General features: G+C 40.6%; 2 protein-coding genes across 4 annotated transcripts; both read right to left on the bottom strand.

Annotated features, from left to right (window-relative positions):
• Window positions 1–16,166: 16,166 nt before the first annotated feature.
• Window positions 16,167–40,880, bottom strand: CKMT2 (creatine kinase, mitochondrial 2). Of its 2 annotated transcripts, XM_040542030.1 has the most exons (11): window positions 40,459–40,880; window positions 34,741–34,813; window positions 30,566–30,738; window positions 29,138–29,336; window positions 27,856–27,951; window positions 27,148–27,369; window positions 24,563–24,648; window positions 22,445–22,568; window positions 19,635–19,769; window positions 19,135–19,260; window positions 16,167–16,398 (listed from the first exon to the last, which is right to left on the bottom strand). In XM_040542030.1, exons 3-11 carry the CDS (start codon window positions 30,715–30,717, stop codon window positions 16,279–16,281), a joined length of 1,260 nt encoding a protein of 419 aa, XP_040397964.1. In that variant the 5' UTR covers window positions 30,718–30,738; window positions 34,741–34,813; window positions 40,459–40,880; the 3' UTR covers window positions 16,167–16,278. The 2 variants fall into 2 exon arrangements, with proteins under 2 accessions (XP_040397964.1, XP_040397965.1); XM_040542031.1 differs by lacking the exons at window positions 30,566–30,738; window positions 34,741–34,813; window positions 40,459–40,880 and adding an exon at window positions 28,270–28,452 and having other exon boundaries at window positions 29,138–29,263.
• A 5,433-nt stretch (window positions 40,881–46,313) lies between these two features.
• On the bottom strand, window positions 46,314–192,900 carry RASGRF2 (Ras protein specific guanine nucleotide releasing factor 2). Of its 2 annotated transcripts, none has more exons than XM_040542029.1 (27): window positions 192,415–192,900; window positions 146,299–146,405; window positions 134,627–134,774; window positions 133,894–133,983; window positions 131,909–132,162; window positions 130,677–130,756; window positions 130,032–130,225; window positions 128,373–128,482; window positions 126,304–126,422; window positions 115,605–115,765; window positions 114,499–114,565; window positions 113,517–113,653; window positions 111,428–111,510; window positions 108,354–108,602; window positions 107,681–108,069; window positions 104,493–104,618; window positions 103,189–103,278; window positions 81,107–81,213; window positions 68,514–68,626; window positions 59,588–59,648; window positions 58,243–58,346; window positions 57,541–57,625; window positions 56,742–56,939; window positions 54,507–54,586; window positions 52,592–52,709; window positions 51,761–51,829; window positions 46,314–51,043 (listed from the first exon to the last, which is right to left on the bottom strand). In XM_040542029.1, the coding sequence occupies exons 1-27, from the start codon at window positions 192,697–192,699 to the stop codon at window positions 50,951–50,953; spliced, it is 3,717 nt and encodes a 1,238-aa protein (XP_040397963.1). In that variant the 5' UTR covers window positions 192,700–192,900; the 3' UTR covers window positions 46,314–50,950. The 2 variants fall into 2 exon arrangements, with proteins under 2 accessions (XP_040397963.1, XP_040397962.1); XM_040542028.1 differs by having other exon boundaries at window positions 46,325–51,043; window positions 104,493–104,621.
• Window positions 192,901–219,506: the final 26,606 nt, after the last annotated feature.

The following is a 219,506-nucleotide window of genomic DNA, read 5'->3' as shown; positions in this document are numbered from 1 at the left end:
CACTGGTGCAAGGAAATGCAGCACCCAGGGGATTCCTTCCTGAGTTTGCCCAGAGAGCCACATATGTGTCCCTAGTGCCAGCAAGTGGAGCAAGGGCCATCAGGAGCTGTGCTGGCAATATGGGAGAGCAGGCACAAGGAATGAGAGCAGCCAAATGCCAGACAGAGCCTGTGATGTAGGTTCAAGGGAGTGAAAAATGTAAAAGGGCAAAAAGGATGTGGTAGTAAGAATTTGTGAAGGAACACTGAAGGAAAAGGGTCTGGCCACAGCTCCTTCGCAAGACAGAGACGATGCAGGTGCCTATCTGGGGCCTGAGGAAGGACTGGTAACTTGGATAAGGAATATAAAGACATTCCCTGTAGTCAGGCATTTGATACGTGCACGACTGTGATACTGAATGTGTCACCTTGTCAAGTACTTCACAAAGCTTGACAAGTAACTTTGGTTTAGTTCTGGCTCATAATATTTATAATCCTCAAGCCTCAAAAAGTGAAGTTTTGTCTGCTGAAGAAGTGCCAGAGGCTTCAGTTGTTCTCACATATGATGGATGGTATCTTTCTTCACGCTTTTTTTTGCCTGTGATCTTTGGATAGTTAATACTACTTGCCAGAGTGTCAAGATGACATTTTTCTGGTTGTTACAATTTTGATTTAAGCCTCAGGAGAGAAAGGAACAAGTAAGGCCCATTTTTAACAAACAAGTAAAGCCTGGTTTTGCTTAAAACACTGCTCTATGCTATTTCTTTATCAGAATGAAAATCTGGAAAACATGGTTCAAGTGAAGTGGGATAGTAAGTCTAATAAGAAACACACTGTTATGATAGCACAAGAGTTTTCTCTGTTATTAGTTTTGATGGCTGCCTGTTAAGGAAACATTGTTTTCTCATAAGATAATATGATTTTTGCTTTTCCAAAAACACATGGGGAAGAACTATATGACTTTATAAATAGCAGAGCACTACACTTTTGCTAGTGTCTTACGTATTGGGTTTATGTGACAAGGTTTTAGTAGCAGGAGGGCTGCAGGGGTCCCTCTGTGAGCAGAGTCCAGCAGCTGCCCCATGTCAAAAGGGCCCCACTGGTGCCCAGAGCTGGGCCATGAGCGATGCTGGTTGGGCCACTAGGAGAGCAGATTGAAGAAAGGGAAAAAAATCTGCTGTGCTACAGCGGCTGAGAGAGACGGGTGAGAAATGAGCGAGCACCAGCCCTACATCCCCCAAGGTGAGTGCAGCAGGAGGGCAGGAGGTGCTCCAGGCAGGCAGTAGCAGTTCTCCTGCGGCCTGTGGAGAGGCCCCTGGTGGGGCAGGCTGTCCCCCTGCAGCCCATGGGTCCCCACATGGAGCAGATCTCCACGCTGCAGCCCGTGGAGGAGCCCCCGGTGGAGCAGGTGGATGTGGCCTGGAGGAGGCTGCGGCCCATGGAGAGCCCCCGCAGGAGCAGGCCCCGGGCCGGAGCTGCAGCCCGTGGAGAGGAGCCCACGCAGGAGCAGGGGGTCTGGGGGGAGCTGCCGCACACCCGTGGGGGACCTGTGCTGGAGCAGTTTGCTCCCGGGGGATGGATGGACCCCGTGGTACGGAGCCGTGTGGGAGCAGTTCCTGAAGAGCTGCTGCCTGTGGGCAGCCCCCGCAGGCTCAGTTCGGGAAGGACGGCATTCCCTGGGAGGGACCCCATGTGGAGCAGGGGGACCGTGAAGGAATGGTGGAGACAAAACTTTAGGGACTAAACAGCCTCCATGGTGCAGTTCCCCTGTACCACTTGGGGGGAGGAGGTGGAAGAGGGTGGATGGGGCAAGGTGGTTTTATTTTTTGTTTGTTTCTCATTTTTCTTGCTTGTTAGTACTAGGTAATAAATTTCTCTAATCTCCCTATGCTGAGTCTGTTTTGTCTGTGACAAGAATTGTTGAGTGATCTCCCTGACATTCCCTCAACCCTTGAGCCCTTTTCATCCTATTTTCTCTCCCTTTCCCTTTGAGGAGGGGGAGTGAGAGAGTGGTTGTGGTGGAGCTCGGCTGCCCAGCTGGGTAAAACCACCACAGCCATAAAGGTGCCTGTCCCATCTGGTGGTGGGTTCTGCTAGTGACTGGGGAAAAATTCAGCTTGTTCTGATATTCCAGTGGTGCCTGGGGCACCTCCAGTATTACAGGAGGAGGGCAAAGGAAATCTAAAATAGCCTCTTTAGTCTCTTCCTCCTCTGCAAGCGATTCCTTGGGGAAGCAAATGATAAAAGGGAGTGCTAAGGCAGGGATTTGGTGGTTTTCCAACTGTCCAGTTGCTTTATTTGAAGTTTCAGTTTCTCCTGAGAGTGTCTTAGACTTCTGGTTTAAGATTTTGTTTTTCTTTTTGGACTGCAATTGGAGTACCTTAGTTCCTGTGCACTCCAAGGAATTTGTTAAATGCACTATTTTGCCTAGGTCAGAAGGACATTCTACAGGAAATTGCTCAGACAGATTATCCTTGGTCCAGAAATTCTATTTATCTAAACACCTGCAGGTTTTAGGAGAATAATGGGTATACATATAATATGATGTAGTTCCTTTTGGGGATACCGGGACTTCCTTAAATTGTCCAGTTCCCACTTTCACCCAAGCAGAGCAGTTATGGAGTTCATACACCTCTGTTTGATACAACACACTTTTCACAGAACTACAGCTATATGTCAGATAAGCAGGATGCAGTAAGTTGCAGCAAAGAGTGGTTTTGTGTGGTTTGTATTGAGAAGTATGAAATATTTATATATAATGTGTATATATATATATTTACATATGTATTGATATATCCATTATCTTGACTGAGAACTAGGATTATCTTGGCAGAAATTTGTTTAATTCACAGGGGTGGACTGACTGCATGTCTGTGACATAGCCCTGTTACTACAGCTGTATTCTCCTCTCAGAGTGTTTGCATACCTATAGTCTAGGGGTCTCCAAAGTGGGGTACACACGAGACAACCTACTGGGGTGCTGGAAGAAACAAATTCGAACTTCAGTAGCCGGAGGTCGACATGGTGAAACGTGAAGGTCTTGCTAGAGTAAATAGCTACTTCGCAGTTTCAGATACTGGTCAATGCATGTCTCAAGGACCAGTGTGGGAATTCGTACCAGTTTATCAACTCAGAAAGTGCATGAATGTCTGCTCATGTTTTGAAGAGGGAGAAAAGCCCCTGCATCTGGGGACAGTGAGCCAAGTGTTCTTTGATGGCATACAATTACAGCTTGCTAGCAGAGGCTGTGGGCTTGGTGGAGTTCAACAGGTGAGGGACCATGGCCTGTTTCGCACAGATCCATCTCCCTCTTTAGCATCTGCCTGGCTTCCTGCCCTAATCAGTTAATACTTCTGTGTGTCTCATGTAACATAGAGGTCATCCACACAACAGTCTGTTTTGCATCATTTCCTGTTCAGTAGCACCTCCCATCTATAAAATAATGCAAGTAGATAGTAACAATGCTTTCTAGCTTCGTCTGTTGGAAGCAAGCAAATGGTTAAAAATATCACAGTCAGGAAGAGAGAGTGGTTTCTTAAGGACATGCCAGTCTGGCAGAGTGAAAGAGAAGCAGGCTAGATAAACAAACCAGGCCAACAGTCTGTGAACCTAAGCCATAGCATGGATGTTTAACTAAAGGATCGTATCGGTTTGCTTTCTCTACCTAGCAAGTATTTGTGACACACTTCTATCCTAATGCATCTCTACACGCAGTGTGCAGATTTACCCACCAGGTGTCAGTAAAGGATCTTTCCCTGTGGTCTCTGCGAGAGGCAGTCTGTTCTGAAGAGATGCCGTCTGCCTACCATACCTCTGCTTTTCAGATCTTGCTGATAGATTTTTCAGGTTTTGCCACCTGTCTGGCAAACAAAGAACTAGTCTCTCATGGAACAGAGTTAAAGGCACCGAATCTAGAGTATCTTGAATAATTGCAACATTGAGCACAGTTTTGGAGCAAAGAAAACTCTCCCGTGACTGAGAGCAAAAGTAATTAGGGGGGGAAAATGGTTGCTGAGAGCTGAAGAATGCAAAAACAAATTCTATTGCAAAAACACGATTTTGTTTCTTACAAGGGGAGATCTTATTGCTCTCTACAACTACCTGAAAGGAAGCTGTGGGGAGCTGGGGGTTGGCCTCTTCTCACAGGTAAATAGTGATAGGTCTAGAGGGAATGGCCTCAAGTTGCGCCAGGGGAGGTTTATGTTAGAAATTAGGAGACCTTTCTTCTCAGAAAGAGTAGTCAGGCATTGGAAAGGGTTGCCCAGAGAGGTGGGGGCATCACCATCCCTTGGCGTGTTCAAGGAAAGGTTGTACGTGGTGCTTAGGGACATGGTTTAGTGGGTGACATTGGTGGTGGGGTGATAGTTGGACCAGACAATCTTGAAGGTCTTTTCCAACCTTGGTGATTCTATGATTCTATGAGTGGCCCGATGCAAAAGTGGTCCACCACTGAGACCTAAGTCTGGGTCGGTCTCACCCCCACACACCCTTCCAACCACACAGGTCTCAAAGATGGCAGCCAGGGGTGTTCTTGCTCCTCACCTCGCAAACAAGTAGAATTAAAGGAAAAAAATAAAAATATATAGTTAAGGTGAGGGAGGGAAGAGGTTGGTGGCAGGGCAGGATCATTATACTAGGGTGGGGAGAGAGAAACTCCAATACCTGAGAGAAACCAGACCCTTTGCACAACTTCCTCTGAGACGCTCCTCACAACCACCCAGAAGGGAGGCAACAGCTAGACAGAAGCTGCTACCAGGCAGGCCTCCGTCATTACCCTTGGCACCCCCTCCCGGTTTCTTCCGTCCTCAGGCCTTAACCACTAACACAGTCCTTCAGGAACTATTCATATGGTCTCAGCAACCAGGGAGGCGCATGGAGAAGCACTGTGGCTACCACTGCCGGCTTCCTAGGTAGATTTTCCATCCCATTTTCTCATGTCCTCTCCATGGTCATGTAGGTAAAACCACAGGGTGGCACAGGGTGTATACCCACTATATCTTCTTACTTGAAGAGAAGGACGCTTGCCCCTGATAGCTGAGACACTGGTTCGTACAGGTGAGGAGGAAGGTGAATTCTCTCTAAGTTGGTTGGAAACTTCAGAAAGTTTCTCCAAAGTATTCTCTTTTAGTTGGTGGAACTCTTGAGAAAGTTTTTCCACAGCCGAGACGCAGGCCTGTAGGGAAGAGGAGAGACTTTCTTCGTACCGCTGGAGCTGTTTAGCCAACTCATCCACTGTGGGTTCCTCATAGTCTTTCCAGGTCATTACTGCCAATGAGTTGGCATATGATGATGGTGCACTCCGTACAAACTTCCGCCACATGGGTGGTGTACATTTGACTTCATCTGGATCTTTGGATAGCTGGTCATTGTCTAGGTCATCATAAATCACATCCCGTACAGCTAATTCCCTCGGGTACTGGATTCCCTTCTCCATGGTGGTCCATTTTCCTGGATGACACATAAGATCTTCCCTGAAGGGATACCTTTCCTTCACACCTGACAGGAGATGCCTCCAGAGGGTGAAGCTTTGTGCTCCATTTCCAATTGCTTTGTCAATGCCTGCATCTCTAACAAGGGATCCCAGCTGCCTGGCTTCCCTGCCCTCTAATTCCAGTTACTGGCTCCAGTGTCCCAGCACTGGAGCAGCCAGGTGTTCACCTGGACAATGACCAAAATCCTTTCGTATATCTCGTAGCTCACGCTGGGATTGGCCTCGTAGTTACTGATGCTTTTATGATACCTTCCTCTTCATCTTCCTGTTTGTTTGATGGCCCAGCCACTGCGGAGTAGCCCATCTCATTGTCATCTTCCTCCCCAGTCTGAGCAGGAGTTCCTCTCCATTCTAAACGACCTGACTTTCTCATCCATTGTTTCGTCTTGGTTACAGGGGCAACTTGCACTGCTACAGTCCATTTCCCTGACCCAAACACAGGGCTCGTCACAGGGGTTGGAACGACCGCAGGGCCTGTGACAGGGGTTGGAATGACCGTAACAAAGTGCCCAAGGCCCATATCAGACATTACCCCAAAACCACAGACACAAATCCAACAAAACACGTTCATTGCTCATTCCGTGGAGGCTTTGCTTTTTCAGCAACACCTGCCATGGAGGCACGTCCGTGGGCCCAGCACCGCCTCCAGAACGCGCTAACTCTCCGACTGCAGTTGCGACCTGTGGAGAGGGGGAGCACATGTAAGTGGGGCGCAGTCTGCCTTCTGCGCACAAAGTCTGGCTCTTGGAGGTGCATTCAGGCTCCAAGGGGCAGGATCTCACCAGAGAAAGGTTTCTTCTCTGCTGCTGGCACTTCCCGCAACCTGCAAAAGACTATAGCCATCAGCAATGTCCCCCACTCTTGCATGGCCTCACACAATGCTTCACGCTCCTTCAACCCCTCTCCTGGCTGAATGGCCCGACCCACTCACCTATCACCCTTCCTGTGGCAGACCAACTTCGTCTGCTCCATGGCGCTGGTCACCAGGGCATCCTGGTTGCTGCTTAGGTGCTCTGCACAAGTTTGCTCTGGAATGACGTGGCAGAGGAAACCAAAGTGGGACACAAGTTTAGGGCCTGCTAGGACCAGTCCTTGCCAGCCGGGGGGGGGGTGGGGGGGGGCAGCATCAGGCCTCAGCTCTGGGGTGCTGGAAGCAGACGAGGCCTCGTCCATTTCTGCTGTTGGTGATGCCTCATTCTTGGGCTTGCCAGGAGGCTTGTTCCCCACTTGTGCTGCAGTCCCAGAGCAGGACTCATGTGTAGGCATGGCACCCTCTGCGGGTGTGTCGTGGAGGCCAGGCACCCCAGGCATACGGAGCATGTGGGCCATCAGGGCCAAGAACAGGAAGAGGCCCTGAGCACCGGGGCTGGGACACCCTGTGGCCCATGTGGAAGCAGAGATGCAGGCGCTGCTGCAAGAAGTCCTGCACCACCAGCTGTACGCACTGCAGTGGAAGCAGCCTAAGGGGAAATCTATTCAGCGGGTCTCCATGTGGCAGGCAACCCTGAGTCAGGGGCCATAGCACATTGGGAAACACACTGCCTCTTGGGCTGCCCCACCCACATCAGGGGAGGGGAAGGTTAAGTATGGCGACACGTGGTACCTGGTGAGCTCCCATCTCTCAGCTGCAGGAGCTGCAGGGGCAGCCATTAGCATGGTGTGAGGCATCCCTGCACTGGGACCAGTGCAGGCAACGCCAGTGGTCACCACTTCCACATGCTTGGTGGTCACTTCGAGCATGTCCCCCTGGCAGGCCACCTGCATGGGATCCCCTTCGCATGGGACCCTGCTTATGAGGCAGGACACCTACCTTCTGCTGCCCCACCCCACCCCAGCCACCTGGAAGAAGGCCCTCTCAAAGACAGGAGCATTGCGCAGCAGGCCAAACTCCCCCACCCGCAGCAGGCGCTGCAGGGGGGCTGGGGATTTGGCTCTCTCAGCACACTGCGCCTCCATTCAGCACATCTGGGTTCCTTCTGGCCTTGCCAGGTGGATCACTGCTCTGTCCCCACACTCCTGTGCTTCAGCCTTTCCCTCTGCCCCCAGAACAGCAGCCACCATGCTGGGAACTTCCCCTGCTCTGCACAACTACAACATCTTGCCCCAGTGGAAATGATAGTGATTGGGACAACCACAGTCTCAGGGACAGCCACAGTCTCTATGGCACTGGTACCCTAAAACACCCAATACAGCTGACACACTCTGACACCACTAAACATCCCTATTGGGGCATCCACACTGCACTAGTACTACATGCACAATGGCTGGCAGCAACACCATGTCAGCACCACACCAAGATGGTGGCCACAATGAGCACATGCCCCTCTCAGTGACGCCTCACAACCTTCTGCATCCCCACGCCCCCAGCCACACCAGCATTACTTATAGTCAGAGTAAACTTTTTTATTCCTAGTTCTTTGACAGGTTTTCTCTAAAATTTGGGGATGGAGGACAATCCAAGCCACCACAGAGGCATCATTTGGGGGCGGACTCTTCCCCACACACTGTCCTGGTTTCCTCAGGCCTCAAAGATGGCAAGCAACGTTGCCTTCTTGCTAACCTCACGAGAGAACAGAATTGAAGGAAAAATGTGTTGGAAAAAGCAGCAAAAATAATGAATGAAATTTGTTGGAGTGGGTGGGGGGGGGTGGAGGGACGATGACAGCTGTGGAAGTGGCTGGCAGGGCAAAGTAGAGTCCGTGTACTGGGCTTGGGAAGGGAGACACTCCAATACCTGAGAGAAACCAGACCCTTTGCATGGCTTCCTCTAGTGTTGGTAATAGAAGATGAACTATACAATATTGCTTAATACGTGATACATTTGCGATGTACTGTTCCCGGGCTGCGCTTGGAAGATACAAAATATATGTGCAAAGATAGCATGAGAGAATTCATGATGAGGAGTAAGGAGGACTAAAAGAATGCCAAACTTGCAAGACATCTAAATAACAGGGGCCTCTTGGACCCCGGGAACTGGATCAAACCAACCTTGCGGTTTGGACTGAGACCAAGGGCTCAGAGAACAGGCGTAAGAAGAAAAGGTTAAAAAGTTCAACTCTGATGAAGACCAATTACTTCATCCGGACGACCACCCGGACGACCACCAGAGAGTAATACGCAAGCACAGAAGGACTGATAAGGTAATTAGCATATGAAGTGGTGCTAGGCGGAGCTAGGAAATGAATATGCATAGATGTGTTGTGAAACTTAATGCATATGTAATATTTTAGGAGATAAAAGAGAACTGAGTGAACAAATCGGACGAAGTTAGATTTGGGCAGGCATGCCCCTAACTTCTGGCGCCTAATAAAGCACCTTCATATAATCACTTTGTGGATTATGTGTCTTCATAAATGCTAACACTAGGATGCTCCTCACAACTACTTGGAAGGGAGGCAACTGCTAGGCAGAACGAAGCTGCAATGAGGCATGCTCACCATCATCACCCTTGGCACCCTCTCCCGCTTTCTTCCCGTCCTCAGGCACTAACCACTAACACAGACCCTACAGGAACGATTAATATGGTCTCAACTACCAGGAAGGCTCAGGGACAAGCGCTGGGGCTGCCACTGCCTACTTCCTTCACACATACACCACGCCTGCACACAACCACATGTGCATCCCTGTGCGTGTGCCTGAGCAGCAAACTTACAAAAATTTATGGCCCACAGCCACAAATGCAACAAAGCATTTTTATTGCCCACTCCATGCAGACTTCGCTTTGTCAGTGCCACCAGCCATTGGGGCAGGTCTGTGGGCCTAGAAATGCTCCCAGAACGCCCTGATTCTCCCAGTGCAGTTGCGGCCTGTGGAGAGGGGGAGCACATGTAAGGGGGGCACAGTCTGCCTTCTGTGCACAAAGTCTGGCTCTGGGAGGTGGACTTAGGATCCAAGGGACAGGTTCTCACAAGAGGACAGCTTCTTCTGTGCAGGTGGTGCCTCCAGTGGCCTGCAAAAGCCCTCAGCAGTGCCCCTCCACTGTTGCATGGCCTCACCCACTGCTTCAGGTACCCTCAGTCACCCAACTCCCTCACCTGTCAGCCTTCCCGCGGTGCCTCAGCTTCCTCTGGTCCCTGGCACTGCTCTCGAGGTGTGAGAAACTATGTTGTGTTTTTGCAGTAGAGAACTAATTTTCTGTATTCCAAAGTAGTTGTGTAGTCATAATAAGGAGAAATGCTGAGTAGATAAGTGGACAGTAGAAGGCCTCACTGTTCCAAAATAAGGTGGAAGCTTGAGAAAAACAGGATGAGCAGTGTGAGAAGAGTAAAACAAAGATCACAAGTTCTCAAAACATAAGAAAGGAGAAATTAAAGGGTTGAAAGAAAAGAAAAATTGTACATATATGGTATAGAGGAGCGTCGAGTAGCTTGTGAACCTGTAGTACTCAGCCAATGAGGAAACAGGGGAGGTGATCAGGTGTCAGGTAACAGGGAAAAAAAGGTTATGATTTGTTTACTAAATTGCACTCCTGATTGACAGGACGCCCGCCATTGTAATCGCAAATAAAATAGCATCACAAAAGATCCTGTCTGAAGAAAATTATTTGAAATTTTTCTCACACCAGGGCATCCCGATTGCTTCCGAGGCCCTCATTGCTTCCACCATCATCTGTGGAAGCCTGCTTGGGAATGTCCTGGCAGAGGAGGGCAGGGTGGGACGAAGTTTATGGCCTGCTAGGATCAGTCCTTACTGGCCTGGTGGCCGCCCAGTGTCAGGCCTCACCTCTGGAGTGCTGGAAGCAGGTGACGCCTTATCCATCTCTGCTGGTGGTGATGCCTCATTCTTGGGCAGGGCTGTGCCAGGAGGCTTCTCCTCCACTTGTGCCACATCCACAGAGACGGCCTCGTGCTTAGCCATGGCCGTCCTCTGCGGCTGTGTTGTGGAGGCCAGGCACCACAGGCATGCAGAGCATGAGCACCAGCATGGCCCAGCACAGGAAGAGGCCCTGAGCACCAGGGCCAGGGCACAGTTGCAGGTACACCCTGTGGCCCACGTGGATGTGGAGCTGGAGGTGCTGCTGCAACAAGTCCTGTGCTGCTGCAAGAAGTCCTGTGCTGTCAGCTGTACACACTGCAGAGGCAGGAGACTAGGGGGAAATCTGGTCAGGACATGGCTCCATGTGCTGGGCTCCCAGACTCAGGGGAAACATCACATCTGGAGACATGCTGCCTCTTGGGCTGCCCCACATCAGGGCAGGGGAAGGTTGGGTACAGGGCCGGGTGGTACCTGGTAAGCTCACATCCCTCAGCCGGAGGGACCGCAGGGGCAGACAGGAGCAAGGTGTCAGGCATGCCTGCAGTGGCACCCGGGCAGGCAATGCCCATGGTCAACACCTCCACACGCTTGGTAACTTCAAGAATCTCCTCCTGGCAGCCCACCGGCATGGCTGGAGGGATACCCATTAGCATGAGACCCTGCTTCTGAGGCAGGACATCTACCCTCTGCCCCTCCCCACCCCACCCACCTGGAAGAAGTTGCCCTAAAAGAAAGGAGCATTGTGCAGGAGGCCAAAATCCCCGCTTCCGTCAGACTCTGAAGGGAGCCCAAGCATATGGTTCCCTCAGCAAATTGTGCCTCCGCCCACACATCACAGTTCCTTCTGGCCTGGCCAGCTGGCTCACTGCTGTCCCTGCACTGGGCCCGTACTGGCCCTTACCTGAAAACCACAGCCACAAGTCCAACAAAGCATGTTTATTGCCCACTCCGTGGAGGCTTCACTTTGTCAGCATCAACACCAACAGCAAGTCCAGGGGCCCACCAATGCTTCCAGAACCCCAGGGGGGCACAGTCTGCCTCCTGTGCACAAAGTCTGGCTCTGGGAGGTTGACTCAGGCTCCAAGGGGCAGGATCTCACCAGAGAAAGGCTTCTACTGTGCTGCTGGCACTGCCCGCATCCTGCAAAAGCCCTCAGCAATGTCCCCCACTCTTGAATGGCCTCACACAATGCTTCAGGCTCCTTTAATCCCTCTCCTGGCCTATCTTAACCCCTCTTCTGGCCCACTCACCTATCACCCTTCCAGTGGCAGCCCAACTTCGTTTATTACCTGGCACTGGCCACCAGGGCATCCTACTTGCTGCTTACGTGCTCATTGCTTCCACCTCCCATGCTGTCTGCTCAAGTTTGCTTGGGAATGACCTGACAAAGGAAACCAAAGTAGGACACAAGTTTAGGGCCTGCTAGGACCAGTCCTTGCTGTCCAGGCGTCTCCTGGTGTCAGGCCTCACCTCTGGGGTGCAGGCAGCAGGCGAGGTCTCGTCCATTTCTGAAGATGATGATGCTTCATCCATGGACAGGAGCATGCCAGTCAGCATGTCCTCCTCTTGAGCTGAAGCCACAGAGCAGGTCTCCTGTGTAGGCATGGCCCCCTCTGTGGGTTTGTTGAGGAGAGGAGGTGCCCTGTGCATGGGGAGCATGTGTGCCAGCAGGGCCCAGCAGAGGAAGAGGCCCTGAGAACCAGAGATGGGACAATGTGGCATAATGTCCACATGGGCACCAAGGTTCTTTTAGGGATCAGTAACTGCTACTACTTTATTGATGACATAACTTCAACCCTATCTTATTGAGGACAAGCTCCCTTCTTAATTTACTCTACAGCAGTACTTTTCCACTAATTATTCATTGGTCAAACAACTTTGCCCAGCAACCACAAACACCCAGCAACTTCCATGTCTTAACAACTGGAGAACAAGCAGTCTGAGACAGGAAGGTGTCTCCTGAATCACCTTTATTTGCTCCTTCTAAACTCTTTACATTCCTCATGGCCTCATCCTTAAGAGTCCGATGTTACCACCAACCATGGGGCTTGTCGATCCCCATGGCCACACTCCCACAGAGGGTAGAGAGGCTCTACAGAAAGATCTTGGAAGATTGGAGCACATGGCAATCAGCAACCCTGCAAAATTTAAGAAGAGCAAATGCCAGATTCTGCACCTGAGACAGTAATCCTGTGTATATGTACAGACCAGGGGACAAGAGGCTGGAGAACAGCCCTGCAATGAAGGATCTGGGGATTTTGATCAGTGGCAAGTTGAACATTAGTCAACAGTGCGCCCTTGCAGCCAAAAGAGCCAGCTGTATCCCGTGGTGCATTAAGTACAGCATTGCTAGCTGATCAAGGGAAGTGATAGCTCATATTCAGCCCTTTAGTGATGAATAAATGCTTATAACTCACCAGAAAACTGAAGAGCTCCAGGCATTGCATACTCAGTCACATGAGACCTGCCTGTTAATATATAGAAACTGGTCATTTGTTGTACTGGAGCCCAGTACCACACAGAGGAAAGCTTTAGCCCTCTTTGTGAAGGTACGTCTGTGTGTATTTCTCTGTCTTTGGATCCTCAAACTTGAAGGTTGCATATTTCCTTTCCCCCTCCCCTTGGCACAGTCTTCCACACAACTCCCAGCTTCGCTCCACGCATGAGCCACCTCTTGACTTTCCACAGAATCATAGAATGGCCTGGGTTGAAAAGGACCTTAAAGATCACCTAGTTTCAACCCCCCTGCTCTGGGCAGGGTTGCCAACCACCAGATGCCCAAGGCCACATCCAGCCTGGCCTTGAATGCCTCCAGGGATGGGGCGTCCACCTCTCTGGGCAGCCTGTTCCAGTGCCTCACCACCCTCTGAGTGAAAACCTTTCTCCTAATTTCTAACCTAAATCTTCCCTGTCTTAGTTTAAAACCATAAAGTTGAAAACCATTCCAGTTCAGGTCTTGGCTTGCATCCACACTTGCATCTCCCAGTGTATGAAGCTCTGCTGCTGGCTGGATGAGAATCGCCTTGCTTCTGTTTTCCTTGGCTCTTCTCTTCAATTCTCACCCTGCAAGAACTGCCTGATGGACCACTGGTGGGCTTTGATGGAGCACAATGTCCTGAGAGTTTACTTTTGCTAATCTCTACCTGCTGATGTGTTCTTCAAGAAGACTGTAAAACTACTTGAGGAATGGCATAAAGCTCTTCCTGGACAACTTAATCAAGTACATTTTGAAGATTTATAGAGAATCAGTTTTTAAATCTATCAGGGAAATTTTATTGGCAGAAAAGGATCTCAGCAATGCAAAATTGGTGGTATGGGAAAACTAAATATGAGAAGGCAAGAATATGTCTAATGTTAGAGCAAAAATCCAGCTTTATAAACCTCTAATATCTTGCTATTGCATCATAGTCTGTATTATTCTCTTTTTTCGCTTGATAACATCTCAGGCTTTTATTTTTATTTTTTATTTTTTTATATCCATTGGAAAAAGTGCAGCTGCAGCATTGCTCCCTTTAAGCTGTCACTGAAGGCTGTACAGGGGCAACAGGCACTCCCCCAAGCCCTAAGGTGTGCCCGACTTGGAGATAAGCACAGTCCAGGCAGTCAGGAAACTGGTAATGATGCAGTAGGACTGAGTAAAGATGTCCAGAATAGCATTAATAGATATGTGGCTGTCCAGGTTTCATTTAAAATACTCAATACTGTTTCCAAGGAGCTTGTCTTTTCTTCATCTTCTGATGTAGAAAGCAGTTGTGGACATCAGTAACTCCCCATAGTCTTGTTTTGTCCAGCAAACCCAGTCTGCTCAGCCTCGCACTGTACACCATGTGCTCCAGCACCCTGACTTTATTGGTGGCCCTGACCTGGACTTGCTGCAGTTTGTTTATATCTTTCCTGTACAAGGGAGCCCAGAACTAGATGTGGTCACATAAGTACCAAATAGGGGAAATAATCAGGTCCCTCAACCTGACTACGCTCATGTAACACAGCCCAGTATGGGCATACTGCTGGCATACTCAACTTGCTGTCCACAGGACCCTAACTCCTTGCAAAGCTGCTTTCCACCCAGCTGTGCTCCAGCTTGTGCTGTTGCATGGAGTTATGCTGTCTGAGGTGCAAGACTTCGCAATTGCCTGCGTTGAACTTCATGAGATTTCTGTCAGCCCATTTCTAGAATCAAATTCCCTCTGAAGAGCAGCCCTGTTCTCCAGTATACAAGCTGCTCCTTCTCATTTAGCACCAGCAGCGGGCTCACTGACTGTTTAATGCACCCCATCATCCGGGTCGTTATTGAAGGTATTAAAACAGTACCATAATCTCCAGTATCGACACCTCAGGAATGCTGCTAGTAAATAGCTACCAGCTGGACTTCCTGCCACTGCCTATCAGCAGTTTGCAAGTCAGCAGGAGGAAGGAATGTAGAGGCTATATAATCTGAGCACATTTGGCCCATAGTCGAATTTTGTGTAGATCCAAGTGTTTTGGACAGCTAACACTGAAGTTGTTCCGGTTTTACCTGTTTGCCTTCCATATGAAGTCCATAGGAGTCTCTTTCCCCTCCCCAGAATTACTTGCTGTTGTTAACCAATGTTTACAAAGATGATAGCAAAACATTAGGGAATACACGTAGTGTAGATGAGGAAGAAACAGCAATCATGTGGAAGCCCCAACCTCTGTTTTTCGCTGAGCAAGAAGCAAGAGTGCACCATGATGTTCATTTCCAAGAACTGCTAAGTCAACCTTTAGTTCTCCATTAATTTCCAGTTGTGCTTTTAAAGTTTAATGGTTATGGTCTTGTACTGGGTCAGGCTGGGATGTTAACTTTCCCTGCAGCAGCCCATACAGTGCTGTGCTCTGCACTCGTAGCTAAAACAGCAATGGTATCACACCAGTGTTGTGTCTGCTGCTGAGCAGTGCTGGCACAGCATCAGGAGTCTCTCTAACCCCCCTAGGGGTGGGCAAAGATTTGAGAAAATAAACTTTTCCAGTCTCAGTTCTTCACACATGACTCACTGAAAAAATTTCACAAGGGGCTTTACAGCAGGTTGACATTGTATGCTATTTGTATACATACGAAAGCATAGAAATGGTTTACTATTTGTCCTTTTCACCAAGATGCTCCCAAAATGAAATAGTGGTGAGCACAGAGAAGATCTTACTCAGGGTGGCAGTACATCCTAAGGCACTTTAATAAGTGATGTTTAGCTGGAGCCTGGTCCCCATTACCTGGGACCTGAAAGCTACAGGAGAAGACTAGAACAGGCCATGCTTGGCAGGCTTGTGTTGGATGCTTATCATCAGCAAATTGTTTTGTCTGGTGTTTTGTTTTTATTTGAGCCAGCTTACTGCAACCCATGGCCACAGGCCAGAAGTAATGGCTGAGGTTAAACTGAGAAGTGACCTGATGAATTCTCCAGGACTGAGAAAGGCTGAGGGTTTGGGATGACATGGTTAAGAAGTTTGTCTGCAGACTAGTCCCAGACAGAGAAAAGACAGCTCCCACGCAGAGACAGCACTGAGCTCCTAATGACAGGTCAAGTCGTGGACTTCAGAGACTGAAGCAACGTGGTGTGGCTGCCTATTGCACTGAGCTCCATGGTGTCAAAAACTGAAAAAATGATTGCTTCACAGCACCTGCCCTTCAGGCTGGCAGATTTTGGCTGCATGGACAGACACTGGAGAGAAGTGTGTCTGCAAATGAAAATAAAGTGCTTATGCAAGATTTCAAAAGTAAGGTCATAAGTGCAAATGCAGGCTCAAATTAAGGATTTGTGGTTTTTGCATTGTTCGGGTAGAACTTTCCTTATCACCAGCCAGGAAAAGAAGGGGAAGCAGTCCACACAGAAGAGTGTACCACCAAGTTGGCTATATTGGGTGTGTCCTACTAAAGCTGCATGAAAACTAAATTCTGCTGGTGCAACCAGGCATCTAAAGAGACATTAGGTATCAGGTAGTGTTTATTACACAGAACATGTATACAGAGGTATACTGAAGTGTGTGACTGTCAGAAGGACAGCCATATCTACTGTCAATTACCAGTCATCATCAGCCAGATCACTTCCTGCCAAACTGTGGCAATGGTGGTGGCACTTTGATGTCCTGGCCTCTTTCCAGTTTCTTCTCACAGTCAACAAGATAATTGACCCCATCAATGACAATCTGGACTAGTTCCACCTATGATGAGGAAAAAAAATAAAAAGGAGAAAAAAAAGGAAATAAAAGCTTTAGATAAAGCTGTTAATAGAGAAAGGCCCAGAACCCACACTTCAGAAGAAGAGGCCATCATCCTAAACCTGCGCTGGCTCTACTTTATCTACCATTCCTTTGTTTTCAGCTGATGTGCTCTTGATTTACACTGCCGGGGGCGGGGGGGGGGGGGGGGGGGGGGGGGGGGGGGGGACGGGCTGGCGGGCGGGGATTAGCTTCAGGCCCAGAGCAGCACCAAAATTTGCAATTCTGTATGTCAGAGTGTAGTGGTGTCTTTGTTACCTTTTTCAAAATTGCTGAAGAGTACAAGATGCCTTGCTCCCATCAAACTTTCTCCACAGGCAGTGACAATTGTGGACTGCAAGCCCTGCAGCACTGTCAGTGTCACAGCAGCCAGTAAGCTACAGCACTGATTTTTGTTAATTTTCATGAGATGGTTCATTAGCAACCTTTAATGACTGGTTTGTTAAAACTGAGTACAAAGACTAAATCCCATTGTCTCTTTATTGTGACAATCGCTGATTTTCAAGGGATTTGTTTTTACTATGAAACATTTCAGTGGCTTAGCAGTTTATTTTATTGTCTGCTATAGACCAGCTGTGTTGGGAAATCAGAGGCCTGAATTTGCAGCCTCCAGGAGAACAGGAATTTCATATTATGTTTTCATTGACCAGTAACTGAAACAAAACAAAAATACAAACAATTTTATCTTACACCTTTGGGAACATAGTTCAATTCTGCAATCACATTTACCACATAATAGAATTTATTTTATTATAAACTGAAAAAATATGTCTTCTAATAAAACACTTCTATGCTCTTGAGTTTGGCTTGTCTTATTTAGATTTCAGAATCTTCAAAGTATGGATAGTATCAATTCTGTTGGCTTAGTTCTCTAAATATTTGCTATACTGACTTCAGCTAGGCATCACTGACAGTGGATGTCTTCATATAAGGAACAATTTATAGAGGGTTTATACAGTAAAACTCATTAATTAATTATGCTGTGTAATCCTTTTGTATTATTATTGTTATTTTAGTATAAAGCGTACGTCAGGGTGTTTCAGTTATTAATAAATGTATTTGCTGCATACTGTTTTTCAAAATAATGCAGATTAATAGCTTTTCACTTCTGTATGTTTTGGTCAAGACATCTAAGGACATATGTAAGTAAGAAAGCATGGAAAACCTGGCCTGGCTCTGTCCCTCTGCATCTGAAAATGCAAGGCAAGCAAGAAGGGGAAGCCAGCTGGCTGACTGTGAGCCAGTTTGAATCCAGGTGCAATCCAAGTGCACTATGCCAGGATTGTATTTGTGTTATGAAAGTCTACCAAGTATCAGGCTGAATGCAGGTGTTGCGCTGCAACAACAGTGCTAAATGGCATCCATATGTAGACTGCCAAAGCCTCTCAGTGCTGTGCTCGTCTGGGAAAATACACCTGGACCACACACCCTTCTTTGCAATGGAGCTGTAACTTGCAGCAAAGCCCCCAAGGTAATTTAGAAGGGTGAGCAGACCACGCTTCAAATCCTGACATGTACGAGCAGGTTGGCAACTAAGCCCAGGTTGTGCTTGGTGTTGTTCATGGAGAAAGGGTCCTCAGGAGGTACCTGTCCCACTAGGGCCTGCCCAGTTGAGCACAACTGAGGCATTGCAGCGCTAACCTGGGAGATGAAACAAACATTTGGCAGAAGATTTGAACCTCTGTCTTCTATCTACTAGAAAAGAGCTCAAATCAATGGACTTACAGGGCCTTGGAAGGCTAATTTTTATATCATTGTTCTTGATGCAGCCAAGGGTGAATGCATCTGTGAAGCTGTAGATGTGTGACATGGCTTACAGCCTATTATCTGGAATAAGGATTTGGCTCAGGAAGAGCTAGTGGAAGGAGGCTGTAACTCAGCCACTGTTGTTTCTTCCCCATCCTTCAGCAAAATTGCTCTAAGGACCAGTTCTGCTTTGTAAAATACTCAACTGTGAAACTGGAATGAGGTCTGGGACCTGAGTCTCCCTGGAGAGCAGCCTCACCACTGGGCTGTAGGGTCATTTCCAATCTCTGGCTCAACAAATACACATTCAAACTGAAATAACTTCAAAAGAAGTGCCAGAGATGAGTCCATCTCATCATGGCCTACAGCCAAACAGGGAGAACTCAGAGTTGACAATTAAATCCTTGCCCTTATCAAAACCCAGCTCTCTTGTGTCCTCTGCTCAGTGCAATGCAGGACATGGGAAGGTACCAACACTTTCTCCATTATTCTGGAGTGAAAGGACTGAACTCATCCTGCTCTTGTACTGTGGAGAACACACAGGACTGAATGCTAAAAGTAAAACAACACACTGACCCAGTCTTGCTGTCAGTGCCAGCTTCTCTGGGTGGGTTAGGACACAATCCCTACTTCTTTCCCTGACATTTTGCAGTAGTTCACATTAGTGGAGCTTGGTCAGGGCTTTCCCCTCCCTGCCCCTTTCACTGCCATAACAAGAATGTTTGGCAAGCACATAATGCATGTTTGTAATTTTTTGCTGTGTAAGCATTTCCATTGGGCCAGGAAATGGAAATTGCCATAGCTCCACTGAGGCTGGTGGTGACTCTAAGCCCAGAGCAAACCCAGATGGAGGGAGACTGGCTCATAACAGTACAGACCTTTGTTAAAAATAAAAACAAGGAAAAAATAAATTAAAAAAAAAAAAAAAGGTACCTCTGAGCGACCCATGCGGTCCAGGTTGGAGATATCATATACATCTGCTACAGCTGCCGTGTCCACTCCACCAGTGCCACGCTTTTGCAGCCTCAGGTTCTCAAGGATTTTTGGAAACCTAGGATCCTAAAAGAAGAAACAGGTTTGTGTTTACAGCCTTTTAACCTGTGTAATGTGCTGAATCCTTGTAATATTATCTGTGACTTAATAGCATCTCCAGAAATACAGGCAGAGCTGGGTGGTTTTCAGTCGTTGGATTACAGTCTGTCATGGTGGCTGTCTGATGAGTAGGTTAATTTCCATAACAAATACAATAATTTGCAGAATAAAAGTTCACTTAATTAGTCCTGCATCATCCCTGGGACCTTGTTACACATGATGATGATGTGCAGTCTCTGTGAGCTGTCGTTTTTCATTTGTTGCTCTACAAATCATTTGTTCCTCTATAAATCAGAGGAGTTGACTTATGTCACTGGCCTTATGTCACACAACTTACTCACCTTGCTAAGCTTGGGCAGCTTAACATGGACTCCAGCACGTAAACCAGTTCCCAGGTTGGAAGGACAAGTCAGAACGTACCCGAGGCGTTCGTTCCACATGAACTCCCAGCCCCTCTCTTTAATTAATCTTTCAACCTGTGAAGGCAAAAAAAAAAAGAGAAAGTGAAAAGAAAGGGTTGTATACATGTCTCATTTTAAGACGCTTGCTTGTAGCTCAGATTCCTCTCACCCTGTGGCTTTGTTGATGATGAACTCCACTAATGCCAAGGGAGCAGCATAAATACACACCTGAGTACAGTTTGGCTTGTCTCTGGTGCGAACTTTTGCATTCACCAGGCACCAAGGTCTCCACTGGATATTGCAAGGATTTATTCATCATTTTCTCACTATCAGTAGCTCGTGGACTCTTTGTCACTCTATCACAAAACTCCCTGTTATGATGGTTTGGTACAGCCCCTGCTGTCATACATTCAAGCCGGCACTATGGCTTCTGCGATGCATTTCTAACCTCCGCGTTTTTGGAGCAAGGTTGCAAAGCACAAGCCACAAAGCCTCAACCACTACAGAACAGAAAAAAAATAAAAATAAAAATAAAAATAAAAATAAAAATAAAAATAAAAATAAAAATAAAAAAAAGCAGCTAAAGGTGAGTTTTACATCATTTTCATGGTGATGCCATTATTCTTAGGGGGAGGACACTTGATTTCAAAATGCCTAAATTTTACAGCCATACTTCCATTATAAGACAACTACACAGCTTGCATATAATGCTTTTCGTTAGTAGATCTCCAACCAGATCAGAAAGTAGACTGAAATAATTATCCTCAGAAAAATCACATGGGTTCAACAACCTTTAAGTAGGTCAACTCTGTCCACTCATCTAAACCTCCTGGGCTGAAATCTGCAATCCCCAAACAATCTCAGTTCAGTTCTCCTCTTCCAGGAGAGAATCATATATGTACAGCAGCTCATGTTTATGAGATCTCCACAGTGTAGGAGGATAATTCTGTTCTGCAGAAGGATGCTGGTCAATTCCTTCATCCTCAGAGGTTTTCAGAGGTTTTAGCTTGATTTTCTGGTTATAGATCCACCTTTCTGTATGTCAGGGTCTTAAAAACAAATGAGACTGTATTTAGACTTTTTTTTAAGTAATCTTTTAATGGGAATGGTCTTGATTCAGTGAGAAGCCTTCTGTCATGAATGCAATTATGCATGTAGCTGTGGATCAGTGGTGGACAAGAGCACAGATGGAAAATGCTGTGTTCTGCATGACATGTAGGATGTTGGACTTGATGATCTTGGAGGTCTTTTCCAAGTTAAACCTTCTATGTTATCATTTGTGTATTGTGTGCAGACACCAGAGTTGGGGGTAAGGAACAGACCACATCTGCTGCCTCAGACACCTGCTCTGGTCACTGTCTGACCACTTCTCTTGGCCAGGTCCATGGGCAACTTCTGTTCAGTGTGAGCTAAGCACAGTGGCAGAGGCAAAGCTGGCAACAGCATCCACAAGCCATGTCACTTGGGCCACCCCCCTGTAGACTGTTCAATCTCATGAATATGCCTTGGAAACCTAACAGAGCCTGGTGAACCACCCCAATGCCAAAGAAGCATCTGTTAAGTGGCTTCATTTTGCCAGATTCCCAAGTTCACTACACACTCAAGCTTTCCTAAGGATGCCTGTGCTGGGGTCTGTGAATGGTATGGAAAGGATGCGCAGCTGTATCAGCTCTACAGGTGCGGGAGATTTTCTGAAACAGGGGTGCCTCTGGAAGGTCAGAAAAGCTGCTTTGCAAAGGTGAGAGAAGTGAAGCAAGCTGTCCAAGGCTGGCCCAAAATGCATTTCCATGCCCAGGAACAACAGCAGTGCAGTGGAGACAAATGCTGTTTCTCCACAGTTCAGATGAAGTGAGTGTACTAGAGACCCCATTGGGGAGAAATAATTGTTTCATAAAACATTATTCTTACAGTCTTGGAGACAATTTTCAGCCAATTTCAACCTTACATAGCTTAACCAATAGGGTTTTGTATGCTCTGGCCATCCATCCAGGAATTATGTGGACAGGGGTGGTGGAGAAGAGCTTTCTGCCATGTCACCTGTCCCACTGCACCTTTTTTGCTATACTGCATGTGGGACAAAGTAAAATAATCTTTCTCTGTGAAAATATTTTTCTTTCCTGTGCCAGGGCAATACACAGGGCTAAGTAACATGGCCATCTTGCAGCCACACCTGGATTGTCTGGACAAAACTGCTCTAGCCCACGTGCCACTCCACAAAGGCTGTTTTGGTCTTCAGGAGTAGCTAGACCAGAATGAAATATAGGAACTATGGCTACTGGGTTTTGTATCTTAAAATGCTTATTTATGGTTTCCCACAGCTTTCAGGCACAAAGTGGTGAAGAAGGGATATTTATTTAGCCAGCCCATGCTGGAGACTGTAATACAAAAGCTACAAATACATTGTATTATTCTATTATTTCACTATTCAATTTTATTTTTCTGTTCTGTTCTATTCTATTCTATTCTATTCTATTCTATTCTATTCTATTCTATTCTATTCTATTCTATTCTATTCTATTCCATTCCATTCCATTCCATTCCATTCCATTCATTTATTTATTCCATACAGCTCAGCTAGCAATTTGCCTGTGCTTCTTTCTTTAGCTGCACTAGTGTGGGTTGCTGTTTGGACTGGTGTTACTTCATTTTATTGCTCCTGGAGATGCCAGATTAGTGTGAACCACGGTAAGGAGTGCTGACAACAGCCCCACAACACACAGGCAGGAAAAGCAAACTCATTGAGTTACTACCTCTTTTAAGCCACGGCAAAATCTTTCAAACACCCGTTTCATGTTGCCACCCTTCTCCATGGAGATCACCCTGGTGTGGTCCTCTTCGTTAATCCAAATGAGAAATGTCTTGTCATTGTTATGCCTGGTTGAAAGGAGAGAAGTGTCTTTAAAGTATGAGACTGAAAAACAATTCTCACTATCCTCAGCTTTATCACAGACTTTTGAGACTGTGGGGAGGCTAATTGCAGCAACATGAGCAACTTCTGCAGCGTTAGGGATGAGCCAGGAGGAATGTGTGCGCTCCAGCTCGAGTGCAGCAAGGGGAGAAGACCAGCCCTGCATCTGCCATCAGTGGGGACATTTTCTTATCAATCTTAGAAAACTGCACAGCTAGGAAAAACCCCTGACATTCACATGCTGCTGGGGGCCTAGCACTATGTCCTCACTTTGTTGTGTTCTCTGAGTCAAATCCCAGAGTGCGCTGCGTCTCTTGTTTGCACTGGATGGCTGCATCAGTCAAGTTACATGTTGGACATGTGGATACTGCATTGGAGATGCTGGCTTGTCAGTCAAGCTACAGATGCCTGAAGTTGCCCACTAGTGCTTCAAACAGATCCCTTGTGTCTAGGTTTGTGAAGTGCAGGGTCAAACCTGAGGTCACTTTTCCTGGCTTTCCTCTACTTTCTCTGTCTTTCACTACAGCATCTCTTGCAGCATGTACGAGCTGATTGGTATGATCAAACTCATTTGTACAAATAATGGAATATCAGCAAGGTTGAAACACATGAAATTTGGAAGATGAGGTTCACTAGGCCTGACTATAAGCTTGTCTTCTGCCAACATAAAGCTGATCAGGTGTGAACATCCTGTGCTCTGACATTAGAGTCACCCGAGGCCCAGCAACTTCATTTTCAGTCACATACAAATATATAGGGTAGGCTTTCTTAAAGAGGCTGATGTCGGCCTTACTCAGCTCCCGTGTAATTAGTGACCTCTTCCCATTGTTGTGGGGTGGGTGGCTTTCAACCATGCCTTCACTGCTGCAGAGCTTGGGGGGAATATTCCTGCAGCCCAAAACAAGGACGGGATCTCAGGCTTTCTAAGAAAAACAAATTCCAGACTACGAATGCCTCTAGTCAACAGTTTCTTGCGGAAGAAGGGTATGTTTCCCAATTTGGCTCACTGAAATACTTTCCAATCATACTATTTTATTTTTTTCTTCCGTTCTACCTGTTATTTCACATGTAAAACAAGCCCAAACCAGGTCTCTTGTATTCAGATCACTGGATAGTATCTACATGGCTGGTATTTTTTCTTTTTGTTTGTAGAAACAGCAAATGACAAGCCTCAAATTTATCATTTTCCTAGAGCAAACCTCTTCCTCAGATCTAAATGGAGACCAGGGAACCAAGCTGAAGTTCCTTGAAATAAAAAATCCTTGTGATTTCCAGCTGGTCATCAGGTTTCATGGGTGGTCAGGTTTCACAGTGCCTGCTCCCCAACAGAAAGCAGCTTTAGCTTGTTACAGTAACACTGGATGTGCTTCTGAACACCAGCCAGTTTTTCTTGGAGAACAGATTTTTTTTCCCCACATAAAGATCAAACCTCTTTGAAAGACCCTGAACCTGCCTAGAACAAGGAGATGACTTCACAGAGTCCTTTCTGCCTAATTTTTCAAAATTAAAACATCCAGTATTCTCTCTATATATACCAGGATGGATGTAGATGCAATGCACTGCCCAGGCTCCCCCCATTATCTTCTAGACAGTGTGCACAGATTTGGGGTCTATTCTTCCCATTCTCTCCCTAGAAAATATTCTGTTTGGGCACAAAATACATCAAGTGTGTTGTGAAAGAAGGAACAGGCCTAGAATAAAATGGGAAATTCAGCTTCTGCTGTATCTCATCTTTGTCCAGTTTACTTGGAGGGAAAGTGTTACTTTTTTAGGTTGGGGAGAGAGGAGGGGGGACGGGAGTCTGCGATGCAGGGTCCTGCAGCTGTATTGCCATCTTTTAAAAGCAAACTGAGCATGCTGTGAGTATCAGGACAGAGTGGCTGCAACATCAGGACAAGCAAGGAGACTAGTAATACAATCTTTAAAACGCAACACACACTTTGCATGCCACACAACGTACCAGATTCCTCTGGCATCTGGCCAGTCACGAGCCATCCCAGCACATGTTAGCAAAGGAGACACTGGCTTGTCAAAGAGAAAATGATCCTGCACACCAAAATGGGGCCAAAGAGAGAGAGAAAGAGAAAAAGAGAAAAAAATAAAAATAAAAGAATTCAGGTTTATTCAGTATTACGCTGTCTCAATGCATTTTGCATGAAGGCAATCAATGTACAAGTAAATCACATAGCACATTCTGTGAACCTGGTTCTTTCTGGAAACTAAAAGCACATTACCCAGCAATTTGCCTGAATCTTGCAGGTTCTCACTGGCATTGGTAATCTGACAGTGTTTTGCCAGAAAACACTTTTCAAGCACAGGGAGGAGTGGGAGGTGGGACCTAACACACACAAATGGCAGAGGAAACTCTGCGAGGATGGATGGCTGGAACCAGAGATGCTCTCTGCATACAGATGAATTTAATTGCAGGAGAAGGCAACAGTCCTTAAAGGCTGCAGAATACCCAGTGCTAGGTCTGCAATGAGATCTCTGCAGCACGGGGGTTTAGCACTGTGCTCAGAGCAGGAAGTCAGGGTAGGAATTATGCCCATGCTGGGCTTGCCCTTTGGCATCATGGACTTGTTCCGCTCCTCAGCAGTGATGCCATTTCTGAGTTAATAAATGTAGTACTTGGTGTGCCACCGACTTGCCACATTTCATATCATTTAGCTTTGCTTTTTTAACTGAGCAAAGTTTCTTTTTTTTTTTTTTCAAAGCAAATAAGATTTTCATGTGTGTGCTGAAAAATTTTTAGTTCTTAATTCCTCAAACACTGCCATATCAAATACTGTTAATATTTTTTTCTTCTTCTTCCCCTAGAGTTTAATTAAGAACAGCGAGGCAAGCTATCCTGAATAAATATGACATGGTGGAGAAGCTGATAAGCTTTACTTTTCCTTACTTTCTTTTCTCCATCAGTGGAGTATTTAAGGCTTTCATCTTTGAATACCATGTGATGGGCATGATGCAGCCAGAACCCCAACCATTCAGGAAAAAAAGACATAGGGTTCTCTTTGCTCACCACAGGGACACAACATTTCTTTCATTGGTTTGCTCCACTGTGCCCGTTTGTTTGGGAGAAAAATTCCTCTTTTTGCAAGAAAAAGCTGAGCACCATTACTTTCCCTTATGTGCATAAGGGCCCAATCTGCAATGTACTGATGGCCTTCAGTGCTGAGTACCATTCAGCTGGCACTGATTTGATCCTACAGAGATTGAACAGTGCCTGTTAAAGGCTGGCAGCAAGCCCTAAGGAACCTTGGAGTTCTGAGGTCCTAAAACACTGAAGGGAGCAAGCAATGGTATGAGTAAAAGATGGAATCTGGGGTCACAACATTCAGTGCCCTGAATTTTATAAATATACATTTATAAATATACATTAAAATTTATAAATATACATTTATAAATATAAATATAAATATAAATATAAATATAAATATAAATATAAATATAAATATAAATATAAATATACATTGGTAACCTACAATGGTAACCAACATTTTGTCCATAAACGTAATAACAATGACACTCAATTTAAAAAGTTATTGACCTTACATCAATTCTTAACTCCTGGTTAATCCAAGTCATAACACCTAGTTTCTTGGTTTTAAATAGTTATGATACTTCATCAACTGCCTTTTGGTTGATGTTATGTTATGAATTACTGTGTCGTGAATATAGTTACCAGGATACGGCCCTTCTTTTGAATATTTTTAAATGCACATTCAATGTTTTTTTTTTTTTTTTTTTTTTTTTTTTTTTAACAATCTTTTAGATTTTTGTAATTTCTACAGTCCAAACATGAATCGTAGTTATGGATTTTCAGGATAGCTTCCTGTTGCCCATTTTTGCCAGGTAAGCACTTTGGACACTTTGTTTATCTCAAACACCTCTCTGCAGTAATTGAACAATGACATGCTGAGACAAAATCCATGGTGAAAATCCTTGTATTTCCATCTGTGTGACAAAACTATTGTTGTGGACCTGATCCTTTAAGTCCTTGAACACAGTTCCAAGACTGGGAAAAGGTCAGTGGGGTGCAGCTGACTATCACCATTCTGGGGAAATTAGAATTTGTGTAGTTTTGACATAGAGAAATTATAACCAAAACTCCCCACTCCAACAGTCTAGACTACAGATAATATGCAATGTTCATCTCAAAGTAGTAGGTAACAGTTTTAGTTAGTATGGTTATTAATACAGAAAATATCAATCTTTGCTTAAGGAAATGACCAAGAAAAACTCCTGAATTTACTCAATTTTTGTCCAAAAAAAAAAAAGGTGGAAGTAGCCACGTATATTTGATTTGACACAGAGCTTGCTATCTGGAATATCTGGAATTCCACATGTTGGACCTGGATAGTATGTATTTTTGCCAAAACACAAAAGCTGGACGATTTACCATTATGTTAAAAATATTCCTGGGCCATTAACTACTGGGTTAACGCTGTGATTATTGTCCTTAGCTACACAGGAAAGCATGTACCCCAAAGGGTAAAAATAAATGAGGGTAAGAGAAGACGGTGTCAGCACCGGAGCTATACTTACATCAATAAGCTGCTGCTGATCCCTCTCGGACATGTTGGTCAAGCTGTAGTACTTTCCAGAAAGGTCTCCTTTCAGCCCAGAGAGGGCGGTGACCACAACGTTTTCCACCTCTCTCCTCTCTGCCCTGGTGCAGGCAGGAGGAAGGCTGAGGCCACGGATGCTACGTCCAGTGCGCACACGTGATGAGAGGACGTAGTGCTCATCAAACTGACCATGGGTGATCTGAGGAAAGAATTTTATTTTACTTTTTAATTCACACACAGTGCCTCGTTTTGTACTCCACCACTGAAGGAAAAATGCCATCCTACAGAAAGACGGACATCTTTCTGCCCGGGGATCTCAACTTTCCCATGATATCACTCATAGTCAGGGTACCACGAGCCCCTCAAAGCTTCAGACAGTAGGACAGTTTTTTAGGAACAATCAGTTTCTTTGGCTGAAAGGATGTGGTGGAGTAACCAGCTGTTCCTTTATGGCCCCACCATGGAGGGACCTGAGTGGTTTTTGGAAACATGGATATGGGCAGAGACAGGAGGCCAGGTATGGAAGATCTTTTGAAAGGGGAAAACCCAAGAAGATGCTAAATCACAGAGCAGTGGAACAATGAAGGAAACATTAGGCAGCAAAGAAGAACTACTACATACAATATCATAATTGTAAGAAGCAGCCCTAAACCTTTATTTCCTCATCATTTTATTTCAGTCCTACCTTGGATGCATCCAGGTCAGTGTGATGCTTCATTGTGCGTGGATCATAGCCATTATGTCTCACTTTAATGACAGGGTCAAAAATCTCAGCAAACACCTATGGAACCAAGAGAATCTAGAAAGAGTCTGCGGCATCACAGAAACAGTTAAACGCGCCAGCCTCAGACACAGGAGAACCCCCCTGGCATGGGACCCTGGGTGACAGACAAAAAGGGGGCTTTGCAAATGCTGACAAAGGTAAATATGAAAGGAAAGGGTCATTTCAACCTAGACAGTGCTCTACAGTGGTTGCTCATCCTCACAGCAAAATGAAGGTGCAACTGCACATTGGTTAAGTTACAAGCCTACTCTAGATGCCATGGGCAGGCACTGGACATGGTGGCAACCAGACTGGGTTTCAGGATGCATTACCAACCAGAACACACAGAGTCTCTTGACAGCTTGCCTCCTGCTTTTAGGTCGTGCAGTGATACCATGGTCCTCATTAGAGCCCCTTGGCTCGTGTGTATCAGCAGTGGCCACAACCACGCCTCCATTCAGTCTTGGAGCAGTAACCCTGGAAGTTTTTCAGGGCAGTCACCACATCTAAAGGAGAAAACTGAACCACAGGAGCTGATGACCCAGAATGCCAGAAGTCCGAGCCCAGACTCAGCAGCCCAGCATTTAGGCTGCTGTTAAGAAACTGTATAATAACAGGTAACATAGTGCGGTAGACTGAAGGAAGGAGACCATTGACTTCAATAAAAACAAAGAATTTTCAAACAAGGATTTTCTTTTTCCCTAGTCTTCTTAATATTTGGGAATTAAATAACCCTGTTCATCCTAATGCTGTCTATGTTATGCTTTTGTCAGATGTTTTAATTTCAGTTCTGCCTCAGCTGTTCCACAATGCAGTTTCCACATTACCTTCATTTTGTGTGTCTCAGGGTTGCATAGTTTTCCCATAAACTAAGTTTAGTAGTAGGAAGGAGGGCAGTTGCTAGAGGCAGGTAGAGTATTGCTCCCAAGCAGCTGCATTTTATTAGCTTGGACTGCAATAGAGAGGGTACCTGTAGCAATGCCTCATGTCTGCACATTTCCTAATGTGGAGGAGTAGGGAAAACACTGTCTTTATGCACATGGCATGATACATATATACTCTCTGGGATGCTATTTATCTTAGGAGCACATACCCTGCCAGGAATCACTGTTCATCTAATGAGCTCTTGGGAACTACAGCATTTGAAAAAAAAAAAAAAAAAAAAAAAAGAAACAAATGTGATAGTGTTATGAAAATATTTTACCTCATAGGATTCTTCATCACCTGCCACCATGCCCACAGTTTTAATGAAAGGATGGCCAGGATTGTCCACCCCGGTTTGGATGCACTGGTCCAGGGTGTAGCCATTGGGAGTCATCTTGTCCCTTAGCTTAGCATAAATGGCTGGAGTGAGGCACTCAGCCATGCAGTTGTTGTGTTTGCGAAGATCCGGATAGTCAGCGCTGAAGAGAAAAAAAACAAAACAAAACAAAACAAAACAAACAAAAAAAAAACCAAGCAATTAACACCAAAAATTTAAACAGTGATCCTTGGTAACTTATGGGTCTATTAAAGGGATCATGAGATACGGAGCACACAGCATGGTTTAAAAGCATAATTAGTTCTTGGTTTATACATTGCATCGAATTTTAGGAGGGGAGGAACATTCAGAACACTCCAAATACCCCGGATGTGCTTGGATGGGCAACCACACTGGCAATTGCATCTTTCTTCTACCTGGGGCATCCAGGAAAGTGATTCCCAGTGAGCTTTGAAAGTGTATTGAATCCCATCAAGTCTCTGTTGAGACATTCCTAGTCAGAAATAAACAAGCTATAACATTGTTTTGTTGAGTAGGAAGGGAACTAAATGTAGCTGAAGAATGGTTTGCAATTCTGAGCCAAGGTGCTCTTGCAGCTTGTCAGTGACGGGCATGAGTGGGGCTGTCTGGTCTATGTCAGGGGGGAAGTTAACTCATCCATAATACCTGGCGTTGTAATTGCATTATTATTACTTACATACAGCTGCATCGTATTCCAGCCAGGGAAAATGACAATATGCTTTAGGAAGACATTTTTGCAATCGAGTCAGACCCCATCTACCTTGTAACAATTTGCCTTATGCACAACACTATTATTTCTATAAGAATTTTAACTAAGGTGTTATTCACTACAGTCTGCCAAAGCCTGATCCACGTTGTTTCTCACAAATATGGCCAGCAAAGTCAACCTACACAGAAGGTCTGTAGTTAGTTTCTAATAATAAGGAACCAGTTTGTAACAGAATTAGAAATATTTCAAGTACAGTAGTTACACAGGAGGTTTCTTTGTTACTTGCATAGTGAAAATACGTTCACAGTTCCCAATGGTAGAGTCTGTACAATCAGCCAGTCCCGTCAGTGCTGCAAAGCATTCGACAACTGATGAGATAAAATGACTAATTTAGCGCTTTGCCAAAAGCTTGAAGCCTTATTTAGGCTTGCCATTGTTTGTTTTTTTCTGAGTGTTGATACTATCACACACCCCTGCTTTCCGGTCTTGAGAGCCACTGTTGGTGCTACCTAAAACTGGGGTGACCAGCAAAGGGTGCCGTTTGTCAGGTCATCATCATTCCTTGGATGCACAGACCGGGTGGCTGCATGAGGACTCCTCCTGCGTGGCGCCCAACGTGACACCTAGCTCAAAGTGCCCACCTGGGAGGGAAAAGCTTCCGCTTCTCTTGAACAGCAGCCTTCACATTTTGCTGGTTGAGGAGGTACCCGGTGGTGAGCACCCCCGTGCCAGCTGCTGCGAAGAGCGCAGCGGTTGTACGGCCAGCCAGGAGACGACAGAAAGTGCCAGCCATCCCACTCAGAGGTGATGATCTCTGGAAGAGAAGGCAGCCTGGGATCAGCCCAAAAGCCCTCACATGGTGCAAATGACAGAAAAACATTTTTAACAGCAGCCCAATAGAGGAAGCAACTTATATTTATTATAGGTTTGCACTGAAATAATGTGTTCAGACAAATGGTCAGCGTTCATGGTTTCTCTATTTATGTACCTTTGGTAGAGGTAGAAATCGGTTTTTAGTACTGTATTGAGCACACAACTCTAAAACAGAATATTTTAATTCTTTTAATGACTTAGGGCTATGCTTGAATCCTTTAGCTTGCTTCACAGCAACAACATATAAGCTGAAGACATTTTTTCAGTGGCCAGAAAGGAACAGGAAGGTACTGAGTGCTACAGTCACATGTGAAGGGATGTAGCACTAGCAAGATTCCCTTCAGTGCCGTCACCTACGGAAACCACAAACTCCTGTGCCTTTTCCAGGCTAATGTGACCTGCTAAGCACTTTGTGCTTTTTCTCCCATTGATATAAAGTTGGAGTAGGCTACAGATCATCCAGCTCACCAAAGGAAGGGGTGCTTAATATGCTTGAGACCTGAAAATCCTGACAGGCATGGGAAGTGGGAGCCAACTCTTCACTGCATTTTCCAATATAAGGATATGCTCTATCAAATTGGAGGGAAAAGAAAAAAAAAAAAAAAAGAGGTAGGAGGTAGGTAGCTCTCTACACCAGTGGTCAAAGACTGATAAAACTCCTTCTCAGAAGAAAGATTGTGTGGGTACAGGCAGTGTGCATGGTTTCAATGTGAGAGTGGTCAAGCATGTGGAATAGAGATTAACTGGGCACTAAGCAGACGAAATGAAACAGGCTAACAAAATTCCCTGATGTGAAAACAGCTGGAAGCTGTAGGATCTTTTTATCAAGGAGCATCACATACATTGTGGTGCTCTGGCAACCAAGTGCCAGGTCCTGCACTTTGGTCACAACAACCCCATGCAATGCTACAGGCTTGGGGCAGACTGGCTGGAAAGCTGTGCAGAGGAAAAGGATCTGGAGGTGTTGGTCGATGCTCGCCTGAACATGAGCCAGCAGTGTGCTCAGGTGGCCAAGAAGGCCAACAGCATCCTGGCTTGTATCAGGAATAGTGCGGCCAGCAGGACCAGGGAGGTGATCGTCCCCCTGTACTCAGCTCTGGTGAGGCCGCACCTCGAGTGCTGTGCTTGGGCCCCTCAGTACAAGAAGGACATCGAGGTGCTGGAGCGTGTCCAGAGAAGGGCTACGAAGCTGGTGAAGGGCCTGGAGCACAAGTCCTGTGAGGAACGGCTGAGGGAACTGGGGTTGTTTAGTCTGGGGAAGAGGAAGCTCAGGGGAGACCTCATTGCTCTCTACAACTACCTGAAAGGAAGTTGTGGGGAGCTGGGGGTTGGCCTCTTCTCATAAGTAACTAGTGATAGGACTAGAGAGAATGGCCTCAAGTTGTGCCATGGGAGGTTTAGATTGGAAACAAGGAGACATTTTCTCTCAGAAAAAGTAGTCAGGCATTGGAACGGGTTGCCCAAGGAGGTGCTGGAGTCACCGTCCTTGGGGGCATTTAAGTAAAGCTTGGATGTGATGCTTAGGGACATGGTTTAGTAGGTAATATTCATGGTAGGGGGACAGTAGAACTAGATGATCCTGGAGATCTTTTCCAACCTTGATGATTCTGTGATTCTTTTCTATGATTCGTTGGCTCTGCTCTCCTCTGAGCGTCCACCTATGGCCACTGGGCTGTGCTGTCCACTGCTTTGGATCACTATAGTCATTTTTAATACTTGGAATACTATGAAAATTTATAGAAATACTCTGTACCTATCAGGTAACTATACCGATTGGTTTCAGAACAGCAAATTTGTCTGGAGAAACCCAAATAAATTGACTTTTTTAAGACAAAAGGTGTTACTAGCAGAAGTTCATTATAAGTAGCTGTTTCTGACTTACAGCCTGTCAAGAAACGGAGACCTTTCCTCCTTCAAGATAAAGAGAGACTCTCATTTGCTGTTGTACCACACATCCTGCACAAAGACCTAAAATAGGAATGAACGTAATGGATGCTAAAATCAGGGGCCTTGCTGCAGTGGCGCAGGGACACGCAGCAATGCCAGCAAGATTACCCAGGTTTAAAATACCTCATAGGAATCTGTGTGCCTCATTAATTCATTATTTCCAGTAACATGTTCAGACTTCATCTATTGCCTTGGCCTTGGGATTAAGACCAGGTTTGAGCAACCTGCCCATGGCAGGGGTGTTCAAATTAGGTACTTTTTAAGATCCCTTCCCACACAAACCATTCTGTGATTCTGTGATTCTATGATTATGTCTGAAGTACAGGGAATCTCTCATTCTAGCAGAGCAAATGTCATGTTCTGTGATAGTCTGAGAAAAAGAATGAATGTTTTTTCTTCACAGTATCAGAATGCAACTGGTTTTGCAAGTAACTGTGGGTTTCTGAGGAAGATGTATGTCCTATTTAAATAAATTTTAAATAAAAAATTACAATTTGTGTCACTGAAGAAAACTTTTTCTTAAAACTGCACTCTGACAAGTCTGTTTTGGGAAATTGACAAGGAAGAGTTACAAGGAGACAGGAACTTTCCCCCAGGATAAGCTGCTTCTGTTGTTTTGTCAAGGTTTTAAAAAATGCAGTTCTTTGTACAATTTCTTTAACATTCTTTCAGAGGTTAAATAAAACACCTTAAAGTACTTGGCTTTCTTTTCAATGAACACAAGTGTTCTAATTTCCAGTAATTTCCATGAAGATCTGGGTTAGCTAGCTGCAAACCCAGTAATTATTTACCTTTTCCACTCCTGTCTAAGGACAATTGCAATGCTGCACCTCCGTCTTTTCTGACAGACCTTCTGACCTGTTTTGCATGGTTTTCTGTTGCAAAGCAGTGTCTACTTGGCACTTAATTCACCTACGTGAGATGAGAAACTTGGATATGTTTTGGGTTTAAGAGATGTTTTTTTTCAGGGCCTGTATCTCTTAAAAATAATTTTATATTTTATACCTGAATTTTGTTATCCTGTGTCCTCTATTCCTCTGATACACAACATTGATCTAACCTTCCTTCCAGAGAAAGGTGCCATCTGGATGACAGAAGTTGCAGTATTTTTTTCATTGTGAGAATTTCCCTCAAACAGAACTAGGGCAAGAGACCACCCAGGGAAGGCATTTTACTTTCCCCACGAGGAGCACACGGTGAGCTCCTCAGCTACCCAAGTCCTTGGGGTGCACAGCACCAGCATGCACGAGAGAGATGTGCTGTGTGGGGCTGGGGCAGGAGTGGGCCCTTCTCTGGGAGGGGCTCCACTCCATCAGTGCATTCATTTTGCAGGAGATGCTCCCACAGCTGCAAGAAAAAATGCAGTGGGAGATGGTTTGACTGCAAATCACAACCAAGTATCAGGTTCACGGTGGAAATTTTTGTTCTGCTTTCGTGTCTCTGTATTTAGCAGATGGTGCTTGTGCCTTTTTGCAGTGTACCGTCTCCATCCCACACTCTGGAAATATTTGCTTATGACTAATTTGTGGAGAACTATTAGTGCTATACCTCAGTGTCTCAGAAACAAAGGATGTATTTTCATAACAGCACCATGAATTTACAGTTCTGTTTCACAGAAACTATCCCTACTGCAAGGAGTTGGCTGACAGTCAAAATCCTGCCCTGAAAACCAGCAGCCCTGACAGTATCCCCTCGCCGATGGTGACACCATCACTTCAGCAACCCCAGGCACACCACAGAGTCTCCACCAGATGGGATTTTTTGTGACCTTCCTAATCCTGCTTCACTTTAAGGGACAAATCTGGCCCATACATCTGATTAAACTAGTCCTGTGCAGTGTGTATTTAGACAGCCAGGTGAGGCACAGGAGTGTGTGTCTGCGGGCTGTTTTCTTGGCCTTGTTGTTGTCCATTGTGTGTCCCTATTCTCCAGGACATTATTGCCCTGTTGGGTCATGGAAAAGGCTTCTCCCTCCCTGAGGCAGGCTGTACATTACCTGACAAATGCTCCTCTAAGAGCTCCTAAAGCCTCCAACACTGGAGCTGCCACAGACTCCGTAGGTTAACTACCTGAAAAAAAGAAAAAGAAAACAAACAGATTGAGACAGGCTATTTAAATTTAGAACAACATTATCCACACATCTCTTGGTACAACGTAAGCCCAGCACACTGCATCCTAATGCTTCCTTCCCCAGAGCTGTCAGCACAGTGGGCAGGAATTCGGTGTCTGCAGCAGGCAGCCCCAGCCTTCAGACCCCGTCACATCCTTGGGCACGGTGACTGCTCCTCAGCAGGGCATTGCTGTCACAGGGACCACAGGTTGTGGCTGCTGAATGCAAAGGGAAGGCTGGAGTTTCATGCGGGAGACAAGGAAAAGATCAGTGCTACAGGGATCTACAGTCTGTGTGTCAAAAACTCCTAATTGAATAAGCAGCTCCTGTCGCAAGGGAGGGCTATTGTTCTGAATGTAAAAGCGTGTAATGCTGCGGGACCAACCTATAACATTGTTATGATATATAATAATAACATAAAGTGTTATTTTTACGTGAATACTCCACAGGCAGTCAGAACAGCACAAACAGACTGATGTAAACACTTGGTGGGCAAAAGCAGCAATCAAGGCAAAGAGCTTTTTAATAATGAGGTGGCACAATGAGCAAGACACTTTATTTGACAGGAAATTAAGACATTATGTTTTGTTTCAGATTTTTTTTCTCCTTTAAAATTGCGCGATTTCTAAATAATGCATTGCTTCAAAACAAAATTTCAAGAAAGGTCCATTCTGAAAGCATCTGAACAGAATGGTCTCCGACTAATGAAATTTTCTTCAAAATTATTTGCTCAGCGTGACTTCACATCATGAACAGATTCATTTGTTGCTGTTTTTTTTTTTCCCCCACAGAAAACGTCAGCCTGCACTAACAATGAATTTACACCATCACCACCTCTGTGGATTCAGAGAATGGCAATTATCCGAGACAGAGGCATTGCAGAAGGTGTTGTTTACTGACAGCCTTCCCTTGTGCTGCTGCTGATATGAGATCCATTCTTTCATAGATGCTCCAATCCAATCATAGCACAACTGGGAAGTGGAAAGGGTCATTTTTCAAGGTCAGATGGATTCCTTGTTCTAACCCCTGAAAAAGAATCGAGAGCTCTCCTGAGCTGCTGAGGTGTGCAGGAAGGAAGGCACCTGCATCAGGAGAGCATCCAACGGGCTGGAGAAGATGAAGGCATTCCAAAAGTTAATCAGTCCGAGTTAAAAATAAATACAACTCATATCTTATTTCATGCCTGCACTTGTTCCTCTTCACTGCCCTTTGCAATAAGTTTTATCAGCTTCTTGTAGAGATTTCTCCTAATTATTTTTTCTATGTGTAGTACGGAACTCTACAGAAGTCACTATCTATCTCTCTTTAGACGTCTCTCCATCATTGCTTTACCATGTTTTCACATTTATGAGTCACCCCTTGGCTCTTGTGCTCTGCAGGTGTGGTCTGGGGTCAGAGAAGCAAGGGAACAACTTCTGAGACAGGTGTCGGCACAGAACGACACCCAGCATGACTGTGTGAAGCAGTCATCTGCAACAGCAGGAATTGCATCTGATGAAGTCTTTACCCCTCCATTTTTTTTACTGTTTTGCTTTCCCCATAAGCAGGAGCACTTCTCAGTAACCAGAAAAAAAAAATCACCTCTGTTGTGGGATTTTGTCTGTACTAATAAAATACGTTTAAACAGGTCCCAATCATCATTTACAGATGTCTACTCAAAGATAATTTCTCTGCTAATTCATTTATAACTGCACCAAGGTTGCAGTAATTTTGTGTTCTTTCAATGCACCACAAGCTACAAGTGAATTCGGACTTTATTTTGGTAACACAAGACAGAATTAAATGGATCTAAGCTAGCACTGTGTTTTTTACTTTCTGAACATTCCTTCAGTTGTCCAAATGAGGTCTAATTTCTATGGTATTGAACACAACACTTTTTTGGCTTGTTTGAGGATACTTTATATATTTTAAAGACATTTTTAGGATTCATAGCATGAGATCTCAGGTCTCTGCCACTCATCTGGCTCTCGGATAGTAATAACACTGTTCTTCCACAACAGAATGGGTAGGTGCGTTAAGAGTCAGACAGCTTCTTCCTCACTGACTTGATGAAGTCAGGGATTTCAGCACATTGTGTTAGAAATATTCAGGGAATTAATCTGTACTGAGCTGCCTCTGTGTAAGCCTGTGATGAATCTGGAGCCTTATATACGTCCTGGGCCCCACGAGCACCACCGAGCCAGCCTGCACTGTAACTGCAGGTGCACCTGCATTCACTGCCATGCATGGCATTGCTGTCGGGCTTGTCTCACCAACTGCTGTGAGAGTAGCTTGCCAGGGTCGCTGGCCTTGGTGCACTGGTCCTTTTCAAGTCAGTTACACCCTGCTTTTCCTTGCCACGGTCAAAAGGACCAGCCTGTACAACCCACAGGGTTATGGTCACTGTCACCCAGCACTCACAGCACGTCTGTCCTCCTTTCCTTTGCAGTTAGCATGGCTTTCAGCTGTGCCCACGGTTGGGCATCCTTTGACTGCTGAAGGGGGAGCATAAGATGTACATGCCTCAGCTGGTATCCAGCAGCATGTGGGTTTCCTATGGGTAAGAGGCAGGGAAGGGTCTTTTTTTGTCTTATCGGCAAAGTGTGCTGCGAGACACAATGATGGCTCCTGGCATTTGAATCTAGCTTGCAGCTTTACAAAATGCTTGAACGAGATGTTGTACACATTTTACCCTTATTGCGTCAATCTGTGCATACACTGGATACTGGCTTTGCCTCATGACAACTTTTTGAGATGTCTTTCGTATCCCTCCAGGGTTACATATGCCTTTGGCCCAAGGACAGAGCCTGGCACACAGCTCAGTAGCTCTGAGAGTGGACTTTGTCACTGGTAAAAAGTCCTTTGAAGTTTTGCTTCCAAGGTCATTTGTACTTGCACTGCTTGGAAAATGCAAAGGTGCTGTTCTACAGAAAAAAAATGAAATAAAAAGCAGTTGGCTCAGAAGCACTTGCTCTGTATCTTCCATGCAACAGGCTCACACCTACAGTGAACAGCTTTCACTAATTCTTACAAGCCTGCTTGTGGATCAGAAGTGACTAATTGAGAGAGGAATAAATGCAGCATTGACTTAGAGTAACAGCCACTGAGCCATACAGCAGGTATGTAGCACAAAGTGTCTCCAAAACCAAGTTTTCTTCACAGCTGAGCAGCATTGCTCCTGATCTCTACACATCTGCACCATCGAGGGCAAATGAATTCAAACTGGAGTTGCCTTTTCCAAAGCAATATTCCATGAGCTGTCAATACCGATGGCCAGTGAATCAGCAAAAAGTTGGAAGGTCTTGAAAGGCCAAGATCCTCTAGGTCACACACAGCCTTTACCTCTCCCAAAGGATTTGCTCTGCTACCTGTAGCCAGCCTTCAGAACATTAATGTCCTGACAGGACTATCTTCAGCTTTTAAAACTGCATTTTAATATATGTATCACCTCCCATGCACACCACATGGAAGAAAAAGCTGGCTGCAAGACTTAGCAAAAGTCACTACTGTGATTCTGGTGCTGGATGAGAGACAACCCAAAGCATTGCAAGTGTCATTTCAGGTGTTGGGGCTGTTGGTAGCCGAAGGGTGAATCTCAGGATGAGAAAAATTTGGAGAGTGCCTATTTCATGGTCTTAAAACCAGTATCCCTTCTTTTTCACGACACACCTAGACTAAGGCCTCTGTTAAAGGTGAAGGTCCTTCTTCAGAAGAAATGTGTTTTTTATAGGCCAGGTTGCTAGCCAACACTACATGATATTTAATATCTTTGACACTTATGACAATTCTGTGGAACCATGACATATCAAAACTCTCCTTGCTGCTGTGACCAGAGGCTGTGGAGCGTTCTTCACATTTGGTTGATCGACAGCTACCATGGTGCTCAGACAAGCCCAGCAGTGTCACATTGCACATGGTCATCTTGTGACCTGCACACAGGTGAAGCCGTTGCATCCATATCTGGTAAACATCGGAGGAGAGTGAATTATGGTGAATGCACAAATCACCTCTTTACCCTTTAAGGAAATTGTCAGCGTTACTGCTACTTCTAATACAGACAAACAAACACTTGCTCTTAACCCTTTGCTTTCTTGAACTTCCTGTAAAGAGGACATCACCAGCTACATTTCCCCAGGTGGGAATTAGCGTGGCTGAACACAAGCATTGGTTATCCCTAATTTCACACCAGGCAGCATGTGTGCTTTCAGCCAAGAAGGCAAAGAAGGTGCAAGGGTTACAGACTGAACAGTGACATTTCCAGAAATAGAACGAGATTAAATATTTGAACCATGTCATGGGTGGCATTAGTTGCCACACCATGTGACCCTGAGTGACATTCCAGAGAAATGGCAGAGTCATAGCTAAAGTTCACACCGGCTCATAAACACAGGTAACGTATATGCTCATCTTAAACTGCTAAGCTGTTTAGGTCTTGCTAACACTGTAGTGAGCAGAACATTCACAAGGTGGAGAGAGAGGTAATGAATGAGGCTGGGCTGTTATTTCTGAGAAGTAATTCCTTTGAGTCATTCCAAGCTTGACCTAAAGCCTGTAGATGCCAGTGGAAAGTTTTTCTCTGCCCTTCTATGGACTTTGCGGGCACCTTAGAAACATCTGCAATAAATGTCACAAGTGACCAAATGCATGAGGCACCATTTTTAGATTCCCAGAAAACAGCTTACATTGCTCTTTGTCGGTTGTATCACTCTAGAAGTTCAGAGGGTAAGATATAAATTACAACATTAAATCTCATAAAGCAGTATTGGTGGTTTTCTCCAGCTTCTCATAGCTTGGGTTGAGCAACACACAAACTGTTCTGACTGAGCAGGGCTTAAGATAGTCTCCAAAGTGCAGAAGCAATGTTAGCGCAGGCATCATCATTATAACTGTGCCTAATCACAGCAGAGAGCTTCTCTACGAAAAAAAAAAAAAAAAAAAAGAGAAAAAAAAAGAAAAAAAAACACAAACAAACAAACAAAAAAAAAACACTAAAAATCAGTTTCTTTCTGCTCATAAGTCCATGAGTCTGCGAGCAAGTACAGAAATCTACTTATCTCAAGAAAATAAATTTGAAAAAGAAATACACATAAATTCATTGCTATGAATAGAGGAGGTATGGAAAAGACTGGGACTCTTATTGGCCAGACAACTGCCCCTCAGTAACCACACACTTTGTGATTTGTTCCAGCTGAAGGTCTGGCCCCTTAGACGCAACCTAGTCTCCAAGTCCTCCAATTTCTCCTACCAAAGCCCAACAGTGGTGTTGGGAGTGCTTGCCTTTCTGCACCAATCAGACACTGCTTTACAATATAAGAACCTCATCCCCGCAGACAGCCACAAACTAACTCACAAATAACTTCTCAAATTTATGCTTTCTCTGAACTGTTGACATGTCTGCAAAGGAACTTATTTTTCCCTTAGTTAAACTGTTAGTTAAGGGTCAACACCTGAAGCAGCTGCACAGTGGGCCGACACACTTTCTGCTGCAACAAGTAGTTGCACAAATCAATAAATTATAACCAAATTACACTGTATCCTGTGGTGCTTTGAATTCATATGTAACAACCCTCGCATTTGAAATGCTACCATTTGAGGCAGAAAAGCAATACAGTTAGTTAAACTGACCTTGAAGCTGAAGGTAGGCACGTCCTGCTGCCTGCAGCGAGCCCAGAGTGTAATGGGAATAACGATCTGGTGTGCTGACAGGAGACCAGGTAATATGAGAGGGGGAAAAGGAGGTGAGGGAGGCGAAAATAATTGCTGCAGCGGCCAATCCTATTTCACTCGATTACATGAGTGACATTTGCTGCCACAAGGCTGCCCTTGAGGACTCTGGGAGGATGTGGCCTAGCAGTTGGGTGACAGCAGCAGCATCCGTCAAATACTGCTCGGGGGGAAAGAGCTCATCTCAGCCCACAACTGGCCAGGCAGGGAGTTGCCAGGGCTTAGCCCCAAGGGCCCTCGCAGAAACAGCTGAAAGAGAAGGGCCGGGAGCCGATTCCCCGCTGGGCTGCCTTGCCTGGCCTGCCCCAGCAGCCACAGAGCAGGGCCTGGAACTGGACTGCCCTCACAGAAGGGGGGTGATGTCACAGTGAGGCCAAGGTGACATCACAGTGGGCTCTTTTTTTTCTTTCTTTTTTTCCCCAATCCTTTTAATTCACCACATTAATATGTGACTCTTTGTAAGGCAGAAATCCAGAAACACGAAATTAAAAGGTGTTGGTGGAAATGAACCGCTAAGGATATCTGAAGCCACCCATTTAGCATTAGTACAGCTGCACAGTGGTGCAGAACTGGAAGAAACAACATTGATGGGTTAGAGTGAAAAGAAGAATAGACAATTTCATTGACCTAGCACTGCTCCCACCGAAGCTAAACATTTTTCAAGGCTGACTGAGAAACACAGGGGCCAATACCAAGCAGCTTTAAAAAAAGTCCAAGACTTCAAAACATGTTTTCCTTTGCATGCTTAATATTTCTTGAATTGTACATGGCAATTTCCTAAACCCAAATCACAGATTTGTGAAACTTTACAATATATTGACATTGTCCCCCCAAAATGTCATGACTCATTTAGATTAATGAGAACCATGCATACCCACCATAATTAAAACCAAAACAGCCACCCCAGATCAATGCGTTCGGACTTCCTAGTATTTGAAGCACCCCCTCTTTAACACACCTGCTTTCTATCAAACCAGCACTGCGTTTCTGGTATCGATAGAAAAAAAAAATCCAGTGGTGGACTTCTTGAGGTAACATGAGCATAGAAACACGAGCACAACAAATCCAGCCCTGTGCGGGACTTGGTAAAGAAAACAGATATCATCTTTTTCTTCTGTACTTAGCAAGAGCACCTTTACGCCTGCGCTGTGTCTTTTTTCTGGTGGCAAGCCCCCCGGCCTGCACCCAACACAGCATGCTAACACTTCTAACACTTCTTTGCAGGCTGCTGTGGCTCTGCCCGTGATGCAGCCCCTGCACCGACAGATTGCAGCACAGCAGCTCACGACTGAGGCTCTCAGTCGTAAATTGTTTGTAAATTTTCGACTGGAGACAGCCTTTCCTCATAAAGCCCTTGGAGACACAAAGAGCTTCGCCTCAAAGCTGTTGATACCGTGAGCTTGAGTGCCTTGCTGACATACTCGGATGTTTAAGCCATTTGCTAGATCAGAGCCTGGAAGAACAGAAGGTGCAAACAAAACTCACTCAGCCTGCTAACTAATATCACTAGCACCTGGCAAACAGCGTTAGTGAGTTCCCTTATGATTTCTGGGGAATACACCATTTAGTACTTGAGAAATAGCTTGGTCTTACTACTGTTCTTTGAGCTGTTTTCCGAGGAACTCAGTTACAGAAACACTTGGAATGCGAAGAACCATCCATAAATAATGCTCTATTTTCATCTCTATCTAACCTAAATATTTATGTGAAATCTCCCAATTAAAATGCTGTCTTGGTTTCAGGGCTTGTGCTGGCGAGGTAGCAGTAGCTGAGTGTTAATTCAATTGCTATTCATATTAATGCCATCTGTCCCTGTGCAGGGAGTTCAGCTGAAATTCAGCTGCAATGTGTGTCCCATTAGAGTTTTTTAAGGAAGCTGTTGAGTGGAGAATCTACCTACACATACCGCAAATAGGGTCATTTTATTTTATGGGAAGGCCTTCCTGGTTAATGTATTTCTTTCAAAGAGAATTTCTATAAAATCAAATTTCCATATGAGGGAAATAAGTTATTAGTTATCAAAGGAATGATGACAGAAAGTGTAAGGCTAGTTAGTGTTACTTATTACATATACCAAATTACCAAATTAGGAAATAGAGGATGGCAAGTTTGTTATGAAGAGCTTGCAAGGACGCTTATTATTAGCTCTCCTGTGGCCGGAGTTGGAGCTCTGGTATCATACAGCTGCTAAGAGCCACCCACTGTCTCCAATAGCTAACGGTCAGCTTGCCCCAGATGCAATGAAAATCACTGGTTTTCAAGTTCAGTAGGTTTTTAATTCTTCAGAAACCTAAAGACAGTCATATAACAATGCAGTGAAGCATATCCCCTTGGGAAGCAGTATCCTTGTTTACCAAATGGTTGCCAGACCTCTTACTGAGATTTCCTTCTAACTGTGGATGTTCAATATCCACTTAAAGAGATTATAAGCAGTTAGCAAGATCTCAGACCACAAAAACATTCTGTTTTGAGGTTGCAATCAACCACTTACACCCCACTGCAGTTGCTGGAATTTAAGCAAGTACTTGGTGCTAAGCATGGGCAAAAATTTTCCATCGACCAGGTGCACAAGTAGGCACAGAACAGTCCTCCTACAGTAGTGGTTACTCCACTTACTTTTAAGTGCTAATACACATCTACTAAATAAAAATCTGAACTGGATCCAACCATCCAACCAACCTGTTAAAAATAACCCTAGTTATTTTAAGTTATTAATGCTGCTCTTGACAGGACATCCACCACATACTATAGAAAAGGTTCTCTATAATTAGCTGTGTGTTTTCTGGACAAAGTGAGGAGAAAGGACTTTTCTAAAAATGGGGTTGACCTGATGGGAAAGCAGAAATACCCATAATCCTTACAAGAGAATCATGTGGCCTTCATGATTGTCCAAAAAGTGATCATGCTATTTTTGCCACAGACTGCTTTGCACAGTATTGCAATGCATATGTTTTAACCAGAGCAGCAAGAGTAAAGGTAGGAATTGTCTAGTGTAGATTCACGTGTGTGAAAAGGGCAGAAATTTCATGTCAGACAATCTCAACATTTTGTATCTCACTGAACTGCTTTTTTATTTTTTCTCTCTCTCAACAGGAAATGTTGAGTACAAGCAAATAGTACTGTTTTGCAAGAGGAAACTTTGGCATCCTCTCCTCTCCAAGGCAGAGAACGACATTCACTCTGTGAATGTCTCTCTCCTGCGGGGTCAACAGCTGCTGGTGATGGAGGCTCAGAATCTAGCAGGCCATTGCTTTCACCTCAAAACATACCCTAACTATGGATTTGAATCTGTAATATTAGCATTTCCACAGGTGGGATTCTTACTGCCCTCATAAAATAGAATGGCAAAATGCTGCACTTAATTTAAAATTACCAAGTATGGCAATTACCAATACCAAAATGAAAAAATAATCAGCTGTGATACTGTGATTGTGAGGGAATTCTAGAGTAATAACTAGAGAAGCACAGCCAACAAGCACAGTCAAGCATGGTAAATTCTGGTACCTTTCCTCTTTCCACCATGTTGATTCAGCTTTTTTCGTCATGGAAACTTCAGCAGACATGGTTATGGAAGAATAGTGGTCTTTTTCAGATGACTTTCCCATTAGAGATAAAATTCCAACAGTAAACTAACTGGAATAAATAAATTTTATAGATTTAGAACAGAATAAAAAGTGCTGTGCAAAATAAAAATTTTGTGACTTCTTTGTGGCTGGAACAGTTATTAGTTTTGATTTATATGAAACATACCCAGCACCTAGAAAGGTATAGCAAAGTCTGTTCCCAGTCCATATAAGTAAGGAGCTTCCAGAAAGAGTAGTGGGAGAGAACACAAGTCTTCAGTAAGAAACAGAATTACTACCTTGTTTCCAACCCACCCAGGTAGGCACGTGCACAAAATGCATGTAAGTATGGTAGGCTGGTGCCTGATTCAAAGAGGCTCACATAGTGGAGTTGTTACTTCTAGGAAAACAAATTTAAAATGGCTTCTGCTAGCACACCATCAGTCAGAAACTGGAAGGAACACCAGGGGTTGTTTCAGTGGTCTTTGAAACCTGAAATTTCAAGCAAAAACCTGCCTTTCTCAAATTTTACTCTTCTAGGATATGCACAGATATGACCAGAATATTCAAACAGAACTTTCACGTGTAGCACAGTCTTTGTGATTCTTATTCATTACCTTTGCACAATCAAGATCAAATTCAGTTTTTCTTCACAGAGCTCAGGATTTCAAACAGCCTCTAACAACTTCCCTCTCTTCCTTCATAACCATGATTTTAAAAGTTGTATGCTGTTGGATTTTCTAGGAAATGTGATTGTTTCAGTGAGTTTCTGCCACATTAGAGAATAATTAGTGGTTGCTTTCTTGCAACATAATAAGAAGTAGAAAACAGCAATCCCTTTGCTTAATACTTCTTCAATAGTCTGTGGTGATGGCCGTAAGAGAAAAATATAAGACCAGCCAACTCCTCAGTATAAGGTTAATGAGACGGTTAAGATTGAGGGGAAAACAAACCAAAATGAAAATCATCTTGCATGAGCCAGTGCTTTTTAAAAGAGCTGCTTGGCAGGTACTTTTTTGGTATTTTTGTTGTTGTTGTTTGTTTTTTTTTTCTTGAATAAAAACTTCTGAAAATTTCAAGAGTACGTTGCTCTCTCAGTCAATTTCAGTTCTCATATGAAACACTGAAAATGTAAGATTGCAGAAAATGTAATTGTAAGGTCACAGAATACTGAATAGGTTCTGATTTTAATACACCACTTGCTTTAACTTCATCTCATGCAGACTTGATGTACAGTGTTTATTTACTTCAAATATGTTATTTCTTGAAACAAATTTAATAGACGTTTTTCTATCCCCTTAAAGAAAGAAGTCAATTGAACAGAGGAAAGCAGTAAACAGTGGTTAAAGCACAGAACAAGCTGGAGATCTAGTTTTGCAATCTTAAGCACTATTAGCTATTTTTCTTCAATGTACAAGTTGCTTTGTGTTATTTGTTTTCCTGTGGCAAGAGGAGGGACATACGCTACTTACAAACCTAAAATGTTTTCTGTTTACTTGTGTTGAATACATGGCTATTCTATTTCTTTAAATCCAGATCAGCACACCAGCCAAGAGAAGGCCTAGGGTTATTTAGACAAAAGCTCAACAACAAAGCAACAAAAGAAAGAAGGTAGGGACAAAGTTATTTTCTCTCTACATAATTCATTGCCTCTTGTTTAAAGAAACATTCTACTGAAATAGGAAGTCACTAAACACCTTCTGAAGCAGTATTTGAACTCCACATACTTGCAATTACCTATCAGAGCATAAAGGGAACAAAGGTGTGGAAACGTAGAGGCTTCCCTCAGCTAAGAAGAATGAGTTGTGCAGCTGGTTCTGTTTAATCTGCTACATGTTCTTATTTAGTTATTTATAATGTACACGCCACAATGGATCAGCGCATGTAGGTCTGTATGAAATTGGTTTCATTCTCTGTTCCAAGCTACAATCAGCTTTAATCCCAATGATGCCCACAGCAGTTCCAATGCAGCATAAACAAGCAAAGAATAAAAACCAGTAAGTCAGACCCTTCTCTCACAATAAAAACACTCAGAATTTTCTCTGATTTGTCCTTCTTACTAACGGCTTGTCCCTTCCCTCCCATGTTTGTCTAAAAGACCCAGAATTCAGATGGAGTGAGTTTAAGATCCCACTTTTTCACCACTGGAGGGTAACAAAACAAACAGAAACCAGTAAGAACACTTGAAATTCAGGAAAAAAAGATTTTTTAATTAGCATATAGGCACAACACCCTGCCTGATATGCCTTACTAACAATACAAAGCAATAACTTCAGATAAAAGATAAGTTACAATACATGCAAAAACATCTGGATGTGCACCAAGCAAGGTGTTAGATATAGGTACATCTGTCAAATAAACATACATCTATTCACCTAAAGAACAAAACTTCAGAGACATTTCCAAAAGTAAAGGTACAACGAAACCACCATAGGTGAGTAGCATATTGGACATAAAGCATCCTACAAAGAGACATTTGACCTTTGGAGGCAAAAACTGTAACAGGCAAATAGCTGAGAGCCGGATCCCCAAATACTTACTTATGAAAAGCTCTCAGTGAAGCCTAAGGTATTATCAGAATGAGGTCTGAAGGATTTTGCCCTTAATGAATAACAATTATGACTGGGTAAAAATGTCTCTATCAGTGAGAATTTAAAATCATATATCTAAGTTTAATGTTGTTAATAAAAGTGAAAGGAGGAAAGACTGAATATCCATACAGATAAAACATTGTTTTTAAAAACTTTAAAATAAATAATGGTAATTAAGGAAAACTTGGGAAAACGAACATGTCCTGAAGTCAAAATCAACATGATTAAAGTTAATAAATACTTTAAATAGAGAGTTAAATTCCTTTTTACCCTACAGAACAACAACCAGTATTACGAACTAGGAAAGCAGAAACAGGACAGAGATCTCTTTTTTACTCTTAGACAAGAGTAATCAGTCCTGGTTGAATCTCTTGCTATTAAGCTAACGTGTTTGTGTGTCACAGGACTAGCTGAAACGGACAGAATACACACTTACTGCAACTGTAAATTCAACAGATTTATTTTTCTTCCACACGATGACTATACATGGTCTCCATCCACTAACTGATGTGGAGTGCCATGAACAATACTGGTGAATTTACCGGGGCAGGAGAGGGAGGGAGTGAAGGCTAGGGTGAAGGCAACTCTAACCCCTATCAATGTGTGACACGTGCTTGGAGTCACATGAAAGGGTAAGTGCCTGTGCTGCTGCCCAGGTTCCCAGCTAACTGCAGGCTGAATTCGGGCTGCTACTTATGCAGTAAAAATACTGCAGAACTCCCCTGGACTTTGCTGACAAATGTGCCCACTGCTGAACCAGTGGGTGAAATATGCTATCCCCTTTGCAGCCAGTCCATACACCCTGAGGCATATTTTATCCAGAGTGCTGAAGGGAGCAGCCCCTCCAACATAAGAACTGCTGTTGCATCTCACCAGTGCAGCAGGGCTGAAGAGCTAAGAAAGGCAAGTAGAGAGGTGCTTCAGCCCTCCTCTTTCTTCCAAATCCTGAATCAGACAGGCTTGTTCAGCTCCAGTTCCAGAAAAGTAGGTCCACTCTGATTTCATGGCATAAAAGCTATGATGGACAAGATCCTAAAAGACAGCAAGATCCAAACATCAAAGTCCTCACTTGGAAACATCCTCTCTGAAACACCAGTGGCAAACAGTGGATGTTTGATGACTGTGGTTTGTATCTTGATATACTACATTATACAGCTGTGGTGGATTGGCACAGAGAAGCTGGTAGCGAGGAGCTCCACAATCCCCGTGCACAGTAAGGGAAGACCACTGCACTAGCTGGTTATGTAGATATACTAGGAGAAACCTTACGCAAAGCAGGTTGGTGCTGTCTACTAACTATTGCCATAACTCAAACACTGCAGGAGTACTGTAGCAGAGGCACTCAGGCCACTCACACTTGAATTACACAACCTGAGTGTGGGGGGGGAAACACACTTTTCTACACTTACTGTGTAGGATTTCTGCAAAACAGTTCTTTCCAGCTTTGATTTAGGGTTGCGAACACTGGCTAGGATTATGGATGACAAAATGTATGCTCAGTTCTTTGAGCAGCCACCTCCTGTATTTTAAGGAACACAATGTATCCATATACAAAAAATATTTATACCTTGCTTCTCAGCAAATCAAACATTGCTGTGACAATAACCTTTTTTGTTGTTGTCGTTCTGAACACAAATCCAGTACTTAGTCACTCCAGTGATTCTAATCTAAAGTCCACCACTGACCCAAGAGGTAATGTTTGGCATATAAATAGTATATGCTTTTCCAGAGGAGCTGAACTACCACATTGTCTACTGATTTAAATATATGGATGCTCAGCACCTTTGAAAAAAAAATCTCTAATCCTTCATCTTCTTAGCATATGTCCATTTGCATTACTGTAGCACTAGCACAGCACCACCCCTTTGTATTGCAAGCATTAAAACACATTCAATGCTCTTAAACTCTGAAGAACTGATATATGTACAAAAAGTACAAACTAACAAACTATGAACAGAGTAAAATGATACCCTGTAACCCTAAACACATCAAGGAAGTTTGGTAGAGCGGGATACAGGAAGATAAAGCAGCAGTTAATAGCATACAACAGAGATCCCAATTGACATTGACAGTTGTTACACATTTTCTGTGTTAACAGAGAAACAATAAAATCAAGTTAAGAAATCACTTTTTGGACCACTTTTCCCCCATATCTTCGTGACTTTGAAGTCTTTTATGAAACTGACATATAATACATGTTTTTTTGTTTGTTTGTTTGTTTAAACAGAAAATACACAATACGTTGGTTTTGTGGTCCAAATAAACCATGCTTTTCTTTTATATCATGCACTGGGATGCAATCAGCTTGTTATCACTCATTAGTGAAAGAACAAGCACATTTTTGATAATAAAAAGCTTCCATAAGTTTTCTGTGTTCATTTCTACAGCAATTGTTCGTCAGAAGTATTTAAAATGTTTATGGAATTTCCTCTTTTGTTGCTGTCTGCTTTTCTAATTAAGTAATTTTCCAGTATTTATGGTGTTTATTCATGCAGTTATTTACAGAGAGATAGTCCTTGTGGTGAAGAACCTTAATGAAATGTACAGTTGCTAAAGTACATTTATAAATGCTAGCAGTTACACTCAGAATGAATGGAATTTATTGTGCAGCTCTCGACTGGGCTAACAATATAATTAAAGTGCAAATAAAGACAAAACCCACAAGCCAGGCAGATCTGTTTTTCATTGCCAGCTTTCAGAAGCATCATGACTGTGGTAAAAAATGTCAGATCAAATAGGCCTAGGTCACAATCTATTTTAAACTTCTATCTCCCTGAGAGGATTTAAGGGAGGTATACAGTGATATAGCCCTATTTCTTCAACCGGCTGAATATCGTTGGAAAAGTAAGGACACTATTGCAGCCAAGTTATTCAACAGTGCTAATATCTGTATTTTATATTATGGTGTACTTTACAGCATGCATTTGAGCTCACTTGCCATGCAGCTACAACAGGACACTTATGATCAGAAAAATTTAAGTACCAACTAGCTGTAGAAATTAAATCTATCTACTGGTATGTCACAAAGCATAGGTCTTAGAAACAGTAACAATTAACACATTTTCTTTAAACATATGCCCATATGCAAATGATAATCACTAGTTCAAATGAAAATGTATAGTGTGTATTTGCTGGCATTCCAAGTTTGCCACTGATGTGAATGATTTTAGAGCTGAGTCAGCACTGAATGACTGAACAAAAACCAGGCATTTTCCAAATCACTGATTTCATGTAAAACAAAATATTCATTCCAACTCCTAGTGGTCATTGCTAATCACTACCCATTGCCAGACCAGACACGTAGTTCTCCGCACAGTGTGTCCAGAAAGTGCTCTGTTGCCTGTCTTGTCAGGGAAACTGCAGGAAGTGCAGAAAAATAAAGTGCCTTTTCAGGACTGTGTTGCAACTCAACTAACCATCCTATTCACTGGATGTCCAGATTTCTCAAGTCTCAGGTATAGCTCCTAACCATGTACTTCCCACCTGAAGCTTGCAAGGCTGACAACTGTGTACAACTATTCATCTAGTTATTTTACTTTTCATGCTGTAAATACTCTCATTGAGTATTAATGAAAAAATATTTACAGTTTATTTATATGTAAAATCAGTCACCTTAGAAAAGGCTGATAAGACATTTAAAGAAGGTAACATTCTATAAAGGGTAGCATTAAATAAACTTTTAGAACTGTAGATCTGGAGAGAAATACTAGATGCTACCTTGATGTCACTGCAGGCTCATTGATGACCGTTAGGATCTTGTTTTTCAATAAATTTAACGTCATATGAGGACACCATATGGCAGTACCATTGCTGCCTCAGCAAACACATAGTTAGCCATCCACCTAGACCACATCAGAACCATCTCCTTTTGCTCATATATCTCTACTGGGTTCTATTACCGCCATTTAGATCTGTCTCCTTAATCTGTCACATTAAGATGGCTACAATGAGTACCTGTTCACAAGAAAGCCTCATTAATTAAATGCACAGTCCCTATTGCAAAACATTATCTTTGCAAAGTAGCAATCACTTAATGCAGATATGAAGCATCTTTGTCTTCCATGTCCAAGAGTAAATTTTTGTTGCCTGAGAGGGAAATGCTGTGAGGTTCAGTATCTCTTACTGGAAAAGAGAGCTTGCATTCTTCTCAATATTTCCCTTGCTGTCTTTAGGACTTGGCATGCATAATTTTTTCATTGTACTAAAGCTTTCTGTAGACTCTGAGGCAAAGCTGGATCTTCAGGCAGGGAGTCTGGGTTCAAGCTTTAGGGAAAGCTCATACAAAGTATCTTCATCTATGATGAGTGTCTTGTCAAGTAAATAGTGAGTGACCTGGAATGCAGAAGACACAGCTGAACAGACTGATTTTATTGTCACGAAAATGTCTCTGCTTTCCTTTCCTTTTCCCGTTCAGCCCATTTCAGAGCCTGAGATCCTCTCATGTTTTCTCAGAGAAACACAACAGATCATTTGAATGGTGTAAAGCTGTACCAACAGTGCTCTAGGAATCAAATTCAGTTTCTTAGGAGACTAAATCCTTACGTTTCCTAGGCCCACGTTGTTTTTCTGGAGTCTGAGGTGTAAAGAGTCTTTCTTTGAAGACACAGGCTGGCTTTGGACAAATTTTCTTAGGTCCCACAAGGGACAAGGGAAAAAGAATTGCAGGATGCACACAGGATGCTTGGGCCATCTCCTATCCCCTAATCCGAGTATTCTGGGATTCCATTGGGAATTATGCTCCGGCTGGACAGGGAGATCACATTTCCCTTTCAACCCATTCCTCCACACCCCAAATTGCAGCCCAGCAGGCTGCAATCCCAAGAGAGTTTCCAGAGATTGAGAAAAAAATCGCTTCTATATACAGCATTAAGGAAACAGGGTTTTAAAATCCCAGATTACCTGTCCGTATTTCTGTCTGTGCTCTCTGTGTGTCACAGCAGAATACATTCGTTTCAGCTTTCAACTTTCAACAACAGCTCGATCTTAGAACCAACTGCCAGAAAAGCGTTCATTTCAATGGTAGGTAAAAGTATCTAAGAAGAGCCTTACCTTCTGCTGATGTTCTATGCGGTAGGAGGTCTGCTGGAATTGGCGTATTTCCCTGATAATATGCGAGATCTTTCAAAAAAATACAAATATATTATAATTACGACTGCATTTTGATTTCAGTTGGGCACAAGATTTTTTTGCCAAATTATGCAACTCATTTTGGGATCATGTAAGTGAAGGGCAGAGATCATCAGCTAATGGATTCCATCTGAAAAAATCTTGAATCAGCCATTTATTGTTAAGTCAGTTTCAAGTGAACCACCTTGTCTGCTTTCTCTCTCTTCTCCATATACTGATAATCTCTTTTATCTTTGCCTGGAGTGACTGCTGCAGTGTGTAATCATAATGAAAACATAAAGCTGAGGTTAAAAAGAGAAGTTTCCACACTTCTCTCTGAGGGGTTTTATAAAGCACCATTTTATGGTAGTTGGAGAGAATCAACTTTAAAATACTTTTTAAAATATAGATCCTAGCACACCTGAAAACAGATTGTGAGCACTGACTGCTTTCTGATGAATAACTACATTCCTTTCATTCGATTATTTCAAGATATCTTTTCTTGCTTCTCCACAAGCTTAAGGCAGCTGCTTTTTCTATCTGTGACTTCTCAAAGAACAAACTGGAGGCAAATTCACACTGTAAAAATCCTCAGTTTACCAGAAGGTGGTGATAGAAGACTGTGTCAAGTAATTGCTTTCAAATAGCTGTCTATCATGCACGATGCAAACACGCTTTTAAGTCTTGGTAAAATTCTAAGCAGTTGTAATTAAATCAATAATCAACTTGTAATTAAACATCTGTTGGGAAAGCATGTAAGGAAATTAAAATTACCATTCTCATTTTGGAAAAATTGACAAGGCCTTCCTCAGTGAAGTTTGGTGTTCCTTCTTCAATAAATGCTAGATCTGTCAAGTACATTCCAAGGTAGGGAACAGCAGGTGGGTTACAACTGTAAAACAAGAAATCAGCATATCTATGTACAACTAAATTTACAAACTCATATTTTTATAGCTCACACAAACTCTTTATTATTTAAAGAACTTTTAAACAATGGACCACAAAACTGACATCACTTGATTTATATTTGCTCTGAGTGTGGCAAATTGAATAGATTGTGTCAAATATTAAATTTAAATTAAAGGCAGGTAGCCTTTAGTAAAAGCTAGAACAAAACAGGATGGAGCGAGAGGAAGGGTGGGTATACTCTGGACAATGAGCACACCTTCAAGCGTATTTCAATCCTGGTTGATAGGCAGTATCAGAAATAGATCCTATACACAAGCCACAAGTGCATGTGGATATGTTTCTGAGTGGTTAGTGTTCTTCTGCATCAGCATATATAAGCATTTTAGTACCAGCAAGGGTCCATGTGCGTGTGCTCATGCATCTGTTTGGAGACATACATACATACATACATGTGTATATGGATATAGATAACATTCTGTCTTTTCAGGCTTTGCTAACAGTGAACCCAAAGAGGAAAGAGGAACACAGAGAGATAGAAAGGATGATCTGGAAAGCTGGGAATAGAGACCCTAGAGAACTGGCAGCTGCTTTTCTTAGTGGGGCAGGAGTAATGTGATAGGGATTGTTACTTCTTTACTGAAATAATCACTACTCCATACCTGCTGATTCTTACCTCAGCAGAAATAGCTACAAATCTGTTTTTCTGAAGTGTAAGAAAAAAAGCAGGGCCACAGCTGTACTGTTAAAGGCAGACTGCTGGCTTTGCTTAGCAAAGCACTTCAATCTGGTTATTTTTTACACTGTGAGAGTGACTGTTGTACACAGGGCAAGCAATATACTGACTGAAAGGTGTATAGGAGTACCTGTTCATATATTGTGAGTGAAAATGTTTTTATTAGTGATTAGTCCTCAACAATGTTTTTTTCACTAAAAACTAACTTGAACTATGTATATTTTTAAACATCCAGTATCTATTCTAATAGTTCATTTCTTTGTTTCTCTCAAGATCATTTAAAGTAGTTCTACTACATGTACATAGAACTATATACTATGTATATATATATATATATATATATTTTAATGTGTGCAGTTGGAGTCAATACATGCATAAATTGTAGAATCCTTGCCAAAGGATGTTTTGGATACCAAAGCTGCATATGGTGAAACACATGGAATCAATGACTACTGTACAAAAATACAGGTTGTTTTCCAGAGTGGCAGACTACAAGGGGCTGGGAGGGTATAGGAAAGGAAATATCACTGTGCATTATGTTACTTTCTGAGCACCAGTTACTGGCCACTGTCAGAGATGAGATAAAAGGGTGAATGGATCTTTGATTTGACTAAAGCTTATTTGTCAGTCTTAAACTTCTTATCAGGAACAAGAACTCCTTTCAATTCTGTTTTTGAACAGAAACCTCTATAACAACCTGGTTTACACTTACTGAAAAAGTTTATCAGTGTAAGTAAAACTCCAACAGGGAACATTCCACACAGAATAACAGGGTGGGTTTTTTTTAAGTAATTCTCTAAAGACATTGTATTTATCTATTAGTGTGCTAAATTGGAGTATATTGAGCAAAACAAAAACAACAAACAAACAAACAAAACCAGAAAAAAACTCCAAATAGAATAAAAACAGAATTTAAAAGGTTACTAGGTAAAAGCATTACTCAACATTATATTAATTATTAAAGCTTAATCAAAGCCAGTTCATATTTAAGATGTATTATCCACTATTTACAAAAAAAAATAAAATGCTTTTTGTAGGTAAACATACTTTTTGAGTGTTTCTCTAAGATTTTTAAATCTTCCTTCAGATGATACAGTCTTCTGAAGCTTGTCCATGAGGGCTTTTGCCTAAAAAGAGAACACATCACGGATGTTATTGCTGTTGCACATAAATGATTGGGATTAGATTTTTTTTAAAAGATTTAATTCACTTAGCTTCTTCACCACATTTTTAAAAGTAACTATATAGGTATTAAGAATTTAGCTTCACTGTAGTTCCTAATGTTTTTCTGCAAATGGAGATTAGGCAGCCTTAAAGATGTTCCTTCAAGTGATACCAGAATATGTATTTATGCTAATATTATTGGCCTGCAAATTCAGCAAGAAACACAAGTTCATTAAATTAATAGCCAGCAATTCAGTTTACTCTGTATACAAGTATATTAGAGGCTTGATCTGGCATGCTACTGAGGCTCCTCAGCTGGATTTACCGAAATTAAGGACAGTAAAGGATGTACTGTCTCGCAGTCTGCACTAAAATGATTTTGCTTCCAAGTTTCTGATTAAAAATGAACACGTATTTGAAAAAATATTACTGTCTTACAGAAATGATTTTCAGTGGATGTCATCAGATCTTGGTTTCTCCATATGTAAAATACATTTTCTTTTCATTAATTATTTATGGTGTAGACTTGAGATAGCATGGAGAATCCTAAGAAACTTGTCATCTGTGGAACTGAATTTCCGGTTAATAGAAAGCTGTAGGCAGAAACTTTCTTTTTTTCTACAATAACAGTCTGATGAAACATTCAGATAATGTTTTTCAGCAAGCAATGGAGAAGAGTGCAATAAGGTTGCATACTGGGAAAAGGTTTTTCACCAAGAGGGTGGTCACACAGTGGAACGGGCTCCCCAGGGCAGTGGTCATGGCGCCAAGCCTGTCGGAGTTCAAAAAGTATTTGGACAGAGCTGTCAGATGTAGTACCTAATTGTTGGGTCATCCTGTGTAGAGCCAGGAGTTGGATATGACAGTCCTTGCGGGTCCCTTCCAAATCAGGATATTCTATGATTCTAACATTAATCTGTTTTTGTTGTTTGTTTTACAATTTTAAAAATCAAGCAAATCCCAAACATACTTTTTTTGAGGTAAACTCTTATATAAGACCTTGCATTTAAAGTTGTTGTTATTATTATTATTATTATTATTATTATTATATTTTTATGTAAAAGAAAGTAGCACCAGCCATAAAACATATGAGAATAAACTGATTGGAGAACACAGTACAATCAGAATGTATTCTAAGTGGATGTCATTACTTGGGCTGCTTGATTGCTTTGCAAAAACTTCAGAAACATATCGAGAAGGAAATGCAGTGACAAAAGCCTACCTTCTTGTATGTCAATTAGGAAGATCTAAAAAGGGCAATCTAAATATTCCAACAGGCTTGAAAAACCTGTATCCAAAACTGCCAAAATTACAAGTGATTGGTTCATTGCTCCGCTATTGCACCACACTAAAATATGTATGTTTTCAAACAGCAGAAAGTTGAGATTTAAATAATTCAATAAATTTCTTCCAAACTATTTAAAACAGAGAACATAAAAGGCCGGGTACTTGTCATTCTGGCTCATTTTGTCTTTTCTTTGTTACTGGCAGTCATTCTCACAGTTTCAGCCATACTGTTGACAGTCTCAGCAGCAAGGCAAGGTTAAAGGGAGAGATTCGCTGCATCTAAACTTAAGCACCTAAATGAGAAGGAGGTCTGGTTATCTACGGTTTCTTGTTGGGTAGCAAAAAAAATCAGCACCTTGAGAAGAAGTGCTGACCTTTCTACTAAATTCCTGCACAGGCTGGAAAATAGGGCTCCAGTTTTAGCCACCTGAGCTGATTATGTTTATAGCCAGTCACCACCTATGCATATATATATATATAATTCAATAAGTAGAAAATTTATTTTTTGCAAATATTTCAGTATTTGCATATATTTGCATATATTATTTCAGTAATTCAGGCTCAAGCCTTAGATTTAAGCACCTGCTAATTCTACTGAGATCAGTTTGTTCTCACAAATATTTAATTAATGATACCCAAAAAAAGGATATATCAAATACAAAACACCATGACACGACATACCAGCACAACTTGATGCTTCCAGCAAGTAGTCAAGACTATTGTTGAGGAATAAAAAGTTTTGGAAGGAATCCTATTTCTGTTCATTGTTTCCTGAACAACGTACTGACCAGTGAAATCTAGAAACCATCATCGTAATCAGATCTTTCTTACCTGTTTGGATACTTTAGCCCAAGTTTTCTTCAGTCTGTAGATTGCACTTCTGTTCAAGGCTGATGTGATTTCTAATACGCCATTATAATTGTGCATACATCGACAAATGTCAGCTACTGCTACCCACTTTTCAATTGAGTTAGCCCGGGAGCTGACATCAGCATAATTCATGATTTGGGAAGCAACAAGGTTGCTCATCTGACCAAACAGAGAGGAAGTATTTAGGACATTTAAACATAATCATATTAGAAACATAACTATTTAATGAAGAGGGCAGAAAATAAAACTGGTGCACAACAGAACTTATGGCTCTTAATAAAATCAGAAAAAAACATACTGAGATCAGTGTTGTAGTGCAGTGGATGTGAATGGGAATATGGAAGAAGGGTAAGAAATGCAATGGGGTGTGTTTCCAAGCCAACAGTAACAATGTTGATGGGAAAGTCAGACAAACTCAAGGTATATGGTAAAGAACAAATGTATGGATAGAGACTCAAAGGGCATTCATTAAACAGAACTGGTTTTATATTTTTGTTCTCTGAAAAAAATAATCATGTATGTAGGATAGTTTAAAATGTTTTCATCTATTAAATAGTCATTGAAATTCTGACTACCAATTAATGAAAATTAAAATCTTTGTATGCGTTGATATAAAGAGTTAATCACAAAAAGACCATAGCATTCAGTTACTACCAGATATTAAATTACAGAACATTGTAAGAAAGATATATTTGTTCCAGAGGTCATAGACAGTGTCAACAGAGTTCCTAGAAGGCAATCCATATTTTTAAGTACTTACATCATTAAAATGTTGACTAGTTTTCATAATATAGGGTGTTCTCTCATTTTTATCCAGTTTCATCCAGCCTTGCCCAAGAAACTCTCTAGACAATAAGAGAAAAAACAAAAACAGTTAACAGTAGAGTCTCTGTCTGCAACTGTAGCCTAAATGGATTTCAAGTATACCTCATTTTTTTAGAAGCTAGCTACATTGCTTTACATTAATTCCAGCATTTCATTATTATTTCATTATTAATGCTAATAAACAAAACTGTAAACATTATTAAGAAGATTTATGTTGCTTTTAATGCCCTCTCCCCATTTTTCCATCTTAATTTTCAGCTTTGTGACCCTATTTGAAATAGGTCTTATCAGTTTACATGATCACATGAATGGTAAACTACTGTATGAATGAAGTTTATTTGACATTCCCTCTCCAGAGACTCAGTACTTCCATACTATGTTCACCCTTCACTAGCCCAGAGCCTTCGAACACATATTTTTTCTTTAGCAACAGACTGAAATAACTCATTCTTTCAAAAAATTATCAAACTATATGAGAATCATAAGCAATAATAGAAACAGCCAAAGGACAATGTTCTGCTATATATGTAAGCCTCTTTGCCTGGATGTCAGTACCGTGACCTAGTGTAGTACCCGAAACTGTCAGTAACAACTCATCCAATGTACTCACTTCAGTTAATTGTAGGAAGATACTTACTCATAGGGTATACTTCTGAAAACTATGTGGTCTAGAAGAGTTATCTGCTCCGCAAGCTCCATGGCTGACAAAGTCTCAAAGCACTCTGGTTTGGGGCATTCTGACTGCAAGAATAAGGAAAACACTTAATGATCTATCTTTGTACTGAAGAGCATTTCAGAGCACAGTGTATTAAAAACTTCATATGCATTTTTTAACACAGAATTGTAATTAACATTTTTGATACACAGAAATAAGAATTAAGCAAAAAATGTTAAAATCGGGCTGGAAACCCATAGGAAAACAGGCAAGATATAAGTTTGCATACGTTAACTAAAGTCTATATATTTTGTGTCACTTTCCACATAACCACTCTGCACCTAGTTCATTGCTCACACTCTTTGTTGTATTAATACAGTGCACTTATGAGATGATGGTGACTACAGTTTGGAGGATGTTTCTTGTCAGTGAAAGCCAAGTATGGTTCTGATGGCTGCTGAGATGGTACACACTTATCACTTCATATAAATCCATGCTTTCTACATTGTTTTCATCCTCATGTGATTAAAATCAAATCCTAAAGTTTTGACCTGTTCATCTCTGATACATGCTCCAGATTCTAACTCTCTCTAAACTGAAATACGCATTCCTAATTGTCCTGGTTTCAGTTAGGATAGAGTTAATTTTCCTCCTAGTAGGGTGCTATGTTTTGGATTAGGATGAGAAGAGTGCTGATAATATGCTGATGTTTTAATTGTTGCTGAGCAGTGCTTACACCAAGCCAAGGACTTTTCAGCTTCTTGGTCTGTCCTGCCAGTGGGCAGGCTGGGGGTGCAGCAGGAGCTGGGAGGGGACAGACCCAGGACAGCTGACCCAAACTGGCCAAAGGGGTATTCCATACCATCTGACGTCATGCTAAACAATATATATATATATATACATATAGGGGTGGCTAGCCAGGGTGGAGGGCCAGCTGCTCGGGGATAGGCTGGGCATCAGTCAGCGGGTGGTGAGCAATTGTGCATCACTTGTTTCATACACATTATTATTATTATTATTATTATTATTATTATTATCATCATCATCATCATCATCATCATCATTTTCCTGTCTTCATAAACTGTCTTTATCTCAACTCACAGGCTTCACTTTCCCGTTTCTCTCCCCCATCCCAGAGAGGGAGGGGGGAGGGTGAGCGAACGGCTGTGTGGTGTTTAGCTGCCGACCTGGTTAAACCACAACACTAATATAAAAGAACAGTATTTCTGTCCAGAGCTGTAAAGGTACAGAAGTGATACATTTTAGTGACTTAAACATGGAACATTTCTACAGGCATATTTACGTGTAAATTTCAAGATGAACTTACCATTTGAATTATATCCTCTATTTTTAAATGGTTATCATCTTGGTCATCCTGAGAAAGAGCCCTGAAAAATTAAGCAGCAGAACATAATATAAACAAAATTATCTACGGTTATGAGAACTGTTATCACTGACAGGCAATCATGCTTACCTAAAATAAATCTTTAGACTGCAATCAAAGATGTAAATAAATAAGAAAGTCTTGCAACTAAAAAATTAATTTATTGTTTTAAATAAAAGGTATAAAATGGCACAACATCACAGTCATGTAAATGCCTGTTATGGAGGCTTAAAAACTCTGAGGTACGAACCATGTATATCTGTAGGATGGTCAATGACAATACACTGTTACTAACTACTGTACTCATTTGCTGATTATAGTGATATGGTCCTACATCGATCCCACTTTGACTTTAGCACCACGAAGTCTGGTGGACAATGAAAAAATCCCCTTTTAAAAACCAGACCTCAAAAATACAAGACAATAATGAAAATATTTAATCAGTAGTTCTCCATGTTGAATAATCCTAGAAAACCTGAAGGCATGTGTTTGTGTGTGTGCAGAAATTACATTCTTTGATTTTTTAATATTATACTAAATGATATTTTTGCGACGTCTGAAAAATCAACATTTGAGAAGACAGTACAATAGGCATGCATGAAAGAATGATTCACAGGGAAGTGTTGTTTATTGGCACTACACTGTCCTATTCATTGACCTACACAATGAGCTCTGAGCGTAGAAATATACAACAAACAATGAGCAGGTTTTACTTGTAGCAAATGTGTGATTTGCTTTCAGTAACAGAAGTGTTAATCTATGTTTTCAATTCTCCTATAGAAAATCTATGATTATTATCCTGTGGTTGTTTCAGAGTAATGGGTCAAAAATGAAGCCATCAGAAGGTGTAAGTATTTACCTAAGGCCATCTTCTTTGAAGTATTAACATTGTACATCATTCTAAGATCTTATTCCTTCTTTTTCTGTGTGCTATTTAACCTGCAAACAAAAGGTCTCAATGCTGAGCATTTGGCTCAATGAGTCCTCACTCTTGGGGAAATCCTGTCTGAAAGGATTTCAGAGATTTCATATTATAACATAATATTCTTGAAAAAAAAAAAGGCAGGTGACATCTCATATTTCAAGAATATTGTATACAAACCACAGGCAATCTGAAAATTTCAGTTGGATTACTATGGCTAGTCTTGAACACCATAGTACGACAAAGACAAGACGATATGAGTACAGGTCAAAAAGACTGATACAGCATTTGGAAAATAAAGACTCAAAGAAAACTTGAATAGACTGGATTTATATAATATAGGAAAGAGAAGATTTATGGAGAAAGAACATTATGCCAGCATATAAGAGACTGCCTATAACAACAACAACAATAGTGCAAGAAGTTGCCGGACTGATTTGGTTTAAGAAACATTATATTCAACTTTCCACCTGGAATACGAAAGCTCTGAAACAAATTCTCTGCAGAAGTCATATAATAGCTATCAATTCCATTTTCAAGGAGAGTTTAGATAACCATTTTCAAAGAGGATCCAGTTCCATCAATCATTCTAGTAAGTAGAGCAACTCAACAAGATATTTTCTTGTTGTCCTTCCAATCCCTTGTTTTTGCGCTCTGTAGAAAATGACTTTCCATGTAGCATTTGGGAAAGTGTTAAAGGATTATATTGCCTGGAGTCTTTAGCAATGAGTGTAAAATACAGAATTTGTACTATGTGGGTGGGGAGGAAGCATCAATGCTTAGTACACTAGGTTCTTCTATTGTGGGCTGCTGTTGGTTCATTTTGGTTTTCTGAATTGAAGGACTACGTTAAAATCAAATGGAGATACTTGCAGAAAGAACCTAAGAATCCTCCTTGTCTTCATTTCATCCTTATCACATCCAGACAAAATGCCCATTTCATCATGAGACCTGGAAATGTCTTAGGTCTAATGGGCAAGCCATGCAGTGTCTTGAATGTCCACTTCTTCAGGAGAACCCTAAGTTTCTTCTCCACAAAACAACTCTTTGCAGCCTCAGTAACTGTAAATAGACTGGCAATCTGTTCTTCCTTAGCAGCTTGTTTTGTGCTGTGTCTCATGACTGACTGCCTGCAGAAAAATACTGTTCAGAATGCAACAAGGCTATGTCTCTTCCTGGCAATAAAAAAAATAGAGGGCTTGCCCTTCTGCCCCAAATATTCTCCATGATTTTGTAAACTCATAATTTGGGTTCCTTATAACTTTATGTAGATTGGACTTCTCATCTTTGATACAGAAAAGATTGTATTTGCTTAACTTAATAAAGTTAATAACTTTAATAAAATTAAGTTATTAATAACTTAATAACTTACTTAATAAAGTAAGAACAATGAGATTCTGAAAAAAAAATACTTAAATTTCCCCCTTCTTTGCTTACTGATACTCTTTTCTATGACATGTAGTATTTTATATAGACTTCTAATCCCTTGCTGTATAGAGATGACATGCTTTTTCGCTGACACAGTATTCTTATGAAAAAAATTATTTTTTCCATAAATATTCTACATTTAAACCTTCAGAGGACAGCATATCTCTCTGGACTGGACAGAAGTACTTCTTAATATCATCAATAGTAGCTTCCACTTCAGTCTGCACTGTTGCTGGCCTAGTGGTATCTAGTTTTGATAGAGGTCTAGGAGGATATGCTGAGCTCCTCAGTTCTTCTTGGGCAGTTCCCATCAATATTCTCCTGGAAGTCATGTGAGAAGCTCAGGTTCATGTGAAAAGAGGTATGAGAGAGAGCTAAGGTAAGGAAACAGTTTGCATGACTATTAAACAGCATTCCTCTCAGTGGGACTGAATGGAGTGACAACATTCTTACAAATAAAGGAGATAAATATATACGAAATAACTTTCTAACTCTTCCACTTCACATCTGGGATTAAAATTTTCTCTCTTATTTGATCTATTCTTCATGCCTGACCAGTCCAAAAGTTAAAATGTTTTTCACATAAAACACTAAAATATGTTCCAAACTATTATACAGGATAGAGTATCAGTCATCTACCAAATTTTGAACCCCACATATTCCTTGATTCTCTTTACAGAGGAAGATGAAGGAGGAACTGTTTCTTGCACCACTCTTTTTCCCCACCTGGAATTATTTATCTACCAAAGTTATTTACAGCAATTCAGTCTCAACCTTACACCTTTCTGGTCCACCATCACTGAAATTCTGTGTAGATTTCAGGAGTTACTAAACAAGGCTGAACAAATCTCAAGCAGAACATACTTCAGTAGGTTTGCCTAACTTTCAAAAATAATATTGAAGAAAGAGAAAAGAAGCTTTTACCCTGCAGTGAAACCTTGTCAGTCCATTCACCAAAATTCTCTTCATGCAAGAAATACCAGCTGTTCTCTCTAATGACTCAAGAAGGCATGAACCAGTTCGGTATCTCTCATAAACACTTTCTTTGCCATGCTGTTTCTGTACTGCCTCTTTCCCAGAGCTTACCATAATGTTTTTGGAGTATAAATCAACCTTTCCTCCTCTAATCTCTGTTAACAAATATGATTAAAAGGCACTGATTTTCCAGAGAAAAAAATATATATACATGCATATACGCACATACACTCACAGGCTGGGCCAGTTTCTAAAAGAAGACATTTGTGTCCAAAATCTTGCAAGGAGATAGTCCATGGCATATACTCATATGCAGGCTCTCAAAGTGTTTGAACAATAAGTTTACAGTAAGAAATGCTTTTCCTAATGTCACTCTGAATTCCTCTACATTTCTAAGTAAAAAGAAATGAAACATAGGGAAGAAAAGACCTATAGTGGGGGCTGACTGACAAACACAAATTCTGCTACACATATTTTGATATGCCAGCACCTTTTAGATGTAAAAGCAGACAGTAAGCACCTCTTCAGAGCAACTAAAAAGCCTATTTTATGACACACTTGGCAATTGGATGAATTACTGTTTTCATGAGGGGTATGTTCACTGGCTCACCCCCAATTTTATGGTTCCATCCTGACCCAGGGAAGACTTTTGAATGAAAGTTTCATCAAAACCTTCAGTCCTCACAAATCTATGCTTTCACGTACAAAATACGATGCAAAAAATCTTCATGATTTGAAATAACAGTAAAAGCTCTTCTAATTTACATTCTTCCTTTAAGTAATATCAGTCGAGATCCCTCCATCTAGAAGAAAACCGAACAGGTAACAACTTTCCACGGAGGGTAATGTGGTGGTGATGGATTAAGCAGCATTTCTCCAAAACAGACATTAGTACTTGAGCCAGAAGAGGAACACAATACCTGTGAACACCTCTACAAATCTCTAAAACAAGACAGACTGTAGATAACCTATCTTTAAGACATCTAGGCTGGAATTCAGATCCTACTCAAGTCAGTGCCTATATCCTCTAATTGTCAGAGAAAGCAAGGTGTCACGATCTCCAGAGAAGTCAGCATGCTTTGTTTCATACCATTTTTGGACAGAATCACCATCTCTCTTGACAGGCAATTACTTTGGAAGGAGTGCTTCATTAGCTGCCTACAGCTTGTTTATAGCTAGGTATTTCAGTTAGAGTGGGTCCCATCACAGCATTTTTTTAAAGTCAATGCTGAGAGGAAATCCCGTTTCCCCTCATCTTGTCAGTATAACCTATGCCTATGAACAGTTCAAGGAACTCATAAAATATTTTTTTTTTCCGTCACAGGCCTCCTCTTAATGTTCAGAACATTGACTATAATATGCCATGTTGGCAGATGATAGAAAATCTGTAATCTGATGCAGATAAAACCCATAATGGCAATACGAGAAATACTCTGGTGTTCAACACAGTACTTCTTTACAATGTGTTGGTGCAGTATGGGAGTGTTTGCTTAAAATTCAGCAATTTTTGTTCGAGCTGAACAGTCTTGGTTATACCTACTACAAGAAATAGTAATCTTCAGAGACATGTAATAGAGAAAAATATCCAAGTTACGTGCTTCCCTTGACCTACTGCCACAACCAGACATAGTACCAAAGAAGGCATCAGACAGTAATGCTAGGAGAAGGAACCATTTCTGTGTTACTGTGTCTGCTTTTTGCACCAACAGTACCTGTGTTTTTAGTGCTTATATATTTGTGCACAGTGTAAAAACAAAGAAAACTATGTTCATCTGGCACTATAGACAGCCTGGGTACCCACTTGCTTCATACAATTACATTATCAGATAGGATGCAGGCATGTGGATACTGTGTGTCTGTTGGTTTGCCATTCTTCATGAAATCAGTCCCAGAATTGAGCAAGGGCCTTTTCAACCTGCCAGAAAAGCCAAACCCTCCTGACTGAAACTATTACTCAATTTTATATTTGGGGATATTAAAAAGTTAAGTGTTAAAAGAACAGTCTGGAGTTGGCTTGACCTGTGAATCCACTAATGAGCTGAGAAGCCAGTGTATCAGAGGGAGTCTTGTCTTGCTGCTCCTGAGGTCATGCCTGCAGCGGCAGCCAGAAGTGTGTGTTCAGTCTCCACGCTTAGGACTACCAACACGATCATCTTTTTAATGTTATAAACACTCCTCCTTTAATAACATTCAATAAAAATGAAGACTTGTGGAAGAGTAAAGGAATGTGCACCCCTGCATCATTACCACAGATCTACAGTTACACGTGAAAAACTCCACTTAATTGCAGATTATTTCTGAAGTCCTATAATTTCCTCTTTTCAGTTAACTATATAGCCTTGCTGAGAACATATCTTTGGGAGTAACTACAGTGCTTTTCAAAAGCTTGGAAACTATTCTTAATTACCATACAGCCCATTTTGCTGAGGTGATTTAAGAATCAGAGTTCCTCCTTACAGTGAAAGGGTGAGATATATGACACATCTGTGCATTTCATCTTGGCTGAATGGTTTTCATCCAAAGTCAGAATTGCTCCATTATGCTCTTTCTCATAAGGTCACTAAAGCAGTTCCACTCCTGGAGAACTACTTTCTCCTTATCAGATGACTGTTAACAAATTTGATGTGTCTGACAAACAACTGACTCCTGTGTGGCTGGAGAGAGAGAGAGCCCCAGAACTTTAGATTGCATTTTGTTCAGTGTTAAGTCTTTGGGGCAGTATTTCTTATGTGCTAACATTTTTAACTTGAAGATTACAGCCTGAGGTACTATTCACTACAGCTTAACAACAGCTTACGTTATGAAGGTTATATTTATGCAACAGCTTCCACCTGAAATTTTATTCATGCTACAACTTGTGTTTGAAAGTTTATGAGCAGTTTGTACAAATAATAAACACACAGATTATGACACAGGAGAAACTTCAGCTGCTACAGAAACATGGTTACCACAGAGAATGGAACACAGCAGGTTTTTGAGCCCTGGAGGCAACAACGCTGTGTCACTGATGTATATTGGACTTTGACTAAAAAATTATTTATTTTTTTTTTTAGAAACATTCAACATACAAGTGTTTCATATACATTAGCAACATCCTTGAAAAGTAATGCAGGACTACTAAAAACCACTGTTAGCCAGGGCTTGAATTTCATACCTCATTTTGAAGGAAATCAACACTCATGCCACATTGAGTCAAAAGGACCAGTTCTGCATTCTGAGCCACCAATGGCTCTTTTTCTAGGGAAAGTTTCTGGTATGTAAACAAATACTTGTGACTCTATGACCAAATCTATAATCAAACTACTTCATTTGAAAAATCTGACAGGATTAGGGTGTCCAGCTGCAAACCCTGATCAAAGATGGCTTTGTTGAGGGCCTTATCTCAAGAAATTTTCATTCTCTACCTATCTTTCCAACAGAAACTCCCAATGAGACCTCGAACATGTCATTGGCTTTACTTTCCTGCTTGTAAAGTGCCAAAGTATTTCCAGAAATATTGTGAGGATAATGGCTATGAAAGAAGGATTTTAAAACCACAATCTGTTCTACAAAATATTTCAAATTAGTGAATTTTTAGTTAACTTTTAGTTCAATATCTGTGACTACATTTTTCATTTTTACTAAAATTTTAATTTCAATTCCTTTTTTCTTTTACTTCTAAACATTTCTCAGTTTAAAGAAATAACTTTCAAAATGTTTACTTCTTAAAGAATTTAACTTTTTTTTTCTTTTTCATGAAGGAAACACTTGAAAATTCTCAGAATTGCCAAAAATTCAGTCTTCATTAAAATAGAAATATCAGCGGAAATATCGGATTAACCGAGTTCACTGGCATATACAGTGAGATAAGATACTAAAGTAGTAAGTGTTAAAAGCAAAGTGATGAAAAACAATACCTCACATTTCATAGAACAGCAGTAACAGGATGCAACTGGGGGCAGCTTGCAATTTAAAAATAATTACTAAGGTTGCATTTGTTGATGCAACACCTAATGGAAATTGGCTAATTCAAAACTGGACACAAAATTGTAAAAAAAAATTGTATGCTTAAAGGCCTATAAATCTGTTCCATTACTTTGCCAGAAACAATCAATCTACATTTGTTTCAGACTTATTTTCTTAAGAAGCTAAAGGTCTTAAGGCTAATTTTTCCCACTGTGAGCAATCTGACAGAAACTTTGCTATCAGACGTATTACTAAAACCCACTACACTATAACGTAACTAATCCTTTTTTGCTCTTCTTGTTATTTCTTCCAAAGAAATACATGACATTAACTTTTTTTTTAAAAAAAAACAACTTTGAATAACAGCACATACAGTATAATTAACAAAAAGGCTTATTTCTATTTATGTAGAAACTAAGTAGGATCCTATTAACATGAACTGCTTATATTAAGAGCTTATTTTTATTTCTTATCCTTTCTTTGACATTTTCCCCTCAGGTGAACAACTTCTCCCTCTTATTCTGACATCCCTTTTCATATATGTATCCGATGAGGAAACCTGTCAAATGTTCTTAGAAAATTCAGACACATTACATTTATTGCACCCTAGTTGCCTTCCAGCAGAATACTTACAAAAATACTAAGCATGTCACAGCTTCCTCTATGCTTTTCATCATGTCTTGTTTTAAGTACTGCTGGTCTTTAAATGCTTATTGTTCTTCAGTAATGTAGAATAACTTACATGGAAATCAGCTACCATAAAACATTCACACTTACTAGAATGAATTATTTTCACTGATAAATGCATGCAAGGCTTTGCTTTTGGAACAGCTAGACACTCAATTCTGTAACGCCAAGTGATAAAGAATTTGAACCCCAAGATAAATAATTCTGGTTATATGGAAGCTTAAAGATCTTTTATTTCATGGCACTAATTACATAACAATTCCTCTCTGTAAGCTACCTGAGGAAGTTAAGACACGGCTGTCAACACAAAGGGAAGTGCAAGCACGGTCTAGTGACTATGTCATGACACATTAGACTATCAACAGCCTCTCAAGAGCTTAGCAGCATGAAGTGCTCATTACTAAGATAGGAGTTCTTCACGATAATATAGTGAATGGTCTTCTTGCTTTATTGGGCAGCATTTTTCCGTAACACATAAACACTGAACCAATGGCTGGCAGATTTTTTTAAGAGAGTTTTCTGAATGAAACTTAAAACATGCTCTGACACTTGATGGTTGTCCAGACTCAAAAAGTTACAAGGGAATTTTAAAACATTCCAAATAACAGACATAGCTAAGTTTTCCTTAATCCATTTTGAAGACATCCAAATTATTTGTTAATTATTCTTTAGTTGCTATTGTGCAATGTTACTGTATACTTAGCTGTAATCACTACAAATTAACCTGAAAGCATGCTGTATTTTGCTGCTGGATGAAACGCTTCGAATTTGGTCTGTCTTATAGCTAATAAAACACTTAACAATCCTTCAAAATCAAATAATCTGGAGAAAAACAAACCCTGTGAATTCTATGATACATGTTCTCCTATCTATTTCACATACTACACATAAACTATTCAGAAACATATTTACCTCAGTATATTTGCAGTAGCCTTCCTTTCTTGTGGTAGAAGGTCAGGGTCTCTTAAAACTTCTTCCAGCAGATTTAACACATTCATTTTCAGCTCATTATTTAGCTCAAAATCCTGCAAAGGAAAACAAATTTACTTCCTTTTGTTTTAACAATACTGATCAAACAATTGAAAAGATACAGTTTTTTGAGTTTTGTCTATTCCTTTTCTCATGCTATCTGGTAAGAAAATATTTAATGAAACTTGGAAAACTGTAGTAGTGAGCAGGCTACATGTGTGGTAATCTGAAAGGCTACAATTTATCTAATTTTCTGACCCTTACTTTGTGGAACTGGGCAAATCACTTAACCTTTTTGCTCTGAATTTAGGAAAACATCTCACCAGTATCCACAACGTGTCTTATCCTCTATTGTCCTGTGATGACCATAAAAGTGGAAAAACAGAAAAGCAGAGACAACTGCCTAGCAAGGGTGGACACTGTTTTTTTCCACTATTTTACTGAGATTTCTTATTTACCTACTTCCCCCTCTGCTACTTCTTCTTCCATAATCCTCTTTTTGGAAAGGTCTGCTTTTTATTTGATGTAGTGGAGTATTCAACCTATATAAGCATGATAAATCACACCAGTGTTCTCTGGTACCGCACTTAAGAGTTCTGGCATTTTAGTTATTTCTAAGGCTGACTAATACCTTACACAGGACCACCACTCTAAAACAGAAACAGACAACAATTTATGTTGATAACTGCTATTGGATAAAATCAAATAATAGAACAATGTACAAATTTTAAGGTAGGAACTTAGAGTTAAATCTTGGAGTAGACTCCACGAAGACTTGGATTTAGCTCAAAGCTAGTATTTGGATAAGAAAACTAAACACCAAGTCTTTGCTAATCCAGTGCATCTGTAGGTTCTCCTTGATAACCCACAGTTACTTGCAAGTAAGACCATGTTTGTGGCAAGCCCCTGCTTGTTTCCATGGGAACAGAAGCAGAGCCAGCAATAAAGTTACCAAAACTGGAGAATATTTGGCACCTCTGTACAAGGGCTGTATATTTTGTTTTCCCAAAGAACCAGCTACCTCCCCTTATGTTGCAATAGGCTCCTAAATTGGCAGGATTTCTGGAGCTCTGTCCCTCTCCCTGGAAGGGAAACAGTCAAATGCTTCTAGGGAGAATCACGTCTGGTAGACACACATCCTCACACCATCCATCTCACTTGAGTGGATGCACCATAGTGCACCCGAAGTCACACAGGAAGGTGATGCTTAGTTTGGAAAAGCGCTGAAATACACTAGGAGGATGTATGTTCATTAAAGAAGGTGGTGCCCCAATCACTCCCACATGGCTTTTTGAGAAAGCTTAGTGTTCAAATCGTCAGCATGAAGTGAGGGATTAGGCTGCCTTCTTGCCCACAAATGCCCTGCTGCTCTTCCTCAGTAAAGACCTGGGCATTCCTCCTCTTAAAAGTATCCTGTTTTGAGTCTTCAAAAGTCTCCTCACTTTTACAAGAGCTAATTGAAACCAGCTAGTATTTGTGTATTAGTCCTTTGTGATGTTTGTTCATATCGGAAGATTTTAGAGAACAGCAAGGCAAGCAAAATCAGGCTTTGGATAGGATATCGGACACCCCCAAACAAGCAAAAATAGTTCTAGATACTGCACTGCGTTTGTTTTATAAAGTTATTTTCTATACCTATTGTCCAAAATGCCTGTTTGAGGAACTATTTTAACCTGTTTGCCAAGGAAGACAGAGTTTATTTATTTATCTATTTAGGATATAGAAATGGGACTAATTAGTGAAAGTATAAGGAATGTAACTGAACTATAGGAGAGTATTGTTTGCTCCAGTGACTTTTAATAGAAAACCATTTGGAATATAAAACTATCAAAATTCAGCTAAAGGAGAAACCTTGAAGAAGACTGCATAGGCTTAAGCAACCATTTTAATTAATATTGGTATTGTCTTTTCAATAGCTTAATGGTTATAAAAGAAGATGGGTAGTATCCAAGTTATCCAAGAACTGACAAATCTAACATGCTTATTTAACATGTTGGATAGAATTCTCAGAATTGGGTAGAATTCTTAGAATTGGATAGAATAAAAACATTATCAGGATTTTACCTCCAAGTATGTTTTTCAAACCACAGTCTGTTGGTTATTTTCATTATATGATATTTTTTTCTCAAAAGGTTTGCTTTATTTTAAAAATACAAACTTTTGTTCTAGTTACAAGTTATTGCATATGTCAATCAGGATGGGAAAGCCTCACCTATGAATATAAGACTCAGTAAAAAAAAAAAAAAGGCATGTTTTTTCATGTTTACAGGCTAATTCTCATACATAATGAAATTAATATAATGTATGTTAACAACAAAACATGTTTGTTAACTATCTCCACAAGATAAGATTCCTGAAACTGATGGAAAAAACAGTATTATTTGCAAACTATGAGACACTTAGTTGCTAGGGTTAGGGCTAGCTCTCACTTCAGTTAGGCTGGCTTTGGAAGAAACTTCACAGTGTAAAAACCCACCCCTCTAACTTCAGAAAAACTAGAAAAAAAGACCCTTGATCAGCTTAGCCAGCCCAAACTCTACCGTGGATAGTACAGACTGATAAGAGATCATACACAGGGGATTCACGGGTTTGTGTGGCTCTCTCAGTCCCATCTATGAGTTACACTTGCACACCAGCCTGACTGCAATTAGAAGATGCCACATCATAGCACAACCTTCCCATAGGACAGAGTAGGGTCTATATTGATGCAGTTTCTGCAGCTGTTGTCTTACTGCCCCAAATTTGTGGTTGTTTTTTGTCTGCTTGGTGGCATTCTTTTTAAAACAATGTGCAAGTTGCTTCTCATAATGTAAGGAGAAAACACAATGAAAAAAGGTGGAATTCAAAAGACGACTGGGGAGCTAATCTATTTTACAGCTGAAGTTAGGGATATACAGGTTCCCAAGATGCTAACATGATGAGCAATGTCTAAAAAAATCTATGGAAATCAATTTCACGTTATTTAAATCTTTGTAGAAAGTTTAACCTCAGAATTACAAAACCATACCAAAATACTTAGCTATCAATTCCAAACACTTTATAGATAAATATCTGTTATATTTGTACAGACAGATAACTATCAGAAAACTAACAGATAACTATCTGTTATATCGGTACATTATAGCTACCTCTATTAGGGACATTGTTTTTGAATATATACTTACTTATTATGTAAATATGTCTATTTATACTATTAGTACATATAGACCGAAATATAGATACCAATAGGTGTAGATATACTGTATACGTGTATGTCATATATCTATATATAATTTTAGATTACTCATGACATTTTTCATCTGTTGTTATCACCTGTTAACACATTTCCCTAATTCTTCAGCACTTCTGATCTGAAAGTCTCCCATCTTGCAAACAGCAACAGAACACTGCCACCATCCCCCAGCACAAGGCAGACTGCAGCACCCAGCAGGCCTGGCAGAAGCAAACAGGCTCCCAACTTTTTGCTGAGTAGAAGTGAAGGCTGAGTAAAGCTGCTATACTCACAATTAAATGGCTGCATGTGTCAGAATTTGGACTATCCCAACATTCAAGGAAAATTTTCACTGAAATTTACATATCACAGAAAGAATACAGTCAGTGAGACAAGAAGTTCTAAATTTTCCAACATGCATTTTTTGATTTGACAGTGACTTAATCCTTCATGAAAGGGTACATACCTCTAATATATTTTAGAGTCCATATTAACCTAAAGATTTGTGGGTTTTATTTAGATTTCTATTTGGCTCAAGCAGAAAAATTAATTAAAATTTTGATGCAAAAATTCAAGTTCTATTTGTAAATCCATTATTGTCAGTAATGAGAAAAGGTATTTATTTAATATATACAGTACAAAATCACTTATGAAATGTGCAAATATAGAAAAAATGACAGCAGATTAGTTAAGTGAGAGTGCTGCCCTGGAGTCACCTAGAATAAGAATATCATGTATGAAGTTCTTCAATGATCAAAAGCATTGCACACAAGGTTCAGCATCTTTTATCAAAGTTTCCAGCAGTAGAGCAGTGTGGCAACAGGGGGAAATGTATTCGTTTTGCTGACACCCACGGGCATTATGAAAGCAAAAGCCTCCTGTCCTGGTTTGGTTAGGATAGATGATTTTCTTCATAGTAGCTGGTATAATGTTATCTTTGGGATTTTTGATGAAAGCGGTGCTGATAACACACCCATGTTTTAATTGTTGCAGAGCAGTGCTTACACTCAGCCAAGAACTTTCCATCTCCTCACATTGTCCTGCCAGCGAGGCGGCTGGGGGTGCAGCAGGAGCTGGGAGGGGACAGAAGCAGAACAGCTGACCCAACTGGCCAAAGGGATGTCCCATACCATGTGGAGTCATGCTCAGCAATAAATTGTCAGGGAGTTGTTCAGGGAGCAGTTGTTGCTTGGGGACTGGCTGGGCACTGGTCTGCAGGGGGTGAGCAACTGTCTTTACCTCAACCTGTGAGTATTTTGACTTTTGCCCTTCCGATTCTCTTCCCTCATCGAGGCAGAGGGGCGGAGGGCGTGGGCGAGCAGCTGTGCTGCTTACCTGCTTAGTGGGGTTAAAACACAACACCTCCTTTATAGCTACAGAGCACCGAAGTCAGTAAGATTACATTTCCAGCAGATTCACAGCCAGCCTGTTGATGGGCACCATCCACTGGACTGGACAGTACTATTCTCTTTAGAAAGTGCTTGCACATTCTCTTGCCAGGAGGAGCTCGAAAAGCTGTTCTGCAGTATGAGCAGTGTTTCAGAAGCAACCTATCCAGCTGAGTCAAAAATTAAAAAAAAAGAAGTGATGATGGATTTGGAATCACTGCACAACAAGACAGATTTCAACGATGGCAGCAGAAAGCGAGAAAAACAGGACTTAGCTGAGCCAGCGAGGTTCAACAACAAATTTACTGTAGATTTACTACAGGTGATTATACAGAGAATGTAATTTTCAAGTTTCGTCATGGGTTCAGTGAAACCCCAAAACTTTTTCTTCTCCTCTTTCTTTAAATTTTCCTCAGTGAGAGGAAACATTCTTCATTTAAACAATGTGAGGAAACATTGAATAACCCCAGGCAAACAAAAGGGAGCTAAAACCTGAAAACATAATTTATTTGGAAAATATTTTGAGTATTTCAGTGATAAGGACTACAAAGGACACAGGGAGGGAGGGAAGGAAGGAGCAGGAAAGGGGAGGGGACAGAACTGTATATGGAGGCATCATGAAGAAAGTCTAAAGGGAATCATTTCACAGAATAGTATTATCCAACTGCAGTGTAACTCTACATCCTACCCATAAAAATAACCTAAGTTCAGCTTGCAAAACAGAACCAAGACTTCAACTTCTTGGGCATCTGCTTACAAGGCATAAAAAAAAAAAAAAAAAAAAAAAAAAAAAAAGGCAGATTGGCTTCAGAAGCCTGTGATTGCCATGTGAAGAGGAGGAGGAGGAGTACAAGTTGTCAGGATAAATGTAATGCTACGCCCTCATGACAGTCTTTGCTGAATACATTTGGACTAATTTTATTAGTTTCTCACTACTTTTTTATTCTGATTTTCTGTTACATAACATTACGCTCTGAGGAGATGCATGAGAAGTTCTCCCAGGAGATCTGCAGGTACACCTGGCTCACCGGGACGTGCCACCTGCCCGAGCATCACACTCAAAGTGTACAGGGCTCTGTGATAATCAGAGACGGACAGAAAGCTCTAATCCACTCACCAAGAGTGCCTCCCAAGCTGGAAGCCTTTTTACAAGCAGGGAAGAAAAAAAACCTGACTGCTTTCCAATTCAGATTTCCAACATTGGCACATACAACCCATGGTGTTTCCACAGACTCTCCCAGACGTAGTTGATATTCACACTACAAGCAAGAAAATCAATGCACTGAAATCTTTTCCCTGCCACTTCTCTTCATCTTGCGAATAGCTATGTAGTGAGGATCTTTCAGTCCATAAATGACAAACAAGAGAAACTGAGGAGAGATGTGTTTGAAGGAAATGTGGAAGCAGAAAAGACAAACATGTAGAAAGAAAAGAAGTGGTCACATTTCTAAAATGCAAGGTGCAAGGTGCAATTAACCAGAGAGGTATCAAATAAGAAGAAATGTCAGTGAGGACAGGAATTATATATTATAGTGAGACTATGGCATAATGGCTGTACAATGGGAAAGTGTTGAGAGGCATCTGGAAGAGAAAAAGCTCCAGTGGAGAGGAAGGAAGAATTAATTACTGAAGGGAGAAGTAAAACATAATGAAGGATTAAAAATACCAGATGTGAAAGAGAGAGGAAACTACATGTACAGCTGACGTCTAGTTTTGGATGCCTCTAAGAGTACTCATACAATGTGGAGGTACTGTGTGCAGACTCATTGTCCTTTGCCCCCATTTCCAGCAGCAAGCTGAAAATAGCAGATGGGCACAGACACTGAGAAAGACCAGCACTGCTGCTGGCTATAACTGATTACCTTAAAGTGACAGGCTAATGATAAAACCCTGCTGGGAGCCCAGCACTGGAGATGACCAGGGGGGAGAGATCTACCGAAAGACTGTTTACAATGAAATTGGTATATTTTTAAATAGATGGATTTTGCCTTACGATTTTAATATATCTGCTCTTATGCCAAAGTGTAAACAGATCATCATTTCAATGACATCAGTGGAATAACTCTTAATCTTCTATACAGAAGATCACATTCTATCACAGTTTACTGGAATTACTCCAGTGATGCAGTCCTCTACAACAGTATTTCATTTTCCAGCATAAAAGCACAAATACTACATACAGTCGTGCTACAGGAGATTTTCATATCTTCACTTCCAACAAAACATTTACACATTAGGAAAATAAAAAGATAAAAGATATTAAAATTGGCTGTCAAGGAAAATTCATCCCTGAACTACTCCTAGTTTATTTCAGAAAGCAATCAAAGGACAGCACCTTTGTCTTCCAGTTAGTTTCAAGTGCAAACAACCATCATTTGGGGAAGAGTGCCAGTCCTGATTCCATGGTATCAGTGTTAGCCTGTCACTCCAGACTGAACACAATTAGTACCAAAGTACAAGCTATGTTAATAGCAAAACTGAGTAATTCTCAGTGCATACAATAAAAACCTTTCATTATCCAAGCACTGTGTAACTTAGTAGTATGAAGAAACCTTGCAAGAATAATCTAGCTACTAGGTATTGTCAGATTAAAGTGTTCAGGACTGACAGGAAATGTGACATCTCTGCCTCTAAGTTCTCGGACTTAGTACATGTAAGAGCTTTGCAGGAAGACCTCAGTGAGGAAGGATCTGTCAGGCTCCAGCACAAGCACGGGCAGTGTACCTCTAATTAGTTTGACTGACTGCAAGCCTGGCTACCGTTCTGGGGGTGACTTATACTCCCTAAAGGGTCATGGAATATCAAACCCTTACACTTCTGCTACATTTGGACAGACCACAGCAACAATTAAGTACATTACTACTGAATATGCACGTATATTCTGCACATGGAGTAAGCTGATGCAAACTTTATTTCTTTACTGAGTGACCAACAGTAAATTAGAAGGTTCACTTACGGTTCCCTTGCTCTACCTCACCCTGTGGCAACTCTTTGTTTCTTCAATCCACGATCTGTATTTTTACATCTTTATTTCAGAAAGAATCTCAGAAATTGCTGTATAAAAACAGAGGCCTCAGGCCCTAGGGGTTTGTTTGATATGTAACTAGAATACAGAATATCGTACGGAAAGCATGGTGTAAGTGTGATTTGTTCACATTTCTACAGTAAGCTCACTATAGCTTTGCCAGGCATCGTACTCATTATTTTATGCATTTAAACACAAGCCAAGTGGGGTTCATATGAATGAATTTTCATGTTATTTTTTTGGTTCCAATATACAAAAGGGCATTGGCCAAATCACATGCAAAGTTATACTAAAACCATTGGTGCCTAACTAGAATCATCTTTCTTGGACAATTTTCTGTACACAGACACCTTCCTTCCATCATCCCCAAGCAATATCAGCAACTATATTTGCAAAACCTTCTTTTGAAAACACTTCACAGCTTAGTCTGCATGAACAAGAAAATTGCAGAAGGTTATTTCACAGTTGGAGCAAGACAGGAGTCAGGCATCAAAATCATGACCTATACTCTCAAAACTCAAGTCTTGGTCCGGTCCCCAGATCTTGTGGTAACTTCATAACTCAGTGACACCATCTGGCAGCCATATAGCTTGTAAGAGAGTTAAGATTTTCCAATTCATTCCAGCTTAGATCTTCAAAGAGGCCAATGAGAACAAGCACCCAACTGTCATTCAAAACCGGGAAGCACGGAGAAGCCAGCCTCCCTTTCCTCATCAGCAGATGCAAAATCTTTCTCTTTGGATAAGCTCCATTTCAATCTGCTTGTCACAGAAGCAGAAACACTTCATTTTGTATCTTCAAGTGTTTAGATAAAGGACAAGAAAGTATTGTTAAGGAAAACAAGGCTGCAAGACCTCACTAGGATAATGAAAATCATACAAGGAATTTCTCTTCTTTTTCCCTTCCTATTTTTCCATCTCTGACAGGAGTTAGTGGGAGTTTTATCCTCACAAGCCCTTTCCATTCTCATCAAAGCTGTCTTCAGAATGACTGTCTGCCTCAGCATTTGTGTTTTCATTGTTTACAACAGGAGAATCCTACACTGTTCCTCTCAATTACATTTTAAAAACAAAATGTAAACATGAACATTCTGCTGTTATTTTGGGCAAAAAGAAAGCTTTGTTGGCCTGTAGGTGTTTGAATTAAAAAGAGAAGAACAGGGAAAAAGGGGAGGTGATGAGAATGAAAAGAACAAAATGTAAATAAAAAATCCAGAAAACCTAAATAATCCATCATTCATACACATAATAAAAAGAAAAATAGCAATATGGGTTTGATTCCTCTTGCTCAGTGTGGTAAAAACAAAAAGTATGTGTCACATTACGCGAGAATGTTTTTTCCAAATTTTTATCTGTGCCTTGGGAGCTCCTGGACACATTAATTAGTTCCTTCTGCCCTTCTGAAAGGGCTGCAAAATTGGCATCACTATATATTTACTCAGATTTTAAGTGAGGCACTTACAGTGAATGACCCAGGTTTTTAAAATAATGAATCCTTTTTCTAAACATTATTTAGTATGATTTCAGGATAACACAACCGCTTTATGAAAGTGTATCCTCTCTAAATAAGCTGAATTGTTAATATTAATGATTTTGTTTTCTGCCCACAGACAAGTTTTCATATTAAACACTGTCCATGCTCAGATAAATTTTTAAAAACACATGCTTAAAAAAAAAAATCAACATAAATTATCCATAACTGTGGTTTTGACACAGCTGCAAGATACTGTAGAAAGCTAATTCATTCCATAGCCCAGCAAATGAAACGTTTCCAAGACCCAGCCGAGGACTGGATAGAGGAAAGTGAGGAAACACAAAGCTTTGAACCATTTGTTTGGACAGTATCTCTGTCCCTTGGCTCATGCACTAACCCTGACCTATGTTATTATATGCTAGAGAGTAGCACACTGCAGTAAGCCAAAGGGATCCAGAGGGAGGGATGGAGGGTAGGGAATGAGTAAGTGGGATGATATATGTAAGCACTCTTTGGACAGACGGTTGTACATTATTATCTTTACATTCTACACATTTCTGAACACAGGTTGTATACTCTTATGGGACTGTACAGCATCTTATGTGCACATTGAACTGAAACACAATCAATCAGTACAATAATTTAGGCAGGCAAATAACTTGCAAATAAATTACTGTTATTGGTGGACCAGAGAGCACCAGAACTGAGATACTGTTATGCTGCAGAGCTAGTCACATGCTGCAACAATAAACATGTCTGCAGCAGCATCTAGCACCTTAAAAAGAAAACTAAACAAACCCCCACAGTTTACCCATCTAATGTTTTTCCATCTTTTTATCAAACTAATGAGGAAATGGCACTTTGGCAGAGAAAGTCTGGCAAAGTAGATCATCTTTTCCAGCAGCACAGACTAGCAATGATGACAAGGATATAGGCACATCACAGGGAGAAGTCTATAGGGAAGTAGGAGAAACTTCTCCTCCAGAGGACAGAAACTGTATATTTGATGTTTGCAACAAGAGCAAGTTCAAAGCCAAGTAGAAAGAAAATGGTATCAGCAAAACATACTGAATTACAGCTTTACCTTTGAGAATATCAACTTCTTTTGCCAACCTCTTATTCTTTTAAGAGAATAAAACCTGCCCTTGGTTGCTGATGAAGGTGAAGGATGTCTTAAATGCACAGAGTGGTCAGAGAATGATGCAAATACCTTAAAATGTAATAACATTTTTGGATGATCTGTTGATCCCATAGAATTTTAGTGCCGACATTGTCTCGTTATTTTGGAAATCTAATAAGCATTTCTTCAGCACATACTAGCAGCTAAGAGTCCTCTGGCTTGCAGTTTGTGTTGTTATTGTAGAAAGAGGCTCTGAGCTACTGCTCTCCCAGGACTACACATCTTTACAGCCAACATTTCATACTATTTGTCCAGAAAGTAATTCTTCACTTGTCTTCCTTAAAGCCGTCCTGACCCTGTATTTTTGTGGCAGAAACTAGTCAGTCATTTCTGTTTTCTTTAGGTCTTGTGTTCTTCATCTGCCCCTAGTCTCTCAAGTAAACAACAAAAAGAGGTGATTACATGCTCCTTTGCTGTAGCATTCATTACTTTATATGCAAAAGCCCCTACATTTTAAAATATTTGCTCTATTGTAATATTGGATTAAGAGAGCTAAGAAATTAATATCTGCCAGCTTTGCCATGGAAAAAATTAAAAGACAGTGAGTGACTGCAGAGTCCAAACAATAGCTTCCACTTTGAAAATGCAGTGTTGAACTTTTACCCATTACCATAGTTCTCTTAACAGTAGTTTTCAAAGAATACTAATTGTATAACATTCTGTAAAACGTGCAAAAGTACTCTGCCTGATTGCCAGGACTTTTCAAATGATGGAGAGAGGCTTGAGGATTGGCAACTACATCAGCCAGTTCCCTCAGGACCCTGGGATGCATGGCATCAGGCCCCATAGACTTGAACTTCTTCATCTTCATCAGGTGCTCACGAACCTGCTCTTCACTTACAGTGGGAGGGACTTTGCTCCCCCAGCCCCTGCCTAGAGGTTCAGGGAAATGAGAGCTGTGGGATGCCTGACTGACAGTGAAGACTGAGGCAAAGAACTTCGTGAGTGCCTCAGTCTTTGCCGTGTCTGTCATTACCAGTTCTCCCTTCTCCTTTATCAGAGAGGGAACAATCTACTTGGCCTTTCTTTTCTGGCCAATGTACCTTCAAAATCCCTTGTTACTTTTTGCTTCCCTTGCCAAGCTCAGTTCCATCTGTGCCTTGGCTTTCCTGATCCCATTCCTACACTTCTGAATGGCATCCTCATACTCTTCCCAGATCACATGCCCTTGCGTCCACTGCCTGTGCATTTCCTTTTTAAACTTCAGTTTAACTTGCTGTTGACAGTTACTTAATGTAGACAAAAATTTGATGACAACCATCATTTTCACAGGCACATTAATTAACCATCATTTAATTAGCATGGAGGGTCAGCTCAACTCATAGAACTAAATATTATTTATTGTGGCAGGGACACAATGAGGATGTACAGTACACTACTGTAACACAGAGCAGGAGTAATAGACTTTTGTCATTCCCACTACAGCTCAAGATTTTGCCATGAAGTGATTTTCATTTAACAGGTAACCAAACAGATTTTCGTACATAAACATTATTTCCAATAACTCAAAATGTTTACTCACTTCATGATACCAGGAGAGGTTTTATCAACCTCTTCTTTGCTGTTCAGATTCTCTAACACAGTTATCTCACTTAGGCATTTCCTACTGGCTTCATCCTCTATTGAACTTAACCTCTACGAAAATTACATGGAAAAAAGGGAATTGAGTTTGACATAAGGCAGTGTTGCAGTCATCTGCTCAATAGACCTTGTTTTGATCAATGTTCTTGATTGCTAACATGGAGCGATAAAGCAGTCCACAACTGCCACAATGTACCATCTATCCAAGGCTTGCAAATTTTCCCTGTACTTCCATAATGTTCTCTCAGTATCTTCCTCTTTCTTTCTTTCTGTCCCTTCTTCTGTCCTTCCCTCCTGGTAGTCTTCTACATGCATGCCAAAATCTTCCAACATTTGCCTCACCTAGCAGGTGAGGTGTATATTGCTATATACAAAATTCTACTAGCTACTCAATTTTATGAGTGTGTATAAGATTCACAGCTGATTCACTCTGTATAAGGGACTGTAGAGGGACCACCACGAAGGACGGGTGCATCTTTCTGGATATGCCTCAGAACAAACATATAAATATCTGCACACAAGCACAAGCATGTTGACACATTTAATCAAGGTAGCTCAAGTGAACAGACTCACAATATTTTGTAGAGAGAATCAAAACACATAATTCCTTGAGTGGACTGAGGTCAGCTTGTATCTTTCCACAAACGTATTACAAATGGAGAGGATGAGTGAGAATACCTGAGAGTGCTTGGAGACCCAGTGACGCAAGACATTCAGGACACGATTCGTGGCTGCTCTGCGTATTATGAACTCTTTGTCACACATGCGTTCAGAATTGTTAAGTCCTACGAGGCAAAAACACACACAAGAATTAAAGTGAACAGAGGTACCAAACCAGGTTCTTCAAATACCTTATCAATATCCTGGGTAAAATGAAGGCTCACGGAGCATTTATGAGTAATAAAAGGAAAGAAGCTTTTTTTTTTTTTTTTTTAATATGATCATTTAGACCACTGAAATTCTGCAAAATCAGTAAAATACAGCGTTGCTCTTCACAGCTAATAGAGACGGTGACTTGGATCACTATTCATTTTTAGAAAAATGAAGAATAATTGCTTGCATCATTAGACAGATCTCCATTCGCTATGAAAGAAAGTAACAATAAAAAACATGTCCAGACAAAAAATGTACAGGGCCTGTAATCAAGCAGAGTACAGAAGGAAAGTGAGTATGATTTAGAACAGGGAAAGCGGTAAAATTTAGAAGTGATAAAGAAACAGAGGAGGACAGTAATTTAAATATGGAGGAGAAGAACGTCAACACGAGAAATGTTCCTTCATAAAAGCAGCATTGTACAGGCTCTACTGTCAACAGAGCATGTTCAAATAAGTGGTTTATTTTTTTACCACTGGAGTGACAAGAAAGTGGGAAGGTATGCAGAAAACACATTCACTGACTGAGCTGCTTGAAAGCAAAGATTTGTCAACTGCAGCATTTCACCACACATTTTGTAATGATAACTTTTGGTTTTAGTCAGCAATATTTACTTATCAATAAATGTTTTTAAAAACAAGAAAGTTTCCTATTACATTCATAGCACTGTTACTTTCTTTTCTAGTTCTGCCATAGCTCTGTGAGAAATCCAATCTGTATACTAATAATGATTACATTGAATACTGTATTTTTTTCAAAAAAAAGGTAACTCTGAAAATACACTTGAGAAGTTTATGTTTTCTATGTTTTTGTTAGATTTGATCTCATGCTATGTGGCTTTCCGTTTCACTGTAGAGTCCAGGGAACTACTGGAAACACCCTTCTGTGTGACCAGCACTTTGCAATTTTTTGGCATAAAAGCTCTTCTAAAGCCTGTATATGATTAGAAATAGCAAAGGGAGATTAAACATCTATTTATTCTATGAAAAAGAAAACAAACAAACAAAAAAAAACCATTGAAGGTATTCTTAGAGGATAGTATTAGTTTTGTTCTATTTTTATTAGAGACAGTTATTACAGACAGTCTAAAAAATCCTAAGTGCTGTTCTTCATTTTCAGAAGGATAAGAAAGGAAAAAAAAATTAACTGCAGTCTTACATATTTTAGTATATGCTGGACCCCAAATGGATCCTCTATGCTTATGTTTCATGGAAGTTTTTAAAACTATGTCATATTACATTATAGTTGATATCTACGATTTAATATCAAAGACAGTTTCATATTAAAACATCTTTCGGAATTTAGCTGCCCATAAGCAGCACAGTAAACAGAATCTCTGAGGCTTTACTCAGTAAAAGGTAACCTAGGCAACATTTTGTGTGTTAATTTTCTATGCTTTTCACAGTTAACCTCTTGCAGAAGCAATTAGGCATGCACATTATAAACTGTTCAATTAGCCACTTAATTGCAGCAATGAAAGTCACAACGAAAATTATATATTAAAGCCGTAGAGTCTTTATCGAAGTAACATTAAGGAAAAGAAGTTCTGGTAAACTGGAAGGAAAACAGAGATAAACCTTCAGAAACAATTTTCAGTTAGCTGCAAAAAGAATAAAAAGAGCAAGATAGGCAAAAAGAAAACCCCCAGGGAACACTTCAGCAAACTTGTATGGTTCTCAGAATTTCATCAATTTTTAATCAGTAATTAGCTTGTTTCAGAGTCTAAGCAACATATTCACTAAGACCCACATAGTACCTAATGTTGATGTCTTGAACATATACCTGGAGATCTCCAATTGTGTAAGAAAATAACTTAGATGAACATAGATGTATAAGGGTAGATGTAAATTTAACTCCACATGTTAACTCACTGTACATCTTCAGATATAAGACTTCAAATAAATATCTGTGAAATATTTTTTTTTCAAAATAAAGCTGGAAATCTTATTAATTTCATTCTTTGTTTTTACATAACAAACAAATCAGAATGCCAGAATGTGTTTCTTTCTCTCTTCACAAAACATTTTTAATTTATTGTTCTTTACAAGAAAGAACCCCCAAATGCTTAAGCTACACTCACTGTCCAAGAACTAAATCTGTCAATCGATTTTGAAGAAAATTGTGCTTTTGACAATTTCTTGTGGATTCTTAGAAATTATTTGGAAATTCTATACATCACACAATTCCCAATGTGAAACTGTGGCAGATCAACATCTTCAATCTAAGACCATAACATCACGCAATAAAAATTGTTACTCCACTTCCCTGGTCCTTGCTTGGAGTGGTTATCTAGCAGTCTTTGGCTTTTCATGAGTCACGGAAGTTTTGGCTTAAAATGTGAACTCAGCAAATGTGGCTTTGGGAATGGATGGGTTTCTGCTCTCTGTACTAACCAGTTCTGGGTATTCACTGCACCGTTCCTTTCCTTACTTATTTGCTTGCTTTCTCTCTCCAAACAGTAAATTAATAAGTAGTGAATTGTATGGTGGAAATTCTCTTCACACTCTGGAACTCAAAAGTCACCCCCAGCATTGCCACTATTCTTTGTATACAAGGAGACATGACTCCTTCCATGTGGATGCTTGGCTTTACCTTAAGGTTCTCCCTCGGAACTTGTTTTGAGTAATGGTAGACCTGAGCTAGTCTCCATATTCAGTATCTTTGACTACACCACAGCAGACCTAACACCTAACAGGCCTTAAGCCAAAATCAGGTATGCTGGAGAAAAATACATGGAGTCCTTGGACCTCCCTGATGCAAGTGAGCTTGTGGCAGACAAAGCTGGTGGGATTTGCAGTGTTCAGAAAAAAAGAATCCTCTGCCAGCAGTTCCTATTCTGTGATCTACCATACTATTTCCAAGCAAAAGGTTCTGCACAGTTATGACATGAACATGAAGCAGTTCAGGACAAAGGAACTGATTATGCTCCCACATCAAAAAGGGTGACCAAATGTCCTGGGCAATGCTTGGGACTTGCACTACAACAGAGACAAAGATAAAGAACTGTTCCTCACAAAGACGGAGACATCCCAGTCATCACTGACCAGTGTGGAGAGATATACAGAAGCAAAGCAGATAATCTTCACTAGGTCCACCACCAGAAGATGCTGCAAAGTGAGAATCTTTTGAATGGTGTTTATGTCACCGCTGGCTCCTATGGTAACTGAAATGGGAGCCAGGGACTACAAAGCATGTAGTAAAGATGGTTACCATACACATCATAAAAGTGCCCATCAGGCACAGATTTATTAGATTAGACTCAAAATCAGAAGTTATTTAATAACTGCTACTAATCACTAGATAAACTTCAGTGAATATATACACAAATTTTTCATTAGAATTGTGACAAGAGCCACCTTTTTTTGATATATTCACCTACATAGCATGAGATGTAAGTGTAAAATTATATGTAGACAGATACCAGCAGATATATTCAAAACTAATGTGAGAGCTCCTTCCCAGAGAGTACAGCAACAGTTTAAAATATCCACCATTCAAAGTCTTGGACTGTACTATTCCTGATACTAAGAGAGTTCTGTCATATTAGTCTAAATAAAATTTAGTCAATATTGATCATGCAAACAAAAGAGATTTCAGAAGTTCTCACAGTCACTGAACAAGTCTTTTCATTAACCAAAATGTGAGAACATGTAAGAAAAACAATACTCAAGAAAAGTAAACAGAAAAAACAAAAAAAAACAACAGAAAAAGTAACAGAAAAGTTCTTGCACAGAAAAATGGTATTAACTTCAGGAATCTTATAAAATTCAGAAAAAATAGCAAAAATATCAGCAGAAAGGAAGTAAGATAAGTAAGTATTGTTACTTTCTGGTCTTCTAACTTTGAAAGAAAAGGTCTAAACAAAACAGAAAAAAAAAAAAACAGAAACTTATTGCCACAGCAGAATTAACATAAAAACAGAGACATGCAAAAACAAGTCCTTTGCTAGCATTGCTTTTGCTCCTCCGGACTTTCAAAGCCCTGTGGACTTTGGGAAAGGAACTGATAGTCACAGACTAAGCTGATTAAGCCACTACAGAAGCAATCTGAGCAGTGAACAGTCAGTTTTGACAGTGCCATCACAGTGTTTACTGCAATTTTCAAAGTGTAAATTTCTTCTAATGCATCAGCTTTAGTGCTACTTCTTAGTTTCTCCTCTCTCAGCTCACCTAATCCACTCCCAATATAACTCCAAACAAAAATTGAGACACCATGGTAACTAGCAACTATTCCGTACATGTTTATGCATATTCTGAGAAGCCCAATATACAACCGTTATCTGGTTCTTCATGTTCATGTTGCCACTTACATATGTCTGCTGCTTTCCACACTACAAAAGGTAACCTAAATTCTATCTATCCTCCAATCCTGATTACCTTTGCAACAGGTGACAGTGACGCCAGTCTAGCAGGAACTGCAAGCTATCTCACCTACTGCAAAAAGCAGGTGAGAGCCAGAACCTTGCTGGGCCACATCACATTTGCTCTGCCAGATGTTGAACTGCAAGGCATAAAAAGGTTTAATTACACCTCTAAGATATATCTCTGAGAGCATTCTACCAAACACTTTCCTGTTAGGCTTTTAGCAGTTTTGGGCCTCTCAATACAAGTAAAACATTGAGGTGCTGAGCGTGTCCAAAGAAGGGCAACAGCTGGTGAAGGGTCTAGAGATCAAGTCTTATGAAAAGCACCTGAAGGAGCTGGAGTCGTTTAGCCTAGATAAGAGAAGGCTCAAGGGAGACCTTACCATGCTTTACAACCTCTTTAAAGGAGGTTCTAGAGAGGTGAGGCTCAGGCACCAAGGGTAAGACAATGGGAAATGGCCTCAAGTTGCACTAGGGGAGGTTTAGGTTGGATATTAGGAAAAATCTCTTCGCTGAAAGGGTTGTACGTCATTGGAATAGGCTGCCCAGGGAAGTGGTTGAGTCACCATCCCTGGAGGTCTTCAGAGACATATAGATAATAGAATTATTAAGGTTGGAAAAGACCTCCAAGATCTTCTGGTCCAACTGTCCCCCTACCACCAATATTAACCACTAAACCAAATCCCCCTACCACATCCAGCCTTTCCTTAAACACCCTTAGGGACAGTGACTGCACCACCTCCCTGGGCAACCCGTTTCAATGCCTGACCACTCTTTCTGAGAAGAAATGTCTCCTAATTTCCAACCTGAACCTCCCCTGGCGCAACTTCAGGCCTTTTGTGGTTTAGTGGTGGACTTTAGTACTAGGTTAAAGATTGGACTAGATGATCTTAGGGGTCTTCTCTGACCTAAATGATTCTATGATTCTATAATGGTAACGTGCCAGCTTTGTTAGTTTCAGTGAATTACTTCTTTCAATACAATTTAATCACTCTGTTCATGCACTTGTCTTTAGATTGTTATGCAATATGCAGTTTAACCTTCAGATGTTTTTATTACATGCAAAAACGAATCAAAATCGATATTTTTGAAGCTTCCATTATCACCAAAGATCAGAAAAAAGGTGCTGAATAGACTTGAAACCAAATACCTGAAGACACAAACAGATTAAACTATGACAATAGCTTGTACATAGGTAGCTCTTCTTACAGGAAAGTCTAAAACATTTTCCAGTAGTAGATGTCATTATAAAGCAAAAACACACAAGGAGTCAAGACCTCCAGGCACCATGTGTCAGTGTTTCCACCTTCAGAAATCCTACAGTGTGGACCAGACTTAAAGATCTCACTGCACGTCAGCATGAGACAGAGAACAGACCCTCCCATCAAAAGCTACAGGGAAGTCTACACAACACAATTCTGTTCTGCTTTTTCTTGTTCTCCAAACAAAACCTGACTCTATCAGAAATTTACATCATTTCCTGTTTAAAATCCACTCCTACCCCACACAAGAGAAACATTTATGCTATGTTAAATTTTGCAATGTGTATGCCAAAGAAATTGATTAATGCATAGTTGCTTTTCTATTCTGATTAAGATGTCCAAAAGCTCTGAGTCTAGTTGCAGTAACTGTAGTATCTGCATTTTGTCTTTCTTCATTAATACAGCAGCACATGGTTCCTGACCACAGTGATGAATTTGTCAAAAGTTTTGATGATAGATGATTGATAATAGATATTTTCAATGATTTATTGATACAAAAAATAAGTTCACAAAATTTAGGGGTAATTTGTTTGAATTATGAAGACACTAGTTTCTACTGTCTTTCTTAACAAAAAACTCTATTTCAGAAATGGATTTTATGTATCAGTTTCACTAAAATATTCTGGAATCAGATACTGAAGATGCATCAGCATCTAACATAGGAGAAAACTGCACTCCAGCCTTTCGTGAAGGGGAAGGAGAATGTTCATGGTTCACAAAAAAGATGACAAATAATCAAAAAAATATAAAAAGTGTCAAATATTCTTCTCTGCCTTGTGTTTTTTTCTTTCTTCTGATAAATACACTCATGGGTTGTAAGCCAGCTTCATGATTCAGCCTGGCTCAAATCCTGAAAGCCTAGGCTTGGCAAACATCGGTGTTACTTTCTGACCTGGATAAAGAATAAATACAAACCCCAGGCTTGGAGCAAAGCGATTTTCATCCACAGATTAAAACTGAAAAAAGCCTCTCCAATATACGCAGCACACACACGCATGCACACACACGCATGCACACACAAAAAGCCTTTCCAATATACGCATCACACAAAAAAAACTAATTATAAAAGATTTTCCTTGACATACCCCAAAAGTTTGGATGACAGTTTTAAAGATATACATCTTTACTGGTCATAGATTCTGAAGCAAGTAATTAGGTTTCATACATTCAAATAGAAAAGTGTCAGAGAGCAAGCAGTCTAATAATGATAAGAAATCTAAACTGCCAAGGATTCTGGTCTCCTTTTCATTTCTTTAATTACAATATCAGGTTGCCATACGCTAGCTAGCTGAAGAATGGCAGAGCTGGAAAAGAAGACCATTTATATTAACCAAGACGAAAAGAAGCAAAAAAGATTATGAACTCCCACTCACTGAATACAGAACAGCATATTTGATCAATAATAGAGTTCTTCCTCCTTCTTCAGTAATTACGAAACATGCACATTCAGATTTATAATGGAATAGGTCATATAAGCAGTCCAAGGCATGAAAGTAGGAACATCAAGTCTAGCCATGATTTCCAGGCTACCCTAGTTTGAGAGAAGCATATTTAATCATTCACCATGCCATGGCTTGTGTTGGTTTCATAAAGGGTTTTCAGCTCCTACAGCATCAGAAGAAGTGGCTACTAAGAGCAGAAGAAATCAAGTGCCCCATGCATTTCAGGCTTTTAATTTCACTTTCACTGGTCCTTGGGACATATGAAATCATTTTGTTCTAAGAAATATGCTGCTGAAAATCCCTGTTGTAACCACCCACGTCAGAAATAATTCCAAGTATCTATTTGATTTTTCTGCCTAAATCCGCCACTGCAAATACAATCTAACTATCAAATCAAGTCAAGAGATTATAGTCTTAGTAAGGTAAATCCCATGGGATTCACATGCACTAGCTGATGTACAATAGTGTAACACAGATAGAGCTATAGTTACTATGTTTAATTTCTGCAAAATGTTTAAGGGAAAGGTTGGTAAACTATTTTTAAATGAGTCTTGCTTTAGAAAGGATTTTTCTAATCATAGAAATTTAAAGAACATAACATTGAGATGACAAAGTTTTGTCATTATTATGCTGTAAACTTGAACTAAACCCAGAAGCCTAAGAATATATCTGCCCAATGAAATAATTTTAGTGTAATGGATGGGCAAGGAAAAAGATGCCTAAAGAATATGCTTAAGATCAGTATACTATTCTAAGTCCTAATCATAATGCTAACGTTGCTCTGAGAATTACAATAATTTAGAAGATTATATGGTTGAAACATGGGTACCATGAAGAATGAAAATCCTCTTTTAAACTCAACAGCTCAAATTTGAAAATTTGTCCTTTAAAAATTCTTTTTAAAAGGGTTACTGCTATAGGGATGCCCGGCATACACTATTGGGATACTATTATTTTTTTATTTCTTTTTAAATTAAGAAATTCTCTCTGGAGAGCATGTCAGAAGGTCATACTTCTGAAAATATTTAAAACTTGCTAAACACTGAAAATATAATTGTAGTTATAGCTTATACAACTGCATGTTATTGTTTTTGTAAATAAAATTCAGCAGCAACACATGGATAAATGTTTGCATGTATCCATAAAATCCTAGTCCAATTTTGTAGTGAAATCTTAGGGCAGACCATCCAAATTTTGTGTACTTATTTATAAACATATCTCTATGAAAGAAGAGATCTTCAGTTTCAAAAGCTGTTGTTGCCATTTATGTTTGCACATTGTAGAATATCAGAAGTTTGCAATGTGACAGCAGATCTTTTTTCCTATGACTTATTTATATAATAGAACTATAGGGAACAATCGACAAAGAAGAAAAGGTTTTTTGAACAGCCTACCATAACAATTATATTTGTGATTGTTTTAGTACATCTTAGCCACTTTTCCACTTCGGTAATGTCTGAGTTATCTTCTATAAATAATGACAAGAATGTTAACCTAGCAGTTGATATTTGTACACTGAATTTGTACATCAGCCAAGTGCATTTGTCCTGATTCATGCTATGTCTCTTAGTCTTCAAGGAACAGATAAGCATTTTTTACCTGCTGATGTATTTCTGCATTTCAAGGAATCTTCAGTTTTTGATTTCTATTTAATTACAGATTGTCTATATTCTCAGCCTGCTCTATCAGTGATCTTAAAAGCGTAGCAAAGCAAATCTTTTTTACATAATGCTCACAGTCTTTTCAAGAACTATTCAAAGCAAGCTTTCAGACCTTTAAAATGCTCAGTGTTCCAGGCCACAAAAGTAATGTTAAAATAAATTATATGAGAACACATATAGCTAGAAACAGAAAATTGCATAAAAGGGCTTTTGGAATTTTTTCCATTAGCTGGCCTGTGCTTTTTACATAAGCTAAAGGAAGTATTTTGCAAAATCATTCAGATTTGTTCATGACAATAAGAGTAAAGGTTAAATTGTAAGGAGGTGATACTTGCAAAGAGCCAAATGTATCATTTTTCAGACCATCTGTGAATGGAGAGTCAACTGTCATGCAAAACAAAAGTTGACAGGATGCAAATCAGTCAACAAAAACTTCTGAACAAAATGTCCATCTTCCATCGTCCAGACCATTTATGACTGGGTCACAAATCAAGCAACTTAAAAGTAAAGTAAAGAAACGCTAATCATACAAGCAACATTTAGGCTCAGAAAACAAATAAATGAAAAACAACAACAACAAACAGCACAACAAAACATAACAAAAAATCCTCCCAAAACTTTCCTCCCCAATATCACAAAGGTTGTATACACCACGTGGTGCACCAAATTAAGGAAGACAACAGGGAATCTAAACAAACCTGCACTAATTATGAACCCAGACCTCTTAGTCCAGCTTGCAATGTCAACATCTTAGGATTTATTTCCTTTCTTGCAGTGGTCAAAGTTCCATTCCAGCTTCTTTCCTCAGCGTAGGAGAGCAGAGGGAGATACAACCTAAGAGCTTACCACAAAAGCCCAGCTAAACTACTGGAAAATAAAGGTTCAACACACCCCATCCAATTAATCATAGTAGGATGATGGTGACCCAGTTCTGGGGGGCAGGAATAGGCACTGTGCTAGTCTCCTTTCTCAAATAAAGAAAAAATGTTTCTCTGAGTGCCACTGTGCCTTTATGGATCTGTGAAACAGAGTTTTCCATGCAGCTGCTCAGAGCCTAGTGCAATAAGTCAGGAAACACATGGTTCACATTGTCTGTCATAACTTAGGAAATGTTCAGTGCAAATACTTTTTTTCCTGAGTGACCAACTTCTCTAGTGAGCTTAAATAATAAATTAATTTAGGAGAGGGGAACCTATAAAGAACTGTTTCCTAATTTTCTGGTAAAGTGAGAAGAATCATCATTTTCCTCTGACACTTAATTCACAAAAGCAGGGATCACCTGATTAAAAAAAAAAAAAAAAAAAAAAAAAAAAAAACACTTCATCTTGAAGTCATTGTTTCAATTCAAAGTTATTGCTCTATTGAAACTGTAAGGGGAGATTCAACTCAATTTGAAAGTGAATATTTAGCCAGTTACCCAAAATTGCTAAGCAACAATTTTGTTAAATTCAAAAGACTCCTAATTCAGGAACAAAGATAGAAGTCTATTGAAATTCACTGCAGAGTAGGTGAATATTCGGGGGAAAGGAATAGTATTCAGGGTTATCAAATTAGAAGGAAGATTCCAAACAAATTAGTCTTAATCTCTATTTTCATTTCCCTACTGAATTTCCAGTAAAATACTGTCTGGCAGGAGAAAACACACAAATGTCTCACAAAAGCAGCTTGGTGAACACGTGTTGAAAATACAGCCTACAACAGAAGGATGTTTGCTTCTGCTGTGGCATTGTATTCAGTGTACTGGGTTTATGTGGCAAGGTTTTGGTAGCAGGGAGCTGCAGGGTTGGCCTCTGTGAGAAGAATCCAGAAGCTGCCCCACGTTAGATAAGGGCCAGTTTCAGCCACGTCCAAAAGGGACCTGCCACTGGCCAGAGATGAGCCAATAAGTGATGTTGGTTGCACCTCTGTGAGAGCAGATTTAAGAAAGGGAAAAAAAAACTGCTGCACAACAGCAGCTGAGAGAGAGAGGAGAGAGAAGCAGCCCTGCAGCCCCCAAAGGCAGTGCAGCAGGAGGGCAGGAGGCGCTCCAGGCAGGCAGCAGCAGTTCTCCTGCGGCCTGTGGAGAGGCCCCTGGTGGAGCAGGCTGTCCCCCTGCAGCCCAGGGGTCCCACATGGAGCAGATCTCCACGCTGCAGCCCGTGGAGGAGCCCCCGGTGGAGCAGGTGGATGTGGCCTGGAGGAGGCTGCGGCCCATGGAGAGCCCCCGCAGGAGCAGGCCCCGGGCCGGAGCTGCAGCCCGTGGAGAGGAGCCCACGCAGGAGCAGGGGGTCTGGGGGGAGCTGCTGCCCACGCGTGGGGGACCTGTGCTGGAGCAGTTTGCTCCTGGTGGATGGATGGACCCCGTGGTACGGAGCCGTGTGGGAGCAGTTCCTGAAGAGCTGCTGCCTGTGGGCAGCCCCCGCAGGCTCAGTTCAGGAAGGATGGCATCCCCTGGGAGGGACCCGGTGTGGAGCAGGGGCAGAGAGGGACTGTGAAGGAATGGTGGAGACAAAACTTTAGGGACTAAACAGCCTCCATGGTGCAGTTACCCTGCACCACTTGGGAGGAGGACGTGGAAGAGGATGGATGGGGCAAGGTGGTTTTATTTTTTGTTTCTCACTTGTCTAGCTTGTTAGTACTAGGTAATAAATTTCTCTAATCTCCCTATGCTGAGTCTGTTTTGCCCTTCACTATAATTGTTGAGTGATCTCCCTCCCTGTCCTTATCTCAACCCTTGAGCCCTTTTCATCCTATTTTCTTCCCCTTTCCCTTTGAGGAAGGGGAGTGAGACAGCGGCTGTGGTAGAGCTCGGTTGCCCAGGTGAGTAAATACACCACAGTCAGACCCCTGCAGCCCCACAGAAGACACTCGCTGCATTGCAGCCAGCCCGGCAGGTCTTGCTGCAACGTGAACACTAGCTGTGTCTAACTCCAGAAAGGACATCTGGGTAACTCCTAAAAACTCTCCTGCTGCAAGGAAGGAAAGCTGGTTGGTCTATGCTTCTGGGTAACTGTTACATAACCATTTTTTATGAAGAACAGTGTAAGGTTTAGAGTAAGTCAATGATTATTTCCCACCCAGCTTCACTTCCAGCTCTTCAATCAAAATGTGGAACTGAAGGAAGCTATGCAATATTCAGGTCTCAGTGCTTATCAAACCCTCCTAAGTCTACATGAGTTGGTCTGGAAATCTCATTATAACATGTTCCCAAGAGGGAACTAGTAGTCACTTTTCCAGTTTCTGGCTAAAGCCATTAGGTAAAACAACAACAACAAGGGAAAAAAAAACAAAACAAAACACTTGGTTGTCATGCATAAAAGATCAGGGGAGGATACCAATTCCCACATGAATCCTTTTCTTTCTTGGAACTAAACATTGCAGTTCCTGACCACAAAGCGGGGAGTGGGAATGGAGGTACACAACCTAAACAGGATTGCTAACCATGCCTGGAGCCTTGATGTCACTGATCGGATGATATCCCATAACTATGACAGGAGTTCCACGTGGAAACCTGCTACCTAAAGCATTACGGTTAAAATTAAGGCCATCTTCCAACTGCTTAGAAATAGTCTTTGCAATACTCGTGACCCATTTGTGCCAATCTACTCCTGTGAAATGCAGGACTGAGTTAAGCTACAGAACAACAGATGATAAAATTCTTTGCATCTCAATTACCAATTGGGATATCACCATCATGATTTTTTTTTCAGGTCTGGATTCTTAAGGAAGAAGTTTGACAAAGCTTTTCCAGTACAGAGGATGAGATGTTATAACCAAGAAAATTACTGAGTGCAAAATTACTATAACTAGTACTAATAGCAATGTTTATGCCAACATACTGAAAATCAAATTAAAAAAAGACACAAATTCTCTGGTTTGACTGTAGACATGGACTACATGTTTGACTCAGCCATAAAGAAATATATACCTTTTCAAAGGTTGGCTTGTGACCATTGATATAATATAAAATGTTGAGTACAGTAATAATACAGAAGTGCACTACCCTACTATCCACATAATGTAGAGTCCATCTCGACATCTCTGTCAGGTATCACTCTTCTTTCACGTAACATTCACCATGGCAAGGAAATCTCTCTCTGCCTCTCTTCTCACAATGGAAAAAGAAACAGTTCATACATCTCCTTTACTAACCTCACTTAATTCTAATGTCCCCTTAATAATTTCCATATTAACTTTACTTCCTACTCCAGAATCTGTTTTACAAAGCATAACTGTGTAATGCTAAATTATTATTCCTCTGTTCAGAATTGGGAAAATACCCCCTGAACAGTATAGCTGGTATCCTTGAATGTGGAACTAAATATTCACATCAATCTGTGTGCAACACGGTAACTAATAAGGAAATACTATGTATGATTAAAACATAATTTATGTTTCTACATGCTTTTCCATTTCAGACATCAGTGGAATCCCACTGGGATTGTATACCTTCATAATTTTGCATGGGTGCGACTCCCAAGTCACACTATCCAATTGAAGTGCTGAGTGCACCACACTGGCAACAGTATGTGAAGCTACAGTGCCTCCTCTTGTCACAATCATATATATCACCACAGGCACACGGACATACAAACATACACATAGGATCTCTCTTGTATCATTTGGTACAAAGTGTTATTCCCTTATTCCAATTCCTTATGCCAAAACAAACAAAGTAAACCAAAAATACTGTGACACTGGGAGCTGGCTAATAGTTTGAAGGCCTGAAGAACAGCACCACTGGTCACAACCTAAAATAAGCTGAGCAGCTCTCACTAAAAACCTTTGCTGAACTTTCTCATGCTAATTTTAGCCTTTTTAAATAAGCAATCAGTCATAATCAATCTGTGCTTGATTTCTCAAAATGGAAAGGCCTTCACATGACACAGTGTGTCATTTGGGTCTCTATGAAACATGAATTACTACTTTTAGCTGATTGTTCTCTGTCTAATAGTGTGACAGTAATCAAAGCAAGGCTAACGTGTCCAATTCAGAGTTCACAGGACTCATCTGGCATACCTTCAGTACTTATGCAGCTTTCAAGAGAAAATTTGTCATTCTGGTAACCATAGCTATAATTTACAAAAGTCCATTTCTATTTGTTATTGCTGTTACTATTAGGATAGTTTACTGCAGACAAATACCTGCAGCACCTCTGATGAGAACTTTCTGTATTCATTTTCACATCAAAATTTCAACACTGATTATCCTCATCTGCGTTCAATTGCTCTACAATCAAGGTTTGGCAGCTTTATATCAGACGTGGTCAAATACAGTACAATACATAACTACAAAGTACAAGTGGCCCACAATAATTTATTCATGGCATTGATCATGAATGCAAAAATAGACGAGTCAAAATAACTGAGACATTTATACTGTACATTTTTCTGTACATCCTTTCCATCACTAATGCATAGCTAATGCATCTAATTAGTGCACTAATGCATAACCGATTATCAGTGGAAAGTATCATAAATCTTTTTATACATAGTTTAAAGGCCATGATTAACAATGGAATATGACACCTCCATAGACAGCAACCAACTGCAGGACCACAGATCCAGAACTCACAAACCATATTAGATGCATAGTCAACAATGGAGACTATTTTTCAGTGGTAGCATGTGGAGGTGACAACAGTAGGTACTTTTGAATGCCCAGGCAGATGGAATTGCTTTAAAGAAAGACACTGCTTGCATTTAGCAGCTTCAACTAGCAATCAATGGTGCAGTTTTTGTGCTTGCTTTGCTGAGAATCTGCTGCAGCTGCAAAGGACTGTCTGATCACTTCTGCAGACATACAAAGAGCTGTGGAAAAAGCAGATGACACCAGAAAATTGCTGGATAAACAGGCCAATCAGTTTTGCTACACAAAAACCAAGGGCAATTTAGATCATTTTTCTGAACCATTACTGTAATCTATAGGAATATCCAGTGAATATTATAAGGATCTTGGTTATACTTCCTCTACATAATGAACATGAAGACTGACTGAGTGATCTTTTGAAATGTTCTTTCATAGGGTAGAAGTTTCAAAATTCAAAGGCCTTAGGAAAAATTCTCTCTCCTAAACAACACTTGGGTAAATAGCTCAAGTCAGTTAACTTACCACCAGAGATATGTTTAGGCAATTAATTGAAAGGGACAGTACATAAGCAATTCATTTTTGTATAGATGCTTTGAAGCTTCAAGCTGTTATTTTAATTACTCTTTTAAATCATTAGAATTATAAAGAATAAAATCATCTTACCTCCTTTGCTAACATGGGGCCAATTTTCCTACATACAAATCATGTTTGTCAGAGATACTCCCCCAAAGACTCTTTTTTCCTACTTCTTTCTCACTTCCTCTCCTCTCCCTTTCATATGTGTTTTAAAAAACAAATGCTTATACTGAAGAAGCCAGGCCCTCCTGCCAACCACAAGCTTCCATCCCACTCCTATCCTCTCTCATAATATGTCACCTTGTTCTTGTGAAAAATGGTACATTCTTTACAGTGCAGATCAGCATGCTGTAGGAGGAAGAAGGCAGCTTTGCAGCATGCTGGAAATACCAAAGTACCCAAGTTGAAATGGGATGGCAGAGTTACTGGTTAAAAGCTGCCATGCTCATGAGGGAATAATATATACATCTGTTTGCTTGGGATTAAGTATTTGCTTCTTGTCTAACATTTGTTTTCCATGTCAGGAGATTCTGGGTTTCTAATTTTATTTGAGGAAAAAATATGCTTCTTTAAGTTCTTTTAGCATTTCTGCTAAGACTATACTGAGTATTGAAGATTAATTTAGACCTTGAATTTAGGTTTTGTCAAAATAATCTCCCTGAAGCCCATGTTCAGTAGAAAAGTTTCAAAATAAAATGATCAATTCAAGATTAACTATTTATCTTAAAAATGTGTTAGGCTTTCTTAGTAAAGCAGAAATTTATGTTTGCTATGTTCTTAGATACTTTTTGTTTTATTCATCATTCACCAAGGGCAAATCATGCCTGACCAATCTGGTGACCTTCCATGCTGGAGTGATTGCATCAGCTGATAAGGGAAAACTGAACAATGTCATCTGCCTGGTCTTCTGTAAGGCCTTTGACTCAGTCCCACTCAACATACTTGTCTCCAGTTTGGAGAGACATGGATTGGATTGATTGACTATTTGATGGATAAGGAGTTGGCTGGATAGCCACATCCAGAGAGTTGCTGTCAACAGCTCAACATCCAGATGATCAGCAACAAGTAGTGTCTTTCAGACGTCTGTATTAGGACCAGTATTGTTTAATATCTGTGTTAATGTCATAGACAGTGGGATTGAGTGCAACCTCAACAGGTTTGTGAATGACATCAAGCGGCACAGTGTAGCAGATACTTCACAAGGACGGGATGCCATCTGGAGGGACATGGACAGGATTGAGAAATAGGCCCATGTGAACCTCATGAAGTTCAACAAGGCCAAGTGCAAGGTCCAGCACCTGAGTCAGGGTAATCCCAAACAAGAATACAGGCTGGGTGACAAGCAGATTGAGAGCAGCCTTATGGAGAAGGATTTGGGTGTGTTGGTGGGTGAAAAACAGAACCCAAGCTGGCAATATGCACTTGCAGCCCAGAAAGCCCTTGTATCCCTGGCTGCATCAAAAGACGTATAACTAGCAGGCTGAAGGAGATGATTCTCCCCCTCTACTCTGCTCTCATGAGACCCCACCTGGAGTACAGCATCCAGGTCTGGGTCCCCCCGCACAAGAAAGACGTGGACCTGTTGGAGTGGGTCCAGAGGAGGGACACAAAGATGATCAGAAGGCTGCAGCACCTCTCTTACAAAGAAAAGCTGAGAGTACTGGGGTTGTTTATTCTGAAGAAGAAAAGACTCTGGGGAGGCCTTATTGCAGTCTTTCAATACTTAAAGAGGGCTTACAATAAAGTTGGGGAGAGACTTTTTCGAAGGGCAGGTGGTGATAGGACAGGTGGAATGGTTTTAAACTAAAAGAGGGTAGATTTAGATTAGATATAAGGAAGAAATTCTTCCCTCAGAGGGTGGTGATGCACTGGAACAGGTTACCCAGAGAAGTTGTGGGTACCCCATCCCTGGAAGTGCTCAAGGAGAGTGACCTGGTAGGTGTCCCTGCCTATAGCAGGGGGGCTGGATTTACATGGTTTTTCAGGGCCTTTCCAACCCAAACCATTCAATGATAATATGATTCTACAAAAACAGTACAGCATTATTTCCCTAATTTGTCTTCATGCATATAACTGCTCAAGATTTGAAGTGAAATTATAATCTCTTCTAGTCACACAGAACACTTTCACAGTTTATGAATATTAACATGTATGATGACCTGCATGCAAAGCAAGCAGGTTCAATAAATGAATGATAAAATATTATTTTTCTTTAAAAATCAGTGCATGATACTCTCACAGATCTTGAGATTGTGTTCTGATTCTGTGCAAAATTGAGAAAAATAAAAGGAGAAAAAGAAGCAATAACATGTTTGAAGGGATTGTGAAAAGATAAACCGGGCAAATTCACAAGTTCTACAAGCAACAAATGAAAGAAATAACCTTATTATATTCCATATAATACATTGTTTTATATACAGTGCTATGCTGTGGGTGCTGTATAGATTATACTGTTATCAATTAATTCTTGTAATATTCTGCAACAATTTTTTTACTGTTAAACTACAAATGATTGAAGAGATTGACAGGACATTCATTAGGCTGAGATTGTTGAAATTAATTTTTTGATGAAACTTTTCTCTACAGAAAAGAAGGCGGACATCAGAACAGAGCTGCTAGGTACCTTTGTGTTGCTTATTGGAGCTGTCTCTGATTCAGCCAGAAATCAAGAACCACTTTTCTAGAGGCATGAGGAAACAGCTCAGATAGCTAATGTCCCTGAGCAGGTATATGTTCTTGATTGCTCAGGGTTTATCCACCACTTTGAGAAGCATGTGGCTGAACAGAAGGAGCGAGGAAAGAGAGTTTGAGGAAATGGAGATGGTAGTTCAGAATAAATAAAGAATACATGTCCCTACAACAACTTGAATTTATACTAGTTTACATCTAGTCAGAAAAACTGGTTATCTTACACTGTTCTAGAGAAGGATGTTTGCATAACTTTCAGAAGAGTCCTGTTCCCTAAAGAATGAGCTTTATTGCAATGAAATAAAGCTGTTAAGATCGGAGAATAAAGTGACTTTGGCTTGCCTGTTTCTATGGTAGAAGATGTTACTATACTACCCTATTTTTATGAATTGGGAAGAAGAATGAAGATACGGAGCAGCCTATTAATCGTGACAGAGCACTACAGCTGCAGCAACCTGTGAACCATCCAGCCATTGGTCACATTGTTCAAAAGAAAAAGGACATATAAAGGACACAACAAGTTGTGTTTGTCCCTACTGTGCATATTATCATTCATGCAGGCACCAAGCTGTCTACCTGTGGTGCTTAATTTAACAATTTCTACTTTCACTTTGTATTTCTATTTACCTTTATCATGTTGCTAAAATAAACAAGTTATATGCTAATTTTCTGGAAGGGTGTAGCCAAAAACATGAGTAAGATATGTAGAGATTACTATTAAACTAGACAGATGGACTAGAATAGGACAAGAAGTACAACTTACCATCATAAATGCAGCTACCTGTACAATAACTATAATTAATGGCATCAAAATCAGTATGTTATAAAGAAATGCTGAAGGGCATAAGAACTTGAGTCATTCTGGTTCAGCGATCAATTCCTTATCTGCAGGAAGCTCTGCATGCTGTACAGCAATGCAGTGGTGCCCACCACTTCCTTTTCAGCAGCTCATAAACTAGTGCAGCCTATCTTGTGGTGGGGCATGTCTGGGCCCTGATAGCCCTATTTGTGCATCTCCTGCACCCAGACAACAAATGAACCCAAGAGATGAGGGTGCCCTGACAACACTATCAAAGCCCCTGAAGCACAGCATTGATCCCCACAGTGTGGGTGGAGCACATTGAGAACTCTGCCAACATGCACTACATTCAGACTCCATCCAAAGGGGGAAGTACAAGGAGATCTGCAGTAGCCAAAGTACTCAAATGACCTTCACCTTTGGCTTCCCACCCAGCCCACTTGCTGGCTGCAGCCTGCAGACAGGAGCAACATAGGCAGCTTTCCCCCCAGTTTCTTGTCTAAAGAAAAGCCAAGCTATCATATGACGTGGGAGAGCTGTTCAGAGTTTTGCATACTTATCAACATACAAACTTACCACTGCATGGTGACACTAGTTATAAAATATTATGGCCAACACTCTTCTCAGGGGATGATTAAATATTCCTCATGCCTGGCTCTGGTAGAGTGCATGACTGTAGGGCTTTCTGATGTGTCTGTTAATGTACTTGCTTTGACACATCTCTGAACAGTTAAAACTGGAAGACGGAAAGAAGAGAAGAGCTAAGAGGTCTTGCCCTGGGAAACCAAACCAAACTAGCCAGAGACAGACTTCAGCGAACAGTGAGAATATAAGATGCACAGATGATTCTTACTTCCTAATATTTTTCCACAAGCTCCAACTGTTTTCCGCTTCTGAAGCTGTTAAATTTGCCTATCTAGTAACTCCCAGTGACTCTCACTTGCACGCGGCTGTCCAGTTTTTGAACCTGGGTAAATCTCTCGCATTCACAACGTACTTCAACAGAATCTCACAGGCCTTCTATTCATTGCACAAAGAACCAGAGACTTGTGTTTATTTTGAACCTTGGCCTCGTGAAATTCATTGGATGCCTCCTACCTCTGGCATCAGAAATGGCAACAAATGCCTATTAACACTCCCTGTGGAATCCATGATTTTACAGAATTTTCTCATCAGTCCTTCAAGTCATCTCTTTTCTGAACTTCAAATGCACAGAAGCCATTTTACAATTCCAGTCATCCTTGAGTGCAGTCTCTGAACCTTCTCTAGTTCTCCTTCCCTCATCTCAAAGATGATGTATCACTACTGTACATAGTATTCAGTATACATCAAGGCCAGGCTGGATGGGGCTTAGAGCAACCTGGTCTAGTGGGAGGAGTCCCTGAACGTGGGGGGGGGGTTGGAATTAGATGATCTTTAAGGTCCCTTCCAGTCCAAAGTACTCTATGATTCTATGATTCTACACATTCAAATTTTGAATTTATACAGTGATAGTATAATGGTCTTCCCTGTTCTGTTCTCTGCTTCTTTCCTAACCATTCCTGATGTTTCCTTTACCTTCTTGGCTGCTGCTGAGCACTAGGATGGTTTAATAGGACTACCTGTTATAATCCTCAGATCTCAAACCTGAAAAATAATGCTGAGCACAAAGCCCATCTTTTCACTTGTAAAGCTTGGACTGTTTTTTCTCGTGTGCATTTACTTAGTATTTATCAGCATTGAATTTCATCTGCCATTTTATTTATGTTCCATGTAGGACTATATTAAACAGCACACTTTACAGTATCTGCACCAAAGAGGACAAGAACCAACTGGAAAAAAAAAAAAAAAAAGAAGAAGCATAAAACATAAAACTCATTCACTACTGAGACCTGACTCACCGAGTGATCATGTCCATCTGAATGACAAATCTTCTTTTTGTTTTTTACATTAGCCAGTAGATGTAAGTAGACTTTTTATGAAGAACCAGCATAACAAGCAATACAAAAAAGTAATTATAAGAATATTAGAGCTGTTACCTTCCTTTTTCAGTGCTTTGAAATTCATTCAATTGCATACTTGCAGATTTTATTTATCCTCACACTTAGGTGACAAGAATTAAGATGTGCTTTTAAAATACAAAAGCTGTAATTGTTAATTGTGTTGGTCCTAGTGGAAAACAGGGTTTTTTACTTTTACTGTATTTTGTGAACAATTTGTAAATACATTCTTATATATTCATAAAGCAAAATGTGTTACTAATTCGTTGGTAATGACAGATTCCAAAGTCAGAAGATATTAATCTCTTCAGAAAAAAAGTATTAAATACCTGTTTGTGTGAGGTTTATACAGTTCTTAAAACTGAATGTAACTCTTGTAATCACCCCAAAATCAAAGAAAGTATACAAGGAACACTCATTCATGCCTGTCCAGAAATTGTTTTAGCATGATGTCTACTCACTCATAAAGCAAATGCACACAATGTTAGACATAGTGGATAAATGTGACAGATAGAACATTAAACAAAATAAATATGATTCTGATGTAAGTCTATGATTGGTTTATACAGTGACCATCCAAAATCTTGCTGAACAGTTTAGTAAACTTAGAGTCCATAAAACATAGGCGCAAAGCCCACAGCAGTTTCTTGAAAGTATGTGGTACAGTATGAAGACCTCACTTGTTAAAATTTGTGTTTTTTCTAAAACCTTTCCTTCTTTAATGTAGATATAATGAAAGTTACCGACAATTCCCCAGAGCAGAGTGGTGGAGAAACAGCTAAAAGATTATTTTACTGTCTGGTGACAAAAATTGCTTCATGGGACAAAATTTTCAGATTGCTGCAGCCTGAAATGCAACAGAGTAGATGTACCAGAACACCCTAAGCTGTTTATCCTGTTAGTCACTTTTGTGGGTCAATTTCTCAGTGACCTTTTGATTTGCAGTAAACATAGACTTTCTATTAAATCTGGATATTTTTATTTATTTATTTATTTATTTATTTGTTAAGCAGAAGGTTGTAATACATAAGGACTTTGGAAATATTTTTTTTTTCAAATGAGAATTTGGTGAATGGATTTCCTTACTTTCATTCTTTCTTAATGCCATATTTTCAAGTTGCTTTTGAATGTAACTGAACTGTGTATTCAAGTCAACTCAATCATACAATCACAATTCTACATTCTACATTGCATTTGTGAGATAAAACCAGTGTTTGAATTTCTCCTATAAAAACTTACAGGGTTAAATACTGTTTTTTATTAAGTACTGTAATATAGTATTTTTTACCTTTAGTTCAGTTTATCATAATTTCAAAAAGTTTTAAGAAAAACCTTTATATTAAATTAGATACACATTATAAATATTTCATATTGGCTTCATAATTTGAAGCCAAGGCTCCAGCCAAGATAGGGCACCAAGCAGATTAAAGTAATAAATAATAACAAAAGCTATTTGGGATTCAGGTAAATACTTTCCTAAGAAATATTTACCTTCTGAGACGCAGGTATCTTATTGTTATCTCTCTTTGTTACAGTAAATTTTTCTCACCTGGTGGACTCCCATGCCCTGCTGCAGCTGTGGCAATAGCAAAAGCAGAAGCAGGAGAAACAGCACAGTGACTGTTGTCAGCAGTTTGTACTGTAAAGAGAACAGACAGAGAAAGGTTGACAGCTACTACAAGCTTTTAATTTTTCCAGGTTAGGTGACAGTAATATTTGAATTCTTCACTAATGTTTATATATTGTGAACATTTTCTATTGTCACTGTCACAGGATTTTACACGAAAGGAAATAAAAATATCACAATGACATTTGTGATTTGAATTTTATTTCCAGGTTGTTATAATTGACGTCACTATGGAAAAAAATTAAGACATTGCCAGGGATGAGGAATAAGAGAAACAATGGTACAGAGGATCAACTGTAACAAAAAATGATGTTAAAGGACTAAGCATGTTAACCAATCATGATGAGATTTACAGATTTTCGAGATCACTGCTTAAGATAAGTACAGTTCTGCAAAATTTCTCAAGATTTCTATATAAGGAGTTCTGTGAATGTTGATTCTGATCAATACTTGGATAATATAGTACTGTTCCTCCCAATTTCCAGCTCCAAAATCTTGCCATCCCACTGTAACCATACCCAATAACAAAAGATTACTGTTGGTTTAATATTGAAGTGTCTCAGTAACTTAACAGTTGAGAAGAATCTGTTCTGTTTTTGTTTTTATAATCCCAGGCATCAAACAACTGCCTTGAAATCTGGCTTGTGTGAGATGACAGCATTTTAAGTATTCATGGACATAGCTCACAGCTCTGTTAATGATTCTGAATAGCCATGTGAGAGCTATTTGAGGAGCTCCAGCTCTCACTCTTCCTCTTCAACTGAGCAGTTTATTCAAATTTTGGAATGAATAATGCGATACCATCTGTAAATTTTCAGTTTCATACCAGGAAACAGACATAGTCATTCCCCATTGACAATAATGGGTATTGTGTATTTCATGATTACATATGGTGTCCAAAATATGTCCCCTTAGTAGCTGAAAAAATCTGTAAAGGTCTTGAGAATTTTGTGAGAATAAGACTGATTCAGTATTAGTACATCCTGTTCAATCTATTAAAGAACATTTCATCATACACAGAAATCCAATATGCTTCCAAGTCTCTTGTTCTAACTGTATTGACTGCCATAATTCACATTTTAATGCTTTTATTTTTATACCTGAGAAATAAGGAAAATACAAATAAAACACATTATTCAAAGATTATTCTTTTCTAGTATTCTGCAAAGATTACAGCTACAGTATTTAAACTCTTTAAAATTACACAGAGCAGTTTAGTTTCATACCTCCTGATTGACGATAGCGGAGATGACGTGGTGTTGAGGGGGATCTACATGGAGAAAGTTCTGTAGTATCCACTGCTGAGGTGCTTTCAGGAATAGTCCTGTCCACTGACACAGATTCTAGAACTGCTGCTTTAAAAGAAATTGGATGTTAACACTGGGATGATCGCTCATATTTTACAACTCATGGTCATTGGGTAAAAAGATATGTGGCTTTAAAGTATGCTTTTTTAAATCACAGAGCATAGTCAGATTATTTGGTTTTAGATATGAAAATAGTGCTGCTCTGCAGAGAACACAGAGTACACAGGTGATTCAGGACTCTCAGTTTATGAACACCAAAAGATAGAAAGTCTGCAAATAATAACTTCAAACAATCTGAACTGTACTCCAATGACACAAAAGGATTTGTGTGTCAAAAGAGGCTTCACTGAAAAAAAAAAAAGGAAGAAAAAAAAAGTCATTAATTAATAGCACTTTATACCAGTGTTTAAACACCAAACCTTATACACATAAATATTATTTAACACAAAATTGTTCACGTTTAATCTGTTTTTTATCGTTGTTATATAATAGTACATTTAAATGGTACTGCTTTTGGAACTTGCCATGCATCTTCTGCATTAAGAAGATTCAGCAATAATTATGCTCTGGAAGGAAAGTTTTGTACCTACGACATAGTCAAACAAAAGCTCATAAATAAAGAATTTCGTGAAAAACAGCAAGTTCTCAGTTTTAAAAATAGTTTGGCTATGACTGCAATTTAAGTCAGCAGAATATCCAGTGGAATGCAAATGTAATAAGGATATGTGAAGTCATGAGTTTCATATGAGCTCATGAAAAAGAACCTTTGTTGGATAACTGTCTATAATCAGAAAACTGCCTAATAAAAGGGCCAAACAACACTGCAGAGCTGATTAGTCTATGGAGGCATTCTTCTGTCAGAAGCATAATGAAAGGAATGATCATAACTACAGAATAGCAAAAAGAATACCTCCTAAACAAGGGAAAACCAAGTATTTTCAAAAAGCTGACAAAATATGTTCTACATTTGATACAAATGACAACTGTGCCTGTAGTACTATAAAGTAAGTACTATAAATATAGAAAAATATAAATAAACTTTGGAAGTGGGTGAAGGAGGTGAAAATTCCAGAATGTAAATGGACCACATTCAACAAGAACAACCTCCACCATAACAATAAGTCCTGGGAAATGGAATTTGTACATTATATTGGATTTAGCATAAGCCACCTGTTTTTCCAGAAATCTGGCAGTACCAGAGCAAGAGTATTAACCATAATGAGGTGGTGTCTCCTGATTAAATAGAATTGGTCTCCTTACCCAGAAAATTTCTGAAACCAAGAACCATGTCTGAATGATGTGGAATGTGTAGATTGTCATTCTGTAGTTCTTCTGATACCCATTTCCATTCTCCTTGTGAGATTTCTTTTTAAACTTACTCCTCTTCCTGAATATGCTACAAGCAGCCTTGTGACAAAAGGACTTTCCCTTGGAGAACAGAGCTAGCTAGTTGCAAATTCCCCCCAAATGTGTGGACACTGTTCAGTAGGAGATCCCCAAAGGAATTAGAGACTGCCATTTAGCAATTAGATGAGATTCTTGCCATTTCCGAATGTCCCTCATACTGCCCAGATGACACTCCCAGCTTTGACAGACTGGAATGCAGTATGTTAACACCTCTGCGATAATGCCTGGTGCTAACAGTAGACCAGAATAATCTATTCTTTAGTAGGTGTACACTTAAAGTGTAACAAAAAATGTTATATCTAAGACTGCAGTTACCTATATAAAATTCGTCTTAATGCATGGCCTGTATTTTGGAACATGCTGTCACAGTGATTTGAATGTGGTTACCCTAGCATACCAGAAGAATTTGCCCAACCCTACATAGTAAATAATATATTTTATTTTGTATGTTAGAGTCTGTTATGCAATTCATTTAAAAACATCCAGCATACAGAAAAATCATGTTTAAATATAACAGCCGATCAGCATTTTATGAAAACATAAAGAATTGGCAAGCATATGCTCCTAAAACACTAACGTGGCTAACTTGCCTGATGAAAAGATTATGTGTTAAATAATACATTATACCCTGTAAAAATAATGCATCAGTAGGAAGGAGACATAATGCTTCAATCATATTTTTCTTAGTTTACTTTTCATAATTTTTTTTCTTCTTTTCTCTTTGGTTTCATCGATTTCCAACGTTAAAGTGATTGTAAATAAAATCAAGGCATATTCAACTCAGACTTGCTCAGGTTGTAGTTCAGGCCCTGGAGGACAATTTCTAAACATGAGTTTTAGGAAGAAAACAGTATTTTTGTATTTCCTCATTTTCTGCTTAACATAACAACAGTACAAAAAATTAGTATAAACTTTTATTCCAATTGAGAAGACCATCTCTCCATTCCCAAACAGCGATGAGAAATAACTACTCACCCATGCATCCTACGAGATTAGAGCTACTTTCTTGCTTCGAGCAACTTAAATGACTGTGATTCTATGTGCAATGCTCCCATTCCAGATGTCCACAGTGAGGTTTATATCAACTAGCTTTATCCCTCTGAAAGTAATACCTATTCTAAGGTGTCTCACAGAGGCCATGGTGGAAAAGAGGCATTTGCACAGGAGCAATTAATCTTTTTTAGATGTCTACCTTCTGGATTGATAACAATCAGGTGGCATGAATCTCAACAATGCACCAAATGCTCACATACATTACTTGTTCGGATTAGTGATGAAATCCTTCTGAAAAACTAGCTCTGCTATGTAAACATGTTAAAGCTGCCAGGTTTTTACATTCCTGTTTCTTTTTCTCTTAATATTTTACTTCATGGGACAGCTCCAAAATCTTTAACCCTCAGGAAATGCAACTGGAATCAAGCATTTCTGTCTGTCTTTTTTCCAAACACTCTTCTGAAGGGAAAACAGACAATATCATTCTGCCATACTGCTATTCCTACCAAAAAGAAATGGAAATGCAGTGGAAATGCATCACAGCCTCTGCTAGAAAAGAAATAGAGTATTTTATTATCACAGGCTACTCTGAAACAAAAAGGAATAAGAAACAACTGCTCCACAGTAATCTGACATAAGTTAAGCTTTTATTAGAGACAACTCTATTTAGCAGAAGTAACATTCAGTATTCTGTAGATATAGAATACCTCTTCGAATGCTTCTCCTCAGCTTGTTACAGAGGTCAATGCGAGGATTCTCCAAGCTGTCCTCTATGGAGCCAGGGCTTTGCTCAGGAGAGGAGGGCCCTTTGCTAAGGTCCAGAGGTACCTTGCTACCTGTTGGCGGAGGGGAGGTGGCCGGGCTATAGGTCGAGGTAGGACTGCTTGCCACAGATGAAGTAGTGAGATCAAGGGCACCAATTCTCGAATTCAGTGGTGAAGTCAATGACAATTTGCGAGTTCTGACAGGTGAGGAAGTTCTGGAAAGTGACAGTGGAGGAGGAGAAGAAAACTTGCGACAGAGATGTGGTGACTTCCCATCAGCTAGGTACTCTCCTCTATTATTTTGATTGGTAGCAAAAAATAACTCCAAAGACCTTAGAATAAGAAACAAAAAAGCAACATCATAATAACAAATGTAAAACGGATTTAGGTGAAAACACTTGCAAACGAATTTGTGCATGCAAAATCTGTATGACACTTAGTTCTCAAAGCCTGGGCCGAAAGTTGAGGTGTATTTATCTAAAAACTTGCATCCTATTTACAAACAATGAACTTTTTTCTAGCTTATTTACATAACAAAAAATCATGTTTGAAAATAAACAACGCCCCAGTAACTGTAAGAAATTTATCATAGAAGAAAAAAAAAAACAGAGCTCACCTGACTGGAATGGAAGTGAAAGGCCGTCTGTATATGTCTGAAAGTTTTTCCAGTACAACAGTTGCAGCAGTAAATATGCGGTAAGTATGTAGGAAAGTATTCAGGAAATCAATACTTAGAAATCGCAAGTCTGTTAGCCTCTCCAAAAGCCGTTCAACACTTGCATAACGGATTTGAGGTACTTTGCAGGAATTCAGAGTTTTGCTGAAGCAAATATCAATGTCATCTCTATGAAGACGAGCATCGGACCTACACGAATATTAAATTAGAACATTTCACCAAAAAGAAAGAGTTATTATGGTACAGCAGTGATATCACTTCAGTTACTCCTGTCAACACAGAACCAGGAAATATATACCTGTACTTTATCAACACAATAAAACTCTTCATTTGTGGGAAAACCTGCTTCCATTCAGTTATATTTTATGTCATAATTGAAGCCATTTTGATTCATTTTTGGCAAATAATTAATTTACATTTCAAAATCTAAGAAACCATTAATGAAGCCTAAATTTCTGAAGTGGAACAGGAGAAAGAATTGTTACCATTTGTCTCTTTTAAGCTGTTGTGACATGCAGACCTACTGCAATGAGAAGCTTTCTGTAACATAACTGTGAACTGCTTGCAGTCTTTTCTGCTGGGATCTCACTTTATAAAATAAACTAGTGGACCCCAGCAAAAGACGGCAAAACTAACTCCTTATTTAAGCTTAAATCTTGCTTACAATGTAACACCTGCACTCAGGCTCCAATAATTACTTAAGGGAAAAAAAAATAAAAAGCAAACAGGAACAGAATGAAACGTCTCAGACTTCAAATAAGAACCCCCCCAGTGGGTTTGTTTCTGTGAAAAAAAATAATTAGACTGTTTTCTGCTTGGACATCACAACAAGAATTAATCATATACATAGTCCTACTCATGATGTTTTTTTCTAAATGGGGTTTTCCTTCATTTTATCTAGCTGATGCTTTAGTCTACAGAAAAACAGGTTGAATGCTAAGTATAGCACATTTCTATACTGTTTTGTGTTTTCACGAGCAAAGGTAAGTTTTTCTTACATCATCAAAGTATTCTGAACACTTCTCCACTGCATTACATAAAATACAATACTTCTTTCTTAAGTTGGGTCCTCAGAAAAGTGGATTTTTATTTATTTCATCTAAATATATTCATCCAAATACATTATTTACTATCATACTTTAAAGGCCAATGAATGCTAAAAATCAAACCAATGATTAAAATCTCATAAAGGGAAGAACAAATCTGTGTATGTTGTTAAGATTCTGTATGTTTTTATAGAATTAAGATTTTTTTTCTTGACTTTTTTCTTTTACTTTGCTGTAATCTACTATTTGAAAAATAGATATTAATGTTAACATTCAGTAGGTAACAGAAGTGTTTAAAGACTGGAGAATTCCTGGAATTAAAATGAAGACAATAAAATGTCTTCTTTCCAGTGATTAAAGGCATGTGCTCTAGCACTGTATTCAGATGGGTACATTCTATTCCTTAACATTTATATTTGATATTGGTAGGTAAAACTGATGTAAATACAGAACTGTAGAAAACCCAGAAGGTAAAATTATGTTAGAAAGTTGGAATCAAGTACTGAACTGTTGCTTATGAACAGAAATGACTCTTCTGGAAAAAATAAACAATTGAAAAGAATGCAAGAGTGAAGGAAGCAGGTGTATGAATAATGATTGTTACTTTGATGTGATCAGTTCAAATGGTAAGAGAATTTTTTTTCTCAGATATAAGAAAAGGAAAAGAAAAAATTTGGCTAGTAAAGTAGAGTACTTTCGAAAAGGATACTTGTCTGCACTCAACCTAAATTGTGCAGAAATTTGAAAATATTTTTAATAAAATTATGAGTTGTAGACAGGAGACAAAAGCTAATAGAGAATTAAATTACTCATCTGAAGCATAACTGAATGCAATTTCACAAAGAAGAGAAAAATCTGAGCTGTGATCCTATACTGTCCAACACTGTGAATTGAGACTTTACCATTTGGAGTTATTCCTACCCCTTCAAGAAACAGATTGAAAAGATACATGTTGGGATATAGAATTAATTCCATCCAACAAAAATGGGAAAAAGAAAGAGAGAAAGAAAGAGAGAGAGAGAAAGAGAGAGACAAAGAGAGAGAGAAAGCGAGAAAGAAAGGAAAGGAAAGGAAGGAAGGAAGGAAGGAAGGAAGGAAGGAAGGAAGGAGGGAAGGAAGGGAGGGAGGAAGGAAGGAAGGGAGGGAGGGAGGGAGGAAGGGAAAGAAGAAAGAAAGAAGGAAGGAAGGAAGGAAGAAAGGAAGGAAGGAAGGAAGGAAGGAAGGAAGAAAGAGAGAGAGAAAGAGAAAGAGAAAAAGAAAGAGAGAGAAAGAGAAAGAAAGAAAGAAAGAGAGAAAGAGAGAAAGAGAGAAAGAGAGAGAGAAAGAGAGAAAGAGAGAAAGAGAGAGAGAGAAAGAGAGAAAGAGAGAAAGAGAGAAAGAGAAAGAAAGAAAACGAGAAAGCGAGAAAGTGAGAAAGCAAGAAAGAAAGGAAAGAAAGGAGGAAAGGAAGGAAGGAAGGAAGGTGGGAAGGAGGGAAGGAGGGAAGGAAAGAAAGAAAGAGAAAAAGAGAAAAAGAGAGAAAAAGAAAAAGAAAAAGAAGGGAGGGAGGGAGGGAGGGAGGGAGAGAGGGAGGACAAGAAAGAAAAAGAAAGAGAGAAAGAAAGAGAAAGAAAGAGAGAAAGAGAGAAAGAGAGAAAGAGAGAAAGAGAGAAAGAGAGAAAGAAAGAGAGAAAGAGAGAAAGAAAGAGAAAGAAAGAAAGAAAGAGAAAGAAAGAAAGAAAGAAAGAAAGAAAGAAAGAAAGAAAGAAAGAAAGAAAGAAAGAAAGGAAATAAAGAGAAAGGAAGAAAGGAAGGAAGGAAGGAAGGAAGGAAGGAAGGAAGGAAGGAAGGAAGGAAGGAAGGAAGGAAGGAAGAAGCCAAACCAAAATAAAAAGCTTCATTTTCCAAAAACACATTTTCTTTTGATAAAACTTTTATTAAAAATCAAAAAGGCTATTTTGTTTACTGGGAAAAGAATGCTGCACTTACTTTATCATATGTGGCACTGTGACTTTAGAATTTTCTTCAAATACTATGGTCATTAAACCATTGCACCGTATGTTATCAATGCACTGTGAAAATAAATATTGAAAACTGTTAGCATCAAAACACACTGTAAGAGGACTTGCTTCCACACTGTTAGGATCACTGTAAGCCTACAACATAGCTTTCATAGGGCCTGAACTGACTGGTAAAAAGTATTTTCATAAAAGAAAAGCAGTGATGGAGGAATTACAGTGGACATGATTCTCTAGTCTTTTTCCTTTGATTTGCACAGCTGCAAGTCCATGCATCTTTACCAGCACACTCATAGAAGTCAGCTCAGAATCTCTTTTACACATGATTAGGTATTTTGAGTTGGAAATTAAATAGCCATAAAGTTCCTTTGAAACTGAACAAAATTAAATACCTCCAGCATCTCTTGAAAAATCAGTACTGCAAATAAGTTAGAATACTTTATACATAAAGAGAAATACAAATAGCTTCTAAAAACACACTTTTATTGTAAAAAAATAATAATAAAAAATCAAACAGTGCTATTATTCTTAAATACAGATATGAAGCTGCTGTCAGAGGAGTCTGTTGCAAAATCTTGTATAAGGGTTTTGGGCTAGGTATTAGGATCTGGAAGAACACTGCTGGGGTGTGTTCACAGAACCACTGCTTTGAAATTATAGGCTGTCCTGTGTCAAATAGAAGTTCAGAAGTTAGGGGTGCTTAATCTGTTAGTCAGTCCTCAAAGCAGCTCAGTGCTGGTGGTGCGTAAGTACAGCTCAAAGCCATCAGAACAGCATTTTCTGCTGGTTTGTACTTTGATGTAGTTGAGGTAACACCACAGTCTTTGATCTTGGCAGTGATCAGACAGTCCACTGGCAGATGAGGCTTTTATGGTCTGCAACAAATATCTCATACATAATACTACAGGACTATGCTATACTACACAGATACTACCTTTCTAGCTAAGTTATTAGTGTAACAGGGATCTAGGGTCAAATCAACAAAAAAAAAATGTGCACTTTTCATAAGAAGCCTATGGTTTGAATGAAAGGAATATAAATTCAAGCAAGCTCACTAAGAACATACCATCAAATAAGACTTAGATGCCATATACACATGTAATTTAATAAGATATGCAGATCTCTGGAAACCAAGACACATTCTGTGGATGAACTGCAACTACATGTATACACTTTCGTTTGCAAACATTGTTGGGAGAACACACCTTAATCAAAAAAATGTTTTCTATATGCCCGTTTTTGTTAGTGTATTTCCTATGTTCTCCTTGAGGGCTGTAGCCAGGACAAAGAGAAAAAAGTGCTTCTGGGCAGCTGATTCAGTAATTTTTTATGACATGGTTTCTGCTGGTAATGGGCTCAGTCAGAAACATAATTTTGTTTTCAAGAGGCCAATGGTCTCAATTGTTTAGTGGTTCAGTAGTACCAGTTCCCCCTTCAAAATGCCTGTGGTGTTTGCACAGGGTCTTGAGCCCTTACGATTTTTTTCTTTTAAGGTGATGCCTATCCCTTCAGCATCTCTTGCTTCCCTTCTTTTGTAAGGCTGGAGGTCAAGCTCTTTCACTCTCACAATGCTAACTGGTCTCAGCTTTCTTAGGCTTTTACTTATAAGATTCTCTTAATCGTTAACCCCAATCCTCTCCAGAATCCCTGTCTTCAATAGCTGGAGGAGACTTCCCTTTCCTCAAAGATGGAACAAGAGAAGAAAAGTTTCTTATGGTTATTCCCTGGCTATCTGACTTACCCCTTCACTCTTTGCTCTCTCAGTTGTATGCAGCTAGTTATATTTACCTCTAACTTATTATGCCAGTTCCAAGCTTTGCAGGCATGTAGCTGTCAAGTCAGTTGTGGAGCTTTTCACTTCTCATAGACACACATATTTCACTGATGACTCAAATGAAAAGACAAGATTTGGGGGAAAACAGGTAACACTAAAGTATTGTCATATATTTCACAGTCAATCAGCCCTCAAGAAATCATCAGCTCACTCTTGGATTAGTTCTCAGAAACACAGAATAAAATAAGATCTCATAACAAACAAGATAAAGAATGTAGTAAGCTACCTGACTTATATCACTTGTCCATGCAGCTTTCTCCTGACGTGAAGGGGCTAAGAGGACAACAGTAAAGGAAGGAGCATCCGTAGGTTCAACTACAAGCTTGAAATCAAGGTGTCCAAACACCTGTCCAGAACTTTTTGCTTTACAGTGAGAGGAGTTTAAAAAAGTCAAAATGTTAGATTTCAAACCACAGAACAAAGAAATCATGTTTCCACTTACAGTGGAAGTTACTTTAAAGCATTTCTCTGACAAAGAGCAAATCCAACTGGTGATCCAAGACAGTGATTTTGTTTTTCCACATACACCAAATAAAAAATAAGCTACAAACATGCAATAGTGAAAGTTGCTGTAAGTTACATTTTAAAATGCCAAATAAGGTTAGAGTCCTTCTAACACTTCTTTGTTGATATACTACAAATATGCTGAAATTAATGAAACTACTTTCACAATTCAAGTGCAATTCCTGCCTAAAACTCCAGCATGGAAGCCAAACTGAGTAACAGTAAAATCAGCTTGGGAATGTGTTTTGTTATTTCATTTGAAGAAGGCTGTAGTCAAGAGTTGTAGGGAGTCCAAGACAGAAACTTTCCACTAATTCTGCCAACTCACTCAGCCCCCATGTATTTAAGAAACTCAATTATCTCTTTCGTCTTTCAAGACATTTTTCTTTCTTTCCAAGATCCTCGGGGTGAACTTGTATACAAAAGTCAGCAAATAATTTGTCACATTCCTTCAGCCAATGTACATGAAAATCTTATGTGGGATGTCAACAGCAGGAACAAACAAAGCAAAACAAACCCTTACGCAAATCAGCATGTGCATTATGAAAACATCTATTCTACACAATCAGTTAACTGAGTTATTTCTCTGGTTTCATGAACAGGGAGAACTTATCAATTTGTTTTTATGAAAAATAAACAAAGGGTAACAATTTTAAGAAAATTCTTAGAACTGTAATTACAACAAACATCTGAATGTAACTTACAGTCATCATCAGTTGCATCTGTCTCCTCAACCAGTGTGCACTCTATTAAAGACAGAACACCTCCTGTCTGTGAAAACAAATCACGTTTTTCATAAATGTAGACATTTGATCCTATTTGCCATTACAGATATTTTTAAACATTGATATACCTTATCGTATGTTTTTACATTACTCAGAGCTCTTATGAAGGTGTATCAGTTTCTAGATGCACATTTTTCCTCAAGAACCAAAACCACCTAGATTAAACATAATATCTTTCTTAAGCAAACAAATCAATACTACAATTAAACGTGCAAAATTTCTTTCCTTTTTACTACAATATATAACTTATCTCACATAAAGGCTTGTTCACAAGATTCAAAAAAGGTTAGAATTTCATCATCTTTTTCTGAATTTATATCAAATTAATACTTTCAGTTCAGTTACACTTAATTTACTTTGCAAAATACATTAATTACTTAAAGAGTACAAAGGGAGAAAGCGTACAAGAAGTAATGAAAGTGACTCTCTAAGCAGTCTTAATAATATCTCAGAAATAATATCTTTGTCAACTTGAAATTCTGTTCAACATAAACCACTCTGTAAACTACTTATTCTTCTTTATTCACAAGCCAACCCAAGAAGGCCTGATTCTCAACAAATATAACTAGAATGTTCTTAGAAGAACATTTGGTTTGAGAAAATATGCTGTTTGGGAAAACAGAACTGACTTTTAAAATTAATTTTATTAAGAGCTCTGGAAATTATTCCGTGGTAAATCCATGGGGTTGTACTGGTTGATATGTACTGAAAACTGACTCACAGTCAGTGATAGCTTATACAGAGGTACACACTATGACCTGTTTCTAGCGCCCAGCTTAGTAGGATTACATAGTTCCGGAAAAAAAAAAAAAAAAAAAAAAAAAAAAAAAGTGTAATATTTTGTAATTAAGAACTTTGGCTGAATTCTATTATTTGCAGGAAGAAGACAGAGCAATCAATTACTTTACATCATCTCACTTCTTTTCATGATAACACAAAATCTCAGGTTAAAGCCATAAAATATTGAAATTTCACTGAAGCTGTGTTTTCATTTCATAAGCTGAGTCATAATGTAGAATCTGTACCTTGAGCAGATGCAGTTTTCCTCCTGAACTTCTTGTACAAATTAAAAAATGCTTTGTAAATAAGAAGCACTGCCTTTCTCCTTCTTTTTTCAAAGATAATGATCCCAGACGAACTTTACTAAGTTTTCCCCTCTCAACTGAAGGGACTTGAATAAGGGAACCTAATAATAATCAAAATGAAAAACATACTGTAACAATAATAATATTTAGTAGGCAGTGTGTGTAGTGTTAATCCATCAAAACACTATGACATTAAATCATGCAACTTTTCATTCTATTAAGTACTAATACACATCAATATCTGTTTTAAACACAAGTAATTCATATTTTTTATACCAGCTCACTTTGTTTTTTAGGGTAGGTTCAGGATAACAATTTTGCACTTTTTTATGGAGAGAAAAAAGTTTGTCTTTACAACATGCTTAGAATCAAGCAAGCACAGTCTAGACCTATACTTATGTACATGCCTGGACCAGATCTTGGGTAAATTTTTATGCGTCTTTAAGATATTAATAGTACATTGTTCAGAAAACAAAGCTGAACAACAACTCCACTTTTGGCACCTGCTAGCCTTGCAAAAGGTATGTTACTTTCAAGCTAAAGAGACAGAGAATGAAAAGAGAATGTTTTGAAGGAAAACAGTTTTCTGTGTGTTCCTCTGTGCAAGAGAGATGGTAATGAAGCAGGTTTCTTATCTTCTTACTTTACGTTGTGTAAATTTCAGTGCTACACAGCTCATCTAAAACTTCAGAACTAAACTGAATCTCATTATGTAGGTCTGAATTTGTGCTGTGCAGAATTCCAGACTGGGGAAAACTAGGCTTCTGTACAGTTTCATGCCTCAAAAACACTATCTGAGCAACATTTGCATATTGATATCACCATGTGTTATTACTTCTGGTTTTGAATGTGGAATCAATTTTGATAGCGAAGTACAATTTGAAGTTCACATACATGATCTTAAACTTATGCAGAAATGATGAGAACTCTCTGAAAAGGCTACTGTTTCTCTACATCACATTTTTTCTGCATTTAGTTCCCTATATGTATTTAATTAGTGTTAAGTTATTAATATATTTGAAACATATCATCTGGCATAGCAAAATATATACTGGTAAACTTATAACATAGTAGACTTTGACAGCCATTTCACTTTTAAACTAAATGAGTACACCATGATTTGTGTCACTGCAACAAAACAGTGAAGTTTTACTCCAGAAATTTGCAAAGGTATGCAACATTTTTGAGGTTCACCTGAATTCTAACCAAAAAACCCCACAAACTTACTATTTGTTGTACAATTCTCTTGGACAAAACAGTATATTTATCTCTACTGTAAAAGATAGCAAGGAGATCAGTCCCATCTGTTGGAGCTGTGACTTCTCTGTGACATTGGTTGACCCCAGCTCCTAGTGCAAGGCCAGTACTATGTACAAAACAATTCACAAGCAACTTCCCATCCCAAAATTCTTAGTGTAATTTTCTCTTGAAATTCCCCCTAAACATTTTGGTAACAACATTCTACTTGTTCTTTTCTTCCTATGCTGCTCCTTAGAAAAATGTTGTAAATATAATACACATACACATATACCCTTGGAACTTGATTTTTTGTTGTTGTTGTTGTTGTTTTATTTTTATTTTTATTTAGAATGCTTTTAGGAATACCATATTCTGTTCTGCTAAAATGGGATGAAGGTTAAATGGTGTACCTGTATGGACCTGAAATATTACTGTTTAAGGTAAATCAAAAGAAACTGCAGTTTTTAAATGCAGCAGAGAGAGATTACATTATCTCTCCTTGATACTGAACTTAACTTTCACAGAGAGAAAGAGATTTCTGTATGGCTCGCATCTAACAAGGACCTTGTGCATTCCTGTGAAGCTCTTGTGATTAATGAAAATGATTTGCCTGACATGGCTTCTATTACAGATTTCCTCTTAAGGAAAAAAAAAAAAAGAAGTCATGATTGCCCACTGTACAGCTGCAATAACTGAGTGAAGATAATTTTGGAATGTTCATTAATAGTATACGATTTGGACAATTGGTGTAATCTGAGGAATTTTTATCCAGCTACAGATCTAAGCACATTCAGTACTCACACTTCAATACTGCCAGAATAGTTGTAATAGCCCATGTTCAATCCAACGAGTACAAAGGGTTGTATTTAAAAATAAAAATAGGGGAAAAAAAACAAACTACATTGTAGTGAGTGGTTTACAAAATCAGTTTGGCTTTCTCCACTCGGGATGCTTTTTTATTTCACCATGAGGGTGGTCAAACAGTGGAACAGGTTGCTCACTCAAAGAGGCTGTGGAGTCCCCATTCTTGGGGACAATCAAAACTCAACTGGATATAGTACTGGGCAACCTGCTCCAGTTGATGCTGCTTTAAGCAGGTGGGATTGGACTGGACTATTTCCAGAAATCCCTTCCAACCTCAACTATTGCATGACTTTTTAATTGTGATATATTTGTCAGGAGGGGTAAATTCAGTGCAGCTGATGAAAGGAAGATCAGACAAAGTATTTGGTGGCCTCTGAAGGACCACCAGATGACAGCTTTCCGGGTGTCAGACAATGTTGTGTTACAGATTGAGGCTGCTGTTTTAACTTTAGACTCTTAAAGATGATATTCTTTAATGGTTTACCTTGACTTACAGAGTGCCTGACAATAAAGTCTGTATCTAAATATGAGAGAAAGAAAAGGAGACCCCAAGAAACCTGAAGGGGATTCCGAAATATACATTGCAAAGCAATGCTAGAGAGAATTCCTATGGTCTCAACATTCTTCACAGAATCAAACTCTTAGAAAAATAAAGTATGTAACATAGATACAATATGGCAAAGCTGAAATGGACCTTCATAGGAAAAGCCTGAATAAAGGCAAGGATACCTACATCCCTTTCTGTGCCAGAAAGATATTTCCTGTACCAGTCTATACTCATGAAGAGAAAGAATACAAGCCTAATTGAAATGAGAGGAGATTGACATCACTCTCAAAGTTACCCTACAGTCAGATGTGAAAGGCAAATGGGCTTGGTATTACTTCATTAGCTCAATACAGATTTCTGCATTTACATAGTATCACATGCATTAGGTATTTTAAAAGATAAATTTTGATACAGCCATTCTTAAAATAACACCCAAAGATGCAGTGCAGCAGCCTGGCTGCCATGCTGCATCGCCTGTTTGGTCCTGCACACAGATGTCCAGCTGCTGCTGGTTTGCTCCTAGGCAGTATTTTGGACTTGCACTTGCAGAGCTTGAAGCTCCATGGATGGACCCTGGCTTTGAGCACATCAGTGGCACAAACCCCCATGGGGGAGATCTGACCAGCCATAGCTCCCTGCCAGCCGCATGGAGGCAAAGAGTAAGGCCTTGGGTGCCCCAGGCACTTCGTCCCCCCAGCCATGCAGCCTCCCGGTCCCACCAGCCCTTCAGCCACTCAAGGCCCCATGCTGCTGTCCCCCGGGGCCCCAGAAACCCACAGCAGCTGTTGAAGCAGCCGGTGGTGCTAGCTGGAAGAGCCATGGGTCTGGCACGCTGGGGACAACTGTGCAAACCCCGTCCAGCTCGGCAGCAACTGGCCACCGTGTGTGTAGAGACACCCCCAGCCTTGTGTTAACAGAGAGCAATCCCAATGGTGTCACATAAGGGAAGGGTGTGTTTTTCCTGCTTAAACATCTTATATGTATTTATTATCAATATATCCCTTCCACTGTAGAGGCAACATAGGGCAACAAAAATGGTGAAGGGTCTAGAGGGGAAGACACATGAGGAGCTGCTGAAGTCACCTAGTTTGTTCAGCCCAGAGAAGAGGAGGCTGAGGGGACGCCTCATGGCGGCCTGCAGCTTCCTCACGAGGGGAGCGGAGGGGCAGGCGCTGAGCTCTACTCTCTGGGGACAGCGACAGGACCCGAGGGAACGGCATGGAGCTGGGACAGGGGAGGGTCAGGCTGGGTGTTAGGAAAAGGTTCTGCACCCAGAGGGTGGTCGGGCACTGGGACAGGCTCCCCAGGGCAGTGGTCACAGCACTGAGCCTGCAAGAGTTCAAGAAGCATTTGGACAACGCTCTCAGATACGTGATCTTATTTTTAGGTAGAACTGTGTGGAGGCAGGAGTTGGACTTGATGATCCTTGTGGGTCCCTTCCAACTCAGGATATTCTATGATTCAATAATATATAGGTTTACCATAGAATCACAGAATTATTGAATGGCTCAGGTTGGAAGGGACCTTAAAGATCATCTTGTTCCAACCCCTCCTGCCATAGGCAGGGATGCCACCCACTAGATCAGGTTGGCCAAGGCCCCTTCCAGCCCGGCCTTGAACACCTCCAGGGATGGGGCATCCTCAACTTCTCTTGGCTACCTGTTCCAGTGCCTCACTACCCGTACAGTGAAGAATTTCCTCCTAATGACTAATCTAAATCTATCCTCTTTTAGTTTAAGACCATTCCCTCTTGTCTTGTCATTACCCGAGTAAAGAGTCCTTCTCCATCCTTTTTGTAAGATCTGTTTAAGTATTGAAAGGCCACAATCAGGTCTGCCAGAGCCTTCTCTTCTCCAAGCTGAACATGCTCAGCTCTCGCAGACTTTCTCCGCAAGAGAGGTGCTCCAGCCCTCTGCTCATCTTTGTAGCCTTCTTCTGGACTCGTTCTAACAGACCCACATCTTTCTTGAGCTGGGGGCTCCAAACCTGAATGCAGTATTCCAGGTGGGGCCTCACAAGGTCAGAGTGGAAGGGCACAATCACCTCCCTCCACCTACTGGTCATACCTGTTTTGATGCAGCCCAGGATGCCGTTGGCTTTCTGGGCTGCAAGTGCACACTGCTGGCTCACATCCAGTTATACACGGTCCTTGTCTGTATCCCCAAAATGAATCTGAAATTGGTTTACTTAAGCCATGAGTTTGACCTGGGTCACACAGTACACTCTAACAGTAACCTTTACAGACTGATTCCCACAGAAAAATTAATATTTTTTTTACTGAAGAAATACTAGATACACAGAATAAAAAGTTATTCAGTTTAAGTAAATTGCATGGTACAAGTCAGTCAAGGCAAATCACAACCCTATAATTTTCTGGAAGTGGATGCACTGTAACAGATTTATATTTTTCTCGAAGCTACGTTCATAACTCTTTAAATACCTCCATTATAACAAATATGTAAATTTAAGGAACGATCCAGTAAGTTACAAGTGGACATTGTACAAACTATCTTGGTAGTTATTATAGAATGCTTCACAGTTTGGCCACATAACTAGAGAAACACTACAGAAAGGATTTCAAAATGTATACTAAAACTATTAAACAACTAGCTATGCATATGTCTCTACTTAAATATAAGATATTCTGCTGATGCTAGCTAGAGAAGATCTCATGAAGGGATACACCTAAATTACATTCCCAACCTTCATTAAATATGTTATTTTCAGATACAAAAAAGTTTGTACCTAGTCAAAATGTTGTAGCTACTGTATGCAGATCTACTAAGTTGTCACAAAAGATCCAGAAGTAAATTTGTATATAAATAGAACATAAGTTTCAGTTATGAAGTTTTCACATTTGTTCCTCTACCATTGAAGTAAACCCCTCCAGATAAGAACTGCAACCTGTTTACAGTTCCTGGTTAAATTTAACACTTATTTTAAATTACAATTTTGTGAAACATAACAAGAAATTCATTCTGTGCTATCACAGAATCACAGAATGGTTAAGGTTAGAAGGGACCTCTGGAGCTCATCTGGTCCAACCTCCCTGCTCAAGCAGGGCCACTGAGAGCAGGTTCTCCAGGCCCATGTCCAGGCAGCTTTTAAAAATCTCTGAGGAGACTCCACAGCCTCTCTGGGCAGCCTGTGCCAGTGCTCAGTCACTCACAAAGTAATTCAGTGCTCTCCAGCATTCAGACAGAAGCTTTTGTGTTCCTGTTTATGCCCACTGCCTCTTGTCCTATCCCAGGGCACCACTCAAAATGGTATGGCTCCATCTCCATTGCAACCTCACTTCCGGTATTTATATACATTGATAAGATCTTCCCTGAGCCTCCTGTTCTCCAGGCTGAACAGTCTCAGTTCTCTCAGCTTCCCTTCACAGGACAGGTTCTCCAGTAACTTGATTATCTCAGTCACCCTCTTGGACTTTCTCCGGTATGCCCATATCTCTCCTGAACTTGAGGGCCCAGAACTGGATACAGTACTCCAGATACTCCAGCCTTGCCAATGCTGAGTAGAGAGGAAGGATCACCTCCCTTGATCTGCTATACCTAAGCTTCAATGGGAACAGTTTCCAAAACCACTGAGAATAAAGAATGAGGAATATTTCCTCTCTCTTTTTGCTAACTTCATTTTATTAGAATTAATTCTACATCAGAATCATACAATCATAGCATGTCTTGGGTTAGAAAGGACCTTAAAGATCATCCAGTTCCAATCCCCTGTCATAGGCAGGGATGCCACCCACTAGATCAGGTTGGCCAAGGCCCCGTCCAATCTGACCTTGAACACCTCCAGAGACAAGACATGCATAGCTTCTGTGGGCAACCTGCGCCAGTGCCTCATTGCCATTTGAGTAAAGAATTTCCTCCTGACCTCTAATCTGTATCTCCCCTTTTTTAGCTTAAAGCTATTCCTCCTTGTCCTATCACTGTCTGCCCACGTAAAAAGACGCTCTCCATCTTTTTTATAAGCTCCCTTTAAGTATTGAAATGCTGCAATGAGGTCTCCCCCGAGACTTCTATTTTTTAGGCTGAACAGCCCCAGCTCTCTCAGACTTTATTCATAGGAGAGGTGCTCCAGCCCTCTGATCACCTCCACGGCCATCCTTTGGACTCAAACTAACAGGCCCATGCCTTCCTGGTGCTGCAGTCCCCAGGCCTGGACACAGCACCACAAGTGAAGCCTCACGAGGGCAGAGAAGAGGGTGAGAATCGCCTCCCTTGACCAGTTGGTCACACCTCTGTTTATGCAGCCCAGGATTCAGTTGGCTGCATCCTGGGCTGCAAGCCCACACTGCTGACTCATGTCAAGCTTTTTATCCACCAGAACCCCCAAGTCCTTCTCTGCAGGGCTGCTTCTCCCAGTCTGTACTCATGGCTGGGTGCAGCTGGGTGACCCAGGTGCAGCACCTTGCACTTGGACTTGTCAAACCTCATTAGGTTCATGTGGGCCCAATTCTCAAGCTTCTCCAGGCCCCTTTGGATGGCATCCCTTCTTTCTGTTGGATTGACTGCACCACTCAGCTTGGTGTTATCTACAAACTTGCTGAGGGTGCACTCAATCCCATTGTCTATGTCATTGATAAAGACACTAAACAGCACTGGTCCCAAGACGGAAGCCCTGAGGGACTCCACCTAGACATAGAGACATTGACCACCACTCTCTGGGTGCAGCCTTCAAGCCAATTCCTTATCCACTGAATGCTCCACCCTTCAAATCCATACCTCTCCAATTTGGAGATCAGGATATCATGTGGGACCATGTCAAAGGCCTTACAGAAGACCAGGTAGATGACATCAGTCTATCTTCCCTTGTCAATTAATGCAGCCACTCCATCATAGAAGGCCACCGGATCAGTCAGGCAAGATTTGCCCTTGGTGAAGCCATGCTGGCTGTCTTGGATCACCTCCTTATCTTGCATATGCCTTGACATTGCTTCCAGGAGGATCTGTTCCATGATCTTGTCAGGCACAGAGCTGAGGCTCATCAGCCTGTAAGTTCCCCAGGTCTTCCTTTCTACCTTTTTTAAAAACAGGAGTGACGTTTCCCTTTTTCCAGTCACTGGGAATTTCACCTGACTGCCAAGAGTTTTCAAGTATGATGGAGAGAGGCTTGGCAACTCCATCAGCCAATTCCCTCAGGAGCCTGGGATGCATGGCATTCGGCCCCATAGACTTATACCTCTTCAGTTTCACCAGGTGTTCACGAACCTGCCCTTCACTTGCAGTGGGAGGGACTTAGTTCCCCCAGTCCCTGTGTAGAGATTCAGGGAAATGAGAGCCATGGGATGCGTGACTGTCAGTGAAGGGCAGCCAGGCGATCAGGCCCAGTCAGCATGGATTTATGAAAGGCAGGTCCTGCTTGACAAACCTGATCTTCTATGACAAAGTGACGCGCTTGGTGGATGAGGGAAAGGCTGTGGATGTGGTCTACCTTGACTTCAGTAAGGCTTTTGACACTGTTTCCTACAGCATTCTCCTAAAGGAACTGGCTGCTCTTGGCTTGGACTGGCGAACGTTTCATTGGGTTAGAAACTGGCTGGGTAGCCGGGCCCAAAGAGTCATGGTGAATGGAGTTAAATCCAGTTGGAGGCCGGTCACTAGTGGAGTCCCCCAGGGCTCAGTGCTGGAGCCAGTTCTCTTTAATATTGTCCTGGTTTCAGTTAGGACAGAGTTAATTTTCCTCCTAGTAGCTGGCAGGGTGCTATGTTTTGGATTAGAATGAGAAGAGCGCTGATAACATGCTGATGTTTTAATTGTTGCAGAGCAGTGCTTACACCAAGCCAAGGACTTTTCAGCCTCTCTCTGTCCTGCTAGCGAGCAGGCTAAGGATGCAGCAGGAGCTGGGAGGGGACAGACCCAGGACAGCTGACCCAAACTGGCCAAAGGGGTATTCCATACCATCTGACGTCATGCTGAACAATATATAGGGGTGGCTAGCCGGGCTGGAGGGGGGGCCGGCTGCTCGGGGATAGGCTGGGCATCGGTCAACGGGTGGTGAGCAATTGCATTGTGCATCACTTATTTCGTACACATTATTACTATTAATACTATTATTATTATTATTGTTGTTGTTATTCTTTTCCCTGTCTTAATAAACTGTCTTTATCTCAACTCACAGGCTTCACTTTCCCGTTTCTCTCCCCCATCCCGGAGAGGGAGGGGGGAGGGTGAGCGAACGGCTGTGTGGTGTTTGACTGCCAGCCGGGCTAAACCACAACAAATATCTTTATAGATTATCTGGATGAGGGGTCGAGTGCACCCTCAGTAAGTTTGCAGACGACACCAAGTTAGGTGCACGTGTCGATCTGCTCGAGGGTAGGAAGGCTCTGCAGGAGGATCTGGATAGGCTGGACCGATGGGCTGAGGCCAACTGTATGAAGTTCAACAAGGCCAAGTACCAGGTCCTGCACCTGGGGCACAACAACCCCAAGCAGCGCTACAGGCTCAGAGATGAGTGGTTGGAAAGCTGCCTGGCAGAGAAAGACCTGGGAGTATTGGTTGATAGGCAGCTGAGTATGAGCCAGGAGTGTGCTCAGGTGGCCAAGAAGGCCAACAGCATCCTGGCTTGCATAAGAAACAGCGTGGCCAGCAGGGCTAGGGAAGTGATTGTCCCCCTGTACTCGGCTCTGGTGAGGCCGCACCTTGAGTACTGTGTTCAGTTTTGGGCCCTTCGCTACAAGAAGGACATCGAGGTGCTCAAGCGAGTCCAGAGAAGGGCAACGAAGCTGGTGAAGGGTCTGGAGAACAAGTCTTACGAGGAGCAGCTGAGGTAGCAGGGATTGTTCAGCCTGGAAAAGAGGAGGCTCAGAGGCGAGCTTATCGCACTCTACAGGTACCTTAAAGGAGGCTGTAGCGAGGTGGGGGTTGGTCTATTCTCCTGGTGTCACCAAGTGCCTGGTGACAGGACGAGGGGGAATGGGCTAAAGTTGCGCCAGGGGAGGTTTAGGTTGGATATTAGGAAGAACTTTACTGAAAGAGTTGTTAGGCATTGGAATGGGCTGCCCAGGGAAGTGGTTGAGTCACCATCCCTGGAGGTCTTTAAGAGACGTTTAGATGTAGAGCTTAGTGATATGGTTTAGTGGAGGACTTGTTAGTGTTAGGTCAGAGGTTGGACTGGGTGATCTTGGAGGTCTCTTCCAACCTAGAAGATTCTGTGATTCTGTGAAGACTGAGGCAAAGAAGATGTTGAGTGCCTCAGTCTTCACCATGTCTGTTGTTAGCAGTTCTCCCTTCTCCTTTGTCAGAGGGGTAACACTCTCCTTGGGCTTTCTTTTCTGGCCAATGTACCTGTAGAATCCCTTCTTGTTTTTTTTTGCATCCCTTGCCAAGCTGTTTTGTCTGTGTCTTGGCTTTCCTGATCCCATCCCTGCACATCTGGATGGCATCCCTGTACTCTTCCCAGGCCCTGCGTCCCTGCTTTCATTGGCTGTGCATTTCCTTCTTGTACCTCAGTCTGACCAACAGGTCTTACTCAGCCATGCCAGTTTCCTGCCTTCTCTGCTTGATTTCTTACACATGGTTATGGAAGGAACAAGACATCTCTTTTTTTCATGACCTCTTCTTGTAGGATTGCTTTTTGTATCTATCCTGAACTTCTACTGAAGCCCAAAAATTCTTGCTTCTCTTGCACTTTTTCCCGAATGTTGGCATCCACTGTCATTGGCCGCCATGGTCTCTGTGGAGCTGTAGATAATTCCTTTTAAGATCACAGTCCAGCCAGTGTGTATATTACCGTTCCATGGATGCTTTACCATTACCATGCTGCCTTTTACAGCACAGAAGTGGGGATCAGCTATAGCCCCAAATTAGTTGTCATCTGTTGTTAACATTTTGTGACTTATCCTACATGGACTGTTAATCTTTAAGTATGTCAGCTGTGCCTAGTGCAGTGACCTGCCCAATGATGGCAATGTGAATCCTGCTGGTTTTAAAGCATTTTTTTTCATGATTATATAGATAGCTTTAAAGGAGAATATCTTACCTTGGCGTATAAAAGTTTGGCTAGTATCTAGTAAAATATCACAGCCTTCTACTATTGTTCTTTCTATGGCTAGATTCTTCCGGATGTTTTCTGTGTCACTCACTTCATCATGCATCACCCTGTCAGACACAATAAAAATGCACTTTAAATTCCCTGAAATATATCTTGCACCTGCTGTGTCTATTTTCACTTGCATTTCTTCAGTGTATGCACAAAAAGTACCTAATGTCCTTTGCCACAAAACAGACGCATACATGCAGTACATGATTATTCCTGAGAAAGTTTCTTTTTTTTCCCCCTTTCAAATCATTGTTGCAATCATTTCATTTTTTCAGCAGTCGAACCTATTTTGCCAGAGTTGTTTTTAGACTTTTCCTGAACGCACCTGACAGATGCCACCAAGCTAAAAACTCTTCACAGCTGCTAGAAGAGTGCTTCTTGATCAGTAATAAGATAGTCTACCACAAAACTGGAAATGTTTTCTAGTTCTTTGTATTAGTTACGTAACACATTTTGGAGTCTTTGTCCTTGATTTTAGGTTCTCACTCTATTCTGCTTCAGTTTACATTTGAATGTACCATTCACTTCCTCATTGCTTCCTACAACAATCACAGCTTCAATGGCTCACCTCCAAACTTCTTCCACTTATTTTCATAGGTATCCTCCCCTTACACAGAGAAGTACAGTTTTTTCCAAGGCTGAACTCAACACAGAAGCTTAGATGGTGTTGTGATGTTCCTGAACTGGGACTTGACTGCACTATCCGAAAGTTACTATTCCCTCAAATCTACAATGAATGAATCACAAAGTTTTATATTTATGGTCTGTACTACCTGCCTTATGAGAAGAGGAGGATCAGTCAGCCTGAGCCTCCAGTTCTGAATGCTCAGGGGTGAATTTGTTAGATCAGCAATGAACTCTGACTTATGAGAAGAAGCAGAGTCAAAGCTGTTTGATCTGATTGCACATATAACACTAATCATAGAAATTCTATGGTTTGACTAAATGGAGAGGAGATGCTCTTCTGTGCTTCAAATGGCCTCATAACATGGAAGATCTTGCTAAACACTGCAGGAATCAAACACAGACACTTTTATAAAAGTCACTGCCTGCCCAGCTCTTTGAGAAGCCAGAGCTTGAAGAGGTGGCAGGACATGACCTGTAGATGACTCAGAAAGCTGCCTGTGTTGAAGATATAGCATGACAAAAAGGAAAAAATAATAGGCTCCAAATTAGTGGGTAGTTTGCACAACATAGCCACTAGGTCTTAACAGCATTAAAAAACTGAACAGTCCAAAGCATGCAATTAACAAAAGCTACAAAGCAATCACTGGTTTACAACTACATATTTCATAAGTATTTATTTAGTGATTACTCCAGATATTCAAGGCGTATGTCCTAGAGTTCATGCAGCATTTCTTTGCTGCATAGCAGAAAGCTGTGTTGCCTAGAGATAGCAACCAAATTTCCTACTGGGCTGACAGAGAGAAATATCTAAGAAAGGATAGGAGATTTCTGGGAAGACATTAATTTTGCAGGTTTTTACAGGGAGCACCAATTCTTAAAATATATCTTTAGCTCCTGTTTATCTGGTAATTATTTAAAGCGTATGTGTAGATCAGTAATTTCATTAATACACACAAACTGTAACACAGATTGAGAACTCAGTAGTTTTCAAGACCCTGACTGATCCCCGTTCTCACAGAATATCAAAAATGCCCCCCCTTTTTTTAAACTGTGAAAAAATACATACACGTGTGTATATAAAGAAAATTACTTTGCTCATACCCAAGGGTAGGTAGTTTCTATAGCAACTCCATTCTCCCCTACCCAAAATACAAGGAAACACTTGTAGATTCGTTAGCCAAAAAAACAGAAAAGCCAAAGTACTAGTATTTTGGCTTTGGTATCTTTATTCTGGTTTGGTTTACTTCCTTTTATTTAAGAGAACTTTTTAAAACAGAACGAAAACCAAACCAAAACAAAGAAAACGTTTTTTTCATTTCAGAGTCTTTGATGCAGGATAATCCATAAAAAAAAAAAAAAAAAAAAAAGGTTAAAAGACTTACCTTGAAAGTTCTTCCAGTTTAGATTTAGCAAATTCAAGGCTCTTTCGTTCAACATGTTCATGTGGTGTGTGAGCCAGAAGTTCATGCAGTGTTATAATATATCTAGGGATCTTAAAATAAGTTAGGTATAGAATCAGCAAATCCATAAAGGAATAATTCCAATACAGCATTTTCTTAAATATTAGCTATTATATTCATCATTAAAGTTTTAAAAACATGGTCTTTTTTTTTTTTTTATTTAAACAAATATCCACAGCTAAGTAATTATACATAAACTCTAAATAAAACTGCCAAAGTGAGCAGTTTTATTTAGAGTTTATTTTACTGAGCTATTGGGTGACAGAGGCTGCATATGCATAGGTACATTTTCAGTTTGAGGAAACACAAGTTCTATTTATTACATTTTAATAAAAAAATCAGGTCAGAGGCAGTGACAAATATGACATAAATTTCATTTTTTCATGCTGCTATCCATGTGCCAACAGATAAAACTTTCAGAACTCTCTGGGAGGTCCATATATACCTTCCCACAATTTTGATAGGATACATGCATCTAGATTTTTTTATGACTTTGAAAATACCAGCTAACCTTTTAGCATATAGATGAAAGAATTCACATTGTACTAATGGGCATTAAAGGCCGAATAAAAGAACAATGACACTGATTCACTTTGTCATCACTTAAAGCAGTTTCATCATTGTTAAACAGAACCAAGTGATACTACAGTGAACTTATTTTTACAGAGTAAAAGTCATTTAAAAAGTGGAGAGGTGTCTTCTCTTATGCTGAAGTGAGAAGTCCTCAGCAATGACACTGTGCCCATCACATATTGAATAGGTTTCGTATCCTATTTTCTCTTTCCCCTTTAAAATCCCAAGATCTTTCTTCAATTCTTTTTTCAACCAAAAGATCCCCAAACTTTATAATAGACAAACTCAAAGCTGAACAAATGCTCTGTTACAGGTGGTAATGGCCTTTAGGTTAATACGGTTGACTAGAACTACCACAAATGTCAGTGACCCTCTTTTTTTTTTTTTTTTACTCTCTCCTTCTTTTGTCAGTAACTGAACAAACTGAGGGGGTTCACTGTTGTCATGATGAGTAAATTGTTATGTCAAATGGATAAGTCACAAAATCTTCAGACCAGCACTTCATAGGCCCTTGAAAACAGCTGCAAATAATTAATCCAGGCAGATCAAGACAAAGTATCACAAGGCTAATAAAGTTTTCAAAACTTTTGCAGGTTTTTCATTTTCTAAAGACCAGGTCACTGGAGAACAAAATGGTTGCCAAGAGTATTCCTTGTAAAATGCTTGTGGTTGTTCTAGCTTGTTATACCAGTTATATTGCTGCATATCCCTGCAGCAGGTCAGAAATTGAGAATTTCTTTCTCAGCTTTTCTTTTTTGGTCTTTTGGCACTAGTCCTCATCTAACATCCTCCTTGAACATACACAAGATTCTGGATAGAGCTGATTAAGTGTAGTTGGAGAAAAGATCTCTACAGGCAGTGCCTAATAAATAAATGAAAACTAAATTAATTTGCACGAGACTACTACAGTTAAGCAAAAAGCATCTTCTATCAATCATAATTTCAGTAACACAAAATGATTCAACCAAACAATAAAAACAAACAGTGAAAAAAATGTACAGAGACTACCTGAAACATGGGGTAAGTAAGGAAAGTTTCCAGCATTCGCCCCTCACATGCTGGGTTGGCTTCATATTGCTTCAAGAGTTTGTCAAAATCTCTGTTTTGCTTACAGTTTGCCAGTACTTGTAGACTATATTGATGATTCCGAACAAATTCTTGATATATGTTCAGCATTGGCAGCAGAATGTCAAATAAGTCAGCTAGAAAAAGTCAAGAAATGCTTTTTTTTTTTCCAGCTACCCATCTCTTGGAATGTACTTTTAAAGAAACTACTATGTTCTATGGAAGTGAATTACTGTAATCAGTACTGAGATTTTAGAAGCATTAAACTTGGTTCCTCCACCTGCCAAAATACAGTTGTTCTGATTAGTAATCAGCTAATATCACTGAAAATTCAGGGGCCCATGTCTAAACAATGCTTAGCGTAGAGGCTAACCCAGAGGCATTCTCATATATGGACTTCAAGAGAGTCATATTACTGCTCACATGGAACATTCACTACACCAGATCACATGGTGCTACTTCTGCAAATGTATTCCACTCAAAAAGGACACTACCTTTTTTAAAAATAAAAAATAAAAAAAAAACAGCCACTGTAGTTTCAAAAATAATTAAGAAAATTGTACCCTTAGAGAAAATACAGTAACTTACCTAGAATTAAGGTAGGCCAATTAGCTATTCTTGCTTTTAAACCTTGGTGAAATATTTCATGAAGAAACATGATTGTTTCACTGAAAAACAAGTATTTAAAGAAAAAAAAATTCAGGTCTATTTTCTCATTTGTAATTCAAAGAGGAACATACCTTCATGGATATTAGTGTATTTTGCACTTCGGTAGAAAAAAATAGAAGAGTCATTATTACAGAAGTAAATGCCTCATTTTATTATACTGTATAAAATTTTTAGTATAGTATCTTTTCAAAATGCATAGTATTTACTGTAGAAAGCATATTCTAACTGCTTAGTCTTTTAAATAAAAGCATCTATTAAATAACATATTCCACACATGTTAAATAATAGAGTATCTTTGGCAATGCATTCAGTATTTAACAGGATCAATAAGATGCAGAAAACCTCTAGCCAGTGGTAGTCATCTATATTCTTATTTGCTGCTCTTCCAAATTTGAAGCTTAGAACTTTTCTATAACGTGAACCTTAATATTGTACTTTAGCTCATGAGGTCAGCAGAATCAGCATTAGAGGCATCCCAATTGTAAGCGAAACCATGAAGAGTGAAGTGATTATGCATACACTATTAGGAAAGGGAAGCCTGTCTCATAACTAAAGCACTATGTTCTTTTTCTTAGAGTTTTGGAGCAGACTTGGATGCAATCTCAATCCTGTTTAAAATTCTAGATGCCTGCTGGCTTATTTTTGCTTACTCATTAAAACAGCACTTGGATGCTTAATGCAAAGAACAATTATTTTTTGTAGGATATGAACAGACAAGCAAGAGAGAAGGAGGTTCCTTAGGCATGGCAAAAGCAAATAGGAAATATGACATAGTCATCCTCAGGGTCTTATCTGGATCATATGAGGCCATTAAGTCCAATTTTGCTCTCATAAGAGAAAAGGAAAGAGGAAAGGTGGCAGAAAATTTAAGAGAACTGCCCCATGAAGCATTATATTCCTCTAGCAAAGAAGACAAAGAATGTAAGGAGGCACAGAGGACTAACTGGCTTCAAACAGCATCACAGACAGCACCTTGCCTCTTAGCCTATGGAAATGTGGTCCTCCTCAGTCACATTACTTACATCAGAACAGCAGCAACAACAACAACAACAAAAAACACAAATGCCAAACTTCACTACTGCAAATTCAAGCAGAATGGGAAGAAGTGGTCAGACAAATCCCCAAAAGCAATTAAAAAAAAACAAACCTACCTGTTGAGGAAAATGCTACTAACATCATCGTGACTGATAGGTGGCTTCTTTGAACTTGCAGCCATTCTTAAGGGCCTCAGAAAACAGTTCACAAGAACATAAAGTTGATGCACATATTCAGATTCAGCCTCAACCATGTTAAAAACTATCTGATTCCTTTTTCTCATACTTTCTGCATGAGGAGAACAAATATAATCTTGGACAATAGTCTTCCATTTTCTTCTACATAGCCAGCCCCGCATAAAGCTCTGAACCTAAAAAGACACCAAGTAGAAAAGAATGAGATGACTTAAAACAAGTTTTTCACTGTAGAAATAACCGTCTGTGTGAAATGCTTCTGTCAAAAAAATAAATAAATATGTTGTCCTCTAAAACATTACTGATCCATAATTGTTCCTGAATTATATTTTGTAGATATCTATTTATTAATAGAAGTCAAACAAGCATTTGATAACATTGGTAATATTTGTTTCCCAACCATATACATATCAAAGTACCTTTTACCGCAGGCTCAAAGGTTGTACCTTTTCATATACTCTTCCTGTCAGCACAACTATCCTATACACTGCCCTGGTTATCTTAACTCCTTTTACTTCCCCTTACTATTTCTCACTTTCTTATATCCTCAGTCATATTGTATGAGGTTTTCATGGAACGCATTTCAAAACAGACTTTGATATCAGCATTGACATAATTCTGAAAGAGCTGTTAGGCTCAGTTTGCTTTCTGTTTTGTATAGGTACTACCTACTGTTTGCATTTAAAGCTACATATACTATTTAATATCAGACACCTAGGCCAGCGATACTATTATTCAGAAAAGTCAGATTTTTGCCATTCTTAAGAGGTATCTCTATGTCATAGAAAAATCTTCTTAGGTATAATATCCATTGAAGTTACAAGTGGACAAAAGACTACAGAAAAGGTCTACTTCTGGTCACAGAAAACTTCAGTATGTCTTTTCCTTGACCTTGATGTGATGATCATTCATTTTGAAAGAGAAATGGAGAATTTCACTGCTAACAGTTTACTCTGAATAAATATCTTAAAAAAAAAAAAAAAGTGGGAGGGGGCAACCGTCAAAACAATCAAGATGTAGAATGCAGTGAATCAGAATCAGAACTCTCCTTGTACTAAAAGAGGCATTTCTGGCTCTATTATATTGTTAAATCTGTATGAAAAGGAAAATTCATACAAGGGTACCACCTCAATACCTGACTCAGACTATGTGACCCAGAAATGGTTAGTGAAACTAAGTCCATATAGCAGAAAAGAAATGTAATTTAAGAGATTGAAGACAGTGAAAATACAGGACCACATCTTCAAGCATGATTTCCATTTATGCTCATGTGTTAGGATTTGTAGGAGTCAGCTATGTGCAGTGTTCTGGAGGCTGGTTTTATCCAGCCTTAAGCAGTATTATGAAAAGCTACACATGTAAATACCATACAGTTTGGGTCATTTATTGCCTTGATACTAAAAACACTTGCCATAGCATCCTAGCACTATCAGCATCAAACAGACCAGAAGACAACCTGAAACAATAATGCTCTCTGCATTTTCAATATTTGTATTCCATCTGCAGTGACAGAATGTAAGCTATTCTTTTATATCTTTATAAGCATTTTTATAAGAAAGGAGTATAAAGTTACTACATGCTTGATTCCCACAGGACATAACTCATGACTGAATTTCACTCTTCATAAGCAGTCAAATGCAAAGTGCAACCTTCTCTAATCAACTGAATATAAACAAAGTAAAAACAAATACTTAAGTAACAAAGACACTCAGGGATAAATAGCCCCTGAAACATATTAAGTTGATATAATTTAAGTGGTTTGAGTAGGATCAGGGCAAAAGACATCTGGACAGTTGAGTGTACTTAATCAAACAGTACCTGAATGCAAAACTAGACAGACTAAAATACACAAGCAACCTCCCACATTCCATTTTTCTCCTTTCAAACACAGAACATTGCATATTTACCTTTTTAATTTTTTTAATATCTGGATCCTCATCTTCCTGGTTGCCTTGATAAGGTCGCATTCTTTCTTTTGTTTTATTGAGAGCTATAATCTGACAAAAACAACCATTCATTAAATGCTTTTTTGCAATTAAGTTCTTTGCTACAGAACTAACAGAAAAATCTTTTCCCCTTCTTCAAAAGCTCTTCCTAAAAACTGTTAAAGCTGCATGGAATGACAAGCACATTTTTGGTCACAGGGATATAAACACAGTTCTCAGAAAACAAACAAGGCTTTTGATCCAGACGACAGAAGGACCAAAAGAGATATGGTTCTCCTCTCAAAATGAAGTGTGTCTTTCAGACCTTCTCAGCTCAGAACTGCAACAAAACTTTTAACATTCAATGAAATAGAGTAGCTTGGAATGGTCCACAGTAATGTCACAACCAAAGATGGTGTTTAGAGGACCAAATATCATGTGTGAAGACAGGTAGGAAGTAATACCATCAGTGGGATCAATATTGCGAAGCAACATGTCATCTTAAATTCTCTGACAATGTAGTAATCCAATCAGATTTTCTGCCTGTAATATTTCTAAGAAAAACATCTAGCCAAGGATTCATAGGAGGACTAGTACATGTAGACCTTACTGGGTACTGTTATTTTTGCAAATATTAAAGAAATATTAAAAATGATTATAATGCACATAGCAAAACATTACAATTGATTGGTTTCTTGATGACTCTGTCACATACCTCAGATTTAAGTCTTTCAATTTCTGTATCTTGATCTTCAAGCTGATGTCGAAGTTGATTGGCTGCAATCTTCTCAGTCTCTACAATTTGCACAAGATGAATGTACTTCTGCATCAGTACCTCCCTTTCAATCAGAATATCTGAATAACTAAAAAGGAAAACATTTAATTTAGTAAAAGTAGCCAGATGTTGTCTTTCATATTTCCTTATCGAATACTGACAGAAAAAACATCACATTAATGACAAGAAATCTGCAAAACTGCGTTTGTTTGATCTAATATAAAATTAATAGCTTAGTCATAAATAATCTAAACCTATGAAGTGTTCAATAATCTTTTTAGAGATAGGAGTCAGCAGTATCCACTATCCCAGAACCCAAAGCAAGATAATTGCACTGATCTTTTTAAAAGCTTCTAATTTTCAGGTTAAGCTCAAGAACTCTATTCATTCAATTTCTTTAATTATTTTAAGGGCTGCACTTTTTTTTTTCTTCTTTTTTTTTTTTTTTTTTTCCCCTCTTCCTGTCAGCTGTGGGGATTTGGGAGAAGCACTTGATACTTCATCTGAACTATTTCTAGTTCTCTCTACCTCTCAGGTTTCTTCAAGAAGAATTCCCATCATAACCTTCAACATTATTATTTTGGTTTGCTAATACCTATTTTATTGATGAGGTCAGTTTGATATTACTCAAATAAATGCATTTAATCTAATTAGTAACAGGAACTGTGCTATCAGTCCTTTCTTTTATCTTTTAGCTAGTTTCCGTCAATTAGTATGTTCCTGAAAAGGGACAGTGTCCCTAGAGCAATTAAGTATCACAACCAGAGCTGTGATGAGCACCAATAGCTTTAAACTAAAAGAGGTAAGATTTAGATTAAAGGTTAGGAGGAAATTCTTCACTCAGAGGGTGGTGAGGAACTGGAACAGGTTGCCCAGAGAAGCCGTGGATGCCCCATCCCTGGAGAGGTTCAAGGGCAGGCTGGATGGGGCTTTGAGCAACCCGGTCTGGTGGGAGGTGTCCCTGCCCATGGCAGAGGGTTGGAACTAGACAAAGTTTAAGGTCCCTTCCAGCCCAAGCCGTTCCATGATCATATAGGAAATACTCTTTACAACTTCAGATAAAGAAGAAATCAGCTGTTCCTACTCAACATCTTCACCAGACTGATCTTTCACGTGATTCAATCTCTCTGACATAGATAACTTAAATGTGCAAAAAAGTACAGTCCTATGAAGTGCTTGTTTGCTGGCAATGGTTCAGCAAAATCTACAGACACATACAGCCTCTTTACCTAATCTCTGGGATCTTGTTCCTCTGGGATTTAAATAATTAGCCACTCACCCCAGCTGAGTGGTGTAATCGACCTGCTGGAGGGATGGGATCCCACCCAGAGGAACCTGGGCAGGCCTGAGAGGTGGGCCAGTGCGAACCTCATGGAGTTCAACAAGGCCAAGTGCAAGGTCCTGCACCTGGGCTGGGGCAATCCCAAGCACAAATACTGGCTGGACAATGAATGGATAGCGGGGAGCCCTGTGGAGAAGAACCTGGGGGTATTGGTGGTTGAAAAACCAAACATGAGCTGCCAATCTGTACTTGCAGCCCAGAGAGCCAACCATATCCTGGGCTGCACCAAAAGCAGCGTGCCCAGCAGGGCGAGGGAGGTGATTGTCCCCCTCTGCTCTGCTCTTGTGAGACCCCACCTGGAGCCCTGTGCTCAGCTCTGGGGTCCCCAGCACAAGAAGAACACGGAAGTAATAGAACAAATCCAGAAGAGGGACGCAAAGGTGATCAAGGGGCTGGATCACCTCTCCTGTGGAGACAGGCTGAGGGAGTTGGGGATGTTCAGCCTGGAGGAGAGAAGGCTCCAGGAGACCTTACAGTGGCCTTCCAGTGCCTAACGGGGGCTGCAGGAAAGCTGGGGAAGGACTCCGTGTCAGGGGGTGTAGAGATAGGACAAGGGGGAATGGCATTAAACTAAACAAGGGTAGGTTTTGATTAGATATTATGAAGAAATGCTTCACTCTGAGGGTGGTGAGGCACTGGAACAGGTTGCCCAGAGAAGCTGTGGGTTCCCCATCCGTGGAAGTGCTTGAGGCCAGGCTGGAATCGGGCCTTGAGCAACGTAGTCTGGTGGGAGGTATCTCTGCCCATGGCAGGGGGGTTGGAACTAGATGGTCTTTAAGGTCTCTTCCAACCAAAGCTGTTCTGTGATTTGCAAGATAAAGTCGACACACAAAACATGGCAGAACTAAGGCCTAAAATTTGGCAAGGGATCTTTTATTATTTTATGATCTATCATAACTTTCCTGCTATCATGGTTGCACAGGATTTGACAGATGGGATTTTTGGATTGCACATCTTTTCTTTCTTAATTTCTTTCTGCTTGTTACAGCACTCATTTAAAAACAATCATTTCCTATTAAATACTGTGCTGCTTTTATAAATGCAGCAACGTGCATCCTCATTTCATGCATCATTTTCAATATGTATATTTACTGCCAATTCAATCGGTATTAGCAGAGTTACATACTTGTGGGGACACTATTTAGTACAACTATTAAATTCACTGCTTAACCTGAAAAGCAAGCTTAGATTTAAAATAGAATGAGTTCCCACAGCCACCATGAAGCAAAAGTTTTTCCTCCTTGAATGTATTATGAGAAGAATAGTAAGTGAATTCAATTCAACTGCATTTAATTTTATATTTTAACCACTGCAACTGTAAACAATAAATAGCCAAAATAGTCACTTGGCATCTCTTCCAACAAATAAAACACCATCCCTGAAAAAATCTACTATGGAGCAATCCATATACCTTATGTGGAATAAAAGGTAATAACGTATGAGATTTAGTGCTTTAAAAATGTTTACTAATGATCTTTTCTGTTTTGCATGAATTGTGGTTTGTTTTTTTCAGAACCGTAATACTTAGTCTCCTTGCACCTTAAGAAGCATTTGCACATGATAAGTGTCTGAGTTAGACACACAGATAGCACTTGCACTTTTACAATGGTAAGAGATGTTACAAAGACAAAAACCTATGTAACTGAGAGGAAAATTTAGTCCTTGGCACCTGAAGCACCACTTTGATTTATATTTAACATGAAGAGTAGACTTTTCTTCCCAGAAGCAGATCCAAATAGGTGACAAGCCTCCTCCCACCTTTTTTTTTTTTTAATATTTTTCCTTTTAAAATTTTTCTTTCTTGCTTTCACTACAAAAAGGTTCCAGTACAAAAAAATGACAGATTTGAATTTGTCTTTATTTAAGAACAGGGAAAACACTAAGATACAGAATCATAAAGGGTGAACAGCTGCTACAGTCCAAACTGGCGTAAGATTGAGTACTAACATATAAAATGTTTTTCTTTTACTTTTTTATTATTTTTATTTTTCTCCTTTAGGGGAAGAAACTTCATCCAGATTTTTCAGTTTCTTAAGATGTATTAGTCTTTCTTTACTAGGGAATGAGAACTTTACCATGAAAGACTGAAAAGTTTCTTCTTTTTTTTTCTTTTTGAGATGTATATAGTATATTTTGCTCGGATAGTGGCTTTGGCTGAATAAAATGTCAGTCTCAGCCTGGAAACCAAACATTTCCTTCACTTCTATAATTAGCAGTACAAAAAGGAGTTAATTAGAAAAACCTGTGTACATCTACAGTAACTTAGAATAGGTTAGACATTTTCCTTCTCAAAACTGCTACTTGCCCTGGGAAATGAAAATTACAAGATTTTGGAATAGAGTTCTCTCAGTTCTAACAACCCTTTTCTCCGCATTTCTCACCCCTTTCTTGCATTTAAGAGTTAAGACACCATGCCTAAATTGCTAATGTGTATATCCAGCATAATCCCTGGAGCCTTCAAATAGGGCATGGCTTCAATAATGAATCAGCAGGCTTCTAATTGATTATACATGTATACAAAATCAATCGTTAAAGAAAATGGTACCAAAGCATTCAAATGTCAAAGGCAGATGAAAAATTCCTAAAACACTCTGTAAGCAGACAGCCTGGATCTAGTTATATTGTTAAGGTATTGTTTAACAGAAGGAAACAACTACTGTGAACCATAGATTTCTATGAGGTGGTATTAACATTTTACTGAGAGAAGCAATTCTGCAACTTTTATCACAATAGGTAGTAAGACTCAAAGACTGAGCAATTTGAAAGGTGAGGCTATACCTACCTCTTACTATTGCATGCAGAGGCAGATAAATACAAGAACCTTAAGCTTTGACTGATCACTACCTAGCACATAGAGATAGGGAGAAACAAAGTATGTCCTGAAAAAAATATGCCTCATTTAGACCCCATGGGAGTTGACATGCTCAGAAAATATAGGAAAAATGCAGAAATTTAGGAAGTGTCTCACTGTTAGGAACTCCCTTTTGTAGAAGCAGATGAAGATAAAAGTCTCCAGTAGTGATATCAGCAAATATAATGGATTTTTTTTACTGAATTCAGAACAGAATTATGGTTATCTGTGCCAGGGAAGGTTTAGGTTAGATATTAGGAGAAATTTCTTTACTGAAAGGGTTGTGTGGCATTGGAATGGGCTGCCCCGGGGAGTGGTTGTGTCACCATCCCTGGGGGTCTTCAAGAAATGTGTAGATGTGGTGCTTAGTGGCGTGGTTTAGTGGTGGACTTGTCAGTAGTAGGTTAAAGGTTGGACTAGATGATTTTGGAAGTGTTTTCCAACCTGAATGATTCTATGATTCTTTGTACTGAATGTTAATTGTACTAAAACTACTCAGGTAGCTGAAAGCACCATGCAGTGGACCTGGGCACAACTATTTATGACTCTATCAAATCACCCTAAAGATATGAAACGCAAAATGCAACCTAATCAGTTCTTTGTGAAAAGCAGGCAACATGACTTTGGGGGTGTTGCATGCAGAAGAAATTGCAAATCCATCTGCCTATTTGAACTACCCTCAAGCAGCTATAGGAATCCTCACCAAAGGAGGAACAGCTTCCAATCAGGTTTTTAAGTCTACTATCATACTAACACCCACACAGTAGATGGTAAATGTTACAACAGAATTTACACAATCCATCCTTATGACTGTAATCAATGTGACTTGTAAGACCACCTGTACACAACTACAATTAAGCTTTAATGAATTCCTTATCATATGGGATATCAAAGATGACCTATGGCTGTGAGAGTTACAGGGCTGCAGCTTACTGGAAGACATGAAATTAAGATGGACTTTCGGACACACTTGGACAGCTGTTTAGAAAGGTTGTAAAACTGGTGTCGGCTGATTTCCAGTCAAACAGATGGAAAATGGCACTTGGACTAATGAACAACTACAGCAATCAGGGTGAGGGTTAGGGGGTGATATACTGGGAAACATGCAAAGTCCACACCCAAAACAGCTCTTGATTTTTCTAACTGAGATATAGAAATAAACTGGAACACAAACCCTTTCAAAAGAGTGGCCCCAACAACCACTGGAAAGTTTGTGAAACCAAGCCAGGTGAGTTGGGGAATCGCTCTAGGACATAATCGCTCTAGGATAATTTGGAGGTGAATGCTACCCTCTTATGAGACAGTGAGACAATCCTGAAAACACACCTCATTAATCAATGCATTACCCATCAAACTCCAAAACATGGGGCCCACTACAACTCACACAAAATGAGCAGCTGTTTCAATTGTTCTGGTACTCTTTTATCCAAGAAAATCTGACTATAGGAATTAATCTACAAACAAACTTGGGCAGAAAGGCACATTACCCCTTTATGCAAAACTGGGACAGAATTCAACAGCAGCTATAAAGTACAGACTAAATACAATGGGAAGGGACACTCCTCACTGCGTGAACTGAGGCTCCACTGAGCTGTTAAGAACTTGCAGCTACTGTCTCTGGAGGATGGGATTGGTGGGATTTCAAGTATTCACTTAGAAAACAACTACCACACCAATCACCTGGACAGCCATAATTACCAATACAATAATCACAGCCTCTGGAGTTTTTTGTCTACCTATAGTGTTGTGTGCTGATGCAGAAATGACAGAGAAGGGAAACACAACAGGAACTGATCTGCCAAGACATGCAAGCCCCCCGCCTGAGCTTAAGGAGTACTTTGCAGCAGCAAAGATGTCAGCTACAGGAACATAGCTCTCTTGGGGAATAAGACAGGCTTCCAGGTGCAAGAAGCACAGGTGGCACAGTCCTCTCTGGTTCTATTCTAAGGGTGGAAATGTTATGGTGTGTGACAAATGACGGATTTTTAACAAACACAAATAATCTAATCAGAGAATGAGTCCCCTGTCCTGGTTACTCCTATGGCTATCGTAGACCAACCAGTCCATAAATGGTTCATCTCCACAGGAATGGTCACAGTGGCAGGCAGGGGAACCCCAATGACCCAGTCAAGAAACAAATACCCAGCTCCTGTCATGGATATGGACATGGACATGGATATGACAGGGGAGCCACCAGCCTCATTGACAAAGAGAAATCCATCAAGTTGAGTCAGTGGAAAAGCTCTCTGGATCACATTTTAAGCTGAAAACGTTTTTCCCTACAGAGGTATGAAATATACAATGTAATGCAGGAAGCATACTTTGGGATTGTACAAGACTCATTATAGCATGCTTATAGGAGGTAACAAGGGCAAGGAAAGGGAGGGCTCAAGGAGGTTCACAGAACAAGAATAGGAAAGAGGACAGTTACAGGGCTAAAAGGAGATAAAAACTCACATGTAAAAAGATTGCTGATACAATACACTTGTCTGGCCATGCCCTGCACCTGATCAGCACAGTCTGCTGTCTTTGCATTGAACTCAGTGTCTGATTGCCTGGGTCAGAGAACTCTGTATATGCGTGCATGGAGCTCTAAGTGCCAGCACGTGCAGTTGGGACCGCAGGCCATGGGGCCCTGTATCTGCCGTGCCGGTAACTACCTGGAGAGGCAGAGGTGCGTGCATATGGTGCGTGTGTGTTAGGGAGCAATTGCTAGCAAGTATCAGGCCTGGCTAGCCAGTGGATCAGATTAGACCCTTGGAAGCTCGGCAGCAAAACTGGGATCATCAGAGAGTCTGCAGGTTGTTTACTGCCACTGAAGATCCTGTTCAGCTACTGGAAGACCCTAAGGTTGGGCGACTGACTAAGAAATGTGTTTGCACATGTGTGTTTCTCTGTGATGGCTGGAAATGAGCATATCCAAGGGCCAGATACCAGCTAGGCTGAGTGTGTAAGGCCAGTCACAGGAGAGATCCTCTTCTCCCAGCATGGTGGACCGAGGACAGCAGCTGAAGTGGGACTGGAGGCCTGGAGAGCACATTTCCAGCTTCCAGCAACAGGGGAGACCAAGGATCCAGGGCCAGTTCCTGGACAGACTGAATGTCTAGGCTATTTATTTGAGGGATCCGTATTGTATATATGCATATTTTTCCACTTAACATACCTTCATCCTGATCAGCCAGGGAAGGAAACTGGATAAGGCTGCTGGTGATGTCCATGCCTGTGAGGGTGCTGCATGTTTCTGTCTGTGCTGGTCTGTGTAGTCAGCTATGTTTGCATGTGTGCTCATCTGTGTTCGGAATACATGCTGAGGCTCACCTCTGGTTCAGCCTGGGTACAGGAATCAGAGGCAGCCTTGCTTCTGTCAAGCTACCAGATCTGGCAACCCTTGTCATTTTGTTCTGTGGATCTAGTCAGACATTATTTGAAAGGCAGATATAAGACTGCTTTGCTCATGCTCTAAGAATTACTAAAATCCTTTCAGATCTGTTCCCAGCCAACTGGAAACAACAAAATTGTTATTATCACCTGTACAGTGTGAAGGCATTAGTAGCAAAGGTACTTGCTGTGAGTTTCTGGGCAGCTCTGAGCTAGCATGCTGAGCTTAGAACTGTCTGCAAAATACTCTGTGAAATACACCCTGCATTATCAGGCAAAGTGTGCCAACAAACCTGAAGAATGATCCTTTTCTTTAAGAACTGATAGTTTGAGGGCAGTAGTTCATCATATGTTTTAAACAGCAAACTAGCTGAAAGAAACCCTCCCACTCTTCTCACCCACACAGCACACTTGCTCTCCTACGTCTCACCCATCTATTTCCCTTCTCCTTGTGTGGTGAACACAGGTGTACTGTGTGGATATGTAGTGAACAGATCCAGTGAACTGAGACAAATTAAAACTAAGCTGGCAAAAAAACAAGCAACACATCATTCTTTTTAGTGCATATCAGTTTCCCAATTAAGTTCACACTTGTGGCAGCCTGAGGGAAGGGTTGGTAAAGGTGTGGGAATTAATGGCTGACTGAGCAGAATGACAGCTGTTTCTTCCTGGAGCAATGTGGGCTTGTGCAGGTTTAAAGCATATGCAAAACTACAGCCTGGGTTGCTTAGTTCAAGATTTTCCAATAAGCTAAAGTAGAAAATACCAAGAAATTTGATGAGTACTGCATACACATTAAAAAAATGAAACCTAACAGGTTTTCAGTTAAATGCAAAAAATAAAATAATATATATATATATATATATATATAAACCATAGAAGAATGTGTAAGAGAAGGTAAAAAGACAGTCTTGGTCTACTGATGGTGAAACAGAATTTTTCATAGGAGAACAAGTTCTGGAACAAAATCGCCAGACAGAAATCCCACATGCAGTCACTGATGGAGGAGCCAGGGTTTGCCAAGAACAAATCCACCAGTAAAGAAGTGTAGTTTGGAAGAAGTAAACATTATTCCACCACTCTGGGTATTATGGAAAACTTGAAACACTGAGAATTGAAATAAAATGAAAAGCAATGAAAAGTAGGAGTGCAGGTGTAGCTCACAATGAATGGAGTCCCAGTAGAATATGTTGAATTGCATATCCCATTGCAAGCTGATAAGCCACCCTCCCTCAGATGAGGAGGAGGCTCTATGGAGGTGAACATAAGCACTGCAGAATCTAACTGCAGCAGAAAAAAGCCTGCCAGCTCTCAAAGAGTGTGTACAGTACACCCCAAGTGATAAGTGGTAACATACCACCCATAGTGAAATCTTCCAAGAAACAATAGACAATGCCACAGCAGAAAGTGCTTTAATTATTTATTTGCATCCAAATAAAAAATACCTAATTACCAAAGTGGGACGTGTGTATAATAAGATGGAAAGGGCTATTTTTTCAACTCTGTGTTTGTAACTTGCAAATTAAACCACATGGAAGAGACTCTGATGACTGCAAACATGCATTTGGCAAAAAGTCATAAAAAGCAATCCAAAATTAGATTTTGTATACATTAAGCTAAAACAAAACAAAGCAAACAAACACACAACTCAAAAAAAAGCCCACCTACTTTGTCTCAGCTAAAACATGGATTACTGTCGCCAATGTATTCACCCAGAACAAGATATTCCCATACCTATTTTCAGTTTAATGGTAAGGGGGGATGTTCTTAACACCTCCTCAAATTTTTACCTAAGATTTCTGAGATATTGCAAAAAAGTATCTCCAAAAGGCTACACAAATTGACACCTAGCAATTCAAAACAAAAGTCTGAGGGAAGGGTCAGAAACAAAAAAGTTGGAGGCTCAAAAACTTGCTTCTGCAACTTCTCCCCATATGTCAAAAATAAAGACAAACTCAAGCAAAAATTCTGCAGTTATGTTGGAGGAAAAATTAACCCCTGAGACAACATTGTTTTATTATTTTTTATTTAATTAAGTTGTCAAAAAATGTTAGGGAATAGACTAAAACTATTGTTTCTACTTTTCAGTTATATATTTATATATCTTTGGTGAAACTCGAGTAACTTTTATTTGGCCAAGTAACTGTTATGCAGCCCCAGGTGTTTTTTGCTAGGTACAACATGAAGCAAATAAAAGGAATTTGCACCGAAGTAGAAAAGCATCAGAATAATGAGGTAACCACAACAGTGTCCAACACTCCATGTTCAGCAGCTAAGTTTCCACAGATTTTTTGGTGCTTGCAGGTATTTTCTCAAGGTATAATACTAGAACGTGAAAAACAATAACCAAGTCCCCAAAAATTTTCCGAAGGAATTTAAAACCTATGAAGAAAAATACATTTAAAAAATAATTAATTAAAAATCCCTCAATTGATATAGGGCCCTGAGAATACTCCTCACAGTTATGTCCATAGTTCATATTATTATAACTGTCACTTCAGATGATAAGCACAAATAGAAGCAGAAAAGTTATATAGTACAAGGGAGATAAACACACTGATCTCTTCCTTAGCAGAACAGAGACTCAGTCTTCTGAATGTTGCACTGGTAACAATCTGGCAGATGCAAAATTCAAGACTAACCTCTTCTGAGCAAGTTTGTCAATATTTTCAATTGCGTGTTTTTTAAAGCTGGCTTAATATTTTGTTAAGTGCTGCCATGGAAATTCATGTGTGATATTTTTATGGAATAAACGTCCTAAGAAGAAATTGTAACTCAGTATTGTGAGCTCTTCTTGGTTATGAGCCTTTCATACCAGGCAACAGAAAAGAAGAAAACTATCCTCAGAAAAGGGAACACTGCAGGATCCTGCTTTCCCCAGATGCCCTTACCACAAGGCAAAAACAGTCAAGCTCCTTTCATTCTTTCCTTGCTGTCATACTTCACAAAAGAAATTGACCCAAATTCAGAAGCAAGGTGAACAGTTCTCTCATCTCACCTGAACAACATAGAACTGTCTGCTGGTGTTATGGGCTGAGAATTCAACACCTCATATCTTCTCCATTTCTGAAATAATGTGCTCACTGACAGGACTACCATGCAAAATGTGGCTTGTGATACCACAGCGCAGCGGGTGCTTTCCAAGAAAGCATAAGACCTGTTCAGTTAGGTACCACCACTAAGAAAACGATAAAGATCCAGAGACTGGGTGTCTAGAGGAGACAAGGCCTAGAGCTTCAGGGACTAATTTCAGAGGGTCTAAATTAAAAACTGCTCCCTGGTGTTGTTCCTTTTTAGTTATAAAACACAACCACTTCTGTTTACATGGCTTAGGTCCTAAGCAACTCAGAAACTGTCTTCTTCCTAGTGCGTTACCATGGTATTGTAGATTAGCTGACGTTAGTATGTAAGAGAGGAGACTGGAGAAAGTGCATTTCAGCAAAGACACTTGCCTCTGCAACCCATGTCTCAAACCTGCAGTTAGCAAATTTTCTTTTAGATTGAACTGTAAAGCTTGCATATTTGCCAATCACTTTTCTCAGGGAAGTATTACTGCATGGCTGGAAGCACTACTATGCCCGCCATTCACAAGACTGACCATCGTTCAGAACTTCATTTTTGAAGAAGAAATTGTATTTCTTACATTTTATCATAATAATGGTTTGACCTCCTCTTTCTTACATTTATTCCTGTGTAAGAGCTTTTGAACACTCATTCATTCATTTGGCAGATCACTTATTTCTTCATTCATATAGCACACTTTGCCTTTGATGGACACTAACCATAGGAGTTGTTTCCAGTAAAAGGGCATTATTGAACAAATTCCAACTGAACACAATCACTTGCAAATGATAAAATATTGCGCTGTATGCACAAACTGATAAACACATTTTTTCTGTAACATATCCATGAATTGCAAGTAATACACACCCAATACACTGTAACATGTATTTTTGTTTAGAGAGTGAATTTAGATTTTGAAATTACTAACAATTTATTTATAATAAAACAGAGGTTAAGATCAATGATCAGGTTTCATACCTAGCTTGGTGAATAGCTTCTACCCATTCATCTCCATCAACTTCATCCTCACAACGGAGCTCCAGTGGCTTCTGCCCTTCATGGCCAAATAGAACAGTAAAGTAATACTGCAAATTAAAACAAGAAAAAAAATGTTCAGAAACTCTTTTAAATAAAATCGATACATAAAATTTCAAAAAAGAATCTGACTTATTAAATTCAGTGCACACTATTGCCAGCCTAGGAAAATTTGTTTTAAGCTACCAGTCATGAAACACAGATTGAAGATGAAAATAAATCTGTAACATATTCTCCTCTGAATTGATGTAATAGCTTTCATGAAACTTATCATAATTTATTGTTTTTAAGCTTCCACATGCAAGACAACAGAATATAATTCCCTCAGTAGCTTCTACGGTCAAATGCAACAGTGGGTGTCAAATACAAGCGGAGTGTCTGTAGTTCTTTTTTTCTTGCACTTTTTCAGCTGAGATTTTTCTTAGATGCCATCACAAGGATACCAAATCCAGTAATGACACAACTTCATCACAAGAATGTGCACTGGGTCTAGATAATTTTTTCACCATTGCAAAAGAACAAGACAAACCTTCTTGTTTCCCACACTCCGAAAATGTTTTTCCCGTCTTTTGAGAAGTCTCAGCCATAATCATCATTGCAACATATATATATATATATTTATTTTTTAAGTTAAAATGCTATTCATAAAAAAAGCATTGTATTCTCTTATGACATTTCTTACATAAAGGACTTCGTCTGTGGTATGTTCTGTAGAACGCAGAATTTCAAAGAAGTTTTTGCCATTTTCATAATGTAGTAATTGTAGTCTTACCTAATAGGGAGGGGAAAACTTCCAGTCATCTACTTTAAAACACATTTCACAAGGTTATTTACAGTCAGATAGTAAACAGTATTATTCTGATTTAGGTGAAAACAGGTGAGAAAATGTTCTAACTAAACACACACCTGTAATTTCAATAGATGCCTTAAATGCAGCCATTAGAAAGCCAGCTGTTTCACAGGTAGGGGTACCTGTGACAGGCCTGCCCACACCCAACCTGCAGTTTTTAGGTTCAGTGTGATTCAGGAGGCCTTGGAGCCAAACATTCCCTCACTAGACCATTCAGTTTTCTTCAATATCTACAATTTTTTAACCTCTCTTCCTTCATGATCACAATTAACAGGGAACTGACTGTAACCACATGGCAGCAATTATTTTCTGGAATCTAACAGCAAATTCCACACTCACTCCAGCCAGCAAGTGAGGTATGCAATTTACATTCTCCCACTCCATGAACCACTGTTTACAGCAGTAAGTAACCTGAAGTGATGTCAACAAACATTCTGCTTTCCTTGTCAAATCCACAGCTCAGCTGAAAAAAAACCTCTCCAAGCCAAACAAAGTACTGGGGATCAAGAAAATACACACCACCTCAGAATAAAAAGCCATTTCCAAGGCAGGAGGAACGCAAGCATAAACAGAAACAGAAGGGATGAAATTTTACCTACAGAGAATTGGCTGCAGATATTGTCAACATTTATAATGAATTCTGTCCCTACAAAAAAAAAAAAAAAAAAAAGATTGTTTCAGCCTTTTATTGTCTCCTGCTTAAACATCTGGCAGCCTGCTGTGCAGGCGCAACACACAGGTCAGCTGCAGAGTCTGTACAGAACAGGTTCAATACACCCCTGGTGAATTAGATTCACTGCACTGGCACCAGCACTGTGTGTGCACCTGTATTTGCATCTAGGTTTGTGCCTGGGGACCTCACATTTACAAAACCCATCTGCCTCTGAGCTTCTGATTATGCTCCTATGTTTGGTTTCATTTTAGGTAACATGAGTACATATGATGGCATTCCACAAAAAGAAAACTATTCGTCTGTGAATTGTATTATTTACTAAAAGTTGTTACATGTATACAAAACATTTTTCATACAGAAGACCACAAATACTGCAGGATTAGCAGCAGATGATCAAAACAATGGAAGCAAGGCAAAATAAACAGAAATATTCACATTTTAATAGGCCATAAAAAGAAAGTTCAGGCCCAAATCAGTTGAGTTTCTGAAAGAAAACTACTTGAGTGCACAGCCAAGGTTCAATAAATCATTCAAAGGATAATATTATTTTTCCTAATTTTTTTCAATTGCCTAATCCTGCATTTTTTCAACAATAAATCACTTTTGACTTAAATCTAAATTCCATTAAAAGGAAAAAAAAAAAAAAAAGAGTTCCGTAAGATTGTTCAGATGGTTCGTAATAGTGTTAGACAAAAGCTTTTATAATCATGCAGTGCAGCTGAAGCATCAATCCAGCATCAGTAACAATTATCACTTGATTTATCCAGAAGTCAACATTATAGTAAGCAAAATGCAAGCAAAGTATTATAGCACACCTCTAAAAAGAATCTCTAAGTCACCCTTGAATTTTAACTCCTTTTAAAATAAATGTTGTTTATGCAGCAAAGTATCTTACTATAAGAAAATACGATAGAATCTATGATGCTGTACTGCATATTCAAGTTTATGATGAATGTGAATGGACTTATGTACATATATCTATTTATACATAGATACATAATTTCAGCACTACCGCGCTATCTGATAAACAATTCAGCTTACACATCACTGCAATTTATACAGTATAGGTAAAAAACACCTTTCTGTATACACCCTATTAGTTTTCTGAAGTGATGATAGTAAGTATTTATGAACTACAGGACACATTTACACCAACTATCATCATCATCATTCAACAGGTCTGTTGGACAAGCAGGCAGGCACTCATGTTTCAAATGAAGCCCATGGTTTGGTTGGACAATTTTTTTTATTATTGTTTCCTCTAAAAAATACTTAGTCTCACAGAAGATAAAATGAACAATTTGTATTTTGATATAAAACATATATGCTTGTTTCATTTTAAGGTACCTTTTCAGTATTCATATACACACAAGAAAAATAATAAGTCTTCGTGTTAACTTAAAGATCTTTGGCAGAGAACTTCTCCTAAGCTGGCACTAGACAGGGACACTACCACTAGAGGAATATTACTGAGTATCACTTCTCTGGCTGGCATCTAGCACTACTCCAAGTTCCTTCCTATGGTGAGAAGGGAAGACCATGCAATGAGCTGATCAGTACTTCTACTTCAGAGAAATGACTGGAATAAGACTGAAAACATGACAGAAAGTACTTCACCAGAGCATTTCAATGCCACACATCGTTATGCTGGACTCTCTACTGACAGCATTAATATATATAACTTTGTCCTCATAAAGTTGTCCAGATAATAGCTGTATTCAAAACAAGACAGCAAAAGGCTTAATGTTACCATGCTTTCTAAAAGGGAAAAAACATGCTCTTTTCTGGTAAAAAATACAAATAAAAATGAAAATACATGCCTTATAACCAACACCTCTTTTAGAGCATACTATGGTAGATTTTCCATCAATACAGACACCCCGAAGACTAAATTTCTCAACAACAACATGCTGTTTCCCTTGTGACTGATGAGAGCATTTGCTGTTTATGAGGTGAGAGTCACACCAACACAGACAGCACTCTTCCAATAAACAGGGATGGTCCCGCAGCTCACTCTTTTCTCTCCACCTCACATGGAGTCTGCAAAGAACATCTCTGTTCTGTCCCCTGATAACTCATCACTGTGCCTATTTCATCTGTTTACTACTTTTTGTCCCCTAGCACTGAGGTAATGCGACACATCTTTTCCATCTGTAAATTAGCAGCGACACTCGCAAAGGAAGCAACTATTTGAAGTTACTGAGACACCAGAGGACCAAGAGGAACGAGCACGAATCGTCCCATAGTGGTGCTGCTACATGTCACAGGCTGAAAAGCTACTTCTACAGGTAATAATGCTGCCTGACATCTCCTATTACAAGCTCCTGCCTTCAGCTCCTTGTAAATTTGATCAGCTTTCAGTGCCTGGATGGAAAAGCTCGTACTGCATAAAAGATGCATGTGTCAACAGTGGTTTTGCTATCTTACCCTTTCATCAGCACAGCATATAAACATTTAAATTATGTTTCAAAGGACTCCAAGGTGACTACCAAATATAGGCTTGTAAATGATTATAGTGGGGTAATAGCTGCTTGCCTATGCATTTCTTTTCCCTAAATTTTCCTTATTAAACATAAAACTAATTTTTGTCATAGTACACTAAAAGCAAACAAACACATTTTTAAAGCTTAAGCGTGGAGTAACCACCTAATGTTATTTCCTGATCTGTCAATGACTTAACATGCAGTTCTGATGTCATCATTCAAGCCAGGACCTTGAGAAGAATTTAAAAAGAAAATTCCAATCATCATATTGAAGAGAATGGCAAGTACAAATGTATACCAAGTACATGTATACCAAGCACAAATGTATACCAAATGTATACCTTTGTATACCAAGATTGCTACTGAAAATTAAGTCTTAGAATAGATAATAGAACCATCAAGGTTGGAAAAGACCTCCAAGATCATCTGATCCAACCATCACCCTACCACCAATGTCACCCACTAAACCATGTCCCTAAGCACCACATCCAGCCTTTCCTTGAACACCCCAAGGGATGGTGATGCCACCACTTCCCTGGGCAACCCGTTTCAATGCCTGACTACTCTTTCTGAGAAGAAATGTCTCCTAATTTCCAACCTAAACCTCCCCTGGTGCAACTTGAGGCCATTCCCTCTAGTCCTATCACCTGCGAGAAGAAGCTGACCCCCCCAGCTCCCCACACCTTCCTTTCAGGTAGTTGTAGAGAGCAATGAGGTCTCCCCTGAGCCTCCTCTTCTCCAGACTAAACAACCCCAGTTCCCTCAGCCGCTCCTCACAGGACTTGTTCTCCAGACCCCTCACCAGCTTCGTTGCCCTTCTCTGAACTCACTTGAGCACCTCAATGTTCTTCTTGTACTGAGGAGCCCAAAGCTGAACACAGTACTCGAGGTGCGGCCTCACCAGAGCAGTGTACAGGGGGATGATCACCTCCCTGGTCCTGCTGGCTACACTATTCCTGACACAAGCCAGGATGCCGTTGGCCTTCTTGGCCCCTTGGGCACACTGCTACCTCATGTTCAGGCGAGCATCAACCAGCATCCCCAGATCCTTTTCCTCTGCACAGCTTTCCAGCCACTCTGCCCCAAGCCTGTAGCACCGCATGCCTTGTTGTGGCCAAAGTGCAGGACTCGGCACTTAGCCATGTTAAGCCTTATCCAGTTGGCCTCTGCCCATCGATCCAACCTGTCTGGGTCCCTCTGCAGGGCCTTCTTACCCTCTGGCATATCGACACTTCCCCCCAACTTGCTGTCATCTGCAAACTTGTTGAGGGTGCACTCAACAACTTTGTCTTAATAAAGGCATGTCTTCAAAATGAAATAATGAGGAAGCTTAAACATTTGCTATATCATTAACGCTTATATTCACAACCTGACGTTTATAAGGGCATATTAAAAATCTTTTGAGGGTAAAAGAGATGGGAGAGACAACTAATTAAGATTGAAGGAGACAGGCTAGAAATATTTCTCATTCTTGACTTCCAAGGAAATTTTCAGAGTCTGTAAATCTGTATGCAATCTCAAGCACTATGAAATTATTGGGCATAAGAGGACAATCACTGCAGTAATCCAAGATTCTTCAGCAATCGTTGAAAGAAAAGCAGCAAACCACTGTCTAAATCAAAGCAGCTTGTACTATTCAAGGACATGTTAACTCATGAAGTTTCCAGATGTCTTCTAGTGCCAGTATTTTGTCTAAGCTCTCAAATATGAATCACATGTATTTTATATTTCCTAAATCCTACAGAAAGAGGAGGAAAGGAAAAAGTGTTTTTGGAAGAAGGCAGCATCCCTAAAGTGGATAAGAGTGCAGAAGGATGAGGGTATGGAGGTGAGGAAAATGTTGGGCAGGGGTAAGTAACAATCCCTTCCCATCACTGGATCACAAGCATGTTAGGAGTGGGAAGTAAGGGAAATATTTTTCTTTAAATCAAGGGAAAGTAAATGCCAGGGCTGGGTTTTGCCCTATCTTGAGATTTGCTGTGCCACTAGCACTGGCCGGAAATGTGTAGCCCATTGTTATTAAATTAACGTGAAAACAGACTAATGTCAGGAGGGTGAAAAGTACGACAATTTTTTAAAAAGTTTCTAGGGAGATCTACAAAGCCAATGCAGTTCATATTTGTATCACACCAATTAGTAGAAACTCTAATGAGAACAGAATTAGTGGATATTAGACTTAATATGATGTTCTTGGGAAAAGTCAGTATTGCTTATATAAAAAGATGTCATCTCCTCTAAACCCAGCAGAGTTCTCTTAAGGGGTCAATAAGCATTTGGATTGCAAAGATACAGTTTTCAAAATTTTTTGACAGATTTTAAAGGAATCAAACATCCAGGACTTAAAAGAAGAATGTCCTTCCATTGATAAAAAGAAAAAAGAAAAAAAAAAAAATCAAAAGCTAGGAAATAATTTGAATATTGGACCATCTGTCAGTTCTGACAATGGAACAAAGACATCGAGGCACTTCTTCAGAGAATTGCGCTGAGGACTGGAACAACAGATTATAAAGGATGACAAAGTTTGTTAATTATTCAGGATAGTAATGACAAGAACCTATTATGAAGAACTGCAGACTCAACACGCTTGAGTTACTGGACGATAAAATGGCAGATGAAGTTCGTTGTACACAAATGTAAAGTGACACAGATGGGGGAAAACATTCCAGGTTTCACACGTGAAAAGATGGGCTCTGTGCTTGGTACTACCACTCCGAAGTAAGAACCTGGGATTCTGACAAATAATCCCATGAAAACAACAGACCATTGCTCAGCAGCTGCCAAAAAAATCAAATGAGAATGCTAGGGACTATTAGGAAAGAAACATAACAAAGCAGATAAGACTATTAACCTATAAAACATCTTGAGTAATATGAGCAGTTATACACATGTTTAGTCGTTACAGTTACACTCTGATTGATTTTGATTCTTTAAAGAAATACAGAAGAAATTTGCAAAACTGGTAGTGAGCCACTGCAGTATTTTAGCTTCTGTGTTTCTTTGTGATGGCACAGTTTTGCTTGAGAAGATTAGGGATTAAGGGTTTTTAAATCATCTTAATGTTACTTCACCACGCCTGGTAGATAGAAATCTGGTACTGAACAGGACAAGAGAGAAAAAACTCAGGAAATAAATAAGAATAGAGCTTAAGAACCTGCCAAGCCATAGCAAGAATAAGCCAAGAATAAGAATCTGCCAAGCCACTGAATCAAGAAAAGATGAGAAATTTCTTTGAATGCCATCTCTCACACTGAGGAGATTCAGAGATGAGCTGTAGTATCTATTCCAGTTTTGGGTTAAACACTGGTCAAATACATACTGCAACCCTATAAAAGACAATTAAGTCATTGTGTGGTGGATGAGATGGATTGATGCCTTCTCTCCTTAACTAATACTGGATTCATCAATTTATAAACTGCATCATAAAATCTATTCTGGCGTGTCAGTTAGTCATGTTCCTGAGCTATTCTGCAAATACTGTCTAGGCCAAAAACAGCATTGAGGTCAATATGTTTAAACATGAAATATTGTACTTAGGGTGAATATACAGAAGCCTATCCCTTTTTATACACCTTTCTGATATTTATTTAAAAATACCATACCCAACTTGTGTGTAAAACAAACAAACAAAAAGAATAATACACAATGGTCACTGTAGACCGTAATTATCCTGCAACCCCATTGACTTGAATCAAAATGATGCCAAATCATAGTGGTTATGGCATTTGTCTTCATGGATGACAAAATCAGACTAATATGGCCCCATCTGCTAAATTTTCAATGCAGACCATTTGTTCTTCAGCAGTAGTTCATCAACAGGGAAAAATTCTGCCATACAAAAGGAAATTTCAGAAAGTAAAGACTACAATAACCTATAAAACACAGTAAGCACAGCTAAATTATTCACTACTAATAAACAGAACATGGGTACCATCTTCTCAAAATGTATTTGACAGTGTCCAGTGGGAATTTCCTGTCAGAAACAGAGGCTGTTTGCCTGTAAGGCTGTGCATTACCTAGCTGCAGGACATCTTCCCTCTTCTCACTATACTCATTTCTCTACTGCTGCTGTTCCCAGGGTCTTGCACTGAACAGAAATAAGGCCTGTAACGAAGGTACGGGACACAAATTAAGGATGGTCAGATTAAACTACTGATTTTGTTGGGAAATCTGTGCATGACATGTCTCCTAAAGGTTTTGGCAACCCACATGGGACTTGCGCTCTACCACTATGCGTGACTTTGGCAAAGCAATCTATAAAGCACCTCACCTACGTTTTAAGGGACCTGAAAGGCTGCATCCCAATACTAGCGTATTCAATATCAAACATTCACAGCATTCCCAGAGCAGCTGCCTTCCTGCATATCTTTAGCCTCTCCTCCCACGTGTAAGGCCGTAAGGGACTGACACTGATATGTCTCTACATCTAACATCTTGGGGTAGCTGTACCCTGAAGATACTTTCTATAAAATAAATACCTATAAAGTGAAAACTGTTTTCTATACCCAGCAAACAAATCAAATATGCCTAAACCAAGAGACAGGCAAAATTTATTCTCATATCTAATGGTTTAGGTGTTCTTCTGCTCCCCACTATATGCCATGAATCACTTTCCTAGGATTCTCACCTTTTCAAGCACTGGAAAAAGTAGATGTCACTCAGGTCTGCAGATCACACTGATCAATTAAACCTCTAAACTTCAGCTACATTGCCTCTGATCTCTCCCAGTCTTCAGTTTCTTTTTAGTATATTCCTTATATTCCCTTGCAAAGGGAAAATCACTTGCTTTTCAAGGGTTCCTTTTACTCATATTTTGAGCCATTTTCAGCACACAGGCATTCAACACATATGCAGAGAGCTCAGCATATGTGTATGTTGGGACCATGACCTCCTCTGCTACTGCAACACAAACAATAGAAAAGGAGCACAGAAATCCCATCGCTCTTACTGACAACCTATTCCATCAGAGGCTGGGAGCACAGCTCCTCAGTTCTCATCTCTGCCTCCCCCTCTCCTCTGTGTCACTAGCTGCTTCCCCTTGGGGCCAAAGAGGAGGAAAATCTTGGTCCTCTCCCGGGCTCTCCTGCCTGCCCTCAGGCATGGCACATCTAATGGGAATCAGGATCGCAGCCCAACCTCGCAACTCAGCACACAACAGCTGTATTAGCAGAACACCCTGTTGTTCAAGGTGACAAACAAAGGACATATGGGAGGAATGGATAGAAAGAGACAACAATGTATACAATGCAATCAGTTGACAGTTTTATAAATATTTCAGGAAGTAGAATTTTTGATTTTTATTTTTTTTCGTGTCTCATTCCTTCACTGTTCTTAGCAAGCCTAACCTTTCTCCATGTACTGACAGCTATTCTTTCCCTGTCCAACAAATACTCTGAGCACCTGTTATCCAACTTTCTTGTCTGAAATCTGATAATGATGCAGAGCTCTTTCACATTAATTCAGCTGTAAATTACCTCAGCCCTTGTTTTGCCCCACAAAATAAATCCTTGTATTTTAATTAGCAGATAAGACTTTAAAGGGCAGAAGGGATATTTATAATCTTCCAGGGAGACCTCTTGGGTAATGCAGGCCAGAAAAATCTCACTAGACAGCTCCTGCATCAAATATAGGCTGAACGTGAGCCAGAGAACCTCCTTGATCAATCCTAACATAAAAAGTAAGGAAAATCTACCTAAGCCTATGTTTATTTGTTCTAGATGTCAAATTACCCTCACTACTAAAATACATGCATCTTAATTTTAAATAATGTGTGAACAGCTAAATACGGAAATTATATAACAAGACTCAGTTTTGAATATTTTGTCCTTGCAAAGAGTACTGCAACAGTGGTGTCTGGGTTTCTCAGCAGATTCACTTACACACACACGTGAAAATAAATAAATAAATATATATAAAAAAAAATAATAATAACAATAATAATTAAAATGCATATACCCAGGTCATACACAGAAACAATTTTTATACAGCAAGTAATTTTGAAGTATTAATTACCAAGAAGCAGATTAATTGGCTGGCTTCCTATTTATATTCAGAAGATACACAAACACAGGTTTTCTTGTTTTTAATGCTCTTTACAGACAGTAACTAAGCTTCCAGTTCCTCTACAAGGTAAGAATTATGGTGCTCATTTTAGACATAAGGATATGTGCAAAGATGTCCAAATATAGATCAGCTGTAAACGAGTTCAACCCAAGATTGCTATAAACAGAGCTTCTCTCTTTGAAATGAGCCAACATACGATCAAGAAATCAAGAATCAGAAGTCAGCACATCCTAGACCTTGTTACATCTCTGTTATATATAATCATTTCTATATATAAACACTTTTAGGAAAAACAAACACCCAAAATTTCAAGCCAATGCAGTATTCTGTGAGATGAGGAGGAAGACTGGCATGCTCCACCCTCCCAGACAGGAGATTGCCAGGGCTCTGATGGAAGATAGAAAGACTACTGCAGTCAGCTACATACAATGTTTTCAGAACTGGCTATCAAGCCTGAGTGTCCTTATGACATGGAAAAAATGTCTTTTCAGGACCACCAAGCTAACTGACACCTCTACTCTGCAGTTCACTAGGGATGAACTACCCTGTCATTCACTAGTTCAAGTAGGGTTGGAGCTGGTAAAAATCATTGGAAGAAGAGACAGAATCTAGTCTTAAGCAAAAGAAGGTTATTCCATCTCCAGAAGTATGTTTTGGTGCCTAGATAACCACCTTAAATTTGAATCCAGTCAGAACTGACCCACTAGGAAGGTTTGGATCAACTTTCTTTAACATCTCTGTACACATTCTTACAACTGCTATCCTTTAAGTTCTCCAAGGTTTCATCAATGACAAAAAAAATCCTATGCACCTCACCTTGGCTAAGCAACAACTATGGTGACTCAGTCCATAAGACAAGTCTTTTACTAATCTTCAGTCACACTATTTCAGCTTCAGACTATGCCTTGTCAACACCTGTTTTTGTCCAAAGATTCACTGTATTTCCTTAAGCTGATGAAGTTGTTTAGACATTCTGTACCAGTAAATCAAAACTAATCCAATCAATTAACCTACCTTGCATTTATAAATGAAAACCTCACATTGGTTAGACTGTCACATCCATAAATACTTTATATGAAGAGAGAGAACTGTTGTACAATGGAACTGGCTAGCCAACAACTGCTTTTCTAAATTTGGCAGGAGAATACTAAAACATGTTGACGGCTTGTGTAAAATAAATTACTTTCAGGCTATAAAACCAACACCATAGAGATGGAATCAACATTTTTATAATGTTCAGTATCAATCACACACTTAAACATTCATTTTTCAACAATTTACCCAACTACAACTGCAGTACATGTTGTCTTTTCAGGTTTTCATAAAGATCTCTAAAATCATGTTAGCTGTGATACACTCAATAGATTGTCTGTTAGTAACAAATATTTTGAAGTTTATGCAATGTGAAGTACTTTAAACTCCCAGAAATTTTATCTGACTTTTCACCAAAATGAGTGTCATGCATACAGCAAAGGACATGTTGAAGTTTCCTTTTTAAGTAATTTAACAATTACTAGTATTCCCTGCTGCTCCACTTGGACTGTCACAGGTCCAGATGGGATGATGGGGCCAGATGGGATCCACCCAAGGGTGCTGAGGGATTTGGTGAATTTGATTGCTGGGCTGCTTTCCATTGTCTATCAGTGGTCATGGTCATCCGGAGAGATCCTGGATGACTGGAGACTTGCTAATGGGACACCCATCTATAAGAAGGGCCATAAGCAGGACCCAGGGAACTACGGGCCTGCTTTCCTGATCTCAGTGCAAGAGAAAGTGATGGAACAGGTCGTCTTGAATGCAATCACACAGCATATACAGGCCCAGTCAGCACGGGTTCGTGAAAGGCAGGTCCTGTCTGACCAACCTTATCTCCTTCTATGACCAGGTGACCCGCCTGGTGGATGAGGGTAAGGCAGTTGATGTAGTCTACCTAGATTTCATCAAGGCCTTTGACACAGTCTCCCACAGTGTTCTCCTGGGGAAGCTGGCAGCCAATGGCTTGCACAGGTACACTCTTTGCTGGGTTAAAAACTGGCTGGAGGGTCAGGCCCAGAGAGTGATGATAAATGGAGAGAAATCCAGATGGTGACCAGTCACCAGTGGTGTTCCCCAAGGGTCAGTGCTGGGACCCATCCTCTTTAAGATCTTTCTTGATGACTTGGATGAGGTAATTGAGTGCATCCTTAGTAAGTTTGCAGATGACACCAAGCTGGGGGGAAGCGTCGATCTGCCAGAGGGTAGGAAGGCCCTGCAGAGAGACCTAGAAGGGCTGCATCAGTGGGCTGAGGCCAATGAGATGAAGTTCAACAAAAGTGCCAGGTCCTGCACCTTAGTCACAACAATGTTTCAGTTTTTCCCAAGCAGTGCTTACACTAAGTCTATTTCAGTTTCTCACACTAGTCTGCCAGCGAGGAGGCTGGGGGTGCACAAGAAGCTGAGAGGGGACAGAAGCAGGACAGCTGACCCCAAGTGGCCAAAGAGATACTCCATAACATATAACGGAGTTATATGAACAATTCGTATGGGCTGGTTGGCTGGGCTGGTGGTAGGGCCGCTGCTCGGGGACGGGCTGGGCATCGCTCAGTGGGTAGTAAGCAATTGAACAGTGCCTCACTTGCTTTCTATATTCTTTATTTTTCCCTTAGTTTTCTGTCCTATTAAACTGTCCTCGTCTCAATCCACGCGAATTTACTTTCTTTGTTTAAATTTCTATCCGTCAGCCCACCGGCAGTAAAAAATGGTAAAAATATGGAGAAAAGTATTCTGGGAGTTCTTCAAAAACACCTGAAGGACAATGCAGTCATTGGTCATAGCCAACACAGGTTCAACAGGGGAAAGCGCTGCTTAATGAACTTGATTTCCTTTTATGAAGTGGTCAACCATCTAGTTGGCCAAGGGAAGTCATCTGATGGCATCTGTTTGGATTTCAGCAAAGATTGGATACAGTTTCTCGCTGTCTCCTTCTGGACAAGTTGACCAGCACACAGCTAGAGCAATGCATAATGCGATGGGTGAACAAGTGGCTGACGGGTCAGGCTCCAAGGGTTATCGTAAATGGGGTTGCATCAGGCTGGCAGCCAGTCACTAGGGGGCTTCCACAGGCCTCCATTTCAGGGCCAGTTCTCTTCAACGTTGTCCTAACTGACTTGCATGTAGGACTTGAGGGCATATTGAGTCAGTTTACGGATGACACTAAATTGGGAGGAGCGGCTGACTCCATCAAGGGTAGGGAGGCTTTGCAGAGAGATCTTGCCAAATTGGAGAGCTGGGCAATCCCCAACAATATGAGGTTTAGGAAGAGCAAGTGCCGGATTCCACACCTGGCAAGGGGCAACCCTGTCTCTATGGACAGTCTGGGGGATGAGAGGCTGGAGAGCAGACCCGCAGAAAGTGACCTGGGGGTTTTGGTCGACGTCAAGTTGAACATGAGTCAACTGTGGGCTCTGGCAGCCAGGAGGGGCAACTACATCCTGGGGTGCCTCCAGCACAGCATTGCTAACCGGTCGAGGGAAGGGATTGCTGTGCTTAGCTCTGCACTCTTTCAGCATCACCTTGAGTCCTGTGTGCAGTTTTGGGCACTGCAATATCAGAAGGACATAAAACTATTAGAGAGCATCCAAAGGAGGGCTTCAAAATGGTGAAGGGTCTGGAGGGCAAGATGGATGAGGAGCGGTTGAGGTCCCTGCATTTGTTCAGCCTGCAGGAGACTGAGGAGAGGCCTCGTGGCAGCCTGCAGCTTCCTCATGAGGGGAGCGGAGGGGCTGGCACTGAGCTCTGCTCTCTGGGGACAGCAACAAAACTCGAGGGAACAGCATGAGGCTGTGACAGGGGAGGGTCTGGCTGGATGTGGGGAAAAGATTCTTCACTGACAGGGGCTTGGCCACTGAAACAGGCCTCCCAGTGAAGTGGTGAGGGCAGCAAGCCTGCTGGAGTTCACAAAACATCTAGGCAATGCTCTCAGACATGTGCTTTGGATTTTGGGTGCTCCTGTGTGTAACAAGGAGCTTGACTCGAGGATCCGTGGGGGTCCCTTCCAGCTGGGGACATTCCAGCATTCGATGAAGACTCCAGACACAGACATCCGTTCCATGTCCATGCAGCGGGACAAGCTGGAACACACTGCGACCATTTCTGGCTGTCCCACAGCTCCTGGGCCAGGGGGCCATTTCAGAGGGAATGGCCTGGGCACCGCCCTCTTCCCAAAACCTGGTGAGCACAAAGCCTGCGGCTGACCAAGCCCAGGCCATTCCAGCGCCATGAAGACACTGGGTAGGGGACACAGGGCCCTGGTGAGCCCCACGTTGGAGCTGCGGTCCCAGGCAGCTGCGTGGGGCAGACAGGGCTGTGAGGTCACCTAGCAATGGGCCAGCCTGATGACCAGCCAGGCTTGTGCCTGGACTCCTGCTGAGCGTGTGTGCGAGGCTTGGAGAGATGAGCAAGGCTTTGGTGGAGCTGTGCTGTGGGGCTGCCGGCAGCTGCTCTCAGTGCCCGTCCCCGCAGCCAGTGCCCATGTTTCACTGGCCCTGCCTGGCTCAGGCAGCCAGGGCCCTGTGAGGCTCGCGCTGCAGGTGAGCCGTGTGGGGACACGTGCCCCAGGGCGGCCCGCGGGGGGCACAGGACAGCCCAGCCACAGGACTGGGGCTGGGGCTGGGGGTTTCCTGCTGAGGAGCCGGGGCACTGCTTCTGCCCGCCCCAGCACAGCCACTGACTCTGGCCTCTCTCCTTCTTGCAGCGCACAGCGCCTGTCGCAGCAGCACCAGCAAGGAGAAGTAGCTCTCCATCCGCAGCTCTCCCCAGCCCGCTGCAGCGAGCCAACACCACGGCCAGTGAGGCCGACATCACCTGCCCTGTGTGCCAGGGGACCCCAGAGGATCCAAGCTACATCAGCCCCTGTCTTCATCGGTTCTGCTTTGGCTGCATCATGCGCTGGGCCAAGAGAAGTACCACCTGCCCCTCTGCAGGCAGGACATCACCTCCATACTCCATCTGGTCGGAAGATGACTTTCTGGACGTCCAAGTTGTCCGCCATGCAGAGAACCAAGAGGACAGCCACCAGGATGAGCAAATACCCCAAACTGCCGTGAGTGGCCTCCTGCCTGAGGAATGGGCAGCCCTCTTCAGCGAACACCTGAAACTCCTCGGTCCTCTGAGGCCCTGAGTGCACCAGCAAGCCAGGGAGTTGTTTGGGTCTGCCTGGTGGGACCAGGATGTGCTGGAGGCCAATGTTATTGCCTGCCTTTGCCGCTGCGGGCTGGCTGAGGAGGCCTTGGTCCGGGAGCTACAGCCATTCCTGCAGGGCCGTACAGTGAGCTTTGTGAACCAGCTCGTTGATGGAACTGTGGAGATGTGTAGTGACAAATTCCTCAAGGAGCTGGGGCTCCTGGAACCCCCTCCTGCCAGCCAGCACCAGAATGGCCCTGAGGTGGTCCTCGAGGGCTCCCAGGACACCAGGGAGCCAGAAGACAGTCCTGTGGCCACCCCCAGCCCTGCTGCCTCCCCTCGGGAGACTCCTCTCCCCAGCCTGCACTCCTCCAGCAGCCCGGAGGCTTCTGATATTGAGGAGTTCCCCAGCACCTCCAGTGCTGTCCTGCATGGGGGTCCTGGCCACCTGTCCACCGCACCCATCCCCGGAGAGCAGGAGGAGCCCTTCACAGAGCTGGGACAGGCAGCAGCAGAAGATGCCATGGTGCAGGGCTGCAGCCACAGGCCCTCTCCTCCTGGCCAGGGTACGGACAGCTCACGTGGGGGGCCCCGGTGCCCCCCGAAGAGAAGAGCTGACAGCAGTCTGGATTCTCCCCAGCCCTGCAAGAGGCCATCCCCCCGGCGCCTTTAGCTGGGCACATTAGGCTTCCATTAAACAAAATAAAAGTGGTGACTCTGCCACTGACAGTGTCTTGGTATTCTTCATAGAATCACAGAATCGTAGAATCATACAATCATACAATCATAGAAGGGACCTTAAAGATCGTCTAGTTCCAATCCCTCTGCCATGGCCAGGGATACCACCCAGTAGATCTGGTTGCCCATGGCCTCACCAAACCTCGTCTTAAGCATCTCCAGGGATGGGACATCCACAGCTTCTCTGGGCAACCTGTTCCAGTGCCTCACCACCCTCAGAGTGAAGAATTTCCTCCTTATAGCTAATCTAAACCTACCCTTTTTTAGCCTAAAACCATTACTCCTTGTCCTGTTGCTACACTCCCTAACAAAGAGTCCCTCCCCAGCTTTCCTGTAGCCCCCTTTTCATACTGGAAGGCCACTGTAAGGTCTCCCCGGAGCCTTCTCTTCTCCAGGCCGAACAACCCCGGCTCCCTCAGCCTGTCTTTCTAGGAGAGGTGCTCCAGCCCTTTCATCATCCTTGTGGCTTCCTCTGGACTCATTCTAATAAAGATCCACTCTCTTGGAGGGCTTCAGACCCTGACTGGACAAAGCCCTGAGCAGCCTGATCTGCCCCTGTGGCTGTGATCCCACAGAAATTCTGTGATAATATGGCTGTTGCTAGGTCATGTTGCTCTTATGATAAGCTTTGAACTCTATGGATGACTTAAATGTTCTGCAATTAGGACCTGTACACGATTTGAAGTAGCCTACCTAGACTTCAGCAAAGCCTTTGATATGGTCTCCCACAGCATTCTCCTGGAGAAGCTGGCAGCCCATGGCTTGCACAGGTACACTCTTTGCTGGATTAAAAACTGGCTGGATGGCTGGGCCCAGAGAGTGGTGGTGTATGGATTGAAATCTAGCTGGTGACCAGTCTCCAGGGGTCGGTCTTGGGGCCCATCCTCTTTAATATCTGTATTAATGACTTGGATGAGTGAATTGAGTGCACCCTCAGTAAGTTTGCCGATGACAGCAAGTTGGGGGGAAGTGCCAATATGCCAGAGGGTAGGAAGGCCCTGCAGAGGGACCCAGATAGGTTGGATCGATGGGCAGAGGCCAATGGGATGAGGTTTAACATGGCTAAGTGCTGGGTCCTGCACTTTGGCCACAACAACCTATGCAGTGCTACAGGCTTGGGGCAGAGTGGCTGGAAAGCTGTGCAGAGGAAAAGGATCTGGAGGTTCTGGTCGATGCTTGCATGAACATGAGGCAGCAGTGTGCCCAGGTAGTCAAGAAGGCCAACAGCATCCTGGCTTGCAGGACCAGGGAGGTGGTTGTCCCCCTGTACTCTGCTCTGGTGAGGCCACACCTTGAGTCCTGCATTCAGTTTTGATGATCTTGGAGGTCTTTTCCAACCTTAATAATGTTATGGTTCTATAATATGATGGAAACATTTCATAACTTTTAGAGAATGCCTGGATATTGCTTCCCCAAAAAATTGTTTGTGAAGGGTCTGTTTGTAATCACACTTCTCATTCCACTGCTATTAATCAAACAACATAATTTGTACAGAGCAATAGGAAGTTACTTGTTAGTAACTATAATCTATTTCCTACTACTTCAAGTGTACAGAGGAGGAAAAAAAAATCTGTTTAGACGTGGCCACAGACTTTGCTGGAACAGTGTTAATATTCACTGGCAAGACTTTCTACCCATTCAAACACCAAGACGACCTTAATTGAATCTCTGGATTTGCAAAAGCATTTTTTTTCTCTCCTCCACTCCAAAGTGTTTCAAAGACATCACCAGAAAGACTACCTTATTGTGGAAAACGAGGAGAATTTTCCCAAGGAACCCCAGATGCTCATCCTTTTTGGAGATACAGGTTTCCTGCAATAAGGGAGTTCACACCCTGAGTTTATTAGGTTCACTAATACAGAGATCTCGTCTCCTGGATCTTGCTCTGGGGAGAGTTCACATGGAGGAAAAGGCTCCACAAAATCTTCTGTGAGAGAAAGATGCTACAGGTGTCATGTTCTTAACTGCATAAAAGCACTTCAAGATATACATCCTACCAAACACCTTCAGGAAACACAAACATTACTTGTCACACTGCCCCTCTTTGGCCACAAATACCAACCATTATCATTTCACCATCAATGCCACCTCCTCAGGAGAACAGAGCTTGTACAACCGACTCTAAATGTTGTCTTTATCCAGGTGTGACATTTGATAGCAGACATCCTCTCCTTTCAGAGGTGACATGAAAAAAGCTAGTAATGAACCAAAATTATCTTGTGTGTGCTGGTTTTTAGCTTGTGTAGAAATAAAATGGGCTTAGAGCAAATACTTCAAGAGGAGTTACCAGGACTACTCTTTAAAATCCATTTAGTGATAATACACTTCCATCAACTCTTTTTCCACTGAAACTATGACAAGTCCTGGTGTCAAGTGAACAGCTGTGGTGCTTTTTTTGTACTGTGTGTTTACTGAGGGATTTGTGATTAAAAAAAAAAAAAAAGAAGAATCCTTTTATTCATGCTAGGCATGAGTTTTCTTTTCTGATGATGACAGTATTCTGGCACTGTATGGGCTAATACAGACCTTTTAAAGAACCTTGCTGATAATGCATACATTTCCAGATGTTCCACAACTCTTAGATTGCATCTGCATTATAGAAAAAGCTCTTCTTAGATTATACTCTGCTTTGTTACTCAGGATAAGGTGCATGCAGCATGGTTTCACTCCCTGAACAATACACTTCATTATGTCATTTCACATTACATATATTTAAATTAACACCATTTTCTCTTTCAGACTTTCTGAAATACTTCCTGCAGGATGTCAGCAACTGACAGTGCACACCCTTCACAAAGTTGTCACGGGCAGAGCAGAGCTCTCTTTCAGAGTCACAGGTATTGCTCAGTCACCGTGGCCATGTCACCTCACCCCAGTTACCCTGCTGCCAGGCTCTCTTGCATACACTCTGGAAAGAAGCAAAGGCTGATCCTGCTGTCCACAGACATGATTTGAAAATTTCAAAGCATACACAGGGCGGCTGGCAAACGTCACCTCCCTGCAGGGAGTGGTGACTGTGAGAACCGAGGGCACTTCCAAGCTGACACCATTTTTGAGAAGACATGAACGGTGGAAGGAGAAAGGGCAGAAAACTATGGGCATCACTTACCCAGAAACACATCTGTAGGTTGTATGCAGAATAATGGGGTTTTCTGTTTGTTTTCCACACAGAGGATATGCTGTGTTTTTCTTCTTAAGCAACCTCAAAGGTTGCTTCTTTTGTCTAGCTGCATCCCCAGGAGCAAAAGATTTATCTGAACAGAGACTGAGTTCTCGAGGGAGATCATCTTTGAACAGGAAAACCTTCACATGACAGTAGCAATGTTGCTAGTCTACAACAAATACTATGAAGCCTTGGCTTGAGCCTTGCAAAACGACATTCTGATCTTTCCTTTGCAGCAGGCGAATGGCCAAATGTTATCGATTTCTTGCCAGTTTGACAGAAGTCGGCAGTTCATTAGGTCTTGGTCTTGCCATACAATCACAGAAACTTTTCTGGTCAGTAAAGGTCAGTGTTCTACTGTTTACTTCACAACACTTTTAATAATAAATTGCTGAAAAAACTAAAATGGCAAATAAAATAGAGTGGCTAAATTAGCTTCAGCTTGAACACAAATAGAACTATTTCAAAGGATGTTATTGCACTTTCTTTTAGTGCTGCCAATATCAATTTTTAGCAGTTATGAACTCTGGTATTCTCCTGGATTTTCTCAAAATTATAATCATGATTCACATTTCTTAATGTAATATAATGATAAAGTCTGATCAAAGAAGAATTCATGTATATGCTGAAATTCAAATTGTTTTACATTTCTTCTTTGCATTTGCACATAGCTGTCTCATTTTGGAACAAAGTTATTTTTCCTCTCACACAAAATATAAATTCCCTCTTTTATTTCATTCAATTTTACCAAAACCGATCCTTTTTTTTAAAAGGTACACACAGAAAAACACCACCACCACCACATATTTAAGCCATCAATTTAAATCAAAACATTTGAGAACCTGTTAATCATCAAAAGCTGCATCTAAATTCAAATAGTTTCTGTTGGGGTTTTGTTTGTTTATTTGTTTCTAACTCACTGGAATTTAATGTGGGAAGACTATGCCTCAAATTCTGTTCCTCTGCTCACAGTTCTCTCATGTTTGGAGCTTTGTAGCCCACATGAATATTATCCATTTCAAAGCCACAGAAACACACACAGCAGTGTGTGAAGAACACAATGGATGGACTGAAAAGCTACAGTTTTGCTGCTGACAAGAAAAGAAACATACCAAGGAAAGTATAAAGAGCATAATATTCTGTACCAACAGGCATAAATTCAAATACAGTAGGAATCAACTGCAGCTTTCAGATCAGTTAAAATCCTCACCCACTTTCCTACTGAAAACATTTTTATTTTTTTTTTTCTGCAGGAACAGACAGAATATTGCTTAAGACATCTTTTCTTGAGGAACATTTCAATTAAGAGAAAATTACTGCTTATATTTTCTACTTTGATTTACACCAGAGTAAGGCAAGGGAGGTGGGGATGGTAACAAGGCAAAAAACAAACTTCTATCCCACAGGAAATTCTACTGCTTCAGCATATCAAGAATTATTTAGAAATGTATAAAGAACAAAAAAATCTTTCATCACTTTGTGTTGAATTTGTGAATGATGATGGATCAACCAAAACCACTTTGTTCGAAGCACATTCCACATTAACCTACATGTGCCTAACAGGAACTGTAATGCAGCTCTTGCCTCATACAGGTGTGCCTTTTATACAACCCACATTTCCATAATGGGTCTAAGTTCATAGGTCATCCAGGACACATGGTTCTCAGCTGTGGTAGAAGCAGGGGAGTGCCAACAACTACAAAAAAACACATGAGAGGCACCATATCCTGCTTTGAGCCACTGTAACCCTATAGACCAATAAAGTTTAACACTGCTCAGGTCAAAGACAAGCATTTCACTGTGGATCACTGGACAATTTGATTTATCAAATCAAGCCAGCCAAAAATTAAGTACTGACTCATATGGGAAAAATTGCAGTTAATTGAATGGAGGTTTTTCAGGTCTCTTGAAACTGCTTTGTCCATCCAAAATAATTCTATCAGAAAGTTGAAGGTCAGCATCCACTGAAACCTCCCTTGTATTCATTCATTTCATTCTTACAATTCTATTTTTGACACCTCCTCTCTAACTTTTGTAATATAAGAAATTAAGAACCTTCTTTGTTCTATTGTTGAATAAAAATGGGATACTTCTTCTACTGCAGAAGTTGTAGCAATTAGGCTCATCCTACTGCCCAAAATGCCAAAAAGATAACCTCAGTCAGGTTTCTTTAAAAAGGAGGGAAAAAAAAAGTTAAAAAAAATCCCTATCAAGTCATTAAAATTATCACTTCCAAAGATAAAACAATCTATGAGTAGCTCTAGTGCTTCCGATAGCTAAAGCTAGGAGTTTTGAAGTTCACATTTTGAACACAACAGAGGAAATATTTGCTTCTTCAGTAGCACATAGAGATGTTTACCATACATTCTTGTATATACCAAGTTGTAGCAGTAAAGATACATTGTAGTCGTTTATTCCCATGTAAAAAATATATGACGTAAAAACTGTATGGCTGCCTGCTACAGAAATGTGAATGACATAGCTAGCTAGTGTAATGTTGGGTAAAAAAAAAAAAAAAAAAAAAAAAAAAAAGAACACAGTTCATTGATATTCTAGCTTCAAAGTAACATTCCCATTATTATTGTCATAGTTATACAGACAAGTTTGCGTCAAGAATTTTGTGAGAAAGTTCTGCAGGATCCAACTATAAAGAACTGACCTGGAACAATACTACCCAAAGCAAAAGTACTGCTCTGATTTGCCATTTACACTTGTATACTTGTTTTGAGGCAATCCAACTCTTAATGATGTCTTAATTCTTCGTTAATTAAATGCAGAGACAACAGAGTCATTTCAACAATGTTTGCCATGGTACCTAAGTGGAGGGCTGGCTTAATGAACAGAGCTGACAGCATGCTACGGTTCACAATCCTCAGTTGTAGATGGACTGTTAGCTTGCACAGAGAATTTAAGAACATGGGCTGAGTGATGCAAGTCTTGTGTAAGCCTGGAAACAAGATGCAAAAAACAAACAGCTCCAGTGTAAACTGTGACATTTAAAACCTTCTTTCAGATCTTCCACCTCAAAGGTACTGAAAATGAAACCGATAAGCACACAACCTGGTTTAAATTCTATCAACAAGACCCACGGGATCATTTTTATTCTGCTGCATTTCTTTGCAAAAAAGCATTGTGGGCTCTATGAAGTAGGCTACTGTTGTCTCTAAAAAACTGTTGAACTAGAAATATTGTATATAAAAGTGCGATAAAACCACTGTGTATAATCAGAATATAGATGATTATACTAGGATATAGTATAATATAGAATATAGGCATGGTAGGCAGCTACACACTGTAGTTATGGACTCTGTCAACCTGGCTTAAATCAGCCACCGATCTATTATTTTACCATGACCACAGCCAGTTTTTAAATGATTCAGAGAATGGGGGGAGAACAAATTGTTGCTGAAAACAGGCAACACAATTACCAAGACACAACTCCTAGTGGCTGCCATTAGTGGCTGCCGTAAATGGCTATTGTGTGATCACAATATATGTTATAGTCCTTCTAAAAAAGTTAAGAGAAGGGCAAGTGCTATTACAAAACACAGTATGTAAATATTTTACTTGCTGCAAGTAGATAATTCTTCTCTTAAAATGTACATAACATATTTTTTCCCTTGCAGCTTAACTCAGCATGTTTATTTCTCTATCATTCAAAAGGCAAAGATTTTCGAGTTACAACAGTAAAGTAGATTGCTGAACAAACCTTAACATTAAAAGTAGTGATACACCTCTTTAAATTTTTAAAGGTTCACTTTTTAGATATTTCAAGTTACCACTGAGACCTTTCTCTTGTAAATAATTATCAGATAATTTTTTAAACTTTCACAGCATATGTACTAATCTATATGATTCCTCCAATTAAGTCACCTCTATTTTGATCTGAAACACTGAAGAGCAATTTATTCCTGTTCTACTGAAGTATATCACAATATCATTAAGTTGAAGTAGTTATCAACCACAGTTCTAACAAAACAAGCTTAAGGCAAGTTTGCAACATAACAAGGTGACAGATGTCTCAGTGTAAAATTTGGGGCTTGTGAACAAGAGAACACCATGTCTTACTAAGAAGGTCAGTAATCCAAACACTGCTATCTACATATCTAGACAAACAGCTGGGATGAAGATTTTCAAAATGCCTCTGTAAAACATTGATCATACAGCACTATTAGCACTACTAGAATAATTAGGAATAGTGGGTGTTTAACTCCTAGCAATCTGTCCTCATATTTAGCTGGCTAAATTATGACTACTGAGCTGAAATCTTATCATCACGGAAATAAACGGCAGAACTCCAACCAAATGAAAAGTAATCTGGGGGCTTTAGGACTGACTTAGATTTAACTCACACTGAGGTAAAACTGATGCTAACTGATGCTAAGCTGATGCTATAGCATCACCCATTATTTCTTCTAAGTCTTCTTATTTCCCGTGTTAACTCCCAAGCAAGTTTCTAGACAGCTGAAAATCCATCACATCCAGAAGGTCACAGCACACAAAATAATTGTTCTCTTCGCTCAGGTCCTTCAGCGTACCACCCCCACTGCATGCTGCCCTCACCTCAAAGGTTTTAGAATTATTTTAGTACACAGATTAAAGGAGCAGGCCTGGAGCTGGTGGCTTACATCACGTGTTCAATCACAAAGATTCAAAAGAAACTGCCAAAACTCAGCATCCGTTATTTATTTGGTGTGCAGAAGAGAAAGTCATTATTCAGTTGCACTACAGATTTTATTCACTACTTCTGGAAAGAAAGAAAAAAAAATAAAAAGAGAGAGACCCCACAACATAAAACAAGAACAAAACAAAAACAAGAGATTTTTTTTTTATATAAATCAGAAGCAGTCTAATATATATATATATATATCTTACACCTACTATAATCATTGATATATTTCTGGCCTTGAATATTAGAGAAAATAAATACTATATGCTACATATTAGGTTGACTCATAAAGACAGAAAACAAGACAGTTTTTAACAAAAAAAGGGCCCTAAATTTAAAGATTAAAAAAAAAAAAAAAAAAAAAAAAAGAAAGGGTCAGAGCGTCTCACACACACAAAATTTATTTAAGAATGCATGGAGAACTGTGTGCCAGTAGCTGCTCCATTAAGCCGTGAGATTTTTGGTGGCTCAAAAAGTCTGTAGCTTGCTTTTAGTTCTCCCTGCTCTAGTCTGTTAGTGACAGGCAATAAATTTCTCTAATCTCCCTATGCTGAGTCTGTTTTGCCCTTCACGATAATTGTTGAGTGATCTCCCTCCCTGTCCTTCTCTCAACCTTTGAGCCTTTTTCATCCTATTTTCTTCCCCTTTCCCTTTGAGGAGGGGAAGTGAGAGAGCAGTTGTGGTAGAGCTCGGCTGCTCAGCTGAATAAAACCACCACAATTAGGCAAATTATTGCCCACAGGTCAAGGGGGTGACCCTCCCACTTAAGCTAGCTCTGGTGAGACTACACCTGAAGTACAGAATCCAGCTGTGGGCTCCTCGGTATGAGCAAGATATGGATGTACTGGAGTGACCACGAAGATGATGAAGGGACAGGAGCATCTGTTGTAGGAGGAAACGCTCAGAGAGCTGGGACTCTTCAAACTAGAGATCAGGAGGCTTGGCTGAGTTATCAATGCATACAAGTATCTGAAGGGAGGGTGCAGAAAGGATGGAGACAAGGTCTTCTCAGTGGTGCCCAGGGACAGAAGAAGAGGCTATGGGCACAAACTGGAACACAGGAGGTTTACCCTGAACATCAGGATGTATTTATTTGCTTTGTGAGTGTCAGAGCACTGGCGCAGGCTGCCCAGAGAGGTTGTGGAGTCTCCTCCTTGGACATGGGCCTGGGCACCCCGCTCTGGGTGTCCCTGCTTGAGCAGGGGGATGGACCAGATGAGCTCCAGAGGTCCCTTCCAGCCTCAACCATTCTGTGATTCTTTGGCCTACAGCCATGCTTTAGCATTTAAATATAGTCCCAGTTTTCACAAGAACATTCACTAAACATTCATGGCATCGTCATGCTGGATAAGGCCTGTGCTCTCTCTGTTTCTGTAGCTGTTGGAGTTGATCTCCAGAGGTCCCTTCCAACCTCAACTGTTCTGTAGCAGATCACAGGGGCTTGTGTGCCTGTGGTGCCAGCAGCACATGTGATTGCTAGCAAACACCAAGCCTGACCAGTCAGTGAGCAGAAGTCTCCTTGGCAGCCAGATATCAACACAAAAATAAGTGTGGGCTGAACAGGTGACAGAACTAGCAGAGCTGGATACTAGAAGGAGCCAAAAGGTCCAGGCCAACCGATGGAGAGACCATGAAGTCTAGGGGTCTATGTTTGTGTGTGTTTATGTTTCTGCACATGAGGTAACTGACAAGAGGATCTGGGAGTTGGCTGCTGGATGAATTGCACCGAGGCCACTGTCTGAAGGGATCTGTATTGTACAGATGCTTAATTTCCCAGTAATGGACATTCATCTTGATCAGCCAGAGCGGGGAGCAGGAGGCGCCCATTGGTACTGTTTGTGTTTGCAGGTGTGCAAAGTTCTATGCAAGTATCTTATTGGCCAGGATATCAACACTTCGTCAACAAAACAGTGGGGGTTCACACCGAACTAACAGGAGGCAGCAGGATTTCTCCCTACCAGGACAAAGATACATGACTAGAATACGCAGGATTAGAAAGGGGACCTCAAAGATTTTTTTCTTTATTGTGAAATGTTTAGCTAGGTAAGAGTATCATAATTATCAGTTATCTAATGTTCTGCAGCCATCAGGACATATCAGGCAAGACACCAGACATCAATTTCCAGATCTGGGTGTAGGTGTGTGGCTAGGAAACCAATCTGAATGCAAGTTTTCAAGACTACTTTTAATACATTAGATTGTGTGTACTTAGAGCGATTATATCCTTATATTCTTGCTGACTGCCAGCTGATTCTGGAAAACCTTGTTGGCTCGCTAGTAATATGGCTAGCCATAAAGAAGATGTGCAAGTGTTAGATTTAACACCCTTAACTACCTGTGTTAGGGGTTGAGAAATTATATGTTATTTACGAAAATATTGAGTAACTTTGAGTGTGTGATGGTTGCCAAGTACAATAAGCAGGAATTATTCCAACCACATTTGAAAGTCCCTGACAATAGCAGTCATGTAGACATTTCATAAAGTACATTTCATGAAGTACTTTTCAGGATTGCAACAGGAAGCTCTTTCTAGGTGATATGAGAAGGCTAAGAAATCCTTTAACCTGGAAACATAAACTAGGAATTTTCTAAAATGTTGAGATGTACCACCATGCTCTCTATATTAGTATATTTAATATTAATATTAAATGTATTAAATTTGATATTTAATAATATACAGAATAAGAGATTTTAAAACATCTGAATTCACCTATAGTATGTTCCTGCTGCATAAACAACTTAAAGTGAATATTGGCAAGTATTTCCAAACATGAAACCATTGTTGTTTAACTGGTACATAGAACAATTAATTCAGCATAAGTTCTTAAAACAAGCACCTCAAATGGTGCTTTAATGCTTAAATTTACTCAAATGGTAAGTTGAAGGACATTCTCAGAACAGTTTCTGTAGCAATATTTATAAAAATCTCTCTCCACACTTCTACATCTGTATTGCATATTTTGTTTTACTGATCACAAGGACTTTTGCTGTCTACTCTGTGTTTATTATGCTAACAGATGCCAACACTTCCATTTAATCCAATCTGGAATGTCTGCTCTATCTTACTGTGCCTTCCTGTGTCTATGTATGGTAAATTAAGCATGCCTAGCTCTAAGACGCCTACAGTTATACAGCTTTGGCTCCTACACGTACAAGCAGTATCTTCTAATTTAGCTTCTCTGAGTATTTAACAGAGGCCACTGAAATTGATTAAGGCTTTCTGCATACCCAAATAACTGTTATGGGTTTAAATGCATCAACCCTGCTAAATAAGTTTTCTATTATTATCTGACAGGATCGTTTGTTGGGGCACTGATATTTTTGATGATCCACAAACAAAGTTCTCCCCACCCAGGAACAGGGATGAACTCACAGGTTGTCCAACACAATTCTGACATCAAAGCAGCACTGGGGTAGTGAGGCTTTGACCAGCGCATGAACCCATTTATCTCAGAACAGTTTACAATTCTGTATATTTTCTCAATTTACTGGAGGAGATGGCTTAAGGAACAGGTAACGACATCTACATAATAAAATTCTGCAATTACTGTTGCCTGTTAAATAGTATTTTGAACCACTGAGAGATCCAAGATACCTCGTACAGCTACCTGTATGAGGGAGTATGTGTGCAAGGGGAAAAGGACAGACAGGGAAAGACACAAGGAGGTGAGACTGGTTAGTGCCAGTCTTGATTTTCTGGTAGAAAGACAAAGAAGAAAGGTGTTGTTTTTTTTTTTTTTAAGGATTTTCTTTTTCTTATTGTCTAGTGACAGCTATAACCATAAAAAATGTGTGCTATGAGTTTTTTTTCAACATAAACACTGTAAACAGATATGCCTACCCTCAGTGACAGGATGGGTTTTAAGTACCTCACTAAACTAGTTACTCCCTTTTAAGTCCTTACTTTAAAAACAGAAAAACACCCATAAAATCATGTTACTACATACTCTGCCACATTCTAATCCCAAAGTTATAAATGAGAGAGGATGCCAACCACTCTAGATTGATGTTTTCTGTATTATTACCTAAGTAGCTTTTTATTATTCTCAGGCAGTTCACGGAAAACTGCTAGTGTTTTAAGCACATTTGACATAGCCCAACATCCCAAATAACAATGAAAAATTCACATACACTGACGTTCTCAAGACATGAGTAACCCATAGTAAAAGCTGCAGGTTACATATATACAATATATGCAGAAGTGGATATTGTGATAAAGAAAATAATTTGTTGTGATGACATTCAGGGTATTTTTAAGAGGGTAAAGGGGGCAGACTGATTCTGATAAGCATTTGTAATCAAATGAGTCAATTACATTTGATTACTCTTCTTTGGAAGCTCCCCAAACTCTCTTCCAAATATGTTTTCCATTAATTGGACATGTTTCCCATAGCACTCCACCCCAATCATATCCGTCCTGACCGGGGTTACCTAAAAATAACCTTGAATCAAGAAAGAACATCAGGAAATATAAATAGAAATTACTGCTAATCAACCCTTAATAAAAGGTACACGGTATTAGAGAAGATCGGGCACCTGGTCCCACTTGATAATTTAAAAAAGTCTAAACTCTGAAGTCATGTAGTTTACATAATCCACTCCACTGAAATTATAACAGGGAGAGATACTTAGTTCTATGCTTTTGATGAAAGAATTATGATTCGTGCATTTTTATAAAAGTAAATAGAGTAGGATAAACTTTCATGATGCTTTACTTTGCCTGGGGACTTTCCAGATTTATACATGATGCAGCTTCACTACTGGGTAGGTGCTCCCCAAATATATCCTGATGGGAGAAGAATAAAAATAATAAAAAAAAAATAATAAAAAAAAAACGGCTGAATATACATTACTGATAAGTAAACGACAACTGCAAACTCTGGAAGAAAAAGGGTAACAAAAATGGGTAACACAGAGATACATAACAGAGCCAACATGAGGCCTTCTGACAGTTTCTTGAACATACTAAAGGTTAGGAATAACTTCCCTGTCTCCGTCTATAAAAAAAAAAAAAAAAAAAAAAAAAAAAAAAAAAAAACCTGAATAAGATCCAAAACTATGATACATTTCCCGAAGTAGCAAAACTAAGTATTTCTTATTATTACTGCTCAGCACAAGGAGAAAACAACAGCAGAAAAATGCTGAACTATGGATATATTCCAAGTATCTCAAGAGAAGGAAAAAAGACTTCAGCTCAAGTTAGCAACAAATATATCACATTCTTCTTATTAGGGCAAAAAGTTTAAAGTTAACGTTATTCTAGTTGCACAATTTTTCCTGATACAATTTAAACATGCTTACCAAACCAGACTGACTACTTCAAATTTAAATCAGATGAAATGATTAAAAAGGAAATAATCTCACTCCCCAAGAAAAACAGAAAAGAACTTAAGTAGAAAATACATGCCATATATGTACTGCACTAATGTATGCAAAAGAAAGAAAAAAGCACATTACAAACACAAAAAGACAAAGACAAATTTATTTATTTTTTTTAATTGGAAAACTCTTATAAATTCAGAATTCTGATTTTTATGATGGTTCTCAGTAACAAACCAGCTGAGATGCTGAGCCAATAGTAAATTTATTTCAGAGAAAGAAAAGTAAGACTGATCACTGTACAGCAACTTAAAACAATGTCCTGGCATACATACTTCTTTTCACCCTTGATTTTACTTCCTCAAAAAAAGCATAGAGAAAATTTTTAAGAAAGTGAAATAAGATGCCTTGCAGTTTTACCTTACCAAATAAAATAAATAAATAAATAAGAATCTGTCATTTGGGCCAACAGTTCTTTTTAACTAAATGTCCTGGCTGGAGGTCTGACATCAGTGATCACTTGTCCGCCAGGCCTGCACATTCAGCCAGTTTTAATCTACATCATTGGCATCTTATCTAACCCACACTTTGTCAACTGTCTGCGATGATGATGTTATGGCAGCTAGTGTCAAAGACTCCACTAAAGTTGGGGTAAAAAACACCCACTGCTTTCCCCTGATCCACCAAGTTATCCACCTCATTGTGGAAGGCTATCAGGTTGGTCAAGCATAGTTTACACTTTGTAAATCCATGCTGACCACTCCCAATCACCTTCTTGTCTTTATGTGTTTGGAAATGCTTTCGAGGAGGATTTTTGCGTCATCTTCCAGGGACCAACATGAGACCGACCAGCCTGTATTTCTGTGGATCCTCCTCTTTGCCCTTCTGGAAGTATCTGCTCTCTTTCAGTCTTCAGGCACCTCTCCCAATCACTGTAACTGTTCTACAGCCTTCAAGTCTTCATGCCTATAGGAGCACATGTGTTCACCTGAGTAAAAAGTTTAGATACTGCTGAACTGCAATAAGTTGTCATTAAAAACTGTAGATGGCCTGAAGTCTTCAAAGACTATAGATTCAAAGAGACTTGCATCCTTAGAAAATTCTGAATTCTCAAATTAAACTGGAGTAAATCATAGAAAGAATTGATGTGCTTTGCAGCAGATGGAGACACTGTAGTAAGGAGGCAAACTACAAACACCTAAATTTATTAGGAAAGGTGAAAAAAACACAATTCCAAAAGGTGAGATGTCTTGGACACTGCATGTTTTTGCTATGCTAACTTAATAGTTCTCACATGCCACCAAGAAAGTCAAAGAGACAAAAATCAGAATTGCTTTCAAAATCATTTGGAATTGTTGTGTGGCCTTTGCAAAGTAAATCATTGAAGCTCCTTCTGGACGTTCAGCTTACTCTTTAACCATATAAAAGCAGACCCAATGTTTACTGTTATATTTGTCATATAGATGATTCAACAGATTTCCATCCAAGGTCTTACATAGCTCCTACATCCTAGAAATCTAGAACCTGACCTAGAAAAAAGTTGTAAGGGAAAAAATTCCTTACTAAAAGGTAGAGAAATCTGATAATATCACTGTCAGGTAGCCAAGACAGGATATAAGAAATTAAGGGACTGAATCACTCAGTGGACTGTGGTCACCAGGGAGCCCAGCTTAAGGAAACACCCCAAAAGCTTGATATAGGTGAAGTGCCAACTGAAAGCAAGTTCCCAGCGAGATTACAAATACCACGTCTGTGCTCTGAGAGGCAGAATCTACACCTTGCTCCACAAGTTATTTGGGAGTTATTTATTGGGTTATTTATTTTACACCACATTGTTTTCTTCCAAGCTCATTGCATGCAAGCTAAGTAAATCACACAAAATCTTGTATTTATGTAACCTTCTGTATACCACACCTCTGCAGGAATAAAAGGATTTGGTTGCTTATACTTCCCCTCTGTCTCTGAAAACAGCAGTAGAAAGGACCAAGCAGACCAAGCAGTAGAATGGTCTTGCCCTGGTAGCTAGTGAAGCAGTTGGACAAAAAGGATAAAAAAAGGCATTTGGGAAGCCATGAGAACGGACACAAGTAAAGAAATAAGGCTTACACAGTACCTCGTTTTTGTTCATGTGTTCCCTCTTGTTAGCATACTGAAGCTTTTTCTAATATAAACTGAATGAGAGGAGTATGGAGACTAAGCAAACTCATGCAGCACTCCCAGCACTGTGCACACGAAGTAACTCAGAAGCACTGCCTCAGCATTCATGGAGCAGAAATCAGACCATGAAGACAGAACAATCAGTGTGAAACTTAAACAAAGCAAAGCATCCACCAAATGGAAAGTCTCAAAGATAAGGACACCACGAAGATGAAGCAAATGTGTGTACAATAATACAGTATTAATCTAGCAATGAATTTCAGTGATTATAGTCTTAACAGAGAAGAAACATCCTTCCAGTGTAAGCAGCATTAAGAGGTACTACACTTTAATTGCATATAACTCATTTTCTTATGAATCATTAAGTTGGTACTGTTTCACCAGAAAGAGACAGAGAGAGAAAGAGAGAGAAAGAGAGGGAGAGAGAGAGAGAGAGAATCTCCAATTTCAGTTAAGTGCATCAAAACCAAACTAAAACAAGAGGTTATGCAATTCAGGTCAACAGGACTAACAAGAGCATTTTACATGCAGTACAGATTGGCAAGATGTGCCCAACAGTGGGAACTAAAGTCATTAATTGCAATTATACCCCAGCTGAATGTTTTAGAATTAGGCACTAATCGTGCTCCTCATTGTGTTCCTCCCGTATTCAGAAACATGCACACGTTACCTCACAACTAACTTGTTAACCACTTCTGTGCTCACCCATTAAACCGCAGATGGACACCCTTAAATACTGCAAGGATAAACAAATATCCCCATGCAGATGATGTTACCCATATGCTAACATATGGGAAGTAGTGTTAGGCCTGTGCTACTGTGCTCAGTAGGAAGTAAGGCCACCAAAAAACTGATTTACCAGGAGGCCACAGGCAGCGAGGGGCTCAGGCAGAAAACACATGCAGGACATGCCTAATACAAACAACCATTCTGATCCTCATCACCCAGCCTCTGAACACACATACGACATGCACACATTTAGAGGTCTTCAAAGAAGTAAAGGTAAAATAAAATTAAACAAACAAACAAACAAACAAAAAACCAAAGTGGTATTTGCAGAAAGTCAATGAACTTTACAAAAACTATTTAAAATCAGAGCTGGGAAAATACTTGCATTTTTTGCCCTTCTATAGAAGGTAAATCTATCTGTTTATTTCACTTGGAACCACTTGGCATTACCCTAAATTTTCATCAGAATGTACATCTGAGTGGTTGCCTTTACTTGGTTCACTTTGATGGCATGCAGCCAAGGTATCTGCTGCTAAGCTACAAGAATACAGTACAGCATAAAGGGAAGAATCTCTTTAAAGCATTTTAATATAAGTATACTTGGTGCAGACATGACTTCTCCACAGGTCTGTAGCAGTGTTCATACCGCTGATGATGGAGCTCTCTCGGGTCGCTGCACATTTTGGACTGTATAATACTGGACATGAGCTAACTTGGCTTTCCCTCAGGCCACCAAGTAATGCACTTACAAAACTTCCATCTGCAGCAAGCAATGCAAATCTGAAAAGAATTAATCTAGGACCTGCATGCTCACACCCTTCACAATAAGAAATCTGCAGCAAAACGAATTGTCTCCATCTGCTTGATTCCATGTGGGTCAAAAAAATTTTTTACGTGCATTTTTTCATCAGTTTCATGTTTTAGATTTGTTTCTTTTTCTTTTTTTTTTTTTGTTGGGGGGGGGAGGTGGATGTTAGTTTTTGGCATTATAGATTACAAAGACAAGTAAGCAGAGGTCAGGAGAAGTGCCATGTTTGAAGCCACCTTGTGCATTGTTAGTTTAGTCCCATGTTTGCAAACATAATTATTACAGTATTCTATTGCATGATTGTTTTTCCAAGAGCTTGATTCTTGAATGCACGTCTCCATATTTTATTATAGACTAATCAGCAGAGTTCAGAAACTTTTTATATGCCATCCTATGACACTCATCATTACATCATTCAGATGCTTCCTTAGAATTAACACATTTATTTTCAAAACAGCCTGTGAAGCACTCATGCAAATGTGGTCAGCACAAAAAACAGTGGTTTCAGAAACAGCAACTAATTTGGGATGCCTGACCTGAAAAACCATCAGTGTTTTGTATTCAGAAGGCACTTTTATTTGTTTTAATCATAACTTTCATAAAGATCAGTTCTACCTTTGACTACCTAGCTCTTGTTTCATATTGGGTCCCCAAAACGAGAGATGATTAAAACCTCTTGTAAAGCACCTCATGTATATATTTGTGCAACATTTCACAGGGATTCTAGGCATAAGAGAGAATCCAATTCCTGCAGAGGGTGTCCCAATTTTACTATGAAATCGTCTTTCTCTTTGTGCAGTCTCACATCTCATGTACTACTAATTTTTAGAGTAGGAGGGGAAAAACAAGAAAGCTCTGCAGAAAATGGCCACCTTCTGAACACAATTGCAATTTTTTTATTTGTTTTTTGTTTGTTTGTTTGTTTGTTTTGTTTTGTTTTGTTTTTTTGCCTGCTTTAGGAGAAAGGTGTCCCAGGAAAGAAACATCTGATGGAATACAGATTCATATCATAGAAATGACGAACGGCTGGGGTTGGAAAGGACCTTAAAGACCATTTAGTTCCAACCCCCTGCCATAGGCAGGGAAACCTATGACCAGACAAGGTTGCTCAAAGCCCCATCCAGCCTGGCCTTGGGCAGGGATAGAGCATCCACAGCTTCTCTGGGCAACTTGTTCCAGTGCCTCACCACCCTCTGAGTGAAGAATTTCTTCCTAACCTCTAATCTAAATCTCCCCTCTTAAAGACATTCCCCCTTGTTCTATCACTGTCTGCCCACATAAAAACTTGCTCTCCATCTTTTTTATAAGCTCCCATTAAGTATTGAAATGCTGCAATGAGGTCTCCCGAGAGACTTCTCTTCTCCAGGCTGAACATTCCCAGCTCTCTCAGATGTTTTTCATAGGAGAGGTGCTCCAGCCCTCTGATTATCTTTACATCTCTCCTCTGGACCCTCTCCAACAGGTCCACGTCTGCCTGGTGCTGCGGGCCCCAGACCCGGACATAGCACTCCAAGTGAAGCCTCACGAAGGCAGAGAAGAGGGGGCACAATCACCTACCCCAACCTGCTGGCCACGCCTCTGTTTATGCAGCCCAGGACGCAGTTGGCCTTCTGGGCTGCAAGCACGCACTGCTGGCTCATGTCGAGCTTTTCATATACCAGAACCCCCAAGTCCTTCTCTGTAGGGCTGCTCTCAATGAGTTCTTCCCCCAGTCTGTACTTATGGCCAGGATTGTCCCAACCCAGCTGCAGCACCTTACACTTGGACTTTTCGAACCTCTTTAGGTTCATGTGGGCCCAATTCTCCAGGTCCCTTTGGATGGCATCCCTTCTTTCTATTGGATCAACTGCACCACTCAGCTCGGTGTTGTCTGCAACTTTCTGAGGGTGCAGTGCACTCAATCCCATTGTCTATGTCATTGATAAAGACACTAAACAGCACTGGTCCCAAGACAGAAGCCCTGAGGGACACCATTCATCACCAGCCTCCACTTGGACACAGAGATGTTGACCACCACTCTCTGGGTGCAGCCTTCAAGCCAATTCCTTATCCACTGAATGCTCCACCCTTCAAATCCATACCTCTCCAATTTGGAGATCAGGATATCATGTGGGACCATGTCAAAGGCCTTACAGAAGACCAGGTAGATGACATCAGTCTATCTTCCCTTGTCAATTAATGCAGCCACTCCATCATAGAAGGCCACCGGATCAGTCAGGCAAGATTTGCCCTTGGTGAAGCCATGCTGGCTGTCTTGGATCACCTCCTTATCTTGCATATGCCTTGACATTGCTTCCAGGAGGATCTGTTCCATGATCTTGTCAGGCACAGAGCTGAGGCTCATCAGCCTGTAGTTCCCCAGGTCTTCCTTTCTACCTTTTTTAAAAACAGGAGTGACGTTTCCCTTTTTCCAGTCACTGGGAATTTCACCTGACTGCCAAGAGTTTTCAAGTATGATGGAGAGAGGCTTGGCAACTCCATCAGCCAATTCCCTCAGGAGCCTGGGATGCATGGCATTGGGCCCCATAGACTTATACCTCTTCAGATTCATCAGGTGCTCACAAACCTGCCCTTCACTTGCAGTGGGAGGGACTTAGTTCCCCCAGTCCCTGTGTAGAGATTCAGGGAAGTGAGAGCCATGGGATGCCTGACTGTCGGTGAAGTCTGAGACAAAGAACTTGTTTAGCGCCTCAGTCTTCACTGTGTCTGTTGTTGCCAGTTCTCCCCTCTCCTTTATCAAAGGGGTAACACTCTTCTTGGCCTTCCTTTTCTGGCCAATGTACCTTGGCCAGAATGTAGAATCCCGTCTTGTTTTTTTTTGCATCCGTTGCCAAGCTCAGTTATGTCCGTGCCTTGGCTTTCCTGATCCCATCCCTGCACATCTGGATGGCATCCCTGTATTCTTCCCAGGCCACGTGTCCCTGCTTCCACTGCCTGTGCATTTCCTTCTTGTGCCTCAGTCTGACCAGCAGGTCCGTGCTCAGCCATCCCAGTTTCCTGCCCTCCTTGCCCACCTTCTTACACAGGGGGATGGAGAGTTTGTGTGCTCTATGGAGAACATCCTTAAGGAGTTGCCAGCTCTGTTTAGCTCCTTTGTCCTTACAGACAGTGTTTCAGGGAAACAGCAGATCACACTGTTACAGAGAAGAACATGTGACTTTTAGTCTGCTCAAGAAGCCCCAGTTCTGTTTTCTTTTGACTACTGGGGGCTTAATATTGCACCCCTAATGTCTGTTCGTATACTCTTGGCACACATCTCCTTGGGTTTCATAGTAAAGCAAAAGAGACAGAAAAGGACAACACTCCTTGCAGACACACACTAATACTTACACAGAACAGCTGCAGAATCAAAGACTCAGCTCCAGCACTTGGACCTCAAACTGAGCTGATGCTGTGACTGCAGGAGCCACTATCCTGCTCTGGTGTAACCACTAGAAGGATAGAAGGCAGGTACCTCCCTCTCAAGTTGGTTTTATACTTAGGAGTTGCCAACACAAAAATCCTGAGATTCCCAAATTCCAATGGCAGTTCTGAAGGAAATACAATTTAGTGACTACAGCCTCGTGTTCTGTCCTGGCCTGTTTGGCCAGGCATTGATATCAAATTACTTGCAGCCTGTCCAGTTCCCATCTACCTTACCACTTGAATTTTAGATGCAGTGTTAAAGCTATTCAGTCAGGAAAGAGAGTGAACTGTTACCAAACTGTGGCCCTGTTTGTGCTCAGAACACAACAGGTAATTTCCACTGCCTGCTTGTGACAGTAAGCATCCCTCATTGGCATGTAGCCTGGAGAAAAGAAAAAGAGGAGGAAAGCCTAGGATCACAAGTTCACAGGGATCTTCTGTGTCTTCTCCCCTCCACTACACCCCAGTACAGCCTGTATCCCCTTCAATCATCACATTCCTCTTGTGGCAAGAAAGCTACAATAAAAAGACCTCACAGTCACAAAATCAACACATATACCTGGCAAATTACATATATAAGACCAAACCCTAGCCCAGGAACATAACTCCACAGCCCTTGTTTGCCTGATGTTCCTATAAATAGGTAAGAATACTTATGCTATCAAATGCAATAGCCATGTATTTACCTCAGTACTGTTCTTCCCTTCATCTGTACACACAGATATCTCTATCACTAGCGACAATATTGCACAGATACTGGTGTTGAATCCCTCCACTCTTCTGACAGTTTTCTTCCTTCTTTCTCTTAATAGAGTTTTGCAGATGTCCCACAACTTTGAACCTCTCTCTGAGAGATTTATTAGGAAGAAATATTTCTCTAAAATTGCTCTGTGTGCCAAATGGAAGAGAATATGATTAGCGTAAAAAAAAAAAAAAAAAAAAGTTGCAATTTTCTTGTCATGCTTGAACATCCACAAATGCACGAAGTAAAAAAAGAATTCCCACGTTCATTCTAGAGGACATCAGAGAGATATTGTCAAAATCACCATGCATGATCTCCACAATTCCAGAGAAGAAAGTAAAATCTTTGGCATGTGCTGAAACAGGAGAAACAACTTGTCGAATGCTTAGGATGGTGACTCAACCACTTCCCCAGGCAGCCTGTTCCAATGCTGCAAAATTTCTCCTGATATCCAACCTAAACCTCCCCTGATGCAGCTTGAGGCTATTTCCCCTCATCCTGTCACTTGCTGCTTGGAAGAAGAGCCTGATCCTCACCTTACTGCAGCCTCCTTTGAGGTAATTGTAAAGTACAATGAGGTCACCCCAAGCCTTCTTTTCTCCAAGCTTGTCATGTCTGAACATCCATGGATGTTCAATCATGAACATCTCTGCATAACCAACAGTCCTCTGCAATCTTTCTAAACTTCAAACATGTGAGGATCCAGCATATAACTAAAATATCAATCGGAAAACAGCAACAGTGTAGTATGTAGTATGTAGTATGGCCAGGAGGGCCAACCGTATCCTGGGATACATCAAGCACAGCATTGCTAGTCGGTCGAGGGAAGTGATTGTCCCGCTCTACTCTGCGCTGGTGCGGTCTCACCTCGAGTACTGTGTGCAGTTCTGGGCACCACAGTGCAAAAAGGACATTAAACTGTTGGAGAGTGTCCAGAGGAGGGCGACGAAGATGGTGAAGGGCCTAGAGGGGAAGACATATGAGGAGCAGCTGAGGTCACTTGGCCTGTTCAGCCTGGAGAAGAGGAGGCTGAGGGGGGACCTCATCACAGTCTACAACTTCCTCGCAAGAGGGAGTGGAGAGGCAGGTGACCTATTCTCCGTTATCACCAGTGACAGGACCCGTGGGAATGGTGTCAAGCTGAGGCAGGGGAAGTTTAGGCTAGACATCAGGAAGAGGTTCTTCACCAAAAGGGTGGCTGCACACTGGAACAGGCTCCCCAGTGAAGTAGTCAGTGCACCAAGCCTGTCTGAATTTAAGAAGCGATTGGACTGTGCACTTAATCACATGGTCTAAACTTTTGGGCAGACCTGTGCGGTGCCAGGAGTTGGACTTGATGATCCTTATGGGTCCCTTCCAACTCGGGATATTCTGTGATTCTATGACTCTATAATTCTATGATTCTACGTTTCATCAGCCAGCATGAGAGAATTCGGAACTTTGTCTACATCCACAAACACTCAAATGTCATGGCTGCCTGGGAAAAAGGAAAAGAAAAAGAAAAAGAAAAAGAAAAAGAAAAAGAAAAAGAAAAAGAAAAAGAAAAAGAAAAAGAAAAAGAAAAAGAAAAAGAAAAAGAAAAAGAAAAAGAAAAAGAAAAAGAAAGAAAAAGAAAAAGAAAAAGAAAAAGAAAAAGAAAAAGAAAAAAGAAAAAGAAAAAGAAAAAGAAAAAGAAAAAGAAAAAGAAACACAAAAAGACAAAGACAAAGAAAGATAAAGAGAAAGAGAAATAAATATAAAGATAGAAATAAAAATAAAAAGAAAAAGAAAAAGAAAAAGAAAAAAGAAAAAGAAAAAGAAAAAGAAAAAGAAAAAGAAAAAGAAAGAAAAAGAAAAAGAAAAAGAAAAAGAAAAAAAGCGACGGGGAAGGGTAAGAGTAAGGGGAAGGGAAGGGAAGGGAAGGGAAGGGAAGGGAAGGGAAGGGGAGGGGAAAGGGAAGGGAAGGGAGGGAAGGGAAGGGAAGGGAGGGAAGGGAAGGGAAGGGAAGGGAAGGGAAGGGAAGGGAAGGGAAGGGAAGGGAAGGGAAGGGAAGGGAAGGGAAAGGGAAGGGAGGGAAGGGAAGGGAAGGGAAGGGAAGGGAAGGGAAGGGAAGGGAAGGGAAGGGAAGGGAAGGGAAGGGAAGGGAAAGGGAAGGGAAGGGAAGGGAAGGGAAGGGAAGGGAAGGGAAGGTAAGGGAAGGTAATGGAAGTAAAGGAAAGGAAAGGAAAGGAAATGAAAGGAAAGGAAAGGAAAGGAAAGGAAAGTAAAGGAAAGTAAAGTAAAGGAAAGTAAAAGGAAAAGGAAAGGAAAAAAAGGAAGGAAAGGAAAGGAAAAGGAAAGGACAAGGAAGGAAAGGAAGGAAGGAAAGGAAGGAAGCGAAAAGAAAAGAAAAGAAAAGAAAAGAAAAGAAAAGAAAAGAAAAGAAAAAGAAAAAAGAAAAGAAAAGAAAAGAAAAGAAAAAGAAAAGGAAAAGAAAAGAAAAGAAAAGAAAAGAAAAGAAAAGAAAAGAAAAGAAAAGAAAAGAAAAGAAAAGAAAAGAAAAGAAAAGAAAAGAAAAGAAAATTCAATAAGGACATTGAAATGGCTGGACTGAGTTGGGAAAACCTCTGCTTTTATATATACTGATTTTGTACCTAGAACAGAAAACCTTACAGGATTGGCAAGTCAGAAAAACTTTGGAAGCTAGATTGTAAGCATATGTTCCCAGGCATCTAGTGCAGAGGCAGTGTGTTAAAAAAAAAAAAAATCCCATCCCTCCATTTTCAGCATCAGTAATGGCTGGTAGACAGAAAAATGGAAAAGAGGTACATCATGGAATCTCATTTTCTTTCGTCTATATGAACAGGCTGATCGCAGCGTCCTCCTGAACTGTTGTCACTAACAAATCAGGGGAAGAAAAAAAAAAAAAAAAGGCTATTATTGTTATTGTTTTCAATCCAGATAAAATCTAACCGCATAGCACCCCATCGGATCTACCAAACTGTACCTAAATTTGAACATCACTACTTTGGAAGCAAAGAAATCTTAGAACATTCACACCGAAAAATGGGTTAGTGTTGCCTCAGACTCTTCAGCAGCTGCGGTATCAAACCTGCTTTGAATTGGTTGATCTAGAGAAGTGCACCACAGCTAGCAGCACGATCTGTTGCTAAGAACAGGCAGAAGCTGTGGATTGATATTTTCTCGCTGTCTCCACCAGCTACATGCAGTCTACATTAATGACTTACTACTGAGCTGGGGAGGTTCTTTTTGGTGTGAACCTGCTCCATATTTATACATGCAGTTGTGGAGAACACTGTTGCCCAGGGTGGCTGCCCTCCAGGTGAAGCCACGCTTGAAGTGACACACTGGGACACAGACCTCACTTTCGGTGTGGGCAGAAGGTGCTGTAGCAATCGGCTCTCTGCACAGACATGGTGTGCTACCTGCTGGGTTGGATATCTCTGTCGGTAGGGATGCAGGGTGGACGCACACGCCCAGAATCACAAATCAGGCTGCACCAAAACAAGACCTGTCCCTTCCCTCTTTGCACAAAGTACTTCATAATGCAGCACATTGCAAGTGACAAGACTGATAATTATAGTATGTGTGGCCAAAGGGAGAAACTCAGGCAGATTTTACTGCACACACACATTCTTAGGATGGAAAATCCTGAGCAAGTTGATAAAAAATGTTACTAATTATGACACTGCAATATATAATATATGAATATAAAAAGACGATAATAATATTGTCTGATTACTATAGAAATGGAGAAGCCCTGCCTGGACCTCTTTTTCTGGTATGCAGTTAGAAATTACTATGGGTAGCATGCAACTGAGAAGCAAGCTACATTCATTGTACATCTATGTGGATGATGATGAAGAAAACATCAAATTTTTTTTAAAAAGTTACAACAGGCAAATGAAGATAGGTGGAGTACAATCACAGATTAGGGGCTGACTTGCTATTTTTATGCTCAGATTTTTTGTTTGTTTCCTCCAATTTTTGTCTTATTTTTGTTGAATTAAACAAATCAAGTGAAATGTGTGCAATTCTGCTAAGAGAAACTCAGAGACAAAATGAAAAAGAAAAAAAAAACACTAGCATTGACTGTGAGACTGACTGAAGAATAAAATTCATGTCAAACCCTTATGAAACATTATTCTAAATAGATTTTGCGTATTCATGTTCTAAGTGTGAGCTACACTGCTGTACCTATGTAGGCTTTGGTCACTTTGTACAGCCTTTGTGGGATGTTTAAATCTGTGAAGGTGGAACACATTCTTACACGACAAGTAGTTATGTGACATTTTTGGTCATTATGCTTTGGGATGCAGTTCTAATTTTATGTGCTTCCAGTCTTTCACTTGCTGATATGTCACCTCTTTGCTATGGGGAGTTCCCAGCATCTCCGTTAATAAACCTTTGCTGAATGGCGTTTGCCTTAGGACCTAGTATTTTCTCCAACAACTTAACTAAGGAGCATGATCTTCCATTACAACATGCTGCAATATTTCATGATGTTACAGTACCTCACAAAGAAGTGTTAAGAACTTCACAGCATGATTTCTCTTTGATAACACCTTGTCTCCACAAATTCTGGTCTTACTACCGTCACTTCTGATTTTCTTTTTCCCTCAAGTGTGACTGACACTCAAGGATGGAAAACAAGAGTCATTCTCAACATCCTGAGCAAAGTCACCTGGCATGGATGAAGGTAGCCAAAGAATAATATTTAACTATTGAACGGCATCAGTATTCTCCAAGTTATGTCTGTGTGGATTTAACTAACTTTTAAGAGGAAGGTGTTTCAAAAGTAAACTCATTCTGTCTGTAATTCATTTCTCAGCTACGTACATTCCCCACTTTTGCATAGTTAAAAATAGCTCTTTTCTTAACACTACGCAAGACACATACATTTTCAAGAGTTACAATTAAATGTCTAAAAATGCTTAAATTTTGGCAAACGAGCAGTAAATGTGGCCATAGTATTTTCTGTTCTTTTTATTTCTAAAATATACTCACTACTAAGCAAACAGGTAAGCACTGAATTACAAAACATTTATCAAGTAGCAAAGTTCAGTCACTTTAGAGATCCCAAGAGTTATACTTTTCTGTTTGTTTATTTACTTGCTGTCCGTTGCCTTAGACCACAGAGCATGTTGTAAATTCAGTTCACAACTCTTCATGAGGAGTCAGAGGCAACCTCTTCAATGCAGCATGCCTTGAGCGGGAAGCCTTGTCAGCGACTCGTTTCTTGGTTACTCCTTGACAGCATCTCAAAGTCATTTTAAAACAATATATTTTTTGTGCTTATTATGTCCACAAACTATATTGTCTTACAATGGTCAACAAATGACAAGCGAAGGGACAGCGGTTACCTGGGAAAGTAAGAGATACCTCAAAATTATCCTTACGCAGGAACCATTTACAGAATCTTTTATGAGAAGGTCTGACAGAAACACTACTCCAAATAGCGTTAATATCTTAAAGCTTTCCCACCGGTCCACTTTTTGAAATAAGTCCTTCTTCTGAAGGTAGTCCTTCAAAAAAAAAAAAAAAAAAAGGAAGAATTGAAAGGGGAAAAAACATTTTTCATTCCAAGAATGCTTTTATTCAAAGCAACGCCGCTATTTACACTGTTAGCTATTACAAAACCACTGCCATCTGAACAACCCAGATACTGAGGAGACAAATTCACCCATCCTTTTCGAAATTCTGAAGGAAGTTTCTAAAACATGAGCCTCTCTGCTGGACCTACACACTGGAACCATCCGACAAGTTAGGTGCCTGCATACAGGCAGTAAGGGTTATGGACAATCCTACACCTGAACCTGGTAAGCCAAAATCTTGCCGAAAAGACAACATCACTCCTCAAGCATGTGTAAGGTCTATCAGACACAGGATGCTGTGTGACACAGGTTTTTTCTTTGGCCTGATGCAGGTTAAGAGATGAACTTTTAAGTCATTGCATCTTCAGCTAAAATGACCTTTAAGTGTTGTTGCTACATTTTATACACAGTGAATTAGAGGAGAGATACAGCCAAAGCTGCTAGTGACATATGCCTTTGCTATTTCAATGAATGTACATAAAACAGTGAGGTTTCAAACACTGGGAAACCACTATGTCCTTTATAAAATAAATACAGAGCTACAGTAAGCAGTAAAAATTCAAATAATTGGATTCTGTTAATCTGTGGGGACATGGACTTAATACTGCATTTAATTTTCCTAAGTGGGAGGAAAATTATTGTAGGAAAGATACAAAGAACAGTGTCTGCTCAAATCGTAGCAAATTCACAAGCTTAAACACACTAGGACAGTTATTAGTAACTATATCCGAGCATTTTGCTATGTAAAATCTATAGTTATGAAACAAGCTAAAATACAGGTCTCCTCTGAATGCAATCAAAATAGTAACATCTATATTCCACTACACATCTCCATCATTCTTTAAAAAAAAAAAAAAAAAAAAAGACTGAACTTGCAAGGTAGCAAGTGCCAGTCTCCTGTGATACACTGAAGAAAGCTTACTTTTTAGGCACTTTATTTTACTCTTGAAAGAAACAAGCCACTCACTGATATACAGCCAATCTCCTTCCAGAATTTCTGACAGAAAAACTGAAATTCATTATCATCTACACTCTCATAGTCATAAAGGAGCAGTTGTTGTTGGGAGCTGCACTTGTTTACAGTCTGTGGCTCCTGTGGGGAGAAGCATTTTAACATCAGACTTTAAGTTCTTCAAATGTAGTACTTTCATATCATAATTTGCTCTTTTGAAACAAAGCTTCTTCCACACAGTTGCTCTTTCAATATTTTTTTTTTTCCTGAAATTATTTTGAAATAAAATCAGAGTGGACAGCAACAGCTGCTTAGCATGTACAAAAACTCTGATAAATTTTGAGGGAGATTAGAACAGTTTTTATTTTTAAATAAAAGCTCTCCCTGAAAACCACGAATATGTACAGCACGTTTAGTTCAATGCCACATTCACAGAATATCAACAGATTCATGCCCTACGCAATTTCTTAATATTAAGAAATGTACTGTACTTTTAAAGAAATTGCTTTGAAAATATCATCCTGAAGGACGCTGAAACAAAACAGTCCACTAATATCTAGAGGTAAAAGAGAAAATAATAATAATAATAATACATTGTCATAACAATTTTTTTAAAAGCTCTTAATATTTTAATGGAACTGACAAATCTTCTGAAGGTATTTGGCGTCTTCTGCAAAACAGAGTTGTTGTTCCTGTAACACTTTAATGTTCCTTATGGCAGACTGTTGGAAGAGCTAACAGCACCAGCGTGGCTCAGCATGCAATAATTAAGCTGCTGTGCCTGTTAGGAGCCAGATACCCAAACCTGAATGTGTCTGCTGACTGAAGCACAGTCTCCTGTATACCAAAGCACAGTGCCGGCACTCTCCCCACTTAACTCCAAAAACTTCTCATCAGAGCTTTTTTCTGACATATGTCTTGCCAAGCAATACCGAAGCAAATCAAACTAAAATGAAAAGGAGCTGTGAGCTAAGGAAAAGAATATATTTTTTTTTTGCATACGTTTTCCATAATCATCAGTTACTTAACTTAAAGACAATGCACTGTTTTTCCAAATACTCACTCTAAAGATGTCAATGAAACTCCTGTGTAATTAATTCTTCTTACTCTCTCTCCCTTACTTGTGTAATTCCATAGTACAAATCACTCCAGCGTCTAAACTACCAAAGTAATTAACACAACAAGAGTTTATTTTTCTCTCTGTCTCTTTTGGAGAAGGTAGATCTGCTTCATGAAAAAGTGACATAAAACTTCTATATATTTTTTTTCATTCCATTAATGCATTTGTGTGGTTAAATCAAAGCACTATTCTTACACCACCAGCAGTTAACGTGTAACGCTGAGTTTTCATTATCATCTGATTATCTGATCTGATTAAAATAGATGTCTTCTGTTATCAGACTGAAGGCTCACATTTTATTACTTTACTCCTGTAAGAATATGAGCGTGTTTTCTGAATAAAAACGACTGATTAATTTTTAGATATTTTCTCATTCTTGTTATTGATTAGTTTTAATCACTGGGGGAGTTTCCTGAACACCTTAGCAGATGTTTCTGTCTGCATAAGTATACAAACAAGTGTGTACTTTAAAGAGTTAACATCTGCAAACGAACACTTGAAAGTTCTATTCTGCATCAAGTGAAAGGTGAATGGGGAGAAGGGTATAAAGAAAAGAAATCAAGAAAACAACAGTGTTCTTCTGGCTCTTTAATAGCAGACTATTAGCCTAATAGCAATTTTAAAGATGTAAACATAGTTGATGTTTAAAGCAAAGCAAATTTCAGCTCGCTCTCACGTAATTATTTTGCCTCTGCAACGCTAAATGTAATTACAAACAACACAGGCATCCATCACTATAAAAGCACTATTTAAGATTCCCGGAGAACAGATAGGAAAAGGCATTGTTTTCACGCAGTTCCCTTAGTCAAGCCGTAGTTTAACAACACTACCAATAAACAAGCGTACCAAGCCAACGTAAAGCAGACAGGGAGATATTCGCCTTTAATTTGATCTGGGGGATCCTGGGAGCCTCGCTCATCGCCGTTCGCAGGAGCACACCTCGGAGCAGCGAGATGAGCACGGCGCCACTGCACGCGTCGCCACGGGACGGAGTTCGCTTAAACATTTATCGTCCCATTTTAGCACACAAGTTCTGAAGGGAGAGAAGCCCACGGGCACGGAGCAAGGTTAGCAGCTCTCCTGGCGCGGTTACAGTGCCCGCAGAGGGGCTGGAAGCTGCCCCGTGTCCGCGTCCCTTTCCGGCCACCACCATCAGGAGCCGCCTGGATGCCGCCCTCCCCGCAGCCCCCCGCAGCCTTCCCGCACCCTCTGGCTCCTGCTCGGCTCCTCCAGCGCAGGGACCGGAGCCGGGACAGGCCGCCCGGGCTCCCAAAACCTCCCCACGACGCCGCCAACCGCACATTGCCCGGGAGCCACCTCCGGCCGTGTCCTCGGGGCGCTCATCCCCGCGGCCGCTCCCGCAGCCCCGCGGCACCTCCGGGCACCGCCGGGCAGCGGCGTTCCCACCGACCCCGGGGCAGACCCGGGCGGGTGCCGGGGGGTCCCCCCGCCGCTTACCTGCTTGTCCAGCGCCGCCTCCCTGGCGCTGCCGGCGGCGGCTCCCTTGGGGACGGGCGCCCGCTCGCAGCTGCATCCCTCCAGCATGTACATGCCGGCGGGCCGGGCGCTCTGCTCGCTCTCGAAGTAGAAGAGCACGTTCTGGTACAGGGCGAACCACTTGTCGTGCCAGCGGCTGGCCTCGGCCGCCTTCTTGCTCAGGTAGCCGCGCTTGGTGCCCTCCTTGCGGGCCAGCAGCGACAGGTACAGGGCGTGCCCCTCGTTGTACCGCACGCTCTTCTGCATGGTGGCCCGCAGCCGCCCGGCATCGGACGGGCACCCACGGGCGCACCCCGGCCCCCCGAGCCCCGAGCCCCGCACCCCGAGCTCCGCCCCGGCGTCGGAGCCGGGCGGCGGAGGGTGGGGGGGGACGGGGGGAGGGAGAATGGGGAGGGGGATGCCCCCTTCGGGGCCGCTCCGTCACGTGTGGTGAGGTGGTGCTGGCGGTGGTGGCTGTGGGGGGGTCCCGGGGGGGGATGAGCCGTAATCCGCTTTAAATCCCAGCGATTTAAAGAGCAAAGTCGCCGCCGCAGCGCACGGTCCCTCCCCGCGGGGGCGGCGCGGTTGCGGAGCGGGCACAGGGGGGAGGGATGTGGGGGGGGGGACTGGGGTCCGCAGGGGGGGGGGGTCGTCGGACCCGGTGCTCGCTGCTCCCTGCGAAAACCCCTCCACGGGGGTCCGCCCGCGGGTTCTGCCCGCTTCGTTTTGGGGTCAGAGCAGGAGCCGGGAGCCGCCCCCGACACCCGCGGCTCGCTCTTAGGGGCGAGGAGGAGGAGGCGAGAGCTGCGGGACCACCACCCCCAGCACCACCACCACCACCACCCCGGCGAGCCCCCACCCCGCCGGGAGTCCCCCTTTTTTCCGCCCCGCAGCCCCTGGGGCTCGGCGCGCCCCGCAGGGCGGCCCCCGGCCGTGCTCTCGGCGGGGCCAGACCCGGACTTGGCTCTGTGCCCCCCGCCAGGACCGAGCGGACCCTGCCCGCAAAGGACGGGCTCTGACACGGCCGGGAGGTGCCCTGCGGAAAGCGCAAGCGATATGGAAATTTCCGCGAACTGAAGGACCCTGCCCTTAAATTTGCTGTACTGTTCAAACATCCTTTTCTGGTTCTTTCACACACGCACACACACACCAAAAAAAAAAAAAAAAAAAGGCATTTAAAACTCTTTCATTTAAAAACGTGTTTTTGTCTGCTGCTTTGTTAGGCTCATGCAAATAGAGAAGAAAATTGTTTTCTCTTGCTGGCCATCTGAACAAAAACGTGAAAATTGCAACAAACGGTACACCGTATCCTGCACAAAATGAGCGGGAAAACGCTGACCGTGTGATCTCCCTCTCGGTGGTTTTGATTTTAAGTGTTACTGGCACAAACCCCAGACACACGTGGAGCTTGTTCTCTGAACATACAACTTTGAAGCAGACACAGAAATTCTGCTGGAACTGACCGGTCTCTGTTGTAGCTGGTGCAATCTGAGCATAACACACGATGTCCAGGGGAGTCCAGGTTTGGGACAGGGATTGAAGACCACTCAAATGACAATATTGTATGAAATAACTCATATTCATGCATCTTGACAACCGGGTTCTTACTTGGCTCTTACTACGCATCTTTAACTCAGTTTCACTCCGCTCTGTATTATCCGAGTCAGAATCAATTTGGTGTGTGAAATTTCATGAGATATCTTATTTCTTGATACAAGTAAATGGCAAGGCAGTAAAATTAAGGGGAAAATGCAGGGTGCAATTCAAAAGAGTTTTCAAATGCTTGACACTAAGTCCATAGTTTGTCTCTTCTGAAACAACTGCATCCTATGTCATGACCAAATGCTATAGTAGGAACTCATCTTTGCCAAAATAAGGTTTCAAGCTTTTGCCTCAACTTAACTCATTTTTACATTCCTGTACATTTTGCATAAGTCACAGATGATGATGTCTATTCTACCACAGCAGCTAGGACATACATTAAAAAAATGATGACAGGAGGTATTTCAACTACAAAATCAAGAAATCCTTTTACTACAATTTCTTCCAGACAAGCAGGCGTTTTTCTTAAACTGAAAATGTTGAATATGTCATTGCATAGCAATCTGCAGGAATTATGAAGCATCTAATGTTCCTGTTCATTACAGTGAATGCTGATTGTGTAACCGTTAGTCTTGTCTTTATTGTTCAAAGCTTGACTTAGTTCTCAGTGATGTTTTCTTTATCATTTGATTGTTCTTATGAAAGCACAATCTAGTTTTGTTTTAAATATCTGTTACATATCTACGCATCTATATAATACATCTAAACAAACACATGTACGTAAATATGATTTTTTAAGTTACATTATCAACAACAATAAAGAAGTGTGGTGGGTTTTTTTCTTTGTTCTTAAAGAAAGTCTATAACAAATTCATACGTATGAGTATGATCAAGCTGTATATGCAAACATGGATGCAGAGGAATCTGTTGATATAATTGATGTCACAGGATTCTGAAGAAAAGGAGAACACACAGATGAGCACACTGTTTTACCTTGTCTTCATTATGTCTTCCTTAAGTAACCCTTCCTTTTTGTGTGTTTTCATTCCAGAGGATTAATGTATAAAACCACGTCCCTGGGTGTTGTGGCGTTATAAACCCCAAGGAGCTTTCTGTGAAACTGTGGTGACTGTCTGGAACATTACATCAGCAGAGATAATTTAACTCATTTTAGTCTATATTTACCTTGAAATTTTCATTGGGAAGTAATTCACTACATACCGCTCAAAGCTGTCATAAATACCAAAATATATAGCAATTGTTGATGCCGTTCTACCCAGAAGTGACCATGAGAGCTTGTGGGGGCAAGTCATTGAGTTGTCACTCTTCCGAATGACAGGTGACAGGAAAATCTATTTTAGAATGTATGCAAAATGTAGGCCTCCATTCTGAGAAACAAGTTGAGATAAATTCTGCTAATGTGAGGGCAATAATAAATGCCTAAAGCAATGGAAAAGTGTTGTTACACTCTCATTTTTGTCTATTTTTGCCTGTTTCTGCTGTGTGTTGTTAACACACTCAGAATGCGTTCTCTACGTTTGTCACTAGGTTGTGATAGTAAATCATTATTTACCTTTACATGTTAAGTTAATCTCTCAAATACAAAATAATTTCATAAAGCTGTTGAATAAATACTACAATATCTCAAGGGGGAAAAAATTAGATTTTGCTAAGAATTTACCTCCATATCTCCTATTATATATTGTGTGAAAAGTAGAAATGAACCAAAATCTTTGTAATTTTACTTAAGATGACAGTTTTGCTAACATAATAGTTTATCCTTTAAGGCACAGACTAGTGGTGATTCAAAAGGTATTTATAATATTCATCTGAGATTTAATTATCCCATAAAGCTGGAACCTTTTCAAACATATTATGATATACATCACTGCTATAGTAAGTCCCAAATACCTTGAAAATAACTATATTTTCTCATGTACAGAAAAGTCATTTACCTTTGACCATTCACCTTTTAGAAGACTATAAACAGTTATGTGCTTGTTGAACCTACCTATTGATGTCATTTGAAAAAATTTGCTTTTCTTATTTTATCAAGTCATTTTGGGGGTGAGGGGAGGAGGGGGATTTTCCTAGCTAACCAACTTTAAATCACTGTGCATATCAAGTTACTCTAATTCATCCCTCACAATTACTTATTCTTTTAGCAACTGGGAGTGAATGTTTGGGGTCAGCACTGTACACATAATAATTACACAAAGCATGGGTAATGCCTCCGATGCCATTTTCACTTCCTTCCAGGGAAGAACATTTGAACCCATTTTAAGCCAAAAGAGTGTGGAAGTTCTGTGTGTAGTGGAAACATCCAGCTATGACACAGACCAGTGCTGCCCAGGTTCTTCGCAGCTCTGATTCACATGAACTGAAAGCTCTGGGAACTGCTGTATTGAAGGGTAACAATGGGACTGCTCCTTTCAGCAGGAAATTTTGGCAGCCAGTAGGTATCTGCAGATCATTTACCTATATCCAGTTGAGGTCATTGTTTAATGCGTGAGCCTCTTTGTGCTAAATGCTGCATAGACACGAGAAAAGGGTCTGTGTGCTGCCTATCATGATAGGCAGTGCTCTCAGAACACAACTAGCTTATTTGTTGCTGAGATTTGGGGAGAATGAGAGTGAAAAGATATTTTAGAGGAACTTTTGAATGAAGCAATTTGGTGTCAGGAGAGGTCACTGGAGAGATCTTGCCTGTGGTCAGGGACAGTGTGGAAAAATAGGAAGGACTACCAAAGGATGTTCTACAGTTAGGCTGGAGAAAATCAAAACCAGAAAAAAAGAATAAAAAATAAAAATAAAAATAAAAATAAAAATAAAAATAAAAATAAATAAAAATAAAAAGCAAGCTGTGACCAAGGGACTCAAAAAAAAAAAAAAAAAAGGCAGTACTTAGGCAGAAGGCAAAAGCAAGTGGGTAGTGGAGGAATTCTGCCTGATTGTCAGACTGATCCTAATGAGTGCGCTGCAGATAAAGTGCAGAGGAAACAGGAGAGGGGTAGGAAGGGCTGGGGCGTTGCAGAAGACAGCATGAGGATCCTAACTGTGGGGAGCAGGAGAAGGAGCTGCTGGAAGTGTTGGCGGAGAGAGGGCTGTGGGAAAGACAAAGTTAGGAGTGAGAGAGCATGACAGCCATGGCTGCTGAAAGCAGGGAGCTGCTGAGAGGTGGGACTCACAGCAGAGACCCTGGGGACAAGGGTGGGAAATGGGAAGAAAAGGGACCGACACGCTGTGGGGTGGACTGTGGGTGGTAGTGGATGGTAATGTGGAAGAGGGGAGTTGGTCGGGTTGGTCCAATGCCGCAAATGAAGCAAGAGGATGAGATGAAGGGTAACGCTGGAAGAGAAAGCGGCATCAGCAGTGCTGGTGGTCCGAGTCACTGCTGAAATCACATCCGAAGGAAAAGATGCGGTTTTTGTCTTTAAGCCTGTTTTTAACCAGTTCCTTTGTTCCAAAGACAGTACAGAGTCATAAACTGGGATTAAAACTGAAGAGCCAGCATTCAGCTTGTTGACCAAAGGTTTGATGATACAAGAACATACGTGTGGAGTTTTCCATGCTTACTTAATTAAAAGCTCCTGAAGTGCCTTACGTAGGACACGTACAACAGGCATAAACTAAGTTCTAGATTTAAGATGCAAAACATAGTGAAAATAATATTTCATAACTGTGTTCACATGGCTGAAATTTTCATAGTCAAGCCTGTACTCACTTATGGGGAATGCGATTGTCAAAGCTGACTCTCAATTTTTCAAATTAGTGGCGATCACTCCCCTTTTCCCTATTCCAAGAGCTGTGTAATGAGAATTTCACAGACCCGGTGATCAGTGCGGTACCCATACAAAGACCATTGTACTGTTGCTCACAAATAGCCAAAGCATGAAACTGTCTCGACATTCTTGGGAGGTAACTTAAATGAGTTCTTTAAATGTTCCAAAGACATTGGCATGTCATAACAGAGATTTCATAATGTTCTCCAAATGTGAGTCAGGAGAGAGTCTGATGACTGAGCTCTTGCAAGTAAAGGGTTCAGCAGACACCAGGCTATGATTACTCCAAGTTTCAAAAAGCCCTTGGTAACTGGGAAAATTACTTTAGAATTAAAAAGGCATATTAGGATAAATGTTCCTTTTTTTCTTATTCAGTGTGAACTGAGCATAAATCCAAATCACTTTTCGCTTTTGCTCTCTTCAATGTATTGGCATAAAAATAGGAAAATTGTGTAAAACACTAAAGCATTCTCATTGCTTGGGGAAAGTAAGCCCCACAGACTGGAAGAAAGATACAGCGAGCGCAGCGGGTGCCATCTGGAATAAGTAAGTAACCCTGGGAAGAATTTGTGATGTTTACAAGGCTCAATACTGATACGCGGAATCCTATCCATCTGGCATAAAGCGTGCAAGTAATCTGCCACAGGGGTGCATAATTCAATAGAAATAGGTTTGATAAACTAGAAGTAGCATTCCCCATAGTCACCTTGAAAGAAACATTTAATGTATTATGCAGCTGAGCAGCTTTCAAAAGTACAGCACCTTACTTTGTAGGTAGGCAGGCCTACATACTATAAAAATCAGTTTTATGGTTTTATGGGAAATGGAATCTGCTGTCCTCTAAAGAGAAATCAAACATTGCAGGGCACCCACATCATCTCAAGACCATGTGAAATTTCTGAGACAATGCCTTTTTATGAGAACATTGCATTTATATTTGATACAGATGCAATATATTGAAAACCATTTTAATGAATCCATTCAGATGCAGCTGGGACTCTTACAAATGCCTGGAGAAAATGTGTGTAACAGCAAAAAAAAAAAAAAAATCTTAAAAGGCTGTAGGCAGAGCAGTCCTGACAACAGTGATCTGAGCCAATGTTACCACCCCACACATGACCCACTTGCAAGCAAAGAGATACCAAGCAACAGTCTTGCTTAACAGGAACTAAGAAATTAAGCTTAACATCAGTCACTGCTTGCTTTGGAGACTTCTGATTGGGTGGGAAATGGATGGCAGGTATGGATTTGTAATTTCTGTTAACACACAGTCCTCCTGGTCCAGATTTGTAGCAGTCTAATTCTTAGCTGATAATCTTTGTAGATGCTTGGGAGCTATGGAGTACACTTTCCAGGAAAAAAAAAAAAAAAAAAAGGAGAAAAACAGCTCAGAGGAAAGCATCATAAAAATTTTTAAAAACTAAAACAATATCCAGCTACAGTTATATTCAACAGCATATCAAAAAAGCATAACTCTTCTTTCAAGGTAGACTGCATTCCAAACTAAAAGTATATTAATTGCACTTCAAATCAACTCATATATATTTTTAAAGTAAAATAGAAACATAACGTTTATTGTACCTATCACAAAGCCACTACTGTTTCACGCTAAAGTGAATAAAGGCCTGAATCTATACAAAATTATACTTGGTTCTTTTTAATGCAGAAATAAATCATGACTTATTTCATAATTAGTTTCCTTTTGAATGTATGAAAAAAATAATTCTATCATTTAAAAAAAATAAATAAAACTTGTGTTCACCCATTTGTGTTACTGTTAATGTTATGTTTATCTGCCTGTTGGGGTCAGTCATATGACTGTTCTGAATATTAACACAATTATTTGTTTTTTTTTTTCCAATAAATAAAGCTGATCAAATACTCATGTTAGTGAGGAGGGCTGAAAGGTATATTTGTTCCAATTTCACCTTCTATTTTCTTGTATTAATAATGAAGTTAGATTTATATTATTGGAGAATATGAAGTAAGATCATTTCTTGTTTGATTTTTTTTAACAAGGGAAGAGGCAACATGAAAATACTTCTCCAGTTGATTTATACAGTTTCTATTTTTTGCTCTGGTATATAATTACTTTGGAGAACTACATCTAAATTTCTGACATGTGATATATAGATCAGATATAGCTATAGCATAATTGTTTTAGTCATGTATGAGGAAAGGCTTATTAGATGATGCCTTAGAGTCTTCTTCAGGAAGACCACCAAAAGTCTGGAATTAACACATCCTTCAGATCCATGAGCCTGCAATATAGGTGGAGTAAGGTTATGAAACCTACACTGTTAAAGGAACATTTTCCTGATTTTAACATTTCAGAAAAAAAAATATATATATATCCATCCTCAATTATGCTCAGTGCAAAAATTTCTAAAAATGTTACACTCCAAGAATCTGCAGGAGAAATGGGTTAGGCAAAATATACTATTCAACCATTTCAACAGCCTGGAAAATTCAGGTATTTTTGTTTTGTTTTGCAAAAGTCAAATGGTCTTACATACTTGAAAGTTCTTCCAGAGTGCCTGAGGTCAAGTATTTGTCAAATGCTGTCCTTTCCTCCAAATGTTAACTGCCTAACTGCCTCTTACACAGAATGTTTCACAGACACCATTAAAAACCACAACCAGTCCTAGCGTAAACTGCTCAAGAATCCTCAGTTCTCCTTCCAGATGAAACTCACTTCCCTTACAGGTACCGTAGCACTTCCTTGTGCCTTAGTTTCAGTTCGATGGGAACAAATTCACTGAACTTTCTTTGTACAGCACTTTGAGGTAAGTCAGTGAAAAATCCCTGGAAGAGCTTCAGATTGCAGCTTGCCTCATTCTGCTGGATTGTAGAAGGAAAATATATCCCTTCTACTTCTCCAGGCCATCTGTACTGTTATGGCTTCTGAGAAAGTTTAAGTTTTACCCCAAAGAAACAGACTGTGAGATTTTTGAGAGAAAGTTTTCTATTATGTGTGTATTATATACACTTTCTTAACATGTATCGTAATTTGCTTTATTTGTTTTGTATGCATATACTTCTCTTTTAAATGTTACTACCATTGGATTTAAGGAGCATTCTAGGAAACTATCACTATTATCAGTTACTGATGTAATTATTATGTATGATTAAACTTGTTCATCCTGTAAAAGTGAAAATATTTCTTCCGGAGGGTATGCCTTTCTGTTTCTGTGTTACTCATCTGTAATGCAAGCTGACAAGCAGTGTAATTGAAAGAAAGACAAATGAGAGGTCTAGATTATAGGATGCTTTCCTGGCAGACACAGGATATATTGAAATTGTTTTGATAAGGGTTTTGTTAAGTGTTTCTCAGATTGTGCTGGGTAGACTTGAAAGAAGAAAGAAGTCAGATTGTTTGCAGAGAGCTTGGTGTTTGTGTAGAAGGGGAGAATAACTCCAAGTTATTCTCCTCAGTCCCTCCAACAGCCACATACTGAAAGTTTTCCAATCTATTTTTTTCAGAAAAGCTTTTTAAATGCTCCTAAGTGAGGTAACTGAATAGCTCATGGAATTAGTAATGTGATACAGAGCTTTATGCCTTCGGGTCACTGGTTCATACTCAGTAAAAGACAGTAATTAGGACAAATCCTGCTCTAAGTTATAAAATTTCCACTAGAGTAAATGATTGCTCATTTATATCTGAATCATTATCTGGGATCTGATCAGCAGCCTATGTAAATGAGTGAATGTAACCTGTCTTTTTGTCTTTTTTTTTTTTTTTTTAAGTTCAGTAACAGATACAGCTATAGGAAGAGCAAAGAGAAATAAGATAAAAGAGATCAGTGTGCTCCATACATCTGTTGAGTCACACTTCCTCCTATTTACAGCCATCTTCCTCTGGTGTAAAGCTCAAACAAAGGGAGAAATATCCCCTGGGGAATCCGCCAAGTATTAACAGGCTTAGGCCGGTGGATTTAACATCTTATTGCCATTATTTCAGCTAATTTAGTGGTCCTAGTAACATTACCTAAACAATCAGAAGATGGAATTTTAAAAAGCAAAATGTGCTAAGCATTTTCCTGCTGATTTTTGGCCCTGGCTCTGTAGGTAGTAACAAAACGAATCCTACGTGATTAATCTACCTACATGCTTGCAGGAGCTTCAGGCAACCACCACAGCTGGACTAATTTTGTCATGTTGCAATTGCCTCTTCATCTATGGCTGTGAAAATATGTTTTATAACTGTGGTAAATGGTTGACTCACATTTGGATATGTCACATATATACATGCAGATAGTTTTATATAAAGACTGTGGTTTTATTGTTCTGTGTCACTCCGTCTTTTTTCATCAAAACTCACTTCTTCCATACCACTTAAGAGATATTAATTGCCTAAAATTAGACTCATCAGATAGGACTAAAAGGGAGTTATTACATAAAAATGGATGTGAAATAGAGATTAAATGTATATAATGTATATTAAAGGTACTGTTTAATTTCTCTTTGCACCATTTTTATGTTGCATGCTTTCCTGAAATACTGCTGTAACTTGAATTGAGCTGTGAGCAGTACTGTCAGCCTTACTGGGACGTACTGTATAGATTATATAAATCTATTAACATATATGCATCAGAATGGCTGTTAAAATTAGAAGTACAAGCATAACTGAGAAACAGACAAGAGAAGGAGTTAGGTACAGGAGTTAGGTAGGAAAGAAGAAAACAAAATTAGGAACTACTGGCATGCTGATTTCATTTGGGCTTCCTAGTAGTATTTACTGCTGTCATTCCCTCTGCTATTTTCTTCCCAAATACAGCAATATACTTCATAAATAAAATATTCATGAAAGATAACGGAGTCTCAAAGTGCCAGTTTATTCTGCTACGTCTAAAACACCATTTTCAGAGCTAATTTTCTTCATTGATCAAGCAAAAAGACTGCTATGCACAAATTTCCTGTAGTGCTCATCTGGCTAGAAAAACTGAGCAGAAATATGAATGTATTTGCATTATAAACAAGAGTTTTTTTTTTTTCCCCAAACACGTTTTTCATTGTAATCAATTATATCGAAAGTTCTGGCTAAAAGCAGAATTTGTGGAAAGGATACTCATATACTAACAACAAAAAATATTTTTTTAAAAAATGAAGTCAGTGGAGAAGTAGTATCATAATGCAGCAAAACATGTCACACATGAACAGAAGAGTTAAAACTGCTTCCTGCTTTCACATAAATGAATGAATTGGTATAGGACATCAGGCACGTGCCCACAAATGTCTACAAGCTTGATAATGTCGTTTTTCCTCTGTCTTGAGATGTTTAGGGTTTTGTTGTTGTTGGCTTTTTTGGTAGAAGGGGTTCATAAAGGCTCCAAAAGCCTGGAAAACAAAATCCTCTTCCAATACAGTATATTTATAGGGTTGCGTAGGAAGGCTGGACCATAGTCATCCCTGTGGGGGAAGGTAGTGGTGCTGTGTTCTTACCCATGCTGTCATCAAGGTCACCAAACCGGCACTCACTGCCCTGGTACTCCCTGCAAGTGGCACCACAACCACCCCCTTTACAAAAGCAGCACCCTTGACGGTGTCCCCTCAGGTTCTTCATGCTGCAGGCTCACAGCAGCCCCGCCACGGCATGTGCTACTTGGCCAAAAACGTGCTGTGTGTGCAGCCCCAGACAGTGCGTGTCAATGATGCGATGCCATCTGTGACTGCTAACCCTGACTTAAAGCTTTCAGCTTCCAGTACTCTCCTTGTCCTCCTCTCTTTGCTATCTTTCAGGAAAATCATTAACAATAATATACCATTTGGCTCTCCCCTCAACCTCTCTGCTTCAAAGTATTGAAAGGAGGTTGAAGCTGGTGCTGAAAAGACCCAGGTAACCGTTATTTCAGAAGACAGGTTTATTATTGAGGTAATGTGATAAGAGACACAAAAGAGATGCATCATCAAATTCATGTCCTACAAACATGAACATCCTCCGATCTTTTTTTTTTTTTTTTTCCTTAAGCAGTTACAGACTTTTTTTCCTACTGTGACAGAAAAAGTCACTCTCTCATATTGAGAAAGGGTCTTCCAGGAAACCAGTCCTCCCGAACTACTGACGTCATATGACTTGATAAAGTAACTGCAAATAGATAAGCTAGTACATGATGTAGGGCTACGTAATTCATCCACTTGTGTATAAAACCCCTCAGACACACACTAACTGGGATACCATAAGCTCACAAAGCCTGGAAGGACTTAACAGACGTACCCATCCCTTCCCTACAGACTCAAGGAAGCCAGCACCACCCGCTGTGGTGTTTGCCTCTCCAGCTTCTGAGGTCTGCAGGACTGTTTTTTCCCGGATCCTGCACACAGTCTATTCAAAGTCAGTAGCTTACCTTAACTTCATCAGTGTTCCCCTAACGTGCAAAGTGAATCTTCTTTCCCATGCTGTTGAGCACCGGTTTCTCCGTACCCTCGAGGGACATGGAGACCCAGTGAGTCCTTCTTTGCCGATGCCTTTCACCTTCCAGCAGGCTGACACCGCATCCTTCCTCAGTCATCCTTCGCCAGCCTAAATCTCTTTGCAGTCCCTGCTTGGCCCCGTTTCCAGACACCTCACCGCTCTCTCCTGGCCTGACTCCGGCAGGTCCATGTCCCTCTGGATATGGAGCCCACAAGGCAACCACGCTGAGTCCTCAGGAGCTCCAAGAAGAGCAAGGGTTGGCAGCACCTGCCGTGCAGGATGCACTCATGCTTACAGAGCTTCATCCAACGCCTGCCTGTTTCACAACAGCATGGCACTGTTGACTCATATTCCGTTTGTGATTGATGACTAGCTCTGGATCTTTTTTTTTTTTTTTTTCTGCAAACTGACACCGAAACCAGGTTTGAGGACAAACTGTCGCTGTAATGCTAGAAAGAAAACTTCCAGATGGTTCGGTTTCAGGGAATTTTCGTGCAATTCATGCCCCTGTGGCCACACAAATGTTTGGCTATTTCAAGGGAGGGAAGAACACAGAGGAGAGCAGGACCAGGTCTCTCAGGGACACAGACATTCTTCTGGCAAAATGTTAGTGGCCTGAAACCCCACGGGTTTGCAGGTCACTTAAGATGCAATATTTTGTTTAACATAACTTCATTTAATACTTTGCTGTCTTTGAAAAGAACAGTTTTACCCTCATTTTAGCTCATTTCCTCTCCCCTACTCCAAGTGCACATTTTTACTGCTTGCTTTGTACAGACAATAGCAATCCCATGGCTGTACAGTGAGTTGGGCCAGTCTGCTCATCTGCCTGGCAAATAAACCAGCAGTAAAACTAGCAGCAGTCCTTGCCCTGTTGCCACTCAATTGCTAGCACCAATACACAGAAACAGTTTAACCATTGCTGGGGTGGAAGGATGACAGCAACGCATCTCAGAGCATTTTAAGCCAATCTAAGTCGAAACTACACCTTTTCTGAAGTGGGAGCAGTAGATTGCTAGAGGAGACACAATTGCATTTAATTAAATGATAATCCTCGTCTGCATAGATTGCCAGCAGAACCTTACTGGCAAATTTAAATTTTAAAACCATTGGAAGACTCAGCACTCTTTGGCCGAAAAATGTACAGGACTGAGAGATTTGTCCTGCAATTCTAAATGTGACTTTATTGTACCTGTTCCTTCTTATCCTTATCTTAATGGTATTTAAGTATGATTAGCTGCAGTGCCTCAAGCTTCAAATGTGAACTTTTTTTTTTTTTTCAGAAATTGCATTGACTTGAGCTCACAAGACATATATTAGGCTTAATAACTTTTTTACCAGAAGAAAGTTTTCAACTTTTTATTACATCATTTCATACTTCTCCTCTAGGCCTGAGAGAAGCAAGCAGCTAAATTATAGCTAAAGTAAGAATAGTTTTGTGTGTTTGACTTTCTTTTATCAGTAGCTTTAAAGATGACTTTGAACAGCATGTGTAATCTATATATACATGCTGTAAGTACTAACTGTTGTTTAAGGGACTGTATTTACTTTTTTACCGATTAAAATGGTATGTCTTCATGGAACTAAAGGACAATGTCCTGGGACAGACAATTCCACAGAAGCTTTGCTAAATGTCTGCAGAAGAACATACAGCATTTGCTGGTTTGTTGTTGGGTTTATTATTTTATTTTATTTTATTTTATTTATTTATTTTATTTTATTGTATTTTATTTATTTTATTTATTTTATTTTATTATTTTATTTTTTCAGCTACTTTTTTACTTAGGGAGAGAAAAAGAACAGAAGAAAGGGACCTGAAGAACCAGAAGGTGACAGCAGAATGGCTCGTGTGGTCTTTCCCCGGAGTGTCACTGGTGGTGCAGGGGATTGGCAGGCAGAGCAGGTGGGTGAACGCCTGCTCCCCATAACCCACCAGGGGAAGAGGAGCAGTGGTCACTGCCCCCTCCCAGCAGGATGCAGGTGATGCCAGCTGGTACCTGCTGGCAAGCCAGGGAGAGGCAGCAGCAGCTGCACACCCCAGCAGCTTTGCTTCCTCTTCCCCCTTCCCCTAAACTCACCCACAGGTTTTGAGTAAGTAGTCTGTGGCTGGGTGGCTCCTGCAATCTTCCCCGCCGAACAAAACTTTTGCATTATTGTATGTTCGTGACTAATTGCATTTTATCCAGTCCGTGCAATACTCTTTCCTCTGCTTTCTGTTATTCTTACTGCATGCCAGCTGCATGGTGGGGATGAAAAACCTAATTTCTGACATGCTTTATTCCTGAAGTAAGGAAAGACCTGTGTCACAGTGCTAAGTATTTGCTTTCCTAGAGATAAATGCAGAGGGAAGGGCTGTACAGAACAGAGCTACCACCAGGACTTTGTGTAACCCAAGCTGTAACTGCTTCCATGCAGATGCCTTCCCGAATTATGGTGGGAGCATCCCTAAAAACAATGACCAGTTCCCTGGGGCATGATTGAGGACAGGAGTGGGGACACTTCTGTGCTTGGCTTGCTGAGGGCAGTTTCACACCCTCTGAGACCCCAGGGAAATGGGCCAGAACAGAACCTCCTGTTACCTTCAGAGCCCAGGGTACAAATTGTCCCCAGGCCATGGCTGCAACTTCAATTTGCGAAAATCTAAGGGAGGAAGTGTTTGTACAACTTATCTGAGCCTATTTCCCAACAATAACTATTGTTCAGTCCGGCAACTTGACATAATATAATTTATTTTGTGAAAAATAAATTTAATTTGCAGCCCATAACTGTAGTGAGATATCCTGTGGTTTTATTAGCAGGAGTAGGTGGTTTTTTCATTGTTTCTGAAAGAAATCAACATGATTCTATTTGCAGAATGCATTAAAAACTCATCTTGAAACCCTTGAGATGGCATTGTATCATTTGATTTCAGTTCTTAACAATTTCGGCTGAGTTAGATGATGCTGCATCTTCCATATGCTGGAAAAAAGTTAACAACCCTCTGCCCTCTGTGAACACTCCCCCTACGATCCATTAACGTCATGAAGTCTTTATGTGTCCTGCTTAAACTTTGCTAACTGCTTTGAAACCGGGAGAAACACAGACAGTAATTATTTCTCATTTGTGACCTTTGTAATGAATATCTTCATTGTGTCTTTTGTGGAAATAATACATCTGTGGATTTTCTGAGCAAGTTAAACAAGCTGATTTGTTAATTGGGGGAATGTGGTTTTCGTGTCAGACAATCTGAGAACTAAAGCTGTGCTGAAGGAAAAATCCGGAAAAATTAAAAACCAGAAATGTCAGAATATATTTTTGCATCAGAAGTTACTCTGTGTTGGGAATGTTTATTTTCATCATTTAGTCACTACAGAAATTTTCCTCCATGAACACTGAGGACTATTTAAACAAAAAATAATCTCACCTATCTTTGCTCATACATAGCTTTTCGTATGTAACTCCTTTATCCATTGTGTCTTTTCCTTATCACTGACTTTATTTGTATTTTTGAACTACTATTATGATTTTGCATAAAAAAACAGTGTTTTAGGGGGCTATTTGTCATTTATTTCTTAATGTAATAATTCATCACCAATATAATATAGAAATCTCACCTTTCGCAGTGAACTGTTTTTATGTCGTAATATAAAATACAGTTCAAAAGGCAGACATGAGCTTTTTTTTTAAAAAAAAAAATCATCAGCATTGTCTCAAATTAATTAACAGATCCAGTAATCTCAAATGTTAGGATTATTCCAAGGAACGTTATCATAATTGAGTATGAACCAAATATTGCAATGGGGAAGACAACACTGAATCACGTTCTCTCCTGTGAAAGCAACCCCTCACATGTGAAAAATCCACCCAAGAAGGGGGAATCTCCCGGAGCCATTAGTACCTCCTGCTGCCTTGCACCCCCATTTCTGCAGAAGATGCACCTGGCAGCAGCCCAAGCAGGCTGGCTTCCAGGGACCGGTTTTACCTCGGCCTTTCACCCACGCCCAGGCACACACCAGTGAGTTCTGGCCCACAGACTAGTAAACGGAAAAAAAAATCCAACCACTGCACAGGAAAGTAAAATCTCCTGTACATATCAGTGAAGACAGAAGCTGTTCCTCTAAATGCATGGCCGTAGAGAGAGAGGCACGGTGGAAAGAAATGTTCCAAGTTTTTTTATTAGACACTGTTTTGTTATTAAGCACTGGTTTGGTATTAACGCTGGGAAGGATGGGACTGTTCTGACTGTGTCATCCTGGACAAATCCTTCTGACCTTGCTCCTTAGTGGTTGTCCTCAGCCTTGACAAACTCAAGCAAATGAAATCTGAGTGTCCTCTTCTGAATGCTGTTCTTTCCTTGGAAGCTTTGTCACATAGGACTTCCTGAAACAGCTTGTCCAAGAACAGTGTTTCGCAGTGTGGGCTTCAGCTTGCTCAGCCCTCAGTTATTTCCTCTTAGTGATAGGAGCCATCTATTTCCTGATTTACACAGCGCTGGCCACAATTCATGATCGAGAGCTGGGGAGAAGCTAGGTGTTATTATTAGCTATTGCCTGGAAAAGCTGCTGCTCTGTGTCCTGACAGCTCCACAAATCCAGAGAAGTGACTTCATTCCCAGGATGCAAAAATGACATATCCTTTTAAAGCATGACAATAGAGACAGGCTTTCTTTCATTCACATATATAACAGCATAAATAATAGCAAGGCTCTCAAGAGTACTGAGAACAAAAGAGACCATACCTCTAATTAGACAAACTAGAAATCTAACAAAATACCACTTCATCTTATCTATGGGGCTTTTTTCCTCATGTAAAGCAACAAGATAACAAGTTTATCATTAACTTCTCTCCAGCAGTGCAGAGCTGCTGCACAGAAGACATGAGTATCAGCAGGACCCTTTGAGCAGTATTTGAATTCCTTGCTTCACCACCAATGTCTGTTTCAGGGCTGCTCTGATCCAACTCCCAAAGCAGCCAGGACTTTGTCCTGGGTCCTTCCCTGGCCTTGAGCACCAGCTCCCCAGATGTGACAGGAGCAAAGACGTTGTTATGCCTTTTAGGAGCTCTTGGATGTGGGGAATTAAATCTTGGCTTTCATTGCAACTCAGTAAACTAGAGCACAGCTTAGCAGGAAAGGAAACATGTTGTGCTTAGCTGGGCAACACAGATGGTGATATCAGAGAAGATGCTTCAGCAGGAGCAGGGACTTCCACCAGTCCCACCTCACCTTCTCAGTGGGACCAAACCAAGCCTTGTGTTACAGCAGGGTAATCGGGCTTTCCTTCTGAGTTTCCTTCCGTGTTCATGCATTTCTACTGGCACAAAAATTACGCAACAGAAAAACAACTTGCTGCATAATATTGAGTCTCATAGAAAAGCACTGCAGCATAGGGAGAATCCTGACCCAGCAGCAGAAGCAGCCTCAGGTAAGAATTTGGGACATACTTGTGTCAGTCATGGCTAGCCACATCCCCCCAGACATCTCACTCTTTTTATGTCCCTCAGTATTTGCCTGGAGGAAGTCAAAAAGAGACAGAAGACACAGAACTTAAGGGCAGGAATATGATGTGAAGTGTATTCTAACATGTCATGGGAAGTGCATCGTACCTTGCTCACATTTTGCACCTGGTTTACACTTTTGGAGAACAGTGTTGTTCCTCTTGACTGGTAGACCATGCACTGCACTGTTGCATTTTCTGGTAGAGGAAAAACATTCTGCTGGAATAAATAACTTAAATGTGGGAAACAGCATACACCAGAGGAGTGTGTTTGGAGTTTTTTTCCTCCCATTTCCTGGCCTTCATGCAAGGGGCCCGGACCTCAAAAGGTTGGAAAAATGAACCTACAAAAACCTTATGCAGTTCAGTAAGAAGTGCAATTTCCTGCACCTGGGGAGAAAAAATGCCAGGCACCAGCTGGGAAGGACCTGGAAGTCCTGGTGAACTCCCAGAGAGGTTGCTGAGTCTTCTCCTTGGAGATCTCCAAAACCCCCCTGGATGTGGGCCTAGGGAACCTGCTCTGGGTGGCCCTGCTTGTGCTGAGGAATGGACCAGATGAGCTCCAGATGTCCCTTTCAACCTCAACCATTCTGTGATTCTTTGGCCTAAAGCCATGCTTTAGCATTTAGATGTAGTCCCGGTTTTCACAAGAACCAAACATTTATTGTATCGCCATGCTGGATTAGGCCTGTGTTCTCTCTGTTTCTGTAGATGGTGGAGATGAAAGCAAGATGAATGAACAGTGAAAAACAATCCTGAGAGGAGAATCTAGCTTTCTGATGGCAAGTGCTAGCTCTGGGCTCTAAAGAGTAGATAATAATCTTGCTTCCATGAATGTTTAAAATACTTTACTCTGTGCACCTAGGCGAGAGTTACCCTGACAAGTTTGTACAAGCACAAAATTGCTGCCAATGCTATCCAAACAGTATCTGCCCTTAAAGTAGATGACTGACGGATTGTTACCAACTATTTATGTATGAGGTGAAGGCTTCTGCCTACAGTTAACTGCCGCAATACATAAACAATCCTCAGCTGAGAGTTAGATACATTAGTTTTATATTTTCTCTGAAGGTCATATTAAAGTGCCCTCTTAAAAGCTTTCACTTTGTACATAGCAACAGACTGCTTATCATTCAGAATAAAAAAAAAAATCCTTGAAATTTATTTTGTTTATAGTACATTACAGATTCCCAGTGAATGGGAGGAAAAAAGCAGCCTTGGTAACAATCAGAACAGACAAGCAACCTCTCAGTGGGAATTATTGTTAGTCTAGTTCAAGAAGCAGTAGAGATCTTGGGCCTCTAAAGCCAGTGAGTGGATATTGTCCATGACACAGCTTAACGCAGGCAGCAGTTCACAAAAATATTATACACCTACGTGCCACCTACTGAAGCTACTTAGAGGCAGGGACAAATTTAATGTCACAGAAAGTTCGCACACACAGAGGTCTGCTTAGAGCCAGAGGACACTTCAGCCCAGCCTCTTCCGAGCATTCTTCCTGGAACGTACTTGAGAAATGCAGATAACTAAATCCTTGCCACCCCGTTGTGCCAGTGCACATTGTGACATGTCACAACGCTAACACAGAACTTGCAAGGACTGAGAAAGGATTTTACTGCATAAAAAACTCCATTGATGCAGTATAATTGAGTTCAGTGCTTTTTGACACCAATGTCGACTTTTTGAAATGTGCGTGAACCATGGCAATAGCGTTGTTAGAAAGAGTTAGTCTTAAAAACGTTTTTGTGAGCACTCTTTTGCACATGAAGAATTGTGATAGGCAAGGCACCGATATTCTGGTACCATAGTCTGAGGTGGGCTAGAGTTGATCAGAGATTAATAAAAGGAGACCTGACAGGGGAGCACAGCAGCAAGGTACTTACACAAGCAGTGACCAGCTGCTCAATGAAACAAGCTGCACACACAACCAGGGGAAAAGCTCAGGCCCTCTGGTGTCAGGCAAGGAATTGGATGTTTTATCTTTGGGCTTGATTCACTCGCACAAAGGCCCAACCCCAGCACTGCCAACCTCTCTGAGACACCCGAGGGCAACACCCACACCAGAGGAGCTTAAGTCATCCTTAGAGGCTTTGTCATCTTCCGGCCTCTGAGGATGTCTCAGCTATCCCAGGGCATTTCAAATGGCATTAGCTGTCTGTGCTCAGGTAGCTGACTCATGCCCTTTACATCTGCAATGCTGTGGCATGACATTTTTCATGAAAAAATGTTGGACTGGACTCACACATGCTACAGTTTTTTAAGTGCTAGGAAAACCAATGTGAATTTTTAAATGGTTGCATATAGGGAGAATATAACTGAATTGGAACAATAGGTTTTCAAAATAATTGTTTTCAAAAGGCAAGTAAATGGGTTTCAGAAGGTGTATGTATGTACATGTAAATATATATATGTGAACAATACTCTGAAGTGTCACACAAGCTTTTGTCATCTGACAGCACAGTGGTGCCTCTAGGAAGGATTTCTAACATGTTGTTCCATCAGCAGTGGAAAGAGCAGAGCCTGCCTGCCTCCAGGCTCCTGACCCCACACCCAATTCCCTTCCTATGCCTGCCTGGTGGAGGCACGTGCATGTGCCAGCCTTTTGGCTGTGCAAGAGGAGCACCTCCTGCATGTGCTGGTGGGGCTGATGACTGTGGCCTTGCAAGTGGAGAGGGCCTCAACTCTGGCCTGCTCTTCCCCAGCAGGCCTGTTGGAGTCTCCCTACACACAGAACCACCAAAGCTTCCTCCTAGACTGCAGAGGAGTGTGTCTCTGAGATACAGACTGAAACCAGACAAGTTCAAAAAAAAAATACTCAAGGACTGAAAGGGGAAGATGTAGGGGAGACATGGGAGATAAGACGATGGATCTTTTCCATAGGCATCTGGGGTAAAAGTAGGTTCACATACTTCTGTAGCGGTGGGAGACCACCACAAACTTACCATAGCTTGTCTTATGGTGCATGAATGTGTGCCCAAACATTGACCTATGCTGAAATAGACTGTAGGGAAGGTAACTAACAAAGATTACAATACACATATTCTGTTTTGATGGATTCTTGGTGGTACTTGTTGAAAACGTATCCTCCTTAAATGCAAAGGGTCTAATTCCATCCTCAGATCCCGTTATTTCAGGAGAATCACTTCTGGTGACCAAACTCTAAACACCAAGGCATTATGAACTCTAAGTATCATTTTCTGCTGAAGCTTAACTTGGAAGGAAGTGGAAGTCAGTTACGGCGCTTGTCTTGTGGAAGTCAAAAGGCATGTACAGAATGTACAGCCCTCAGTTTCTGAAAGAAAAATGGAATCAGGCAGCAAAAAAATGTGCTTTTCCATCCAGCTTAACTATGTCAATAGCTTCCTCTGCAATGCCTTGTAAACCTCTAAGGCAAGGTACAGTGCACACACTGTTCAGCTCGTAATCTGTGACGAGACCACTTTGATGCTGGTGCAAGACCAGTATTTGTTCTTGCAAGTAATTCCCCTCTTCTCCTTGTTTGGAGCATTATAAAATACCCTGAAACTTCTGCCTCACGTTGCCAGCAAATAAAAGGTTATACTGCCTTGGGTCCTTTAACAAGCAATCATTTTCTCACTTGCAAACCCAGTCTGAATGTAATACATGAACCTTTTATTAGGATACACAGCCATAACAACTTGGGAAAAGGTATCTTCTACATGCAATGAATTACAGGTTAAACCACTGTAAATCCACTAAGGGAAATATGGGGAGATGAGCAACTTCACAAAATTGTATTACATATCTCTACCACAGACATCTCCTCTTCTCCAACACTGCAGCTGTGTCCAAGCCTAGTGAGGTGCCTACCTGTGTAATGCAGAACAGAAAACACTGTAGGAGCAGCATTTTGTTCGCTAATGCACAGTATTAGTGAGTTCAGTCAACACAGGAATTTCTTTCTCCTTTTTCACTGTAATGCTGAGCTTCCTACTGTCTAGCCAATTCCCCCTGTAATACTGGCAGCTACATAAGTATCTTAACAGACAGCTTCACTGTCAGGTCTGTTACAGGAGGCTACAGAGGTTTTAAACAGAGTTAAGACAAAAACAAAACAAAAACAAACAACAACAAAACTGATTTCATAAGTGATTGACAATGCACCTGTCTATGAGGCATAAAAGATAATCAGACAGGGAATGAAAGGAAAATTTTTAGATGCTTAATAGTGATTCTGGAGATCCACAAAGCAGGCTAAGGGAAACTGACGCACAGTATGGGGCCAACCGCTATCAACATGCTACAGAACTTGGTGGATCTTGAATGGAGACACCAAATGAGGCCAAGACTTGAAAATCTGGATGACACTTGCAGTGACCTTGCACTGAAGAGGAGTTTGGTGCTAGTGATGTTGTGTGTAGAAATATTATTTCCATTATTCCAATACCAGGCAATAAGCAAATATTAAAAGATAATTGCATAAATGTGGAGGAAAACGTCACAATGCCTCCTCCTCTCCCTACCATTCTCTTACCTACATTTCAGACATAAAGAAGGAAGATAGTACTAAATATCTAAGTTAAAAAACGAACAACAACAAAAGCAAAAACAGACAACACTAGCTGAGATTTTGTGAAACAGGAGAAATCATCAAACAATTTCTAACCTAGAATCTGAATCAACTCTCATTGAAATCCCTGGGATTTTAGGGGTTCCTGAAGATTAAGCTTTTAGAATCTGCAATGAAACTCACAACAGCAGCAAACCCACACAGGTAAGAAGAAAAAACAAGCATGGTCCAGCATTCCCTGATCTGCAGAGGGCTGATCCCTGCAGCACAACAGCTTGTTGCCTGCGTGACTGTCATCGGTCCTGCGTCAGACTGCGAAGCATGTGGACAGGTCTCTGCAGAAACTGAGGGAGAGAAAAGACTGCAGAACACACTGGCTGAAGGAAGAGCAGATTGCAGAAGTGTCTTGGAGCACTTTCATGTTATGGTATTGGGAAGATAATACCCAGAGCATCTAGAAGGCTAGAATCCTCTAGCCCTCCCTGAAATGCCGGCAACTGGTTACTGGTGATAGAAGGAATGAGCTGCGAGGTGCTGCTGTGTAGAGCAATTTTTTTTAGTTTTGGATCAAGGACTTTTTGGCAACAATACACAAGAAGGTGGTGGTGAACACCAGCAGAGAAACAAGTGGTAGAGATGAGTACAGGCAGTGGCACCTGCAGGAACCATTAAAAGAGTATGCTGCTACTTCCCAAGGAAATGAGGCAGCAATGGTGGAGAGGACATCATGGTGCAAAGCGCTGTGGAGAGATCCAAGGGGGAATTAAGACATTCCTGTACAAAGCTCTGTGGGAACAGAGGACACAGTCCCTGTGCCATTGCTCTAGCTGTATGCATACCATGGGCATGCTGCACGCCTCACATGGGAAATGGGTAGGCATTTCTTCTGTACTGCTGGGGACACAGGGAAGGACAGCTCAAGCTTCTGGGCCTCCTAGCATGTTCGACACAACACCTTGTGAGGATGAATGTACCTCTGGCCACAGGCTTGACCTTGCTTATAACACTTAATTGCTTCTCAAGAAAAAAAAAAAAAAGAAAAAAAAAGTCTCAAAAGCTTCAAAGGCTTTAGTTTGCAGATTTAATTAAATTATTAGAAATTAAAATTTCTTTTCCTATGTGGAAGCTATTCAGAATAGGAAGTTGCATAGCAAATTAGATCATGTAATATAGCTAATTATTGTGTAAAGATAGTGCCTGCTTAGAATACAATATTTCACTTTATACAGAAATGCTTGCGTAGTGAGCCATGATGAAATAGGATTAACATGAAGTGTGTATAAAACATAACCGATGAGAACAAAAACATCACAGGTGCCAGCCAGCTGGGAGGGAGGGTGGTTCCACTAAGCACCATGCTGCGGGACAGCCTGCTAAAAAAGCTGGGGACATTCTTGGGCTGCACAGAAAAAACAGCTCAGAATGCCTTTGTGTTGTGTACTTAGCATTATTAAAATTTATTTACTTAAGAGATCAGTGTTGAAAGAAAAATACGGAGTGCAGGTCTTCCCACTCCCTGGTGGCAAGATGATTTTTGGATGACTTTTTGGATGAGCTGACCTACCCCATGATGAAAATGCTGTGTCAAGGCCTTCTCCAGGATCCCCCCTCTCCCCTCTTTGACCACTCTCGGTTCAGCACTTGTTTTTCTAGTGGTTGGGAGTGTTTCAGGCACATGGGGAGCTGACAAGCTGCCTGATCTAGCACATCTGAGCAGATCTAAGCGAACTTCAGCCTTCCCAGAGCAACACAAACCTTCACCCCACATATCCCCCACAGTGGATCAGCTCGGACTGACCCCAGAACAGGCATTTCTCCTCCGCCCTCCTCCCTCGGCCAGGCGGCTCTGCTGACCAAACAACCCAGCCCTCGGAGGCTGCTAAAAGGGTGCCTCTGCCTCGCTGCATGCCGTCAGCTCCCCATGCCAGCACGCATCACGACGGCGGGAGGTGAGGAAAAGCCAGGGGGACACCGGCGGACACAAGGACAAGGCCTTGCGGGAGTTTCAGGGAGATGGGCCTCCATGGAGACGTGGAGGCCACCCCCGGCCCAGCGCCCTGACTAGCCTTCTGGCAAGAGTAGGCCCCGCATGGCAGGCCCCGTGATACTTGCCTCTAGTGATCAGCATCACGGCGCTGCAATATTCCTCTCCCTGCCCCGCTCTTCCTCCTCTCCCAGTCTGAGTGAGGAGAACTATAAATATGTGCTCATACAACACGTCGGATATTCTGAAATGCTCTAAGACGATATTCGATTTCTAATGGTTTATGCTGAGAGGAATATGCAAAGAGAAATATTTCAATATGTGGGCAGAAGGAAAAGCTCAGTACTTGCCTGAAACTTTTATTTTGTGTTACATAAGAGTGAGATAATTATATCTAGTAATCTTCCCAGTATTCAGGACACTCTGAGTTTTAAGTCACCCTAGATATTTGGATTATTATGAGTAAAAAGCAGCTGATTTCTACTTCAGCAGATTTCTACTTCATTATTGCAGATTGTGCATTTAAAATTTGCTGTATATTGTGTTCTCCAATTCCTTTGTTCTTAGGAATCACCCTTTTTCTTACAGCACATCATAAGGTCATAAAAACTGACAACTTAAAATTAAAAAATAAAAAATAAAACAAATAATAATAAAAAGGTTAAAATGCCAAGAAGAAAACAGAAGTATTTTTAAATTATTATTGCAGCTACCAACATTTCAAATAAAAGTCACCTTGTAATACCTGAAAAAAATACTTTTACTTTCAAACAAACAATTGGAAGGAAAGCAAAATGTCATTTCTGATTCCTTCAAAAGAACACAACTACTTAAAAACATGTCTCTTAATGGAGATTATTTTGCGTGTATGTATTTAAAAGCCTTGTTAACTTGTCAGATTTATATTTCAGAGCTAAAATTAGTACTCTGCTGACCCTGTGTGGGGCAGAGGATGGGGCATGAAGTCCTTTTCCTTCCTAAGAGATGAGTAACACTGGACATGTAGGTGACTCCACAACATGGAGACAATTAGGGCCACCAAGTTTACCTCGTGCCCTCCCTTGCTGTGCAGCGAGCATGCTAGGTGACAATCCACATCCATGTGCTGGCCAGTATGTACTAACTGATGAAGGGATGCTTTTCAGAAAAAAAAAATAATAATAAAAAGAAGAATTAATAATAAAATGCCTCCTGGGTTAGACTTGGTTCATCCTTTACCAGCTGTAGTACCAATGACTTGAATCCCACAACCAGGCACCTCCTCCCTGTGATCACTTTTTACAATCTGCCCTTGATCCCCTTCCGAAGGAGAGATACCGCATGCAGACCGTGCGCTGGACATCCAGGGCAGCAGCTTGAGGGCTCACAGCAGAATTCTGCCTTAGGCAAACTCTCCCAGTCCTGCATGCCATACCTGCTGGCTAGCAAGACTGTAGCCAAAATATCAATCACGCTGGTGCTTGCTCACTCCTTAACAAATGCTGACACCATGTAGGAGGAAACCATTCTGTTTCCTAATGCCATAATTCTTAGAACAGCTAATTATTCTTAGATTTCTATATCTGGCTTTATCTTGTTCACCATTTATTTCCCTTGAAGTGTATCTTAGGCATTGCCATCCCTTTCTCTGCAGCTCACTTACGATTTAAGCCAATTTAGTCTCAGGCAAATACACCATTTCACAGTTAACAGCATGGACCTGGAAGGATTTGCACCTTGCAAAACAAGATGACCATCTCAGAGATTGATTTTTAAACATTTTTTAAGTGTAAGAGATGAAGAGAACATCCATTGCTTTCTTCTAGTCTCTACAGCTCAGCAAGAAGAAAAACCTATAATGTAGTTAAAGAAGTCAAGTTTATGCTTATCTAGCTGAGAGAGAAAAAAATTGATCTATCGTTTCAAGCAATGGGAGGATTTCCACATGCTTAGTTCTATGCAATGCACCATTAGCATTATCAGCATCATTAAGATAGGCAGAATACCATAATTTTGGCAACAGTGTTTTCAGTGCAGGACTCTGCCATGCTGGGCAAATCCAAGGCTTCCCCCACAAGGAGCTACAAAACAGGAATAGACAACAGCGATGGACTCCACTGTCAATTCAGTGATCTTCAAATTCATTTATACATGTTGTAAACTTATGTACGTAGGTAAATTCATGTAATTTCTATAAATACTTGTGGAAAAGGAAAAAGAAAAAAGAAACCAAACAAAAAACCTCTTGCGAATTCCTTCAGTGAAAGATGTATGCCAGCATGAAAGATAATTGCTACTGGTAATGCATTTTACCTTGCATATTCTATTATAACATTCTTATGTAACCAAATATAAAAAGGCAGTGACAGTGTACCCAACCCTCTCTCCTTCTCTTCCATCACAATGGTCTACCAGTTTTTGTTGCTAACCTGTGGCACTGTGATTTCTAAAGGCACTATATTTGAGACAAGATGCACAAAGGTATTATTATTAATACTTTTAAAAGGAGGAAAGAGAATACAATGAAGAAGCTTTAAAAAGTGAAAAACAGTCTTTTAGAAATGGATAAAAGCAGTGAAGTGCAAAAGTCTTTCAAGGGGACTGTACCTTTATGTATAGCACAAAGGTATGCTTTTTCACATCAATATTTAACAGTGTCAGTAACATCCTGGGAGGGACAGTAGGAGCCAATTTTCTATTAAAATAAGTAAAATGCAGGTTTTTTAAAGTATTAGCATTTAGACAAAGATTTAGACATTACTTTCTTGAAGGCAAACTCAATACCGGCAGTTATTCCCGCTGTAACCAGGGACCATCTAAGTTCAGGTCACTCTTCTTTAGCTTTACAGCAGATGGACAGCAGTGCGCAGCATCAAACCTGCTGACTCAGCACAAAGCCAACCTTTGATTGCTCTGATTTTAAAAACAAAGCACATCTCCAGCATTATGCCGCTACCAAAACTGTATTTCAAATTATCTTTATAATAAAGTTTAATGTACTGCTATGTAATGTAAGAAAAATTAAAAAAAAAAAAGGAGGAAAAAGAGGAAAAAAGAAAAAGAAAATGCAAGGCCAGATTCTCTTCTTTTAGTCTCTCAGGAAGACTCCTGCTATAACAGCCACAGAAGGTCTGCTTACCACAGCAGAAGGAATGGAAAGAGCTCTTATGAAATTATTGCTTTTCTGTTTTTCCAGCAGGTTTCTGTTTCTTTTTATCCCTATACTGTACGCTACCAAAGGCCCAGGCATCCCTGTCTGGCTGCTTGTCTAGACTATGTCTAGTCTCAGGCTCTGCAAACATACCCAAGTGAGCTCTGAATTCATCCCACCCCAGCACGACCGCCCCCGCACAGCCCAGTGCTCACACTC

This window comes from Cygnus olor, chromosome Z, assembly GCF_009769625.2.
Source record: "Cygnus olor isolate bCygOlo1 chromosome Z, bCygOlo1.pri.v2, whole genome shotgun sequence".
In the NCBI taxonomy this organism is placed as follows: domain Eukaryota; kingdom Metazoa; phylum Chordata; class Aves; order Anseriformes; family Anatidae; genus Cygnus; species Cygnus olor.
This window is presented reverse-complemented; position numbering and strand designations above follow the sequence as displayed.

Bases quoted from the DNA above. Each gene is read 5' to 3' on its own strand.
- CKMT2 (XM_040542030.1), bottom strand. From the start codon at position 30,717: ATGGCTGGCACTTTCTGTCGTCTCCTGGCTGGCCGTACAACCGCTGCG. The intron at 29,337-30,565 runs GTGGGCACTTTG...TTTTCTCTTCAG, and splicing joins CGGAAGCTTTTCCCTCCCAG to CGCTGACTATCCGGATCTTC. The intron at 27,370-27,855 runs GTAGGACTGAAA...TTCTTTCCTCAG, and splicing joins CTGACCTGGATGCATCCAAG to ATCACCCATGGTCAGTTTGA.
- RASGRF2 (XM_040542028.1), bottom strand. From the start codon at position 192,699: ATGCAGAAGAGCGTGCGGTACAACGAGGGGCACGCCCTGTACCTGTCG. The intron at 132,163-133,893 runs GTAAATATGCAA...GTGTCTTTTTAG, and splicing joins ATATTAAAAAAATTAAAAAG to GTTCAGAGCTTTATGCGGGG. The intron at 57,626-58,242 runs GTAAGTATCTTC...CTTATTGTCTAG, and splicing joins TTCAGAAGTATACCCTATGA to AGAGTTTCTTGGGCAAGGCT.